The sequence below is a fragment of the Rattus rattus genome, chromosome 5 (genome assembly GCF_011064425.1).
Source record: "Rattus rattus isolate New Zealand chromosome 5, Rrattus_CSIRO_v1, whole genome shotgun sequence".
NCBI classification, from domain to species: domain Eukaryota; kingdom Metazoa; phylum Chordata; class Mammalia; order Rodentia; family Muridae; genus Rattus; species Rattus rattus.
Window position 1 is genome coordinate 38,035,824 of NC_046158.1, and position 277,500 is coordinate 38,313,323.

Genomic DNA, 277,500 nt, shown 5'->3' on the forward strand with positions numbered 1-277,500 from the left:
GAGCTGCCGTCAGTGTGGAAGAGTGGGTATCTCCTGGCCATGCTCCTTCCTTCTCTTTGGCTGTGTGCCTGGTACAGGAGCTGCGGGGTTGTCCTCTTTTTAATATTCTGAGGAAGCTTCTACTGTCTTCCACAATGGTGGAACTACTTTACACTTTTCCTGACTGTGTGTAAGTGTTCTCCTGTCTCCTGGTCCTCATTTTCTATTATTATTATTATTATTATTATTATTATTATTATTATTATTATTATAATCATCATCATCATTATCATTATTACTGTTGTTGTTGTTTTTAACCACTATAGTAGTAAAGAAGTGATATCTTATCGTGACATTGGTTTGTGTTTATTTTGAGCATTTATAACTCTATCCTATCTGTTGACTAGTTTTGTAGGTTTTTACAGCTGTCTATTTAGGCCTATACAGCTCTTATGTGGTCACATTTTGCTACTGAGTTATTAAGAGTTCCTTACAAATTCTGACTATTACCCTCGTGCCACATACATAATTTGCAAATATTTGCCCGAGACACACTTGGCTGCCCTTGAGACCTCGGTTCAGGTCTGACTGCATACTTCTCCTCCTCCTTCCACTGTGATGACAAACCTGATAACTTATGCCTAAATCGGACCACAGAAGAACTCTTCAGCTGCATCAGAAGGCTGCAATTGCCCTAACGTGCAAACACCCTAACCTGCAAACACCCTAAGGTGCAAACACCCTAACCTGGAACTGTCCTGGCCTTGGGGCACAGGTCAAGTAGCTCAAGGTGGAAAAATTCTCAGGGTGAAGGCAAATTAGGAGATGTTCCTGCACAGAGCATGTGGGGGCTTTTTTGGAGTTTTAGGGGGAACTCCAGTTGGTTTTAGGTCCTGAGAAAGCCAGTTACATGTGAGTCCAAACAGTTCAAATCTACCACCCTTCTATGGATTGACAGCAACAATAAAACTCAAAAGACATAGCTAAGGAGAAGGCAAGACAGGCAGAAAGAAAAAAGAAAAATCTTTAGGATTTCAAGGGACTCACAAAAGGGGTCACCTCTTTGTTTCTGGAAATAGATTCCCAGTGTTAATCAATCACCGATTGCTAAAAAAAATCAATGGCTTTCGGGGAAATGGTATTTTCATTATGTACGTAATATATCGCATATAAATAATTAAATGCACAATACATCATGTGTTATTTATCACATATGTATGTGTATATAAATATATGTATGTATGCATATAATATTTTAAATTTCCACCACCCTGGAGACAAAACAAGAGCAAACAAATCCACTCTGCCTATCCTTGCTATTCGTTCACTTTAGGGCCTCTTTTTAAAAATGACTTCCTCTATTTTTTGAGATTACAGTACTATGACATCGTTTCCCCCTTCCCTTCCCTCCCTCTACACTGCCCCATACACTTCTCCCTGCTCTTGTAAGCTCACAGCCTCTCTTTTCACTGATTGTCCTCACAGGCATTGATGTAAATGCTACATATACACATCTAAGTACAAAGTTGCACCCTGCTCAGTCTGTACAACGCTACGTGTACGGATGCCTTCAGGGGTGACCATTTGGTACTGGATAACCAATTGGTGTGCTCTTCCTCGGGGCGGGGGACTGCTCCTCCTGCTCTCAAGATTCTTCCGTTGCTTATAATTCTCTGTGTAGGGTTGAGGCTGCATGTGCTTCCCCCTGTCCACGTGAGCGTGCCTTTAACACTCTTCCAGGGGCGGAGGCTCGGCTCCACGGTTAAGGGCGCACGTCGCTCTTGCAGATGACCTGTATGCACTCACAACAGCCCGTAACTCTAGCCCCAAAGGATCTGATGCCCCTTTATGGTTTCCCAGCGTACCGGCACTCACACACATGAAAACACACACATCCACAGGCACGCGCATGTGTGCATACACACGATATTTTTAAAACAGTCAAAGAAAACCCTAAACCTCTCCTTGTCCCCTGCACCTTCCACTCCCGCATGAAGACTTTTCACTGAGACCAGCTAGCATGATTCACTACCCAATCTATCTTCCTCGAATTCTCCGTTTTGTGGTGTCTGGGGGTTTAGAGTTCGCCCTCTCCTCTTCATTGGGATACCAGTTGCACCTTGTGCTCTAACTTGGTTTCTAAGCAGCGGTTTTCCCCTCTAGCTTCAACACATGGAATACACTTACACTTAGTCCCCCATCCCCCCTTTTTTTCTTGTAGGCGTCAACGCAAGGTTTAGATTTTAAGAGAGGCCGGAAAGGATATCATCAAAAGAGTGTGCCCGGTCCTACAGTGTAGAAGAAGAAAGTGTCTTTACAACTCCAGCCATCTGCCCCACCACAGGCAAGTCAAACCTACCCGTAATATAGGCCAATTCTGCAGTGCTGTGGATGCTCAGTAAATCAGCTCCTTGGTTCTGACAAGAAACATAAGCTTCCTTCCAAGTCAGAACTTCCTGGTTATTAAACTGGTAGCAACTTCCCATCTGCTCATTCTTCTCCCAATTACCTTCGCAGCCATTTTCTGTTGATAAAGAGAGAAGTCAGTCATCACAAGGACATCGTGTTTTCTGTTACTTGGAGTGCTTACAAGATTGCAATTCAATCTGCATTCGCTTAGGACGTGCCAAGACGGAGGCAGTCACTGCATGGAGCATATTCTGGTCCTTTCTTTATTCACCGAAATGGAAGTCAGAGCCTGCCAAATGACTCAAGCGGGCTAACTCTTCCACTGTCCCTCTATGTCCTGTCAACTGCGACGCCATGCTTTCACCAGTGTTCCCTCATGCCCTTTGCCTGAAGGTGCTGGTCTCAGTATACGCAGGAGAACTGGGTCAATGGGAAATAAGCTCACTTGAACTTGGCAAAGATATGTTGTCTCCAGTCTTAGTATGCACGGAGATGCTGTCAAAATGGCTTAGATACAGAGCATAGTGACTTCTTTATTTTGGAGATTCAGCCCAAATTTCCCCTTAATATTTGAATAGATGATTGACTACATGAATAGAATTAACCATGTAGAACTCACATTACATAGGCACACATAGGCATGGGAACATGAGTGTACAACGCAGAAGGTCCACAGTGTATTCTCCGTGTGTGCGTGGTACGTACGCACGTTTGTGCTGGTGTGTGTATGTGCAAACGGAGACAGGCGGGTGTTTTGGTGTGTCCCTTTACACCTTCCCCTGAGACAGGATCTGTTGGTTAACTTGAAGCTAGTTTAGCAACCAGGAAACCCCAGAAATCCTCTTGTTTTCAACCTCCATAGCAGTGGGGTTAGTGGCAAGTGTCCTTAACTATGTCTAGCTTTCTTTCTATTTTTAAATTTGGGTGCCAGGGACTTAAATTCAAGTTCTCATGGTCTCAAAGCAAGCACTCTTACCCACTTAAACACCCCGCCCCCAGTTCCATAGCATACACATCAGATATAGAAATGTATGTTTCAAATAAAGAACCATCAAATCGTACCACGATTAAGTTAGTGGCATAGATCTTGAGACAATTGGTTCAAAATGTACTCCGCTTCCTATGTGACCCCAGAGAGAGGGAAAACCAATTCAGGCCAGATCACAGGACTCAACGCCCCATCCGGGGAGTTTCAAGGGGCTTCCCACACCAGTCACACACCAAATAGTACACTCATGGTTCTATACATTGGAGAGTCACTCAGAGATCCACTGCGGAATGCGCAGAGTGGGGCAAGGACCCACAGGTGTCTGTGGCAATGGTATAACCAGAACACCCATCGCTTCTGTGGCTTCTGAGTAGCACATCGGCACCTTCTGTGGTATATACTCCTTAGTGCCACTTGGTGGAGGGAGAATAGAATAAATTGCGGGCACATTCATATTCCCAGCGAAGGCCTCTTCTTGGTAAAGCTAGAAGCTTCCAGTGGGGTGGCAGTGTGTTTGTTATTCCACACTACCGCTGTGGCTTAGCAGACCTCAGATTTGAGAATTCAGCTTTCTTTCGTAGAAAGTAACTCTGGTAGGAACGCGAATGCATTCACACCCCGTGCCCAAGAAGGCACCTTGTCACATAGGTATGTTTCAGTAGAGGAGGCAAAACAGGTAAATACCCTGGAGAGTGAGCATCAGGAATACTGGCCTCTCCACCAGGCTTCACATAAATATGGTCTGACCCTGGCAGGTTCTTCCATCAACTGAGGCCACTTCCCCTCACCCGAGAAAATTCTCACTTGAAATGTCTGACCCAAGCTACAGTGAGCGTTAGATGACACAGTTATACGCTTAGCCACAATTTGCTTGTTATAAATTATAAGAAGAAGCAAACACTGTGTACTTTTTAAAAAAAAATAGTCTAACTAGATCCCAGGTATTTAGAATGCCTGGGCCTTGGTCTAGCAAAGCAATTCTCACAGAGAGGTCCTCAGACCAGCATCATCGGAAAAACCTGGGAGCCCCGTGAAACTACAGATTTTTAGGCTCCATCTCAAAGCCACGGAACCAGAACCTTTGGAGGTGGCCCTCTGTGCTAACAAACACTCCAACTGGTATCAGTACACCCTGATGTATGGAATCACTGGCCCTGTCTAACTTCTTCAAGTTGGTCAGAAGCTTAGATTCTCTTAAGGAGGGAGCAGCATACAGTGGCACCAAGCTACCCTTTCTCTGGGCAGGAGATTAGAGCCATCTGGGGCAAAGACTTCACAGCCAGGTTTCTTAGACCTTCAGGACCTTATGCAACTATGTGGTCCACCTGGGCCTCACTATGTTTTCCTGTAGTTGCTGTGGTGACTGAATGGCTACAGTAGATGTTGAAAGCTTACGACAGTGGGAAATGTTGGGACTGGGGTAGCGATAGATTTATCTGAAGGGAGAGACCTCAACTGAGAAAAGTGCTGTCAGATCTGTCATAAGATGGAACCATAAGGCCTTTTCTTACTTAGTGATTGATGGGGGGTAGGCCAGACTATGTGGGTGGTGCAGTGTTGGGCTTGTGGTCCTGGGTCTATAAGAAAGCACACTGAGCAGGCCATAGGGAGGAAGGCAGTAAGTAGACCACTCTATGACCTCTGCATCGGCTCCTGCCTCCAGGTTCCTGTTTGAGTTCCTGTCCTGATTTCCTTCAATGGTGAACAGTGACACAGACGTGTAAGCCAAATTGAACCCTTTGCCCCCTAACTCGCTCTTTGGTTTTGTCACAGCGATAGAAACTCAAACAAGAGAGACAAGAGACCATTTAATTATCCTCTGTTGTTATTTACATCTGAAGTTCTTTTCTCTTTTTTTTATAGGGTCTTTCGGGTTACTGTCATCAGCTTTCTTTGAGACGGTATCGTTGCACTTCCATAGTGCAGGCTAACCTGAAGGTCATCATTCTCCAGGATCAGTCCGATGAGTGCTGAGGTTACAAGGGTTAGCTCTCACCTCAATACTCCCTCAGCATGCACAGCGCCATTACTGTGACTTCTCTGTACCGCTCGCCCATTTGCTACAAAGCTGTCTCTGTTATATACCAGACAGTATCACCAGCACTCTTTGGTCTGTCCGTTTCTATAAAGAGGAACGAATGCTTTCGTGCCCTGGATAGCGTTGTTCTAATGAGAACTCTTGAAAACATACTTTGATCAACGCACGGGCATGGCAGACCAAACATTGTCACTAATTTGGAGGGGGCCTTGGCCGCAGGGCACACATCTACTTTAAGTTGTCACAGTCCTCAATATGGCTTTCCCGCCCATTTGTACCTGTCCTTGTTTGCTTCAGGTAACTCACAAAGACGATTTCCTTCTAGTCAAGCCCCAGTGCCTCATGCCCTGCCCCACCTTCTCCGGAAGCTGCAACGCCTCACCTGCTTGTACCCCTTCCACATTTCCCTGATGCAGCTGAGCTTCCCTAGTGCCCTCCCCCAATCCCGTCTTCCACAAACGGTCCTGCTTCTCTTCTTGACCAGCTTCTCAAGACAAACTCAAAGCAGCTCCCGACTTCTGGGAAGAAGGTCAAGGTCCTGCAAACGCATATTCTAGGAAGATATCGGCTGCAAGTCACCTTAACCCCCCACCCTTCCCCCTTTGCCGCCTATAAATGCTACTCTCTCCTTGCTTCGAGAGAGTTCGCCAGCCCGTACGTACCTGGTTGTAGGCAGATGCCCCACTTTTGATCATATTCATAGTTTAGGGTAGTGGCACACCATGGCCCTTTATGGTCTTCATCCCGAATGCAGTCATGATGCCATGTCTTACCAATTAAGAAAGGGAATTCACAAGGCCTCCCGTAGGAGTTCCCATCTCTGGTATATATCTCTGCGGAATGGGGAGGAAGAAGAGGACAGTTCAGAGCTGAACAACCATCTTGGGGTAGCTAGTTTCTAAAACGTTTAAAGAAAGGCTGTTGGTTCCACTTATGAGCCTACTGTACCTGAGAGGGCTATAGACTGTGGAAAGAGCACGGGGACAGACTGCTCTGGTCTGTACTTTGAATGCTGGAGTCTCCTGCAAGCATAGTTTCTGCATTTCGAACTGGGACTGTCGGTACTTACCTCAAGGGTTGTCTACTGTGTGTTTAGCAAAAATGCAAGGTTTCTTTTCTGTGATGTAAGGAAGCAACGAAAGACCCTGGCTTGATCAAGTAAGAGGAGACTGACACCATCATGGGGTGGGGGATGGAGGAAGACACAGGGACTTCCTCAAAATGGGTATCTTGACAGAGTTTCAATTCACCTTCATTTCTTTCTTTTTTATTCATTTTACATCCTGCTCACTGCCCCCCTCCTTATCACCCACACCCACAATCATTCCTCCCTTTCCTCTCCCCTTCTCTGAGCAGGTGGGGGTCCCTCTGGGTATCCCTCCACCCTGGTACATCAAGTCTCTGTGGGACTAGTGCATCGTCCTCCACCGAGGTCAGACAAGGCAGCCCAGCTACAATCACCTCCATTTCTTCAGTGAGCGTGAGGCTGACATCGCTGATGTATGCCTCAGCTTTGGAACCACGTGTGCAATTAGAAAGATGGCCAAAGGCTATTGTTGCCTAACGGAATTGAGACTATGGCTCTGAGGAAGTGAAGGGGGAGCTGCTGGACTCCTGGGTAGGTGCGTGGAGGCAGTCAGGACACGGTAATTCAGGTTATGAAAAAAGAACTGACCTTAACAGGGCAGTCATGGGGAAGGCTGGTGACCAATGGGGTGGCCTTTATTTTAGTCATTTTCTCTGGTTCCTAGAGAGGCACTGGGAAATTATCACAAACCGGATATGCCTGGGACCCCCAGAGGAAGTGCTCACTACTATGTCAATAACCGTCTTCCTGAAAACCCGTTTTAAAGACAGCTAACCATGTATCTATTTCTGTCACCTCTTTTCTACAGCTTCAATTTCTTCAAAACTGGTTATTATCCGACGAAAGAATGGCCACGAGGGAGAGCATAGTCATCAGATCTCATTAACCTTCATCAGGCTTTAAGAGTCCCTCAGAAAGACTCGAGGATCTGCTTGATTCATATACCCGAAGCGAGAGACTTAAGTTTGGAAGCTATTACACACACACCAGTACAAGAGAAGCAAGAATCGTCTGGATGCTTCTCTGTAGGAAAAAAAACCCCATCTTTGTGGGTCATTGTTTCCCTATGCCTTTCAAGGGAATAATGGCTTTCAAGGGACTAATTCTGCTCAAGAGTATGGTGGCCTTTTGTTTTATAAGGAGCCTGCTCATCACATATGTTTCAAGTTTGACCACATCAAAAAAAAAAGCCCCCAAGGCACATGACCAATTCCCCTTCCTTATTACCGTACCGATAGGACACTCCCGGAGCATGACGCAATGCTGCTTCTGCTGCTGGGGCCTTCAGGGTTTTCTAAAACCTTTTATTTCTGTGTGCAAAGTGCTTCTAGACACTCTGTACTTGTTCCTCACCACAAGCCGGTGAGATCAGAGCTGTATAGTGGAATTCCCACTTCTGAGAAGTAGTTAAGGACACATGGGGTGGCCCATCGTGAAGCACGGGGAATAACGACAGCCTCTTTGAGTAGTCACTGACACGCACTAAAACCACACCGGTAACTACTTCTGCAGGTTTCAAGGTACTCATGGCTCAAAGACAGTTGTCACAGTTCTGGGTGTCACACAGCTCACTGTAAACTGCTGGATACGGGCAGCCTGCTATGCTCTCTGCTAACATAAGCATTTGTTCTCAATTGTCCTTTGCTGTCACCGGCCTATCTGGATCCCGCGGATGTCCTGACTACGACAGGCTCTCCTGACAAGACTCCCCTCTCACTGTGTGGATTTACGCTGACAACATCTTCAAACCAACAACTGAAGATGTCATTGTCACAAACTTGTGAGATCAGGTGCTTACTCGGAAAATGAATTGCGTTAGTGACCAGGGTTTGGCAGGCTCCAGAAGAGTCACCAAGCACACGTAGATTCTGTCCACGTGTGTCAATACACATTTATGATATTATCAAGATGCCAGTTGAGCCACGCTATCTTAGGATATAACTGTATATGCAGGAGCTAGTTAAGAGCAATCCATTCATAAGTTTTTTTTACAGTTAGAGCACTTTTGTATAAAGACGATTTCTATGAGAGAACTCACAACATAATGGTAAATAAATGCAAATATTGTTAAAGTAAAACAGAAAAGGAAATTAGGTAGCAAATGCCAAGGGAGAAACAGGATACTGTTATTTGGGGGAAATGGATCTTCACTTTTATACCCAGCTTTTCTGCAACAGGCTGGATAACTTGGGACTTTACTTGGTTGGGGCTCGACTAGCCTACTTTTTTCATCATTATAGACAGCCGGGTTGGGCATGGACCAGTATCAGGAGTTACAGAGCAGGCCTGGAGAAGTTTCCTCACATTAGAATCGGAAGGGGTACATGCAAATTTGCAAGTTAGGATTGGCAGGATTAATATTTGGTTAAAGCTGAATGGTGGGGGGAGAAAGCGGGACAATTCGAGAGGGACTTCTAGATATCCGACTTGTAGAGAGTGAGTGGTGTCAGTTACCCGGAGAGGCTCAGAGAAAGGTGGCAGCTTTGGCCTTGGCCTCTGTGCAAATTAAAATTGGATGTAAATCTTTTTCTTTCTCTCTTTTTAAAAATCAATTATTTATTTTAGTTTTTACATTCCAGACGTAATTCTCAGCCCTCCCTCCCACAGGGCTTCATCCCATTTGCCCTTCCCTTTGCCTCTGAGAAGGTGACTCCTCCTCAACTCCCCAGGCATACCCCTTCCCTGGGGCATCCTCTCCAAGTGAGGCCAGACAAGGCAGCCCTCTGCTACCTGTGTGCCAGGGGCCTCGGCCCAGTCCTGTATGCTCTTTGGTTGGTGGTTTAGTCTCTGGGATCTCCCAGGGATCCAGGTTAGTTAAAGCTGTTTTGTTTTCCTATGGGGTTGCTATCCCCTTCAGCTCCTTCAGTCCTTCCCCCTAACTCTTCAAGAGGGGTCTCCGACCTTGGGTGCAAATCCTAATTAGGTAGAACCCTTGTGTCTAAAATGGTTTTAGCATTTTGAGTATCAAATCTGAAAATATGAAGGAACAGCTCTGTTGGCTGTGCCCTGGCTCTGTCGTTCTCCTGGGCACTGCTGTGCAAGGTTCCTGGTCTCCCTCCCCATTTTTGTGCTGCCGATCACTTATATAATAACATATTCATTACGTTATTAACGTATAAATAAAACCCATAAAATAAGAAAGAAGGCAACTTTTGCTGAAATGAAGATACTTCAAAAACAGAGGGAGTTAAAAGATTACAACTCTTCTCTCAGAAGAACCCAGGGCAGAAAAGTAAAGCTCCAGGAAAGGACTGATCCCAGAGCAAACATGCAAACACACACACACACACACACACACACACACACACACACACACACACACACACACACACACACACAAAATGCTATCTGAAGCCATTCTTTTGGGTTCAGTGTTTTCTTTCAGTTGCCACGTTAGATGGAATCATGTTGCACAGTATTTAAGCTTGTCCATAAGGGATATCCAGATGGCAATCACTTTAAGTTCAAGCGACAATTCTGTCTTTCCCTGAGCTCTCTGTCTGTCTCTGTCTCTGTCCCTGTCCCTCCCTCCCTCCCTGTCTGTCTGTCTCTGTCTCTCTGTCTCTCTGTCTCTCTGTCTCTGTCTCTCTCTCTCTTCTTTTACCATCCTCTTCTTTTTCTGCAGTGTATGTATGTTTGTATGTGTTTGTATGTGTATGTACATGTGTGTATGAGGCCAGAATATTGACACTGGTGTTCTTCCTTGATCGCTCTCCAATGCTCACTTGAATCCTTAGTTTGCTGATTGGACTAGTCTAGCTAGCCAGGGATCTTGTCTCTGTCTCCAGGGTGATGAGATTATAAACAGGCCGCCACACCCACCCAGGACTTTCATGCATGCTAAGGACTCAAACTTGAGTCCTCATGCACAGCAAACCCAGCATGTGCAGAAAGCATTTCCCCAATGAAGCCAGCTCCCTGGCCCTCAGGTAACAGTTCTGAGGTTCAAAGGAAGCTGGTAAATAGAAACACTTTAATGATTTTAATGGTCATGAACTGAAGGAAAGAAAACCCCCATCTTTCAGTTTCTAATATTTCTTCATTAAGAGCAGAACCAGACTTCATGAGAAACAGAATGAGATTCTCTAAGCAGAAAACCCTGAGCAGATAATGGTTAGGATGGGACTTAAGTTGCCATCCTGGGTCTACTGCAGATTTAGGAGGAAGCTCTTTATCTTTCCTTCAAACTCATGTACGTCGAATATGGCCATAGACTCAGGAAGAGGAAGAAAGCTCTGAAGGTAGGAAGGATAGTAGAACAACAGGTGGTACAGAGGAATGGGGAAGAAGTTTAAGTGGGGGGAGCAGTAGGAAGGGAAGACAGAGGAGGGGGTTAGGAGAAGACTAACACTTAGGAAGTTTTAAAAAAAAAAAACCATGAAAACCTACCTTTTAAATGTTTCCTATAAATGAATATCTACATATTTTTATATTCAAGAATTTATTTGGATTTACCCTACACAGTGGAAATGACCTCCCAGAAGTCATAGGTTGCCAAATGAAAGCCCCAGTGCCAAGTGTGGTATACTTCCCCTCACGTGATTGGTCAGCGGTGTCCCAAAGATCCCCCAGACTATCAGGGCATTAACACTGCTCTTGGTTGCCCTTCAGAACTTGATGGTGAGATCCTATTACTACACATACTGGTCACAGGACATGGAGAAACCAAGTGGTATTGATCAGAAAGCTTTCTCCTTGCTGGATAGCTTCCATAGTATTGGAAGATGCTATCCAGTCTTCCGGGGGTGAGAGGGAGTCATCAACAGTATTACCCAGATATGAATGCTGTGAGCTGCAGGGATGAGCGGTGTGGCAAGAAATGCCCGTGGGTGGGACAGTGGCATAAATATAATGGGGTGACCAACCGATCCCCAATTGTACTGAAGGTCCATTCCACATGCCTGGTATGTAAATATGGTCAAGATCCTATGTTTGGAGGTCTCACAGGACCTAGGAGTACACCTACGACCAGCTGCAAAATAGACACGCTATACAACCACCATCTAAATTTATATCTCTCTACCTATTGATTAATTCAGCTCTCAGACATCACCTCAGACAAAAACAAAACAAGAACAAAAACCCTCCTGTTGGTGAACACAAAATTTTGGTCAGTCACAGAGAACAAGTGGTGGGCTCAGCCACAAACAGAACACCCATAGCACACCCGCTTCCCAAGGCCCAGGAACCATGTCAGGAGAGGGAATGGAAAGACTGTAAAAAAGCCAGAGGATCTCCTAGCAGCTGTGGGAGCCTGCATAAGATGTGTGCGAGATCAAGCCAGCCAACATTCTAGCCTGGACTTGAGTCCCCGTCCCTAACTGAGGCTCTGACATCAATGGAAGGGAGAGTTGGTTTTCTTTAGGGCCTTGTCGGTGGGTGGACCACATTCCAGAGGATGGTCCCACAGCTAGGACTACACGAGCAAGACAAAGTAGAGTGGGCAAATTGTTTTAAATAAGGAGCAAAGAAAAAGACATAAAATTGGAAGCTGGGAAGGTGGGGGGTGGGCCTGGCAGGGATTAGGAGAAGGAGCTGGGAGTAAAAATGATCAAAATATATTGCACTAAATTCTCAATGAACAAAGTGTTTTTGTTCTTGTTTTTTTTTTTTTTTAAACTTGAAGACTTATTGCAATCTAGAGCAAAGGTCATGGCAATATTCATACACTTGTTCTTGGAAATGGACAAAGAAATCTCGACAGAATGTCAAGTCAGAAATACAGAGAGTGACAGGAGACACCTCTGCCAAGGATGAAAATATTACAAAAGCCCGTAAGACATTCAAAATATAATATAATATTCCTATTATATTAAGATTCCTAGGCATGAAAAAATAAATCACCTATTTTTAATTTTTTTTAAATATAGGGTTCGGTCAATATTATTAGAGTATGTACCTCTAGCCTATATGAAGTATTTCCCGTCACTATAACATTTCCTTCCTCCTGGCCTTCAGAATGGAATCACAGGAAGTAAATAAACAAGGCATAGGAATTCCAAGTCCTATGTTTACCACACCAAGAGGTTATGTGACCTCTGAAAACACCCCTAAGCTTTTCTATCCCAATCTACAAAGGGGAAGGGTGGGGTACCCTTAGGTGTGGTAAGACTGCAGTCTACAGTGACTGTTCATTGTGACTTTATTTAAACTGAGTTGTGCATGTTCAGTTGGGAGCGGAGGAAGTACCAAGTGTATGAACGTCTATTGTTGACAAGGGCGCAGCCATGTTTAGGGTCAGTGCCTCAGAACCACAGGAAGTTGGCAAAGTCTTTTCCATACGGATCAGGCTCAGAAAGATATGGTCCAAGGACAAGTGAAGACCAAGCACTGACCTGTGTGCACAAACTGCATCGTCCTTCTCCTGGATGTTTACAGCCTGACATTGCTAGCCCACAGAGACCTGCTACCAGGACTAGCTAACTGCTCCCCCTGCACCGTACCTCATAAAGGCACTGAGGTTCTGGGACACTTCAGTAGTTGTTGCCACGCCATCAGACTGCACACAGCTCCCTTCACCCCAGTCAGGTTTCCAGGACAAAGTTGTGCTGGGTATGACATTCAAATGAAGCAAACATTACAGCAAAAGGGTCAGTGTTCGTCTCTGGTAACTCACCGTGGTAAGGCTGGTCACAGAGGTTTTCCTTGGAGCCTCCCTTCTTCCAGACATCAGATGAATTTGTGCTGGCTGTGGCATATCCGTCTTTCAGAGCCAGCTTGTACTGAGCAGCAGTGTATAGAGAATGGTGCTCACACTTCCACCACAGCATGGCTTTGGAGTCACAGCGGAACATTCTCAGGTTGTCTGTGGCTTTGGTAATGTCTAGGCCAAGGCACTTTTGGGATTCCAGGTGAAAGAGACGGTGCTGGGACACCCACTTCCATAACATGTTTTTAGTTCCGCTACAGTCCTGGGCCACTATCCAGTCAGACAGCGGCTGGAGGCACTTGCCAGTGTTTTCATTGACGATGGTGAATGGATCGTTACCTGGGTCAAGACAGTAAGGGAAGACATTTTAGGACTCCGGGTCATGTGATGAGTGCACCTTGCTCCTGCTTGTTTGCTGAGGAGAGTCTGATTAACCCTGGACTGCCCTCACCCTTGGGCTTGGTAAACTCAAGGGTTCCACAAGGATCGAGGGCTGCAGCGAGCTCTAAAGCTCATCTGGCTGGGCTCGGAGTTTGCTTCTTTGGTGCCACCTATGAGATCAGAGCGAATTATTCAACTTTTGTGCTTCAGTTTCCTCTGGTGTAAGGCTGGATCTACTTCACACCATGGCTATCAGGGGGCTGACATGCACCGACCCACGTCAGTAGAGAGGAGAGTGTGTGTGTGTGATTTTGCTAGTCCATAAAAATCCCCTGCCTTGCGCATAAAGCAACGACTGAATTTTCCCTTTTCTTCCACAAATGGTCTGTGGCCAGTGAAAAGGTATCCCGAGTCACACCTCTGTTTTGCTCTTCCAGTTTCCACAGCACAGAGGTCCGACCATCAGAACTGCCCCTCCTCCCTCACGGATTGCTGAAGGAAGGCCTCTGTGTTCCTTGGCTTAGCACAGGTTACTGTGGCCATTCGAAAGGGGGATTTTCTTACAAACCACTTCTCCTGAACCTTCCGTGGAAACTGTACATAAGTGGAGAGGAAAACTTCCGAGAAGGCAGGGGTAGAGAGATTGGGGTAAATAATAGGAGAAAATAGAGGATCTGGGTTCTGAGGGCAGGGAAACTGTGGCCAGTCCCACTGCGGTGCCGCCACTGCCAAGAGAGACAGAGGCTGGGAATTCACCAAGTAAATTACCCAAAGGAGGCCAAATCCTGGGTTCCGAGAATAACCTGAGCTACCAGGTCTAAGGTCTTGCATGTGTGAGCAAGTGAGAAAGTGAGAATTAACCAGTGGCAGCTAAAGACCAGAGATGAGGCCTCCTCAAGGGATCTCGGAGCGTTCTAGAGGAGCTGTGGGAAGACCTGGACGGTGGGGGAGACAAAAGCACTGTCACCTTGACGGGATGGGAACTCAGAATCAAATTTAGTTGAGTTTCTGAAACCAAAACAATTCAGTGTCTCTTATACACCTGAGTTTGAGGACCAGGATTTACTTGTATTACAGTAAGCCACAGTGAAACACTTTGGTCAGCTCTCTTACAAAGGGGGCGGGCGTGGGGGAAGGCATAGTCAGTCACGCTGCTGAGCAGAAAGCTGGGCTATTTTAGACAAGCTTAAACAGTCACTGTCAATGAACCAGAGTTCAGCAGAACAGCACGGGAGAGTTTGGTTCTCAAAAGGGTGTTTTCATTTTGAGTTCAGCTTCACAGTCACTGGGTTTACAAACAGGGGAAAATTTCTCGAGTCATGGGTTAAAGAGTGCCAGGCAACTGCTGGCAATTTCACCACAAAAGTATAGCTACAAAATTCTATCTGATTCCGTGAACTTTGGATGGAATTTTTGTTTTGTTTTGTTTTTTGTTTCAAGTAGTAGTAGCAGCAGCAGCAGCAGCAGGTCAATCAATGGGGAACAACAAAGAAAACCTTAAAGTGGTAGTTATTTCTGCTTTCAAATTTGAATGTAAAGGGATTTCAGGGTGTTGGGTCATTGGTTGAAAGCACTTGGCATTGCAAGCATGAGGGGCTCATTTCGAATCTCTGGAACCCACTAGAAGCTGGATGTGGAGCATGAGTGTATATAATCATATGTGTACACACACACACACACACACACACACACACACACACACACACACACACACACTTATTCCCATGGGAAATGAAGGCAGAGGCAGGAGGCCCCAGAAGCTCGTGGGTCAGTTAGCCTGGCATACACAGTAGAAACAACAAACAACAAAACCACACACAAAGAAAACAACCAAGAAACCCTATCTCAAATGAGATGGAAAGTTGGAACCAACACCCAAAGTTGTTTGCTGACCTCCATAGTGATAGTGTGTGTTTGACATACACAAACACACAAATTTAAAAAATAAAGTAAAACATTGCACGGAGCTGTCGTTAGGTGGGTTGGTACAGCAGAAGCTGTCCTTTCTTCTTTGACACCCCCTGTCACTCTTTGATGGTCACAGGTTGGGAGGACCGTGAGGCAAATGGAACATTTCCCTAATGTGTTCCTCCAACATATTCAACTGTCCCTCAAACACTTGATTTACTCTTTCCCCTCACTACTGTCTTCTACATCTCCAAAGTAAATTTTGTGTTCAAAACTACAGCACATAAGGGAAGTCTTCTGCACGTGGTCCTCACCCTTCTTGAAAACTCCTCTCACTGACCCTGTCGTCTCAGTGGCCTTTCCTGGATGCTCTGCTTCATGACCCTTGAACAGGTTACCTGGGTAAGCAGAAGCTATGCTTTCTTTTGAAGCTCTACGTGTTTCAGGATTCTCAATAAAACTCGGTAGGTTAGGTCCAAGGCCTCATGTGGTGGGAAGAACGGTATTGAATCAAAGTATTGGGGTTCCTAGACTGACGTCCTACATGTATTACCAGTTCAATGGAAGACTCAGGGAAGCTGCTTCCTCTCCCAGGGTCCTCGAATCCCTAAATATCAGATGGAAGCTGTGGTGTACAGGAAAGCCATTCCAAAGCTGGCGTCCCATCCCATCCCCCCATCCCATCCCATCCCATCCCATCCCATCCCATCCCATCCCATCCCATCCCATCCCATCCCACGCTATCACCAGGTAACAGTGTCCTAGCTCCCAAGGTCCTACTAACTTTCGCTCAAGTCATTGCCAGCTTTTGAGACGCCCACAGTATTGGCTCATAACCACTGTACTGCCAGTAGCATCTGAGGTCATTCTAATTCCATTTGTAACGAACATGTGGAGTTAGTCAAGAGATCCTCTTTTATCAACACTCAGCAGGAGAAAGACAGTTTTGCTTTTCATTTCTACCCTTAAGGTACTTCCGGGACACTTGTGGACTCGTGACCTCTTGGTACGAACCAGACTGCAGTGACGTGTGGCGTGTGTAGCACGGAGTGGCAAAGGAGGAGACACTGAGTGTCTTCAGTAAGTTGTACCTTTGAATGCAGGTATGTGTGTCAGACTAAACCTGTGCTTGGACTGAGCATGTAATCCCCATCAGTGTTTGATACCTGCACCAATGAGATTTCTTAGGACAACCATTGATTATTAATGATTTAAGGGACTCCTCATTAGCTTTCAAATATAGTGCATGTGTGAGCATTAATAAATAATTTATTTGCTGCCGGAAAGTCTTATTCTTTCATAATAATTTTCTCTATCATTCTTACCCCTAAGCAATGGCTGTTCAGTCTACCTGTTTTGTGGCATTGTGGGACTTTAAATTGAAGAGTGGGAAGGAAAACTGATCAACTAAAAATAATTTCTTACTTAGAAAAATTATTCTATAAGGACCTATAAACCATCTGAGAAATGTATTGCATTTTGGAGAGGTAACTACAAGTTTTAGTATTTCTGGGGTGCTGTGCACCAAATCTAGCACCCTGAGCATGCCAGGCAAGTGTCCTTGCACTGAGATCTTTCCAAGACCCAAACTGGGTTCCATCCCTAGCTTTATATGATATCGTTCCTGCTTTCCATCTTTGCACTAATCTTCAATGGAGTTTTCACACTCACCTCCAAATTTGTGTTTGGGACAAATCTAACTCCTGTCTTGGAGTCCTTTTTACATGCCTCATTTTATAGAAAGACTTTAGAGAGGTTTAGAGGATTAGCCAAAGAGCATTGTCACAATTACAGTTTGTGTTTGTTTGTTTGTTGGGGCAGGGTTTCTCTGTGTAATCTTAGCTGTCCTGGAACTTGCTCTGTAGACCAGGCTGGCCTCAAACTCACAGAGCTCCATCTGCATCTGCTTCCCAAGTGCTGGGATTAAAGGCATGGGCCACCACTGCCCAGCTTGGAAATAACTTTTTTTTAAAGCATTCTTATTTCTAGCAAAGAGAGACACAGAAGTGTGCGTTTGCTACTCAAAACAAGTCTCAAGAGACAATCGAGTTCACGGTGGTAAACTAGGTATCAGAGAGCAAATCCAGCTTGGATGATGTGGGTAAGATGCCCAGAAACCTCTAAAGCTCTGGTTCTCAACCTTCCTAACGCTGTGACCCTATAATACAGCTCCTCATGGTGTAGTGACCCCAACTGTGAAGCTAATTTTGTTGCTACATCACAACTGTAATTTTGCTACTGTTATGAATCATAATGTAAATATCTGTGTTTCCCGATCGTCTTAGATGACCCCATGAAAGGATCATTTGACCCACACCCACACCCCAAGCCCCGAGTTGAAAAAAAATGCTGCCCTAAAGGATCACATTACTTCAAGCTGTTCGATCTTCAAGGAAGCAAAAAAAGTAAGGCTGGCCTCTTCCCAAGAACAGAGAGATACTTTTCCAGCATTTGAGTGGCCAGGACCATCTAGCCCAAGCTCCCTGCACACATGTGACACAGTGCATGCCATGGATCTAGCACCCTGAATCTGACCCACAGCTACACATGCCAACAGAATAGATAGAAGAACAAACTCCAGTTCTGGCTAGGGAGATGACTCAGTGGGTAAGAGTGCTTGTCAGTCAAGCATGGGGCCTTGAGTTTGAAACCCAAGCACCCATATTAAATTAAAAGAGAGGGAGAAAGAAAGGGTAGGGACATGGCCCTGAACTCCTGCAACCCCACAGTTGTGTGGCAGAGATAGGTACTCTATAGTAGTCAGCCTAGACAAAATGGTGAACTGGGGATTCAGGGAGAGAACCTGTCTCCCTGTCTCAAGAGTATAACGTGGAGAGTGATGAAAGAGGAGATGGCATCCCTTTTCTCTGGCTTATACACACACGCACACACACACACACACACACACACACACACACACGCACGCACACACACACAGAGAGACAGAGAGAGAGACAGAGACAGAGACACAGAGACAGAGACAAGAGACAGAGACAAGAGACAGAGAGATAGAAAGAGACAGAGAGCAGACAAACAGAGATAGAGACAGAGAGAGAGACAGACAGACAGAGAGAGACAGAGAGAGAGAGAGAAAGAGAGAATAAAACCCCCAACTTCTCCATGTGTTCACCCCAATATGAGGCTATAAGCCTAGCCTGAATATGAGAGAAAGCCACCCAGGGCAGCCATTAGAAGTACAGAAGAAGGGACTCAAATGCCTGTGGGGACATTTGTCTGGGAACACACTTAAGCCTAACTCTCTGCTTTGGGTCCCTGAGACAGAATGGGGGCTGTGGAGACTGTGGTGTTCTAGTCAGAGTTCCCACTGTTATGATAAACACCACGACAGAAAGCAGCTTGGGGAGGAGAGGGTTTGTTTCAGTTTGCACTTCCATAGCACAATCTGTCACAGAAAGAAGTTAGGGCAGGAACTTAAGGCAGGAACTGCATCAGAGGCCATGGAAGAGTGCTGCTGACTGGCTGGCTTCCCTGCTTGTCCAGCCTGCTTTCTTATCCATTCAGGACCACCTATCCTGGGGAGGCCTCACCCACAATCTGCTGGACCCTCTAAAGACTTGCCTAGGGGCCAATCTGATGGAAGGAATTTCTCACTCAATGTTCCACGTCCCAGGTAACAGTAGCTTGTGTCAGGCTGACAACAAACAAAAAACCCAACACAGACATTTGGAAATTAAGGAAATCCTAAAATTTGTGAAGGAAGTGAAACAGGACCCTCAGATGCAGGTACAAAACAAGAGATAGGTGGGTGGAAGTTAGCGTGCTGGAAGAAAGCAGTGAACTGCTGCAGGTGGATTTTTCTCCTTGGATTGCACAACAGAACCAAATTGAGCTCTCATATCAATAAAAGACTTTTACTATTAATATTTCCTTTGGTGCTTCCAGTGCAGAAGGTCAAAGGACCTTCTGAAAAGAGTCAGGACTCATTAAAGGGTAGGCTGATAACATCCACTCTTTCAGGACACTCTTCCCCTAAGTCTGGACACAGTCTACATCAGGGAGTAAGCTTAGCTCCAAAGAAAGCAAGAGGCCCGCTCAGAACTTCCTGAAACACATCTTGACCACCTTTTCCTTCTTCACACCGTGAGATAGCAGAAGTGAATGTTCACAGCCTATAGGTTGTCATTTATATAGTCCAATTAAGTAAACAGGTCCTTGGCACACCTTTTGTTGAAGCAAAAAGAGAAAGTAAAAGCAAAACTCTAATTGCTAAGCGGGATGGTGGTGCTGGCATTACCAAGTGAGCTTTATAGAAGGCATCCTTTCCCCACTGACAGGAAGTGACCCGCACTTCTGTTTGGGGCCAGCTGCCTGAGTTGGGGAGCATTTGGAAATAATAACCAGATTAAAGGCGCCTCTGCTCTAGGTGACAGGGAAGGGCATCCTAATTCTCCTTCCTGACTGACTTCTGGGGATAATAGTTGAATCTGATTTCCTTTTCCTTGCGTTCAGTGGGCACAGTGAAGTCGTGATGGCAGAGAGTCCTTGCAGTGTGGGTGAAGGCTCATGATTGTCCAGGGGATTCTGAGGTGACCAAGAGGCGACAGCGATGTAAGGGGAAGTGGGGAACCCCAGGGATGCATGATTTCAGGGAACTGTAGAGGAACAAGAGGCAGAACAGTCTCTGGGAAAGGGCTGGGGCTCTTCTAGGCAGAGGGTCCCTTCGCACCACATGGCCCTGCCCGCTGCCCTCCTAGGCCAGACCTCCCTGCTTGTCTGCTCCAGAGACACAGAGAGCAAGGCGATCGCGACCGTCCCTAGAGGAGGCAAAAGCCCAGAGCAGCAGCGTCGAGGCCGCCCGGTTACCTGAAGGCTCCACAAGCTCAAAGCACCGCAGCAACAGCACGAGTAGCCCCGTCGCCCGGCCCGGGGTGGCCCACCGCGTCCCCATCTCCAGTCCCAAGCCTCTGCTGCCCGCACCGGCTCCAGGGGTGAGCCCCGCGGGTCTCAAGACGCCTCTGGGGCAACCTCTGGGGTGCGCAGACCCCGCCCCCGCCGCGCTCGGCCAATCAGAGCTCCGCCTTGGGTCCCAGGCGAGCGGGGGCGTGCAGGAGTCTCCCCACCCACGTCAGACATTTGTGAGGGCTCCGGACCTCCCGAAAGCGGAGAAGTGCACAGGAAAACCACAGGGTATGGGGGTCCGCTCCCCCTCTTCTTAAGCAAATTTGGGGAAGTGTGGCTCTGTCAGTTTAACACTTGTCCTTTGTAGAGAGACAAGGCAGGGAGCTAGGGCTTCGGACCATGGCTGGTTGGAAGTGTGCACACAATCCTCATCACTACGGACTGGGGAAAGCTCACACATGGGACTGTGGTGCCCAAGGTCAAGTCAAAGACCTCAGCTGTACTTAACATCGTAGTCATTTTGGAAGTATGAACAAAGGTGATTGGGGGTTGACCTGAAGTTGTCAAACCGTATTAAAAGTGACAGTTATGCCAGCGATCGTACTGTTTTGCACTGTTTTGTTTTAAGAAGTTTTAATTATTGGACCTTTGCAGAGTCTTTTCTTTAATAATCTAGTAGCAATAATATTCCATTTGAAATGTGGAAGTCTGCACACAGAATCTGAAATTCAAGCCCATTTATTCTGTTCCTTGGACAACGCTACCACGAATAGTACAAGTTCCAAATGAACTAACTTGCCTAGAGGTGAAGATCTTATATTTTAAAATGCTTATTGAGTATAGGATATATACTTGAGATAGCTCACATCCCTGTCCCCCAAAGGTGGCTATTCCCCTCGGGATGTGTCTAGGTCAACTTTCCACGTTCCAACTGCTCAGATGGCTCCAGACCCATCCTGGTTCTATCTTCCTCTCATGCTCTGGCCTTGGCTTTTAGTGGCTACAAAGAGCGCTTATCGCAGAAATGAGGCACGCCTCGAGCCACGATACTGGAGCAGCATCTTTGCCTTCTGGCCTTTATGAAAGAGATGAAGCCTACGCAGTAACTTCGGGCCAAGTACACAGGAAGATCAGACAGAGCATCCAGAAGGGTAACCGGTCAACTGGGACTTGAAAGATGGATGGGGTTCTGGCCAAGAGAGGAAAATACGTGACAGAACAGAGGCAAAGAACGCAAAGTGAGCTTGGAAGTCCAGTGTAACTGTTGGGGGGGCGGGGCAGGGGGAAAAAGAGGAGGGGAGAGAGAAGGAGGAGGGGGAAGGGAGAGAGAAAGGAAGGGAGGTTAGAAGGGAGGGAGAGAGAGAAAGAGGGGGAGGAGAGAAAACAGCAAAAGATGCATTTTGTGAAGTACTAGTCAGACAGCGGAAAGCACCTGCTGCTTCTGCAGCTGCAGCCCGGCCTTTGAAGCCCACCTGACTTGAAGCTCCTTGAAGGCGGTGACTGTCTTTACAAAGATACTTTGTAACTTTAGGGGAGGGGTTGGAGGCTTTTCAGGAGAGTTTCAAAGAAGGCAATGGCCCCCAAAGAAAACTCCATGTGAGATAAAGAAAGTCCCTCTGTGATCCTTGCTCTTTAACGCCTGTCCTACCTTTCTCCTATTTCCATCAGCCTGTCTGAACTGGCCTTGTCTCCTCCAGCCTTTCCCAAACTCACACTCAGTCTTTTCCAACCGAGTGTCGCCCGGCTTATCACCTTCCAGGGCAGGCTCCATACCCAGGAGTAGTTGGCCAGCACAACACGAACTCAGTGGCACGTCTGTGGACTCTTTGTTTAATTTTGCTTTGTTTTGGCATTTTTTTTAAATTGAGCCTTTGCTAATTTAGATTTTTAGATTTTTTTTTTTGATTCCTGCTTTTTCGTTGTTGTTTCTTGGTTTTGTTTTTTGGTTTTTGTTTTTTTTTGTAAGAGGGAGAGAGAAGGAAAGAACATAAAGGGGGGAGTAGGGGAGGTGAGGAGGAGCTGAGAAGAACTGGGGGAGGGAAATATGATCAAAATACATTGTATGAAATTTTTTGTAGTAAAAGAAAAAGAAAGAGCTGCTTCTTTTCTTTTCAAAAGATACAAAAGCTTGCTACGTAGTTCAGCCTGGCCTTGAACTCTCAAACCTCCTACCTTAGACTCCCCAGTGCTGGAATAATGAGTGTGTGACTCCACATTAGGGCTAGGATACCCCACACTCCCTCCTTATTTCTATCCTTAACTCTCTGATCAAAATCCACACTTTATTTAAACTCCCCACTAAAGGCCCTCGGATCATGCTCTTCAAGTGTCTGCATGATAGTCTATGAACAACAGCTCCCATTTAACACTCGATGCCCCCTGGTGCTATTTATCACTCTGGGTACATGTGCACGGATATGCTGCTGGGGTTACAAAACTTCGACACATACTGTCGGCGGTGACAATAGAAAGAACTTTCAGGCCTCTCTGTCACTGTCATCTTCTCTAAGAAATCTATTTTTCTGGACTTACTGGCTAGATGACCTTCCGCTGCAACAGGTTTCCTAGACATTCCACACCCTTTCCTGGCAGACCCTGGCACATCTGGATTAGATAATCATGGTCTGTCTCCCCATTTCTCTCCCTCCCTCCCTCCCTCCTTCCGTTCTTCTTTACCTTCCATCCTCCCTTCCTCCCTCTCTTTTTTCTCCCTTCTTCCTTTCTCACTCTTTTTCTCCCCACCCCACTTCTCCCTCCTGCTCCTCTGCCATCCAGAACACAAACTCCATGGGGAAGTGATTGTGACTATTGCTGACTTCTAAGTTTGGAGTACCTAGCATGGGTTCCTGGATGAATGAATGAATGAATGAATGATAACAGATATCTCATAAAATGGTACAGGCAACAGGAGTTTACATGTTTGGAAGAAGGAGAAGTGAGTTTGGACAAGATAAAGGGTCTTCAGACACTGGACTGGATGTCCTCAGGTGGCTGTGTCAAGTCAGTAAAGCAATGGGGAGGAAGGACACATCAAGCCAAGGCAATGTCGAGAATGGCGTGGTATCTCCAGAGCCCTGGCCACCCGCCCACAGGGCTAAGCACTTCTCATATTCAGTCAATTTGGTAATTGCCCTATGAAGTAGGCATTCCTACTCCCCTCTTTTTGTAGACGTGGAAACTAAGGTAACATGAAGGATTGATAACTGGGCCAAGGTTAATAACCACAAGCCAAGATATCAGTGGCAATCTCAGGAAAATCCTTGCGTGAGTGTGAGAGATAACATTTAATTAACTACAATAAAATAAGTTTCCAGTAACAATTAGGGAGGAGGAGAAATGAACCCTTGGGCCTTCTAAGGTCTTGCTTTTCATGATAAAATATTCTGTACCCAAAAATCAAAAGTCTGTGTTCTGTAGGTTTTTCTGATCATGTTCACCTTTTCTTCTGCACAGAGGCAACCTCTCCTCTGAAATTTTATCCATCTTTGGTCAATCTCTTTCCAGTGCAGGGACTTGAACTCAAGGCTTTGTATATGCTCAGCATGTGTTCAATGTGACCTAGACCCCAGTTGATTATTCCTTTCCTGGTAGTTGCTTTTTCCTTCATAACTTTTATTTAAATCTTTAAGCACATGTGTGGTGTGTGTATGTCTCAGTGTTGTGTGTGTTGTATATGTTGTGTGTGTGTGTCCATGTGTGTGTGTGTGTATGTACCTGTGTCTGCATGTGGGTGCCCATGTGAGTATGTATATGCATGTGTGTGCATGTGTGTGTGAGTGTGCACCTGTGTGTGTATGTGTATGAGTGTGTGTATGCATGTGTGTGTCTGTGTGTTGTGTATATGCTGTGTGTGTTAGTGTGAGTATGTGTGTCCGTGTGTGTGTGAGTGTGTGTGCATATATGTGTGTTGTGTATTGTGTGTGTGTGTCCATTTGTGTGTATGAGTGTGTGTACATGTGTGTGAGTGTGTATGTATATGAGTGTATGTAAGTGTGTGTGCATGTGTGTGTCTGTGTGTTGTGTATATGTTGTATGTGTATGTGTGTCCCTGTGTGTGAGTGTGTGTGCATGTGTATGTTGTGTGTTTGTCCATGTGTGTGTGTGTGTATGTGTGCATGTGTATGTGTTGTGTGTGTGTCTATTTGTGTGTGAGTGTGTGTAAGTGTGTGTAAATGTGTGTGTGTGCATGTGTGTGCACATGTGTGTGCATGTGTATAAGTACAGCAGTCATGGAGTCAGTTCTCTTCTTCCACCCTGTGGCTTTCAGGAATTAAATTCAGATCATCAGGCTTGGCAGCAACTACCTTTATCCCCTGAGCCGTCTCATCTTCTCTGGTGGTTTGTTTTTTTGTTTTGTTTTTTTGTTTTTTTATATGTTTAGTCTTGCCATGGATTATGATAGTCTGGAAAGAGTACATACAATTTTGCAACCTATAAAAATTCTGTAAATATCATTTTGAGGTAGGTTCTTTTGGTGCTTTTCTTTCTCTGCTCAGAGTGAGGTCTGTGACCTTCCTGGTGTCTCTGTAGTTCATTCGTTTTGGTGCTCTAAGAGTAAATTCATGGCATCCGCTGTCCCGTTGGTGGACAGCTAAGTAGTCTCCAGCCGGGTTTTCTGTCCACAGTACTACTGTAGCTGTCTCAGTGCGTGTTGCTGCAGTTCCTGAGGGTGTATTTCTAGACTCCGAGCTCCCAGAGCAGAGGATGTGCCCGCACCACTGCTGTCCGACTTGCCCAGTGTGTTCTTCAACTCTCATGTGGGTGAGCATTCCCATTGCTAAGCACAGTCGCCAACGTTTAAACTTTTCCGTGTTAATATTGTATCTCCTTAATTACTGATGAGATTGAACATAATTTCCTATGCTTAGAGGTTTCTTGGATTTCCCCCTCTATTTTTGTGCAGATTGTTTGCCTGTTTTCCCCTGATCCATTCTCTGCCCTTCTGTGTTTGAATTCCAAGGGAGTACCCTGAATTTTTCAGACTCTCTTTTTGTTTTTGGAGCTGGGGACCAAAGCCAGAGCCTTGCGTTTGCTAGGCAAGCGCTCTACCACTGAGCTAAATCCCCAACCCCTTTCAGACTCTCTTACCCATTGCCTGCTGGTTCCCCAGACGAGGTGAAGGGCTGAGCAGAAGAAGCAAGGGTATTTTCCTTTTCCCTTCTTCTGTGGGAAGACATCTGTCTCACAGGGGCTGGGACTCCTTTGTGGCTCCAGCTCTTAACTGGGAGCTGCACTCCGTGATTCATCCATCGACTTATACCACACCTTTAGGCCCTTTTGTATGGTCCTATCTCTGAGACTCTCACAGGGTAGCCGGGAGTCCTAGCTCTCTTTCCCCACAGATCACAGTAGCTCCTTCTACTTGATGCTTCTTGGGGAGCTTCCTCAACCCATGTTAAAAAACTTCTATAACCAGTTGCTTCCTTATGTTGCATTTCTTCTGCTAAAGCACTTAGTATGGGTTTTTTTTTTTTTTTTTCTTTTTTTCGGAGCTGGGGACCAAACCCAGGGTCTTGCGTTTGCTAGGCAAGCGCTCTACCACTGAGCCAAATCCCCAACCCCTAGTATGGGGTTTTTAAAAGCTCTACTGGACCTTCATCATACTGATTCAACACAGGAAAGAGTAGTTCCTTCAGACAGCATCTGAAGTTGAGATGTGAGGAGGGGAGGAGGGGGAGGAGGAGGGAGGGGGAGGGGGGAGAGGGAAGAAGAGGAAGATTAGGAGAACTCCACAGGAAGCATTTCCAGCTGCACAAGTACTTGTGTAATAAAAAAGCCAGTGTGGACTGCATCTAAGCTGCCCACAGAGGGTCTCAGGTGCGGTAAGCAGGACCCAGGGGATTTGGATAAGGGCTTGGTTTAAAAATACATCTTAAACAATTCCCACGGCACCATCCTAATGAAGATCTGCCTTTATTCTGGGCCATAACTAAACCCTTGAGGATTATAATCAAGATGTAGGTAGACCAGAAAGGTCCAGTGTAAGGGTATAATTCAAGCACACAAGCGTGCAAAAGTAATAAATAAAACTTCCTTCTGTACGTCTCAAATGGTGGAATTCTCCAACAAAGAATCACAAACAACTCTAACAAAGCAAAAGACTCCAACAAAGATCTTGGGGTCTGTTGCCCTTTTGCCTTCTAGACAAAGAAACAGAGGCCTGGAGAATTCGGTAACCCATGAGAATACAAGAAGCATCAGAGGTTAGATATGCACTCCTGGAGTTAGGGAGGTCCCAAAAATGCTGACTAGAGAGCCTTCAAGCCAACCGCCTAACAGAACAAAAGAGCATGGAGGGATGGGTCCCGGATCAAGGGAACTCTGGTGCTTATGAGCGTGACTTTCAAGTATTAGTAATGCGTCCTAGATAGAACAGTATCTCGCAAGTGGTGAGTATTCTCTAAGAAGCACTTGGTTGCACATGCAAGCCTCGATGATAATGATAAAAGGAATTTCAGAGGCACAGATAATTTCCTGGACAGGAGAGAAGTGATGAAGTATTAACTTTTGATTTTGATAGACACATACACATTCTCCGTTTGGGCAGGGAGCTGGCCTCTAGGGAGCTTTGGCCAGGAAACAGGGTGATACGTTTGATCTCTACGTATATATATGGACGTACTTTCCTCCTAGGTAACTAAACTCATCACCAAAATCTGTCTCAAGAAAACAACAGTTAAGAGGATAAATAATCAAATCCCAGGAGTCTTGGTTCTTTAGGGAAAATGATCATGCTTAAAAAAATATTTTTCAACCTTATCACGAGAGAGAGAGAGAGAGAGAGAGGGAGGGAGGGAGAGAGAGAGAGATTTTTTTTTTTAAGCTTTGGAAGTCAGAGTTTGATGTGGGCTTCTACCAATGCTGACTCAAACCCAGAGACAAGGTTAAGACCATTTAACCTCTTAGGTCAGAAGAAGTGTTGAGTTCTTGATTTTTGTTTCTGAGACATTTTGATGTAGGAAATTTTAGCACCAAGAAATATACACTGCTCATCACTGTACTTACCGTGGTCACCATTGGGTCTCATCTACTTGTTACTACCCTCACAAGTATAACAGACACACACACATGCACACACACACACACACACACACTGACACACATACATGCACACACACACCATACATGCACAGACACACACTCACACACACTCACACACACACACCATACACATACACACACTCATACACACACACTCACACACACACACACACTCACACACACTCATACACTCACACACACACGCTATACACTCACACACACTCACTCACACACATGCTCACACACACACACTCATACACACACACACACACGCACACACACACACATGCACACACATACACATGCACACATGCACACACATGCACACACACACACACACACACACACACTCCTATTCACAGCAACAATGAATTGCCTTTAGCTTCCCAGGTGGTGATGGGACCTCATGAGCCCTTCCCATCCTGATGGATGGTTGAGAAGGCCAATCTTGTATAGAAGGCCGCTGCTGTGTGAGTTCCCGTGTAAAATGGCTATGTGACTTCCACAGACAGCATTTCATGGCACTCCCCAGCGTCCTCTGGCTCCTACTTTCTATCCACCCCTCCTTCTGAAATATTCCCTAAGCCTTGGGGTGGGAAGTCATACAGATGCCCCACCTGAGCCCAGCACTCAACAGTCGCTTCTTCTCAGCACTTTGACCCAGCGCGAGTTTCTGCCTTCACCGCCACCCGCTGCAGAAAGCTTTTCTGGCTAGGGCTAAGAGCAGCACAAATCTGTGAGCATCACCAAGTATTTACAAGTCAGTTTGACAGTATGCCACTTAGCAGAACATCATCGATTGTGCTCTAGGGCCTGTGACCTCTCTAGCCACAGTTCAAGCAGGTTTTAAAATTCTTCTTATTTTTAGCTTTTTACTGTATAATTTTAAGAACTACAGTTAAGCGAGAGAAAATGGTGTTATGAATTTGCTGCTCCCAGAACCTTCCTTCAATGGTCCAAACGCAGGCTGACTTTGTTTCATCTCTACTATCTGAGCAGTTCCTGACAGATCAGTTTGAAGCCAATCTCAGAGGCAAAATGTTTTATCTGTGAATCTATCGAATAAATTGATAAAAGGGGAAGAGTCCTGGGCCTGAGTACAGTTCAGAGGTAGAGTACTTACATGTCAAGTCAGATGCTCCATCTCCAGCATCACACACACACACACACACACACACACACACACTCACACTCACACTCACACACACACACTTACACACATACACACACTTGCACACATACTCATACACATATGCATACACGTAATCATACACTCACACAAACTCATGCTCGCTCACACAAATACACACACAAACTCTCTCACACACATTCAAACACATACTTTCTCACATTCACACATACACGCACTTACATGCATACTCACACACAAACATAATCTAATTCACATACATACAAACAAACACACCCCAAAACCATACTCCCCACCCACCATACACACACTCACATATACACATACTCATACATACACACATTCACACACATATACAGACTCTCAACATAATACATTCATATACATACACTCACACATACACACACTAATGCACACTCTCACACACACAAACACAATCTAGTATACACTCACACATACATACAGACACACCCCACATACATGTTCATATACACATGTACTCACATATGCACACAAACACAACCTAATACATACACATACAGACAGACACACCCACCCACATACCACACACATTCATACACACACACTTACTCACATACACACTCACACACTCATACACACACATACACACACAGACTCACTCTCTTACATACTCATAGCTCATAAATAAAATATGATTCTGTTAAACATCTGATCAATGTTTGTACATCTCCAGTGATCTTAGAAAGGCCTTGTTTAATTTTCGCAATAGGTTTGAATCAGAATTTAAATAAAGTCCCTATAAATTACAACTAGTTGCTGCATCTAAGTATCTTTTAATCTTTAAGGACCTTGCTTTTAATCATTTTAAAATTTCATTCCTGTCCTTCTCGCTGTGTGGAAAAGAAGCCAGCTCTTGAAAGGCTCTGCAGTTTGGATCTTTGTCTCCTGCTGTTGTAATACTTAGTGTGTTCCATTAACCTTCCTATTTCTTATAAATTAGTGTTGGGCTTATGAGGTTTAAATTCAATTTATTTTTAGTAGTGCTACTTCATATGTTTTGTGCCATCCTGTCAGGAGGTACACATCATTCCCCCTCATTTGATATTATCAGCCCTGATAAATGACCCAATTCTATTCATATGTTAAAAATGGCAAAGTACAGATATTCCATTACTTTTCATTCATTACCTGGATGTTTCTTTGAGGAGAAATTTTTTCTCTTTGGGAAACTTTTATCTACAAGGTTATAGATGAAATTACTCAGTTTTTCTCCTTTATTTACATATTTTGAAAGTAAGGAGGTAGTCCCACAGCACCCCGGAAAGATGAACAGCGGGGTTCTAATACTTTATTCAGTACTTAAACACACTCCATGTGTCTCGGATCCCTCGCTCCTGCTGTAGAGGTTGATGCTGCCCCTGTCCCATGCTTCCTCAGAGGAGACCTCGCCACGGGAGTTTCTGACAGCTTCTCTGTGACCTGGATGCAATGATTCAGCCACCATCTGTGCATTTCCTGTCCCAGACTTGAGATCAGTCATTCCTCTGTTTAGCAGAAATGTTAGAGACCACAAGCAGGCATTGGGAGTATCCATCCTTGCTGAGTTCTTATTTCCACCGTAGGTTTTGAAGTTCAGTGAGTATCTACAACTTGCTAGACACACTGGGAGGCAAGATACTTAATTCAGGCCATTTTTCATTTGTAAAAGAATAGATAATAACATGTAGCTCATACAATCATTGCAAGCTGCAAATCGCCTACCATAAAGTCAGCGATCTAGAGCAATGGCTGTGGCTATAACACGTCTCGATCACCACAGAGGCTCCTGTTATCAGATAAGAGGGATCTTAGTGATGGGAACCAGGGAGGAAAACTGGGAGTTGACCGACACTAGGTGATTGACCAGCGGCAGAATAAAAAATCCAAAGTCAGGTAAACGCTGCCCAGAAGCTTCCTGCTTAATTGAAATGTTTACATGCAAGGGCACATCCGAGGGTTCTGAACCCATTCCCTCCCACTCATACACCTCATTGCCTCCACTCCCGAAGGATGAGGAGGAGAGGAAGCCCAAATCATGTAAGACAGTGGAGGTCAGTTGTTATTTGAATAATCTATGAGGAAACTGGTGACCTGATGACTCTTTGGGAGCATGTATAAAAGTTTTTTTTTTTTTTTTTCTGGGATACACAAGTAGGTGAGACGTAACCAGATGCTTGGATATTTCCATGACAAATATGAAGGAGGGCTTCCAATCATCCCCAGGATCAATAACAAGTTAAGCTCCCAGTTTCCATCATCCTATGTGGAGGCCAACAAGTGGTTGGCCATCCCTGTTTACTGCCTATGTTCCCACCTTTGTGAGCTGATAATCGTTATTTTGCTCATCCCTTTACACATTTGGATTTTCATTTCCCTAGACTGCATGGACTACTGTATATTTGACTATATGGTGACAAATACAAATAACATTTCCAAACTCATTCTTTCCATATTGCCTTGTGGTGCCTCCCATGCTGCATGGTCTTACTTGTAAATTTATGGGACAATATGTGGACTCTCTCTATAGAGATTCATTAAAAAATTTCCCATCTTTGCACCAATAGTAACAACACTTTTTATGCATTATCTCTTTACTTTTCAAATTGCTTTACTCATTAGAAAGGGTCTCATGGGGCTCAGGACGCCTTTGAGCTCACTGTATGAGCATGACTTTCAACTTCTTTTAATTTAGTGTACGTGTGTGTGTGTGCGCGTACTTGTATGTGTGCTGCGTGCACGTGTGCACGCCTTCACTCACACTCGAGTACACGCATAGGCAGAGAAGGATGTTGGGTATCTTTCTTTATCACTGTCTGTCTTATTCTTCTGAGTCAGGGTCTTTGATTGAACTTCAAACCCACGAGGCAGCCAGAAAACTCCAGAAATCCTCCCGTCTCTGCTCCTCCCTAGTGCTGGAGTTAACGTTGTGAGCAGTCATGCCTGGCTTTATTGTGTGGGTGCTGTGGGTCCAAACAAACACCCTGATGCTTACAGAGTCATCTCCCCAGCTCCACATTCTATCATTAGAATAAATCATCTAGATTTCTGGTAATATTATACCTGATTTATTTCTCCCTTCCATAATTATCTTCAATATTCTTGTCCTCTTGCTCCTGTTTACAAACTTTGAGTTTGTGTGTCAAATTTAATAAAAAAACAGTTTGCCTGCATTGAAACTGTGTTTAATTTAAGGACTAATTTGGAGGGAAATTGCATTTGGGGCAGACTGATCTTCCCTTCATGAATTCGTGAACATGGTATTGCCTTCTTCTTCTTCTTCTTCTTTAAAAAAAAAAAAAAACTCTGGCCACCTTTTTCATGGGTCTGAATGCTTAACTGGGGGGTATGTTCCTGATTTGGTAATTGCTTGAGTCTCATTAGAGACTTTGAGTGGAGAGAGTAGCTTAATGAGAACCTTCCAGAGATAATATTAGTTTGAGAGTGGTAGCAATTTGATTGGAGGTTGATGGAGAGATCAATCAGGAATCTTATAAAGGTCTAGGGAAATAACGGAAATCTGAACATTAGCGGTCGAAGTGCTAATGAAGATATGATAGCTTAGAGAAGCATTCCAGAAATTAACGACTCCCTTTTGTAAGCAAAAGCTGCCATCAAGCTTTCTGCTTCTCCTGTAGGGCAGTTGGACGAAAGAGGAAAGCTGCTAAGGTTTGGAAGGTTTGCCTTACTTAACCTGTGCTCAGGAAAGAAATGGTTCTTGCTGGAGTAAGAACATCTTGCTCCTAGCCTTGTCTTTGGGACATCCGACTTAACCATGAAGTGCAAATGAAGCCAACCTTCATCCCACGAGCTAGAATTCTAGCTGCCTTATAGGGTTTCTTTTGTACGTAAATTCCTCTGGTGGATGTCACAAAGACTTACGTTTTTATTCCCTAGTGTCTAGCACAGTCACTGAGGTCTTCGTCACACTTACTTATTTAGTGTGTGGTAGGAAGGTGTGTGGAGGGCAGCAGGTATGTGGAGGTCAGAGGACATCTTGAGGGAGCCCCTTCTTTTCTTCCACCATGTGGGACCCAAGGATTGAACTCGGGTCTTGGGTCATCAGTGGTTCAAGTACCTTCACCAGCTGAGCCTTCGCAGCAGCTCATGATTACTCTTAGTGCAGGGAGGGAGCATTGCCTGTCAATGATGGATACTAATCTAAGAGTCAAAAGAAAAGCCATCACCTGTTCCATTGATGGATACTGGGCTTTCCTTGTCCTTCTCGGTATTAGCTTGGACCACTGTGGCCTACAACACCATCACGGGGACGTAGGCAGAATCTTTATGAGTATCTGTCCTGGGTTGGGGATTTAGCTCAGTGGTAGAGTGCTTGCCTAGCAAGCACAAGGCCCTGGGTTCGGTACCCAGCTCCGAAAAAAAAAAAATGAGTATCTGTCCTTGCTAGTTTTGTTGTTAACTCGACATACCTGGGCGGACAGGCCCTTCCTTGAAGAATTGTCTTCCATCAGCCTTTGGGAATGTCTGTAGGTTATTGCCTTGACTGATGATTGGCACAAGAAGGCCCCGCTCACTGTGAGCAGAGATAGTCATGGGATTCTATAAGAAGGGTAACTGAGCAGGAGCTTGGGAGTGAGCCAGAATAAGCAGAATTCTTCCAGGATTTCTAGTTCAGTTCCTGCCTCCAGGTTCCTGCCCTGACTTCCCTGGGCTAGGACTGTGTCCTGTGATTTCTAGTTCAGTTCCTGCCTCCAGGTTCCTGCCCTGACTTCCCTGGGCTAGGACTGTGTCCTGTGAGTCGAAATAAACCCTTTCCTCCCCAAGTTGATTTTGGTCGTGGCAACAGAGAGAAAGCCAGGACAGCATTTCTGACCTTGATTTCTTCCAAGATACCTGTAAGTTTTGTGGTTTTGTTTGTTGCTGTTTCACACTGCTGATGGTGTATTGCAGTGTCCCTCTGTGAATTATGTAGCTATTAAATTTGAAGTGCTTTGTTATTCTTATGAAAAAAAAGCAATTTAATCTACAAATCACTTACCAGGTGACTTTGTGCTGTTTGCAGAATGAAAGGTATGTACTTAACAATTCAAAAAATTAAAACAGAACACAACAATAAATAATAGTGTCTCTTTGCCGCCTTCTAAACAACTGTAATAGGGTCTTCCCCATGGGTGGCCAGACTTCCCCTGTGAGTTAATGGAAACTATAGGGGTATTGTTAAATCGAGGCTGGTTTTCCCATTGTTTTCAGCAAGATGGGTGAATTTCTGGAGCTTTTATATGTCTGAGGGCGGAGTATACACGCACACATGCTTATTGGTATGCGTGTCTATATTTTCTCTATTGAAGCTAAGCTCCTGGGTTGGTTTCCGATGTTTGTATCTCTTTGCTATTTAAAGTGCTGTTTCCAGATGGCAAATGGCACGTTGCTGTTTCCACATTGGGTACAGACAACACTTTGGGTTCCTCCACTTGCTGTAACCGTTGCCCCAGTTTGCCATGGCCTCCACCTAAAGGAATTGTCTCCATTCACATATGGCAAGCATTGGAAGAGGAGAGTGGTCAGTGATCTTATGGTAGTCATTGTAGTTTTGACCACTACTTGTCTATTGTTCCCCAAGAGGTGTCATAATGAAGAATTAAAAATATAGTTAAGATACAAGTGGGATGGGAGAAAGCAGCCGTGAAATGTTACTATGTGGGGATTGCACTGATAGATGCTAGTGAAGTGCTCATTAGAGTTTCAGCACTATTTGGAAAGCTGTCACTGCCATCTCATATTTAAACTATTAAGTGCATATTTAAACCGCACAGAGTACTTGCATTCATTTCATGGCTAATCAATCCAGTCTGGAATCGTTTGCCAAACAGTAATGGGATTTTCTCTAACAGTCAGATACTTAAGTCACTAGACACCAAATTATAAGATAAAAAAAAAATCAATTCAGCATCCCAGGTAATTATAGGCTTAAAACAATATTGTGTTGAGTTCTGGCACACTCTTCCGAACAGCAGATGTCTTTGTTTGGGGCCATTTTGATTATCTTGGTAACTCTAGCATGATAAACTAATGATGCAAATTATTTTTTCATTTAGATTTTACATAGTAGATTCAGCCATTGGCTTTTAACATTACATATTATCTGTTTCAGCCGGCACCCAAGTTAAAATGGTAACAGTGGAAGGGGGAGTAGGTGACAGTCTACAGCTGTAGGAGAAGTATCACAACACATGGAACTCAAAGCTAATCCCAGGCCTCTAAGTGAGAGACTGGCAAATGTGGTAGCCATTCGCTGTGACTTTCAGGAAGGGAGGAGAATGTAAAGGCAGATCAATTCTTTTTCAGAACAGATGAACTTAAGGTACCCATCATCTAGATGAAAAATATCACTTGGTTGCCTCCTGGAGGTTGCCCCTACTACTGAAGACACCATGTGTTTCAGCCCAGAGATCCCTGAGCTGGAACTAAGGTAAATTCTTTCCCCCGAGAGCTAGCTTTCATGCTATCAGAAAACACTAGGAAAGCTTTCAAGGGAGGAAAGCCATCAGAAGTCCTACCCAGGTACAACACCTATGAACCGTAACAACAACCAGACCGGCGCCATAGCTCTAAGCATGCAATGGTGTCACGTGTACCGTGGTGGTAACCAACAGCTCTCTAGCTGGACTTAGGACCCACTCAACAAGAGAGAAAACGTGCTTGATATTGGAAACCTAGCCAACTACCCAGGTGACGAAGTCATGGATCTTGAAAAGGAACCTATAGCCACCGCTTTACTGAACCAGCCCAATCCCTAACTACATCCTAAATATTTGCCCCTATTCCTGCAGATAAGTGGAATCCTTCACTAGGGAAACCTTTCTTTGCTATAGACAGAGGCCATTACAGGAAATCAGAACCAATCAAAATACAGAGCTGTAGAATCCAGTCTCAGATAATACACCTACGAAACGCCTCCCGACCCCAAGGCTAAGGTCCACTTCGGAAGAGGGGGCGGAAGGATTGTGAGAGTCAGAGGACAGTTTGTTGTGAGACTGTGTCTCCTAGTAATGTCAGAAGCCTCATTCATAAAGTCTCACTAACCTGACTACCCAAGGAGCTGCTGAACAAAGACAGGGATGGGGGAAAGCCCAGGCGGGGTATGTAACAGCAATTAGTGGACAAAAAGGCCATTCATTTGAAAGAACAAGGAGGGGAATATGGAAATATTTGGAGGGAGGACAAGGAAGGGGGAATGATGTAAATATATTATAATCTGAATTTTTTTTTAAAAAAAATCACCAAACCTTTCAGAACTAAGGAAGCATTATTCATGCAGAAGAAATAAAATTATTACATGAGTGTCTAAACCATGACGAAGTTGGGGAATACTAGCATGTCAGAGAAAGGGGAAATAAAGAGAAGGCATTGGAGGTAACCACAGAGAAAAATCCAGAGCATGGGAAGAAAACTGCAAGAGATCATCACATGCAGGGAGGGACATGGTTTAAATAGAGTCACCTCCTCTCTGTTTAATTTTGAACCAAATCAATGTATGTATGTTAAATTGTGAATTATATGCATATATTTTTAGTCACAATGGCCATAGTATCACTTTGTAAGGTCAAATAAATTTGTAAACTTAAAGGCAAAAGACGTTTTTCTCTCTTATTTCTTCCTTTTTGAGACAAGGACTCACATAGCCTTGGTTGATCTCAAACTTGCCACGTAGCTCAGGCAGGCTTTGAACTCCTGACCCTCTCTCTCTAATTATTAGAATGATAGGCATGTGTTCTGCTTTTCCTTCTTGATTTCTCTTAAAATTCTTATTAATTAATTAGTTAATTAATTAATGTGTGTGCTACAGCACACATGTGGAAGTCAGAGAACAACTTATAGGAATTCTTCTTCCACAGTGTGGGGCCCGGGGATCAAATTCACCCTTGTTGTCAACCTTGGCAGAAAGCCCCCATCTGTCATTCCCATCTTGGTTCTCCTTCTGAGTGAGACATAAAACTCCAGCTCTCAAGCAATAGGAGTGGTGACTTTTTCTTACAGTCAAGTAGATCATCTTGTGTCCCACTTTGGATACTGGACTTAAGGGTCAGAAATAAGCAGCTTGAAACACCTTAAGGAGATTAAATAAAGTGTTGTTTTAAAGATAAAAACAATCTTCATCACTTTATCGGCCCGGGAGTCAGTGGAAGTCTTGGTGGGGCAGGCTTATTAGTAGAGCGAAGGCAGCAGATATTAGAGGCTTAGGGTTTAGAGGATAGCAAGTTACACCAGTTCACACCTACTGCCTGCAGACATGGCGATGGGAGTTTTCATACACCCTTAGATGTCATGACTATTCCCCATCTAGAGAGGGAGCGTAAGTGCTCACACAGCTAGGTAAGGAATTCTAGTGTAACTTGAGTTCGGGCTGACTGTCTCACAGGATGAGCAGTATGCCACTGTGAAGCTGCTGGAGATGTAAAATGAGCATAGCTGATTCTTCTAGATATTAAGGTAGCTACTAAATGAGAACAGAGAGGGTGCGGACAGGGTTACCGAAGGATCCTCCTCACTCTCCTTATTGTCATTAAAAAATATGTCCGTAATGTGTAAGAATTGAATATTCAGAGAATGGAGAGGGCAGAAAGGGGAAATGCTTTAAAGTAATTAGGCAAGAGAGACGATAAGAGAGCTATAAACCACTCAGATTAGGAAATCCATGGAAGTTAAGCCATGAGCAGGAGGAGACCACCTCCTCCACTACAGAGAGAAACGCGTTAAGTCGAAAGGCAGCTGCCGGTGAGCGTGTGGATCTGCAGCTGGAGGAGGGAAGACAGGAAAACTCCACATTTCTGATACTTATTTTCTCTGTGGAGTAGGAGTCAGGCTATGGCCTAGATAGTGTGAGATGAGGAGGTGGGGGGATAGAATTGATGTGACTCAGATACTTTCATGCCGCCAATGGCAGAGCTGCCAACACTAGAACGGGCTTGGCTGAGCCCACTTATGGTTCCACCTGGATCCAAAGCGACAAGTTTCTAACAGTGGTTTCTGCAGCCCATACATCTTTCGTTTCTTAAATTCCATCAGAGGCTCCCCTAACCTTTGTTCCTCTGTAATTTCCAGAGACAGGGCCAATTGCGTATACCACCTATACCAAATCCCTTTTTACCTCGGCAGGTGTGTGTGTGTGTGTGTGTGTGTGTGTGTGTGTCTTACTGGCATAACCATGGCTAATGTTTGCCTAGTTCTTCCTCAAAGCTGGAATGTGGGCTTCCTGTGGCCATACTATTATGAGAGTCAGGATGTTTGTATGCAAAAAAAGAGTTAACTAACTTAAAATGCAAAGCAATTTACTTAAAGCATTTCAGAAGGCTCGCAGGATCACTCTGGGAAGGTAGATAATCAGGCTCTGAGAATGAGCCTCGGCAGGTCGTAGATCTGACACAGGTTAAAAATCACACCTCTGAACTGGTGTAGTGACAGCCACTGCTGAATCCAGGGAAGTGTGTTTAGCTGACAAACCTAACCCGTGTCCCTGTGTCTATACTTGAAGCGGCAGGGAAGATGAACGTGGAGCTCGGCTCTGAGACTCAGATCTCAGTTGTGTCGTACAGATGGAGAAAACTCGAAGAAAGGGGGTGAACAAAAACACCCATTCCATTCCATTTCTGATGTCCAGGATTAAACCTGGGTTCCTGTGAATATTACACAAACTGTTTACCACTGAACTACATCCCCAAGTCCTATTAATGTCTGTCCTAACACCCAGTGTGGTGTGTGTAGTGGGGGAGAAGAAAGGGAGAAGGGGGAGGGGGAGGGAAGGAGGGGAGAGGGGAGAGGGGAGAGGGGAGAAGGAGGAGTTCAGGTAAGTGTTCATTGCTTTTTTGGTCTCCTTGTCCTTCAGATTCACCCTTGTCCTTGAAGTCCTGAAGCTACAAGCATTTGCTTCCTGCCCCAAACTCCCATAACAATGTGCATCTTGTTTGGTCTTATTAAATTCTCACTCGTTTGTATTGATATTTGCAGCTTAAAATATTAAAGCGCTAATGCGTTTAAGGCCGAAGGAACATCAGCCTTCATTTAATCTAATGGGCCCTAGCTCATCAACTCACAGAAATCACAAGACCTTTCCTGGTCATGCCTGTGCACGCCACCGCTTCCAGCATAATATCTGCCTGTGATAACATCTCCCATCAGTAAACTGAATCAAGGAGCCCCTCCAGGATTTTCCTGTCCCCATGCCCTTCTCAGGGACAGCCATCCCTCCACTTATCCATCCTTTTTATTTAGATGCTCCCCACCCCCTGCATTGGCTAGGATCAGATTTCACCCTTTCCGCCTAGAACGTTCAGTAGCCTTCATAGATTCCTGCACACTATTCGGAATTACAGCCGAATGTCCATCTGTCGTAGGCAGTCTTACTTGTGGACCTACCGCCACGCTCTAAAGCCATGTATATTTCAGCTCAATTGAACCTAATAGTGGATTTCAATATGACATTTCAGGTACATAATGTGTTGTCATCCGCCCCCCCCAACCATTTCTTGTCTCTTCCCCGCCCCCATTCCTACTGCTCGTCTCCTTCCCAATCATTTCTTCTTGGTGATGGCAGTATTGTCAGCTTGTTAGCTAGAAGGCAGGCCTCTGCCATACGTAGGTTTGTAGACTTACCTCAGAGAATCAGGCTCTGAGAATGAATTCCAACAGGCAGCGGTTGTGGCACAGGCAAAATGTGTGGCTATCACTGAGGAAAATTTCTCTCCCTCCCACCAACATGAACATCATCTTCATCCTCAGGGAGGCCTAGCCTCATGGTCCACATTCCTTCCCTGAGTATCCATAGGCTCGTCATGCCAGGAAGATACCACTCTATAACGCTCCATTGCTTCATCCTGTAGCCTTCCCTGCCCCACGTCTATGATGTCCCCTGGGTTTCTTGGGCATTGATATAGATGTCCCATTAGATGTTTAATGGTCATCTTAATTCTTAGCACTTGACCACCTAAAACACTTAGCACTTAAAAAACAAGCCTATTTTACCACAGAAGACAATAGTACTAATCTACATGGGCACAAAACAATATTTAGAAGGCAAATTTGAGAAGCACATTATTCCCTGTTAGTAAACCAATAGCAGTGGATTCCATACTAGGGCATATGACTTTCCCAGTCATCGGCTTTGGACTAGGTTTACAGTAAGAGCTATGAATTCTCCTCTGGGCAGTGGACCTCAGATCCAACTGGAAAGCCGGGCCACGATTGCACCAGTGTGTCCCTGCTGCTTGGATAGTTGACGTTATGGTACACAGAGTCCACAGCTGAGCATGACTACTAATCAAAGGGTTTCCTGCTGCCTGTATAGCAGCAACAGTATGGCGGCTATCCAGTAGGGAGGAAGCCCCAGCTCAGTTACAGCTTGACTTGTCTTATTTCAGTGACCTAAATGTGAGCTGTCTTCAGCAGCAAGGTCTTACCGTCCAGTGCCAGTGGGCAAACAAGAACACTGACAGGAGCTTGTGTTATTTGGACGCCTTCAGGAGCTTTCCTGAACAACCAACCCCAGCTCTCCCCTCCACATTTAAAAAGGGGAGAACGTGAACCACCCTTTCGTGAACCACCCTTTGCTACACCCTCCTGGGCGTCCAAATTGTGTTGGATATAGTGATCATGTGACCATGTCTTTCTCCTCTCCTATGAGACTGCAGTACCAATTTCTTTGCTGCCTTTCTTCCTCCTTGCCTTAGTAGAAATTTGCCAATTTCCAGACCTGTGTCTGTTTGAGGAAGTAGTGGGAGGGCGGGCAGAATCCATGGGGTATGGATGGAGGCTGTGACTTCTCTTTTCTCCTCTCCCTTCTCTCCCTTCTCCTTCTTCTCCTTCTCCTTCTTCTCCTTCTCCTTCTCCTCTCCTCTCCTCTCCTCCCCTCCCTTCTCCCCTCCTTCCCTCTCCCTTCCCCTCTCCTCCCATTTTCTTCTACTCCCCTCCTCTTCTTGCTAAAGTATAGACTCCAACTGGTGTCCCACCCACCAGGGCTCTTGCATGGGACAATCAGAAACAATTTCTGGAAGAAGATGAAACAAGAACTCAGGCAGACAGTGGGATGTCAATCCTGACGTGCCCGCCCCTCACAGCCATCACAGACATGATGGTCTCAGCAAACCATTCCTGTGGCCTGCTTGAGCTTGTCCTTTCTCACAGCTGCCTTCGTCTTCATCTCCATCCTCATCCTCATCATCCCCCCTCCCCTTCCTCCCGCCCTCTCGTTTTCTAAGCTCTGTTCTCTAGCACTCACTCCTGTCCTCTCAAATCCCTTCTCTGCCTAGTGGTGTGAGAACTGGGGTTGGGGTGGGGCAGTGGTTTGCTCCTAAGTACGAGACCAGCACATTGTCTTTTCTTTCCCACTCCTAAGTGCAGGTTTCCTGGAGATCTTCTCTTGCCTGCCTGCCCCCACCCACACTCTCTTCTTTGGAAAATTCACTTATTTCCCAGGTGTGTGTCATCCCCTTGTGACCATATCTCTTGGCCTTTTCAATGTTTCTCCCTTCTCTCCTCAGGACTGCTTTAATCTCCCATCATCAAGTACACATCCCCAGGATGAGATCCTGATATCCAGATTAGCAAGACTAACCCAGATGCAGTAGTTTGCATCCTGACAACCATTCTTTCTCTCTTCCTGCCGGAACACTCTTCATGTAAAATTTCAGCCTCCTCCATCCCTTACATCCCTGACCAAACAAATAGTCCTGGGTTCTGTTTATTTTTCCTGCCCTGGAACTCGTAACACTTCCTTTCCCTCATACTGTTGGTACTTTGTTCTTGTCTGAACAACTGCCATGCCTCCTGTCCCTAGCTGTTTACTGAATGAACTTGCTCAGAGTACATAGCATCTCACCTGCCCTCTCCTGTGGCTCCAGTAGCCCTGGGTTAATGTGGAAACTCCCCCACGTGACACAGTCCAATCCTACCTCACTCCCCAGACTCTTGTCCTATGTGTGGGGTTCAAAACCACCCTGTGATGGCCTGTGGTGCCATACGCTTCCCCATCTCCATACCTCTGCTCTGGATATTTTCATCATCTGAGGTCTTTCTCTCCAGTTAAACCCAAGTGACAACTTGGTGCCATTTCCTCTGTAAGGTCCACTTTGTCCCCTTGGAAAGGGCTGCTCAGCCTCCAGGTTATACAAGGGTCACATGATCACCCTGAGGAAATGCAGGTTCTGGCTCAGCCATTCTCAGTGATGGTCTGAGTCTTCCTCACAAGGTCTCAAGTGACAAGGCAGGTTTCCTGGGACGCTCCTGGACCAGGAGCAGCGGTTTTCAACCTGAGGGTCTCCATCCCTATGGTGATTGGATGACCCTTTCACAGGGGTCACATATAAGATATTCTGCATATTAGATACTTACATTGTGATTCACAACAGTAACAAAATTAGTTATGAAGTAGCAATAAAAATAATTTTGTGATTAAGGGTTACCACATGAGGAACCATATTAAAGGGCCATAGCATTAGGAAGGTTGAGAACCACTGCCCAAAAGACTCTCTCTCTCTCTCTCTCTCTCTCTCTCTCTCTCTCACACACACACACACACACACACACACACATATACACACACACACACACACACACATTTGCAACAGCATCATCCATGTAGCCCCAGCTAGCTGGCCTAGAACTTGTTAAGTGTACAGGACCTCAAATTTGTCGCAATCTTCCTGCCTCTGTTTCCTGAGTGTTGTTAATGGAGGTGGGCACCACCATTGCCAGCCACCAGGCAGGGTCTTTATATTATTCACATATAATATGCTACCATTTGAAAAATACTCATTTTGTCTCTTTACCAACAGGGATTGACTTTGATGAATAAAAAGTCAATGATGAATAAAATTTATTTTAACTAAAGTGAATACACTTCCAATGTCACCGATTTAGGTCTGCTCCATAGTTACTCACACATCTCACTTCAACCATGTTTCCCATGGATGAATTTACAGGAGAAAGAATACAGGATCTGCTGGATGTGAGGATGACCAAACATGTCTGAGACAATGCTAACAGGATTGTATGTCCAGGGCTCTGACCTGCACAAAAAGGAGCCCTTTCTACTTCCAACAGAAAAGGAATTTGTAAACGTATAGCAGAGAACTAATTCGCCATGACTGCAATCCCAGCCTCTCAGTCTGTGAAAGCCTGTGTGCCCTCTTCTGCCCTTACAGACTGGATTCTGCGCAAGGCTGACTTCTTTGGCTTGGTGGTAATTACCAGTGTGAAACAAGTCGCCACAAGGCCGGTGGCTTAAAACATCAACAAGGAACCCTATTTCTTCAACTCCCTAGTGTGTAATTTTTCAAACAGGCCAAAGCAGGCCTTTCCTAAGCCTGCCCCCCCTATTACTATGTACTTCCTTATGTTAGTGATTTCCCCCAGCTTCTCTCACCTTGACATAGCAGGTGACATTTGTTTTCCTGATCATTTTGCTAGACAAAGACCCATCAGATGATCTTTAGACTGGCAGCTCTCATCGGTGACATAGCGGTGGCAGTAGGCATCTCCAAGGTTGGGCAGTGTCCTTACGTGGGGAAGTAAGACTGCATTTAGCTGTACTTGTGTGTATTTAATGATGAGAGAGAACCAGGTAAAAAGAAAAGGTGATCAAAGTCAGCCTTTATGCCATCTGCATAGACGGCATCTAAGTAGTCTGAGTTCTTGTGTGTAAATAATTTCCCAAGAGCATTGTTTTTATTGTTGACATTTTCCTGTTGATTTCTGAGAGACTGAAAAGTCAATCTGTTCCTTTGAGTGCTTCTGTGAATCTGGCAGCATAATAAAACGTTTCCTTTAGAAGGGCCAGAGAGCTTTAGAGTGCGGTGGGGAAAGAAACTAAGGTTGGGTGAGAAAAAAAATTTTTTCTTCCCCGTCTAAAATCGGATGTTTCTTATTTTTTGTTGTTGAGGGATTTCCTTCAGGAAAGGCCTACTGTGTGCGATGTGATTGACAATAATTCCAGCAGCTCCAAGCATTAGCTGAGAGGTCAGGGCAAACTCTTTTTGGCCTGTCTGGTGTTCCCCTTCTCATAGAAGATGAAGTAAATGCCAGATCGCCTTCCCCCTCCCCGGCAGTTTCACCCCACCATCTTAGACATGGCTGACGTTTTCGGAATAGTCCAGCTCAGTGCTTGTCTCTCCTTTGGTTCTCCAGCCACTCTGATTATCTCCGACACTCACAGAATCTTTTGTCCCCAAACTCTGATTCAAGTGACCTTTTTGTTGGGGGTGGGGGGGAGGAAGGAAGAGGGAGGCCTATAGGGGTTTTTTTGGAAGCCTCGCTCTGAATTCATTCTTCTGCTTCAGTGTAATGCTGGTATTTGAACAAACATAAAAAGCTTGACGCTTTAATGTCCTGCTGACACCAGTGTCAACAAAGCACCGGAGCGGAAGGTTTTTGGCAGCTGATTAGAGGGAGATTTTCTGTCACTAGGTTTAAGACGGAGGACGGCCTTTTAGTGGCTCGTTCTCAAGGATAAGCTACACTGTGCGGCATAAATCAAATTCAGGAGCTTTATTAAAGGACCCTTGATAATTTGGTAATATATTACCACTAGGTCTCGGAAAGGCGAGAAACGACCGCGTTTTATAGTGTAATCTAAAATAATAATACAGATTGCACTTGCGTTCAGTCATGAAAGTATAATTTAACAGTTTGAGTTGATGATAGCCTTCTCCTCCCTCGACGGTGTCCACTCTTATTTCAGCTCAAATATGGCTTACTGGGGGATGATTTGCCGTGCTTGCATTCAGAGAGTCCAGTAGGGCTGAACATGTGTTTAATTGGAATTTTACATCGTGCTGGACAAGCTTCATACAAAAAAAAAAAGGAAGAAAGAAACACCCTCCCGGAGATTGCAGTCCCCTAAATAGTAACCATTCCAACACTCAAGGTGGGGCCCCATGCTCGTCCTTAGGGCTCCCCGGGAGAACTTGCTCACTGGGGGTGGTGATCGGAAACAGCTTAGTAATGGTGTGAGGTTAAACCATCTCCAGGCATTGGGGAACCTTCCCCATCCCAGGCCTGGAGAAGCTGGGAATCCTGTGGGGCAGGCACGTGACAGGCAGAAGGCCTAGAACAAAATGTGGCCTCCACAGGGCTGCAAAAGGTGAGAAGGGAGTCAGGGAATCCACAGCCCCAACGTCACTTCCTGCTCATCATTGATTCGTATGTCCTAGCTGCCACTGGGCTGGATCTAAGCTCAAGGAAGCTACAGGACAAAGACATCTAGGGGATGTGGCTGTGGCTCTAGTGTCTTAGGCTTCTGAAGTATTGTTATTCTAGCTCATGGACGTATTCCTAAGAATCCTGTAAGTGCTCAAACTGTCCTGGGTATCTTGGTCTCTGGTCACTTAGATCAGCCATAAACTCCTAAGGTAAACTGATCTCTGGACCTGCCTCCTCGTTCCTATACAATGTGACCCTTGAGCTAAAGGTTAACTGCGTAACCATGTACCTTTTATCTCTCCGCCTCTGTAAACAATGCCTGCTTGTGGTGGATGTCCAGAGGTGCCTTTCTGTATGTGTCACAATTGCATTTTGACTTTAAAGACTCAAACCAACTGGAGGTCAAGGCTGCTTCCTGCTTATCTGCTCCGGACAGTCCCACGGCCTGTTAATGGAGACCCTGTTGGACTTATTCAGGTTGAATGGAGTCTATTTAGGTACCTCGAAACAAAAGCAAGGAGTGGAAGGGTTGCGTGTAGATTGGGAGGGGAAAAAGCTAGCTCACACAAGGCTGGGAAGGACAAATTTAACAACCTTGATGCTTAAAAAGTAATCCTCATTCATATTTGTTACAAATGTGACCGATTAAACTGGAACTTGATTTCTAGTTGCCATTTTTCTCTCCCTACAAGTAAAAAGCACTCCTTTAAAGTTCTCTGCTACCTGAGGTTTCGAAACTTTCGGAGCTGATTGTCTCTCATTGTAGTGGAGATGGAATGCAGCCTCACCTGCCTTTCTCGGAATGTATCCTTTTCTAGGAGCATAGAGAACAAAACAGAAACCGCTCTCACTACTGTGCTAGCTAAACTCAGGGAAAGTTTTACCACATACAAGAATCACTAGGAAAAAGTGACTGGGTAACTTTGCTTCTTTTTGTTTGTAGTTGTTCTGTGGGGCTCCTCTGCGTGCTTCTTTTTGTTTGTAGTTGTTCTGTGGGGCTCCTCTGCGTTTCTCATCCCACCTCCCTGCTCCTCCTTGTTGAACACTGATTTCAGAGCTTTCCTGGGGACCCCCTCCCTGTTCCAAATGCCAGCTGGGATTCCTAAGCAAAATTGCAACTGTCTTACCGGCCTGGGTGTGTGAGGTAAGTGAGGAGGAGATTGTTTGCCCTTCACTGATTTCCTGGTTAAATAGTTCTCTTTGACAGTGTCCGGCACTCAGTGACTCCCACTAACCTCACCCTTCTGTCCTGTACTCTGGACGTCAGTCATCCTGTGGGCAACCTGTGCTACTGAGGAGAGCTCGGGATTGGAATCATGAATTATATTGGATTCCAACCCTGCCTTGTGTCAGCTGCGTATTGCCCACGACGCAGAATGTTTCTGTCTTACTTTTGTCACCTATAAGACGATGCTCGCAACAGGCTTGTGACCTTTAAAATACTATCAAGAAGTGGTTAGGATAAGAACAGGCCATGCATTAGGAAGGGCCCATGGCTTTCCTGGAAAGAGAGACAGGGTAGGAGTGGGCTAGACCCTGAAGATTGCCATTGGTCTCAGGGATTGCTTCCTGATTGTCACAGAAAAAGACTGTTTTCTGGGACAAGGGAGTTTAATACCTTGGCTGACTCTAGTTAAGCAGCCGCAGCCGCTGAGGTCGATCTACGGAAATCAAGTTGTGGTTGTTTTGACAGTTAGTGAGCATGGTTGTTCTGACGTCGTAGCACCGGGACAGGTCTCTGGGGTCTAGATCTCCTCTCTAATGAGACTACAATGCCTAGACCTCTCTCTTCTATAGCACTGTGTCAGAGCTACCACAGCCCCAACAGAGCCAACTATCCTCAAGACTGAGGAAGGCGCCATGATGTCAGCTGTACTGACCGATTATCAGGAATCTATGATGAGGGCTGGGGAGACATGACGACCCGAGTTCAATTCCCAGAACCTCTGCAAAAATAAAAATGAAGATGAAACAGGAGGAACGTGTGGTGGTGTAACCTTATAATCCCAGAGCTGGGGAGACTCAAACAGGAAGATCTCTGATTCTCTCTGGCCCGTCAGCCTAGACCACTGAGCAACCCTGTCAGAAAAGGTAAGGCAGCGACTGAGGAGCTGTTAAGCGTGAGCCCTGGCTTTCACAAGCATGTGAGCAATGCACCCCCCTCCACACGCATACATGTATACATACACACGGAGAGACATTTGAGACTAGAATAGTTACAAAATCAATACCTCTGTGTACGCAGGTTGAAATTTAATTGCAACTATAAGCCTTCTTTGTTCTGGGCTTGCATTTTAGCAAAGCTAATGACTTCTCTGGAATGCTAAGAATTGAAGTCTGGGAGGTCACATGTTTTCTCAGAATTAGGCAAACCTGTCCTCAGGATGGGGCTCTAAATAGTGACTCTAGTGAGGACAAAAATAGAACGAATAAAGTCGTTATGCTCACGGCAGAAGAGGAGCCTAATGAATCATCCACCTCCCCAGAAGATGTCCTTATAGAATTGAAATCCGAAATGTCGCAGAGAACCTGGCCTTCAGAAGCCCTGGTCCATGCCGCAGGCGGCTGAGGATGCCCTGTCTGGGCCTGCTTCCTCTGAGATCGCGTCTGCTTCCTCAGCACATTCTCGCTTCCTAGAGAAGTCTCATCAAGTTATCATCTGGACAGGTAGCTTGGAGCTGTCTCCTGTCTTCTGGCTTGTTTACACTCAGAACCAACTGGTGAGGGTTTCAGAGTTAAGCTCCGAGGCCGTATCTAGAAGAAAACCTCGGGCACTATGGAACCCCAGAAGCTAAGGACTTAACTACCCCATTCACTCAGCCAAGGCTTCGGTGCAACAAGGTGTGGCCCGGCCGCTGTGCCGTTTTTACCACCACTTGCTTTGTTTGCTCACCAATCCTCTTACCAGATGTACCAGGTTCTGCAAATCACATATGATTTATTCCAAAGTGTAAAACGGGGCTCTGAGAGTTCTCTTATAAAAACTGAACAAATAGCTTTGTCAAGCATTAAAAATATGATTATCTAGACATTCTGTTATTGAGCAAGAGAATCTCAGATATGGGAGAAAACTGCAGAAATTTAAAGAGTGTACTCAGACAGGTCCACAGGCACCAACCAGTAAATTTTTACCTGCTAGTGACAGTGAAGCAGATGGCTATGGTCAAAACCTGATTAAGACCAACTACAAATAGTATGATTGGTGTTGTCCTTACACCGAAAGAGGAGGGAACACATCTGGGTGTGTTCTAATAGAAATTACATGTGTAAGCCAAGATTGTGTCTACCAATGCTCACAACCCCCCTCCTTACAACTGATTTAAGAGAAAGTTCTTTGAGGTCCCAACTTCGTAGGACATCACATGGAGTGTGAGTAATAACACATGTGAGAGTTCAGTGGCGGGCTGGAGAGATGGCTCGGCGGTTAAGAGCACTGACTGCTCTTCCAGAGGTCCTGAGTTCAAATCTCAGCAACCACGTGGTGGCTCACAACCATCTGTGATGAGATCTGACGCCCTCTTCTGGTGTGTCTGAAGACAGCTACAATGTATTTATATATGATAAATAAATCTTAAAAAAATAGAAAGTTCAGTGGCTGCCCTCTGTAAAACTCCACGCGAGAGCAGAAACAAGCTACAATTAGTCTGTAATGTTCATTTACCATTAATATGCTGTTGGAGGCTATCTTCTGGGACGTTTAGAATAAGATCCCCTATCAGTGCCAGGAAGCGTCTACTGTTGGTCCCATTTCCACAAAGCTCTCAGATCCCTTCCTACAATCGGAGGCAGTAGCTTCTCCATCCCATAAACTCCTGGTCAGTGTGTGGAGTTTTATTGTGCCTTTTGAGGTGCCACGCAGAATGCAGTGAGAGGCAGATCAGAGGCACCTTGCTTGAGCACTCCCTCTGGGTGTGGCTTGAGCAAACACTACCCATCCAGGATTGCTTGGTGGCCAACCACTTTCTCCCCACCCTCAGTAGAAGTGTGACCCTAGCATCCGGAGCTCACTTCCTGCTGACTCCGTTTCTGTGAACCTTCTCTAGTTTTTCCTTCTGTTCCACATATCCCCTGGCAGGTTCCAGGGTCTACTGGGAAAGAGGGCTAATCATTAATTAAGCACTAACTAATTGATTAATTAACTAAGAGAGCTAATCATATCTATGATTTAGATTTTCAGCTCCCAGGAAGCCCTACCCACTAAGAAGCTAAAGTTCAAACAGCCGCTTGTGACATGCCCTCCTGAGGTGGGAGAGGAGGGGAGGAGCTCCGGGCAAGGCACAAACTTCCATGTGCAAACAATAATGAAGTTGTAATTTCGGAGATGAGGAAGAAGCAAGAGAAAACAGAAATGATTCTTTAACTGGTTGTCATATTAAATTTAATATTTATCTATTTAAAAAATATCCAGGAACGCACACAACGAATCAAATGTTAATAAGAGACGTAATGGGAGCAGTGGAAAAGACATTGATTAATTTTGAAACTCAGCGTTCGTTAATAGGAAACATTAGAAGCAACATAGATTGGGATTCTTTTTTTTTTAAGCGATATTGGAACTCAATGCTTTACACCAATTCAGGAAACGGATGATAATATTTTAGATGCATTAAATTTGGTCCACCACGCTCACTTCATGGTGGGAAGAAAAACAGCACTTGAGTGATTTTCCCTTAATTTGTTCTAAATTACAGCAAAGTGCCCTGCAAGAAGGGAGTGCTTGTGTTAATTAACTCTGAGGAGAGGAGGTCACTGGCATACAATGGGGCTCGATTCCTGGCCTTAGTGAGATATTCTCTCCTGCAATTAGAATCCTGGTCGGGAATTAGAGGCATGTGTAGATGTTCACTTCTTTACCCTGCACTTCACGGTTGGCACTTTTGTCCGCTCTTCTTCAAAAGACACTGGAGACGTGATAACAATAAAGAGATGGCCCTACGAAATGAATCACACGGTCTACATATTTGTTTACAAGTATGCCTATAATACTGGCATTTTCTTTGAGCCTGAATCTTTTGGGCGGAATCTGTAAAGCCACATACAAGCGGCTTGACAGTGCTTCACAACATAAAGAATTCACAAGACTGAATCGCAGTAGTCTTGTGTTGAACTGTAAGACCAGACACGAAATTGTAAATGCTATGTAGTCTCGTAAGTCACCCTCCAGGGTCCTCAGAATTCCACCAGGGTTAAGAGGGCTATCAGTAGTTAAGTCCATAGTTCTAAAACATACCGATCTTTTAAAGGCTCCAATTTCCGGTTGCCTTTAGTTTCCTAGATTGCGTGCTGTTATATTATGCCTCAAATTATGAACGCCACAGTTCATGTTGGTTATGACAACGCACGGCGTGATCCAGGTGTAAAACTGAAACCATCTGTGTGAGTTCATATTTGAATGTTGGACATGACAAGCAATCCAGAACCACAGTGTAAAGGTAATTATATATGTCATTCCTTCGGTTGTGTTAACCATATATTAATTTGGCCATTTTAAAGAGGTAAAGAAACTTTAAGACTAAACATTCATCTAAAGAGACCATTCAGGTGTGGAGTTTTCAATAATCAGAGATTTACTCTGAATGAAAGCTGTTAGAATGAGAAGAATTCAGATGTCATTAACTGACAAAAATCCAAGGCTTTCCCATCCTTGGGAGTCTATAAAGATGCTCAGGTCAGTCACAGGGGAAAAACTTACATACATACATATTTTAATTTTTAGTGGCCTAAAGGACCAGTAAATTTTCGATCAACCCAGAGTTAAAGACCCTTCAGCAAAACAATATATTTTAAAGGGGTGAACCTACTACCTTTATGTATTTTTATGCTGTTGCTTTGAAATTAAGTTCTGGGGGCTTTCCTAGAGGACCTGGGTTCAAGTTCCAGCACCCACATGACAGCTCACAACTGCCTCTAACTCCAGTTCCAGGGAATCTGACACCTTTATATAGAGACATTAAGTTCTGATTTAAAGTAAATGTGCATTCCACTCCTAACCAAGAGGCTATTTGCAACTGATACCTCCTGGGAGAAGGGAAATCAATTTTCTCCAATGGAGTAATACTGGGGTATATCAACCAGTTGGCCAACACAAAATGAATGCCAAGGTTTTTTTTGTTTTTGTGTGTGTGTGTGTGTGTGTGTGTGTGTGCTTTGTTTTGCTTAGTTTTTTTTGTCTTGCTACTTTGTTAGTTTATTTTTTAAATATTTATTTACTTTATGTACATTGTCACTATCTTCAGACACATCAGAGAATATTGGATCCCATTACAGATGGTTGTGAGCCATCATGTGGGTGCTGGGAATTGAACTCAGGACCTCAGGAAGAGCAGTCAGTGTTCTTAACCACTGAGCCATCTCTCCAGCCCAGTTTACTTTAATTTTATTGTTGCAGAGGGGGAGGCGGAGGGGGAGGGAGGGGAGAGGGAGGGAGAGAACATGAAAATGGGTGGCGAAGGAGATGGGGAAGATCTGGGAGGAGAAAGAATATGATCAAGATATACTGTATAAAAATATTTTTAAATTAATGAAAGAGGGAAAATAGATCTGTGAAAAAGGATGTTAAAGGTTCATATGTGAAAAAAGCAAGTCCCTTAGTACTATTTATTTCTGAAATTCCAGCAATGGAAACGAGTACACAATCCGTTCATGGGGACAGACTCAATACTGGATCTCGAAACAGAGCCCTGAGAACTCATCACATCTCTTTCAGCAAAACCATGGCTGCAATGACACGACTTTGTCAAATTGTTATGTGCGACTCTATAGTCTTACTGGGAAGCTAATTGGTCACAGCTTCGTCAAATCCACTGAAATGAAAGGAATCTTAATTTCATTTGATAGATTTTTACATTGAGTTTAAAAATACCATCGGGTTAGTTCGAGCCAATCATTCTTTTGAGTCATAAATATACAACTGACACATCACATAATATTCTTTCAAAAGTTAAGTCCTATGACTTGGAAACAAGGAGAGTCGAGCGTCCCAGCATTGTCAGCCACTCACCAGTAGTAGCAAAGAGCCGTGACCGGGAGCTGTGGTCACTGGAATAGTCCACAAGGACTCTCGTCTTCAGGCTGTGTTGCTAAGGATCCCGGTCTGCTGTGCAGAACACGTTCATGTTTTTCCTCAGAGCTCCCCCTTGTGACTAGTGGCCAGCAGCACCAAGGCCGTTGATTGTACTGGCTGAAATGCACACCGAGGCAAGCAAGCCCCAAGAATCCCCGTGCTCCTCAGAGGACTACGCTTAATTTCCATAGCCACCTCCTGTCCTCTGTGTATAGATCCCTTTCCTGGCATAATGTGTCACGAGCATAGCAGCCACTCTGACTTGCTCGGCCCAGGACTGATGCTAGAACAGAAGTCTTAACAGAACACTCAGTAAATAGTTATATGAGAAGTAACCTCTCAAGGTTGATTATGGAGACACTTTTATTTATCATAAATTAACTAAGGAATATCAAACCTGTGATTTTTTTTAATATACAAAAAGTATACTTTAAAGTTTTAATTAGTATGTGTGAGGGTGCATGCACATGTATGTGTGTGTGTGGGCATTCGGAGGCCAGAGGCTGACATTAGGTGTCTCTTCCCACACTAGTTTTTGACAATGTCTGTCACTGAGCCTGAAATTCACCAACTTGGTTAGACTGGCCGGTGAAAGACATTCAGGGATTCACCTGATTTCGTCCCACATCCATCCCAGAGCTGGGGTTACAGATGTGCACCTATGTGCCTAGTTTTTATATGGGTCCTGGGGATTTGAACTCAGGTCCTCAAGATGGCGCAGCAGATACTTTACCAACTGAACTGTCTCCCGGCCCCAAATGTCATACTTTTAATCCTTATCAATCAACCAATGGCATCAACTAGTCCAACGTAAAAAAGAGATAGTCAGAATTGGTAGTTCATTTTAAAACCTCTATTCCAGGGTCATTTTATTTAATATTTTTCAACATCCTCTTTAGTTTGGTTCTGATGGGAGCATAATACAGATCTTCAATTGCTTTCTCTTTAAGTTTGAGGCACATCTATTCTGTAAGTCTTGGTTAGATAATATATCGCCTGGCAATGGTGGCACTCGGGAGGCAGAGGCAGAGGGTTTGAGGATAGCCTGGTATACAAAGTGAGTCCCAGGACAGTCAGGACTGCTTACACAGAGAAGCCAAGTCTTACAAACAAAACAAAACAAACAAAACAGAACAATAACAAAAGATTACTATATAGTATTTTATAACTTTAGATTTTAGTTTTCAACAAGGTCCATGAACTTTCAACAAATTATTGAAATCTCAATGCATTTCTTTGAGCTTACCTTTAAATCATGGTAATAACTTAACAAGCGAGGGTTTATGGCACTTTTTAAAATCATGTGGTTGTTCCTGAGATCACCTGTCTACTTAGACCTTCATATCTAAGAGAAGGTGGTATTTCTCCCATTTAGCTTGAGAACCAGATCTAATCTAGCTTGACAACTAATAAAACTTAATGTCATCCAAAGTATTAATTGAGAGCCCAGAACTGGAAGTTTAAAATTTAGGATTTTCCCCAAACCACGGTATTAAAAAACAGTTGAATTAGAATCAGATAAGCACTGGTTTTTCAGAAGCACCCTCCTGTCCTATGCAGCGAGAGTCTCCCCCTTTCTCTTTCAATGTATCGAGTGTACTTACATTCTGAACGCATACCAGTCTGGTCTGGGAACTCTATTTAATAGCTCTTGTCTTTTAAAATAATAACCAGCACCCCTTTTCAGAGTGGGCCACAGTTAAAGGAAATGAATACATTCAATCTCATCTGATTTGCTTAAAATTCAAAGCCAGTGCTTGAAGATTAATTAAGACGGAGGTGCAATTCACATTATAAGGGCATGTTGTTCAGGGGAAATGCAGACAGGATGCCCTTCGAGGGCTCCTTCACTCTCCGTAGCCGGAGCAGCTCTAACTTCGTCATTGGTTATTCTTCTCAAGATCAGAAATGAGGATGTTCTCTTCTAAGTGTGCCGTGCTGAAGCTGGACATCGGGTAGTAAGGGCCCCTCAACCCCGTGAGTCTCGGCAAGATGGCGCCGCCCTTCTGCTTGTACATCCAGAGGCAAAGGACGAGAATGCCCAGGACTATTGTCAACGCCAGTGCTGCTGCGACAGGCACGATGCTGTGGCTTAGTCCTGGAGAAAGACAAGGAAAGACGGAGAACAGACACTGTCACATGCCTGCCATCTATCCTGCTAATTCCAAGAAACGTCTAAATGTTCTTTCCCTTCTAAACCTACCTTTCTCTGGATGTGCTGTTACAGCTGGGATGCCTGAAATAAAACAACACACAAGTAAATGCGTCTTTAAATCCAGCAAAGTCCGTCAGTGTTCCAACAAAGCAGGAACCAAACTACTGCTCACGTATCACGTCTGGTGGCCTGTTTTTATAAATGACGTTTTATTGGAGCTCTGATGCTCAGTCATTCGTGTATTATCTGTCTGTCTGTCTGTCTGTCTGTCTGTCTGTCTCTCTGTGTGTGTGTGTGTGGCATAAGGAGCTCTTATGCCATGGTGCATGCCTCATGTTATGTGTGTGTAGATCAGATGACAACATGGGGATTCTCTCTTTCTACCATGTGGGTTCCAGGGTTTGGATCCTGTAGGATGTCATACAGTATAATTTTACAACAACAGGATCCAGGCTTGGCAGCAAGTGCTTTTACCAGCTGAGACATATTGCCAGTCCATAAGCCATTTACATTGATAAGTATTGGTGTTCATAACACATGTTTTTTCCTTCCTCCTTCCCTCCTTCCCTCCTCCTCCTCCTCCCCTCCTCCTCCCCTCCTTCCCTCCTCCTCCTCCTTCCCTTCCTTCCTTTTCATTTACTAAAGCCAAAAATTTCCATGTAGTCTCAGCACTATCACATATCACAACAGAAATATAGGTAAGACATGGTCCTCATTAAGAGGAAGTCATTGTTTTGTTGGGATTTGATGGAGAGTTGCCCTAGCAACAAAAAGCCCTGCCTGTCTGTTGTAACATTGTTACAAGCTAACACTTTTCCCATCTATGATTCCCAGAAGTCTGGAGATGAATGTATGGACTCTCCATCCCAAAGTGACGCAGTCTCTGTTTCAGGCCTTATTGACTGTAAGAGCTTTTCTCATTTAAGAAGACTACCCTAGGGGTTGGGGATTTAGCTCAGTGGTAGAGCGCTTGCCTAGGAAGCGCATGGCCCTGGGTTCGGTCCCCAGCTCCAAAAAAAGAACCAAAAAAAAAAAAAAAAAAAAAAGAAGACTACCCTAAGGGCTAACTTCTGCAATTTTTGGTCTAGGAAAGGATCCAGAGAGAGCGCCATAGAGCTGTAGAGGCACCTGTAAGGTTGGAGAAGAAGGGTTGCTGGGAGTCTGAGGTCAGTCTGGACTTTATAGTGAGTTCCCGCAACCGAGTAGATCTACCCCAGAAAGCTACACTGGAAAAAAAACCAAACAAACAAAAGAAAAAGAAATCTGGTCCTCAGCGCAACCTGTTTGGACAGACACTTTCTCACCTATAGGATGAGTGTGTTTTAACTGCTCCAGGGCCTTGAAAAGTTGGGGTACTTTAAAACTGGACACTGATGTGTGGAGTTTCCGATCTCCTCTTGATGCTTATGTGGTAGTGAAAGTGTGAGCATGCGGTTATCTTTCGTCTGCTACAATGTTGCCGCACTTTGGGGTTCAAGCATCCCAGCTTCCACTGGCAGCTTTTTCTCTTTCCCTGCCAAGGTCTACTCAGTCTTCCAACTTCTCCCCGTGTTTTCAGTCATGTCATTCAAATCACTAACGCTGTCCTTTGCATCTAGTGAGTGTATCTCTCTGTGGGTGTCTACCTGGAATCTCGGCTCCTTAGCTGTGCATTGGATCCAGCCTCATTGGTCAACTTAACTCCCACCACGCATATTGTACTCCAGTCTAGCGCATTTTCCATGGCTGCTTTTAGCAATGCTGAGCCTTTGGGCTAAAATATCTTTCCTACTCTGTCCCAGCGCTCTAAACTCCTCTCCTCCTTCAGAACCCAGAGTCTCATTTCTCTGACGCCTTATCCAGGAGCGCAGAAGCACCCCAACCTTCCTTCTTGCAAAACAAGAATCTAGGAACTGCCTGATTATCATAAACACCAATGGTTCTCACGGAGGCCTTGCTCAGAAGTCTCAGCTGTTGTTTGCAAATGGCTAGAATTTTCTGGTTTCGCTTTCTAAAACTCATTTTCATTGCCATAAACTGTACTGTTCAGGATGGAGTTAAATATGACCTTCTTGGCATAATCTACTCATGGGGCAGAATTACACTTACCTATCCATAACAGATGCACCAAACAAACAAGATATTCCCTAAGACCAAAGCTTTCTCACAGCACAGTACAGCACAGCTATTCTTGGTGTAAACTGTGTGTCTTATTTCATTTATGTGATGAATGATTTCCCCCCTTCATCTTAGAGGAGCTGAAATGTTCTGACTTGTGTGATGTAGAGCAAGATGATTGTGCCAGAATCTATCTGAAAAACTCTCTGACATGGTGGGCCAGCATTAGCCAGGAACTAGTCAGTGTGAAGAAATTCCTTCTCCCTTTACACACACACCTGCTTCCATTTTACATATGAATCCCTTTTTGTCTTCGCATGGGGTAAACTGCCATACTCCTTCAGGGATCCTCAGGACAACACACGGATGGGGCTTGAGGTGGTCCATGTCTGGCTTCCGTACGCCCCAGTTTGACTGCTCTGTGGCTGCTCCGTCAAACCACCTTAAGGTTTTGTCTGTGGAGAAAACGCTGCCTTACTATGAATCAAGTGCGTGATTACCAATCTAAGGCCGAGGCCAATCATTAAAGCAGCCTCCAAGTTTAAGGAGACACATTTAACTCCAAAGTATATTCGTGAACAAATCATTAAAAGAGTTATGTATCCAGCAGGGCAGGGGTGGCACACACCTTTAATCACAGCATTTGGGAAGCAGAGGCAGGTGGATCTCTGTGAGCTCGAGCGCAACCTGGTCTACAGAGTGATTTCTAGGGCAGCCAGGGCTACCTAAAGAAATCTTGTCTGGTGGGAGGGGGAGGCATGTATTTAAGTTGCCTTCCATGCAACCTCTAATTTAGACATAGCTATCTTATTTCTTAGTGTCCTGGCTTGTGTTTTAAAACAGCCTACACATTTTTAACCAATTTAAACAAATCGCATAGTAAACGAAATTAATGTATAGAAAAGTCCCTTGAAACCCTAACACCAACACCATAACAAGAAGGTTCATTTCCTAAAGCCGTGGTCCAGTGGGAAAGTTCAGCCCATATATGGTTAATAAGGTGTGTGTGTGTGTGTGTGTGTGTGTGTGTGTGTGTGTGTGTGTGTGTGTGTGTGTGTGTGTGTGTGTGTGTGTGTGTGTGTGTGTGTGTGTGTGTGTGTGTGTGTGTGTGGTGTGCTGTCTGAAAAGAGTTTACTAACAAGGAAGCGACCTACAAGTCAGCTTGCTCTTGCCATCAGACAGAAGTTCAAACAATGTCCAGGATTAAAATACTCCTTGCAAGGATGGACTCCACCCACCGTCCTATAACCACGGTTACACCCTCTCCCCAACTAGAATCACTTTCTTGACAAGTACTTCTCAATAACATCAGTTACACAAAGAAAGGAAAACCCCCGATTACCCACATTGGTACCTATGAGGATTCAGAAAGCAGGGTGGCTCACTGGAAGAGCTCCCCAGGCTGCTGTGCTTTGTGACTAACACTTGAGAGAGTGGGGTGTTTTCAGGTCAGTGTGGCTTGCCTTTGCACGACTGAGTCTGGGAACAGAGTGGGAGCTAGCTAGCATCTTCAGTGCCCGAGTGAGGACTAACTTGTCTGTTTTGTTTGGGAGGGGGGCTTTAGGGTCCGCACTGTATTTTCACAGCAAATGTGTTCAAGAGGAGTTCTGTGGCTCCCAGAGGCCTTCAGGACTGCGTATTTATCTGCGCCTCCTCCGCACCGGCAGCACTCACTGTCATTGTCAAGTTGAGCATTCAACCAAACCATCTGGACAGAAGAACCAAGGGCAAGAAGCTCTTCCAGGAGAAATAAATTTTCAGCCTCATCCTTGATTGCCAAAAGATTGGATCCTGTAAAGGAGACAAGCAGCAGATAAGCGAGGTAAATGGAAGGCAAACTTGTTTCTGAGCCCTGACTTGTGAACCCCCTGGCTTTGAAAAACAACCGTTCCGTTACTCAGTACACATTTTCCCTTCCTAGTGCTGGGGCTAGAAACCCAGGGCCTTGCCATGTTAGTCAAGAGCCCTACTGATGATCAGGACTCAACTCCTGATTTTTATGGTTGCAGAGTGATCGAGTGGACGAGGAGGAGATGGCTTGGGCACCAAAGGGCCTGATGCATAAATACAAGGGCCCAAGTCTGACACCTCAGGGCTCAGGTAAAGAGAAGGGGAGGAGAGGCAGAGACAGAAGGGCCCAGTAGGTCTTGTGGCCAGGTGCAGTGAGAGATCATACCTCAAATACACGGAATGGATAGTGGTTGAGAAAGACACCAGGTATACACACACACACACACACACACACACACACACAATTTAAGGCAACAAAACAGAAAAGCAATGTCCCTCTATGTATGGCTGGCTTGGAACTCACTAGGTAGACCTTGCCCTTAAACTCATAACGATCTTTCCCTGAGCACTAGGATTAAAGGCTCTACGTCACCACACCCACCTAGTGTGATTTATGGTTTACGATTAAAATAATGTACGAGCATCTCTGAGAGTATATTTGCCTAATAAATTCTTGCTTTTGTTTAAAAAAAGAAAAAAGAAAAGAGGTTTGGACTCATACCGAGAAACCCACAGAAAAGCATTAGAGGCTTCCCACTTAAAACTATTCCTGAGAAGTCTTAGGTTTCTCTACCTTGGCTTCCCATATTGACTTGGGACTATTCTGAGTTTGTTTTTCCAGCCTGGATCAGATACTGGACATGTGAGTGGATGGTGCATTACGTCTTCCTTAGGGTTAGGAGTAGGCTATCAGGAAACACAAGCTCAGTCCAACCTCGTTTGCATTTGGGATATTGGATCTACTATTCTAAGTAAATATACTTTTTGATCTGTGAAAAAAAATAATGTACAAGCTTTCACTTAAAAGTTAAAATACTGAGAGAACGTTAAAAGTTCCCAGTGCACGTGGCGTCAGAAGGAAGAATTTTGTGGAAAGCTGTACACTGAGCCACCCTCTCTGGTTTTCAGAGTCCGCACTGGAACTTGAACTGCCTATAATAGTTGTCCTCTTAATAAGCAAAGGGACAGTGTTTTTGTTCCCCAGGGGTTCTCATGGCCCCTAAGGCTACTGGATCATCAGCGTGTGAGAAGGCACTGCTTAGTGAGTTGTTGCGCGTACAGGAAAGGGTTCCAGCCCCACAGAAGAATTACCTTCTCTTTTGCAGAATTTGCGAGCATCCTCAAAACTTCTGCTGTCCAGGACTGTAGAAAAACTGTAGCAATTACCTTTAAATTTTACCCAGGGAACTGATGTTTCCGAGCACAGCACTGGGTGCTCAAACGACTTTGTTTCTGTGAAGAAAAACCGGGTATGGTTTCAGGCTGGTAACTGGGCTCACAGACTGAGATAACCCTTATTTTCCATTCCATGGAAGGCCAGAACCAATGTGTACATTAAGATTTTTCATCAGAATACCCCAAAGACTGGATTATAGACTAGGGTTCTTGAATTTGTTAGAAAACTCTTGACCTAACATGAAGAGTGGGCAAAGAGTACTTTGTCGCTTTGAGTGCTGCCTGGACGGTGGCTGTCGACTGTTATCCTAAAGCTGGGACATCAGGAAGATGCACTGCATAGAGGAAGCAGCAGCTGAATGATGCTGGGAAAAGGAAGTCTAAATGTATAAGATGTGTCCTATGCAGGGCTACGTGTCACTGATTTCTGAAACCCTTATTTGCACATACTTGCCTGTAGGCATCACTTATGTATGTGTGCTGTAGGTGGTAGCGTCCAGAACGTAAGTTAAGAATGCAACTTTATAAAATGGGAGATTTAAAAGGAGACCAGAGGGGGGGAAGCTCTCAGAGCATAGGAGAGCAACAAAGAAGAGAGCTGGGGAAATGAGGTAAACGCGTCCGAGGGGGAGAAGATAGAGCCTCTAGTCAGGGCACTGTTGATAGATGGAGTTTTGGGAATGCGTTGAGTGATCTCAATTAAGGTTCATCTCCAGTAAAGGCACTGGGCTGAACTTCATGTAAATAGGGTATTATGCAAAGTGATGGGTAGGGCATATAAATGTCTGAATGGTGTCAGCCACCACCATTGCACTCGTTGCTCTACCAGCCTTGTCTTAAACATCAACCCTCACAGTTCAGATTCTCCAGAAAGCTGCAGCTCGCCTTTCTTATGCACCTTCCCATCTTTCTCTTACCCTAACCTGCCATACGGCAAAGTCAACACCAGCTTTGCTGTGTGGATTCCCCACCCTGTCTGTCTTTATCTAAGCTTCTCCCCTCCCAGTGCTTCTCTATGCTGCTGTCCATCAATCCCATCCATTCAGCAAGTTCCGTCTGCATATACAGTCATGCCCTTCAAGAATCCTGACTTTCCCCCAAATAAATAGGATGCTTTTTAAAACGCAACAACAAGAAATGATTGACGACATCGCAGGCCGTGGTGGGGAGGGCAGTATCAGAAGAACGATGCATTCTTTTCTTGATAATCCCTCTCTCAACACATCTTCTAGACATGCCTGGCAGGAAAGGTATTTGTCTTTATATGATGGACCAGATAGACTATAGCTCTTCCTGAGAGCTGAGACTTTTTATTACACGTTCGTAATCTTTGCTAAGCACAGTCACACATTCAATAGTAGCACAGGACACAGTTCTGTAGTTGAATAGAATCGCACCTACCAGTGGGTACACGACAAACGGCGCCTTGCAGACGTGACTCGCAGGCTGTGCCATGCCAGTGACCATCGGTGTCGGCAAAAACGCAGTCACCAAGAAAGGCTGACTCCTCATCTTTCCAATAGGTGAAAGGGGATTTGGTGCCGTCTGACCAGTCAAAATTCAGACCGTTCTGCAGCGGGGATTTGAAGCAACACTTCATTGCTAAGCCTGCGGCTGGGATCACCCAGTACTACCTGAACACCCACTCCTTCCAAGTTCTACACTTCTTTCCAGAAGAAACAGAGGTTTTGGAAGGAACAGAGTTTATTTTTCAGCAATCCAAGTATGTAATACTCTTGTTTTAAAAAGCAAAAGTGAACAGAAAACAAAACAAAACAAAAAATCAAAATCACACAAACAGAACTCTTCATGTTCTATTTCAAGGGCAGCAAATTAATTAATAATAAAGTTTCTGAGCAGAAAGCAGCAATCATTTTTTAAATGTAGATTCTGGAAATCTAACAAATTACCCAAACATAGTACTTGAGTTTGAGATGTATTTCACTGCATAAATGAGTCAGTACTCAGGGAAGCTTGAGAATTTTCAAAGGACCCTTGGGTCCTTTGAAACCATGCAAGTGCATGTTTATCCTAAAAAGATGTATACTCTTGTTTTATAGCCTTGGGATTCTCAAACAACAACAGCAACAATAGCAACAACAACCACTACCACCAAAAAATCAAAACCGACTAACCCACCAACCAAAGCCCAGTAGTTTTTGTATAAACCAATTATTGAAATGTTACAATGTTGCTATTGTGTCTGGGAATTGCTTTTGCACGCTGATTTCAGTGATTGTCCCACTAACGAAATAGACAGAAAGTTTGCAAAGATGATTAGAGAGACTTAGAACACCTACATCTGGCGTGGATAGTCCAATCCAGTGGGCGTGTCCCAGCCTGCTGAGGAGAACTGTGAGGAAGGACTGGTGAAATACGTCTGGAATGCTGACCAGTTCTGCTCCCTGCATCCGGCAGGACTTTCCTGCTGCGTACCAAGTCATATTAGCACGGATTATTTTATAAGTCCTGTTTCCGTATTCTAATGTGCTGGGGACTGCATAGGTATCAGACACGTTTACATGGCTTTCAAGGGTATCTGGAACGAGAACACCAACAAAATCACTTGTAGCATCCGGACTAGAAAGGAGGATTTCAAACTTAACATGCATCTTTGTCACCAGGATCCACACTGACCCACATTTTTCTTCCAGAAGAGAGGAATTCAAAACACGGAAGTGTGTGGGATGCTAGGGAACTGGAACACTGTGGTGGTTTGAATGACAGTCACCTCTGTAGGCTTATGCGTTTGAATGCTTGGTCTTCAGTTGGAACTGTTTGAGGATTAGGAGGTGTGGCTTGTTGGAGGAGGTGTATTGCTGGGAGCTTTGAGGTTTAAGAAGTCATGCTATTTCCAGGTAGCGCTCCCTCCCTCCTCCCCCTCCCTTTCTCCTGTCTCCTCATGTATGTGCATGTGTCTAGACTACTTTCTCTTTAATATATATGCACTTGTCTTTTTTTTTGTCCTGTATTATGTTATAGCTATAGAACAGGCTGAGTTTAGAAAAACTAAACCAGGAAAAAAAAGTAAACTTTTCTGCCGTAACTGATTTAGAGTAAATTTTGTCCCTCTAGCATACTAGGCTGAAAACTAAAATCACTAAGTGGTTTGGGTTTATTAAGGGGCATGGGGAGATGAAAATGGCTGAAGGCCTGGACTTAACCCATTCCTGACCCTACCTGGCTAAGAGACCTGGAGAAAACTAATCCTTCTAAAGCTCAAATTTCAGGTCTATAAAACTGATGGGAAAAAAAAAAAAAAAAAAAAAAAAAAAGAACTGACGAGATCTTCCTTAGAGAGGTGTCTGTAGAATTCATTGTGATATCCACAAGGACACACTCTATTGCATCTGGGACATAGCGACCACTCAATAACTGTTGTTCCTCTTACCCATAGTCTGTTTTGGTCCCGTTCTCCATGATGAAATGGCAAGGTGGGGACTTGCCTTTCACCTTGTTACTGTTTTTTGCTCTGGAAAGCACACGTGTAAGATCTGGGCACACAGATAAAACGAGCCACCTGCTAACTAGTTTGTGATGGACTGTACTTTATCTGTAGTGTGCTCTTTCCCGAAAGTCTGCTGGCCTTTGTGCCCACTTTACGGTTAATTATACAAAATCCATGTAATACCAAAGTGCTATTTTGAAATGATATTTAGTACAATTAATACAACTGAAAGTTTTTGTTTCTTCCCACTGTTGATTTTACAGTAGGGATTTCTTGCCATGCACTTAATCCTTTCAAGTTTCAAAATAAAACACACCTGATTTTGAGCAATGTGGTCTTGTAACTCATTATGCTGGAGAAGAAATATCTATGGAAATTGAGTTGTTTCCAACTGTCCAGTCTTGACACCCCACCCGCTCAACCCCACCCCCTCAACCCTACCCCTGTGTATGTGCTCATGCATATGTGTGTGCATGTATGTACACACACGTGTGTGTGTGTGCATGTGTGTGTACATAGACTTGTGTGTGAATACAAGCCTGTGTGTATCGTGTCATGCATGTGGAGGTCAGAGGATGGTCATGAATGTAGGTTCTACTCTTCATTTGAGTTGAGGTCTGTTGTGTTGCTTTTCTGCTGCGTCTGCCTGGTTAGCTCATCTGTGAGTTCCAGGGGATCCTTCTGTCTCTGTCCTCATCCTGGGAGTACAGAGGCTTTCACCTTGTATCTGATTTACATGGGTCCTGGGGATTCGAACTCAGGTACACATGCTTGTTCTTTCACCACTGAGCAACCTCCCCTGGTATTTGTATCTTTTTCAACTGATAATGACTTTATTCTTTCAGGAGCACAGCAATTTTTGGCTTAAGCCCAATATAAGCATATATCTACATGGAAAATGAAGGGCATTCGTTGTAACAAGAATTAAAGTTTAATATTTCTCAGGAATAATTGTTTTTTAAAAAAAACTGTCATTTGCTAAACATATGCTGGGGAACTATGCTAAGTTTTATGTATATATGAGAATCTAAAATAGTTCTCATGTCACTTTATAGAAATTGAAATCAAGGCTCACAGAGGATAAGTCGTTTGATTGCTTACAGAGGTGGAGTGGGAGTTTGTGTGACCAGATATCAGGCCTGCTCCCCCTTCCCCCTGCAGTGTCACTAAAGGAGTGTCTATGGGGCTTGTCCCCAAATGACGAAGAAAGTCAGTAAATTTGAGAAGAGGTTATAACATCCCAGAAGTAGAATCACTACATTTAACAGAAACTCTGCTTTTAAGGTTGAAGTTCCTTATCTACACAATGGGGAGACTTTGACCCATTTCCTGGGATGGTTCTAAAGATTTTATGGCATAATGCACATGAACCTAAAGCACGGTGCCAGGCGCAGGGAGACACAGCAGGTATGGAAAGCAGGAGGTTTCTTTCCTACTATTCAAGGTCACTCAAGGATAATCACACTGCTCATTCAACCCTCTGGATTTCTGTGACAGTGTGACACTTTAGTTAGGATCTTAAAGGTCTTCCAAAGGCCTGGGTGTCTGAAGTGTGGTCCCCAGAGTGGTGCCACTGAGTCGATGGGACATTTAAGAGGTGAGGCCCAGTAGAAGGTCTTAGGTCACTACGGGCCCACACTGAAGGGAGCCGTGGGAGCTTACACTCTTCTCTTTCCATACTTCCTGCCTTCCAGTCATGAGCTGAGTGGCTTTGTTTCCCTCCATGATGTTCTGCTACAGCCCCAAAGCAATGGGTCTATTTAATCATGGGCCAGAGCCCTTAAAATTGCTATGCCAATATAAACCTTCTCTCTTTATAAGTTGACTATTTCAGATATTTTGTTACAGGGAGGTGAGGCTACCACATATGGCTTTGGCATTACACTCCAGAAATCACTAGGGAGGTTTATCTGCCAGATCTAGAAACACACTATAGATCCTATTTGACCACAAACACTATTGTTGGAGCTTAGAAAAAGTGAGTGCCAATTGTTTATTTCTATGAATTTTGCTGCTCTTGTTAGTCAGGGTTTTACTATATATAACCCAGGCTATCCTTGAACTGGACAAGATGTTTATTGCTGTTGTTGGAGAGTTTTTGTTTGTTTGTTTGTTTGTTTTTGTTTTTGTCTCAGTCTCCCAAATGCAGGGGTTACAGGTATAAGCTAAGTATAGCTCCTTATTCTTTTGCAGTATTCTGGGTGAGTTGTAAAAATAGCCACAGCAGTCTATGTTTAGATCTAGTGGCCGTGTTGTCTGCCAAGTGTTATATGGCAGAATTTGATTTAATCCTCACTGTGAAGTAGTAAGTGGGTAGACACATCAACTGGCTGTGAAGTTCAGACAGAGGGTCTTTGGAGGGTGACAAGTCCATAGGGTCCCGTGATGAATCTTGGTGGCTTTGACTGGAGAGAGGGAATAGAACGGCTCACACCAGTCTCTCTCTGCGCAATGTGCCACCTTGGAAGTCTGACAGGAAGATGGCCATACCACAGACATCATATCAGGTTGCCTTTGGAGCAGAACCATAAGGCAAACGAATGTGCTTTTCTTTGTGTTAATATTAATGTCATCGGAATGTGGGAAAATGGTACAGAGTCCTGGGACACAGGAAGAAAGCTGTTTTATGGTCCTGGGGTTAATGTATAAACATGGTCATCTGTCAGATGGTTTCTGCAGTCGTGAGAACACTGCTGAAGGGCATAGTCTTAAGAAGTGGGGGATATGCGGTTAAATAGACTTAAATATATTCATGTTATTAGCGGCAATGCCGGTAGACAGCAGGTATGGAAGAAAGGTCGGAAATGAAAGGAATAAAGCCCCAATGAGTTCTTACCTTGCATTTTTTCACACACAAATCCATAGCCTTTTTTCCCACAGTCATCGAAATACCATTTTCCAGTAAAATGGAAATTAGGATTACTTGACATCAGGGCACAGAGTGGAGCACGCTTTTGAACTTCAGTGGTGTTATAATTGGGGATCTTTGAAGAAATACATATGTTATAAAAATATGGTAACAAATAACATTATTGTCACATTGAAAATCTTTATTTAGGGCATAATTTTAAAAAGTAATGCACCATTATTCTCATATTTACATTTAATAAACCAACTCAGAGTCTCCCCATAGCCTCCAAGATAAATAATCACTATGATGAGTGTAATTGTGTTTATGATACTCATGAAATTGTTCTATTACATTATTAAAAATTAACATATAACCAGTGAACTAATATAAATGGATAGCTTCAAAATATGGGAAGAAAATTTTAGTAGATAAGTCTCAGATATGTTTTTATTAAATGATGTCAAAACCATAAATCTTAAGGGCTTTAGATCACAGTGCAATGGTTAAAGTATAGAAGACCCTGGGTTCAATCCTAGTAAACCCTGCCCCCAATAACATTTGAAACTTACATTTATTACATCAGATGGAGACCAGTTAGAATACACCACAGGCTTCCCATTTACCCAATTCTCGTGATTGTCACTTTGTAACCCTATCCATACATTCGTGGTCTGGCCGAAAAGATTCACAGTAATGAACGCTGGAGGAGAGAAATACATTATCTCATAACACCACACAGGTCATTGGGTTGTCATCAAATGCTACCCACAGAAATGATGATATTTAAATGACAGCAAACGTCCTTATGTCTCAGTTATAGGAATTTTGTACTTTGTTCCCTTAACAGGGTGAGTTTCATTTTGGTTTCACTTTAAATTGACAATATTAGTGGGATAACCTGAGAGTCCATCAGATCATTAGCAAAACAATTTCCAGTGTTTACTTACTGTGTTTTAAACAAAGGGGAATTGATGCACCATATTTAAACAGAAATCTATAACTGCCTAAGTTTCAAATTGAAACGTATAGGTGAACTCAAAATGATCTTTAAGAAGCTTGTCCTGCAACTACTGTAGATGTTCCTGAGAAACTACTTCGGCCATTTTAGAACACACACTCAGTCCGTAGTCTCACCAGTGCAGCCATCCAGTTAAAACCTCCAAGGGCAGCAGTTTCTAGGCAGCCTACTGACTCTCACAGATGTCACAGATGTCGTGGCAGAAACCCTGATGCTCAAACTGAAATTTCCTGTGTCTTAGCAGCACAGTGCTTTAATGGCTGATTTGTAAACGCAAGTTTGAGGTGCTGCTTTGACTAAGACTTGAATGGCCCCTCAGACTCTACCTTGTTCCAGTTCACTTTCGATGGAGACCAGCGTCCCACCCTTGGCAGCACAGAATTCCTGAGCACCTGTCCAGGTCTTCAGCTCCCGTGGGTCCTGGGGGATTGTCACCAGGAAGCACTACAAATAACAACACGAAGTGTTCATTCCTGCACGGTTCCACTAGAACTGAAACAATTTCCCAAAGACACCGAAGGTCAGCCTTGGAAATGATAATTTTCTTAGGCAGAGAACTCATTTGTCTTCCGCCAGGCTCTGCAGGCATTAATGAAGCAAGGAGAGGCACTGCTTTGGGGCGAGCGATTTGTCTCATTCGCACGAAGCAGAGCTGAAGCAGAAGCAGAAGCAGGGATGTGTTTGTCATGCGGAGTGTCACGGGGAGTGTCTCTGCTCAGTGGAGGAAGGCGCTCTTCCCAAGGAGGAGCCAGTCTGCCCGCAAGCTTTACAGGAGGGGACTCAGTCTGAGAGGAGACTTTATCTATAAGCAGACCTTCTCACTCTAGTGAGAGATGGAAGGACCTGGAGGATTTAAGTCCTAGAAGCTCAAAGCCAGCCATTTTATAGAAAGTGCACAGGAGGTTACAGAAACGCAGTGAGGGAGGCGAGAAAAAGACCTCTTTATTACGCCATACACACGAAGGTCAGGGGACCACTCTAAGGAGTCAGTTCTCTCCTTCTACTGTGGGGTCCAGGGATCAATCTCAGACGACCAGGTTTGTATGGAAAGTGCTTTTACCCACTGAGCCATGCTGTGAGCCTGCGACTGTATCGTCACAGGGACTTCCTTACTATGAGATGGGACAGAGAATCAGAATGATACAGTTGGCCCACCTTGCTCAATAAATGCAAACTTGCTAGGGACACTGGAATAAGGAAAAGGGAGAAAGAAGGCCAAGGCACTAACACCTCAGGCCAGGGTCCACAGAAGTCAGGGGAGACTCCTGTGCAGGGGACATTCCATCCAGAAAGTGCTGGCGGTTTCTCTTTGCCATTTCCCCCTCAAGGAACATAGCCAGCCCTGGTCATTGTCAGATCCGATCCTGGAATTGAGCTACGGAGAAAATTTCAAAGGAACCTCAGTTGACCTAGAAACTCAAATATGAAAGTGTGAGCTCTCTCTCTCCTGTCTTACCCTGGAATAGTATCCTCCTCCCTTACTCTCTCATTTCTAGTTTGTCACCTATCACCTCTGCCCAACCACCATGACTGCATAAAAGCAGAGATAGTTAGCCACCAAAAGACATCACACCAGAGACAATCCCCCCAAAACCATCCATGGGATAAAAGAACAGACTGTGAAATGATCATCAATTTTGATCGTCAAAATTGATTGTCAATTCCAAGAGAGGAATTTGAGTGGAACTATCCCATTAAAATGTCATTTAAGTTTTAAATTTTTAAAATTTTAAAAATTCCTTTTTAAATTTTTTTTCCACTGTAAACATTTTGGGGGGAAAAACACAGTTACAGGGCTGTTGAGATGGCTCAGTGGAAGAGCCACTTGTCACAAAAGCATTGGTGACTGAAATTTGGGTCCCCAGGACTCAAGTTAAAAGCCAGGTGACACCAGGGCTCTCTGCTTGTAATCCCAGCAAGCAGGAGGTGACGATGGGGATCGCTGGAGCAAGCTGGTTAGCAGGGGAGCTAGCCAGATCCCGCCTCAGTGCGTAAGGTGGAGAACACTTGTGTCAACCTTGGGCCTCCACACACTCGTGGACACAATTACAGGCAACTATATACTCTTGTGTACTTACACACATGCGTACACTTATACATACACTCCCATGACACATGCATTTAAAAAACAAAGAAAAAAAATCAGTCAAGATTAAGCTCACAGAGGTACTAGAACCCATTCTTTTGGGCACACAGTGTAATCCTGTCTCTCTCACTACAACACCGAACCGGTATTTGTGTCATCCATCTCTGTGACACTGAACAGAACGTGCTCAGAAATGTCCACATTCTCTACTTAACCTTGCAAACTACTCTATGACTCTGTGCTGAGCATACCCCGAAACGGGTCCGTTCTCTTTCCTTCTTCAACCAATACCTTAAACTGAGCACACACGTGAATGTGCCCACCTAATGGTGCATCTCCAGATGAGTAGGTAAGGACTCTCTACAGAGGTCAGCACACTTGCTTTCCTTGAGGAGAGCAGCATCCTGGGGACAACCCCAGTGTTCTCCTTAACTGATACAGGCCGCGGCTCTCCCCCAGGCTTATCTCCTGCTGATTTTCTGTTTCAGTTCTCTTCCTGTAGCCAACTCCCTGCAATCAATGACACAATGACATTCTCGGGCAATGTAGATTTACCACAGCAGCTCTCTTACGGCATGATTTATACCCTTGTGGGTATTTCAACAAAGTCTGGGGACATTTGCAGTCAGAGGATGCTGCCAGTTACTGCCGTGAACGACTGTTTTCCCACTGTTTTCTCACAACAAAGAACAATCCGACCCAAAGTGTCAAAACTCGGAACTCAGTCCTGATGATGATTTTTTTTTCTCTTTTTGGACTCCAGGGCTTCCACTCCCCATCCCCTTTTAGGATTAAAACCTAGAAACTGCTGTAGCCTGCATTACTGATCAAGAGAGGGGTGGGTTTCCAGCTCCACCTGCACACCCCTTTCTTGTTTGCTTCACAAAGAAAAGGAATTGGCTTTAAAGGCGTCTCCTTTTATAACAGCCACCCTTTTATCTGTTCCTTTTTATTCTGCTTCTTTCTTCTAATTACAAATCCCAAAGAGTGGCGCACACTAATTATTGGGAAGTCTTATCATTTAATGTGAGTTCACCTGTGTTTAGATAGTCACTAATGAACCATTCATAAATACCAGTGACTCTTGCCCGCTTGGTTTGCTCCACCCTTTGCAGGAAGACTCTCTCTCCTCACTGCCGTACATGTTCCCCCCCATCCCCCCACAGCCAAGATTTATTAGTTTGACAATGGAAGTATGGCCTCCTGTTACCTTAGGCTTGCTTTTCTAAAATAGAACACATTGACTAACACACTTTGAAACTGTCTCGTTAATAATTGAGGCTGAACAGCTGGAGGAAGGATGGAAACCGCGATTTTAACTTGTTTATCTTCCGACAAATTCGTGAAATGTGATCAAGTTTTATGCATCTCCGGTCATAACCGTGAATTAAGGAGGCCCTGTAATAGTCCAAATGAGGTAGGAATAATAAAGCTTCTTTGTTTCAAAATAAGTTCTAGTCAACATCTAACAATAGACTCTATAATATTTCCTTCATATTTGGTCTTTTCTCAGCTTCCCTTCTGTTATTGGATGGAATGATTGATTACCTATGGCTGAAACAACCGTACGCTCTCACCCATCTCTGCCTTCGATGCTGCTGGAGGACCCACAAGCACTGAACCAAGGTCTGGAATAATAATGTAAAGTACACATACACACACACACACACACACACACACACACACACACACAGAGGTAGGAGAGGAGAAGAAGAGAAAGAAAAAGATATAGAAGACCTCTCTCTTGCGCTCTCTTGGCTCTGTTGACTAACCCTTCCTAGAGTGACATGGTAGGTATCAGGCTTCTCCCACACCATTAAGCTACATCCTCAAACATGGAGGAGAAGACTTACGAGACATGGGAAAGGGACACCTAGCTTCCAGATACCTCGTTTTTCATAAAACTCTAAAAAGGCGATTGACTTATCAGCTGAGTTTTTTAAAGTAATAAAAATCAGTCCTTGAAAGAATTGACAAAGAATTGGGAAAGTTTAATGGCCTGTAATGTATTGAGGTTTGTTCAGGATGTATCCCCCATTTTCCTTTCTGTAGCTTTACGATGGATGGGGGAAATGGTCCAGCAGTGCCTGCTGCTTCTCTCAGCAACAATTCTTTCTTCCCCAGCTTCTAGAGTATCTGATTAACCCGTCAACACTGGTCCCTGCTTAGCCATAGTTTTCACTTTATCAGTTTCCATCACCCACAGGAAGTGAAGAGCAAAGACAACAACGATGTGATCTGTGCGTGGGAAAGAGAGTGGGACGGAGAAGGAGGAGCCCCCTTAATTTGGTTATTTGGTCATGTTATTTTATTATTGGTTATCGTGATTCTTCCTTTTCAAAGATTTATTTTTTTTTAAATATGTGTGGGATAGTTCAGGTGCCCAAGGAGTGGAAAAGAGGGTGTCAGACTCCTGGAGCTGGAGTTTAATGCAGCTGTGAACTGCCCCATGTTGGTGCTTCTGCCCCATGTTGGTGCTGGGAACTGCACTTGGGTCTACTGCAGGGCAGCATGAACTCTTTACAGCCGAGCCGTCGCTGCAGCCTCTATGGTTTCTTAACCCATCTCACTTACAAATGAACTTTATCAAAGTTACTCAGTCCTTAGAAAGACCCTCACCTAAAGGCTTCCTCTACTAGTGGGAGGTCCTGTGGACGTTTAAGAGGTAGAGTCTAAGGGGAAGCCTTAGAAAGCAAGGAGTGTCCTCATAAGGACCATGGCGACTCAGTCTGTTTCTCTGTCTACTCCCTCCAACTCTCCGGGTGAAGTTCAGGATACAAACACCTGCCTTTTGATTCTGTTTTAAAATAAAATTGTGAGACAAGATAGGCAGTTGTTTGTGTCTGTCCACAACACCCACTTCTAGGATGCCCTGGTTCTAACAGCTTTAAGAAACTAACAGTCATGTGAATGAGGTAAAAGTCAATCAGAATCCAAATCTGAGCCAAAATGATATAGAAGAAGATGTAGGGAAAAGTATTCATGACACGTGACTTGAGGCTCTGTCCTTAGGTGCCATACCAGAAGCACAGGCAATTGAGGAAAAAGTAGATACACTGGGCTTTATCGAAATTATAGAGTTGCACGCATCAGAGGACATTATAATTATAACAGAGAACATAACTATAATTATTAGAGGTGAAGATCATTTACCTGATAGGGATTCATTACACATAACACTAGAAAGACTTCTTACAATTCAACATTAAAAAAACCAAATGACTTAATTAAAACATGGACAAAGATTTAATTAAACATCTACCCCCCGCCAAAAAAGTATATGAATGAACCTCCTATTATATATGCAATTATAAATTGTTCATTTGCTGGGAAAACCCATTTGTCAGTTTTTCAAATAGCTGAACCAGAGCATCCTATGACTTAGCAATTGTGCTTCTAGGTTTATCTCCAAAGAGAATGAAAACTGGGACTTGGAAATGTACACACTGGTGTATACTGTAGCATTATTATTATTATTATTATTATTATTATTTATTTATTTATTTATTTATTTATTTATTTATTTCTGTGGAAAATACCAGCAGAACCTTGCTTTGGGTTGTGTTGATATTTTAATAATAACAATTCTTTGAAAAATAAATCTAATTCTACTTTTAAAACAGGGAAATGAGGCTGGTGTGTGTGTGTGTGTGTGTGTGTGTGTGTCCTGTGTGTTCTTGTAGGGGGCCATGCACCTGTCAGAGGACCACCTTGGGTTTCACTCCTTGCTTTCCTTCCTGTTCCACACAGGGTCTCTCTTGTTCACTGCCAGGTAAACAAACTAAATGGCCCATGAGCTTTCGGTGGTTTCCTTGCCCAGCCCCCGAGGTGGAAGCATATGCTGGTGTCAGACACATCTGTGCTACTGCATCTGCTGTTTTACATGGTTTCTAGAGGCCTGAACTCAGGCTGTCAGGCTTGCTTGGCCAGACAAGTGCTTTACACGCTGAGCCCTAGGCTGAATTTTGATCTGATTTTCAGAAAAGTCACACAGTTATACAAGCCTCCAACGTCTATGTAGAAATTGGAATAGTAACTTTATATATTTAAAAAATTTCGTCAAATGAGAAATGTTTACAGAACCACCCAGTAAAATCAGCCAAGCGAGAACAATACTAAGTACTGGATAGATGGGTGAGCAAAGGGTGGTCACATATTGTATAGGGCTGTCCTCTGAGTCGAATAGCTGCCATCTTCACTGGGTCTGCTGACTGTTTACTCTCACTGGGAGGAAAGGGGTCGGGAGACCCTCATCCAAGTAGGAGTTCATCCAGCTGCTTCATGCCACCTGTTGTATCCGACTCTGCCCTAACTGTATGTGGCCTGGGCGAGGGGCTAGGTAGATAGACTAGGGGAAGAAGGACCCATCCATGTGGCTAGGTCATCTTCTCTGCTAGGTAAAGACTTCCCCATAGGCAACCCTTCACCTATGCTCTGTAAGGAAACAAGTAAACTGAGTGGTTCTTCAGTGTGGCTTTTGTAGAACAGTACCTTTGTTTGTCTTTGGGAACCTTAGGAGTAAGGTAGATATAGCTCACATCATCCCCTGGGAAAGAATTTCGGCAACACCTGTGCTATAGAATATTACTCAGCCTTAAAAAAGGGAAAAAAAACCCCATGTTATCCATGGTCAAGACTTAACATCATGTGATCCATGTTATAACTTGGCCAAGACTTAATATCATGTGATCCATGTCATAACATGGTCAAGACTCATGTGATCCATGTCATAACATGTCAAGTCTTAACAACACCACACTGAATGAAGTGAGCCAGTCATCAAAAAATAAATATTCTTCCTGATTTCGTATACAGGAGGCATATACAGTATGTCTCAGAGAGGCGTGAAGTAAAACAGTGGAGCCATTTCTTCAGGAGCCAGGGTGTGATGGGGAAGAACAGCACGTTATTTTTATTTAACGAATTCGAACGAGGAGTTTTGGTTCTGCAGGAGGAGAAAGGACCCGGAGATGCTTTGTACATCCCGACGATGCTGACCTCTTGCAAACTGCACCCTGAAAGCGGTTAAGGTAGAAAATTCTATGGAGTGTGTACTTCACCATAATTAAGTTAGCCATATAGAGCAAGCCCTGTATGTACAGAATTCAGGTGACTTCACTGCCCAGGTTGACAGTGACATTAAGATGCTGAAGAGGATGCCAGTCAGTGTGACCGAACACTTCAATTCAAAACTGGCTGTCCTCAGTTAAAGGGCAATTTCATGTCAGCGTGGGAAGTTAAGACGCCATCTCACTTCTGAATTCTGTAAGAGTTAAACAATCACAGTTTGGGGTTCACTTTAATCACTTCCAACCAAGGCCTGTAAAGTCGTTTTATTACAAAAACATAAGGAGCGGAGGCAAAATCCTCTGCCTTAATTGAGCAGCATCAGAAATCATAAACCTAGATGACGGTGTCCCTGCTGGCGAGCCTCTTAAATCCAACTCTGCACCAAGCATCAGCTTCATGAGGCTCAAGATGACGCTGACCAAATTACATCATCAGCTCATCAGTTTACAGGGAAGTGGAGGTCTGTGCAGGGAAGGGGATGGAGCATGGGCCCTCTCAATATGTAGTTTATTTGTAAGCAGGGTGTGTAATAAATGAGCAGGTAGACACACACGTGTACACACACACACACACACACACACACACACACACACTGCAGATGCGCATATACATCACATCCTGTGGCGCAAAGGATGTCAAAGACGTCACTAGTAAAACTGCCTCTACAAATGAGGTGTGGATGGGTGGCTGCCTTACACAAATTCTTTTTGTGCCAAAGGGAAAGCTTCTAAAACCATTAGGATGTGATAGTGACCTCTCAGGTCCCTCCGATAACTGGTGCTTAAAAAATAGAACAAACAAACAAAGAAACAAACAAACCAAATCCACAACCTACCCTCACTTTTAATCACTGTTCAATTGAAGTCCAATAAAGAGAGACTGACAAGAAGAAATTTACCTTATAGTTAAAATAAAGCCACCCTTTGGGGCACGTGCCATGCTGTGTGGGCGGCTTCTCCTTCTCGATGACCCATATTTTCACTCGCTTACAGATGCTGGGCATAGGAACAGAACAATTCTCAGTGCCCCAGAGCCCTGCAGGAGGAGACAGGTCAGAAAGTCTCAGGAACGAAGACAGTTTCCCCCCAAGTTCTTCTGGATAGCTTGTCATGTCATGACCGCTAGGATTTTTCATATTTTATTTTTTGAAGTCTAGAAACTGAACAAAATTACTAACTACAGAGATCTCTAGTGACCCTTACCTGGGCAAGGTGAGACCCGTGTAAGACTATAAGAACTTTTTACGAAAGGAAACAAATGCTAAAATAGAAACAGGATTAATCTAAAATCCTAGGAATATTTGACTTGGGACGCAAAGTAAGACTTTACAGTTTTAAGTATCCAGCCTCAGTATACGGGGGAAACAATTCTAAGATCGTCATTTCTGAAGATTTTAAAACATTTAAAGCTTTATAAAAGGTCCTCAGGAAATGCAGGTTGGATATACCTAATTGAAATTCTAAAACAAACTCCGAGTGTTGATGTGGTGCTCCAGGAAGACTCCCCTTCGGAGGCATTTCCGATTTCAGATGTTTAGCTCGCAAAAACAGTTCAGTGGTAAAAGCCCACCTTAGCATCCCCAACCTGCAAACCCAAAACACTTCTCTTACTCAGATCCCCAACCTACATAAGAACGTAATACGGTAAAGCAGGAACTTCTCAAAAAGGAGGATTTCTCAGTCTTGACCCTTACACGAAACCTGTCTTCTGTAAGATAGATCCCCAACTTCCCAGCCTCCTTCGAACTGTCTTCTAATTTAAGAGGGCTGCAATGGCGGGGGTGGGGTGGGTGGGTGGGGTGGTGTCAGGACGCCGGTAAGTGAATGCCTGACTAGAAGCTGCCGCACAGCCCAAGGCAGGTTTAACTTCTTGTATCAGAACAAGAGTAAAATCTGGGGCTTCCGTCTAAGGTGGGGCTGGGCTGACTGTTAGCGGGAATACTCAGCTCTTCTTGCAAACAGCTCTTTCCATAGGCTGTCCTGACACCTGCTGGTAAAGCAAGCGGATTAACTACAGTTTTCTCCTAACTCTGCAGAGGCCCGCCCACAGCCCAGAGGATTTCTCTTTCTTTCTTTCCAGACCAAGTTAGTTAGGAATATTTTTATTTTTATTTTATTTATTTATTTTTTTTTATTTATTTCTTTAGTATGGCTTCACTCAGCCTAGGCAGCACTGTTCTTAGAACATACAGAAGATACAGACAGGATTTCTAGCCTCACTGTGCCACGGAATCCAATATGCAAATAGGTTCTCTTCTAGGATGAGCAGTCATTAGAGCCAGAGAAGGAGGGGGAGGGGCGGGGAGAGAAGGGGGAAGGGGGAGGGGGAGGAGGAGCTGAGCACAGGTGTTTTATTTAAAGATGCTTTGACTGCATGTATGTCTGTGTGAGGAGGGCACCGGAGCCCCTGGAACTGGAGTTACTGTTGTGACCTTCCATGTGGGTGCTGGGAATTGAACCTGGGTACCCTGGAAAGTCAGCCAGTGTCCTTAACTGCTGAGCCATCTCTCTAGCCCTGAATGTAGGGTATTCTTTTTTTTTCTCTCTCTCTCTCTCTCTCTCTTTTTAATGTGAGGGAAAATGGAAGTAAATTTCACAGAGATTAGAGTGTTGGTCAGTTTACAAATAGGAGAATAGAGCTGTATGAAGAAATAGCCCCACAATGAAGTCTCACAGAGAACAGCATTTACAAGGCATGTCCCCCCTGCCCCCCCCCCGTGTCTGCCCAAATTAGTTAACTCTTAATTGTTAGTGTGCCTGGTCCCAGAGGAGGTCTGAAGAGAACGGTCTGTCTAAGCTCCACCCCCACAGTTACCTGGCAACAGCCAGCTGTGCCTGACTCACTATAAAAGGAGCTCCTTGCCCTCCTCTCTCTCTTGTTCTTGCTCTCTTAGCCCTTAGTTCCTCCTCTCCCTATTCCCCTCCCCCTTCTCTCCACGTGCTCATGGCCGCCTCTACTCCTTTCCTTCTCTACTCTCTCTCTCTTTCTCTGCCCTACTAACCTCTTAACTCCTGTCCCCATGCCCTGAATAAACTCTATTCTATACTATACCATCTGTGGCTGGTCCCTCAGGAGGAAGGGATGCCTCAGCATGGGCCCACTGAGGCACTGCCTTTACCCAGACCCCCATAGAACATACCCCCACCCCCATCTTTTATAAACACAACAAAGTGGGTGTGGGGAAGCCAGGTTTCGTCTCTGGGGCAGAGGTGCGTGTCGGTCACAGTCTCCGTTGGCTCTCGAGGACTTATCTATCTGTAAGTTATTGACAGGCATGTGGCTGCATGAATTTCGTAAGCTGAGTGATGATCCAGCAGCCTGACAACTCGTGAGACTGCACACAATCAACAGAAAACAAAACAAAACAAAACAAACAACAACAACAACAAAAAAAAAAAACCTGCACAGGGGAGAATGGCAGCCTCTAGAGGTGGTTGTGGTATAAACCCAAACATGGACAAGGAACTTAACCTGTTATAGCAGACATGAAGACGCATCGCTTTCTCTGGCTATCCATTCTTCCTTTCCTTCCTTTGTCCCAGTTCTGAAATATCACGGGTGACCCATTACTCCAGCTGTAGGAAAATTTAAAGAGATTAGTGTTTTTCATATGTGTGTGGTATCATGTTTGTGTATATTTGTGCCGCACGTGTGTAGATGCCTGTGGAGACCAGAAAGGGGCGCCAGGTCTCCTTGAGCTGGGGTTGCCCAGTGTGGGTGCGGAGAACAATTCTGAAGGAGAGGCGAGTGCGCTTGCGCACTGAGCCGCCCCTCCAGCCTAGGGCGGAGGAGGAGGGGGCGATTAAGGTCTCATTTTGCATTTTCAGTATCTGCATCCATCCCTGAGTTCTGGGGTATGGACTTGAACTATAATGGTTTATTCAATTTGGTTACATGGTCACGGGCAGCATTTTACCCATAGTTAATACTGTGCCGTTCTCACAAAGTTTTCTCAACGTTAACTTTATGCTGTGTTTTTTATCTCTCGCACAAAAGATTAGGGCAGGCGGAAGCCTGCACGGGTAACGGGTATTTTTGTCGGATAGACTGGTGTTGGATCCACTGGTGCTGAACTGGAAAACACTCGTGCCTTTCATTCGAAGAATGAAGTTTGCTAAGTTAAGGATTAACAGGTGAAAGGCTAGTCAGCGAACTGGTCACCAGAATCCAGTCCAGTCACTGGGCACATACGACTTGTCCAGTAATGTTAACTACGGATTAATCACGGTTCGTACTGAATTTGATCTCCAGCTCTTCTATCTTCAAGTCCGATCCACCAATTCGCCCCGTACTTTGATAGCTAATAAAGGGAAGAGAGAAAATGTCAGCATTCGTCGTTCTTGTTTTCTTCACCATCTGGATCAGTGGAGGTACTATTAGCTTTTGAATCACTACGATTTTACCCAGTTATAGGAAGAATCACTAAGAGCTGGTATCTAGAGGGAACATGAAATTGAATTATTCTAAAGCACTTCTTGTTCATTATGAAAGAGAATTGTAGTGAACCACCGAAAATATCTTCTTTCCATTCAACTCGAAAGGCAAGGTTTCTAACTCTGTAAGAAGCCACGTGACACGAAAGAGAGATGGGTGCTTCTTCTGAGTATAATTAGCGGCTTCTTCTCTCGGTGATTTATGGAAGCTCACCGCAGATGTCACATGTATTTGACAAACAAGGTACGAAGACATCAACAGAATAAAGATTTAGAGTCTAGGCATATTAGTCTGTGAACCTATAGACAGTGTCCACATTCAGAGAGAGAGAAGGAGGTAGGGAAGGAGGGAGGAGGAGAGAGAGAGAGAGAGAGAGAGAGAGAGAGAGAGAGAGAGAGAGAGAGAGAGAGAGAGAGAGAAAGAGAGAGAGAGAGAGAGAGAGAGAGAGAGAGAGAGAGAGAGACACATAGGACAAAAGAATACTACAGAATTTCAATGGCTGACAACTAGAAAATTATCCATGTTTTTTAAAAAAAAATCTACAGCCAATTATTAATCACCCAGGCCCAGCACAGAGAAGTATCAAACTGAAAAACATGGACATGCAGGTGCACACACATATACACACGGTCCAGCAAATATAACGCTGGACTTATGATCCAGGAAATTGAAGCCTTCTCCTTAATCATAAAAGAGACAGATGAGATTTCACCGAGCCTTCTCGAGCGGTGTGCTTTATGGCGTGTCTGCCCCCTCTGTCTGTGTATCAAAATCCAAATTAACCTTTATATGCCAAAACCCTACTAATGTTAAGGCCCTATGCATTTAAATTTGTACTCTTATTTCCTTCTGGGAAGACTTGGGGATACGTCTTTAAGAGGCATTATTTATTTCCTTATGAATTTCAAGCCACTCTACAATAGGACCTGAGAGTGTGCTAATGTTCTGACTTGAAACGAGTGTACTTTTACTTCTTAAACAGCGTGGCTGTGCATCAGGTCGGCAATCTGAGAACACTGCGCGGGGGGAGCCGCTACAACTTGAGATCCCTGAGGAGCTGTCCCACAGGCATGTTCCCACATGCTGAATTCAGAGCCCCGTTTCCAGACTTGGGAATGGTTCCGTTGCGATCGGCTGTGGATACAGTGGGGAGACCACTTCACCGCATCTAAGGGAGGCACGTGGGCAACAGTGGTTCTGAATCATGACCCGACCGCTCACTGTCCCGGTTTAGAACCTTTAAGGGGAGTTATGGCACTCATATCTTAAGTGAGTGTGTGTACTGCCGCCTGAATTAAGGTATGGTCATCTGCCACACAGCCTATCCCAGCTGTGATGTATATGGTAAAGACCTTCATGGGAGAAGCTGAAAGGTGGCCCGACAGAAGAGCCCGGTATGGAAAGTGAATATTTTGAATGCTAGGAGTATAACTATAACAACCGAAACCTAATGATAGGTGTTTAAAGAAGAAATGTAATATGAGCATGCAATTCACAAATCAGTTATATTTTGCTATGCTCAAGTAGCCCTCCAGTTAACTGACATGGGAGGTCATTTTCCAAACACAAGCCAACACGTTCATCTACTGAGCGTTCTAAAGCAAAGGCGATCTGTCACCTCTTAGGTTTCTACCAAGGTGCTTAAGGGCGTTCATTTAAGGGTTTGAACTGCCAGGTTTTAAGAGGTAATAGATTTGATAGGTAGCTTTTGAAGTGTTTACAAACACAAAACTTAACATAGTGAATCGCAGTTTTAAAATGCAAACACTGTATAGCACGGATACAAGTGGTAGCCAATCACGTCCTCTGACTCTCAAGGGCTTGTAACCACTGATGTTTTCATCATCGGTCAGAAAAAGAGAAGACTGGAGAAAAGAGACATATTCAAAGCTCTCTAACACCCCTTGGTCTGTTATCAGAGAGGGAGAGAAAACATAAGCACTCTTCAAAAGAAGAATCATTTTTGTTAGAAAGTCTGTGCCCGGATTCCTGTCTCATGTTACATTCTTCTACGCTCCAAATAAATTTTATTTTGGCCTTCCACAGTCCTACTTACTATTCTTCATAGAAAAGTGATATGAAAGCCTGCTATTTCAAACTAATTACTCACTCTAACTTTTTGACGTTTTTAGGATGGATGTGTCTCAAAAGTGAGTGGTACCTTCCTCCCCAAGTTTGATACCTCATCCTAGAATCAATACGCTCCCCTGCGTCCAGCCACTCAGCAAGCATATCCTTGTGATGCCTTACTTGTGAAATGCTAATCTAATGTTCACCATAGATACGGTCACAGAGTACTGACAACCAAAAGTCCCAATCCTGGGTAGAGATAAATACTGCTTGGAAATCTACAGGTAGATCCTGCCACACTGAATGCAGATGGCTCCTCCCCTCCCCAGTCTTTTATATTGAAATCCTAACTCACAAGATGACATGTTTGGAAGCCTGGTAAGTGATTAGATCAGCAAGCCCTCATGAGCGGTGCTAGTGTCCTAGGGAGATGGAGCCCAGAGAGTGAAGAATGACTCTCGCCGAACGGAATCTGACTTAACACTGTTCCTATTACAGAACAAGCCGAAGTCCAAGGACAGAGAGGTGTAACAAAGCCTACGTCTCCATTAGTTCCTATCAATCTGTGTAGAAGGAAAACATCTGCAAAAGAAAAGAAAGCCATGACATTTAAGGAAACTTAAATGAATGTGTGGAGTCAAGTTTTAAAAATATTGCCTCCCCCAAGGACAGAAGAAGGTGTACACTATGGATTCTGCGTAGTGATTTGTGTTCCTGTACCGCTCTGATTTTGCTGTGGATGAATTCTTGCTCCTGAGCAGAATAAATCGTGAGGAAATCACTTCGCAGCCAGCCGCAGACAAACTCAAAGGTGGCCCACTCCGCAGGATGGGTGTGGAAGAGGTACTCGGCATTCTGATAGAAGAGCCAGGGTGCATCTGCAAGGAAATCACATGACCATGATGACGCTCTCGGGACTAGCGAGAGATGGAAGGGGGACTTGAAGGAGGAGTTCAGGCTGCGATTGACTCCCAAATTGTAATTTGGTCATTTGACATTTAAAAAAAAGGGGTGTAAGTATGTATGGATACACGCACAGACGTGCACGTGCGCACACTTACAATTCACTTATTTTCTTAGTCTACCACACTTGAGAACCCTTCACTAGTTTTCAAAAGCCAGGGATAGATCCATGTTTTAAAATAATAGGCTGTGGAAATAGAGGCGTGATCTTAATTTCACCCTTACTTAATGTGTATATCTATTACTTTGATTATGCCCTTCTTGATCTGCTGATATGATCTAATTATCAGAGAACGGGTGTGTGGAAAGAGAGGAAAATGCACTCATCGTAACCCCTCCATGGTGTGATTTAGAAGTTAGAGAATTACCAAGTTGGCCCTTACCGTACTGGTACCAGACTGGAAAATTGGGTTTCACATCTGCAGAGCAAAAGCGAAAAGAAACATGTTGCCTGAGACTTCTGGACAAGTGCAGTTTCCGAACTCCCCTCAGCTCTAATCTCGCTATTCTTACTTCACCTTCAAAACACTGAGTTTAGGAACAGATACTCTGTACTGTCTAGACTCTGTGCAGGGCAATCTCCAGAGTCCTTGAGAAAGGACATGGACACTTGCTGGCAGCGACTGCGTGTGAGACGCTGTACTAGGTGCTCCCACACACTCGGAGCGCAGCGTTCCTGTGTGCTTGTGATGTTGGGGATATTTCTTTCATCTGTACTTACACCATCAGCTGGTGGCCTTCATCCCTAACGCACATCTTGGCATAGGGTACCTTGCGGTTTTCCCTCCTTTGCCTGTGAGCCCTCCCTGCTTTAACTAAGCTAGTGTAGCCAGTTCATCGGGCAGGGTTCTAGTGCTGAGATTATGAATCTCTGGGACTCTTCGTTCGAAAAGTGCTGTATCTCATTAAAATGCAAACACATAGTAAAGATCTTGTACCTCTTGGAATTTTGCATATCCACTCATGTTTGGAAGCACAGTTCGAGGGCAACAATGTGTTGTTTGCCTTATACACAGCACAGTTTTTTGCATCTTCTTCAAAATAAGCATTGTCTAAAAATGAAGAGACAACCTGCGGCAGATGAAGTTCGTTATTCCTTAGTGACGATCCCCCAAGGGAGCTTCAGAAGATTCAAGGCAGCATGAGTGCAAGCGCTATTGACAGTGGTTCTCCACCTGTGTGCAGCAACCCCCTGCACACAGGGGGTCGCACAAGCCTTTCCAGGCCATCCGAAAACACAGGTATTTGCGTCACGATTCATAACAGTAGCAAATTTACAGTTATGAAGTAGCAATGAGAATAAATTTATGGCTGTGGGTCACAACAACATGAAGAACGATATTAAAGGGTCCGAGTGTTAGGAAGGTTGAGAACCATGGCTCGAGGGACTTCAGAGGGACCTTCAGAAATGTCTACTTGTCATTCCAGGGTAAGATTGGTCCACGTTTGTGAAGACTAAGCTAATGGGTACTCCCCCCCCCCTTTTTTTCCTGTTTCTCTCTTACAAAGAGGCACGAGTGGATGCGAAGATAGGGCAGCCAGTAAAGTGCTTGCTGGACCAATCATGAGGACCTGAGCTCAATCTGAAGCACCCACATCGAGGATTAAGAAAAAAAAAATCTACAGCAGTATGTGCCTGCTATCACCCTACTGTGGAAGTGAAGGTAAGGACCTTGGGCTTGGTGGCCAGCCAGTGCAGCCTAATTGGTAAGTTCCAGGTTTAGTTGGGGAGTCCTGTCACAAAGAAGTAGAGAGTGGTTGAGAAAGACCCCTGACATAGGCTGCTGGCTTCCCCACACATGCAGATGTGCTCAAGCACACACTCACACAGTCTTTCAGTTGTTTTCTCCAGAGGGAATCAGATATACGCTTCATTCTGAGATTGCAATGTTGTAGTGGTTTAAAGAGCGCCCCCCATAGGCACATAGAGAGTGGCACTATTTGAAATGGTTAGGACACACGGCCTTGGTGGAGTGGGTGTGGCCTTGGAGGAGTGGGTGTGGCCTTGGAGGAGTGGGTGTGGCCTTGGAGGAGTGGGTGTGGCCTTGGAGGAGGAAGTGTGTCACTGGGGATGGGCTTTGAGGTTTCAGTTACAGAGCCAAACTCTCTCCTTCCTGCTATCTGCCAATCTGTAGAATGCTTGGCCCTTTCTCCAGCACCATGTCTGCCTGTGTGCCGCCATGTTTCCTGCCACATGATAATGAGCTAAACCTTTGAACGGCAAGCCAGCTCCAATTAAATGTTTTTATAAAAATCGCTGTGGTCACAGTGTCTCTTCACGGCAATAGAACACTGATTAAGACAACTCTTTCCTGGGGTCTTGGTAAACTTCTAGTTTTAGGGATGTACCAGATTTTGGTATCATCTTTGATGACATTTATTTGCTAAGCATTTATATTAAATGCTAATCATTATGTTTTAAAGTCTAAGACAGTGCTAGTCTTTTTGTTTGTTTTAGTTTTAGTTTTTTGAGAATGGATCTCAGTACTTAGCCTTGGCTGGCCTGGAACTCAAGATATAGACCAGACCGGCCTCAAACTCATAGAAATCCACCTGCCTCTATCTCTCAAATGCTGGAATTAAAGGTATGTGACTCCATGCCTGGCTCTAGACATAGATTCCATAAATCAGAAAACTAGCATTGTTTTGAGTGACCACATATTGTATATAATTGCCACAACAGATGTTTTTAAATGAGGTATAAATCTTTTTAACTATTTAATGATTACCTGGCAGGAAAGTAGATGAACCACAGATGAAATTAGGGTATGTATATTTAATAAATAGGATATGGATATATATATATCCATATCTTTAGCCACTTTGAACTATTTAAATATGCACAGAGGTATTATGAACTCATCCAGTGTGTCTGTCCTCGTGTTGGAGAATTACATGAGTTATAATTCATTCTGTCCAGTGGGCTGTGCACAGCACCTTGGGTCACTAGTACAGTTAGTCATTGTCTGTCCTTCTGTAATGAGCTAGTCCGAGTGACTAAAACAGAGTATCCCAACCTCTATGTGTTACATTTCATTTCCCAAGAGCAAGATGGCTTTAGTTCCTCTCTTCTGTTTCTGGGTCTCAGCTTCTTTAGCGAAAGAAATGGGCAGATCTGAGGGCTCCAAACCCTCTCTAGGTCTCTTTCCGCTCTTTATTCTTGACACCCTTTTCAAAGAAGCAACACTGGAGTGGAAAATGTGGCTACTATCATGTTTAAACCAGCATTTCTCTGTTGTTATTGTTCCCTGCAGAAGAAGCACACAGGTTCTCTTGTTTGTTTGGTGATTTTGTTTTTTGTTTTTTCCTTTTCTTTTAAATCTCCTCTCAGCTACGAATTTGAACCCTGTCCTTTGAATAGGCTGTTTTTTTCCTCCCAAGTTGGTCTTTATCCACACTTGGCTGCTGGTATTGTACAAAGTGGGACAGCCCTGGACAACCTGTGTGCAGGTCCAGGCTGACCTGTGTAATCCGTTATGTGGATTAAATGCTCTATTGTCCACCGGCACAGGCTGTTAAGAAGGTTAGGAAACAGCAGCTGTCCCAAATGGTCCCTGCAGGCTGGCTCTCACCGCCCCCCTTTCAGAGTTGAAACGGTGTCATGTAATTTTCCTTGTCACCTTGAGAGAAATCTGAGAATTCCTCAATGCACCTGGAAAAACAATGCACCATTTGGGTCCTTTTCCCTTTCCCAGAGTTTGTGAGTATGGGGCGGGCTGAGAAGCAAACCTTTGCCCCTCTGGAACTGCCTGGTCTGAGTTACTTCTCAGGCTGATGTCATTTGTCCTTGTTCAGAGATAGAGTAAAGATACTGTGTGTGTGTGTGTGTGTGTGTGTGTGTGTGTGTGTGTGTGTGTTGTGGTATGTGTATGGTATGTGTGTGTCTAGTGTGTGTGTGGTTGGTGTGTGTATAGTATGGTGTGTGTGTGGTATGGTGTGTGTGTGTGGTGTGGTATGTGTGTGTGTGTTGTGGTGTGTGTGGGTGTGTGTGTGTGTGTGTGGTGTGTGTTGTGTGTGTGTGGTGTGTGTGGTGTGTGTGGTGTGTGTGTGTGGTGGTTTGGTGTGTGTGTGGTTGGTGGTGTGTGTGTGTGGTGGGGGGTGTGTTGGGGGGGGTGTTTGTGTGTGTTTGTGTGTGTTTGGTATGGTATTGTGTGTGTGTGTGTGTGTGTGTGTGGTATGGTGTGTGTGTGTGTATATATGTGTGTGTGTGTGGTGTGATGTGTTTTGGGGTGTGTGTGTGTGTGTGTGTGTGTGTGTGTGTGTGTGTGTGTTTGGGGAGTAGGGACAGGCAGAGGACAGAGAAGGGTGTCCTGTGTCTTTCTCTATGCTGACCTCTCTAGCTTATGGCTTTGACAGAGGATCTTCTCACTGAACCAGAAACTCCCCCTTCTGGGCAGGCTGGTTGGCCAGCAAGTTCTAGAGATCCACCAGTCTCTGTTCCTGAATACTGGAGTTAAATGTTTTATGCCTAGCTCTTACGTGGGTACTGGAGATTTGAACTCAGATCCTCATGGGCACAGAGCTCTCTCGTACGTTTCTAAGCAGTTTCTTTCTCGCTGTGACATGGAGAAAGGCCACATACTCACACAGGCATTCTGCAGGAAGGAGGGTGACTTAGAAGCCTGGTGCTACTGTAAAGACCAGCCGTTTCTCGGAATGGGAAGCAGTTTAGGGGAATATTTTTGGAGATTTGGATTTCCTCTCAGGATGAAACAGAGGGACCTCAGAACAGTATGGTCACCCGAAATTCCCCGGGACCTTGGTACAATCATTGTCATAGACAAGGCCTGGGGCAAATTTGCCAAAGGGCTGCAGCCACTTCAGGTTCTCTGGGTTGTTTTCCCAAGTGGGTCCAGGACCGCCTGGCTCCACTACATCTCTTGAATATAGTGTGAAACGACTTACAGGAGACCCGTCAGACCACTCCCAAGAACCGGCATTCAGTGGGTTCCTTTTATTCAATCCGATCCAGAACTGCCTTTCTTGTGTCCTAGGAAGAGAAGAAACAAAGGCGCTGTCTTTCTGATCGCATTCCCAGCCTCACACAGAAGGTTCTGTGAGACGGTGAACCATGAACAGGAAGAACCGAGGCTGATTGGCAGGCTCGGGCAAGTTGGCATACATGGATCAAGCATTGTTTCACACACAAAATCCTGCATTTATGAAATGAGGGCAGGTGTTTAGACTCACATGCTCCTGTGTGGTTTGCTCGGAGCTCATGCCCAATGGGGAGAAAAATCAACCTATACTGAGAACGGGAGCTCTTCATCAAGAATGGAGATGCCTGAGGGGCTCTGCCAGAGCCTGACAAATACAGAGGCAGATGCTCACAGCCAACCATTGGACTGGGCATGGGGACCCCAATGTAGGAGTTAGAGAAAGGACTAAAGGAGCTGAAGGGGTTTGCAACTCAATAGGAAGAACAGCAATATCAACCAACCAGACCCCCCAGAGCGCCCAGGGACTAAACCACCAACCAAAGAGTACACATGGAGCAACCCGTGACTCCAGCAGCATACGTAGCAGAGGATGGCCTACTATGGCATCAATGGGAGGAGAGGTCTTTGGTCCTGTGAAGGCTTGATGCCCCAGTGTAGGGGAATGCTAAGGTGGGGAGGCGGGAGTGGGTGGTTAGGTGGGGGAGCACCCTCATAGAAGCAGGGGGAGGGGGGATTGGATAGGGAGGTTTCCAGAGGGGAAACCTAGAAAGTGAAGAACATTTGAAATGTAAATAAATATAATATCCGATTTAAAAAAAATGGAAATACCTTTCGATCGAGGCCATGAGCACACAAGAGTAAGCTGCTAGGAAATCCTAGGGCCTGGTATCCCTGGATGACTTAACCGTGCTACTGCCTACTACTTGACTTTGTTTTTTGTGCTGTTTGTGTATTTTATGCAAGTTGATTCCTGTCATCCTCATCTACAAAAAGGGACACAGAAAGTTTGGGGCCTGTTTTTTTTTTTCCTTCTAGTTTCCAACATAAATAACTCTGAGGCCGATCAGCCTGGGCCATGGTAGATTAACTTGAGCAGTCACCACTGGTTTGGAGCTGGCAAGAAGCGTCACAGGGAATCATCCTCCCTCCTATTAGACGGAGAACAAATATGTCAGATTGCAGAGTACTCAATAAATCAAGCAATAAAGCCTAATTGTATGGCGGACCATCTCGCTGAGATAATTTTCTGAGAATAATTTTGAAGAATTAAAGATTTAAGAGACTCAGAAGTCATGACAGATGCTTCCTCATGCTTAACGTAGGGAAGCGTGCTCGCTCGGCGGGGTCACTCCTCACATGTATGAGACAGAGGTCAAGGTTAAAAGCAAAGCCTCTGAGGTCACTGGTGGTCGCTGGCTACTGGCAATGTCACACCTCCAAGAAGATGAAGGTGACCTGTATAAGTCAGGCCAGGACAGTGAGCCCCCAGGACACAGTCTAAGAACCAGCTTCACACTCCCCACGCTGGGAGCGCTTGGTCTACTCCTCGCTGATTTTCCCGTTCTTTGTTTCTACTGGCTCACAGAAGACAAATTGATATTTATTTCTCTCCACTAATTTCCTAAATTGTGTGATTTTTTAAATAACACACATTCGACACAGCTGAATTCCCTTCGTAGCCTGGGCAAAAATAAAGCATAAATCATTCGACTTTTATGTTCAGATGCTAAAGATCAATAATTTGAACGGTGCACAGAGTTCTATTAGGGACTTTAAGTGTGGACAGAAAGAATGTCATTACCTTTGGTCTTAAAGGGAAAGTGTTTACAGATCTGGTCTAGGGGCAGGATGTGCGAACACGGCTTGTAAGGGGTTAAAGTACCAAAGCACAGCAGAACACAGGACAGTGAAGCTGCCCTCAGAGCCGGCAAGCAATCCAGTCAATGAGGACGCTTCCTCAACACCAGCCTCATAAAGTCTGAGGTGCCATAGAGGGCTCTGTCTCAAGGTGCCCAGTAAAACAAGGGCTTAGGTCAGTCGTTCCCATAGGAACAAGTGGTTCCATAGGCTGTAAGGAAGCTTATTTCAGGGGGAAAACCAATTTGTAGAGAAAGTGCTTCCTGCTGGAAGTCTTCATAATACTGATTCAGAGCATATTTCTAATAGTGTACATTGGTTTTTAGTTTTATTTGATCCTTCTGATGCTATCTTTCCTACCCTTCTCAAAGAACAATAACAATAGTTCCTCCAGCAAATCCTTTCCGTACGTAACTGCTCTAAGAATACCTGCAAGGTCATTTTTGTAAACGCTAAAGGTGAATAATTGGATGGTTGCTCATATTCACTTATGGGAATACCGTGTGAAGCCTTTAGGTTGCTTCCAATTTAAACTTAGGTGACAAGGTTGGGAATTTAGTTCAGTGGTAGAATATACCCTGGGTTTGGCCACAAATGAATGAATAAACCAACCAGCCAGCCAGCAGCCAGCCAGCAGCCAACCAGTCAGACAGCCAACTAACCAACCAACCAACCAATCAAATAACCAGCCAACCAACCATCCATCCATCCATCCATCCAACCAATCAAATAACCATCCGTCCGTCCGTCCATCCATCCATCCATCCATCCATCCATCCAACCAACCAACGAAAACCAGACTACATTTATAACTTCATGAGTATAAAGATTTTTAACAACTGATGCTCACTAGTGGGTGAATATTGAGACAATTTTTGACTATAACCTCAAAATTAGTAAGTATTTACCAATTAAATTTTGAGTGTAGAAGCTTATTCACGAAGTTTTCTTCCTCTATGTGGGCAAAACTTGCGAGGTGAGCTCCGAACTCCTCACAGAAGGCTTCAGCTTCCCTCCATGATCTTTTCATCAGGACCTTTTCGCTATGAAAGACCTGTAGAGCGACACAGAACAGCAAAGCTGCTGGATTCTCCTTTATTCTTCTTCTCTCGGGTGAGAAGAGGGAGACTTCTTCTATAGCGAGCATGGACTCTTTCCATTGAGCCAGACTTCCGCCCCTTTCTTATTCCTCATTGAAAGTTTGATTTGAAGGAGTAACGCATATCAAACTAGAACATGACCAGTTCTTAGAAGACTTTTGGCTCCCTCTACCTTCCTTGGTTTCTTTTTCACTAAACCTCTTATGACAGACATAGAGTTTTCTCTTGATAAATGTTTGTCCATATGTAAGGAAAGTCAGGTCAAGAGATATTAAGAATACCAGGCCACACACAAACCAGGTTTAGGCCCACAACACCTTGCTTCCAGAATCCATCCATTTCTATTCTGGCAGTCTGCCTATGGCAAGTTAGAATCCAAGGAATGGAAATGATGTTGTTGGGTCCATACAGGCGAGGAAAATCAAGGCCGGAGGCCTGGAGCAGGTCTATTTCTAGGGTCAGCTGGCAGCTCCATGGTATCTAACTTCTCTCCTGTACGTCAGCTGTTGTGGTGACAGGAAGCAGTTGCATTTGGAGCATCTGCTTTTGTCTTAACAAAAAAAGCAGGAGGCTGAAGACCCAGAGCTCCCAATATGGGGCCTCTGCACCCTCTCTGTTAGTAACTATGGTTATTAGCTTGACCCTCTGATGCTGCCAGTGCAATCTCTGGCCAGTTTTCACTGCGTTCTGATTGGCCGAGACCAGAATGAATGCCTTTCCAAATCCCGTGGACCACAGCACAGCCTTTCCATCTTCTAAATTATATGTCAAAACTTGCACCCTTTGGGATCCTCTCCCCGAATCACTCTAAATTCATAAATCCACCACCACACGCATCGGGCACACCTTGCATTTGTTGACATGTCAGGGTGACAGATAGTAAAAAACCACTGCACTGGGAGTCCCAAGACCCAGGGATTTATTCCAACTCTGTCAATAAATAATTGTGATCTTGGACAAATCACTTCATCATACTGGCTTCTGGTCACTCATTTCTGAAGTTTAACTTATTGCTCCATGAGGTCGTGTCCGGGCCCTTTATTTATGAAATTTTATGTAGGGGTTTCTCGTGTGTACATTTAAATGAAGAGCATTCAGTTGTGTCTCCTGCTACGTCTGTACTGCGGTGTTTGTGGAATCCTGTCTGTGCCCAGCAGAGGAGGAAGAACTTTCTCCGTGGGTTCGGAGACGAAAATGAACCAAGAGAAGAGTACCAAACGCAAGACTAATTTTTAAAAAGTGGGTACCTCTAATAAGACAGTTGTGGGAATTGGTTTAAATCTCAGATCTAAAGCTGATTTGCAAATAGACATTTCTTCCAGGATTTTTCATTTATATCATGTGTATATCTCATATATAAATTGAACATTATTAATCTGGAAATTGAAATTATGAACTACTCTAACATCTGAAACTTCTGTGGTAGTGACATTCTTGCCTTCTGACTGTTGTAAGTGGGTAGACCATTTCATGTTCTAAACACTGCATAAAATGACCTTCAGACCATGTGTAACAAAGTGTATGTAAAACAAATGAGTATTGTATTTAGGCTTAAGTCCCAACCCCAAGATACCTCATTATGTAATGTAAATATTTCAACGCCTTAATCTCCAAACCTTCTTGCTTTAAGCATTTACATATATATTTAATATATATAAATATATACATATATACACACACATATATATGTAAATATATAAAATGTAGGGGCTGGAGAGCTGGCTCAGCAGTTAAGAGCACTGACTGCTCTTCCAAAGGTTCTGAGTTCAATTCTCCGCACCTACATGGTGGCTCACGACCACCTATACTGGGATCTGATGCTTTCTTCTGGCATACATAGAGACAGAGCACTCATATACATAAATAAATAAACACATAAGTAAATACATAAATAAATCTTTAGAAAACCCATATGTATATAAAATACATCTTTATATATGTAAATAGCATAAACATATAGGTATACCTGTATATATACACATATAAATCCACATACTTACCAACCATCTGTATTACCTTGCTTGACCTTCAGGTGTCTAGCAGGCTTTAAAGTCTTTCCTGAGTATAAGAATTATTCCATAACAAGTACTTGATGCCTGCGCTTACAAACAATACAGAGCAGCCCATTTTAATACCCATTGAGTGCAGGCTGCCCTTCTTTGCTACATGCTTGGCAATATGAACAGCATTGACTGGTGCCTTTGTACTTATTATCAGAGGACAGTTTCGTAAATGACCATGGCTGGCCTTCCTTTGCTCCTTTCTTGATTGCAATTCTGGTTCAGAATGGACTGAGAACATAACACCCTTAGGAAAGGAGGAACTGTCCTTGTCCATCCCAGAACAGGGAGTCCTGCAGTAAGTGGAGCCAAGAAAGTTTTCCTGACCCCCGGGCTGTGAGAGGAAGATAGGTACCCATTTGCTACCCTGGGTAGCAGTCCTGAACCTCAAGGCATAGGCTTGCTAGGATCCTAGGTTTCTACCGTTTCTTGCAGCCTATCTGTGAACCGTAAAGTAGATTTGCTGACTTGCAGGAGTGGGTCTGCCATACTGAACTTGAACTCTGGCAGGTAAAATTGTACAAAACTTCCCAGCAGTTCTAGGAACTGGTCAAGCATGTAGAGTCCTTTCCTAGGGTGCCTATCTAGTGCACTGGGCTCTTTTCCTTGGGATTAACACATGGTAGTTCTGCCCTTCAGTGACACTGGGGATGGATGCCATTTTTTTTTTAAATTAAGAATTATTTGGATTATAAACACAGGAGGGAGGCAGTGGATAGGGCTGAGCATATGCTGTGTACTAGGCACTGTGACAGAAAGCTTAGAATAAAATAAAGAAAGGGGAGATACATGAACCAAATGAATAAGCAGACAGCTTGGACATCACCTTGAAGCAACTGGCTAGACCAGTCTCTGATTCCCAGTCCATATAGCAGGGGTGAAAGGGCCACCTCCCTTCAAACTCTGTTTTCTCCCAGACTTTGATGGGTGTCTTGCAAAGAGACATTGCCTTAAAGTCACTACAGTTCTTCACTTCCCAGCGACCAAATGAATTTCCTCCTCGCATGACAACACAGCCACCATGGTAGCCTAAAAGCAGAAAAACAAGCCATCTTAATATAATACGCTTATAGCATTCTTGTGTTCCAAAGACAGTTCTCTGGAGTGTTGAATAATTGACACATCATAATGAAGCACCAGAAAGAACACTGGAGATGAAAAAAAGATGTTTTATTGGCACAATTATCTCATTTCTCTTCATCTCTGGAGAGAAGAACAGACAACAGAATCATGAGAGAAAAGAGGCCATGAAGCCTGTAATTTGGACATTGTCTGCTTTGAGCTCACATGGTAAGTGACGGGAAGTGAGGTGCTGTTCCGATCATGAAGCTGAAGAATGCCCCACCGCTCGGTGACGTGCTTTGAAACCTCATTGTGAGGATCACAATGAGAAGTGCACAGTGCTCATCCCGAGAGTAAGGTGCATCGGGGCAAACTAGTCACATGAATAATGGATTTGAGGCAGACAAGAAACACAACAAAGACCCAAACTCTAAGCCACAAGCCATGGAGAATGGAAAAAATGAGATAAACTCTTGAAATGGGATCTCAGGGGGTTGGAGGCAGAAACAGCAGCTATCAGGGAAATGAAGGGACGGTTTCTAAACGAGAGACAAAGCACAGCAGTTTCACAGTGAATATTTCACTGTGGGAAATATTAAGGTAAAATAACTATGGACCAACTTTCACTTGTTCTTTTGTGTGTGTTGAACATGAAATTTAATTTTAGATAGATACTTTTTCATAGAAACAAGTGTTCAGAATCCTAATGAAGATTTTGGAGACATGGTCTTATTAATTAGTCTAGGCTGGGCCTCATATTTGTGATCTTCCTTTCTCTGTCTCCTGAAACCAAAGTGTGGGTGACCGTGTCTGGCCTGTTGAAACAACATCTAGACTGAGTGACATTTCTTAAGTTTGTGCAGAATGTTTACAATTTATAGGACCACGGAAAATCTTCACTTCACATCCCAGTGGATATTAGTCGAAAGCAATCCTGTTCTAAAAATTGGGTGAGACCAGAGACTGGTCTGGCCAGTTGCTTCAAGACACAATGCCATTGTTCCTTTCCCCCCTTGATCTGATGATTCAATGAAACCAAACTAAACATTCAACAACCACAGGAAAGGATGCGTCTACAACATGCCAGGATACAGGGCAGGGTCTGCTGAAAGCCCTGGCGGGAGAGCTTAGAAAGGAGCAACCTTGTCTGCCCAAAGAGCTCTGTCAGCAAAGAGTTTATGGGAGGTGCCATTTGAGCTGAACTTTGGAGGATTAAAAAGGAAAAGAGTTTTCAAGGTGGCCTTGTAAAAATCAAGTGACACTGAAGGAGAGGGTACACCTGGAGACTCGTGACAGTTTTGGACATAAAAGCATTTTAAAGCTATGTAGTTGTTGGGTATGAGGTATTTATCTGGTTTGATTTCCCCTTAGAAGAAATGGCCACTTTTTATTTTAGATAGCAGGTAGCTAGAATTGTCCTTATACACACAGACAAGCTTATGCATCAAACAGACCCACAGAGGTGAAACAAGCGGGTGTAAAGTAGGAAATACACTAAGCATGGCTTACAGTGAACAAAGTCATACAAAGGCCAATGGACATCTACGGTGGTCCAGACAACTACTTAGAACTCATGATGGAGTTGGGATGAGGTAGGGGGAGGCAAGAAACAGAGTTCATATAATTACTTCTGCTATGACATTGTTTTCTGGTCCAGCGAGCATAACTTTGGGATGAGGCCCATAAATCAGCTGGATCATAGGCAACAGAGGAAAGGTATGTGTTTTCTGAAGTTAAGTTGAACTGTGTGGAACCCAGATGCAAGACCCATACATAAAACTACACCACTGGGCTGTTCTAGTCGGTGGGAAACATATAGCTTGTCTGATTCCCCCATCTTTCTTTTTCTTTGAGGCATCACCGTGGGACTTTACTACAGAGCATGGGTAGGAATCCTTCTAGAAAGAATTTCAAATTCAGACTCTTAAGTCTGGGATTCTAGTCTCTGCACAAATATTTAATAACTTGACATTTGAGTGGATTAATTAACCACAACAAGTCTTGTTGAAAATAGATAATCCCTTTTCTTCTCATGGGTCTTCATGAAGATCAAATGAAGTCATTATTAAAAAGGACTTCGAGAAGCAGAAAGCTAAAACCACCTCTATACTTCTTATGGGCATTTTCATTACAAAACTGGGATTTTTTTTTATGACACAAGTTCTGCTGTGTGTTCAAGAATGTTTAAAAGGCTTGACTCAGCAAGTATACAGTAATACTTTTTTTTGTTGGCTTTGCATTTTGTCTCACTTGCTCGCATTAGACAGTGATTAACTAGCTGTGGTTTTAGATGCTGTGGATGTTCAAGCCATCTTCATTAGTGAGGATGGAGATGTGTGTGGCCTGCCATGAAGCTGGAAAGTGCTGCAGGAGTGTTATTGGTATTCTAAAGTGGTTAACTTAATGTATCATTTGACCCAAATTTTAGCATCTTGGCCCCAGAGCAGCTGTAAACCGGTGCAATAAAGGGACCCTGGGCTAAGGGAGACACATGAGGAATTTGTAAGTCAGTTTGTGGGGAAGCTTGCCAAGCAAAACAATAAGGGAAGGAGAGAAAAAAAGGGGCAGAGGCAGGCTTCTTCCTAAAAACTGCTCTCCATTGGATAACCCACTTCCCACTGGAGAAGGGTTCCCATCTTCTCTTCATTAGTGAACCTCAAATCTCACATTTTAATGCATTCTGTGGACCCACCATTCTGCCCAGCTCCCCTTCACCATCTCCTAAACCATCAGCAGAAAGACTTCCTGCAATTATGAAATTCTAATTCATGATTCTAGACTTTCCCATGTGCGACAGCTAATCACAGAAAGTGAATTGATCTGTGAAAGCTATCGACTTTGACCTCTCTCGTCAAATCCTTAAATATAAGCCAAGTCAATTCAGTTGTGATCTCAGGGCAGGAAGGAATTGTGCTGGGCCATGGCGCCTCTAAAGAGTTATCTGACTTGGTCTGTTGAGTTGCTTCCAATTCCCTTCCACAGCTCTCTCACGTTCTCACTTCTCAAGTCTCTACCTGCCTCACCTTCCCTCTTCCCTCTTCTACAGTAAGACAAACAAAGCTCCCAGGACAGGGACTTTGCTGGATGTCCCAATCTGCTTACCACTTTGTTGGCCACTTTCTGTGGTCTTTCTGCTGCTTAATTTAAAAGAAAACTCTAAGAGGCAGAGACTGTAATAGCATTTTCTGATGGTAAAATGGAAGTGCAAAGATATAACTTGCCACAGACCTCAGACTTAGAGCGCTTGATCCTGGCCTGGAAACTAGACTTATGAATGTCTAATTGTGAGATGCTACAGAGGCCCAGAGATGTAGTCACAGCTCCCAAAAGAACAAGTTCCCTTGAGACTATGGTTCCCATGTTACTGTTTAGTTCTCATCAACTGGACATGAACTAACACCTATCTGGGAGGAGGGAGCCTTGGTTGAGGACTTTCCTCCATCAGATAGGCCTGTGGTCATGTCTGTGGGGCATTTTCTTGATTGCTAATTAATGCCGGGGGGGGGCCCATACCACAGTGGATGGTGCCATCCCTGGGCAGGTGGCCCTAGGTGGGAAAAGAAAGGTGATCAAGTCAGAGTGAACAAGCCATTAAGCAATGTTTCACCAAGGTCTCTGCTTCAGTTCCTGTCTCCAAATTCCTGTCTTGAGTTCTTTAATGATGGACTGTTATGATTGGAACATATAAATCCCATAAATACTTTCCTTCTGTCTTGGTTAGGGTTTCACTGCTGTGAAGAGACACCGTGACCAAAGCAACTCTTACACAGGCAAACATTTAATTGGGGATGGCTTACAGTTTCAGAGGTTCAGTTCATAATCATCAAGGCAGGAAGTATGGTGGCATGCAGACAGACATAATGCTGGAGAAGTTCTACATCTTAATCTGAAGTTAGCCAGGAAGAGACTGTTTTCCACAGGCAGTCAGAAGGCTGATTCCACACTGGGCAGAATTTGAGCATAGGAGACCTTAAAGCCTATTTACATAGTGACACACTTCCTCCAAAAGGCCACACCTACTCCAATAAGGCCACAGCTCCCAATAGTGTCCCTCTTTGTGGCCAAGCATTCAAACACCATCAGTCTATGGGGCCATACCTATTCAAACCACCGCACTTTCCTAAGTTGTTTTTGGTCAGTGTTTTAGAAAAGACTAGTGAGAACAAACCTCTTCTTGTACTAAGTTCATGTCCTGTGTACTATCTACCTCCGGCAATCCCCGCCCAGCATGGTTCTCTCCTTGTATGGTCACAAGAGTCTCTTAAATTCCTGTCACTGGTTACCTTACTTGGCTGTGAAGAAAGCTAGAAATGTGCTCAGAAACAAGGCTGAACACATGCTTAGTACGTGGCATGTCATTTCAAAACCCAGAAGAGCCTTAAGCTTGAGCTGATCATGGTTTACTGATGTGATGGGTTGCCTAGTCCTCACTCTGTGAAGGGCGCCTTTAAGCACACAAGTCTGTCTGGCTTTGCTGGTGTCCAGTTGCCCTTAACTGTCAGGTTTCAACTGATTTGGAAGAACTAGGGCCCAGGTACCCCAGATGGAAGAATGGCCCTGATGCAGAGCTGCGGCTACAGGGTGCTGTGAAAGAGTAATTCCAGGTGTTCTGAAGTCATACCTGCGGCACACCCTTACCCTAGAAAAGCTTTGTGCATCTTACCGGGAGACGGCCTCCTGTTTGCTCCTGCAGAGCTGTCTCTCTCTCCACTTACTGGATCTGTTTTCTCAGATCAAAGAGCATTTCTGTTTCTATGTCCCTCTCCTTAGTCACTGGCAATGCCTAGCATGGTTCAAAACCATGTTTCATGTTTTACGGAATGTTCTCTCAAAATACTAAGGCTGGGGAGTCCTTTGGCTGTCCTTAAACAAGGAAAATGTCTGAATTTCCTGGTGTCCAAAGACTTGAGAATTGGGGCATAAAAGAAAATACAGATAAAAGACAAAGTAAGCAATAACTCGGTAGTCCTGGACTGAAACTGAAAGTATGGGTTCAAACCCAAAAGAGCATCTCATCCTCATGCATGCTGAGTAAGCAGACGCACAGGCAACACATTTCCCAGACATGCCCATGGAAATAGCTGACCAATGAGAGCAAACTCACAGTGAGCCCCTTATGGCCAGATTTGTGTGGAGATTACATTACTTCTCATAAAAAAAAAATGGGGCCTCTTGATGACATGGCACAAGAATTCATATCCGGTCATAGCGACAGCAAGGACACTGTGGAAGACTGCAAGTGTCGAATCCTTGGAGACATTCCCATCAAACAGATGGGGCATGAGCATTAGGAACAGTTGCAGTGGATGGAGGTATACTAACGCTTAATGCACTTACTTCATGGTGACGCAGGAGGAGCCCCTAGCCTCTAATGGCTCACGGTTGGAGGACACTAGTGAGAGAACCCTCCTTCTGAAACTAGGGAGAGAAATGTGTGAAGCCACAATGTTGGCTTTCCTATAACATTTGTACCACAAAGCAAATAAACATTGATTGCAAAGACTTGCTTTCTTACGGAAATATCCCAGCTATAAATGACACTTAAGAGTAGGCCAGGAGATGTAATTTGGTAGGGGAGCCCTTCCTTATCAGGAAAAGACCCTGAGTTTAGTCCCCAAACCAAACCAAACCACACCACAATAATTTGTTGATTCAACAAATCTACACGTTGATCATCAAAAACTCCCTGTCATTGGACATTCTGATCCTCTACGCAGAACAAGTAGCTACCTAAAAGTTTTTCTAAAGTAAAATAAACCTCAATATTGATCATGTCTTTGATTAAACAATGAGGTGTGGACTTTAGAAAAGGTAGAGGATGAATAACCCTCTTACATCAGTAAATACACTATAAAAGGAAAAAGGGATGGATAAAAACCCTAGGCATTAAAACAAGCTTTAGGAGACTTTACTAATCCATGATAGTGTGTAAATGTTATTTAGATCCTGATCCAAACAAACCTTGAATATACCATATAGTAGTTTGAATATATGTGCCTGCTGGCCTATCTGTCTGTCTGTCATCTATCTATCTATCTATCTATCTATCTATCTATCTATCTATCTATCTATCTATCTATCATCTAGATCTATCTAGTTTAGGTATTTGAGCATTAACTGACAGATCTATGTCATTAAAGAATTATAGTTTCAAATGCGATCACTGCAGTATGGTTTTTGACAGTGAAGTCCTCATATTTTAGTGATAAATTGTGATATTTGTGGATGAAATATTCTGATGTCTGAGATCTGTTTCAAGAAAAGACAGGACTGGGGTTAGAACTGAAACAACACTGACCATGACTCAATTATTGCTTGGTGGTTCATTATAATATTTGATGAACATTAGACAAAGTTGAAAAAAATGGCCAAATTATGCTTTCATCGTGGGTTGCTCATCTTGTGTGCATACCTTAAGGACAGCCGTGGCTGAGCTTATAAAAAGCTTTTGGCTTCCTGTTCAGTGGTCAATTTAGGTAGTCAGTTTATGCTGGATTAAGAGTCTGCCATGGGGCCTGAGCTAATGGATTCTTTTGTGACAAGCAGGAGAGGAGATGTGATTTAAGGTGGTGTTTCTACAAGCTGCAATTTAAAAGGGAAAGGGAAACACAGGGCCTTTTATATTGCTATTTTCCCCAGAAACAATTTACATTTTCATCTTATTCAGAGACAATTTACTCGGTGTCAGTCAGCACGTGCAGCCACGCTGAGCATCACAGCGTTTATTTTTGCTTCAGGGAGAAGAGAGAGAAGAGTAACGCCACTCAAATAAATTACAGCAGAAACTTATGAATGACAGAGCGCTGCGCTTCATTTCCAGATTTCAGACATCTAAATATGCCCCGAGGAAGTTAACTCGGAAAACCAAAAAATTTCGTCTGCTCAAAATGTATTAATTTATTTTGACAGGTATAGACACTCCTAACAAAATTCCAGGACATAGATGTGATTCTCGAATGGCTCCTTCTTGGCAGCACAGTGATACAGAGTGACACAGTGGTGTTCAGAATGCAGAATAAGGGGACTGTTTCATAACGCTAGCCATGGCGCCTCCCGTATCTGAGTTGTGTGAAGTCAACAGAGTCCTTAAACCAACACACACACACACACACACACACACACACACGCACGCGCACACACACACACACACACACACACAAATGCACACACACAAATGCATACACACACACATAAACACACATACACACAAACACACATGCAGAACACATGCACAACACACACACACAACACACAAGAACAACACAATTTTCTGTAATGTCACTTTGTATATATCTTTAAAAAGCAGAATTTTTAAAGATGAGTAAATATTTAAAATAGTAATTTTAGGTCTGCAGAAAGTAAAATGGGATGGTAAATGTTCCCATACAACCCCTCCCTCCCACCTGTATAGTCTCCCTTACTACAGATATCACACCACCGCAACACATTTGTCACACTGATGGACCTACAGTGACACATTGCAGTTATCCAGAGTCCCTTCTCATTCCTGTTAGGCACTTCATTTATAAAAATGCAGGCCTGCATTTCTATATCATTTTCCTTGCAAGGCAAGGCCAGCTGGCAAAATGTCCTTCAATTCTTATCTTGTACAAATAGCTCTCCTTCGGTGTTAGAGGATAATTTCACAGAGCATAGAACTCACTCTTAGGTGCTCCCCTCCCACTGTTATCACCAGATTCTTTGCACACTCCCTTCTTGCCTGCCTGATTTCTGGGAAGTCAAGAATAATTCTTATCTTTTCTCCAGGGTATGGAAGGTGCTTTCTCACTATGGCTCCTTTGTCTTTTATTTATCTGACGTTTGAAAATGATATGTGTAAATTCTCAGTCATCTGGGAAATGAAATCAAAACTACTTTGAGATTTCATCTCATACCTGTCAGGACGGCTAAGATCAATAAAACAAATGACAGCTCATGCTGACGAGGATGTGGGGTAAGGGGAACACTCTTCCATTGTTGGTGGGAGTGCAAATATGCAACCATTATGGAAGTCAGTGTAGTGGTTCCTCAGAAAGACGGGAATCCATCTAACTCAACATCTACCTGCGTTATATAGACTCTTGGGCATATACCCAAAGGATGCTTCATCCTACCAGAGACACTTGCTCAACCATGTTCACTGCTGCTCTGTTCATAACAGCCAGAAGCTAGAAACAACTAGATGTCCTCAACAAAAGAATGGATAAAGAAAATGTATATTTACATAAGGGAGTATTACTCAGCTCTTAAAAATGAAATAATTAAATTTGAAGGTAAATGGATGAAATCTCTCTCTCTCATATTCATATGTGTATATATATATACATACATATATATATATATATATATATATATCTGTCTTAGTTAGGGTTTCATTGCTATGAAGAGACAATATGACCAATATGACCATGGCAACTCTATTTATAAAGGAAGACATTTAATTGGGACTAGCTTATAGTTCAGAGGTTTAGTCCATTGTCATCATGGTGGGAAGAATGGCTGCATGCAGGCAGACATGGTGCTGGAGAGGGAGCTGAGAGCTCTACTTCTTTCTGCTGGCCGCAGGAAGAGAGAGACACTGGGACCAAGAAACCTAACCTCAGTGACACACTTTCTCCAACAGCAGTAAGTGTCACTCTCTATAGGTCTGTGGGGGCCATTTTCATTCAAACCACCATGATAATCAAGGTACAACCCATAGAGCCACAAGGGTTAGGCATAGAGAGGGAATAGGAGACAGGGAACAAATAAACTTCCCTAGGAAAAAGAAGTAGAATAGTTAGCTATAGATAAAAGTGGAGAGCATGAGTAGGGGCAGGAATGAGAGGGTCAAGCAGGGAGTGGGAGAGGAGAAAGAGCTGAAGGGGGATAGAGGAAGAGACAACTAAAATTAAGGGCCATTGAGAAGTAGTATGCAAACCTAATACAGTTGAGGATTTGCAAAACACACGTTTATGAAGGTGTATTTTATTATAAAATCTCCAAATAATGGGGGAGACAGAGCCCCATTTGGACATTCTTGTCACCAAATGAACCATCCAGTATTGGGAATGGGTTGTATATAATTGAGGTGTTGACCAACGGGGTTCCATGGGAACCCCCAAATAACCCGCGCTGCTGCCAAGGCTATAGATTGTTCCTCACAAACTGAGAACCAGGCCCTATTCCTGAAGACAACCGCTACACAACTCATTGACCATAGAGAAGGTGAGCTGGTGCCTACCTAGAGTTTTCACCCCTGCGAGTTAAGTGTTCTTGGTACTAGAAGATACTCTGCACACTGTAAAAGTACCTTTTGTTCGTCTGAGTATAATGCCATCTTGGAGGCATGTTGCCTGGCTGCTAAGCTAGGCCTAGTCCTGGAAGCGTTTGACCTCCGTACAATAATCTAGCTGTAGGATGTTTCCAGCCTTTGAGACTTATTGCTGTATAAACTCACACTTCCTAGTTCTTTCTGAGCTCCGACTGGCAGGTTAACGCAGCTGTTCTGGCTCAAACTCCTCTCCAATATGGCTCATCTCCCTCTGCCGCTCCTGAACTGCCTTTCCTGCTCGGCCTCAAACTAACTCTAGCAATCCATTCTAATCGTCTGGCTCCCTCTTATTCTCTGGTTTATTCTGTCTTCACCTGTGTCAAGCTTGTTCTCACGTCAACCTGGTAACTCTCCAGGTAAAACTGACTCTTTTCCCCCCTCTGCACATCTCTTACTTATAAGTAGCTTCCGTTTCCTTTCATGAGAATTGGGCATAACGTGTTCTGTCAAGTCCTTCTTTGATCCGTCACTTTGTCTGTCAGTCAACAAGACCTCACTCTTAAACATGGGTGCTCCCTTCAACAAACTAACTTTACCTTAATTGTTCAGGATTAAAGGTGTGTTCTAAGGGTCGAGCCTCACCACAACTAGGTTCACAGTGTGATCAAATGTCCTGCAACAGCACAGTACCAAAGGAGAAACATAAACACCAACCCAGTTACAGTGGTGTCCCGCCTGCAAGATATGTTAGTGGCAACGGTGGCCCAACGCTTGTGGAAGTAACCAACCAATACCTGAGTTGACTTAAAGCCCACTCCATGAGATAGAACCCATACTTAACATGGCTTGCATGCCAACAACCTTAGACTAGATGGCCCAGGGAACCTAGGGTAAAACTAAATACTACTGTTCTACCAGAGGAACATAGCAATAAGATTACTCCTAAGGGCAGTCAGTGCCTTGCTCAGCTATCACAAAGCTCCCTCTTACAGCAGATGGGAACAAACAAACAAAACCGCAGACCTACAGCCAGACATTAGACACGAAGTGGAAAGCAGAGTCCTTGGAACACTCAGCCCTAAATGGGATGCCTTCATCAAATCTCTCCAGGATCAAGGAACCTGACAGAAGAGGAGGCAGAAAGAGTATAAGAGCCAGAGGGGACGGAAGACACCAGGGAAACTCAAGAGGAGTGAGCCACATATGAGCTTAGAGACTGAGGCAGCATGCATGGTGCCTACATGGACCTTTACTAGAAGGGGTCCTAGAGCTGAAAGGAGAAGTGGACACATGCCCCCATCCCCAACCTATCTCCAGTTGATATCCACATGTAAAGGAAGAATTAGTTTTCTCCCAGGGAGTCTCACTGGGGAAACAAACTACTCTTAAGGGTAGGCTGCATGTCCAGCAGTAGATGGCTAACAGAAAACTAACCCAATGGCCTCTTTGAAGGTTCCTTGTCTCATGATGTCACATTGGATCTTTTTGCTTCTAAAAATATTTTAATTTTTGTTTCTCTTTTAATAACCCTATAGGTCCTTTGTGTATCTAGATGGCTTCTGGTTTTGTGTTTCTTTTTATGGGATTACTGAGTATGCAAATGAGTGTCTTTGGTTCTCTGTACATTTCTTGTGCCTTTTCTTGAGCTCTTTTCCTTCTGTTTGTATTGTCCTATTCTGGTGTGTTTGGCTTTGTCTTATCTTGTTTTATTTTATTTTATCATTATCTCCTAGAGGACTGTGTGTCTTTTAATGAGGCAGAAAAGGAATGCATTTGAATGGGAGGTGAGGTGGCTGAGGAACAGGGAGGAGTAGAGGGAGGGGAAACTGTAATGTATGAAAAAGGGAATCTAATCAGGGCGTGGGATAACAACTGGACTGTAGAAAAAGATTAAATAACAACAACAACAATAACAACAACAATAATAATAATATAATTTCAACAAAAGAAACACAAAAAGAAAATGATAGGTAGCTCTTGCCTTCTTGCTCTTGCTCTCCTGCCCTTGCTCCCTTATCTCCCCCTCTCTACCCATTCCCCTCCCCTACTCTCTCCACGTGCCTCCTCTACTTTCTCTTTTTCTGTGTCTACTACTCTCTCAACTCCCCTCCCCATCCTCTGAATAAACTCTATTCTATACAGAAAGAAAGAAAGAAAGGAAGGAAGGAAGGAAGGAAGGAAGGAAGAAAGAAAGAAAGAAAGAAAGAAAGAAAGAAAGAAAGAAAGAAAGAAAGAAAGAAAATGATATGTCTAGTTGTAGTTTTTCAGGGGGAAGGACATTCTTCTTATTTGGTGTTCTTTGAGCTTCTAGAATCTTTGGTTTGGGGACACCCATGGTCTGAAGACCATTCCTGCTCCTCTCTCTCTTCCCATCCGTCTGCTGTTCCATCACATGTATTTAAAGATGTTTTCATTATCCCACAGTTCTTGTGTAGTTTGCTCTTTTTCTTTCATTTCCCCCCTCTGTTTCTCAGGGTTCCCTATGTCTCTCCGCCACAGCCTGTAGTGCAGGGTTCTCTTGCTTAGTGAGTGCAGGGTATTAATAAGCCACAGGCACCTTCTGACTCTGTTGGAGTACTTTGTGTCTCTCATGTTCTCTTTTGTCTTCTTCCTCAGAACACCCATCTCTCTGCTTTCCACTAGAGCCTTCAGAATGTTAATTATAACTTCAAGGTTGCTTGATAATTCCAACCTTCCTGTCACATGACTGGTTCTGATATGGTTCAGTTTCTTCCATCAGCACATTCTGCCTTTGAGTTTGTGACAGTCACTGTGCTGCGGCTGCATTGATTGGCTTGGTAAAAGGAACTTGGTAAACATCTGAGGTCACATGTCATGGAGGGATATTCTCTAAGCCCTCTGAGCTTGATTATCATGGTCTTGGTTTGTGGTATTCAACCGTGAGGGCTTTCTGTTCTTATAGGGACAAAATGGCTGGAGAAGGCTGGCACTGGGTACCAACCACCCTTCCTCCCAAAACAGTCTCTTCTGCTTTGTCAAGGACAGAATGTTCTCGACTCTCCCTCAGCTAGAAGCATGCGATTGTTTTCCCAAAGCTCACTGTGATAACCTGACATTGCTCCTGGAGGGGGAGCTTTCAGAAGAGGGGTAGAGAAGGCCCCCGTGATGGACCCCTCCCAAGAGGGTAGGCATTCAGGTGTCCTCACCCAGCCCCCAGAAGCCTAACAGGTGTGTGTTGAGTTATCCTGTCCCAGTCCTGGACCCCTGGGAGGATTCTGCTTTTAAGTTTTTGCTCTGGAAGGTTACGGCTCTGTAGTTATGTCTGTCTATTCAATTTCAGCAGTAGTTTTCAACCTCCCTAATGCAGTAACCCCCTTAATACCATTCCTCTTGTTGTGGTGACCTCCAGCCCTAAAATTATTTTCATTGCTATTTCATAATTATAATTTTGCTATCCTTACGAATTATCTATGTTTTCTGATGGTCTTAGGTAACCCCTGTGAAAGGGTTGTTTGACCTCCTCAAAAGGTTGTGGCCCATAGGTTGAGAACTGCTGGTTTAGAGCGTAGGGCTTTACCCTCTGACTGAGTTTTTCTGATGCATCTAAGGATTATTATAAGTGTCCAGGTTTTCTCCACTTCTAAGCGTCTTACACGCTGGGTTGGGAACTCGAAGTCTTTGGAAAATACAGCTACTTATGCCATGGAGCTACCAAAGAGAATACAAATGTCCTTCTTTGATCTTTCTGTGATACTTTTTAAATTCAGGCAGTCTAAAGAGCTAGCTAAATCCACAGCCAAGTGGTTCTGACCTTAATATTTACCTGAGCCAAACCGCTAATGGCTTCTGATACCTAGAGAATAAGGGCAAAATCTTGAGCTTACAATTTTAAGCTGTGTGGGCTGGAGAGATGGCTCAATGGTTAAGAGCACCGACTGCTCTTCCAGAGGTCCTGAGTTCAATTCCCAGCAACCACATGGTGGCTCACAACCATCTGTAATGGGATCTGATGCCATGTGTGTCTGAAGACAGTGACAGTAGACTCATGTAAATAAAATAAATAAGTAAATCTTAAAAAACATTTTTAAGCGGTGGTTTCACTGTCACTGGCCTTATGTTTCATAATTCATCTCCACATAACTTTCCCTCTAGTTACTTGGAATCACAGAAATCTCTCAGCGCTGCCTTAGGAGTCCTTGACTCCACATTTTTTCAAACTTAGAGAATTCTATTTCCATAGACATCAAATTCTACCATATTTTTTATTAGAGGTGAAACAGTACTTCCTCTATGGAGGTCTATGATAACTCATTACTGATTTTTCTGGCTTTAAGCATTAGAGTGCTGTATTTTATGTTACAACATTCATCCCACATTGCTGTGGTCTGAAGGGGACTGTCCTTTCAAAATTAACAGGCTAGAAACTAATATCTATTAAGATACTAAAAGTACCAATTTACAAATATTGATGTAGAAAGTTATTCAGGATAGATCATAAGTTAAAAAAAATAAAAGACTGGGATTAGAAAAATGACTCAGTGCTTAAGAGGATTGGCTGTTCTTCTATAGGACCTGTGTTCAATTCCCAGCACCCACGTGCTGGCCCACAACCATAGTTAATTCCAGTTACATGGGATCTGAAACCTTCTTCTGCCTTCTGTGGGTACCAGTCAACCAAGTGATAGATGGGCATGGGTAGGAAGAATTTGAGTCCTCACAGATAAGCACTAGGGGAACTAGGAACGTTAAGCACTCAGGGTTGTCTCTTAAAGGGAGAGATGTGCACCCTTTTTTCTGCCGAGAAGGCTGGGAGTGGATGAGGTTAGTCACCTGATGACCTTTGCATTATGTGTGTGGGCGTGGCACACTGAGACCTTCCCCAGCCCATTATCTTGAGCCTGTTCCCTCAGTTAATCTACAGAACTCGTCTTTACGAAAGAGGTCACTTGTATTTTACGAGTTTGGATGTAGTCGTGTCTTAAGCTTTGTTATGTGTCGGGGGTTGAGTTAATTATCACCAAGAAACCTTTTCCAAATTGTGCTGCACTTAAATATGCTTAAAATAAACTACTTTGAGTCAGATTCATGACGCAACATGAGCAACTGAGTCATGTTGAATTGAACTGACTTCTTCTCTATTGTGGATCGACACTCCAATAGCTATTGTGTTTGCAGAGACCCTCATAGACACATGTGGAGGCAAAACACCTGCACACAAAATATAAAATAAAAGACTGTAAACACATACACCCAAACCAGTGGGATGACACCAGTTAATAGTGGAAGGTATTGGCGTTCGGTGAGGAGAGGACCGTCACATTTTTCTTACTGTACTTGTATTTTCTTAAAAGACCTATGTAGCTCACATAGATTCATCTCAACAGAGAAGGCAGGAGTCAAAATGGGTGTGCTTAATTGATGCAAGATAATAGATACAGATAGGAACTGATTAGGGAAACTCATGACATATAGTCATAGTGAGAATTACTGACAACTTCATCGTTCAATTTTATAAACCGGTGACACTTTGCCTATCATTGCTTTGGAGTTGAAATTAGGAATTAATCTCTGGCTAGACTTTTAAGGTAATGAAAATAAAGGCAGCAGGGGTTGGGATGGGGGGTGGGGGTTGGCATATGTGCTAGCAAGACGACTCAATAGATAAAAGATACCTGCTATCAACCCTGACAAGTTGAGTTCAACCTGGGCCCTGCATGATCTTTCAAGTTATCCTCTGACTACCACACACGCTCTGTGGCACCCCCGCCCCACAGCCTTCCCCCCCACACACACTCACACACACCCCAAACCCCAACTATGTAGTTTTTTAAACAGGGTCTCTATATAGTCCAAGCTAGTCTCCAGCTTCCTATGTAGCCCATGCTAACCTCCAATCCACGGGCCTTCTGCTTCAGTCTCCTTCCAGTGCTGGGATCACAGAGATACTGTGTAAGCCTCTCCTTGAGGTATCTCATACCATTTCACAGTTCACTAATACTCATCCCTCTTCTGTTTTAGTAAAGACTCTCTTTAGCTTGCTTTCTGGATAGATAGATTTGTACAAAGATCCTACGACCTTCTGAGAGGATACAGCTCAAGCCCTCATACAGATTTCCTTCAGATACAGAGAAAATCTACTGCCTCCTTTCTGTTGATGAAACATCACAGACAAGAAAGGGACCAAGTCTTCCAAATGTGTTTATGCTGACATAAAGAATGAATGTATAGTCTAGGCTCTCAACCTAAGCTTCCCTAGACCTGAAGATTATTCCTACACTGGTCTACTGCAGTTTGTGGCTGAAGCCATGGGCATCTTTGAAATAGGTCAACCAGGCAAGGATTTGTGCACTGGGACTCAGATGAACTAATAGGACTGATGGCTTTGATATCAGAACTTCAGGAATCCATGAAGACCCAAAAGAACAGCATTCAAGTATTGGTCCTACATTCCCTAGGGATGCCATGTGGTAACAACTATGAACTGGTTAGATGGCTCATCTCTTGTACCTAGGTTATTCTAGACTGGTTATTCCCTTGTGATTCATGGACCATGAGGAGGGTCGGTAGGGAAAGACATAAGGAGGACAAAACTTTCCAATAATAGCAATAGCTGCATCCCCAGAAAACATCACAATACATATAGACTTTATAATGGCTACCCTGTGTCGCCTTACATAGACCTGTCATGATCGTTTTAGTGATATTAGATATTAAGAAAACATTTAGGGAGAATTGAAGGAAATGACCAAAGGGTAGAGGGAGTTCGGGGTCAAGGAAACAGGTTTGCAGGGGTGAGGGTAGGAGGGGGGTGGGTTGGTACTGCAGGGGACTACTCACTGGGTTGATGTGCGTTCCAGTGTGTGTACTGCACCGGCTCCCTCTGTCCCATGGTCTTCCAAGTGTATTCTCCTGTATTGTTTTGGTCTTGAAGAGCAATCCAAAAATAACTGTCCTTTTTTGCCACACTACTGATCAAACTGGTAATAAAAGCTTGTTCAAATCTTGATTTAAAAAAGAAGGAAATGGTTAAGTTTCTGGATGATTAAGAATGTCATTAAAGCATAGAGAAGTGCACAGAATGAAATCTAAGCAAGCATTTCCGGTTAATTCTCTAGAACACAGAACCAGGAAAAACGCAAAGACTTTGTATTGTTAAGAGACATTAAATATTAGTGCAACTCCAGAGACACAGGAGTGGAGAGAACATGGCTCCTAAAGATTTAACTCTTGGAACTGTCCCGAGGGCCAGAGTCCAGGTCTGATTCAGCAGTGAAATGGCAGCTTTCACACACACACACACACACACACACACACACACACACACACACACACACACAGACACACACACAGACACACACACACACACACACAGCAATGCATCTCTTGGAGAAAGACGTCTATCTTTTGTGTTGGCTGCACACCACACACTGTATGATGGGTTAGGGGAGATGGAAGGGAGGAGGGAGGGCATTCTGCTGTTCTGAATGTGCACTTCCTACCACGTAGCACACATGTGCCCTCTCCCCACACTTGCTTAGTAAGAAAGGGAGTAGAGGAACAATGCTATGCCTCCCAAAGCAGTCTGTTTGTGGGCATATGGAGTCTTTGGCTTAGTCAAATGTGTTCCAACGTGAATTTTCACTGAAGATAAATTTCAACAAATCCAAGGCATTCCACCCACTAACATTTCCCATAAGCAGCTGAATGGATTTGCTCCCAATGATTGTTGGCAATGTTCCCTTTCAAATACAAATATGTCCAAAGCAGATGCAGACAGCTTGTGTATACATGCTTACACACAGAGAGACACACACAGAGACACACATACACACACATACACACACACACACACGCATGTATGCATACAGACATACACACAAATGAAGCACGAATACCAAACTCGACTAGCATTGAATTCAAAGCTTAGTTTGAAACTACTTTCAAAGCACATAAAATTAGAAGGACTTTTAAATGGTGGTGACTTCTGGCCAGATCTGCTGAGTCAGAAGAAAATATGAGGCCTGGTACAACTACCCAAGAAAGCTCAGGAGAAAGTGCATTGGACTTTTAACATTTGATTTTGGGTTCTTTCTATTGCATGCATTATTCACTTGCTACAGGGAGCAAAAGCAAAAACCATGAGTAATCAGAGGAGACTGGGGAAGTGGCAGAAGGACAAAAGTGGATTGGTAAGTGCCTAAGGGCCACCCCAGGGGATTTCAGTGAAGCACTTGAGGTGCTCAGTTTGGAAGAGCATGTGGGTTTCACCATGCTGTGGTGAATATTTCCTACAAATGCTCTATCAACAGTCTAAACCTTATATGTTTAAAATCAGAAACACTACTTTTAGCTGTACCTCAGAGGCAGAACATTGCATACACATGTTTCTGAGGAAGGTACATAAAGCTAAATATCATCTAGATGAGGGTGATTTTCCTTATTCTTTAATGTCTTGTGCGGACACAATAGAAGATCTACTGCATGATGCCCTCTGCTACCTAGAATTGCTGTGCTACAAGCCAGAGACTAGTTACTGTGTTGTCGATAAGTCCAAGCGTGTGATTGGTTATTTCGTTAGTTTATTGAATCTTTTATTTGCCTGATCTAATTGTTATCTTGGAGGCTAACAGCCTCCAATGGCTAAGCTAGGCCTCGTCCTGGAAGCTTCTAGCCTCCTTACAATCTAATTTAGGCCTAGAATGTTTTCAGATTTACTGCTGACTAAGCTCACCCTTTCTAGCTCTTTCTGAGCTCTGGCTGGTTCAACTCAGCTGTTCTGGCTGAAACTCCTCTCCAAGCTGACTGATTCAATCTGACTTCTCTCAGTTTCTCACGGTATTGCTCTGCTTGGTCTCAAGCTAATTTTGGCAATCTGTTCTAATCTTCTGACTCCTTCTCAATCTTGGCTTCAGCTGTCTCTGCTGTCCCACACTGACTGTACAGAACTGACTCTGAGTGCTAGGATTGAAGGTGTGTACCACTCCTGGATCTAAGCTTTTCTGGGAAAAAAAAAAGTACCTGGAACTTGCTCTGTTCCAGGCTGGCCCTGAGCTCAGGGATCTGCTTGCCTCTGTCTCTTGGGATTAAAGGCATAGCTGTCTTCCAGCCAAAGTAGACAGGTTGCTGGATTAGAACTCCTCTACATCAAATAACAGCAAGAAATGACTGTCTATAAACTCGGCCTTGGGTCTCGTTATTCAAGACAATAGTGCCTTTGTACCCTACTGGTTACAGATTTACACACTCCACTCTGATTTCCTACCTTATCCTCATCATTGTTTGAGACAATAAAAGCCTGCTTTTTGGTTTCTCATGTCTATTCTTAATGGAGTGCATATAACACTCAAACATTCAAATCTTAAAAAAAAAAAAAAACTAACTGAAGTTTCCTCAGTCCAGTTTACAAGAGGGCACCATTAGTAAAATAACGCAGCAAGTGCATCTTTATTCTAAGCTAAACATGTTCTTTTGAAGCTGTCTGGGGAGAGCTTTGGATAACCACGCATGGTCCAGGGCAAGCTCTTGAGTGATCTGCCTCCAGTTAGCAAAGAAGCAACTTTATATTCTTTACCACTTTCTGTCTGGTTTCAAACACTGGATGAGAAACCCTGGTTACAATGTATAGATGGCATCTGAGAAGAGACACCATGATGAAAGGAATTAATTTGGGTTCATGGTCCACATGGTTAGCATCCATGACCATCTACGTGGGTAGAATCGTAGCAGGCAGGAAGGCATGGTGCTGGGGCTGAGAGCTTAGATTTGATCTACGAACAAGAGACATAGAGAAGGAGGTGGGGGGAGAGGAGAGAGGGAGGGAGGAAGAGAGAGAAAGGTGGAATGAAGGAGGGAGGGGAAGGGAGGAAGGGCGGGAGGGGATGGAAAGGGGAGGCAGGGGGGAAGGGAGGGAGAGGAGGAGAGAGAGAGAGAGAGAGAGAGAGAGAGAGAGCTAGTAGTAACTGGAAATGGAGGCCTTTGAAACCTCAAAGCCCACCCTCAGTGACACACCTCCTCCAACAGTTTTAAACTTTCCAAATAGTTTTTAAAACCAAGCATTCAATTATATGAGCCTACGGAGACCATTCTCATTTAAACGGCCACAGACAGTAACATTTAAAATTTTTCTACTCCTGTGTTTTATAAGTATTTACGGAAGAATGGTTCAAAGTTAGCTATATGTCATCTGGCCATTTTGTTTGCATTTACTGATGTGAGTTTAAATGTTGCTGTGGTTTAAGAAACCAAGGTCACATAGTTTTATGTTATCCTTTGAACCAAGAGAAGTTTGTCTTTCTATCTCAAACAATAAACAATTAAAAAATGAAGCTAAGGAAAGAATTCCATTTACCACAGCACTCTCTCCAAAACGAGATACTTAGGAACAAAGACAAATAAGAAATAGAATGTACTGAATAATAACAGTTGCAGCATGCTAATTAAAAAATATCAAATATACAAAATGAGTGGAAAGACATCCCCATGCTTACAGCTGAGAAAACTTACTACTTCACTTGTCCATTCTATCATAATGGACTACCTATTCAATGCAATTGCTGAAAATCCCAGTGATCTGTTTTTTGCAGAATACAAAAATTAATTCTGAAATCTATGTACAATTTCAAAGGGTCTTGAATCCCCAAAACAGCCATGAAAAAGAACAAAGTTGGGAGTCTGAGAATTTTTTTTATTTCAAAACGTATTTTAACTCCACAGTAATGAAGACGGTGTTGTGCTTATGTGAGGCTGACTTATGGGAGGTCCGTGGAATGAGAAGGAAGAAGTCACAAACATAAAGCTTTGCATGCATAGGCAAATAATTTCCAACAAAAGCACCAAGAACATTCCAGGTAGAGAAATAACAGGGGTGTTGGAAAACCCAGATAGGCATTTGCAAAACAGGACCCTTACCTTCTACTGTGTTAGAAAATGAACTCAAAGCAGATAAAAGACCTAAAGATAAAGCCAACATTGTAAAATCTTGGGATTAAAAAAAGACTTTATGGCATTGGATTTGGTAATGGTTTCTTGGATACGACACCAGAAGCACAGACAATAAAACAGCAAGAAAACTGGGCCTCATCACAGTGAAAAGCTTTTGGGCATTGAAGATCAAAAACTGAAAAGGCAATCACAATATGAAGAGACTATTTCCAATCATGTATTAGATAAGGGTTTAATATACAGACTACATAAAGAACTCTTATAATTCTGCAACAAATACCCTAATTTTGAAAAGGGCCAAGGTCTTAAAAGGGAATTTCTCTAAGGATGATGTACAAGTGGCCAATAAGCACATTAAAAGGTGTCCAACACTGATAATCATCAAGAGAAATAAAAATTACAGTAACCATGAGATACTTAGTAGGAAGACTATGATCAAAACAGAAGGAAGGAAAAAAACTTGAAGATAAGAAGTAAAGTCCAGAATGTGGAGAGGCTGTGTGCTGCTGGGGGTGCAAAATGGTATGACCATTATGGAAAGCAGTTTTGCAAGTTTTCAAAATATTAAAAATAAAATCACATGATTTAATAATCTCCTTTCTGACTATACCCTCAAGGAATTGTTTGTTTATTTATTTAAAGTATCATTATTTACAGTGGTCAGATGCTGCAAGCAATGTTTGGTGGTTTGAGTAGGTTTGGTGCCCCCAAAGACTTGGGGTTTGAATGGTTGGCCAACGGGGAGTGGCACTATGAGGAGGTGTGGCCATGTTGGAATGGGTGTGGCCTTGTTGGAGGAACTGTTTCACCATGGGGGTGGGCTCTGAGGTCTCCTCCTATGCTCAGGCTCCACCCAGTGTCATCGCTGTCTGCTGTGGGAGACAGTCTCCTGGCTGCCTTTGCATCAAGATGTAGAACTCTCGTCTCCTCCAGCACCATGTCTTTCTGAACAAGGCCATGCTTCCTGCCATGATAATGGACTGAATCTCTGAATTTGAAAGTCAGCCCCAATTAAATGTTGTCCTTTATAAGAGTTGCCTTGGTGTCTCTTTATAGCAAAGGAAACCCTAAGACACAAGCCGAATGTCTATTGATGAACAAGTTGCAAAATACAATGTGCATACAAACAATGGGCTATTAGTCAGCCTTATAAAGGAAGGGAATTCTGGCATATGTTGCAATGTGCATGAAACTTGAAGGAACTGTGATAAGGGAAATGAGCCAGGTACAGGGTCTTACTTAAGGTTTCATTGCTGTGAAGAGACACCATGACCGAGGCAACTGTTATAAAAGAAAACATTTCATTGGAGCTGTCTTACAGTTTCAGAGGTTTGTACATTATCATCATGGTGAGAAGCGTGGCTATGGGCAGGCAGACATGGTGATGGGGGAGCCAAAAGTTTTACATCTTGATCCAAAGGCAGCAGGAGGAGGCTAAATGTGTTTCAGACTGGATGTAGCTTGAGCATTTAAGACCTCAAAGTCTTAACAGTGACACACTTCCTCTAAGAAGGCCACGCCTCCCCCAATAAGGTCAGAGGTCCCCAATAGCACCACTCCCTATGGCCAGACATCCAAACTCATGACTCTATAAGAGCCATACCTATTCAAACCACATGTAGCAACACAGATATAAGATGTTCCTATTATATCTGATACCTTGAATAGTTCATCTTCTAAAGACTGAAAACAGAAAACTTTTCATTGGGAGCTGAGGGTGGGCGAGGGACGGAGGATCAGAAATATTACTGAATGAGTACAGAGTTTTGAGTGTCGGAAGAAGAGCCATGGTCCAGAGATAGATGGCTCTGGTGGGTGCACAACAATGTGAATGCATTTAAGACCACTGATGCTCTCTCAACGTCATGACAATGGTACATTTTACTTCAGGAATATTTTACCAAGTTAATTCTAATTGTGCTTAGGGGACTATGGCTTTCAAAACAGGAAGATGTGAACTATAGTAGCATATCATTTTTTGGGCAAACTCAAAAAAAATCAAGCGTCATTTGCATTATTTTGTACTGAACCTTTCTGGGCTGACTGATTCATGGTTCATCGACTTAGCTATCAAGCATGTAGACACTAACCTGTGGTATTCTTGTAATTCAGCTTTGCATCCTGTTCTGTCAGGAAGCAAAGTGGCCAGACCTGAAGAGCTGTGTGTTAGTTTTTTTATTTATTTTTATTTTATTTTATTTTATTTTTTTAGCAGTAGTCCAGTAAATCTAACTCTGTTACTCAGATAGAAGGGTCTATTTTTCTTCCCTTTTTTATTCCACAATGAGTTAAAAAAAAAAAGTCCTAAACCTGAAACAATTTGCCCCAGAACAAAAGAAATGAGTCATTTGCAGCAGGTGGCTCTAATTGTACCCATCAAACCTGTCACCCCACTGTGCAGACAGTGGAAAATCAATTAACAACTACAAGCCTAGGCCTCAGAGTGGCGGAGAGTCTGAAACTCACAGGACATCAGGAATGGAGGCAGGTGATTCCCAAACCTGTCGGTGGGAGCTCCTGGGTTTGAGAAGCCTTTCCTCAAACTGCCCACGCTTCTCAGACAAGTCCTGCTGCAGAACATTCCAGCACTGACGACCACTTGGCTTCTTCCCTGATGGGGTCTGAATGAAATGAGGGCCCACTTTCCTCAACTGGAGAGTCCTGTGGTGGAGTCTCCTTTGGATGTGTCCTTGTGTGTGGAGGCAAGTCCTGGTGCTGACTGAGTGGGAAAGATGCCACATCATTGGCCTCATACGAGTCCTGCAGGCTCTGTGGGAGACTGGGGGCATGCTAGCACAAGGTGAGCTGGATGGGCCTACGTGCCTTGTGCTGGCTAAGTTTTATGGCAACTTGACATACGCTAGAGTCATCTGAGATGAGAGAACCTCAATTGAGAAAATGCCTCCAGAAGACAGGCTGTAAGAAGAGTCTGTAGGATGTCTTCTTAACTCGTGATCAATGGGGGAGAGCCCAGCCCTTGTGGTTGGTGCTATCCCTGGGCCGGTTGAACAGGCCATGAAGAGTAAGACAAGTGCACAGCCCTCCTCATGGCCTCTGTGTCAGCCTCCAGGTTTCCACTCAGTCTGAGTTCCTACCTTGGCATACCTCAGTGATTCAAGATCTGTAAGCCAAATAAACCCTTTCCTCCCCGGATTGCTTTTGGTCCTAGTGTTTTGTCATAGCAATATTAGCCCAAACTAAGACGTGGCTGAAATTAACATTAGAAAAAAAATTAAATTGTGTGATACTCTGCTTTAGAGTCACACTCTACCTAAGTGTTGGCTGCTAAATATAGTTTGCAAAGCAAAAAAAAACAACAAGCAAAACACCCCACAAATGTTTATAGAATCCTCTGGTATCCAGTTTGGAGGAAACGAAACTCTCTAACAGTTGTATGAGGTAGACCATGAGGGATCTGAACTCTAACAGATTTCTGTGTTGGATTGGGCTCCACTGGCACTCCTAGCAATCTGCAAGGCTACTTCCTTGCCTGGTTGTTCTGCTACTTTGTCTCCTTGACTTGTGTCTGTAATGTTTGGTCTCTTTAGGTCTATGCTGCGGACGGACGGCTCAGTCACACCACCTGTATTTCTTCAAATAGCATGTAGTATTTAATATGGTATCCTTTACTAAAATGGTAGTCGATAAGTAATTTTCTAATAAACTCTTGAATATATATATGAGGACACACACACACACACACACACACACACACACACACACACACACACACACACACAGACATATTGGAATGGCCAGATAGATAACTTGTAAAAGGTAATTAGCATTGTATGAGAATGTGACTGTTTTGCACGACTGTCCTACCAGCTAAGCGACTGCCATGTTGGGGAATCCATCTGTGCCCCATGTGCCAAGGGTCATCCTAGCTGGGCTTCTTTATATTCACGGTGTAAAGAAGGGTGAGGAGGGTCACAAGACCCTCGTCTGAGTATTAGCTGTTCCATACTGCCTGATAATTTAGGTCTGGAAAGACTTAGTGGGGAGGAGGCTCTAGAAAGGGAGCCCTCTTCCCTGCTGGGCAAGGGATTTCCAGGTGTGGTCTGTTGGTGAAGGGATATTCCAGGTTCCAGGAAATAACCTATGCTGTGGAAGAAAGCTATATAAGCTCATTGGCTTCCCAAAGGGTCCGTCAGCAGATTGTACCTCAATTTGTGATTGGAACCTTAGGGGGAGGGGTGGTCCTTGTTTACATCTCCCCAGGGGAAGAAATTTGAGTTACAGTGACAGACACTCAGTGAATATTCAACAGAAAAGAAAACCGAGATATTACAATGAAACAATTAGACCTTTGGTTTTCAGTGAAATTATAATCAATGAAGGAAGCTAGTCTCATTGGGCAGGCTTCTATAATGTCCAATGCGAGACTTGTGACCCCAAGTGCTTTTGGAGCTTTGGGAAGATGAGGAGAGAGAGGCTCCTTCTGCCTGGAAACTGTGTCTGGGAGGGAGAAAGGGAGAAACTAGAAATAGCACCAAGATCTAGCTAGCTTTTGCTGTGCTCCAGTGAGGGCCCCTTAGCCCACCAAACACCGCCTGCTGGTCCACTCTTCTGGGTGTCAGTCTCTTTCCCAGGGAAAGGTCATGAAAATAGCTGTGAATGTGGACTTCCAAAGTAGGGAGGGTAAGCACATGCATGCGTGGCATGCATGTTTATTTTGAGTGCATGCGTGTTTATTTTGAGACAGAGTCTCAAATGTAGCTTTGGCTAGCTTGGAATTCACTGTGTAGACCAGGTTGGCCTTGAACTCAAAATGGCCCACTCTGCTGATATAGTTTCCCACGGGATCACTGAAGAATTCTACCCATGCTCTTAGGCCTGGAAGGGTTGGTCTCCCAGCCCTCAGAGTCCCGGGCATTGCTGTGGACCCATCTTTGTTATGACATTTTGTATTTATTCTTTACCCATTTGTAACATGCTTCGAATTTTAAATAGGAAAAAACAGGCATAGTCTCTCAGCATCAGGGAGACAGCCCAGTACAGAGCCATCTAAGTTTAAATAAAACCCCCTGAGAAGCATTTGCCTGCCCCTTCAATTTCCTTACATTTCCTCTTCTGTGAAACAAACCACGACTACTTCTAACCATTACACTTAAGTGTTGTTCAATGACATTCTCTTCTCATTACAAACGGAAGACAGCCCACATACACCTGTCTGTGTTAAACAAACTAGATAACCAGCGAACATTCTTGGAAAGGTAAAAGCCACCTTAAGCTTTAGTGTTCATCATTTAAAAAAAACAGTCAAGTTAGAAATAACGCCAGATCTCAACTCTTCTCCATGAACACTCAAAATCAGTTACTATTCTACTGCACACACGATGCCTGGGCGAGCCCTGCCCACAGATGCTCACCACTGCACAACCCCTGCCAAAGCGGGCACTTACCGGCTGGTGATGGTTAGGAGGGCGGGAGGACAGTAATAACCACCCGAAGCCTGCTCAAAGCTTCTCAGGACTGTGTCGATTTTGTAACAATACTTGCCGTGTCTCTCCCAGCCCTTGGGGGGAAAAACAAAATAGGGAAACTAAGGACGCAAGGCGTCTTAGTTAAACGCCGAGAGACCCTCCCTCCCTCCCACCTGCTCTGCTTTCTTTCCTGACTCAGATTTTTTTTTCCACAGCGTTCTGTTCTGTCCGGAATTGCCACTGGTCCCAGCCCCGTCTATATTTAATTAACTAGTTCACAAATTAATTTAATTACTAGTTTCAAAAAAAAATATAAGCACCTTAAAAACAAACACAACTGAAAATAAAGGGGAAACACTGCAAAAAACAAACAAATCGAGAAGGGGATTCTCACTCAAGAGCCACCATTCTTTCTTAGGCTCACAGAATTTCTTTCACACGGCTGTGGTGTTTGGGTTAAAATACAGTATTGACCATGGAGGGAGGCTGCTCACCGGTTTGAATTCTGGGTTCCCCATTATACCACTTTATAAATAATGCATGCATTTGAAGAGACATAATCTCTCCACATCTAGTTTTCTCATCTGTGAACTGAGGGTAAGGGTAATGTTTATGGCTGTCCCAAGGAGCAAAGGAGAAAATGCAGGAGAGATCTTGAGTAGAAGAAGAAACCGCGGAGGAGCAGTGAAGCCTGGAGGTAGTTCGGAGTGTGATGGAGTTTTCATTTTGGTTTCACAACAGCGGTTTTTGGGTTCCTCAGGACTTAAGGAGAATCACTTACCAACTGACTAGTTGGGCCTGTACTGAAGTTCTACCTGGTTCTTCTCTAATCTGGGGTTCTTTTTCGTTGCTGCTGTTGTTTTGAGTCACGGTAGCCACACTTGTCTAACCTGGCACCTGCTAAGTTGCCCAGGCTATCCTGGAACTTGTGAACCTTCTGCCTTAACCTCCTGGGAGTTAAAGTATAAGAGCCATTGAGCCCAGGTAAAGTAACTGGGATTTTTTTGTTTATTTTGTTTTTTGTTTTAGTTTCTGCTGTTGTTGTCTTTTATCCCCCCCATGCTGTGGGTGGAACCTAGGGGTCTTGGCACACTTGGCAAATGAGCTCCATCCCCAGCCCCCAGGATGGTCTTATTTGGATGATAATGCTTCCAAGCAGACAAGAGCTCCCTAATACAGAGACATAAACATATACGGCTAAGATTTTTTTCCCCCAAATTAAGTGGATGCCCTTTGGGGGAATAAGAATGTAAGTTTGGGGACTTAAAGATGACAATTTGTAGCTCTGTCGGCTAGGCTAGCGGTGGGAGTGAAGTAGGGTGGGTCTCTTCCTTAAAATCATATAGCAAAGTGGCTATTCATTCATTCATTCATCCTAGCACACTCGACTTCCCTTCTGCTTCCTACACTACCAAGTCACATGACTCTGTCTGTCCATGTTTGCTTCCTGGCCAGTTTAAAACGCTCACCATTTTGTGCCTCACCAGTGATCGCCAGCTTTTGATCAGACACAAGATGAGCTCTAGGATATTTCTTGGAAAAGATCTTAGTTCTGTGGTTAATTGCAGAACACTTTAGAAATTGGCTAGTTCAGTTAAAAACGAAAATACACCCCAGGAAACAAGGCAGCTACAGAGCTCTTCCATTCACCCATGGTCTACTCTGCTTTTCCCCCGTCGCTCTGTTCTGGGGCCTCAATGTAAAAGCTTCAGACTGATCTCCTCAGGTCCCACTGGGTTGTCCCTGGAGGGACAGGAGGAAGAGTGACTGATCGTTGACCTTTCTGACAAAGTGTTTCTTATTTAATAGTAGTTCTCGGCTAATAAGCTAGAAGCATTGCCCATAACGCCCAACACCCCAAAGTGACCCAGTGGGAAATAAACATCACTGTTTTGCCTTTGAGATAATCAATACTTTAAAAAAATGTTGTTTTGGTTTTTAGATGGGTTTTATTGTGTAGCCAGGCTGGCCTGGAACTTGTATAGAGTTCAGGCTGGTCTCAAATTCATGATCTTCCATAACTTCTTGAGTATTAGAATCATAGTACATTCCTGGCTTCAGGACTCATTTTATAAATTCATTATACATGTACCAATCACTTAGCAAGTTTTATTGAAACAAGGGGGCGGGGCAGATTCCTAAACTGATACAAAATAAAATGAATGGGAAATTTCCCGTAAAATACAAGAGTTATCTCTGGACATGGAATCTTTAAATACCGGGGCTGCTTGCTGAGAAGAGCGAGCAGAGTGGAGTTCAAAGGGCACAGCAGTTGTTTGAGCTGTTCTCTCACAATCCCGCCGGCTTGCCTTGGAAGGCACAGAAAGGTAGATTTTAGGTCTGTGTTCAGGAACTGTGTCCTTAGATGGGATGTCTGGTGCTGTGTTGCCTAAGGCATGGGTATTGTCTGGCTGGAGTGTGTGGGGTCACTCATGTGTATACATATTGATTAATGAGGAAAATGCAGCTTCTGTTGAAATGGATCACTCCTTAGTTGGACTACAAATATGTGGATTAGAAAATGAGAGAGAGAGAGAGAGAGAGAGAGAGAGAGAGAGAGAGAGAGTTCGTTCTAAAAGAGTAAAACTGACAGTTATAAAACTTTATGCAAAATCCATATGCATTAAAGAAAATTGAAACCTTCTGGCTTTTAGATTTAAAGCTAAAGCGATAGTTTTAATTTAAAGTATGTAAAAACACCGTGCCAGTTACACCAAACACAGCCTTACCATCCGTTTCCTGAGAACTATATACTTTATGAGCGCATTGCTGTATCATTGCCAACACTTAAGACTGAGAAGGGCAAAAGGGAGGCAAGATCCTGGCAGCAGAACCTCGAACTCTGCCTCTGAAGAAATTATCCACACTCCCAGGCGCCCCACTTAAGAACTGGGAGAACCGAGAATGCGAAGAGGCATCACGTGATGTGTGAGATTGGGGCATCACGTGATCGCCGTTGTTTTTATAGAGAATGATGGGTTCGTTTACAGCTTTATCTTTGTAAAAATAAAAAGTAGTTTTAGGTTACAGAGCACAGTAAAACATGTCCTTCTGAGGGTTGAGAAGCATTCTATACCTCCAGAGGAGATCTGAAGGGGAAAAGTCACACTGAGAAGCGGGGCTGCTTTACTCCATGGTGGGCACATTGTGCTAGTTCCGTAGTCCCCGCGCCTCGTGGCAGGGCTCAGCTTACTCACCGCTTGACATCCGGAGTCCTCATCCTCAAGGACTTGTCCTGCTTTCTTACAAATGTAAGGGAGTGTTTCTTTACAACCTTTCACTTTCCAGCGTCCGTCCTAAAGGGAAAAGTGTCACAGGATGAATGTGTAGACTCTGGACAGGACGCTGCTGAGTGGTAAAGTTAGTCAGTCATGAGCAGAGCTGTGAATAGCAAGTGCTCCCAGTGGATGGTGTTACAGAACCCTTCGTGTACACACAAAGGTATGGTAGCTGACCCCTGCCTGTGGCAGTTTGAGTGCTGTCCAGACCTGGGTGTACCCAAGAGAGGAAGGAATTTGGTCGGTGCTGAGAATACCCAAAACCCACCATGACCTGTCCTCAGGGTCAAAGTTCATGTTCAACTCCAATGCCCTTCCTCACTAAGTTTCTTCTTTAATTAATCAAATATTTTTAATTTTTGAGAGTAGGTCTTATTATGCAGTTCCAGGCTGGACAGCCTAGATTTGCTTCAGTCTAGCAATCTTCCTGCCTTGGCTTCCTAAGTGTAAGGGCTAGAATTACAGACACTCCCAGGCCCAACTTCCTTCTCTCTCTCCCTTCTTGTTCCCTCCTTCCCTCCTCCCTTCTTTCTTTTTTATTTTTTGGTGTATATAGGGTGAATGTACGCGTTCATGTGTATGCAGATATGTGTATGTTGGGGGGCTGGGTGCATATGCACGAGTGTAAACCAGAAACTGACATTGAGTGGCATTCTCTATTGCTTTTCTCCTTATTTTTTTGAGGCATGGTCTCTCATTGAACCTGAGCTGACCATTTGGCTAGGCTGACTTGCCAGTGAGCTCTCAGGAGCTGCCTGTCTCCTTACTGCTGGGGTTACACACATGGCACCATGCCTGTGTCTTTACATGTGTGCGAGGGATGGGAACTTAGGTGCTCATGTTTGCGGAGTAAGTTCTTTATACTTGTGGAGGCCTCTCCCCCATGAGCCCCAGCTTCCCCTTCACATACAGACACCTTTAGGTCTTCTTTAATTCCCATGTCATGGCCCCTTGGTGGGGGGGCTACATATCAGATGTCCTGCATAACATACATTTACATTATATTTTATAATAGAAGCCAAATGACAGATATGAAGTAGCAACAAAAATAATTTTATGTTTGGGGGTCACCTCAACGTGAGGAACTGTATTAAATGGTCACAGCATTGGGAAGGTTGAGAACCACTAGTCTAAAGCTTTGCTCAGATCCTTTACTGATAATAATAAAATAGGGAACAGACCAAAATACTGTTTTCCCAGACGACCTTGATGTTCAGGATTTTAGGGGGATACGGAGTCCTTTGATTGCCTTCAGGGGATACTACACCAGGGCCGGCATCTTCACTGGTAAGAGAAGAGTCCTGCCTCTCCATGGAACCTGCCAGAGGAATCACTGCCTGCTATAGGACAGTGTCAGGCAGGTGCTTCGCAGCTGCTGGGGGGATGTGTGATGAATAGCTCTTACCTTCAAAGTCAGGTGTCAGAGAGATTTATGTAAAGTTAGTGATAGTAATTACTTATTGATATAAGAATAAGTATATTCATACCGAGATCTACTTGATGGAGGTAAATGCTAATTTCTGTGTTCCATATGCTTACTGTTTAAGGAGTTTATAAGCCGCAAAAGAGAGGAGGTGCTGCAAAATCTCTCCGAGCATGACTGTTCTGACCCATGCATCAGTATTGTCTTAGTCAGGGTTACTGTTACTGTGATGAAACACCATGACCAAAAGCAATTTGAGGAGGAAAGGGTTTATTCAGCTCACACTTCCACATGACTGCTCATCACCAAAGGAAGCCAGGACAGGAATTCAACAGGGCAGGGGCTTCTAAGCAGGAGCTGATGCAGAGGCCATGGAGGGGTGCTACTCACTGGCTTGCTCCCCATGGCTTGCACAGCCTGCTTTCTTATAGAGCCCAGGACAACCTGCCCAGGGATGGCCCCGCCTACAATGGGCTGGGTCCTTCTCCATCAATCACTGATTAAGAAAATGCCCTACAACTACGGAGGCATTTTCTTAATTCAAGTTCCCTCGTCTCAGATGACTCCAGCTTGTGTCAAGTTGACAAACAAACAAACAAACAGGCAGCACAAATATCAATATCTGTCCTTCTTTTCTTAAAATTAATTTCTTAAAATTCAGGAATTAGAGAGGACAATTAAGATAACCCAGACATCAGGACAACTAACCCATGTGCCTCTCTTATGTAGAACCTAGGTTTTACACACTCACACTCACACTCACACACACACACATATACACTCACATGCATATATACATACACACTCACACACTCACACACTCACATACACTTATATACATACACACACTCACACACACTCACATATATACTCACACACACTAACACACACTCACATACACACTCACATACATACACACACTCACATACACACTCACATATACTAATATACACTCACATACACACACTCTCACACACTCACATACAAACTCACATATATACACACACTCACATATATACACATACTCACACATACTCACATACACACTCACATACATACACACATGCATTCACACATACACACCCACATACATACACTCACACACATTCACACACTCTCATACTCACACTCACATATACACTCATACTCACACTCTCACACACACTCATATACTCACACTCTCACATATACTCATACACTCACAATCTCACATACACTCATACACTCCACACACACTTTCGCACATATTCATTCACACACATTCATTCACACACACACACACACACACACACACACACACACACACCACTCTCACTCTCATGCACACTCACAAAATGGGGACTGTTGGGGAAAAGGGAGAAGACTAGTGTCAGGGGGAAGGAGAGGACAGGGTAATGTAGTCTGATACGGTCACGTGATATGCTTGAACAAAGAGTCATGATAAACCCACTACTGTGTAAGTGAATATACACTAATTAAAACAATACCTACACAAGTGCTAGCTTTCTCTCTATAAATATGGTGAGTGAAATAACCAATACGCAATAGGAAACAAAGGTCATCTTAACTATCTCAGAGCCTCTGACTCAAACGACAACCCCCGAAACCGTGCTAGGTTTCAGCAGGATGACATCCATGACAGACATCTAAAGGGGTTGCTGCTGCTTCCTCCCCAAATGCCACTCAGACGCACACTGGTAGCATGTGTAATTAGGAGTGCACATGTTTCTGCAAGTCTCAAAAGATACAAAAGCAAAACCTGTCACAAAAGTAAGTGCTTTGAATTTTTCGTGTTGGGTTGGTACAATGATTTTGCTACTGAAGTAGCATTTAATGAGCATTTCTTGGTGGGGCGGGGACGACTTGACACCACATCCTGTGGCTAGAAAGAATGAGGACACCCATCAAATCCCAGAGCCTCCTTAAACCCAGTCAGTTCTCGCACAGCTGTTTGAGCAGAGAGAGGCTATTTGTTTCAGATGTTTAATAAACTGTTCAGGTGGTTCGGACTAAAGCTACTTCTGCAAAATCTGGTGTCCCAGATAAAGGGGAGATGGGTACCCAGGAGTGTGCATTAATGCTAAGGTTGCCAGTGGTCACATGAGATTTGTCATATATCCACAGTCTTCAAAAGAGGATCAGTGTTTATAAGCTAAGGAAGCTTTAAAACTACCACTGTACAGTGTAACCCCCCAGTCTTCCTCTTCCCCATTTCTCCAGCAGGATGGTCTACTCCACCACTGTCTACCAAAGTGGTGTTCATTCAAGGAGAAAAAAAACCCAATCAACCAACCAACCAACCAAACAAACAAACAACCAAACAAACAAAAAACTAAAAAACCAACCCTGTCTCTGACCCTCCGCATCCAATTTAGTTAGCAATGAATCTTGATATTTGAGACGTAATGAATCCTTTCTCTTCTTGCCGTAGTTACTACCCTAGGTCAGCCATGGAATAGCCACCAAATACTCTCTCTGTTTCTGTTCTGTCCTCTCCAATACATTCTGTGCATTACTACCAGTTATTTTCAAGTCAGGTTTCCCTACCATGTCCTTGAAGCACTCTGATGGCTCATAGACCTTGGTATATAAGCCAGTATTTTTGTACTCCCCTTGTCCCATGTCCTGTCACCTCCTTACCAACAGCCATGTGTTTGGTTACTGAAGATGGCGATCTTCACCAACCTTCAGACCGAAGTGTGCCAGCCTGGTATTCGGGGAGGAAGCAGCAATGGTCTCTCTAGGGCTTTGCCTACCTTTGTGTTTTTCTTAGAATGACTTTCCTCTGTAGTGTAAGGGTTTTTGCTCCTTTGAAGTCCTGACTTAAGCACCATCTGTTCAGAGAGGTTTCCCACCCCTTTCCTGACTGAAGCTCCCACTCTAACCACAGCTTTGCCTTTCTTTCCTCAGAGCAATGATCGCAGCTGTTACCATGTGCATGGAACAGGCATGGAAGGCCCACGAAGAGCAGGAACTGCCTCTCTTGGTCTCAACCAAGACCACAAGTCCCTGGTATAGATGGATCTCAGCATCCGTGCCACAAAACTCACCACTGATCAAATGGATCAACTTACAGATTGATCTGCTGAGACACACAGCTGTCTTCTGTTTGGAAGGATTCGAGGCTCGAGAAGGTACCAGTTAGTGAAGATGACAGAGGAGCCGCTGGACCATGCGAAGGAAACTGGAATTTTATTGCTACTCAAACCAATCCATGTTTCCGATGCATTCTCTGTAGGAAATCAATGGAGATTAGAAGATACCGCTTGCTTCTCTGTGAGGCACGTGCAGGTTATTAGCTAGCTACACCCATTCACATGTGATTGTTTTTATTTCTTTATGTGACGAATCTCACTATGAAATACCTGTGCAGACCTCTCCCCTTCCCTAATATCCAGGTTTGCTTAATATAGGTCTTCTAAGGGAGATGGGATGTGAGCTAAACCAAAAGCAAGCACTGGCCAGAGCAAGTCAGAGTTCTGGGACTCCAGAATGTGGGCTTCTTCACTATGGGCAAAGTGACCTGAAAGATCTAGTTTTGCTTTTGCCTAGAGAAAAGGAAAATTAAGAGGTTAATTGGATTTTTGGAAGGGGAACATTAAAATCATCACTACCACTAAAACTCTTTGAGCTGTGGTGTAGCTTTTGTGTTTTTCTTTCCTCTCTCTCTCTCTCTCTCTCTCTCTCTCTCTCTCTCTCTCTCTCTCTCTCTCTCTCTCTCTCTCTCTTTCTCTCTCTCCTTCAGAATCTCCCCAAAGGCCTACACAGAACAGTGGGGTCACCAGAAATACAAGCTAAGCCCCACAGCCCCATGGATGCAGTGAGAAGCATTAGGTAGCAGCAAGGCATCAAGTGTCCCTGTTGATACAGGGGACACTGCAGGATTCTCTTAATCCCAAATGCAAAGGATTAGGGGGAATGACCTAGAAGTATTTGTGTTTGCAGACTAAAACCTAACATTGCAAAGGTCACCAGCTAAAGCCTAGGGATATTTTCGGTTTTGTTTTTTATTTTTAAAACACTGGAAAATGAAGCCACAATTTCAAGGATTTTTTTAGGACACTCGATGTTTAATGTATGACATGGGGCCGGGGCTGGCTTGCTCTGAAGAATGGAAGGGGAAAGGAGCCTGGAACCTTGAGAATGACACACAGCCAGAAAACTACCAAACCACATGAAGTTAAATTATTTACCTAAGAAACTACCTTTAGGAGAGCACAGCACACTGTGGCTATCCAGCAGTCATAAGCTGATTTATGGGTTTAGGGTTTGGATAGATGTTCTAAGGAATGGCTTTATGACTTCTATCCCTCAAGATTCTTCTTATTCTTTTTTTATTTTGAGAATTTAATACAAATAATGTGAGTGCTGTGTTTACATCATTTCTACCCCCTTCTCTCCATCCATTCTGTGTCCCACTGTACTCCCTCTCAAATCCATGATCTCTTAAGTATTTTGTTACATGTATATATATACATGTACATATACTGAGCCCATTTAGTGTTGCTTGTATGCACATGGGTCTAGGGCTGACCATCTGGGAATAACCTCTCATCTCTGAAGAAAACTGATCCTTCCTCTCTCTGTAGCCATTAATTGGTTATAGTTCTTGATGTAGGGGTAGGATCTTGTGAGGTTTGCCCTATCTACGTTGGCATGTCACCTGGCATTGTCATTACACAGATCTTGTTCAGTCAGCTACATTGTTAAGGTTTTGTGGGTGCCACTTTCCTATCATATCCGGAAGATGCCACATCTAAGCGGGCATCGTGGTTCTCTGAATCTTTCTGTTTCTTCTTCCTTAAAATCTCCTGAGGCTTAGGCGTATGGGTTGGGTTGTGTGAGCATCAATTGTGGTTGGGCCACAAAAAAAAAAATCTAATCCTATTGACAAATGTAAATATAGCACATAGCTTCTGGATATGTGACTCATAAAACCCCAGAGAACTGTGTTTCTGGATAATTTTTTAGAAACTTCGACTATATGCATTCCATATATATTAGTATATATACCATAAATTATCACTTTAAAATGGTTTACTTAACTTCTTTTCAACTCTAGTTAAAAAGTAGCTACTTATACTATTTCACAGGTCTTGAGGCAAAGGTCTTTGGTACTCACCATCCCCAAGGAGGTTTACAAGCAACTCCACCTCAGCTAGGGAAGTGACATCCATCAACACGCTGTCATCAGACTGGCAAGAGTGCAGAGCCTCCTGCCAAGTCCTTTTCTCTTTCTTAAGTTTGTAGCATTTACGATTGAAGGGAGTCCAGCCAGGGTCACAGTGAGTGGTATGGTATTTCCAGGAGTCCTTTTCTTTATAACCAACACAAAGGACAGCATTTGCACAATTACTTCCAATGTTACTCAATACCCTTTACATAGCCAGCATCGTGACGACTTTTCGTAAGTGAAACACAAAATCGAATCTGAGCACCCACACAGTGGCTTACAAACACCTGTAACTCCAGTTCCAGAGGATCTGGAACACTTTTTTGGGCTACATAGGTGTACTGGGCAAACACAGGATACATACATATGTAAATACATACATACAAAAATAAAGAGGGGGGAGGGAGGGGGGAGGAAGGGAGAGAAAGAGAATGAAACCTGTCTGCCTACTTTAAAATGTTTTTAGATTATAAAAGGGCTGTTATGAAACATAATTTAAATGGTATTCCAAGGATTCTACAGGTCACTGTGGAATCTGATGCCACGCTGGTTGGATGCGAGCTCTGGATCAGGTGTCCCAGGTATCTATGGTTTGATTAGGTATGATTTCATTACTTTTTGAGTTTCTTTCAAAACTACTTTTTGGACACTGTCATCAATTGAATCATCCCCAGAGGATGTGAGAACATGTAGATATTATTAATGGTTATCAAACTAAGCGAAACAAATGAACAACAACAAAAACATACTTCTCTCTTCTATACTTCTCTCTCAATGTAAGAAAAAAGTTAAATGAGGAGTTTCTGAGATGGGAGCAGTGTCACAGCCTGCCAGGTGGAACCCTGAGAGGCTGAGTGACGTGCTGTTTGGGGGCTGGTTGAGGGCTGGTCTAACATACAGGCTGTGGTTCAATTCCCACTCTCCAGCAATAAAGAAACAAAACTTTCCCCTTGATTTCCACCAGACCTTCTTCAGAAGAGCTAAGAATAGCAGACAGGATGCTCCAGAGGCCCTCATTAGAATAACCAAATGGAAAGGCGGTGAAAAAAGCAGGAAGGGGAGGGGTCTGGTCAAGTCTTTTATCCCTTCCCCACCTCCAAGTCCCACAGCACAGACTCCTGTTACTTAGGGGAGGAAGACCTGAAAGTGTGGTCTTAGATTTGAGACCCAGCACCAGGGCTCCCATGGTGAAACCCAGTGCCACGCAGAGCAATTCCTACCACAAAGCTATTAACTGTGGGCTGAGTCTTGCATTTGGCCAGGAAGCTGGCTGTAGCAATATTGGCCTTTAACTTCAGGAGGCCAAGGCAGAGATCAGGACGCCCTCTGCTAGAGCACACAGGGAAAGCAAGCACAGAGCTTCCTATTGGAGCACAGCCTGGTGGCATCGCTATGATTTAGGTGGATTCTTGATGGCTCTGTTCAGAACTGGGCAGAATCCTTCAGTGTCTGGCAATGAGTGATGCCTCTGGGTGTACCAGGCTCCAGGGAAAGGCTCGTGGGGACAGACGTCTCTCTCTAGATACTCTCTCAGTTCTTTTTGAACAACATACTAACTACCTTGGGTAAAAGCTGACTTGGATTGCCGCCTAATAAGAGTGACAGTGTACCAAAACCAAGTTCTTAGCAAATTGGACTTGAGCATTATCTGGTGACTGATGGCTCAGAGTGATCAGGCATCCAGATTAGCATTTCTAGAAAGACTGGCACAAACAAAACTAGATCAGGAGAAGTAAGATAACCAGTCCTTTGATAGCTGCATAACAGTAAGTAAGTATTGGAAAGTTTCAGGAAACCATGCCTGCATCTGGTAGTCAAAAGAAGGTTCTAGAAGTGGACTAGCTAGTAATCAGTCTGGGAAAGCGTCCACGGGAACTAAAACAGCTGCCTGATAGAAAAGCTCATTAGGCTCTAAAATATACACAAGGCAAACACTGGCAGACTTAAGGGAAGAGAGAGACTTCAGCACATTAGTAGTTGGGAGTCCGTACCTCATATTTACTGATATACAGACTGTCCACACTGCAAGCTAACCACGAAACCACAAAGTCAAATTGCACCCCTGGCCAAAGGGCCCTATGGACATCTACATTCCAACAGCTGCCTAATTTACAATTTAGTTATTCTCTGTGACAGATAATGTGCCTGGCCACAAGACAAGCCTCCACAAATTGACAATAAAAACTGAAATCACATCAACTATTTTTTTTCAACACAATGCAATAAAATCAGAATTCAAAAAATGAGAAAGAGGAAGCTATACTTACTCAGGGAAATTAAACGATTTGCTTTTGAACAGGCAATGAATCAAAGAAGAAATTTTAAAAATTCTTTTGAAACAGGTGCCAGTAGAGATACAACATGTGAAATGCATGGGCTCAGGCAAGCCCAGCAGTAATGGGGAAGTGTATAGTGATCCTCTACTAAACGGCTGAGAAACTCAGCATCACACCCATTCCCTTGCTGCACCTCAAGGGGTCAGTCAGCAAAACAGGAACAAACCAAACTCCAAATTAGCAGAGGGAAAGAGTAATAAAGACCAGAGTAGGAATGAATGACATGGAGATTACGAATTACAAAAGACCACTGAAATAAGGTACAATTCTCCGAACGCAATAGACAAACCCTTAGCCAGACTAAGGGGGTGGGGGAGTTCAGATAAAACCAGAGATGGAAAAGAAGACATTGGCACTTCTGGGTAAGATGGTAAGACTAAAGGCTACCTTTGTGAAAGCTGCAGTTTGACAGCTCTGAGTTCTGAAGCCACCATCTGTGAGTCATCAGGGTAGAGGCTGAGAATTCTGAAGTCCAGAAGGTCTGTGTGTGTGATACCCACCACACCGTCCCTTCAGCAGGCTCACTAACACTGTGGTGGTTTGAATGAGAATGACCCCTGTAGAATTTATGCTTGGTCCCCACTTGGTGGAACTGTTTGGGAAGAACTAGGAGGTGTGGCTTTGTTGGAGGAGGTATGTCATTGGGGGTAGGCTCTGAAGTTTCAAAAGCCTCCTATTATTCTTAGTATGCCCTTTCTGCTTCCTACTTGTGGATCTAGAACTCTCAGCTGCTCCTGCCACCATATCTTTGCATTGCCATCAGAGGCTCTAACCCAGTGACTGCAAACCTAATTCAATGCATTATTGTATAAGTTGCCTTGTTCATGGTATTTTGTCACAGGATAGAAAAGGAACTAAGCCATTACTTAAAACATCTTGAGTATGAAGATGGGTTTTCTGCCTGTACTCATCCTAATACTGTGGTAGTGTCCCACATTCTCCATTGCCTCTGGGGGACAACTATCAGATTAGCCACCCCAGGGGATATCACCAGGACTCTGAGGAGGGTGAGAACATTTACCCAAGTCATAGAATGCAAAGGTAAGTGCGGCCAGCAGAGGCCACTGGTATTACAGAGATGGAAAACCCTCATTATGAAGACAACTGGGCAGACATTAATACTTGCCCAATCCAGGTTCAGCAACAACAAAACTGACAGGACAGCAAGAGTCCTCGGGTTCAGCTGCCCAACCCTGCATGCTTGTAACTGGCAGTGGCCATTTTCTGGGGAGCCAGAAGGCAGTGGCCCTGAAGCTCCTCTTTTTCCCCGTGATTTCAGTATTGTCTCTTCCAAACGTCCCCATACTTTCAAGCTTTCTTCTTTTATTTCCTTTCCCATATTCATCAAATTTTGCTCTTGAAAGCTTTTCTATTTTGGGCAATGTTTTTATTCCCTTTCTCTGTTTCCTCCCTCTACTCTACATTATGAAATTAGTATTATGAAATGTTATGACTGGTGGTCTTGTTAAATATAGGGTCTCATGTAGTCTAGGCTAGCCTGGAGCTCCTGCCACGGATGACTTGAAGCTCTGATCTTCCTGCTTCTGCCTTTTGGTATATATGATGCTTAGGGTTGAACCCAGAAATCCTTTATTGCTTTTTTTTTTTTTAAATGCTTCATAGTGTAAACCGAACAGAGAAAAGCTGAAAGCTTTCTCCTTGAGTTCTGTTACAAGGGGCCCCACCTTCACTACTTTTGTCCAGCAGTTCCTGAAGTACTCACCAGAGCAATCAAGCAAAAGAAAAAATGAAAAGCATTCAAACAGAAAAGAGTGTTCAAAATTGTCATTATTTGTAGATGCCATCATCTTATATATATGCAGAGACACCACCAACCCCACAGAAATCTATTAGAAATATAACTGAATTCTATATAACACATCAAAAGTAAGGACTGTTTGGTCTGGCGTGGTGGCTCACACCTTTAATCCCAGCACTCAGGAGGCAGAGGTAGGAGGTTCTCTGTGGGTTCAAGGCCAGAATGGTCTACAGAGTGAGGACAAAGTGAGGTCCAGGATAGCCAGAGCTATTACACAGGCAAACCCTGTCATGAAAAACACAAAAACAATAACAAAAACAGTCAGGACTGCCACTATATTGCTGATGGTATATTATCTGGTAGAGAAATAAAACCTGTTTACAACAACTGAAAAGTAGAATAAGAAAAAATTCCAAGGAATAAATTTGACCAATGAGTTGAAAAAGATCTCTGTAATGAAGTTTATAAAACAGTGAAAAAAGTAAGGAGATTATAAAAATTGAAAGGCTATTTATTCACTATGCATGGATTGAAAAAAAAATCATTATTGTCAAAGTGTTCACAGTACCCAAAGTAATTTGCAATATCAGTGCAGTTCCTAACAAAATACTAATGATATTTTTCCACAGAACTAAAAAAGGCAAGGCTTAATTTTTGTCTGGAATCATAAATTGCTTTAAAAACTGCTGTGGTGGTTTGAAAATGGTTGGCCCATGGAAAGTGGCACTGTTAGGAGGTATGGCCTTGTTAGAATAGATGTGGCCTTGTTGGAGGAAGTGTGTCACTGTATAGGCAGGCTTTGGGGTCTTCTGATGCTCAAGCTCTGCCCAGTACAGAAGAGAGACCCTTCTGCTGGCTGCCTTTGGAAGACAGTCTCCTCCTGACTGACCTCAGATCAAGATGTAGAATTCTTTTCTCCTCCAGCACCATATCTGCTTGAATGATGCCATGTTTCCCACTGTGATGATAATGGACTGAACCTCTGAAACTGTAAGCCAGCTCCAATTCAATGGTTTTCTTTATGAGAGTTACATTGGTCGTGTTGTCCTTTTACAGCCATCAAACCCTAACTAAGACAGAAGTTGGTACCAAGGACTAGTATTGCTGTGATAGACATGGTCATGCTTTTGTTTGGAGGAATGTGGATTTGGGGACTTTGGAAAGCAGTGGAATACTTTAAGCAGGGTTTAACAGTCCATCCTAGTAGGAAAACGGAAGACAGTGATGCTGAGAGTGATTTGAACTTTGGGGGCTTGGCTCAAGAGTTTTCAGAGGAGAAGAATTTTAGTATGTTGCCTAGAGATCATTCCTGTGATATGTATGAAGAAGGAGTCTGCTGAAGCTAAAATGAAGAAATTTAGATTAATTGCATTGGCAAGGAAATCTCGAAAAAAGCCTATCATAGATTTTGTACTGGGGTTCACTCTTGTGAAGAACATTTTGGATTAAGTGTAACAAACTGATCAAGCATAACAAGCTTAAAAAGGAAAATACAAAGTGAATGATTTAAAGAGTAAAGGGGCACCAGGAAGAGGAATGGAGCTAAATTATGTATTCAAGGATATTGAATGGAATTAAGACAGTGGTGACCTTGGCACAAGATCCTACTAGCTAAGTTTATTGTTTGTAGTTGAAGAAGGGATGCTTATATTATGCTAAGTTAACTATTACCTGGTTATTGTTTTCATTTGGACATAAGGAGATATGATTATGTGTCAAATGGACAAGGAATGGATTTTGATGGGTATTCTCAGTTGTCAAGTTGAGTATATCTGAAAAGAACTACAATATAGAACTTGTAAAGATCTTGTGAAAAGTAAAGACAGGCTTAGGTCCAGGCATGGTGGCACATGCCTTTAATCCCAGCATTCAGGAGACAGAGACATGAAGATCTTTGAGTTCAAGGTCAGTCTACAGAGCAGGTTCCAGGACAGCCAAGCTTAGGCAGAGAAGGAAACTGCTGAAAATGAAAAGTTGATAAAGATATAATAGAACAAGGGGGCCATATTTCAGCCCCAGTGAACAGCAGAACTCGGCTACTTCGGCCATGTGGCACTGGCTTTAGAGTCAAGAGTAGAAGGGGTTACTGCGACAATTGATGCTGGTTAGACGGAGCTGGGAAATTAGTGGTAGTTAAGAAAAGACCAGCTGCGGGATATCTGCTAAGGAAATCTGCTAGTAGGGAGTGAAACTGGTCCAAGAGGAAAAAGTTTGTTGCCATCAACAAAGATAAAAAGAGTTGGAGATCTGAAGAGCATGCTGATATCATAGAGATAGTTTCAAGCATCACGGGTGAATTCCTCTGGTGTTTTCTGAGAGCACAAAGAAGATATGTTCCAGATATAGACATGATGTTGGCATGCGGACTTAGTAATGTGTAAGAATCACCCAGATGGAACTGGTTTTGAAGGCATGATGGGGTCATGGAGAGTAACTGAGGTTTGGCACTGTGAGAGACCAAGAAAGCTATTGGTGAAGGTTGTAGCCTCAGCTGTAGCTGACAGGTCAGTACTCAAAGGGTCATCCAAAGAAACTGAGGTTTGACACCATCAAGAAAGCCTATAAGAGGCCTTTGGATGAAGCCTAGTTGCAGTTGAAGACCTCAATGGATCGGAGATGACAGTACCATGGGCTAACCACCAAGAATAACAGCAGCAGTGGAGTAGAGTTAGTCAGAGTCTAGAGTGCTACAGAGGATAGAGAAGTGAGTTCTGAGCTGCAGGATACTTGCCAAGGAAATCTGATAACAGGGAGCAGAACCAGCCCAAGAGGAAGAAGTTTGTTGCTGTCAACAAAGTTGAAAAGAATTGGAGATCTGGAGAACACATTGATGTCAGACATGGAGATGCAGTTTTCAAGTTTGCCCAGCTGGTTTTTCTGTCTTGCTTTGGTCCAGTATTTCCTCACTGTGACATCTGGAATGGTAATGTATATCCTGTGATGTTGGAAGTATGTGGATTGGCTTTTGATTTTGATTTTATAGGGGATTGGAGTTAAGAGATTGCATGAATCGTGGAAGGGTCTTTGAACTTTGGACTTTAAAACATTGTTGAGACTGTGATAGACTATGGGGACTTTTGAAGTTGGACTAAATGTGTTTGAACAAGCCTATGGGGGCCAGGGAGTGAAATGTGATAGTCTGAATATGCTTGGCCCATGGGAAGCGACACTATTTTGGAGTAGGCGTGGCCTCATTGGAGGAAGTGAGTCACTGTGAAGGGAGGCTTTGAGGTCTCCTGGTTCTCAAGTTCCACCCAGTACGGAAGACAGACCTTCCTCCTGGTTGCCTTCAGACCAAGATGTAGAACTCTTTGCTCCTCCAACAACACATTTGCCATGGTTCCCACCATGATAATAATGGACTGAACCTCTGAAACTGTAAGCCAGCCCCAATTAAATGTTTTCCTTTATAAGAGTTACCTTGGTCATGTTGTCCCTTTGCAGCCGTGAAACCCCAACTAAGACAACCACCCTAGGTGAAGAGAACAAAATTTAACTCTGGAACATGCTACAAAACTCTAGTATTCGAAAGAGTATGAAATTGGCGTAAAGACAGGCTCATTGACCAGTGGATCAGGATAAAGAACTGAGAAGTGAGCTCAAGCATTGCAGCAAATGATCTTCAGTGAGAGTTAGAAGAACACAGATCGGACAAAGAGAAGTCTTTTCAATAAATAGTGCCGGAGAAACGGGGTACCCATAAATGAAAAAGTAAAAATAGACCATGTTCAGCATTTGCAAAAAAAATAAATAAAAATGAGTTCATAACTTACATAAAGACCTTAAATTATGGAACTGTTTGAAGAAAAGGGCAAGTACTTCAGGATATTGAAATGAGTGAGGCTCCTTTGAACAAGAAGTTTCCAAAGCACAGCAATTAAAAGTAATGTCAGGCAAATGGGTATTGTGAAACTAAAAAGCTTCTACATATGTTTATGTATGAAATGAAATTAGTACTTCAAAAGAACAGCTGTCCCTCTCTGCCCATCGTAGCGTTGTCGGAAGATGGTCTGAGAACGGTGAGGAGAATTTTGAATGCTTGTGAGAAAGTCCCAAGAAAATAAGACAAAAGTCTTGTGACCTCAATTTCTTCAAAACATGGAATTGCTCCTGGAAAGTATTCCGTACCCGTCCGGGGTGTAGCAGAGAGGAATGAGTTTACCTCACATTACTCATTATCACTTGCTGGCTGCTCATTATTCAGTCAACTATCCTTCCTATGCCTCCACTGAAAAACATGTTTTTGCCATGTGTGGCTTGTGTCTGTGATTAATTATATACAGCTTGACTAATGAGAAATTACTCGGTTGACCTTTCTTAACCCTCGGAGTATAAATTGTCTGATGCTTTGAATACATTGGCTTTTTTTTTTTTTTTTTTTTTGTTCTTTTTTTTGGGGCTGGGGACCGAACCCAGGGCCTTGCGCTTCCTAGGTAAGCGCTCTACCACTGAGCTAAGTCCCCAGCCCCCAATACATTGGCTTTTGCTTGAGACTTTAGTCCACTCGTTTATCAGGTCCATTCTCCCAGGTCCCATCTCCTCTAGAGCAGTGATCTAGCATTATTTACAACAGTCAAGAACAGGTAAACAACCGAAGTGTCACTCAGCAAACAGATGAATAAAAAGATGTGAGGTATTTACACCCACCACGCATAATATATTCGATGAAATATTATCCGGTCCTAGGAGTAAAACCCTGACGTTTGGACACCATGGGTGGACCTAGATCATTATGATAGGTAAATTAAGTCAGGCACAGAGAGACATAGACCGCATGTTCTCGTTCACATGTGGAATGTAATGACGTTTTTTGTGGATTTGTGACGTCATGATTTTAACTTGTCATCATTTTGTAGATGGAGGAGGAGAGTGACGGGAGTGAGAGCCTGAGTAGGGGTGAGGAGAGGCTACTATGAGGGGACAGTGATGAGTTGAGCATTCAGAAACTGGAGACAAGCACGCAGGTTTTCACTCAAGATTAACATTTGGGGTCACAGGTATACTTAACCTGATTGAAATTAACAATCGGTACTTTCACATATTCATCAATTCTGTACCCCATGAACACATTAACATTTTATTATTTTTTAATGTGTCATTTAGCAAAAAAGATTCCTGGCAGCTCAGAAACACAGTGTGACCCTACTGGAGTAAATTATCGGACCAACTCATTAGCTAGATCCACTGATGCGACCAGCAAGGCAAACAGAAAAAAATAAAGGTGACAGGGGAGAGGGAGAGGAGAGGGAGAGGGGAGGGAGGGGAGAGGGAGAGGGAGAGGGGAGGGGAGGGGGGGGGGAGGGGGGACAAAAAAAATAAATGAAGGATAAAAGAAGAAATGGAGAAATAAAGAAGGAAGAAACAGAACAGAATGTAAACCTCCATAGTAGCCAAAAGCGCCTCTAGCAAACACTTGAAATAATGGAGAAATCACGTGACTGGATTTTTTCCCCTCTCTCCCACTATGCCCAGTTCTCCAGCATTGGCGGCGTCAGCTGCCATTGGAGGGAAAAAACAGTAAGAACCCAAGTGGCAGAGGCAATGTTTACAAATTATGATTGGCTGTTTCTAATTTTCCTTGTAATAATTCTTTAAAAATTGGCCTTGCTGTTATTTTGATAGCAATTCCCATTAAATGAGGTAACAGACATTAGAAATGGATATAGTTAGGGCTGGGGAAATGGCTCAGTGGGTAAGAATAATTGCTGTGCAAGCCGGAGTATGCAAGTTCAAATCCCCAGAGCCCATGTAAAAAGTCAGGCATGTGCCTATAATCCTAGTGTGGGAAAGGACGGCAGAGAGAGGGTTGTTGAGGCTTTCTGCTCGCCAGTCTATCTCCAGGTTCAATAAGAGACCCAGGCTCAGGGGAGAGACGCAGAGAGCGGGAAAGCAGGATGCCTCCAGTCCCCTGCCTCAGTAGATTCACATGGGTATGAACACCCATACACATGTGCACATGCACCACATGCATACAACTTGTAACATACATACACTGGACACTGTCAACACATATGTCAGTACACACTCATATACACAGATGCGTAACAACCAGTGAAAATGATTAGATTATACTAGATTATAATGAGGTATTATTTGTTTTAATTATAACCCAAATTTTGTTTGTTATTTTAGCGGGGGAGAACACATTACTAAAATGAAATTTGAAATGTGGTAGAAACATGAAATACTGCAGGAGAGGTCTGGAGTTCTGTTGCATACCACGTGACCAGAGTCTAAACAGTGCATCGTTCGGTTGAAATAGCTTTAAGGGAGACGTTGGAACGGTCTCCCCGCAAAGAAATGATAATGTTTGAAGTGATGGATTCGCTGATCATTGCACAACACATATGGATCAAAGCACATTGTACTCCATAACTATGTACAATTATTGTGTTAAAAAGAAAAACAAAGAAAATCAACATAACAAAAAGTACAGCTAAGTTATTTCCTTTTACCTCCGAGTTTGAGGAAATCCCACAAATAAAACTCAAAACTATAAAAGAAAGCATACTTAGGTTTTATAATGTGGAGTGATGAAGGGTGACAGTCTCTAAACAGAAAGGACAGAAATGTTGATTTGGTTCATGCTATTGTGCTCTGGCTTCGAATGAATGCATTTGTGGTCGTCATGATACTTTAGGATGGCGAGGGTCATTTAAACATTTTTATTCATATAGCCATAAACTTGAGTTTTCCAAGTCCTAATTATGAATTATTTGCAAGAATAGAAGAATTTTAAGGGGTGGAGGGGACATGCCAACAACCAAAGGATGACTGAAGGAGCACTTACGCAAGATGTCCTCGGCAGTGTGGTTTAGATGCCGTTTGCATATATAAGGCAAGGTAGACTCGCAGTCCATGCTTCTCCAGGTAGCTGAGGCAACTTTCAGGGTTCCACAATGATACTCAACAAATGGCCCAGCAGTGACCTCTGGAAATCAGTACACACAGAAATGCAGTTTGAGCACAGACGGTAGCCCTTCTCTTTGCCTCAGTAGCGCCCCCTACAGGACATACACTATGATGACCTGTGATTTTGAAGTTTGAGTCTAGGCCTGACTAGAGAGCCACTTTTGTTGTATCAAATTAGAGGAAATATTTTACAATTTGTTGCTATTTTGAAAACAGCAGTCTATCTTTGATGCCTCCCCTCCCCATCATAGTAGCCCTGCAAAGTTAGCTAAATAGATCGTCTTTCTGGCTTCTGCCTTTTGCAAAGCTTGCCTTGTAGGAAGTCAGGAAGAAGAAAACAATATTTATAAACCACTAGGTGTGGTGGCATACAACTGCAATCCCAGCACTTGAGAGGTCAAGGCAGAAGGACTGAGAAGTCTAGGCTGGCTCGGGTAACCCAGGAGAACCTGACCCAAGGGGGTAAAAATTAACCACTCTCAGAATAAGGTATTTTTACGGGACTGCGATGTCTAAGTCTGCAGCAGACCCCAGTGTGTTGAAGGTAAGTAAGGTGCGGCCGGTACCTTGGCTCCAGTTCAGGTAGCTGAGTGGTGTCCCATCAGACCACTGCCAGCCAGCCATCTCATCCAGCTGATTCAAACCAGTCCACACTTCTTTAGCTACCCGGCTCAACTCCTCTGAAAAGAAAATCACAGCGTTTCAACCGAAGAGCAAATAGACAACACCAAAAGAAAGCCAAACTTAATATTCCGCTGCTTTCTTGAACTGGTATTTCTCGGTGTCATAAAGCCATAGGTAATGCCAGACTATGATAGAAATAGGTGTCACGACGCCCATGCCGGGGTTTCTGTGAGACACAGCGGAGTTCTGCCATCTGAAGTCACACAGCCAGTTCCCGAAGACCCACTGACACCATACGTAAAGCTCAGCTCTGGTCTATCGGAAGGTGCTGTTCAGAATAGGAGGCTCTCCCATTTCCTCCAGCTCACACACTTCCGGTTTTAGATGGAGGCAGAGACCATGGCCACACCCAAAGGGTGAACGGTAGCAAGTGCTCACACTGGGAGCAGAGCTGTCTAAAGAAAAGCATCGTAGTGCAAAAGCCCAGTGTTCTGAGGCCTCAGTGGGGGTGGGGGTGGGGGGTTCGGGGGGATCCAGCCTGGGGGCCCACACTTGTGAGAAGAGGATTTTGTGGTTCTATGGTCCCTGCTTGTAAACCTGGCACTGCAGCATCTCCCCAGTTAATCCAACCTTGTCTCTTCAACGGATACTGTAAATAAATGTGACTAATGTGTTGCACAGAACAATGGGCCCATAGAAACCATAGATTATGGTTTTTCTTTTAGTGTGCCTTAGTTGAAAAGGTTTTTTTTTTCCAGTGTGAACGTGTACTACTTGTACAATAAAACTGGGGTAGGAGGAAAAACCCATGTCAGTGACTTTTAGTGAAAATGGCTAATTTTGTGGCCCTCTCAGATACTGCTGTTTTGACATGTCTTCTGTATAGGAGAGCACCAGTTTCTTCTGATTCATGTGCTTCAAATAATCCACCCATTCCTTTCCTTTCCTTCTCTTCCCTTTCTCCTTACCTCTCTCTTTCTCTTTCTCTCTCTCACTGCGTTCTCTCTCTCTCTCTCTCTCTCTCTCTCTCTCTCTCTCTCTCTCTCTCTCTCTCTGTTCCCCCTCGCTCTGTGTGTGTGTGTGTGTGTGTCTGTGTCTGGCTGTCTGGCCTCTTTCTAAGTTCAGAGACCTAGCCTGAAGTTAAGGCAGGTTATATACAGAGAGTAAGTATCTGGGCTTCTTTCCTGTTGTTTCAAAACAGTAAATAATTAGTAATTAATAAAGTCCCTTCATTCTCTCAAGCTCCTCAGTTTGGACCCTAGGTTATGTGGTTATCAGGGCAAGGCCTCAGTGTAAGGCCGCATAAGGACGCATAAATCTGTTGCGTGTCCTCAACAACAGGACATTTCAATACAACAGACACAACAGTGAAAGTTCCAGGAGGCCGGACACTTCCCAAGAAAAAAAAAAAGACAGAAGGTGCTTTAACACTAAGTAGAACATATTGTATATGAACTCCAAATCCAAGTTTTTTTTGGCATTATATCCAATCTCTTCCTGATGGTGGGCTTAAGTCAGTTAACCTTCCCATAAGTTTGGGGTGGATTGGAAGACTCATTGACAGGACATGGAGAAGTGATATTGTAAACAGCCTAATTCAAATGTTAGTTATTCTTAGAATTACTCTATGTACTCAAAACCATGCAGTTGTGCTTGCTAAAACACATTTAAAAAAATCTCCTGATTTGTAATGAGTGTTTGAAAGTATGCACACAGAAACAAACAAACAAAATCAACCAACCAGACAACAAACAAACGATCAGCCAACCCCTCTCCCCTAGTTTATTTACCACTATAACTAAGTTTACCCTTAACACATGAACACAAACTCAGGACTAAATTCTTCTGTGTGTTTCTTGTCATTTATGACAGCCTAGATAATTCTTTACCTCACAATTTTGGTAACTAACAGGAGATGTTAGACTCGTCTCACCACTAAAAATACGTTGGTTAGGACGGTTTCTGTCTTTATGAATAGACTTCTATTTTCCCAAACAATCCTGAAAGCCTAATTATAGAATTGAAATGTTTAAATAAAAGCCATTAGCATATCTTACTTTTTAAAATTGCTATTCAAGCTTGATGAATAGGTACAAATTCTCCCGTGGGAAACCATGGCAGTTAAGACAGATAACGACTGCAATTCATAAATGGTGAGCAAGCTTTTGCACAAGACTCATTACACGTTAGTAATGATTTGGGAAATTGTCATTTTACTCCAATAAGATTCATTCAAATTAGTTTTGACAAGAATCCCCCACTTGGGCAGAACTGTGGAGGGAGGACCGAGCAGGGACTGTGCATCTGTTTATCTCAGTCCTTCTGGAAGATGCCTTTGGCTTTGTAAAGCTCTAAGTCTGCCCCTTTCACCACCCAGCGAGTCTCATTCCATGAATGCAGATAAAATAACCGGGACACGGCACATACCTATGTGTGGGAATGGTCGGCCACAGCGATAAACAAATATCGAAGTAATTTTATCTGCCTACTCCAAAGGCAGACTGATCTGTTACTACAAGTTACACTACTCGGTAAGAATTAAAACTAGAGATGTAGATGGGAAAGATGGCCCAGTAAGAGTGCCCATTCTGCAAACACGTGGGCCTGAAGTCACATTCCTGGCACCCACATCAAAAGCTGGACATGACTGGTAATGCCTGTGATCTCAACATTTTGGGGTAAATATAGGAAGACTCCAAGAGCTCACTGGCCAGCTAGCCTAGCTGAACCTGTGACATGCTGGTTCAGTGGAAGACTGTCTCAGGAGAATAAGGCAGAGAGGAATACAGAAAGACACCCGCCATCTTGCTCTGCCCTCCAACTGTGTATGCAGGGACATCTGCATCTGCACAATCATGTACATATGCCACACATATAACACGCACACACACATACACACATACACATACACTCATACACACATACACTCATATACACACTCACATACACGCACACACACACACACACACATCGTAAATTAAAGAAGCAGATTATAAAGTCTGCACACAGCAGTTAAGTGGTCAGTCCGTACCGTTTGTTATGCACACCAGACACTTTCCTAAGGCTTCCCCTGCATTGTAAGATACACTGTATACTGCACAGTAGCTACTTCATTATTCCCACTTCCTAGAGGGGAAAGCTGAAAGTCAAGAGGCTAAATTACTTCTTGAGTAACCCTGGTGGTGGCAGGATTCAGACACGGACAGGAGTTTCTCTCTTCCTTCTGTCCGTGTACTGGATAGTACCTTGTTCTGCACAGGCACCTTGGCTTTTTAGACTGTACCGATCTCTTTAGATACTACTGGCTAGGTTCAGTTTGTCTGTTGTGGTTATCAACCTGACCCACGCTAGGGTCATCTGGAAAGAGGAAGACCTCAACTGAGGAAATTCTTCCGTCAGACTGTCCAGTAGGCAAGTCTGTGGTGCATTTTCTTGATTCATCCTTGATGTGGAAGGGTCCAGTCCACACTGGGTGGTGGCACCCCTGAGCTGATGGTCTTCAGCAGTATCTGAGAGCAGGGTAAACAAAGCCAGGAAGCAGCACTCCTCTGGGGCCTGTGCTTCAGTTCTGTCCTTGAGTTTCTACCCTGACTTCCCTTAGTGATGACTAGCTATTCCCTGGAAGTGTACAAGGAAATAGATCCATAAACCTCTCCTCCCCAAGTTACTCTTGGCCATGGTGTTCATCTCAGGAGCAACAGCATTATGCCTGTGCACATATTTACTCGCTTTGGCAGAGCATGGCTTTCCCTAAGTCGTAGAACTATGACAGAATTTCCCCCTTTGCTTTTCTTTCTATATGATTGAATCTTAGATGCCAAAGTAACTACAGACGGCATAAAATTTGAGAAAAAGAAATTGCGTCTGAAACGCAATCAAATTAACGAGTTTGATAGTTCTTCATGTTTCCACTATTAAATCATTATTAAAGAATAATTAATAAGTGTGGGAGGTGCATGCACTCAGTGGTGAGTGTGTAGGGGCCAAGGCAACCTTTAGGACTTGCACTTTCCCCTGCCACATCATGGGATCCAAGGGTTGAACTGAGGTCATCAGGCCTGTGCACAAACACCTCTATCCCTTGAACTACCTTGCCAGGCCCCAAACAACTTTTTTAAAAGGTATGCAGATGAATTCGATCTAAAAGGGGAAAGAGGATGGTGGAGGAAACATGTTCCAGCTCATTTTCAAAATTCTGTTTGAGGCAGGGACAGGGACAGGAAAAATGATGGGCGCGTGGGAGGGACAGCATGGGGACAAAAGCCTTTCATCTCAGGCCTGGTTTATCCGTCCTACTGATGGGGACAGGAACCTCAGGCACTGTTGACCACTGACAGGACCAAAATCGTTTATGGAGACAACATAATTTTTTTCTCAAGCAACCTTGTCAAAGATAAGAAACAAGTTGTATAGAACTTCGAGTTCCCCGCATTGCTCTCCCCTCCAGCACCCTTCAGAAATCACCTTATAACCTTGTTCAGAAGAATATTATTTTTTTAAAAAAGACAAATATAGATTTCTTTTTTTAAAAAAGAATTATTTATTTTTTGTACACTAGCGTTTTGTCTGCATGTGTGTCTGTGTGAGAGTGTTGGATCCCCTGTTATAGGAGTTACAGACAGCTGTGAACTGCCATATGGATGCTGGGAATTGAATCCAGGACCTTTGGAAGAACAGCCAGTTTTCTTAAACACTGGGCCATCTCTCCAGCCCCAGAAGAAAACTCTTGAACTCTTAACATTTGTGTAAACTCTATCTCTGAGAAATGTTTTGGAATAGGGGAAGAAAAATCTCTGAGCAATCTTCAGAGATGTAACTTGAGTCCAGCAAAACTGTGCAGTATCTATTGCAAAGATAACTGGATAGACTCTCTCTTGAGAAGCTGGTACCAGTGTCTGGGTTTGCCTTACTTTTTATCCTGGATGCTTCTCTATTAACCCCTGTGTTTAAGATCATGCTAAAAATGTCATTTAATAAATCTCTAATTCTGTTTCATATTGGGCCACCCATATATTCTTTTCTTTTTTTAATTGAGCAACAAACTCTGGATTTGTCTGGATGGAGGTTCCTAACAGAAAGGAAACCCTTCAGGCTGATGTGGAGGATGGAGTGCAGCTGTGCTGTGCTTTGCACCATAGACTACACGGGGGGCTTGTCTGGGACCCGACTGAATCACCGGTGGATTTCATTGGCTGTTACTTGACTGATCTGCCTTGATGAATACAGCTTGTTTCATCCTGGTTTCTTTGTTTCTGTTTTCTGGCCAAAGACCTATTTGATGTTTATTAAAATAAGTGTTATTAGAAATGAAGATAAAAATCTCCTAGCATTGTCTCCAACCCATTCTTGGATCAGATAAAACAATGCATAGCTTATCTAGAGGGATATTTCCATGAGGTCTGATTTACTGATGTCGAGTCATGCTCTTGTTTAAAGGAGAGCAGTCTGAGACACTATAGGAAAGCTGTCTCCCCAAACAGCATATTCCAGAACATACTAGAAATGGTCACTTCTTTTTTTTTTTTTTTTTTTTTTTGGAGCTGGGGCTCGAACCCAGGGCCTTGCGCTTCCTAGGCAAGCGCCCTACCACTGAGCCAAATCCCTAACCCCGAAATGGTCACTTCTAAACTTTGTTTTACCCTACATCTCAAGATCTATGTGCCTTTTAATAAATCTCCAACACTATCATATTGTGTACCCATAAAATTATTTTCTTTGTCAACATGCAGTTTTGCCTGCATGGAGGTCCCTAAGGGAAAGGGACCATGTTATCCAGATGTGGGAACAAAGTAAAGTTGTTTCCCATCCCCCTTACTGCTGGCCCTTTGAAATGCTATTGTCTTCTATGTGCCAGTGTTTTTATTTTCCCACTAATATTAAAGTTATTAAATGTGTAGATTCTGCAGGTGGCAAGAATTGGTACTTAAGTTGAGGCGCTCCTCTGATCCACCTGAAGAGTTGTAGCTCCCCTGGGTCATGTGCTATAGCTTCAAATTCTCTTCTCAAAGGGGTAAACTGAGGCATACGTAGGCGTGAAAGAGAATGGTAGAGTGTTCATAGAAAACACATTTGGGATTAGAGAGGTAGCAAGATGGCTCAGTGGTTAAGAGCACTTGCCACAAAACATGACAACTTGAGTTTGATCCCCAGAACCCATATGCTTGAAGGAGAGAACTGACACCTAAAAAATTGTCCTCTGACATCTGCATGTACACACACACACACACACACACACACACACACACACACACTCAAAACTAAGGTTTTTGTGATGGTTTACATATGCTTGGCCCAGGGAATGGCACTATTAGGAGGTGTGACCTTGTTAGGGGAAGTGTGTCACTGTGGGGGTGGGCTTGGAGACCCTCCTCCTAGCTGCCTGAGGATGCTCACTCAGTCTGTTCCTGGCTTCCTTCAGATGAAGATGTAGAACTCAGCTCCTCCTGCACCATGCCTACCTCAATGCTGCCGTGCTTCCGCCTTGATGATACTGGAAGGAACCTCTAAATCTGTAAGCCAGCCCCAATTAAATGTTGTCCTTTATAAAAATTGCCTTGGTCATGGTGTCTGTTCACAGCAGTAAAACCCTAACTAAGACCTTTTTAGAATTCGGAATTGGAATTCGGGATATATTAAGAAAAGAAAAACATTTTTTAAAGGATCTAGTTTTTGCATCCAAGGACAAAGTTGTCCACAATAGCCATCTCTTTGTATTGTTAGCGATGTGCACCGTTTCTGTACTTACTCCTTATGAAAGCTTCTTCATTTTCATCCGTAATACTTAACAAAGCACCTCCTTGCATCTGGCATGAAGAATGTGCCTCGTTCCAAGACAGAGATGAGAGCAGGTTGAATTGGTAGCAAATGTGTGAATTGTCGTTCCTTTGCCACATAGCATCACAGAATATCTCTGTAGAGGCTGAAAACAAAGTTCGTTAAAAACACTCATGAAAGCATTCTCCCTGCAGTGATATCTAAGACAAATTCAAATAAAATGATTCCAGCCTGCAAGCTCTAAAACTTCAGCCTTGACTAGGTCTTTATGTGAAATCGGCATTGCTGTTCCATTAATATCTTATGGTTAAATGCATCCTAAATTTACCTAAGGAAGTTCAAGAAATGATCAGTAAAGAATCTCTGATACTTTCAAGGGAATAAGAGAAGTTAGTTTTAAGAGAAAGAAGTGGAAATGAAGTTTTTTTTTTTTGAAAATAATATTTTGATTCTTTAATAAGTAAGTATTTAGAATTCCATGTTAAACATGGGAATTAAATATTTTTTTGGGATAGACCTTAATGTTGTTTCCAAAACCTTTCTCATCTAACACCAAAATGCCAAGAAGGGGTGACCGTGATGTAATAGCTAATGTGTCAAACATGAACACGGTTTCACTCAGCATAGAGATAGTGACACTGACATTAAGTAGTTCTTTCAGACAAATAGAAACAAAGTCCACTTGTAAGACACTAGTCAAGACTTCATGATATGCTTTAAAGTAATTTGAATAGAGTATGAAGCATAGATCTGAAATCTGGGGTTTATTGAAATGATAGAAAACAAAGGCTTAGTCCTATGCTTTCGCTAAAGTTCTAAACCAACCCCCAAGCTGAGCTAATTCTTGAACTCAAACTCAGTCACACAATTACAAGTGTAAGAAGTGTGAACTATGTTTTAGCAAAGGTATAAGTGCTGGACAGGCAACATGCTACCGTTTAGACTGCTCTTTCCCCAGGTACAGTCCTTAAAGTGATGCCAGGACACGTCCCATGACAATTTGGTACATAATGCCTCTAGGGTGTCCTCTGTGAATACATCATGTATACTGCCAAATTGAAGACTCCTACATCCTTATGCTTAAGAAGCCTGTTAATACTGATTGATATATGTCAAACTGACTTGACAATGACATTTTTGTGTGCTCTCTCTCTCTTTTTTTAAGAATATTTAGATAACTCCCTTGAGAAATATAGAAGTTTGATTTCATGTCTGGTTACTGCATACATTTTCAAGAACCAAATTAGTTAATTGGAAGTTAGTAAATAATTTACAACTAAAGGCATCTCAACAGTATTTCCCGGCTGATTCATGTTTTTATAAATGAGTTCAATATGAAAGACAACAGGAAAAAAAATAAAGATTGTCACCAAACAACACTGGGGAGGGAAGAGGGGGTAGGGAATAAAGGGAAAATTTCAAAACCACTTTTCTGGGGTGGCTAAAATGATCTCATTGAGGTGGAATCCTTCATCACTGGCTTTAGGCAAAATGGTAGGCCTCCCTTGGAACGGACACAGGTTTAGACTTTAGGTTGGCCATGTCCCCCTGGTGTGACCGCCGAGACCCTGAAAGTTGACTAATAACTTTCAAATGCGATGTGGAGAGTAACACAGCCCATGGAGAGAAAGCAGCAGTTGTTGGAGATTAGCACCGGGGGCCGCCTGCAGGGAACTGTACATTCTAACATCTGAGTTAAACCAATGTGAATGGCAAACGAACTGATGTCTTAGGAGAATAGGAGCGTCTACTGCAAACGTTTGACCGAAGTTTCTCTATTATATAACCTCAGACATCATCACAGATAGTATAAAGCCAAGTCAAATCTAACATACCCCAGCTATGTATACAGAGCCCACCTATCACTCACAAACCCCTCACGGCAACTATTTAGTATGGAGAATTTGAGGAAGTCCCGAAGGAGGATCACATTGAAAGGGCAGGACTAGCCCTTGACAAAAAAAGAACCCAGGTGACAGCTTTTCTTAACATGCACATGGCTGTGCTCTGTGTTATAATTAAGGCTTACTGTCAGGTCTCTCTCTGTATCAGGAGTAAACAGCGGGTGCCCTGTCCCCAGGATTAACCTCTGCCTGTTACCACACTCAAGCAACCACAGGTCACTCAGATGTGCCTGCCTCAGGAAGGGCTTTGTAGTTTTCCTTAAAGACAGTGGTGGTTTCTAGTGTTTGAAACATCTGCTTTACAACTAGACACAGGTTTTAAGTGCATCCTTGAATCCCATACCAGACCTCATCCAGAACCTCGGAAACTGAGAGCAGGGAATCAGCTTTTTTCTTTCTTTTTAAAAAAATTCTGCTACAAAATCCACTACAGCGTCTCAGTGGCCATTCCAGATGAACATAGCCAATCTGAGGTCTACACTCAGAGTATTGGCGGTCTCAGGCCATTTTAACAAAAGGCAACAATGAAGGATTCCACCTTAATGCAAGAAGGAATCCATTTCAGTGATGAAGGATTCCATCTCAGTGAGGTATTCTAGGCACCCCAGCAAAGTGATTCCTAAAAAAAATATTTTCTTTTCTCTTCCTCCTCTTCTTTCCCCTCCCTTAAATATTGTTTGGTGACAACCTTGTTTTCTATTGTCTTTAATATTGAGCTCATTTATAAATACATATAACAGGGGCTGGGGATTTAGCTCAGTGGTAGAGCGCTTGCCTAGCAAGTGCAAGGCACTGGGTTCGGTCCCCAGCTCCGAAAAAAAGAAAAAAAAAAATACATGTATCAGCCAGGATACTGTAGATATCTTTAGACATACAAGGTCTCAGCCATGGGATCCATTTCTTCTCATTTTCTCCACCACAAACTCTATGATCTTCCTTGGGTCTTTCCTATTGAGAATCTCCTTTCTGTGCAAACAGGTTAATCCTCATACTGAGCATGTTTATGTCTAAAACAGTGACCATACGGTCAGAACCCCACTTTTGTTTTCTGAGAACCACATGGAAGCCACCGAGTGATTTCACTTTCCGGCATCTTTAATGCCCCGGTTACCCCATTTCTAAATGCATTCCAAGATGGCTGAGTATCTTTGTCTTTAAAATAAGAGACAGAAAAAAAAAAATCTCCCTAATCGCTCTCTCTCTCTCTCCCAGCTATCACCTTCTCCCTGTTTCCAATGCTTCTATACCTTTAAGCAATACTGCCTGTAATTCCTCATTGCCTAAAGCTCTCATTGCAACATAAGTCATACACCATGTGATCCATCCATTGAAACTCCTTAATTCAATCTTTAATGTAGTCAGAAGAGTGTGGAAGCATCATGATTGTTGTAGAACAGTTAAATCATGAAAAGAAGAAACACAGTACTCTTGAGGGCTGACTCCCCATTTCCCTTTCGGTCCTCCTTCCTATCCACCTCCAGCCCATTTTGCTTTATTGTATTATAATGGCAGCCATTAATGTAGTTTCCGTATCTATAGGTTTGCTTTTATACATTTTGTATAACTGAAATTATGTAATAGGTGCTATTTTCTGCCAGGTTTTGTTCTCTTGGAGTTAAGAGTTGATCATGTTGTGGCCTGTATTGGCATTTCATTTTTCTTTTACTCCTTAATAGTACGTGTTATATGATATGCTACTCAGCGGTTTGTCCGTTTGATGTAACTAGAGTCATGTTGGAGGAGGGGGCCTTAATTGAGGAATTGTTTCCATGAACTTGGCCTGTGAACATGTTTCTTCATTGATGGTTGATGTGGGAGGGGTGTGTTGGATTGAATAAGGATGGCTCCCGTATTTGAATGCTTGGTTTCCAGAGTATTTGAGGGGCCACAGTAAAGAAACTCCTGACATGACTTAACCATGTTATGGTTAAGGGGAAAGTTTTTATTGTAGATATAAGAGAGAGTAGAGAGAAAGAGAAGCAGACTGGCCAGAGCTCTGTGTAAGAGGAGGTAAAATAACCAGACATAGAGAATAGAGGTCAAATAGTGAGAATAGACAGGTTCTAAGGGGGATGAGTAGCTGGGGGAGGGAAGATCATTATCTGGAGGGACTGAGGGCAGAGGAGGTAAGAGGAGCTAGGAGGCTCATGTGGACTTTGAAATCTATAACACGCGCTTATGATCCTGAGGGTTTTGGAAGCTGGTATGGACTTTGATGTATAACCACAGATACTGTCAACAGAGCCATCCATCTCTTCTGCCCAGAGGTAAGGGAAATGTCAAGTCTCCTTTTGACACACGAGAACTGGTTTTACAAGTTCCTGAGGAATGCTGGCTAACCTCTAGAATCCTACAGTTCAGGCCGAGCTCATTTCTAGAAACGTGTAGAGCCTTTTGTAGTTTGGGGAACTAAACGTTCCTTTGGCTCCAATACCTGGGCGGTGAACTATTTAGGAAGAATTAGCAGGTGTGGCCTGTTTGGGGAAGATGTGTCACTGAGGATGGAATTTGAGGTTTCAAAAGTGCACTTGTGCTCATAAGATATAAGCTCTGATGGGCTGCTCTAGTGTCACTGCTGCCTGCCTGCACACATGCTCCCTGAGGTGATGCTCACAGAAATCATCATGGTGTCTCTTCACAGCAATAGAACAGTAACTAAGACAAGGGCTCACTGAAGTGGCGTCACCCTTGGGAAACTTTGGGTTGCGTAAAATCAGGGTTCTTTTTATATTCTAGCGACAGTATCCCTACAAGGCAAGTGACTTGTGAATATTTCCTCCCATTTGAAGGAGATCTTTGGGGGCAAGTGTTCTGGGAATAGACCTTGGGGTATTAATCACAAAAGGCAAGAACTCTACGACCTAACTGCTCTTCCCAATGCCTTGATAGGTTCTTTGAAGCTCACGTTTTCTTGGTTTTGCTTTGTATTTGTTTTAATTATTATTGATGAAGAGAGATGTAACACATGGTCGATCCATTCTAGGGACTCTGGGGAGGGTGGTGATTATTGTTGGTGCCAATCTACCTATCCTGTTGTATCATTCGAATTACTGAGTAAAGTCCAAGGGTGAATTGGATAATTCCAAGGATAGAATTCCAAAAATATCTCTAAATATAATTCTCGGTGTGTGTGTGTGTGTGAGAGAGAGAGAGAGAGAGAGAGAGAGAGAGAGAGAGAGAACCACGACAGAGATGTCATGGCCCAGACTTGCCTCTAAACAAGCCAGAGTTAAGCCCTGTTGATTTTGCTTCCTTCCTGACAGAGTTGAACTCCACTCTCAGAGCAAGTATTGCTTGTCCGAGTGTAAAGTTTAAATCTTGCTCCTTTGCAATCAACTTTTACGAAGGGCAGCCACCATTTTACATACAGAAATTTTAAAGATGTTCCTTGTAAAATTAGATGAGATGCAGGAGTGTGAGTCTTTGTTTCATTTCTCTCTGTGTATCCTTCCTACTCGTGGACTCATGGAAAGGGCTCTCAGCGAACTCCGATTGCGTTCCTTGACCTGTCATTTTGAGTTATGTTGGTCACCAGAAATCAAAAGCAATAAGGAAGGGAGAAAGATGTCTCTAATGTACACCATATCAACATGTTTTCTGCTGCCGTGGGGAGGTCAGGGAGGGGAAGCTGGTGGGCGGATGAAGCACCCCTCCCCTCAACTGAACAAACAGCCCCGGAGAATAAGAAAGCCCTAAGCTCAAGAAAACCAAGCTTCCAAGGGGGAAAACTGAAATTGGCTACAAATAACTGGGGTGGGAGGTGGGGGAGGGGGAGGGGATGGGGTGACAAAAATTCTTCTTAGGAACTTAAGAAAACTATTTGTGCCGGTCAGTTTGTCAACTTGACACAAGCGTTGGTCATCTGGGAAGAGGGAGCTGAAATTGAGAAAAATGCCTCCATTAGTACGGCCTGTAGACAAGTTTGTGGAGCATTTTCTTGATTAATGTGTGTGGGTGTCCTGGGAAGGAGCTCCTGGGTTGTATAAAAAAAGCAAACTGAGCAAGCCATGAGGAGGGAACCAGTAAGCAGTGTTCCTCCCTAGCCTCTGCTTCAGTTCTGCCTCCAGGTTCCTGCCTTGACTTCTTGTCACTGTAGATATGTTTGGGACTAGGAGCCAAATAAGCCCTTTTTGTCCCTAGTTGGTAGTTGGTATTTTCTTTTCTTTTCTTTTTTTTTTTTTTGATTTATGGATATGCCATAGGAAGTTAAGTTTCTTCATGCCATTCAGGTGCGTAGATAGAACAAGCCTGAAATTACTTGCATAGTGGGAATTCCCTGGTGCAGAATTACATGCACCAGGTTCACCTTAGCACTCATCAAATATGCAGATACCTGGATCCCACATCCTGGACTATTCAGTCTTCCGGGTCCCACATCCTGGACCACCAGGCCTCTTTTCCCAGGTGTATCACCTCTAATAGTGTCTGCACTTTCTGGCATAGAGCAAGACTGCCCATTCTGCCTTAAGTTCAGATGCCAGTTTCTTTGAGGGGAACATCCAAAGCTTTAAAACTCTTACCATTCACCAGTATCTGTGGCTTGTCTAGTGGTAGGACCAGCCATGATGATCATACACTCATAAGTAAAGAAATTCATGCTGCAAGGATGGGGAGGTAGCTCAGTGGCACAGTGCTTGCCTTACTTAGTCTGATAAAGCCTCCAGGTTCAGTACCCAGTACTATGGCAGCCTGTCCCCATGAGTGCTTACTGAGCTCCCGCTATACTCGGTATCTTCCATGTACGGTTGCATTGAATATAAACAATAACACTAATAGGCAATGCTATGGTCTTCATTTTGTAAGAGGCACTATCTAAAGATTCACTCCTGGGAGGAAGTTGGACTCATCTTGGTTTGTCTAAACTAAGAACTGCCACTCGAACTAAACCAGTCAAACAGCTCCCTGCACTCAAATCCCATGGGGGACAGAGCTGGACCCTCAGAAGTGCAGACATTCCTGAGAAATGAGAGGAGGAGATTACCCTCTGCTCACATTCCCAACCCAAGAGGGAATCACCTAGTACCATCTGTGCCCCCTGGGCACAGGGACCTAGGAGCAGTCAGGGGCAGGATTCTTCTGATTCCTGCCTGATCCAAGAGCTGAAAGACAGTCACCAGGAGCACCTACAAACCTGAGAGCAGAACACCTGTTCCAAGAAACGGCTGAAAGAAGACAGAAAAAGAGGTCTACAGGAGTGCTGACACATAGGCCTACAGGAGGGTCAAGCCACTAGAAACAACAAGATAAGCTAACACCAGAGACAACTTGATGGCATGAGGCAAGTGCAGGAACCTAAACAACAGAAACCTAGACTACTTGGCATCATCAGAACCCAGTCCTCCGACCAAAGCAAATAGTGAATATCCAAACACACCAGAAAAGCAAAATTTAGATTTTAAATCATATTTTATGAGGATGATGGAGGACTTTAAGAAGGACATAAATAACTCTCTTAAAGAAAGACAGGACAACACGAGTAAAAAAGTAGAAGCCCTTAAAGAGGAAACACAAAAATTCCTTTAAAGAATTACAGGAAAACACAACCAAACAGGTGAAGTAATTGAACAAAACCACCCAGGATTTAAAAATGGAAATAGAAACAATAAAGAAAGTACAAAGAAAGAAAGAAAGAAAGAAAGAAAGAAAGAAAGAAAGAAAGAAAGGGAGGAAGAAAGAAAGAAAGCCTAGAGAAGAGATCAGGAGTCATAGATGCAAGCATCACAAACAGAATACAAGAAATAGAAGAGAGAATCTCAAGGGCAGAAGATACCATAGAAAACATCGACACAACTGTCAAAGATAATGTAAAATGCAAAAACTCCTATCCCAAAACATCCAGGAAATCCAGGACACAATGAGAAGATCAAACCTAAGGAAAATAGATATAGAAGACAGTGAAGACTCCCAACTTAAAGGGCCAGTAAATATCTTCAACAAAATTATAGAAGAAAACTTCCTAACCTAAAGAAAGAGATGCCCATAAACATACAAGAAGCCTACAGAACTCCAAATAGATTGTACTAGAAAAGAAATTCCTCCCATCACATAATAGTCAAAACACCAAATGCACAAAACAAAGAATATTAAAAGCAGTAAGGGAAAAAGGTCAAGTGACACATAAAGGCAGAGCTATGAGAATTACACCAGACTTCTCACTAGAGACTATGAAAGCCAGAAGATCCTGGGCAGATGTCATACAGATCCTAAGAGAACACAAATGCCAGCTCAGGCTACTATATCCAGCAAAACTCTCAATTAACATAGATGGAGAAACCAAGATAGTCCGTGACAAAACCAAATTTACACAATATCTTTCTAGAAATCCAGCCCTACAAAGGATAATAGATGGAAAATTTGAACACAAGGAGCAAGAAGCAAGAAGCAAGAAAGTAATCTCCTTGCAACGAAACCAAATGAAAAGAGACACACACAAACATAATTCCACCTCTAACAATGAAAATAACAGGAAGTGACACTCAATATTCCTTAATATCTCTCAACATCAATGGACTGAATTCCCCAATGAAAAGACATAGACTAAAAGACTGGATACATAGAGAGGACCCAGCATTTTGTTGCCTGCAGGAAACACACCTCAGAGACAAAGACAGACACTACTTCAGAGTATAAGGCTGGAAAACAACTTTCCAAGCAAATGAAACAAGCTGGAGTAGCCATTCTAATATCAAATAAAATCAACTTTCAATCAAAAGTCATCAAAAAAGATAAGGAAGGACACTTTATATTCATCAATGGTAAAAATTCACCAAGATGAACTCTCAATCCTGAATATCTATGCTCCAAATGCAAGGCACTTACATTCATAAAAGAAACCTTACTAAAGCTCAAATCACACATTGCACCTCACACAATAATAGTAGGAGATTTCAACCCCACTCTCATCAATGGACAAATCATGGAAACAGAAATTAAACAGAGACATAGAGAAACGAACAGAAGTTATGAACAAAATGGACTTAACAGATATTTACAGAACATTCCATCCTAAAAAAAAAGGATAAACCTTCTTCTCAGCATCTCATGGTACCTTCTCCAAAATCGACCATATAATTGGTCACAAAACAGACCTCAACAGATACAAGAAGATAGAAATAATCCCATGCATCACCACGGACTAAGGCTGGTCTTCAGTAACAACAATAACGACAGAACACCCACATATACATGGAAGTTGAACAATGCTCTACTCAATGAAAACTTTGTCAATGAAGAAATGAAGAAAGAAATTAAAGACTTTTTAGAATTTAATGAAAATGAAGATACAACATACCCAAACTTATGGGACACAATGAAAACAGTGCTAAGAGGAAAACTCATAGCTTTGAGTGCCTGCAGAAAAAAAAAAAAAAAACAGGAGAGAGCATACATCAGTAGCTTGACAGCACACCTAAAAGCTCTAGAACAAAAAGAAACAAATACACCCAAAGAGAGAAGAAGGCAGGAAATAATCAAACTTAGGGCTGAAATCAACCAAGTAGAAACAAAAAGGACTATACAAAAAAATCAACAAAACCAGGAAATGGTTATTTGAGAAAATCAACAAGGTAGATAAACCCTTAGCCAGACTAACCAAAGGGCACAGAGCGTGTATCCAAATTAATAAAATCAGAAATGAAAAGGGAGACATAACAACAGAAACTGAGGAAATTCAAAAAGTCATCAAATCTTACTACAAAAGCCTATATTCAACAAAACTGGAAAATCTGGAGGAAATGGACAATTTTCTAGACAAATACCAGGGACCAAAGTTAAACCAGGAACAGATAAACCATCTAAACAACACCATAACTCCTAAAGAAATAGAAGCAGTCATTAAAAGTCTCCCAACCAAAAAGAGCCCAGGACCAGATGGGCTTAGTGCAGAATTCTATCAGACCTTCATAGAAGACCTCATAGCAATACTGTCCAAATTATTCCACAAAATTGAAACAGATGGAACACTACCAAACTCCTTCTATGAAGCCACAATTATTCTTATAATTAAACCACACAAAGACCCAACAAAGAAAGAGAACTTCAGACCAATTTCCCTTAGGAATATTGACACAAAAATACCCAATAAAATCTTGCAAACTGAATCCAAGAACACATCAAAACAATCAACCATCATGATCAAGTAGGCTTCATCCCAGGGATGCAGGGATGGTTCAATATATGGAAACCCATCAATGTAATCCACTCTATAAACAAACTCAAAGATAAAAACAACATGATCATTTCATTAGATGCTGAGAAAGCATTTGACAAAGTTTAACACCCCTTCATGATAAAAGTTCTGGAAAGATCAGGAATTCAAGGCCCATACCTAAGCATAGTAAAAGCAATATATAGCAAACCAGTCGCTAACATCAAACTAAACGGAGAGAAACTTGAAGCAATCCCACTAAAATCAGGAACTAGATAGACAAGGCTGCCCACTCTCTCCCTACTTATTCAATATAATACTCGAATTCCTAGCCAGAGCAATCAGACAACAAAAGGAAGTCAAAGGGATACAAATTGAAAAGGAAGAAGTCAAAATATCACTATTTGCAGATAATATGTTAGTATACTTAAGTGACCCCAAAAGTTCCACCAGAGAACTACTAAGTCTGATAAACAACTTCGGCCAAGTGTCTGGGTACAAAATTAACTCAAACAAATCAGTAGCCTTCCTCTACCCAAAATGATAAAAAGGCTGAAGAAGAAATTAGGGAAATGACACCCTTCAAAATAGGCCTGAATAATGAAAAATACCTCAGTATGACTTTAACCAATCAAGTGAAAGATCTGTATGACAAGAACTTCAGGTCTTTGAAGAAAGAAATTGAAAAAGATATCAGAAGATGGAAATATCTCCCATACTCATGGATTGGCAGGATTAATATAGTAAAAATGGCCATTTTGCCAAAAGCAATTTACAGATTCAATACAACCCCCATCAAAATTCCAACTCAATTCTTCATAGAGATAGAAAGAGCAATTTGCAAATTCCTTCGGAATAACAAAAAACTCAGGATAGCTAAAACTATATTCAACTATAAAAGAACTTCTGGGGTAAATCACCATCCCTGACCTCAAGCATATTACAGAGCAATAGTGACTAAAAATTGTATGGTATTGGTACAGAGACAGGCAGATAGATCAGTGGAATAGAATTGAAGACCCAAAAATGAACCCACACACCTATGGTCACCTGATCTTTGACAAAGGAGCCAAAATCATCCAATGGAAAAAAGATAGCATTTTCAACTAATGTTGCTGGTTCAACTGGAGGTCAGCATGTAGAAGAATGAAAATCAATCCATTCTTATCACCTGATACAAAGCTTAAGTCCAAGTGGATCAAGGACCTCCACATCAAACCAGATACACTCAAAATAATAGAAGAAAAAGTGGGGAAGAGTCTCTAACACATGGGCACTGGGGAAAATTTCCTGAAAAAACACCAATGGCTTATGCTCTAAGATCAAGAATTGACTAATGGGACCTCATAAAACTGCAAAGCTTCTGCAAGGCAAAGGACACTGTTGTTAGGAGAAAATGGCAACCAATAGACTGGGAAAAGATCTTTACCAATCCTACATCCGATGGAGGGCTAATCTCCGAAACATACAAAGAACTCAAGAAGTTAGACTCCAGAGAGCCAAATAACCCTATTAAAAATGGGATACAGAGCTAAAGAAAGAATTCTCAGCTGAGGAATATCAAATAGCTGCAAAGTACCTAAAGAAATGTTCAACATCCTTAGTCATCAGGGGAATGCAAACCTAAACAACCCTGAGATTCCACCTCACACCTGTCAGAATGACTAAGATTTAAAAAAAAACAAAAACAAACAAACAAAAAACCTCAGGTGACAGCAGACGCTGGGGAGAATGTGGAGAAAGAGGATCACTCCTCCATTGTTGATGGGATTGCAAAACTGGTACAACCACTCTGGAAATCAGTCTGGAGGTTCCTCAGAAAATTGGACATTGAACTACCTGAGGACCCAGATATACCTCTCCTGGGCACATACCCAAAAGATGCTCCAACATACAACAAAGACACATACTCCACTATGTTCATAGCAGCCTTATTTATAATAGCCAGAAGCTGGAAAGAACCCAGATGCCCTTCAACAGAGGAATGGATATAGGAAATGTGGTACATCTACACAATGGAGTATCAAAACAATGACTTCATGAAATTCATAGGCAAATAGATTGAACTAGAAAATATCATCCTGAGTGAGGTCACTCAATCACAGAAAAACTCACATGGTATGCACTCACTGATAAATAGATATTATCCCAAAAGTTCGATTTACCCAAGATGCAATCCACAGATTCACATGAAGCTCAAGAAGGATGACCAAAATGGGGATCCTTCACTCCTTAAAAGGGGTAACAAAAATATCCATAGGAGGGCATATGGAGGCAAGTTTAGAGCAGAGACTGAAGGAACGGCCATTCAGAGCCTGCTCCACATGTGGCCCATATATATACAGCCACCAAAACTAGATAAGATTGATGAAGCTAAGAAGTGCATGTTGACAGGAACCGGATATAGGTCTCTCTTGAGAGGCAGAACCAGAGCATGTCAAATACAGAGGTGAACGCTAGCAGCAAAGCATTGAACTGAGAACGGGAACCCCGTTGGAGGAATTAGAGAAAGGATTGAAAAGAACTGAAGGGCTTGCAACCCCATAAGAACAACAATGCCAACCAACCAGAGCTTCCAGGACTAAACCACTACCCAAAGACTATACATGGACTGACCCTGGGCTCCAACTGCATATGTAGCAGAGGATGGCCTTGTTGGGCACCGTGGGAAGGGGAAGGCTCTTAGTCCTGCCAAGGTTGGACCCCCAGTATAGGGGAATCTTGAGGGGGTGGTAAGGGAGGGTGGATGGGGGAACAACCTTATGGGGGAGGGGGAGGTGATGGGGGCTTATGGACAGGAAATCAGGAAAGGGAATAGCATTTGAAATGTAAATAAAGAAATATATCCAATTTAAAAAAAAAAAAAAAAAAAAAGAACTGTCACTCTTTCCTATTTACTGAACCCTGTGGCTCTTACACCGGGAAATAACTCTGCAGATAGCTTATACATCACGTTATTGGGACTTAGGTCTTTAATTTACTTAAAAAAAAAAAAACAATTGTTGCATTTTATTGTATGCATGGGAGGGGGGCAGGCATGGAGGAGGAGGAGGAGGTGACATATTCTCTGATTCTCAGGAGCCAATGTAAGAGAAATGGAATACAGAAAGCAGAAGCTTTAAGTACCCCCCAAAAATTGAGGAACAATAGGAAATCTTTTAGTTAAATGGAAAATAATAACCAAGCAGTGCTTGGAAAAAGAAAAACAGAAGTAGTTGTTATTATAGCTGTCACTGGACCTTGAAAATTAAGATTAAGGATTCAAGAAAACATTTTAAGACTACACGGAAGGGTTGGAAAAATCCAAATTCAAGAGGAGCCCTCATGGTTGAGGAGTAAAGAGGGTAACTGTGATGCTCCAGAAAGATCATCCAGGGGCAGCTGGCATCTGGCCCTGACAGAGGGCAAGACAAGCGTCTGGAGGAGACGTGAGGCCAGCTCAGGGGAGGATGGAAGGGATAGCTGGCTATTGTCTGGGCTCCTGTTGTTTGGAAGTGTCCTGCTGGGAAGCTGGTACTGGCAAGTTCACAGAGCGTCATAATTTGATTCCAGTTAAATCATCTTTATTCACCGAGCGTAAGGAAGAGAAGCTGGTTAGCATCATTTGAACGTAGAGGGGGGAGAGGACTATGAATTAGAATTGCCTCTTCGAGTCAAAAACAAACCTCAAATCAAAATCTCAGACATCAACCCGTCAGCCCCGGGTGTTTTTCCTTCACTACAGATAAGTTTCCAGTCATCCTTGATTCATTCATGACATATGGAGACGTATTTGCACTTACTAGGATCTGGGCAGAATCCCCATTTCTCATCCTCTTCGTAGCGGCTCGTGGTGGCACACCACAGCAGGTGCTCTTTATGCCCTTCTCGGATGCACTCGTGGTGCCACCGACCTTTGAACTGGAAAGGAAACACACAAGGCATCCCGTGGGCATTCCCTTTTAAGGTATATATATCTAGGAGAGAAAAAGAATGACAGTCAAATACGGCATCAGTTTCTTCTTGGGAAAGTGTCATCTGCTGGAGCATTGTTACTGGATATAAACCTCCCCCTGGCAGGCACTTGTGAGGCAAACGGTTGGTCCCTATGTTTACCTAGCTCTTTGTTGACTGTGGGCTATTGCTCACCACAGCAAACAAACTTGTGAATGAGTGGAATTTTTCTCTTAAAGCATTCGCCTGCCTCCTATCAGCCCTCACTGTCTGGACGCCTAGTTTTGCAGCCATCTATCAGTCCATTTGGTTGATATTGAAGATCACAGTCCTGAAAGCAAAATGGCTGTCTTCTTCACCACATCAGAAGCGTCCTCTTTCAGCCTGCAGACTGTTGGCATTTCCTGACCTTCCTGGGGAAGGTTAGAGGACTCTCACCTGAGCATCTAGCTGTGTATCCCACCTACTCTACACACACACACACACACACACACACACACACACACACACACACGTACCGTTCGCGTACAAATTTGTATAACTGGTCTGAGACTCACAGAGGGAGTGTATAGGCTGGGGAAGGCCAAAGGAGGAAGGATTGATTTATGCAGCCTTGCAGGACTATCATTCACATTAGGCACAGACCTTCCAATATGGCTGCTTTGGGCCTACCTGGTCTCCAGGCCATACCCCTCACCTGACCATGCTGTGTCAGTAAACCTAGCAAAGCATTGTTTCCTCTGGGTTAACTTTGGCTCGTTCTTGGGATCTTATGTAGGGGGTAGATGTTTATGTCTCCTCAGGGAAGGGATTTTCACAACAGCCAATAGATATTTAGGGGACCTGGCAAAAGTGGCCTAATGTCTTACAGAGCACCTGGGCTTGATTCCCAGCACTCATATGGTAACTCACAACCATTATAACTCAAGTTTTAGGGGATACAATGCCCTCTTCTGACCTCTGTGGGCATCAGGGATGCATGTGGTAAATGCATACAGGCAGGCAAGGCATTCGTACTTAAAATAAAAATAAATAAATCCTTTAAAATTAAAAAAATGAGTACTTATTGGTCACTTAACATATCCTGCACTGGGAATACAGTAGTGAACTGTACAAACTTCTTTTTGCTAACAAACTGGCTTGGTGGAGAAATAATAAGTGATAGCAAATACACATAGTTTCGAGTAATAATAAATGTCATGAAGGGATAAAATAGGACAAGAAGATTGTGGGTATAGTGGAGTGCCCCCGGCTTCCGATGATTCTTGTAAAACCTCTGTGAGTAAGCTGGGTAAGTAAGTGAGAATGCTCGTCTGGGGAAAGAAATTGTCCCAGCAGAAGGAACAGCAAATCTAAAGAGTTGGGGAAAGGAGTGCTTGTGGAATAATGGCGACTCCAGGAAGCAGTCTCTCAGATTGCTGTTATATACTTCAGTCTTTATCCTGAGGGTGGCCGGAAGTCATTGGCAGGTTTCAAATTAGAAAGTGACAAAACCAGACTTCCGTTCTTAAGAAGGAAAAAAAAAAATCACTGGGTACACTGTGACAGTCTGAATGGAGAGAGCAAAGTGCGTTAACCAGTGAGTCAGCTTCTATCCATAGCAATAGTGTGGTTTCCTTGGTAACAGGAGGGCCCGCAAAGCTGCTTTCACCTAGTGCTCCCAGACAGTGCTTGTCTCCCGAATTCAAAAAATGAAACTCATTGATCACAGAGGGAGAGCTTTAGAAATCTATTTTAGATTTACAGGTTAGAGCTCAAGATGTAGTGGTGGTAGGTGGGGCTTAGAGGAGTTGTGCTGGGCGGGGCTTAGAAGTGGTGGGCGGGGCTGTAAGGCAGGAAGGCTCCGGGGAAACCAGGTACCATTCAGCTGCCAGCCTGGGCCTTTGAAAGGCCTGTGGAAGAAATTGGGTATGAGGTATAAGGAGGAAGGTGAACTGGTCAGTCCAGTTGCCCAACCACAAGGTGGTCAGGTACCTCCTCTCAGACTCTGTCAGGCAGTTACCATAGCCTCATCTTGTTCTTTTAGGAGATGAAAGAGAAACAGAAATCAATATTCCTGGCATTCCAGGTCTCCAGCAAAGGCATTCTCAGAGCCCCAACCCACTTGACCAGTTTCTAGTTCCTGTTTCTCAACAAGATGGCCATGCAGAGCAGATCTGCTGATTGCTTGCTTAGAGTACTGTAAAAATCCATCATCCTTGGCCACAGTGGCAATCAAAACCACTCAGGATTCAGCTGGAGATTTCTAGGATGGTGGGGGTGGGGAGTGGGTGGGTATCTAAGCTATAGTCAGCGAAGTCATCCGGTCTTGAGGGTCAGCTATGGAGATTTCTACACTGTCTGGCAACTGGCAAGGGCCTGACTGAGTTCATAGCACATTGTCAAGTTTTATAGGATATTTCAATATAGACATTGTCAAGTTTTTAGAGATATTTCAGGACCTGGCCTTTTATCTCTCTCAGTCCCCTGTTTTTCACTCAATAGCATGGGTGTTATCAGTAGGGGAAGAGGGCTAAAATGCTAACATAAAGCAAGCATCAGATTGTGAGAATTGTGTGTCTGTCAGCATGCCGATAAAGCTCCTGCTTTATTACAGTATACAAGCCCAGAAAAATGTCTTCGTCTTGGCCCTAACTTCACTCACATCAGCGACAGAAGGTCCTGCCTTAGGACTTAGGACTTTCTTGCTGCACTTCTAACCCCGAGGAGAAGGACCACGTCTGTCTGGGCCTCCGTACAAGTGCCTATCACTGCGCCTGAGCCGTACGTAGTCAGTGCTCAAGAAAAAAAAAATGGGTGCCAGATGGATGGATGAGTGTACAAATGACTAGGTCGGTGGAGGGGCAGAACATGGGTGCCAGCGTTTTACCGTGTAGTTTTATTTCTGTATCTTCCATTCTTTTTCCATTTAAAAAAAATGCCAAAAAGTAACAGAACTGTAGAAAATGAAAGTCCCCCTATAAATCATGCCTCCCCACAATCCATGCTTGGTGCGCAACAAATAACCCTTGACAATAGCGTCTCATTTATCTTCCAGCACCTTGTAGCATGACTGTCATATGGATGACGGCCAGGCTTACAAGGATCTGAAGGCCCCAGAGATGCACCCCCAGGGTGGGGCTGGACTTCGACAGTCAGAGAAGTGGTGTCACGTATGGGTGCTTCATACCTGTCAGTGCAAAAACCTCCCCTTTCAATGTATTCGATTCTGCCCCCCCCCCCATCTTTGTATCGAGTCCCAAAGTTAGTTAAGTATTTTTCCTTTGGTATCTTTAAATTCTGAGGTCGTCATCTCTTATAGCACATCCATTCCAAGATTCCAATAATCCTTTTACTATAAGCAAGGAAGCTTCTAAAATTTTCCAGAAGTGTCAACACAGCAGGCCGGTGTGTTCCTTTTACATGATAAGATCCTACTTCTTATACATGTGTATGTGAATATATGTGCACACATATTTACCTATAGATAAATATATAATTATACTGTAAAAGATATATATGTAAAATTACATGTAGAACAGATATGTACATATAAATATATATGTATTCTTATCTGTGAAATGCTATCTACATATTCTGTACATCGACGACTACATTTACCTCTGTGAAGATGCTCACAAATGTCCCCACCACCGGGCATGTAGGTGCTCCACTTATGGGGTGTTTTCTTTGCCACCACCGTGTTGTGGTTCACCTGGACCTTGTACTGGAGTGGGCCCACGATCGTCTTCCTGTCACAGTGCCATCTCAAGGAAACGAGAGTGGAATCGCATTCATAGAGACTTAACGGTCGTTTCAGATCAGATATGTTCAGGCCTAGGCAGCCGCTGGCTCCCACATTAAAGAGGTGGTTGTCGGAAACCCATTTCCACAGCATGTACTCGTTTGGCTGTGTGCAGTTCTCCAGGGTCAGTACGGATTTACCTGCCCGAATGCAAGTCTTTAGGCTCTCGCTCTGGATAATGAAAATTCCTTTATCTGTAACAGAAGAAATGAAAGACGTGGTATGCAATTTTCATATATAATTAGCGAGGGCCGTGATGATCCCAGTGTGCACATCTAAGCCGGGATAAGTCACAGCTGCCAGTCATCCTGCAGTCGAAGGGTAGAGTCCGCCAGAAAGTCTTCCTTTGCATAAAATAGTTTCCTAGCAAGCAGAAGAAGAGTCCTTATTGGCAATACTGGGAGACCACTGACCTAAGGAGGCTCCTGGGCATGGCAGACCAGGGTTTCCTGAGAGTCAAATTTCTTATAACACTCAGAGAGCAGTGACAGGCAAGAGGGACACTGGGTGTCCAGGGTGTGGCCATCATTTATTACTTTGTTTCTTTCAGACAAATTCCTTAGTGTTTGGGACAGGACAGTTTACTCAAGAGTCGTGGAGGTAAAAAAAATCTCAAGCCTCGTCTTCCCGCAGAGAACCACAAGGTAATGACATAAACGGAAGCATCTCTGCAGCCCTTAGAGAGGATACGGGGCTGGTGAGAGGTTAACACTTGCTTCTGCAGGCTGCTTTCACTACAAAGCCATCGGGAGGGGCGTGTGATGGTGAACCAGCCGATATTCTTATCAGGAGCACCTAGCGAGCATGCAGCCAGTGGCCTCGATAGAACGCCTGATACCTAAACACAAAAGGGGCATGGAGCACAGACACAGCAGTGGAAAGTGACACAAGACAGAACGTTCCCTTGAGCCTCCCTACTTTGGATCAGTCTCCTGGGAAGAAGCTGGTAGAATCCAGCCAGAGAACGCTTGCCGGCTGGCTTGACTTCAGAACTATGTGCACATTTCCTCACAGTATTCTTAGGACAATAACGCTATCTTAGCTCTTATCGAAATTCAGTAAGTACTGATTGGACATGTCATCAGCTTAAAGCTAATGGCGACTGGGCGTAAAATGGCCTTATCTCAGAGTGCCTGTGCATATCCACGGGTTCACTTGTCCTCCCCTTAGGCAGGTCCCCAGATTATATTGTACTTCCCATTTATTCTTTAAAACTCTGAGGGGACCTTATCAATTTCTTCTAAACGACTGGGTTTAGGGCAGCAAGAGTCCTAGCAAAGGCACAGAGACAAGTAGAGCCACAGAGAGGTTTGGAGCAGTGCGGATGAGCCCCCTAACACAGGGGACAGAGGGGTTAGTGCCTCCTTTTGGGGGAAATTCTTTTGGTTTCCTCCAAAAGGGATCACACAGAGAGCGGATTCATTTATAGCAATCCCAAATCATTTAAGACTCTGTTAAAAATCATTGTCAATGTATCAGTGAAAGTCGTGCCTCGTTTAAAAACTGATAACTTTTCTTATAACCTTGTGCTTGAGGAGTTGTTAGGGGTCAGAAAATGCTTCGATTACTGTGCCCTGGAGAGAAGAGAAGGGAGTGTCGATGGCGTGGGTGGAGAATGAATGCATCTAGGGGAGATTTCATTTAGATCAGGAAATTTGTTTTGCTAATGGGAGCCATCTGAGGGTGGCTATTAGTAACAGTCATTCAAAATCAACTCCATCTCTTGTCTGTGTGATGTGGACTTCAATCATTAACCTTCCCTCTAACCTTTCTTTTCACCATTTCATGCCTGGGCTGAATGCTAGTCTTAATTTCTGCTGTAATCTGCTAATTGCTTTCTAGCTAGCTCAGAGTCCCATTAATTTTTCAATAACGGATAATTATTCTACTGTGATCGTCCTGTAGCTCAGCCCCTATCTGATGCACCTATTCAAATGTATCCAGCTCTGGTTTCCACTGACTGGGCCTCAATTTACGTATCTCTGATGAAAACACTGAGTCACTGGGTAAGAACTCTGGACACAGGTTGTGTATGTCTGGATCAATGACTTGGCCTCTGATAGCCTTAGTTTCCTGATTTGAACTAGGATTGTGTACACCATGAATCTCAGAAGGATGTGAAAGACAGACTCTTAAATAAACCCTGCAAAACTCCCACAGCCAGTGAGAAGGCCCCAGGAAGCATGACTTAGTAGTACTTCTCAGACTTCTCGACTCTGAGCGGTAGAGCCCACTGTAGACCCGTAGATCTGTGTGTGACGTTCTACTCTGAACGCCTGCAGAAGACTTCTTTTCTCTCTCTCTCTCTCTCTCTTTTTTTAACATTGTCAATGGTAAAAGGTTCACTTTCACTTTTGTTTTCATCACACGAGGTGGGGGCAAAATGATCCTGGGATATTATGGAAGACACATGATCTTCAAAGCACCAGATTTTAGAAAACCCTTGTCTCATATTTTCAAGTACGTATGCAATTGTTACTAAGACTCCTTATGTTTTCGTCTTCCACACCTCCTGCCTGTAAAGTACACACTGAAGCTTAAAAACAAAAATAAGACAAATGCTGGATGTGAATAACAGTATATTGGTGGCAGGATGAATAAGGGGACAGGGAAATTGTACATCACCTAGACTTGAGGTGAAAAAAATAATGTTTTACATTTCTAAATTGTGATGGTTTATATATGCTTGGCCCAGGGAATGGCACTGTCTGGAGGTGTGGCCTTGTTGGAGTACCTGTGTCACTGTGGGCATGGGCTTTAATACCCTTGCCCTAGCGGCCTGGAAGGCAGTCTTCTAGCTCCTTCAGATGAAGATGTAGAACTCTCAGTTCCTCCTGCACCATGCCTGCCTAGATGCTGCCATGCTCCCACCTTGATGATAATGGACTGAACCTCTGATCCTGTAAGTCCCTCCCCACCCCCCCAGTTAAATGTTGTCCTTATAAGAGTTGTCTTGGTCATGGTGTCTGTTCACAGCAGTAAAACCCTAGCCAAGATGCAAATCAATACACATTTAAGGGGAAAGAGTTGCAGAATTAGGGATGGTAGAGTCACACCAGTGATCACCAAAATCCTTTCCAAAGCATAAAAATGCTACCAGATTAGCATGTTCCACACTGCCGAGTTCTGGGAGCCATGATGGCTCCATGGCATGTAGTTTCAGGGAAGTGCATGGATGTGTATTTTAAAGTAGGTCTGGCTGACCTACTTGAACAGACGTGCTACCTCTCAATAAGCCGAGCTAACAAAGGACCCAAGCCACTTCCCCATCAAGCCACATTCAGAAGTAGATCCTAATATCTCATATCTCTATGACTGTCCAACCAGCCCTCTACTTATTAGAGGCAGAGTCTTGCTGTTCCGCAGGCTGGTCCTGCACTCCCTCCTGCCCTAGTCTCCAAAGCACTGGGATCACGGCAGGGAGCTACCACACCTGGCTTCCAGCACCATCAATCTCCACAGATTCACTAACAACAAAACAGCTTTCCAGTGGACCACGAAGAGACCCACTGTAAGCATCGCTGTCCTGGTTGCTACTGTGTGCCCATAACAGTTGTCCCTAACAACCACGTAATGTGGAATGAGGGCACTAACTAATCCTTAGTGCGTGCAGTTGTTGGGTTTAAAAAAGGATGGAAATCGAGTGTGGGAGGAATCAAGATTGATTATCTATGTCAAGGATATCAGTTCTGCTTGAACAGTGATTAAGTGATTAATGAAGTACTGCCAGAATTACTAAATCTCTTTGCAGGCGAGTGTTAGGGTCTTCCCTTCCTAATTATAAATTTGGGTGCTGAAGAGGTTATGGATTACTAGAAGAAATTTATAAGCTAATTTGCATCTTTTTAAAACACAGGCCGACTAGTCCTCTCTTTCTGCCTCTGAGTTTCTAAGGAGTGAGAAGGGAGCTCTGCTCTCGGCTGGTCTGCTTAAGCTAAGGTATTGTCCTCATGACTGACTACCTGGAACAATCACGTACTCCTTCATTCAGTGAGCACTCATTGGTGGGAGGGACAGGCCGGAGGCCAAGGGATTGTTAGTCTGTCTATCCCTGGAAACTCTCCATCCATGTGTTCTGGGGGCTTGAGAGCTGGCTTAGCTAATGTCATAAAGGAAGTCCGGTCAGTGCTGAAGAAACACTACCACCATGGTTACACTCAAAATGAGTCTGGAAAAATAAGTAATTAGAAGAAAACCAGGATCAAGAAAATAGATCACGTAAAAAGACACTTAACTGACCCTTCAACCGCTGTCAGTAGGAAGTAGATGGGACTCTTACATAACAAGCATGTGTGGACGTGTGCTTGCCCGTCTCTGAACTGCACTGAGTAGAACCTGAGTTCAGCGGGGAGACAAGCTTTGCCCAGACAGGTCTGGAGAAGCTATCTAATTGAACCATTCATTCATTGCCTTTTTTTTCCCCTTCCCATACCCATTTTCTGCTAGGATATGAGTTCGAAGTTTACTGAGGACTGTACTCTGCTGGGAATTTATTTTCATATATCCCGTCCAAACATTGAGAAAGAAGAACTGGATGGCTAATAGATGGCACAAGCAGACACCTTGAAATTTCCAACAACAGACGTTGTGAGTGACGTGCCAGGAACCTGCAGATGGAAGGCTATTAAGTCAGGACTAAGTGACTTATAGCTCAAGGCCAAGTTTATATTTTAGCTCACAGACATCCAATGTGGTAGAAGCCAGGGCCAACGGGCATCATTCTGATCTGGAATATCAGAGAATCGCAGTCCTCATATTTTTCACTTGAGAAATACTGACCAGGCACCTAATACTTGTAACCACAGGTATGCACAGGTCCCTGAGGGGAGAGCTGCCTCTGCTCATCAGATAGTGTCAGAGTAGCAGGGGCGTGACTCAGTAGGCACACTGGTGGCCAACAGAGGAAGCTTGCAAAGAAGATACCCAGGACAGGGAGAGTGACACTAAAGCTCAGAGATGATGAGGTCAACCAGCCTTTGAGTGACGACAGCACAGCTGTAGAGAAAATTTTGGCAGCAGGAGAATGTGAAGTTAGAATGACTTTGTTGTGCTTTGGGGTCATTCTATGATGATCTTGATTTTATTAAAAGAACCTTTATATTAAGTGTATTATATGGAAGGAAGCTTTTGGAACAAGACACAGATGAGGCTGTGGCTTAAAAGATGACCTGGGGTCAAACAGACTTCAACAAAAACATTTGTTGTGTGCCCAGCATCATTTTACGTGACCAGACAATGAAAGACCAATAACCATGTGCCTGCCTCAGAGGCTCTGATTCTGGTGGAGCGAGGCGGTACGGGAATGGGTTTGAGGAACAGTCTTGAAGTTATAATTGTGATGGAGAAATGGAGATTAAAGATATACATGCAAGTAGTACGGGAGCCCCGCCAAGTGGGGGAAGAAATGGCAGGATTGGGTTATCGACGGAAAGTAAGTGCTATGGCATGGATAGGGATGACTGTTTTCCAATGGCTCATGTGACTTCCTGTCTTGCCAGTGTCCCCCCCACCCCCCTTCTGCCATTGCAAAGCCATCTGCAATGACCTATCTGCAATGACCTAGTGACCTCCTTTCTAGAACCCAGCAGGTGCAGGTGCCATGCTTGTTGTTAGCCTTTTGTCTAAGCTCCGCCCCCCAGTTACCTGGTAACAGCCAGGTGTACCTCACTCACTGGAAAAGGGGCTGCTGGCTCCCTCTGCTCCCTCTTGCCTTCTTGCTCAGGCTCTGTCTTCTCCCTTTGCTCGCCCTCTCTCCCCATTCTTCCCCACTCTCTTTCCAGGTGCTCATGGCCAGCCTTTACTCTACACTTCCCTCTCTCTCCTCTCTCTGCCTTTCTCTGTCTCTACTACCCTTTCAACTCCCCACCCCATGCCCTGAATAAACTCTACCCTATATGTACTGTCCTGTGGCTGGACCTGCTGAGGCACTCCCTTCCCCCACACCTGGCTACACACCCACCGAACATTCCTTCTCTCTTCCTTTTTAGAAAACAACACTGGTGAACCTCTAGAGCTGTGAACCTAATGAGATAAATTGCTTTCTAACCGGATGGCCTTGGCTATTTCATTACAGCAACGAAAGGCTGAATGTTACATGAGGATTCTGGGAATGTATATTTAACAGGAATTCCTGAGAAGGATCTGTGTCTAGCTGTGAATAGAACAGCTCCTGGGGTAAGTCTCTGTGTCTACATAGACCAATGGATAGAATCCAGTCTCAGTTTTGCGCACAGATTTAGAATTTTCTAATTACTTTATTTTGGACTAGTTATAGCCTTCTAGAACAGCCACTCCTTGCTCCACTCTGTATCTGAATTAACACCTCAGAATATTAAGTAAAAACCTGTTAAAAGCCAGTAATTCAGCAGAACACTAGCTTCCACCAATCCAAGAGCTAAGGTTATGTCCTGGGCCTGTAGAATAGCTCCTCTAATCTCTTTGGTGTATCCACCAATGTATTTTAAAGTTTCCCTGACTTGTGGCTTTCTTTGTCCTGTAAAACTATTTTTTTAAAAAAAAGAGAGAGAAAGAAAGAAAGAAACCAAAACAACCAAACAAAAACACGAAACTGCTTCCACTTTGGAAGGTGGAATTTGTAGTAACCTAATTCTGTGTTCCTAGGGCCATGGTCACTCAAAATAGCTCCAGAATAAACCATCTCTTGCACCTTTTAAGATGAGAATTTTTACATCCACAGGTACTTACGCTGGCTAAGTTTTTGGCTTGATGTACTCAATAGCTATCAGATTCCTCCGAACTCCCTTGATTTCAGCATGAGAGGCTAGGAACTGGATTCCCCAAGAGGCAGACAGACAGGGAGAGGGTCAGTACATAGCTAGCTAGCTTCTTCACCCTCTTGACCAAAGACAAAAGCATGGCACAGTAAAACAAAAGCCTTTGCTCACCCCAGCCAGGAGGGCCTCTGCCATGGACTGGCCCATCAAGTTCAAATCGAATGAAGACCTGTTTACTAACAGTGTCTTTTTCAAACTGACCAACCCTAAATTAGGGGAGGAAGATCCTTCAAGGACTTAGATAAGGAGAGGTGGGGGTGGGGAGTGGCTCTCACCCCTGATAAAAGTCTTTCTCTTTACCAACAGACAGCTGTTTCAGAATTTCTCAGCTGTTATCTATCACACAAGAGATTATTCCTGCCTTTTCATTCTTTAACCACCAGAGAAAATGAACCCAATCCAGACCACTATGCAGTAACAAGAGAGTATAGCAGCCGTCCTCCTACTGCCAACCTGTAGGAAGTGTCCCTTGAGACCCTGCCATTGGGACCCTTCTGGTTTTCTCTACCTGTCTTGAGTGTCTCCTGCTTTAGACAGCTCTTCTCTTAGAAGCCACCTCATGAAGATTATAGAGTGGCCAGGGATGCGTTTGAACTGTTAATTCTCTGCCTCTAAACTATTTCTTAGCACTTTTAACAAACACGACTTGCAACAAAAAAACCAAACAGAATTCTTAAGCAATCCTGTGCCCTGGCAGCACCGTAGACATGTACAGCTCTCTTGTATTCAACAGGCCACACGGTGAGGAAGTTGGCCTCTGTGGTGCTCAGTGATAAGAGCCCCGCAAAGAAAGTTCCAGGACACAGTTCACATCTAGTGCAATGCTTAAGACAACCTATTAAGAAGTCACAGCTTGTGAATTAATGTCAGTCTCCTTTCCCATTTTTAGTCTATCCACCCAAATATTACCCACTGGCTTCAAAGGGGGCCTGAAGCTTCTCTTTGAGTGTGTGTGTGTGTGTGTGTGTGTGTGTGTGTGTGTGTGTGTGTGTGTGACAGAGAGACAGAGATAGACAGAGACAGAGAGAGATAGAAAGAGAGAAATATAGAGAGAGATGTGTGGTGTATATATGCACACTTGTGTATGCAGGTACCCATGGAAGCCAAAGGAATTGGGCGGTCTTGCTCTGTCATTCTCAAATGTATTCCTTTGAGACAGGGTCTCTCACTGACCTGGAGCTAGGCTGGAAGCCAAGAAACCCCAGTGATCCTTTTGTTTCTGTCCACCCCACTCCCTTTGTGCTGGAGTTACAAGAGCACATGCAATCATATTCTTTTCATGTGGGGATTTGAACTCAGGCCCTCATGCTTGCACACCGAGTGTTCTTGCCAGTTAACATGTCCCTCCAGCCCCTCTGACACAATTCCGGTCTGAGCACAGATGAACGCGGGGGTTAGTGGGGATGGCATCTCCCTGTAACTAGTCTGAAGGTGGGAAGCTTCTCTCTGGAGAGGTACACACTCAATCAGCTTCCTGGATTTGGATTTGTCAGCAGCCCATTTAGTAAAACCAGGACCTCAGATGCAGCTGCATGGTTCTGACTCTGTAGCAGGAAGGGGTTGAAGCAACTCCCCTCAGTGATAGAGAAATCTGGTTCTCTTCCTTAGGACTCTATAAGCCAGAAGTGAGAAACTTCCCATGCTCACAGCAAGGGCCTCCACCTGGTCCCCCAAAGAACAGATACACAAAAGAAGAGGGAGGGAGACCTTCCTTTCCATGGCTCTCTGTTGAAAGTGTACATTTTATCTCAAAACTTTTGGGTTTCTTTAACAGTCCTTGGGTTCCTGTTAATTGCCTTTTATTAATCAATTAAGTTACTTAAGTACAAAAGCACATACATACATACATACATACATGCATGCATGTATGCATACATACACACATACACAATACATACATACACACATATACACACATTACATACATACACATACATTATATACATACATATACACATACACAATACATACATACACACATATACATATACACACATTACATACATACACATACATTATATACATACATACATACATTTAAAAAAAACAAACACAAAACACAAAACTCCAGTCTTAGCACTTCCTTCTCCCCAAGCACTGTCCTTGATTCTGAGGTGTCTTTCGTCTCCTGCTGCTTGTGAACCTGAATAACGCCCCTGTCCCCAGGCCCACAGGTCCCCTCTTGCTAAATCTCTACTTGTTCCTCTCCCCTTTCTCTCTAATCTCCCCAAGCTACAGCTTCAGGTTCTAGGAGGCACACAATACACTTTGTCACAAGTGGGGAAAAATGAAACCTGGCTTAATCAGCCCCACTGGGCACACTTCTGTGAGGCTTCGAATTGCTGCCTACCAACCCCTGCAGGTGCATTAACCATTTAGACTGCTTTGGAGGATCTCAGCCATGCAGACTCATTCTCACACCCCACCCCCGCCCCCGGTCAGGCTCTTCACGGTGATTTTGTGTCTTACTAAGAAGATTTAAAACCGAGCGAGGAACATTCTTTGTCCTTTTCGTTCTCAGTCCATCCCTGCATCATTTTGCTTCCATTTAACTGGAAGGTACCCAGCAGACATCACTGGGGTGAAAACTCACCATTCACTGTGGTTCTGTTATTTTCTTACGGGCCCGCCCGTGTGGAAGCTATACCGTCTTAGTCACGAGGGAGCATGCTTACAAAGAGCAAGTTAAGGCAGGACACGGTAGGGCTGACATGTTAAACTCCCTGCCTGAATGCCTGCATGTTAAGCCCTGGGGGAAGGGACCCAGACTGAACCTAGTACACAGAAAGCAACCCCACCATCAATCAGAAAGGCAAGGTGGCCTCTCTAAAGGCAAACATATTTACTCTGAGCTCTCTATCCTGAACTGCATCAGGAGTGTGGCTGTTTAAAACCAACGAAAGCTCCCAGGGACTAAACCACTAACTACCCAAAGACTACACATGGAGGGACCCATGGCTACAGCTGCATATGTAGCAAAGGATGGCCTTGTTGAGCACCAATGGAAGGAGAAGCCCTTGGTCTTGCCAAGACTGGACCCCCCAGTGTAGGGGAATGCCAGGGGGAGGGAGGTTGGAAGGAGAGTGGTTGGGGATGGGGAACACCCTTATAGAAGAAGGGGAGGGGGAACACCTCATAGAAGAAGGGGAGGGGGAAGGAATAGGGGGCTTATGACTGGGGAACTGGGAAAGGGAATAATATTTGACATGCAAATAAAAAATATCCAATAAAAAAAAGTCCATGTAAACTCGAGGTAGGTGTTTTAGAAAGCAAATACAATGTGATGTTTATGGTGGGCTATTGTTTATATCTTTTTTTTTTCCTCTTCAACAAATGTGGGTTCCAGGAACAGAACTCATGTCATGAGCCTTGGTGGCAAGCACCTTTATTTGTGTGTTTCTGTGTAAGTGTATTCAAGTGTATGTGAGTGCACACGTCCCTGTGAGAAGACACTGACCCCCGATGCCTGGAGTTACAGGGGGTTGCTGGATGCCTTGCTTGTTACATGGGTGCTATGGCCACAAACAGAGTGGCCTAACCAACAGAAATTTATTTATTGTTTTCCTGATTCTGAAGGCCAAGCTGGGCAGGGGTTGGGCCCTTCTGAGGCCAGGAGGGAAGGAGCCTCCTTCATTTGCTTTAGGTCACCTTTCTGATTCTCCTCATCTATTTTTTATGCATATTTTACCCCAAATTCACCTGACTATGAGTTCACCACTATATGAGGTTACAGCCATGATAGCCAACTCTCTTTAACTTGTTTCCCTTTGGGGGAAAAAATCTAACCCCCACCCCTTTTTCCCTCCCTGAATAAGTTCTCATTCTTAGGTGCTAGGTATCAGGGTTCTACCATATGATTGGGGGTTGAGAACACATTTCAAAATGTAACAGTCCCCACCTGTGAAGGTTTGAATAAACCCTCCCCCCTGCCAGACTCAGGTATTAGAATACTTGGTGACACTATGTGGGGAGAGGGGTACAGTGGCTTGCTGGAGGAGACATGTTTCTGGGGACCAGCTTTGAGGGGTTGGAGCTCTGTCCCACTTCCAGTTTCCTCTCTCTCCTTTGTTTAAAGTTAAGGACGTAATCTCGTGGCTTCCTGCTCTGGTCTCTGGCTGTCACGTCTCCCTCACCATTGAAACCATAAGCCCAAATAAACCCATTTTTTTCTTAAGTTGCCTTTGGCCATGGTATTATATCATGGCAATAGAAAAGTAACTCGTACACTGTCCTTTATATTACACTATTTGCAGACTCCAGTGCAAAATGAAGACATGTTGTAGAACTAGAGTTTTAAAAAGGTTACTCATTGTCAGAGTCCGGATGTGCAGGGCTGGACGTGCCTGAGGGAGAGCCAGAGATAGGACTTGCCAAACCAGCTATCAGCCCCAAGGACATTGACCATCTGTAGTCACCCCCTCCCCTTCCTTCACCCCCCTGAGTGAGATGAGCCACCCTACCTGCCTACCGAGCTGCTAGAGAGCACGTACTCCTTGCTGATGTAATTTCGCGCCGAAAGTAACTGTGCACCATTTGAATTGACCAATCATGTGTAACCGTGTGAATGCCCCTAACCTCCCCTATATAAACCCCCAAGTTTGGAGGCTCGGGGTCGATTCCTCTGTCTCCTGTGTGGGATACGTATCGACCCAGGATCCTGCTAATAGGGATCTCGTTAATAAAAGCTACCTCTTGCTGTTACATCAAGACTGGCTACTCGTGATTCCTGGGGGTACCCCACCCCGCGATTGGAGCGAGAGACGCAGCTCCCCGTTTAGGGGTATGCTCTTTCAGTGTGTCTCCAGCTAGCCACAGAGAAATAGCTGTCCTTCCCACAGGACCCCAAAGATCACACTCCCAATCCCATAATACTCTTGACACACACTTAGTATCTGGATTGGACATAGGTGATCAGCTCTCAGTCTTCTTAGTGTATGAGGTGAGTTTGCTGGCCAGTGGGCAGTCCACTCTCAGGACCCAGGCAGAGCGCTTTCTACTCCACGTAGCTAGCAGCAGTGGTCCAGGGGACATACCAGGGAGGGGAGTGTCACGAGCCTGTCCCAGAGAGAAAAAGCTATGTGAATTGGGTCCTGAGCCCCTGGCTTATTCTCCCATGTCCATCAGACCTACATAAGATACATAAAGTCAAGATAAAATTACTAAGACCCTGGACCATAAAGCATTAAACTATGTGTTGGGGGCCCTTCTGAACATGGAACTCCAAGAAACTACACTGGGTTCATGCCCATGAACCCTTCCCTGATCTTCTTTGATCTAAGTTAGTGCTGTGGAGAAAAAAATACTATCAGGCTATACAACACATGCTTGAGTCTCAGAGAGAATCTGCCTTGGATTCCCCAACTGTATAATGGGGTTAATTCTAGTGCTAGCATCACAGGCACCTGATAGGGGATACCCTTAGTCATGTGGTCCACTTCGACGACATTAATAAAACTGAAACAAATCTTAACTTTTGGATGTAAGGGCTGTGAGAAAAGACAGTGCTCACTTTGAATTTCCTGTTTATTTTGGGCCTTGCAATTTCTCAATGACAGTAATAACATACTCCTTTGGAACAACAGTAGTCTGGAGTGTATCATAAATTATCAAGTCACGTCACCACTCACAGATGTAGAAAGCTCTTGCTTTATTTAGTGGCCTATCACAGAGCTCACTTTTCTTGAGTGGCTTTACTTCATAGAAATACTGTAGTTAAACTAATATTTATAAGGTGCTCTTTGGTTTGTTTCATTTTTTAAAGTACAATATTCCTTTTCATTTCCATCAATTCAAGCTGTGATTTATGTTCTCGGCTATGTGCCAGAACATCTCCTAAAAAGCTCTCAAGGACAGTTTCTGAAAGCATTTGGAAGGAACAGTACAGAGATGTCTCAAATCTGCCACTCCGATAGATCAAATGAGGATTCTCTAGGCAGGTGTGAATTCAGAAGAGATCTCAAAAACACTGTTGTTTCGGGACACTCAAGATAAAGAAATGAAATGTCAGGCCAAAGAACAGGAACTGAGGAGAAAATGGGGCTACCTAAGTGATTTAATCTCTCTGGTCATAGGTTTGGAACCTGTTTTGGGTGACACTTGTTACTATGACAATGACCAATGGGAAATGAGATTAGAAGCTTAATGGAGAAGAGTTGAAAGGGTCAGTCAAACCAGAAATATATGCTAATATGCAAACTGAGTTCGATAAAGAGCCAATCAGAGGAGGTGAGTGCAGTAAAGAGCCAATCAGAGGAGGTGAGTGCAGTAAAGAGCCAATCAGAGGAGGTGAGTGCAGTAAAGAGCCAATCAGAGGAGGCAAACAACAAAAGCACGAAGGGAGAGATGGGCAGAGATGAGAGAGATGGGGTCCAGGGGGTTGGAGTGATTTGAGGCCAGGGAAACAGCTAAACCAGACTGGTTATGCTTTTGCTTAAATTCCCAATCTCCAGATTAGGAGAATGGCATATTGCCTAAGGACATAGGAGTTGCCTAAAATGGTGTGTAAACAAATAGATTTAGACATTTTTGCTTTAAGAAAATATTCACTTGTACATATGGGATATGAGCGCAAGGTGCTGAAGACAGTAAGAAAACCTACTGATTGTCCTAGGGCTAAATGGAACCTCATGTTCCATGTATGACGTAGGAGAAAGGTGCGTCTTGCCAATTAGTACCTCGGTGTGATGATATTCAGTGTGGGTGCATGTAAACCAGCACAGCGTCCTCCCCAGTGTTGGGAACTACTAAGATCTGGAAAGAGGGCATTTCAACCTCTGTATCAGAAACGGTGCAGTGGGAGAACCTCGGAGCTCTGACTTGGCCTCCAGTTTGTGACTTTCGGTCTCCCCAAAAGCTCTCCCGGGTGGCAATCTCTCCTCTCTTCCTCCTCTTTTCCTAACACAATGATTCTGGCAGCAGCAGGCCCTCTTTGTTCTCTTCATCTGAAAAATCTTTAATTTCTAAACTAATACACCAGTACTCTAGCCCAGTGCTTTGTCTACTGACGGCTGTACCTATTAATGTAGCTCATGGAATGAATTTAGCATCATCACCACTATGACAGAATAGACAAAAGAGTGTAGAGTAGGAAAAAAATACCCCACTATGATAAATTGGGCAAGGGCATCTTTTAAATGAAACATTTAGACATAATACTGTGCATTGTGGTATGAAATATTTCGGTGAACATTAGATTCTTGGCTCTGGCTCTAGCATTGCTCTAAATAGTTGGTTTCTTGACTTCGTCTGCTTCGACTATCTCTTTTTACTTCCTGTCCAATCTCACGGCTGCTCCTGCAACTACATCTTCCCAGGAAGGCATGAGGGCTGCCACTATCCAGAATGGATAAATCTCCCAAACTTCAAATCCCCATTGTCTGTTACCCACCCTTTCCCAAACTTCTCTCGTCGTCTCCTTTCACTTCACTCATTTTAAAAGGAAAATAAATAACCATATTTTAAAATTCACACTCGATGCTTCCTGCTAGGACTGACTTAGCTCAACCTTAACTTCCTAGATGATGTCTTTACTGGGCGGGTGATGGGGGGGAGGTGTCCCTTCATTCCAGTGGCCAGCATTTTGGCGTCAGCACAAGATGCTTGTGTGCCCCACACTCGCCACAGTGACCTTAACAGACAGGCCCTTTTCTTTGCACATAAAAGTGACTCATTGGGAACTCTCAGCCCACTGAACTTCGACGGTGGCTGATGCATGGTTCTATGGCTTTCACATAAAATATGACTTGGTCCCCTATCTCCCTTTCCCCATACGCTAATTCACTCTTTATCCGTTAGGACAGTGAGAGCCCTTTGGTGGGTCCCAGCTCTTCAGGCCAGTCTGTCCTCTGCAGGCCTTTAGCCCTCCACTCACTGCTTGCTGTCTTAACACCTACTCTTCTGTTTTGCAGTTGTTTGCCTTTCTGTGTCTGCCTCTGGCTTCCTGACTTCTTGGAGCCAGTGTCATTCAGTACTCTTGTTTTTATATTTGCAGTCTGGGGGTGTGCCGCTGATGCTGCTGAGCTCTGAGCTCACATCCTCGATCAGTGCTTCTACTCACCTGACAGATTCTGTTTCTACACAGGTTTCAGGCAGGTCAGAAGCACCCAAGAATGAATGTCTCAGGAATGACAATAAAGAAGGGGAGGAAGGGTGCTGGAAAATAGCACAGCTTTCTGTCCGTCCATGGCCCCACTGAGAATTCACAGGTCCCTGTGAAGTTGAACCTCAGTTGCCCGCAGAGGCCTTCTTCCCCTCTCTGCTCATTTCCTTCCTCCCTTACCACGCTTCCTAGAACCACCCCACACAATGCACACTGCCATAGACATCTCAGGGATTGCCTTCTGATGAGCCCCAAACAACACAGGGAAAGAGCACATACCATTTATCAGAGAGACACCAGCGAGGCCTTCGCCATCGCTCACCGCTCTTCCCCTCCACCCACCTTGCTTCACTGTCTTTCTTTAGGCAGGAGCCATAGTCAACTGATGCCCCATTTTCCTTTGTGCTAATTGTCCAGAAGAGCCCCTTCAGTCTGATGGAGCTCACTACACTTGTGTATCTGGGGAACCAACACCACAGGAGGAAGCTCTCACTCTGCTCTGATCAGAGCCACTTTACAGTTTGGCCTTCGATGTGGTTTTCACATGTGTTCATTCTCAGGTAACTTCCTTTAGCAAAGACTTTGCCTTTCTCTCCCCAGGATGCTCTGCTCCCTCTTCATCTTCCCCTTGCCCTCCCAGTATCTGGAGTGTGTCCGTGAGTGGTCAACCTCACAACTGGACACAGCCTAGAATCACTTGAAAAGGGAGTCTCCCTTGAGTAACTGTGTTCATGGCGTTGGTCTTCGGGTATGTCCATGCGGCATTTTCTTGATTGATAATTAGATAATTATGGGCCTAGTCCACCATGGGAGATACCTTTTCCTGGACAGGTGGTCCTGGAGCATATCAGGAAGTAGGCTGAGCCTAAGCCAGCCAGCGAGCAGTGTTTCTCCATGGTTCATGTATTGAGGTCCTGCCTTGACTTCCCTCAGTGATAGGTTGTGACGTGTGTAAAAGCCAAATAAACCATTTCCTTCCCAAGTCACTTTTGGTCAGAGTCATGTATCACAGCAACAGAGAACTAACCAGGGCAGTGAGGTTAGCACGTTTTAGCATTAGCACGTGCTAGAAGACTCAGTGAGGGGAAGACAAGCACAAAAAGCTCCTTGGTTTAGTCAACATGGAAGTGGAGGAAGGGATCTGTCAAGAGTTGGTGCTGAGGATGAAAAACGACGGACACAGGGTTGTCAAAATAGTCCTGGCGAGAGGAAGAAGCTGTGAAGACCGTACAGCTAAAGGACGACACATGCCATTATAAGGCTCGACGTTTTACAAACGAGGCACCGAGTAAGTGACTCATTCGAGGTCTTGTAAATATCATATCCAGGCTGTCCCTGAAGCTCAGTGATGTCTGCTGCGGTATGATACAACACTTACTGATTTCCCCATAGAGATTACTGACATACAATTGAAAGAACACATCATGTTTACCTCCCAGGGCTGGTGTACCTGCGTGCACAGAACGATGTTGCGTGTGGAACCTGTTAAGCATTGCTATAAATCTACTCTTAGTGGGTATGCACTGATTTGTCTTATCGTCTCAACTGTCGGGTGGGGTGCCAACGATGGCTAAAGGTAAATCAGCGTTGTGCTGAAGCAGTGAGAAATGGAGGTGTCACAAAACACGGCCAGGCACATTGTAGCTGTTCCCTGGTTCCTGCAATTGAATATATGAACTTTACTTGTGTTGACCAGTTTTTTGTCAACTTGATCCAAACTAGAGTCATCTGTGAAGAGGTTACCTTGGTTGAGAAAATGCACGTATAGATCAGCCTGTGGGCAAGCCTGTGGTACATTTTCTTAACTGATGATGATGTGGGAGAGCCCAGCTTCTTACTGATGGTGCCTCCTTTGTCTGCGCTGTCCAGCCTCTAGTGCTTAAGAAAGGAGGCCAAGCAAACAATGGGGAGCAATTCAGAAAGCACCCTTCTTCCAAAGCCTCTGCATCAGCTCCTGTCTCCAGGTTCCTGTCTTGCGTGAGTTCCTGCCCTAACTTTCTCTCCACGATGGACTATAATCTGTGAGGTGAATGAAATAAGCCCTTTCTTCCCAGAGTTGCTTTTGCTCATTAGTGTTTACCACAACCATAAAAGCCCCAAGACAGAGAAGTAGACGCCATCTGGGTGTGGGTCAAATCTTGGGCGCTGCCCTGGTGAACCCCCAGCAGCAGCAGGTGTGACCAGAGCAGCTGCAGCATCGCTAACCACTGCACATCAGGCACGCTAGGTGACACCCACGGGGACCACAACCGTGTCCTCTGCTCTAGACTGGGGTGCAGGAGACAAGAGAAGCCTCCGCTCTTTTCCCCAATACTAATATTTTGTTTTCCATCCTTGCTAATGAAAACTCGATTTCATGCCTGTCTACAATTCACTTGTAATTCCGCTGGCGCGGGTGATGGGGTCAGGAACAGAGTCTGTGTGGTAGTTAGTACAGAATGCCCATACTTCTAGCACATCAACCGCAGTGCCTGCATCTGAAGAGTCTCTGGGCCCACAGTGTTGAACTCAGGATTTGCAGGCTGTACCTGGAGAGTTTGACAGGGAGCCAGTGATTCTAATTTTCAAAGTGCCCTTGATTGTGGGAAAGAAGGCCTCATTAGCCACTATCTCAGGCCAGGATTTGGGTCTGCCAAAGATAGAAAGGATTAGCTCACAGTGGGCGCTGACCCTGACTGGGAGGATCTCGGATCATGCTTCTGGGGGCTGAGTCCCAGCTAGTCTCACAAAGCTGCTACCCTTTCCTAACACTTGAGCCCAGGCAAGACCTTGATGCTAAGATACACAGTGGCAAACTGCAGGCTGTGTATGCTTGCCCATGCGTGCTTAGAGTGAGTTCTACTTAACTGAACAATACCTAAGAGCACCTTGGTGAGCATAAAGCCCTTGAAGGGTGCTCCAAAGTACAACCAAGAAAACAAAATCTCAAAAATGTGTGCATATGTTGAAGGGAAAATAAAAGAACAAAGAACTGGATTACATCTTGTTTTCCAAACGTATTCCTAGGACAGAGCTCATGCGAGCTGCTAGGAGGCTCCTCTTGGTTTAAGGCCACCCTCTTGCCTTTTATCATTGCTCTGTCACGCATTCTGGGACACACCTTTTATGTCTCAGAGACTCGTTTTTGAGTTGCTCCTTCTGGATTCTGGTTTTTTCCTTGGGTTTCTTTTTTTTTTTTTTTTTTTTTTTTTTTCAGAGCTGGGGACTGAACCCAGGGCCTTGAGCTTGCTAGGCAAGCGCTCTACCACTGAGCTGAGCTAAATCCCCAACCCTTTCCTTGGGTTTCTTTATGTGCTCACTTTGGGTCTCACTGTATGTGGGTTGCTGCTCAAACCTATGCTGAATTGATCAGTTTGTACCCGTGTCTGGGGCTGTGTAACTTAATTTTCAGTGGTTCCATGAATATTATAGATCCATTGCTCAGCCTAGAGAAACCGAGGAACAGAAGGTAGCTAGTGTCTGTACAAATTCCACCATCCCTGTCCACTCCACTGAGAGACTGGCCTCAGTGCCCACTTCCCCGAGGGGCGCATCAGACAGGCCTGTTTTGGGGTTATCTGTAGTCAAGTTCTCCCTTTGGAAGGGAATCAAATGAGACATCTTTTGGTCAGCTTTATCTGAAAAGTTTTAATCAGCCCTTGTAAAGTTTGCATTGCATTTTGAAGCTATTCCTAAGTCCCATAATCTCGCAAGTTTAGAAAGCAAGATCCTGCCCTTACTGTGCCATAATTTGAAGGCCAAGAGGATGTGCGGAAGGGACTGTCCGTCCCATCTGCCCCCGGATTGTACACAGGCAACCACAATACAAACTCCCTTGTTGTTTGTCTTGCTCAACCCCTACCCGTTTCCCGCCCCGAATCCCGGGTGTCAATCTGCTCCCACCCCGGCCCTGGGGACACTCACCACGCCACTTGAGGGCCGGTTCCTGGGTGTGGGTCAAATCTTGGGCGCTGCCCTGGTGAACCCCCAGCAGCAGCTGCTGGAGCCAGAGCAGCTGGAGCATCGCTAACCACTGTGCCATCAGGCACGCTAGGTGACACCCGCGGGGACCACAACCGTATCCCGTGCTCTGGACTGGGGCGCAGGAGGCAAGAAAAGCCTCCACTCTTCTCGAGGACCACGCTACCCCGGAGCCCTAGAGATGAACTCGCCTCCCTTGTCGCCACAGTGTGTACACTTGTGGCTCTAGGCGTGGAGACGCAAATAGCGGAGTTTTCCCCGCCCCGCCCACACGGTCTTGGGGAGGGAGCAGGAAGAGGGGCCGGGCCCTGTGCCTCTCAAACACTCCTGCCTTTTTGGGATGAGGAGAAAGCAGGGCTAAGGCCGCAGCGTGGCTTCCGCTCCACGAGCGCTCAAAGTTCTCTCTCTGGCTTGCTGCAGTCCCCGGTGACGCTGGTGCGCCCCTCAGCTGCCTGGGTGAGCGAGCTGATCCCCTCCAGGAGAAGAAACCTGACCACTGGGTTTGCAAGGGTTAGGCTGCCCGCAGATGAGTCGAAAGGGCTGCCGGGTGAACTCACGCCCGGGATGCCTCTGGAATGCAGAGCACAAGAGACACCTAGGGGCCCAACCTGGTCTCCAACATTGCTCCAGAGTAACTAGAAGTCATCTCCAGTACCCAGCGTTATTCTCATTTAAAATAACCCCAGGTTCCGGTTTTTTTTTTTAGATCAACTTCATCTAATCAAATATCCCACACTGTAGAGTTGAAGAACCCAGTCAGAAAGGCCCGTGACTGGATTTCGGTCACTCCTTAACTCAACAAAACGTACTCCCTAAATTAGTAGACAACAATAAATGAGTACAAAACATTAAGCTGCCTAAACCCTGACCAGTCGCAGTGTTTCTAACTGCTCACCTTCCCCACAGAATAACAAGCATTAACTGTATTGGAAACATTCGATACATAAGAGGGCCGTCTGATACAAGGCCCTTGCCTATGCAAGCCCCCGGCATAGCCTATAGAACAGGGAAGGCAGCAAAAGGGAACCTGAGGGATAGGAGGACAGGTGATGGGCTCTTGGAGGACCCTTCTTTCTTAGGTATTTCGCCGATCACAAAATCGACAATTAAAGGTGCTACCGTGCCAGACTCAGGAAATGTGCCTCTGCCTAAAAGACATAGCCAGGAATGAAGGTTGGAGGGAGTTGGGGCTTAGTCTTGCAGGAACCTGGGCAGTTCGCCGGCGGAGGGTAAAAAAAGCCTTGAACTCTGTGAGCTAGCAAGATATGTATACTTCAGCCACAGCGAGAGTCTTAAGAAGTCCTGGGATTGGAGGCATCAGGTTCATGGCTTAAGGAAAGATGTCTGGTTGTCCTCCAAGAAGAAAATTGAAGGATCAAGGCTGGAGAGGAAGATGAGTTTCAGTGTGTACCTCAGAGAGTATACGCCATATTGGTATATGCAGAAGTCAGCCTCTTTCCTGACAATATGACAATATGCAGAAAAGGCATGTTGTGAGAGTCATGGTCTACAGTCACCAACATCGACTTTCTCTCTGTTGGCCCCAGAAGCACATTACTGTGGGAATGTTGCCCGTAGTGGGAAGACTCAGCCCTGATTAAGCTGACTGGTATCAGTTGTGGCAGGCAGGTGCAATCCGTGTGGCCTACTTAGGTAATCAACTTGGCTGCTGATATTAATCTCTGGAGGGAAGCAGGGCAGTGAGACCAAAGGGGAACGAGACAGGAGGAACTGGAGTGGGCTCTGACGGTCACGCCACAGGAGAGGCTGGCTGAGATGGGAAGTGGTAAGAAACAAAGGTTAGGATGAAGTGCTTATCAGGAGCAGATGTGTGGCAAGCTGGAACAATGCGGTCATTGGGAACCCTAGGACGGCAGACAACATGGTTAAGTCTTACTTTCCAGGGCCTCAATTTTAGCTTCCATATAACGAGGCAGGGGAGCCTTTCTTGATCCCTGCAAATAATATTCTGAAGTGGCAGAGCCCTGACTAGGAGGAGGATAAGAGAGGGAAATAAGTCATATTTCACCCTCAGAGCAATTAGTATAACAAAGAGGGGCGAGGACAGCTTCCTGGCCTATGACACTGCATATCGTACTCAACATTAAAGACTCCAAAAGCACTACCATGTTCATGCCTTCCTGGAATATTACCGCTTCGAGGCAGAGACCCATGGTGGCGCTTTTTAGCCTCTGAGAAAAAGACTCACTTTACTTATCCTGGACTTCCATTTCAGGTTTCTGAGGCAGTGAGGGGGGCGACGGCAACTTACAGCACTGTGACTAACTTTCCCCAAACGTTTGTCTGTAGAATGGGCAGAAAGCATTAGCTCATCGTGGGATGATGTTCAGAATGTTGTGTTAAATGAGGTAGTGGATATGAAGCACTTAGCACAGTCTACCCTGGTGTACATATCCACCTCTGGGAGCTGTGAGTGTGTGGGGTGGGAGGAAGCAGGCCAGCAGAGCAGGCTCCAAGCAGGACTCAGAGTGAGGCTGCAGTGCGCTGTGTCCCTGGGAATGTCTCCTTCCCCCACCAAGAACACCCTGGGCAGGATTCTACACCCATGAGCTGCATACCTCTTCCTTATCCTTTTGTCTTTGGGCTATCCATTTACTTGTATGTCTCATTTGACTGTGAGTACCTTAAAGAACTGACTGTATTTCACTCCTCTGAGTCCCCAGGACATCATACTTCAAGAGCTTCAAGCACACGTAGAGAGTAGCTTAGCATCCTGGCACCCCACTTTATTTGGGTAACACATACACCCCTTTATAATAAAAAGCACTTGGCAGCTTGAGGTTTTACTTGCACACAATATGCATACACATACAATGAAATAGGTTTCTCCCCTTAACAACAAACTTAGACCAGTTCTGTTGCCCAGTCCTTTGTCCAGTCAGGAGACCAGAAAGCCTAGTTGGATTTAACTTCATAAGGCAAAACTGTCTTCAGGTTGAACGTTTTGGGGAGACCCTCCCATTTACCCTCTCATGACTGTGAAAATGAGTGTGTATATACTTAAAACAAGATGAGAAGGGACATGCACATTGAAAAAATGTCTATGTCATCTAAGTTTTCAATGAAAATAGAGTCACCCAAACTATAACCCTTAGTAAACTGCGGGTCTGGGATCATTCAGAATCACCAGTCTGACTCGAGCTTTAATTTTAGTAAAATGAAAACAAAACTGGCCAGGATCAAACCAGAGAGTTCTCTAGGTAAGACCTTGACTATTGTTAGTCTAAGTCAGTTATAAGGGAAACCCACAGAGTTATAGTTTTGGGGACCAGGTTAACTGTACCCTGTTTGGGTGCAGACAAAGCTTGATTTTGTTGCAGATGTCCAGCAGAAGCCTCAGTCATTCAGGCAAACAAGTGGTTGATATGTCAGAGTAAAACTTAGCAGGCAGAGCCCATTAATCTTGTGACCCATTATCTTGTAAGAATAGCTGAGGCAGTGAAAGACTTTACAGCAGTCAGCAGTTTTTAAGAATAACACAGCTGTACCGGGAAGCCATCCATCTTGGGCAAGGTAGCTAACAGGATACACTGTGAGTAACTTCCTCGTGGCTTACAAGCTAAAATCATTTTTGTTCTTACAAGTTTTTATCCTCTTATCTTACAAGTAAATTATCCTCTAAACATAACGCTCACCATCACAGTAACCAGTAACCTCCCTTTTTTAGACTCTATGAAAAGAGGCAGTAACTGGGGCCCTTGAGTGTCTTCAAGGCTTGCTGTCAGACGCTGTACTGTATTCCTTTCGAATCTGTATCGTTGTTTTGCTTTGAGTAAAGCTTCCTTACCACTTTTCAATCTGCATGGGCTTCTATTTCATTCTTGAGTAAGGCTCAGGACCTGGAAACACCATGTTTAAATCCTGACCACCATTAATACTGTCAGAGAACCATAAACAACCATAAACAGGAAGGAGGAGATAAAGAAAAAGGAGAGAGTATTGGCTGGGGGAAAGAAGGAAAACAATAAGGGAAGAAGTTTTGGGCTTAAAAGGCATTTATTACTTGAAGTCATTTGAAAATTGAAAACACACACACACACACACACACACACACTTGGAACTTGAATTGTGTAAATAAAAATTGTTAAGAAAATGTTGGCATTCGAAGCTCACTTAGTGCATGAGCTGTGGTTAGGGGCAAAAGAATTAATAGTTTTAAGCACTGAAGGAATTAAGATCTCTCAGAAAGGGTGAGAGAAGTCAGGACGAAAATTTACCAAAGTGCCTGCCACATTTCCGGCTGGACCTTGTGTTGTTTCTACAGCTAGGCCTCAGAAAACAAGGGTTGAAAAGTATGATATGAGTCTACTGAGAGCTGAGTCCTTGGGCTAGGGACATCTGAAGGATAGCAAATCAATTAAAAGCAACTAACCCAGCCAGGGAAGAAACTGATCAGATAAAGAACTTCTATTGTCTGCCAACTCTGATGGCTTTCCACTGGCCAAACCCTACAGGAATTCAGCAATCAAGCAGGTCTGCAGAAGCCAGCTCCCTGTATCACTGAGCAGAGTGCAGTGCTGTACACAGCAAATCTGGGGAGGCAGATGAACAAGTCGTTGTACCATGGAGAGCAGAGCAGGAGTCCTTGACCATGTTCCTAGGGGTGAGAGGCAGGGAGGAGCCATAGCTCGTGATAGCAGAGGCTAGCCTATGGCATGTGGAAAGCATTTGAAGTACAATGAAGTACAAAGGCTTGAACCTCGGGGGTTTCAGGTAGCTGCTGACAGACACTATCATCACTTGCTTATAGTTGTATCATGACTATCTCTGCCTCTGTTGCCACATAGCCTTCTCTCCTGGGACTCTCTTCATTTGGTCTCTCTATAACAGTACCAGTCATTGGGGTTAGTATGCATCCTGATATAATGTAGACCCATCCTAAGTTATTTTTATCTTCAAAGACTCTTGCTGCCAAAACCCCCATGCTTTGAATCTCTGTGAGTCACCATGTGCTTGCTGGGAACTGAACTCAGGATCTCTGGAAGAGCAACCAGTGCTCTTAACCTCTGAGCCACATCTCCAGCCCCACACTTTGAATCTCTAGTGGACAGATTTAGGGACATAATTCAATCAGTTCAGCTACTGTGTGAACAAGTTGCTGTGCTCTTGGATATTTGCTCAAAAAAAAAAGAAAAGAAAAGAAAGGAAGGAAGAAAGGAAGCAAGCAAGCATGCATCTATGCAAGATTTGTGCATTAGTCTTCATAGTAGTTTTATTAGAAATAATCAAAGAATAAAAACAAATGTGTCAAGAAATGAATGAAGAAATAGACACCGGTAATGCCATACTTTGCTGAACAATGCCATATGCTCTGAGAAATGTGTCATTAGTCAGTTTTATCATTGTGTGAACATGATAGAGTATATTCAAACTAAATGTCCGTGATATCACTAGGAGACATTTTATGGGGCTTGTTTTAGTTTCTGTTCCATTTTCTGTGACAAAATACCCTGACAAAAGCAACTTAATATAGAAAGGGCTTATTTTAGCTTGTAATTCCCACTATCATCCATCATTGTGGGGAAGTCCAGACAGCAGGAACTTGAAGCAGCTCATCACATTCACAGTCAAAAGTCGGTGAGAGAAAGCCTGCATTCATGTTTGCTCTCAGCTCAGTTTTATATAGTTCAGGATCCAAATACAAGGAACAGCACCACCCATGTCAGTTAATATAATCAACAAAACCATCCATGAATATGTCTGTTGTGGTAAATCTCCAACCCCAATAAGCCTGTGCAAAGAACACACAACTCAGTTATAATATTTCTAAGCTTCACACCTAGCTTGGGCAGATCGACTACTACTACACTACTCTATTCCCCAACTATGAGACCCCTTGATACTTGTGGCTTCTCTAGGACCCATGGTTCTATTCCATCTTCCTTCCACCTCCTCTTTCTCCGTCGTCCTCTGCCTCATCTGTCTTGTTGTCTCCTCTCTCCTTCCTCTCTTTCCCCTCTCTAAAACCTCCAGCCCCACCTTTTCCTTCTACTGCCCAATCACAGACTCTAGCCTTTATTTGACCAGTTAAAATGGGGGGAAGGTTCACATGAAATAATCTGACTATGTGATCCACCCCTCCTTGGTGCAGTCCCTCTTGAGAAAGTGGAATTAACATCAAAATACAAATAGCACCAGGAAAATCCACAACACATGTCCATAGATCATCATGATCTAGACATCTCATTGAAACATCCCTTCTCAGATGACGCTATATCTTGTCAAGTTGGCAATAAAAATTAGCCATCACAGGGCTACTGACATATATGTGGTCTGTCCCTGATTTGTGTGGCCCCTGAGTATATATCCACACACGGCAATATTTCTCTGCAATAAAAAGATTGGACTCTGGGAGCTGGCAAATTGGGTCAAGAGAGTAAGGGCACTTGCTGCCAAGCCTGATGGCCTTAGTTCTATCCCTGGAATCCATGGGCAGAAGGAGAGAACCAAATCCTGCAAGTTGTCCACTGAGACACACACACACACACACACACACACACACACACACACACACAATCAAAATAATGAACTCTCAATACATGTAGTGATATGGTTAAACCTCAAAAAAAAAATAGGCTGAATGAATGACCTATGACACTAGACAAAAGAAGACAGTATACTTTATAACCTTGTTATATTAGTCACAGAGGATGTAAGTTAACGTATAATGATGGAAATCAGATGTCAGAGGACCAATTGCCTGGGTTTGGGAATGGGATCCTAGCAGGGAAGATGAAACTGACCTGGGAGGGACTGGATAAAGTCCCATTCACAGTTCTGTTTGGGTTTGATTAGAATTGAGTCAGGCTTGTAATGGCCATGGGGACAATTGACATCTCCAATGGTTGCTAGGTCCTCTGTGATAACCACAAAACCCGATAGAGGGAACAGAGGGGAGAATGTACACTATGCATTTGAGGACTGATTCAATGTGGTCAGATTGTGTATTGCATGGAGGTTAAATACAAGAGCTGGTGCCAACGCCACCAGGAAGCCACTCTATGGCTTCACCGTGACCAGAATTATTTTAAATTTTACTCAATAGATAGATAAATAGACATCTTCTAGAAGCAGACTAGGGAGGAGTTAGAGTCACAGGAGAGTAGATAAAGAGTACTCTGCACTCTGGAGAGAGGTACTTCAAAGTGAATTTTATAACTTCTGTAAAGGCCAGTGAATCCATGCATTGAATTTAGGGACAGGGTAATGTATAATTTTGGGAAGATTTGATCATTTTCTGGTGCTAGGGATACAACAGAGAGCCTCACATATCCCAAGCAAATTCTCTACCACTGAATCACGCCCCTAGCCCATAATATATTCTATTTATTTTTTTAATTGTGTGTTTGTTTGGGTGCTTGGGAGTGAAGCCAGGGTCTTGTGCATGCAAAGCAAGTACTGTACCACTGAGCTGTCTCCTCCATGTTATATTGTTTCTAGACAAGCATCTTGACCATGTCTAAATGATGGAAAGGATCCAGAGAGGAAGAAATCAACAAAAATTCAGAATAAGGTTCTTGAGAAGACAGACATTTTCATAACAAAGAAAGAAAAGGGTTTGCCTCCTAGGGGGAAAATAATGACATATCCCATATAGGAAGGAATGGAGAAAGAGTTGATTAAGAGGCCAAGTGTGTACGCTGGAGGCATAGTTGAGACTTATCAATCAGCCAGCGTCTAGCTTCTGTTTGGCATACATTGTGAAGTAGCTGAGACTTTCACCTCCTCCTCCTTCTGAGATGGGGACACAGCTAGGGAAATCAGCTGGGGAAAAGGAGAGATGTGGTGTAGGGCATTTACAGAGGCTCAGGTGTTTCCTCACCCCTGTTCTGTGCCCAGGAAAAGACAGGGGAGAAAGTAGATATCAGCCTTCTCCAGACTGACATCACTAAGTCGGGAAAAGCATGTAGCTGAGATAAAGGAGTTGGCAAGAAAAAGGTTGCATTGGGAATTTAAAATACTTGGCTCTAGGACCACAAATAGACCAGTGGTGACAGGTAGAGGGGACTCTGCAGGAAAGATGGGGTCAGTTTGGGGTTCTGGCTTTATCATTTACTAGTCCAGTGACCTGGGAATGTTGTTAAGCACTATGTTAATTGCCTGTACAGTCAGAATAACAAGAGCAGTGCCCATATCCTTGGCTTGCATTGGAGACTAATACCCTGGCAGTGACCACAGTAACAGGCACACCATGGTTCTAGAGGTAGTTTTCATTCTGAGTTGCTGTTACTTAAAGTTAACAGAAGCATCTTTGGGAAATTAAAGAATGAATATGACTGGATATCTTATTGGGTAGAGAGAAAAGCTGTAAGACAAAATCCTTCTCTCTTCTCAGCAGCAGCCATTCACAGAGGGCTCATAGGAACCAGACTTTATGTGCACTATGTCTACAGTGCAGTGGTCTAGGCAGCTAAGTGGGAATCTGCTCCGTGAGCCCAGCCTCTTTAAAATAGTAGTCACAGAGTATCTAATGTATAGACAGTCATTCACACCCTGGCAAGTGCTGAGCGCTGGCGAAAGGGAACTGTGATTATTAAGGAAACGCAAATGTTACATTCATTATGTTCTGATAAGGACACTGGAAGAGGTCACATGGCATATGGTTGAAGCCCTACCCTGAATAACCCACTAACTTCATATAACAAGCTCCCCTGAAGAGAGAATGCTACATGGATGAAAGAAAATATCCTTTTATATAAGACACAAGTTTTCTAACCTATCTAATTTGTGTACTTAGCAGCTCTTTCCCAGTATTTATTAAACCCTTAAGAGTGTGTTCAAAATGTTATTTTTTGTTATGATTTAGCAACACTGTGGTATTTTCATAATGCCCAGAGTTGCTGAAGTACTTAGAGGTGAAAATTCTCTGGGCAGAGGGCCAGTTTTAGCAGCAAATTAATAAATGAGCTTTTTTACCATAGTCCAAACAGCAATTTATATCAATTTAACTCAATTAACAGCATTCCCAGCACGTGATGCTCTGCCAGGAAAAAAGTTCCACTCGGTCGGAAGTTTCAAGCAAGCCTCTGTCTTGGTTGGTTGTACACAGGGTAACTCGGGTGCTTATCATGCCCCCGCTCTCATTCCTACCTTCGACTTCCTGTACACAGCTTGTCCGCGTGAGTGACAGTGCCCTCCTGCTTCATGTGTTTCTGAAGCTCATACAGGTACAGTCGAGTTTAGTTCTGCCAGTAACCAGAAATGGTGCAGAGCTTCTAGGGCCACCAGCAGTCGCTCAGTCCCTCAGTCCCAGGGATTCCAATTCAGGAAGTAATCTAATAGCATCAGGCGTGTCGGCATCTTCCGTTTCTTCTTCTAGGCTCCGAAGGTGATAGGTGGTGATGGGCACACTAAGGTGGATCGTGTTGGGCTCTTGATAGCGAAGGGTAGGAGCTCATGTTTAGGGCATGGAAAAGAAAAGGAACCAGCAAGGAACCTCCAGAGTTTGGGGTGTTATAGTTAGAGAGGCCTAGGAAGCCATAGCAGATGTGTGGTCACTGAGAGAGGAGGCTGCTGCCTGGCTCCAGGAACCCCACGTTAGGCAACAATGCTTTAAGGACATCTCAGGGGCATTGTGAGTCTTGGTTTTACCCTGTAGACTCCATACAGGGGAGGTCAAGGAATGAATTTATGTTTAATATAGTAATGAATTTATAGTAATTTTGACATTTTCTTTCATTTAGTATTGACTCATATAAGGTCGCCCCTGTAATCATCAACATGCCTTTAAAATAAAAGTAATAAAATATAAAAATTGGTGTCTTTTGATTCTATGAAGTGAGTTCCAAATAGAAGTGGAAAATGTTGTTGTGTTTGTACCTGGAAGGAACTAGGAAGCGAAGAAAGAGGAAGTAGGCGGGGAATGGGATGCCAATCTAATCTTCTTAAAATTATATCTTACCTGTACTTCTTGGGTCAAATCACATGACCATATGTAAAAGTTTCCCTCTTTTACACATGGAGTAATGAAGATCTACCTTGCGGTTTCACTGTAAGATGGGGAAAATTCTGAGCCAAATGCCAGGCAGAAGGTGGTCCCTTTGAAGTATATTCACAGCCTTCCACTGGACGGGGACTTCCCTTGGGTATCAGAGCTAAAGAGGCTGTGATGTGTCTACACTTTGTCCCATCTTGCTTCAGAAGGTTGGTGACTTGGTGAAGTTTTGTTCTAAGCAATTCAAGACACTAAGGTTCAGAGTAGAGGAGATAGAGCGGATTAAGCATCAGATCATTTTGGGACTATAACAAGAGACCTGGACATGAAAGGTCTTCATGTGTCCTGGTTAAATATTAAAGTTGAGTGCAGCCTTCAAAGATCTTCAGCGCTAAGTGAACAGAACACTAAGGACTCTGCAAACCTGTTTTATGGAGCTAGACTGTGAGGGATCCTCTGGGAGTATGTGAAAAAAAATATATATGTATATTTAAGCTCATTCCTCACACAGTAATCACAGTGTTGTCAAATGTGCAGATTTCATAAGAAAAGGTGAGAATGGCTGAGGGACCAGGAACCATGAATATGACGTAATTTTTCCCTTCGTGACCAGACAGTACAATACAGCCGTGCTACATCAGGGCATTATTTATATTTGACCAGAGACAAACAACTTGCTAATAGAGAGGCAGTAATCTCCATTTCTAAAAGAATGGCTGACCTATTAAGTTGAGAAGGAACAGATCTTCAATGGTATTTAAAAGTGCCCGAGCGCTCCGTTGTAGCATTATTAATGACAAAACAATAAACGAGTTTAAAGCACAGGTTCTCATTTAAACTATAGGTTCTTGCTTTGCAAATGTGTGACGTGCATTTATATCCATGAAATCATTACGACCATCAAGATAATAACATGCCCAGCATCCCTGCAAGTTCCCTGTGTTCTTGGGTAAGCCTTTTTCACACCCCTCCTCACCCTAGTGGCCTCCAGACGATTATCAAGCTATTTCGCCAGCATAGACTAGCTTGCCATGTGAATATGTTCACGTAGTAATAACTCTTTTTACCTGGCATGCTTCTGTCAGAGTATTTTGAGACACAACAGTGCTGTTACGCATATCAATGATTTGTTCTCGGGTGGGTGGGATAGACCTATGACCTCACCTACTTGGGACATTAAGAACAATAGAGTTGTGGCTCAAGGTTTGGCTAGGCTTCAGAGAGTTCAGAGTCGGCACGGAAAGCCTAGTGAAGCTTGTGTCAAAAGAGGGAAAATTTTAAAAGGTTTGAGGACGTAGGTCAGTGAGGACAGATGCCAGCACTTGCAAGATTCTAGGTTCAATCCACAATAGCAGAAGTTCTTGTGCGCTGTGACCCCTTCGGGGCTCAAACGACCCTTTTACCGGGATCACTTAAGACCATCGGGAGACAACGATATTTACATGTCGATTCGTAACAGTAGCAAAATTGCAGTTATGAAGTAGCGAGGAAAATCATTTGATGGTTGGGGGGGGTCACCACAACGTGAGAGACTGTATTAAAGGGTCACAGAATTAGGAAGCTGGAGAACCGCGGCCTAAGAGTATAAGCACAGAGGGTAGACACGAAAGGTTCATTAGTTAATAATTTTTCTTGCTGCGTTGTTTGAGTTCTGTACAATTGTCTTCTACATCCCTCTGCTGATGGCCATTTGCAGTGCTGCCCGGCTTTGGGTGATTACAAACACAGCTGCTAGGACCTTGTGCAAATCCTCGTGTGGAAAACTATTTTGGCAGCAAATGCCTATCAGTGCCAGGATGGGATCAAATAGTTCAACATTTAACTTTTTGAGAAACCGCTGAATCATTTCCCAGAGTAGTACCATTTTACATTCCTGCCGTTAATGTATGAGCATTCCCACCCCGCCTCCCTTTACGTCTGTGGGTGAACGGTGCTCCTCCAAAAGATGTTGAAGTCCTAGCATTGAGATCCCATTAGTGCGAGTTTATAAATATGATTTATTCTCAGGTTACAGTCAAGTCACTCAAAGATCCATAACCCAGTATGACTGATAATCCTATAAAAAGGGCAAATTGGGAGGCAGCTGAGGTAGCACAGTTGGCAAAATGCTTGCTGTGCACACATGGGGATCTGAGCTCGATCCAAACATTCGCATAAGGCCAGACTCCATTCAATGCATCTGTTACCCAGGATCCCTAGGGCTCTAAGATCAGTGAAAGACCTAAGGATTAAAAGTGCTTGAGGTAGACACCTAGCCCTTAGCATACCACACGCATGCACACACACATACGAGAGAGAGATTGGACATAGGACAGACATGCACAAAGGGGACCATCGCGTTTATGTGAAGGCAGAGATTGAAAATGATGCACCTGTAAGTCTAAGGAAACCAACAGCTGCCCACAACTCACCAGAAAGGAGCTAGGAGATGCTCAGAACAGGCTTCCCCATAGCTCTCAGGAGACCCTCAACACGACAGCTCCCTGTCCTTGCATTTCTGTCTTCCAGACAATTCAACGCGATTGTTTGGGCCACTCCTTTGACATGTGTGGTGAGAGGGGACCTAGGAAATTAATATTCACGCCAGCACTGGGTGTGGTTTGTGCCCTCAACTTTAACCAGCTGCTAGGAGCGCGACATTTCCCTGTGGTCTGCATGTGCCCTTCTCTAGTGATTGATGATTTTGAAGATCATTTCGTGTGGTCATTTGTTACGTAGTTCTCTTCTTTGGTGGAGTATCTGTTCAAAATCCTCCTTTTCCCCATTGGGTTGTTTCGCTGAGTTCTGAGAGGATTTACTTTTTATTCTTTATCCTGGATGTAAGTCCCCTACTTGGTATATAATTTGAAAGTATTTTTCATGGTCTGTAGCTTTGTATTTTTTCTCTATATTATCTTTTGGGAAGTGCAAGTTTGTTTTTGGTGAAGTGTGGCTTACGTACTCCTTCTATCATTCACACTTTTGAATCTGAGGAATCTTCAGCCCAAGGATGGAAAGATTTCCCCCTGTAGCTCAAACTGCTTTACTGTTAGGTTTGTGGTTTATTTGGAGTTGAGATTTGTATATGCTGTGGTGTTTCATTTTTCACATAATTCTCCAAATATCATGACACACGCGTGCTAAACGGACCACCCTGCCTCTACTTATGGCCTTTGAACTCTGGTTAAAAGGGAACAGTCTTGAGCCCTGGTGCCCAGCTGAGGAGTTATTGATAATTGGTGGTTCCCAGGGGACGGAGAGTCAGTTTTCTTTAAGGGCCATGTCTGATAGGTTAACCACAAACCGTGGGCTGCTGCATGCTCAAGTATGTGTAGAAAATACTAGTTGGACTCTGTGGGCTTCAAAAACGCCAACATGGAGTTGTGTGCGAGGGTTTAGAAAGAGAAGCGAGGCATGAATAGCTACATTATGTGCATGTACAGAGCTCTCGGAATTAATAAAATATCATATTAAAAATGAGCTGTCTAAAGCTGAGCAGTGGTGGCACACGCCTTAATCCCAGCACTGGGCAGGCAGAGGCAGATAGATCTCTGTGAGTTCCAGGACAGCCAGGCCTACCCAGAGAAACCCTGTCTCAAAGACAGAGAGACACAGAGACACAGAGACACACAGAGAGACACAGAGACAGAGAAACACACAGAGAAACAGAGAGACACAGAGAGAAACAGAGAGACAGACAGAGACAGAGAGACACATAGAGAGACACAGAGACAGAGAGACACAGAGACAGAGAGACACACAGAGACAGAGAGAGACACAGAGACACAGAGACAGAGAGAGACACAGAGAGACACAGAGACAGAGAGACACACAGAGAGACACAGAGACAGAGAGACACACAGAGAAACAGAGAGACACAGAGAGACAGAGAGAAACAGAGAGACAGACAGAGACAGAGAGAGCTTCTATGAATGTCCATTTCTGGATGGTTCCCTCCACATTCATGTCTTAGTTTAGTGAAGTCAGTTCATGTTAATCCTTCAACTTTGCTCCTCTTTGAAGTATTTGGCCATTCTAGTTTGTGTTCTTGTTTGAATTTTAGAATCAGTTTGGGATTATTAATTGAGATTTCACTGGGTTATAGATCAATTTGAGATGAAAGGGTGTCTTAACACTATTAAATCTTCTGCTCCAGTGAGTAAGGAATATCTATCCATTTATTTAGATGTATTTAATTCTTCTCTGCAGCGTTTCACTGGTTGTTTGCTATGCTTTTGTTTGTTGTTTGTTGTTTTTATTTGAGCAGGCTCTCATCACGTACCCAAGGCTGGCCCCAGCTTCTCCATCTGCGCTCTTCAGCCTCCCGAGTGCCGGGATGTCGAGGCATCTCTTGGCATTTTTATGTCTAGCCATTTTACATCTTTTGTCAGAACTATTTCTAGATTTTTCCTCCCATCCACACTGTTGTAAATAGCTTTGTTTTCAATTTTTTTAAATTATTGTCTCCAGTATATAAACACACAATTGATTTTTGTATATTAATCTTATATGCAATCTTGATAAGTTTACTCATTTTTTTCCCGCTTATGGCATTTTTGTAGACTTCATTGAGTTCTCTGTTTGATCCCATTGGCTAGAGCCTTTAGTGCAGAAACACTGAGCAGGAGTAGTTAAACACGGATATTCTTCGTCCTGTGGCCTGACAAGACAGGCACCTGGCTTCTCACCACTAACCTAACGCCCCTCCCCTGCACCCCTCTACCCCATTTCTAGTTTGCTGAGAGATTTTATCCTGAATGGATGATGCATTTTATCAAGTAGTGCTTCTGCATCTGTAAGATGCTCACGCGGGTTTTGCCAACATGGCAACATTTTCTTAATTAATTTTTGTATAACCTGTATAATTCTTGATTCTGTACTATTTCAGTCCCAAGTCTTGTTTTTGGCTTCTTTCCATTTCCTACGCCCCCACGAAGACCACTGAATCCCTACTGCTGCCCTCTCCTCAGCCTAGTCAGCCAATGGCCACCAACTGGTCTTTGAATGCTATGGCTCAGTCCTCTCCTAGCTGCCGCCCTTCTGTTTGGGAGGTTCCAGATCTTCAGCCATTTGCTCAAAGATGGCCTCTTGCCTCATGTCAACCTGCGCTTCAGTTGGCTTTTCATGTTCTAATAAATTTTATTTCCACATCTAAGGTTGCTGTGTCTCCATTCTTTGGTCCAGACTAAGGTCAGCTGTGGTTAAATTAAGTCACAAGAAGAGTTGTATCATTTCAGCCATCCCACTCTGGATGTGATGAAAACATCCCATCTGCTGGGACTTTCCCTCGTCCTTGTCCTGTATCTGAATGAATTCCCTGTGGGGATTGTGTGACTTTTGGCTAAATCTATGCTTTGACTTGTGAGTTCTGTTCAGGTGAGTCCCTGTTCGTTAGTAAAAGCGATTATTCTCTAGAAGGGCTAAACAGGACTCTGAACTAGGCCTGACTCCTGTGCTTGAATATCTTTAGAAAAACAAATTTGAACTCCGTCCCTTGTGTTCTTTATTTCCATAGATAGCCATGGCTATCTGGCTTCCATCAGTATTATCAGTTTTGCCTGTGGGTCCTCATGACCTACATTCCTTTACTCCGTCCCCCACAATTTTCTCAGCACCGTCCCATTTCGTAGAAGTGTCTGTGATTTGTTTTATGGGCTATCCCTCAGGGAAGACTAACCAGTGAAAGAACTGAGTAAGATACATTGTTGTGCAATTACTCTTAGAACTGAGCAATGGCCTCTAAGGGTCTAGAAGTGCTAATTTGAGAAACATCACGTCGTTGTTCCTTTGTCATATCCAATAGGGCTGCTCTCGAAGTCCCAAACCTTTCTGAGCATTAGTAGCCATTGGGAATAAATAAGGTATTCTAAACATTCACCCTGAATTGTGTAGACAACATCCACTATATGATACCTAGAGGGCTTGAAGCCTCTTGAAGTATTCCAGAGTTTTCTTGCTAGTGCTTTTCACCTGCTTCATGTTTGATTGTTTTCCTGATTCTTGTTTTTGCTTTACCTCTCCTCCTCCTCTTTTGCCCAGTCCCCCAACCTTGGGTGTTCTGCCCCTTTTCTAACAGGGTGACCATAGGGTGCATTCAGATAATAATGAATACAGATAACACTGAGTCTATTATGCCAAAGGTTTTAATACCTCTTACAATTCACAGTGACTCCAAGGAGTGGCTAGAGACAGAACACAGAGCCAGGTATCCACTGAGTTGCTATTTTTCTCTTATGTCCCTCTCACTATGTGCCACGAAGACACAATCAGTATTCACAACCAGATGCCAGTTCCTTTTAGGTCTAGGATATTAAAGGATCCTCTGTATGATGAGAAAGTTGACTTACAACTACAGCATAAAAATTATATATGTGCTTTTCTCTGTCACTCTGCAACTGAGACCATTTCGGAGTTTGAATGAATCACAGATTTTTATTAAAGTATGGGTTGGTTATCTCTTAAATGAATATTAGATTTGATTATTATCAAGCAGAGACTGGACACAATGTGACTAAAACCAAAGATGCTTCAGAGGAAAACATTGTATATTTTCTTTTTTGTCTAGATAACAAGTTCACATCTTTTATTATGCCCAGTGTTTCCAATTTTCTGCTGTTTATATCTGTTTTCTCAAATTTTATCTTCTTCATAAAAAGGGTTGTAAAATATGACACATTTCTTGAATTGATGAGATGGTTATTTAATATACTGAAAGTAAGCAAAAAATACATTTAACCACCTACTTAATTTAAACTTTCATTATCCCACTATAATGTGTATAAAGCCTTCACCTGTGGGAAGATAGTAGAACCTAGTCATTTGTTGCAGAAGGAAATGAATAAACAAGAGACATGAAAAAGTTTTAATAAAATATTGGTTAATCATAGAGATGATAAAATAACTATTAAGTTTATTGGTAGTATTAAAATGTTCCAAAAAAAATCTCATAAGGAATTTCATAAAGGTGGTTACACCTGCATTCAGGCATTGTACACAATACAGACTAAAAAGATCTTTTAGTTTTATTTCATTCTATGTATACATATTGTGTGTGTGTGTGTGTGTGTGTGTGTGTGTGTGTGTGTGTGTGTGTGTGTCTGTGTGTCTGTGTACATGTTCCGGCACATATACATGATGTGGAGGCCTGAAGCTGACATCAGATTTGGTTGCTTTCTACCTTAAACACTGAAGCAGAATCTCTCACTGAGCCCAGCTTGGCATTTCTGTTTAGTCAGCTTCCAGTGGAGGAGCCCTGGCTCTGCCTCTAGAACGCTGGGGTTACAGATGGCCTCCACCCTCACCTAGCCTTCAGGTGGAATTGGAACTCTCATTGCTATGCTTGTACAGCAAGAGCTTTACCCACTGAGCCATTTCTCAGTGGGTAAAACCCCCACCTCCCCCTCCCCCCCCACACATCAAAGTCTTGTTTTTTTATTTTAATGACTAATGCACATGATCTGTCATTGAGGCCACCGTGTACAGGCATGAGAAGAGAGCTTTCATTTTTTTCTTCTCTTCCTTCGTGGGCAGAGTCTTGATGATCTCCTCTCTCTTAGCCAGGAAGCATTCTTCATGGATTTGCATGCTTTCTTAGTCTTAGAATAAGGCTTTTCTGTTTAGTCAGCTTCAGTGGTCAACCAAGAGCTTCTTACAATGCCTGTCTGCCTTCCGTTGTGGATGTGTCTATGAGAATCTGCTTGTTTTGAACGCAGTCTGCTTCCCCTTCAGATACAGGTTGTGTATGATACATGTGGTGGTCAATCTCTTAGATTCACCACGTCTCCTCATACACAAGATCTATCTGTATCCTGCTCATCTGGGTCACGTTAGCAGGTGTTGGAGCATTGGCCGTGCCTTATGCCCTTCTTATGACCATATGCTCTCCCTTCCATGGACCCAAGGTATTTTCTGGCATTGGGCCATGGAATGGACCGTCTCAGGCCTATGGATGGTCAACTGGTCTTCGCTCAGTTCCTAGATCTGCTAAGGAGAGTTGCCTTGATGATTTCACTGATGTCACTGGGGTCCAGCCAGACCTTCTTCTCGCTGTAGCAGAGGACAGCAGAGGCTAATCCTCTCCCAAAGCCTGAGCATACTCATGGCTGTGTCCACGCAGCGAAAGCAAAGCAAAGCAAAGCAAAAGGATCTTTTAAAAGAAATTAGCACACAGTAATTAAAATCTCAAAAAGACCCATTTCCATTTCTGTCTCCAGTAACCTTGGGAAGACAGAACAAGAGACAGTAAAGACAGGGGCTTCAGAACGACTTTTATTGAAGAACTTAGTATGTAATTCCTATCATTTTTCTGGTTATATTTACTATCAACCCCCTGCCCCCATGTTTGCCTCTTCCAGTCCATCAGCCAGCAAAGAGGAACATCTTGGCTTGGGTACATGGATTACTCTTCCCTTCAGCTTCTCGTGGGAAGCAGGACAGGTCCTCTATGCTGGGGCATGTTTCCATTGGCGCCAGGCCCTGAAGCAGAGCTAGGAAGACCTTAGGGTAACAGCGTAGGAACTCAGGGATGATAGTGTAGGCCGGGACTGTCTCCTAAGACAACCAATTCCAGCCATTTGAATTCCACCATGTGGATGTCCCGTCTGTCACATGCAGCTCGGAGTAGATTTCTGCCATGTGTGCTGCTTGAATGAGCAATGTCCTCCTTAGTCTCTGGTATTTGAACACTCAGTCCCCAGTTGATGGTGCTGTTTGGGCAGGTATAGGAGACCTGGCTTTTCTACAGGAAGAATGTTACTGGAGGTGACATTTGAGATGAAAAGCCTCCCGGAGCATCAAGTTTGTTCTCTTGGCTTCCCGCTTGTGTTAGAAGAGGTAAGCTCTCAGCCTCCTATTTCTGCTGACATGACTGCCTACCATGATGGCCTCTTACCCTCCAGAGGTAAACTCCTTTCTAGAGGTTGCTGTGGTCACAGTATTTTACCACCACAACAGGAAAGTAACTCACATACCATACAGAATCCCTGCCTCCAGCACAACCTAAGCCTCTCTCTATCCTGAAAGAAAACTCGAGAGGGAAGTGTAAATGCAGAGCAGAGGTCCCGTCCTTGTCTGATTTAGAGGGTGGAAAGCAGTGTTATAGAATGAGAACTGGGCGGGACATGCTCATAACCCATTTCCTTAACATGCTGGCCAGAGACCAATCCCCCGAAAAGGCCTTTAGGTCTTAGTTGGATTTCATTATCCCTCTATGGTTGGGTCTACATTGACCAATGGGCATCCATTATTGCACCCAGAAGAGCTACTTAGGACAAATCCCACAGAGCAGCTCAAGAATAACACCTTCCTCATGCACCAAGGGGCATAGAGAGGGAGAGGGAGAGGGAGAGGGAGAGGGAGAGGGAGAGGGGGAGGGGGTGGGGGGAGGGGAAGGGAGAGGGGGAGAGAGAGAGAGAGAGAGGATGTCCCCCACCATCAAGGATATCAGAATAACATGGCACTTAAGACAAAAGAGTCTGCAACCAGGCATCCTCAGGTCCTGGTCCCACTTTTGCTATTTACAGTCTCAGTAACTGGGGACGTCTCTCTAACTTTCTAAACTTCTGCTTCCATGCATGTCTATTTCTGTATACGCACTTCCATCATGAAGCCGACTGGATACAAGAAATAGACATGACTTTTCAACTAGTCAGTTATTGACAAACAACAGGGTTTCATTATAGTATTTGCAGCTATTGACCTGGAATACAATCAACTGGCATGCAAGCCACAAGTGTCAACACATTTTAAGATTAACCCAACAAATATTACCTGAGCGATACGTTTCTTCACGGAACTCATTTGTGCAAAACGCAAAGGTTACATCACATGTTCAAATATAACAAGATCCTCTCTATGGGATTCATTACATCTTGTCCTTATCAAAGACACCGTATCAAGAATGTGAGGTGTCTAAACCTGTGTCCTTGTTTTCTCCGCACTCCAAGGACAGCTTATGGGATGGAAGACTTATGGATTACAGCTTCTTACTTGCTGGTTATGAAACCCAGTGGGAAGGAATAAAAGATCAGATTGCCTAGCCTTTTCTCAATGCAGAGTGATTTTGCATGGGAGGTTAGCTGCACAGAGGCAGCCCTGTGTAGTCCGTAACACAAAAGAATAAAACCTATTAGTCCAAGGTCCACTCAACCACTAACACCTTTCTAGTAGGAACCACAACCAGAGTTGCTTCATTCAGTGTCAGAACTTCTCAGGCCAACCTACTTTTGTCAATGGAGCCATGGTGAAACCACAAACTTCTGCGTCGTGTTGTCCTGCATCTGCTGTAGCAGAGTAATGAATTCTAATGAAAGCATTTCTACTTACTGCATTTCGTTTAGTCCTGGCTTCTCCTCTCTCACTGTATTTTCTTATCTAGATTTATAAGAATGGTATGGAATATTTATGAATCATCAACGATTTGGGATATTGCAGAGTGAGCCCAGGGCCTCGCCCACAGTAAGCAAATATTTTATTACTGAGCTGTAACCCCAGTCAGTGTTAATATTTAAGTGAAGGCTTTGAAGGCCATCCTTCTTTAGCCGCTAAATATTGCTGTTAGTGGGAGAGCTTCTGTCGGGCCATGAGTCTGCAAGAAGTTCTAGACGAATTGGGCAATGGAGGGATGAAAAAAATATCAGAGGGCTTTCATTTAATTGGGAAGATTATTCTGGGTCAGATATGTTATTTGGGTGTGGGAGGTTCAGAAGAATATTTCAGAAAACACTTGTTTCTTGTGTTGAAGAGGAGTTGAGAGTCATCACATGGACTGAGATCCCCAGAGAGCTGGTCTTTCTGCTCTTATCACAGAGCTAGGCCTGTAGGCTGGGCTGGCAAAGAAACTGGCAGAGCTACTCTGAACATGGTATAGGAACTGCCACATCTGGGCTTTACTACCAAGAGGATGGTGGTCCTATGGTTAAGGTGGTAACTGTCTCAAAAGAATGAGCATATGAGAAATGAGTGCCAGCCACATTTAATTCTCATGCTTCATTCTCAGCACAGATTCGTTTCTTCTTTCCTTTTCCTAAATTTACCACCACTTCTCTATGTCGAACAAGCTCTTTCTTTCTTCTCTTGTCATTGACTCAGTGATATACAATTCATATTGGCCTAGGGCTGCATGCTTCATTTGATACTTTGATTTCCTTATTAGCTAGATTCTTTATAATACAAGAATAAAAAGCCTCTGAAAGTTACCATGGCCATAATTCTCAAGCGCTAAAAGAACCACAAACCCCAAATAAACTACAATCATTACTTCTCCAGAAAGTGAAAGTGAGATGTCTGAATAGTTGGCCTTTTTTTTTGAGGCTATTATGTACGTCCAATAGTGAGTAGTGGACCAGGCCACCCTGTGTGCTAAGTATTTTGCTTAAATAACAAGAGTGGGCTGTCTGTTTTCAATCCAGCACTTGAACTGTGTTCGTGTGACTGCAATCACTGAGCAATAGTACGGGGGAATTGCAAAGCTTAACAAAGTATCATGTCCAAAAAATAGTGGTTTGCATTCAATGGTTCACTCAAATCATCTGGTTCCATTTTTTTAGCACATAGTTGCTCTTCTTTCTCCCCCAGTTCACCTGGTTCTCTCTTAAGTATGATGGTGTTGACCCCTCGGGCCTTTGTACTTGATCATTCTCTTCTTACACAGGTCCTTGCTCAAAAATTTGAACTGTGGCTGAGGGTGCCTCCTCCTACGTCATGGGATGGCTTTATGTCCTGCCTTTTGTTCTGAATTGCTCTCAGTACTATCTTACTTCAGGTTCTCCATAAAACAAGAGCCTGCAGCAAAGTTTGGTTTTATTTGGAGGTTCTATGCCAGGGAAAAAGGCAAGTGTGGGAAGGGGTAAGAGATGGCAATCACATGATGCTGTTGTAGGATGCTGGTGACCTCGTTCCCAGAAACGGCTGCTGGTGGCTCAGCTCCAGTGTGTCTTCTGATTCTTTCCCGTCTCTACTTCTTGGGTGTCTTCCTACTTTCTTTGGATGCTAGCTCTCCTACATGGTCCTGTTGTGTTATGTGATCCATTAGCATAGCAATTGGCAAAGCTACTTTGAATATAAGAACTGCCGCACCTGGTGGGCAGAGGATGGTGGGAGACAAAATTCCACAGCGAGCTCCCGGTTCCTCTGGGTCTTATGACTAGTCCAGGCACAGACCTGGGAGGCCAGTGAGGCCTAGTAGATGCAAGGTAAGCCAAAATTTGTCTACTGTCCCAACATTACATTCTTACTTGTATATTATTATTCCCCCCATTGGTATAGAGATTGTTTTGTTCAGTACTCACAATATATCCACAGCCACAGGGAGAATGTTAGACATATACCAGGCATATAAAATAAGTATTTATTGAATTAATTTACTGTGTGTCAGGGTTAGTTAACAGGAACTAGGAGAGGCATAGAAGATAAACTCCTACTGATGAAGACACCATGTACTTTGGACACAGGATTCATAGGCCCTTGAGTTCGTACTGACTGGAAAGCCTCCTCTCTGAAGACTACCTTTTATGGTACCAGAAAGCACTATGCCAGTTTCAAAAGGAGGGAAGAAGCCAACAGCACTACCTAGAAATGATTCCTATGAGCTACAGCAATGACTAACATAGCCTGCTAACCCTGAGAGTGCTCAAACCCATGGACCTTTGAGGAGAGCTTACAGCTGCCTCTTTACTAAAACAGCAGGATCCCTAATCTTAGTTTAAATATTTATCATTGTACACAAAGATGAGTTTAGTCTTCACCCCTCATCAAAAAAAAATTCTCTTTGCAACAGATAGAGACCACTATAGAAAAATCACAACCAATCAAAATACAAAATTGTGGACTCCTGTCCCAACTGATATACCTCGCAGGTATCATTGCAGGGATATTGTAGAATCAGGGATCATCGTAGAAGAGGAGGCCAAACGATTGTAAGAGCCAAAGGAACCGGGAGCTCGCTGTGGAATTCTGTCTCCCAGAAATGTCAGAAGCTACATCCATAAAGCCTCAACATGGCTGCCTTAACAAGACCTGAACAAGGATGACGTCAACAGGCATGTGAGGAGGCAAAGCTCTCGAGGCCTTAAACCTGTAGTTCTAGACAAAGACTACAGGTAACTAAGGAATTCAGGAGAAGGAGAAACAGTCCTCCTCAGGGAAGAGCACATCAATTTAATATACCATACCAAATGGTCAACTCTGAAAACATGTGCATACAAGTGACATTCTATAGACTGAGCAGGTTGTATTTGGGTATATATATTTATACATATATACACACACACATTATGCATATAGCAACAATTAAAGAAAAAGGGGGCCATGAATTTGAAGGAGAACAAAGAGGAACATATGGGAAGCTTTGGAGAGAGAAAAGGAAAGAAGAGATGATGTAATTATATTACAATCTCAAAAAAATTAAAAAAAGAAATAGCATGTCTCAGAAAAACTACTCCTGATTTGACTTTGTCTGCATTTTTCTAAGGAATGGAGAGAGAGAGAGAGAGAAAGAGAGGAAGAGAGAGAAAGAGAGAGAGAGAGATTAATCTGACTTTGTGAGCATTTTGTCTTCTTGATTCTCTGTACCCATGTATTCATAAATCTGGTATGTCTACTTACCAATAATGAACAGTCTGAGAAGGGAATCGGAGAAACAATTGCACTTATAATGGCTTTAAAAATCTAGTAATGAATTTAACAAGGAAACTGAAAGACTTCTAACAGTGAAAATTTTTTAAAATGGAGGGAGGAAACTGAAAAGAACCTAGAAGATGATCTTTCCATGCTCATGGGTTGGAAGAATTAATGCAGGGGAAAAGGATGTCTTCCCAAGTGCAATCCCAACACAGTGCTAATGACCATGTAAATAAACAGTAAAAAATAATCTCAGAATTCTCAAGAAAGCATGAAAGACCCTCGATAAACAAAGCAAAAAGGAAATTACTGGAGCTATGACCACACTTGATTTCAAGTTACACTACAGAGTCACAGTAACAAAACCGCGTGGCACTGTCACAAAGCAGACACGAAGATGAGGAAAGCAGACTAGAGGATACAGAACTAACCCCTACAGGGACAGCCACAGGACTTTTTACAAAGGTGCTAAAAAAAAAAAACCAAAAAACAAAAACCAAAAAAACAACAACAACAACAAAAACACATACACACATGGTGGGAAAAAGAAGCCTCTTCCACACATGGTCATGGGAAAACCTGACATCCACATGTGTAAGAATGAAGCCTCAATCTTATCTGTACAAAAATCAACTCAAAATGTATCAAAGATCTTAATCTGAGAGCAGAAACTCTGAAAGTAATAGAGGAAAATGCAGCCAAACTCTTGAAAGTTTAGTCATTTTGAAAGGGACTCCAAGAACTCAAGAAACAGCACCAAGAATTAACAAATGAGACTGTATGGAATTTTAAAAATACTTCTTCATAGCAAAGGAAAATCATTTGTCAAGTAATGAGACATCGTACAGAATGGAAGACCGTCTTGGCTAACTCTACATCTGACACAAAATTAATATCCAGAATATTTTTAATAAATTAAGAACCCAAACAAGGGGCTGAGAGGAAGGCTCGGTTAGTACAGTACTTGCTGTGTGATGGGGCAACACTGTGGCAGAAGGAACTCAGGGAGAGCTGGCTAGTCAGTGCAGCCAAACTGCTGTGCTCCAGGTTCAGTGAGCAATTCTGTCTCAACAAACAAGGTGAAGACCGGAGAGGATACCCAGTGTAGACCTCTGGCTTTATATGCATATACATACACACATACATCATACGCACACACAGGCACGTACATACATCACATGAACACACACACACACACACACAGAGAGAGAGAGAGAGAGAGAGAGAGAGAGAGAGAGAGAGAGAGCACCCTATCAAATAAACCAATAAATGGGAGAATAAGGTGAACAGACAGTTCTAAAAAATACTTAAATGACCAATAAATATATGAAAAGCTGTTCAATATCTTTAGCCACTGTGGAAATTACAAACTAAGTGAAGGGGCGATTCTCATGTTAAAGTCCTGTTCCTCAATTGTTCTTGATTTATCAGCAAAGGAGATGGGGCAGGGTAGGCTATTGCTGGGTGGAAGGTACAGGCAGGACTTGCAGGCGGGAAAGAAGAGAGGGTCTTTCTGCTATGCTTTGCAGGAAGAAGAATGCAGCAAATATGCGAGGGAGTGGTGGTGGTGGTGGTGGGAAGCTGGGGCCTGTGGCCAAGGATGTTTGGCAGGGGCTAGGTAGGATAGCCACTGAAGTTTAGGGCAAGCGGAGAGATAGAGTTAATAAATTTACCAAGGCCTTTCCAGGAGGGTTGAGAGGGGAGATAGTAACACCCAGCAATTGTGCCTAGAAGGCAAGTTGTAAAGTAGCAAACTATGTGTGTACGTCTTTTATCCACGGACTCAAGGGTCTCAGGAGGGGGCCAATAGCACTGTCACCTCCCAGACCAAAGATGGGTAGTACAAAAGGGAAGTCGGGCGGGGGCTCCAGAGTGCTGCCATCCTGGAGCAAAAGGTGGTAGCTTAAAACTACACATAACAACTAAGACCATACCAGTAGTCTATCCTACTACGGTCATGTTGGCTATCATAAAGAAAAAATAACGAACTCTGGTATGAATGTGGGAGAAAGGCTACAGCAAGATAGAGATCAACATGGGCATTCCTCAAAACCCTTGAAGATGGATCTGCCATTTCACCAATAGGTGACATTTATAGGTACATACACAATGACTGTAAGGAAGCAGTAGGGGGCTCCGTCCTTGGATTGAGGATGGCAGTCTTTTCCCTATGCCATGGAATGCCTTCTGTGTGCATCTTTGTCCCCTCCCCTCTTCTTATAAAGGACATCAGTCACCTGGATTGGGGCCTCACACTGTCACCCCATTTAAATTTATGTGCCCTCTTTAAAGATCCTATCTGTAATTTTACAGTCTTGGGGTTAAGACACGTTTCTTTAAGGGCTGTATTCAGGGGAAAGATTTAAGCCCATAACACCAATCCTAAAGAACTTGGTTTTACCAAATGTGGGATAATATTCTGTTCTTCTTCTTGGCCCTTGACTGAAATCGCCAAGGCAAGTCAGAGTGACTTACAGAAAGATCCAGAAATGCAAGAAAGGGGTTTGTACCAAGTAAACGAAAGGCATTGTTGTCCAACCAAGGTTCATTGTTTAAATTACGTTTATTTATGTCAACGCAACAATAAAACCACTTTAAAAAAACAACCATTTTATCTTCATGTAACATAATTCTTCAGTGAACAGAAGCACTACTGTTAATGTTTTGACCCTTTCAAGGTCCTGCCTTGGGTCAAAACGGTAATTAGAGAAAGAACAAATTCTTCCTGATACACACATGAGAGAAACTTCTATTTTCTAAAATCTCATTCCAGCAATAACACAAAAGCAGAAGAGACAGTTCAGAGGCAGCAGTACCACCGTATCACTAGGAGTGCATCTGCTGGTTGCCCCAGACTCCAAGGTCTTGGACCATTCAGGGACCCAAAGGAGATTCATTAAGATTTTTCTTTTAAATTTAGCCATGTCCTCCCTAACTGACTAATTTACCTGAGTTATTAAAAACCAAAAAAGAAAGAATCTAGATGATGTGAAAATGTACGCAGACCTATCTGGCAGGAGTAAAGGAGGTTTGACCAAGCTGACAATTCAACAGACAGCGGTTAAAGCCTCCACTAACATGGGGCCATTCACCTAGGGAGTGGCTTCACCTTAAAACCCAGTTAAGGCAATACACACTGCACAGAAAATACAGCAACCGGCCCACATTCCAGGGACCCGCGTGCTATTCGTTTTGTGTCAGTACACTTTCAAACTAAGATAGTTATACCATAACTAATACAATCCTTCTATCATTTTACTGACAAAAGAGTGTCGTGCATGAGAGAGAACAAAGGGCTTGGAGTTATAACCTAGAGAGTCTGCAGGAGCTCTTCTGCCCACTCTCTCAGCTTCTCTGTGGAGATCCAGTGAGATCAAAGTGCTTTGTAATGCAGCAGTAACCATAAGGAGTGAAACCCTCCAGATACTATTCCTCCAACCTGCTACAGGTTGGTTTGTTGCCTGCATGGATTTTGTAAGTGGTCTTACTTTTTAAAGTAAGTAGGTGGCACGCCCACTCCCTGAGGCTGGGATGTACGTGCTGGGTGGTGCACATGGGAAAGGAATATCCTTTAGGAAGGGCAGACTCCATGAGGGACTTCCGAAGTCTTGACATGGTTGATGAAAAACCATGTGGCCTTTTACTCTGTTAGCCTAGGTTTCTTTTCTATTCCTGAAATTCTAGTTGATCTGTGTATAACTTAAAGTGATTTTTTTAAAGGTGGACACCTTTGTATGATAGTTGTGGAGTTTTGAAGACTGTAGCTGTGTGCAATAATATGTAATAATAGGAGGGAAACTTGGGGACCAGAGGGCAATTAAGCAAGCAGTGTTACTTCAGTGTTACAAGCAATGTAATTTATAAATTACCCTTTCCTCATCTTTGAAACAAAATACTTGTGTCCATGACTTTTAAGTGTACAAACCCATGACCATGATTAACATTTAATTTTCAATCTCTCCCTTAGGAGATCACTAGGAGAACTGGATTCTTTCAGCTGATGGGAAACCAGACTCTCATTTCTCATACATGAAAGTTAAGGTCACTGAGCATGACATGTCACATCTTTAATCCCGGCACTCAAGAGGCAGAAACAAGCAGATCATTTCCCAGTTCAAGGCCAGGCAGCCTGGTCAATTCCAGAGCAGCCACAGAGACACCCTTTCTCAAAAACAAAAACAAAAACAAACAAAAACCCGACCAACAAACCAACCAAAGAAACAAATTCCTTCAGGAAATAGGAAATAGACCTTCTGCAAGTTCAGAATAAGCGGTTCCTGTGGGTATACAATTTTTTTTTTTTTTTGAGACAAAGACTTTAGGTAGCTGGCTGGATTCAGGAAGCAAATGAGATTCTAATTCTGAACATTTTTCAAATGCAAATCAAATCCCCATGAATCATTTTGATGATTTTTTTGAGGCATTAATGCGTCAGAGTTCATATTCTTCAAGTGATCTTGAATTCACCTCTTTGCTTGGGATATTCTTTTCTTGATTATTTCCAACTTGCAAACAATGTCTCACCTTCACTCCCTGAATGACTGATCTCTGAATGACCTGTTAGTATCTTAAGTCAACCTCCTTTTGACGAAACAAAGGAAGACAAATCATACAGTGCATTAACCTTTAACGTAAGCAGAGCTGACTTTCTCTGGCCGAAGGAGGTCCGTCTACCCATCTGAAGAAAGGCCCGCTTTGTGCTTCTCCCTGTGTTTGTAGGTCACGTTCTTAAAAGTGCTGGTGGAGCCTCGGTACAGCGGATTGGTTCCCTATAGAACAGGGGAAAATGGTTCAAAGGAAAGGAGATGCATTTTGTTAGTACACCATTTTCATGTCTTCAAACATTTGTGTTACAGTTCAAACTGGAGAGTCAAGCTCCATCTTGGAAGCTCTTTGAATTTATTTTGGTACATTTTAAATTTTAGTCACCTTTATCTCATTTATTTCTTTATCGTGTGGTATATACGTACGTGTGTGCATCTCTAAAAGTGTGATTTTTAATTGTATTATGCTGCGTGCCTGAGGAGGGCACTCTGGAAGTCAGTCTTGATCTTCCACTGTGAGGTCCTAAGAATCAAGCTGGGTTCAGCAGGTTCTCAACGTCTGTTACCCTCAGAGCCACACTCTCTGGCCCTCCACCTTAGGCCCTGAAAGAGTCTCTCAGTTAACCGGGTTGGGGCAGGGGGTGGGGGCACAGGAGGAAGGGTGGAGCACACCAATTTGGCTAGACTGGCTGGGTAGATCTCCAGGACTATTTGAAGGTTCGTGGGAGGAGCACCTACACCCCTGCCCCCTACTGGAGTGGAGGACCCTTACCAATTTGGCTAGACTGGTTGGCTAGCAGTCTCCAAGGCTGTTTATTGAAGGAGTACCCACACACTCATGGTCAACCCTCACCCCTTCACACACACACACACACACACACACACACACACACACACACACACACACACACACACACACACGCTCCTCCTGTACTCTGTGAAGAAGCCCAATAAACTTAGTGGTTCTCCAGAATGAACTTTGGTGGAATTGTGCCTGGTTTACCATGGGACTTTAGGATGAAGGGTAGATATAGTTTATAACTCCCCAGGAGAAGGAATTTTATCTACAACTTAACGAAATTGTATTTGCCATCAGAAGAACTGAGGAAAACAAAAACATTTCCTGACCTCACTGACCCTTGCCCTTGGATTTGTGGTAATGCTTCCTCCCAGTGAGAATCGCCCCTCTAACTACATCTGTATTGCTTTGAGTGATCCATCCTCTGACCAAGAGCCCTTGGTCATGTGACTTCAGACTGATGCCGTCTCTGCACTGAGGGCAAGAAGAAGTAGTTCGTTGGCTAGAGCTCCCTGGTGGGTGAAGGCCAGGTTGCTGTATTGTCTGTACTCCTAAGGTAAGTCTGGAGAGTTAATCCAGCCACCATGAGCATCAAGAACATTTAAAGGTGAACATAAACGTCTATGGTCTCGGGTGGGTGTAGCGTCTCATTTGCCATAAAACCCAGAAGAAGTTTTATGAAGTCTAAGGAGTAGAAATTATTGATAAAGTCATTGGTTAAAGAGGCAAGATGGAAAAACATGGGGTGCAGGTGGGGATGATGGCTGAAGCCTGGGCTGAAGGGAGAGGAGGGGTTGTGGAAGAACAAATGGGTGGTGATCAAGGCCAGCTTAGGTCTTCATAGGACTAGTACTTGTTCATAGCCCCTACCCCATACCTGTTTATCATATTAAAATGCACCTACTTCCCCTCTACAATAGAATTGTGTGTGTGTGTGTGTGTGTGTGTGTGTGTGTGTGTGTGTGTGATGGATGTGCAGCTATGCCTGCCTGTACATGCACATGTATAGGAGGCAAGAAGTCAATGCTGTTTATTTTCTATTGCCTCCCCCACCCTCACTCCCTTTGAAACACAGTCTCTCTGTGCTATGGAGCTCACCATTTCGTCTACACTGTCTGTAGTGAGCCCCAGGAGTTGCCAGTTTCCAACACCGGAGTTCAGATTTGAGCTGGCTTTTACATGGTTGGTATGAAGCAACCATGGTTGGAATATGAACTTGAGTTTTCTTGCTTGCATGCTTTCCCCACTGAGCCATCTCAGTAATCCCTCCCAAAATAGATTTTATAGGCACTCTAGAGGGAATGGCTCAAGTTTCAAGAGACAGGACAATAAAACACTATTTTGTAGACAGCTGATCATCTACTTTTGTGCAGGTCTCACTTATTTCTAAACTTCTTTGTTTACTCCAGTCTGGACTAGTTCAGGGATCCCTAGCAGAGGGTCAATGGACTAAGAGTCCATCCTAGAAGGAAGAGATGTTAACTTGAGAAGAAACAAGTCCACACTCCTACAGAGGTGAAGGAAGGAGGTGGGGCCTGACCTCAGCTGATGGTCAGAGTTCAGGAGAGCATGCTAGCATTGGGCTTTGTGAGCAGGAGCAGGAGGGGAAGTGGCCAGCACTGTCCATATTCATTATTGATGTCCCTTTGTGAGATGTCCAGTTGAGACTCAGGCTTAGGGCCCATGGGTGAGTGTCCACATTTAGACAAGGCCAGTTTCTGAGTACATAAGGTGACCAGGTAGATTTCCCCAAATATCAAGGCCATGGTAGTAAGGCTGGATTCTGCAAAGCCACGGGACATTTTTCAGGCTTGAACAAAAGCATATGAAAGCTCCATTATGACCCACAGCTTTTTTAATGATTGCCTAACTGCCAACTGCAGACATCATTTGTTTAGCATAGAAGAAAATCAATCCATGACTCCTAGAAATGTCAGGCTAAACCTATTTTTTTTTTCCGCCTCAAGTTAATGACTTGTCATCCAAGAGAAAAAAAATGTCCAATCAAAGATGAATTAAATATCTTCCATTCGTGTTTTCAGAAGAAAAAGGCTGACAGGTTTTTTTTTTTTTTTAACTTAATGTAAGGTAACCTTTCTTTATAGTCCTGATAAAATATTTCTGGAGGTCAGGGCAAAGATCTGTCCTCAGCTCTGTCCCCTTAAGCATCCCAGGGGCCCAATGGTTCAGGTGAGCTCGCTGAGTTTTAAAGATCAGTTGAGTTCATCCCTTGAGAAGATATAGGTTTTAGATTTTTAAATGAGTTAATCTGAAGACCTTTAAATGTACACACAAAGCATACATTTGTCCCAGGAGGAGGATATGTCTGTGAGATTTGAACTGAAGTTTTGAATTGAACCTCTTTTGCATGCAAATGAATAATTATTACCTAGTTGTCATCTACTCGGGAACATCAAACATTTGTTATTCAAAGAAACCCAATTGAGTGAGGGAATAATATTTTCCATTTATGCTGTTATCTGTTTAATGCGTGGTTTTGTCTCACTTTAGTTGAAGAAACGGCTAAAATTTGGCATTTGAATTTCAGTCATGGGTAGCTTCCTGAGGGAGAACAATTCATGTTTTGGAGGAAATTAACTGTTAATTAAAACGTTATTCTAAAGATATTAATCATTTGCTGGCACTCAGGCCTGCGTCTGAGAACATTAAAATATGCTGGTTGTGGACACGCATCACAGAATAGCCACATGTTTGCTTGCAGAATCAGAATACCTGCTTATTATTTCCAGAAACTTCAACCAAAGGCTGTTCTTAGAACAAATTAACAGTCAGGGCTCAACCCTACCTGTACCAAAGCACTGGGGAGCTCCCGAACTTTTGGCTGAATCAGTTCAAACCCCAAATCTGCCTTCACTTACCTTTACTCCTACATTATTGATTGGCTCACTAAAGAGTACAGATATGTACTCTACAAATGATCACGCCTATGTCACACCTAATCGAATTAAATATATGTCCTCGCTATCATTCTAGTATCTGCTGTGTATCAACCTCTTCCCAGTTGTCTTAAAAAATATAGTCTTACAGTTGAAGTCTTCAAGTCAGGACTCAAGAAAGGTCCACAGACCGCGTTTGCTTATTAAAGCCGATGCATTTTTTTTTACTCAAAAGATAAGGCTGATTAAAACCTTTATTGGCCTTTGTCTGTGATGTACATTATGATTAGTTTGAAATCATTCCCCCAAATATGAACATTCATTATCAAAAATGGAAAATTCCATTTGCTCTCGGACCTGAGGATATTGCAATAGGCTTAGGGGAAATAGTGTGAACGTCAATTTATTTAGGCAGATGAACCCAAAGGCTCATGTGTTTGCCTGCGCTTTCTCCAGTGAGCTCACTGTTTTTGGAATCAGTGGGGTAAGATAATTGCTATTAGATAGCTCGACACACCATTAGAGATTGAGAGATGAAATTAAAACCATGAAATTGTTTCCAGGGGTCTCTAGAAATGTAATTATCTCTCCTATGGAAAAGAGACACTGAAAATTGTAGTCCTGCTTTCCGTTTGCCGACTGAGACGACATTTAAATTATATCTATTGAATACATATATTTAGAGGTTTATTTCTTGTAGCTACTTAAATTTTTATGTTATTCAGAAAATACTGCCTGGTATTTGAAAAGGCCTGTCAACTTTGCATCCGCACATCAGTAACAAGTATTTCCATGGAAATCGGAAATGAACTGTCATGCTATCCCTGAGCATTATCCCATTAGATAGAACACGATCAATTTACAGACATGTTTAGATACAGCACCTATGCTTCACTTCCTAAGGTTGCCTCCGCAGCAGCCCCAGGTCACCCTGGCAGGAGTTTCATGAGCCTCTTCAGCTGCTACAAACCCACCCACTAAGACATCCTACATCACGAGAACAACCCAGGTCCAGACAATGGCTTCTTCTGCTCTCTAAGAAAGGTAGAAACCAAGGCTGTTGGGACCACACTGAGAGTGGTCATAGAAGTGTCACCTGAACTCTGCAGAGAATGCCTGAGTCCCTGATCGTTATCATCAGGTCTCCAGAGATCACGTACCGTTTGCCACTTGGCCTTTGATCGTTCTGCTTCAAATTTAGCAACTTCTTTCCGGTCGTGAAAGGATACCAGCAGCTTCCAAATGCACAGTAGCACGACACCGATGAGCAGGATAGCCAGTGACACCCCCAACATGATCATGGGAATGTTCGGAGGTTTGGGGCAGTCTGTGGGAACAGACAAAACAATCTTTAGAAGCTGCCACAATGAATATTTCACTGTCAGAAGGTTTTCCCACCCCTCACCGCGTTGCAGGGGTTGAACCCAGAGCACAGAACACTGACATTTCTTCTCCCGCTGTGCCGTATGCCCATCTCTTGGGATGGAAAGACCTTTCTCATTGGATTTTCTATTCACGTATTTTCTACAGAAGGGAAATATTGATACCTTCTTGTCTTGCAGAATGTTTTATTTTTTCTAAAACTGAGTTACTTGTTTAAAGGTAGGTTTGTATTCTCAGTAAAAACAAATTATTCAAACCAATTCAAAAATGAATTTATAACCAGCCTTGTATATCCTTGGTTTTCTATGCAGAGATTCAACAAACTATGGTTGAGAATATAAATATGACTTTATTAAATATGCCCAGCCTTTCTCCTTGTCTAAATGGTAAGTATTATAAATATCGAGACAGCAGTTATATTGTATTTGGTTTCTATCTGCTCTCCCCCTCCCTCTCCCTCTCCTCCTCCTCTCCCTCTCCTCTTCTTCCTTCCTTCCTTCCTTCTTCCTTCCTTCCTTTCTTCCTTCCTCTCTCTCTTTCCTTTCTTTCTTTCTTTCTTTCTTTCTTTCTTTCTTTCTTTCTTTCTTTCTTTCTTTCTTTCTTTCTTTTCTTCCTCGTGTCTTCCTTTCTTAAAATAACGTCTCTTACATCACAGGCTAGCCTCAAACTCTACAGCCAAGGATAACCTTGAACACCTGAACCTCCTGCCTTCCCCTCCCCAGCACTGAATTACAGGTGTTTTCCACTCTACCTGGTTTAACACAGTGCTTGGGATTGAACCAAGGCCTCCATGTGTGCTAGGCAAGCACTTGACCAACTGAGCTACATTTCAATCCTCACTTCACATTTTGTAACTAACCTAGAAATGTTTTCAGATATACGGGAAGATGTGTATAAATTCTAGGCACATATAAAGGCCTTCAGTACTGACAGGGTTTGCTATCCTTGGCACAGGACGATCTGGACCCAAATCTCCTGCAGATATAAAGAGCTGGCTATAGATTAGATTTATTTAAAACTTTAATAAAACAAAGTGGCAATTGATGAACATGAAATATTTAAAGGACTGTAAAAATACTGCATTTTAATTTCCAAGATAATCTCTTCTGAGGATATCACAACTACTTTGGAACATAAAACTATTTTGTCAAGAATCTCCTCGATCCTTGTGAACGGTCTCAGGATTATATTCAAAATTATTACTATAGCCTGGCTGGTCATACCTGCCGTCCCAGCATTCGGCAGGCAGATGCAGGAGTTTGATGCTAGCCTAGGTTACAAAGCAAGTTGAAGGCCAACTTGAGCTCCACAGTGAGACCCTGACAAGCAAGGAGTGGGAGTGTAGACCCCTTGCTGAGTATGCATGAAGGCCCAGGTTCCATCCCCAGGACTGAAAAGACTGCTCTTCATTGCAGGCTCCTTGCCCCCTCTCCTTTTAAAAACAGAAAACAATTATAGCTTCGTGTTTTATGCAATGCTCTATTTCCCCAAATGCTGCATTTGGTTCAGTTCTCATCTGATGTATGGTTGGGTGGATTCCACTGAGCCCCTTGACCTCGTCTGTGAGATAAAACAGAGTGCTCCCTCACTTTCCCTGACAACAGAAACATGCTGAAGTGGTCTCGCTGATCAAAACCGCAGCCTCCTAGACCTCCCCCTGACCCAGGATATTCTGTTTCAGTAAGTCTTGGGTAATATCACAGGTTATAAATTATTAACAGTATCTGAGTCTTTCTTATAATCAGGGAAGTATAGGGAATTAGATATGCTCAACTTGAAGATCCCATGATGGGCTGTTTTGGCTCTGTTGATGGTATTATATAATTTTGCAGTTAGACAGCACCTTCCTCTGTTGACAGCAAAACAACTGATCACCCTTGCAGTGGCTGCAAGATGATGCCTCTCTTAATGGGGCGTTATAATTAAGTCCTTCTATTGCTTCCCTGGGAAGAAATTCCACATCAAATGATCATTAAATATCTGTGTCCTCCACCAGAGGTGAGGCAAAAACCTGGCAGTACCTGGGGAAGAAAAGAATCAGGCTTAGCCTATCCTCGATAATGTTACTCTTAGATATTTAATAAAAGAGAGTTGAACATTGAGGCCGGATTGTTTGGTTTTTCAGACCTGAATCTAAAGGGACTAATGACCCCTAACAGCGTGATGCCTCATCTCGCACTTTTCCTGGGTAGAAAACCATAGAAGGACATTATGAAGAAATAAGAAATGCTAATGGCCTGCTCACTATAGTGTCCAGAGCCAAAGGCTGGGCTGTCGCAAGCAATGAAGCATGGCTGTGTCCCTGAGAAAAGACACCGGTCCAGCTCTATTTTTGGCCAAGAAATGTCTGGGCAGGGACAGAGCATTTTCCTAGTCACAGCGGAATGTAGCTTGCTAGGACCTACACCTGGAAGGTGAATCAGGTGAGTGTTCAAGTAGGGAATCAACAAAGAAAAGGTGTGGCTTAGGAGAGAGAACCATTTTAAAACTTAGGCTCATTGAATTCTGTGAATTCCTCAAGAAAAGATTTAGGCCAAGTTGTAGGTAGGTATCAGAACAACAGACCATTACATTTCAGGTTCTCTGGATTCCTTTGGTGCTTAGACTGAAGATGGCGGCCTAGGTGGGAGGAGAGGGTTAGCTCTACTCCTATGTGTAATGTCGTCTGTCAGGTTGGGTCACTGCTGTACCTAATGCTGAGGGTTTGAATATCTAATTCTTAGCTCTGTCTAAGCTGGTAGCCAGATGTGGCTATGGGCACTGGTAGTGTGACTTCTAAATCAGGATGTACTATAAATATTGAAGAACTATCTCACAGTCTAAGCATGAAAAAATGTAGAACACCTTGATTTTGGTGTGGATTTCACGTTGAAATGAGAATATTTTGGAAACTGTGGTGAAGAAACTGAACTTCACCTTGACCTTTTAATTTGCTTTCTAAGAAACATTACATTTTATATAGGGTCCCTAACAGTCCCTATTGGACAATGCTGATGTCTTTCAGATTAAGATATATATTACAGTTGTGTAGCCAGTGGGAGGCAGTGTAGTACAATGGTTAAGAGCCAGGGCTCCAAGCCAGGCTGTTAGAATGCCTGAAGCAAGCGGATCTATGTTCAATCACTGCGAGACCTAGCAACCTGTTTGCTTCCATGCCTTGATTTCCTCACCTGTAGAACAAAAGTCAAACTGGTACCCACTCTATGGAATTGTTGAGGATACTGTGTGACATTAGCACATAGGAAACATGATGATCGACGTGTGGACAAGACATGAGGGCTAGTAAGGACCCCGTACTCAAAGGGACCGTGACAATAAATGCATTCCTCCCCCTTTTCTGACTCCTAGAAGGCAAGGGCACAGATTGTACAAGCTCAACTTGTACCAAGTTAAGTGATTGGCTTCTTTCTGCAAAGAAGGCTTGGCTCTGTGTGTGTGTGTGTGTGTGTGTGTGTGTGTGTGTGTGTGTGTGTGTGGTGTATCTGACATGGCTTGTAGGCTGGTAGGCTCTGACAGGCTCTGACAGACTCTGACATTCTATCCAGACAGAAGAAGGAAGATGAGTGACGCCCTGCCGTGCCTGCATCCCCAGCAACAGTCAGCACACTGGACCAGCTAGCTCCTTTTCAATTTGCTTAGAGGACACTGGCGATCATTAACCTCTCCCTCCTTTTCCTGGGTTTTCATTAGACCTTCTTGCTTCTCCCAGTGTCTACCTTCGGAGCCACAGGTCTCATTGCTGCAGGAGGAAGGAACTACAGTCTCCTGGGGATAGGCTACGGCCTTAGAGCTTCTGGAAGCACCTGGCCTATCCGGGAATGGGGATTTGAGGAATCCTTGGGCCTGTCAGAAGATCAGAAAGTGAGATCTCAGGGAGATACCTTTCCCCTTCCTTCCCCTGACTACAAAAGGATAGGGATAAATAAGAGGTGATACTATATACACAGATGTCAGGCATCTGTGTAGGGTCCGAAGCATGACCCATGGTGTGTCACTCACACTGTGTCCAAGAATAAAAGAACAGACAACAGTTCAGTAACAATACAGAATTTCTTAGCTGAGGGCAGTTTCCATGGGTATGGAGGGTAGGGGTGGGAGACGACTAGAAAGAAAAAAAAAAAAATCAAACCCAGTCAAGCACAAAAGCCTGCACACTGAAAGCAAGGCCTTCTTTGGAAAGTGGCTTTGCTGCCTGGGAGGGGTTTTTCCAATAGAGTCAATATTTTAAGGGATGGCTTTGATTTCAGGACATCATGCTGAAGTCACTATGGCAATGACAAATGCAAGCATTGGGGGTACAGCTGGAGAAGCTGACTGTACAAATCTGATAATAAGAAGGCAGGTTTTTTGTTTTTTGGGTTTTTTTTTGGGTTGTTTTTGTTTTTCTTTTTGTTTTTTCATTTTGTCTTATGAAGTAATCTGGTCTCACAGAGCATGGCTCACCCTGTTTTCTTAACTGATGGCTGCAAGATGCCTTTTGTGTCCGCACAGCTCAGAAACGAATACACAGAGTTTCTAAGTGCCTGCCCACAGGAACTCCCTGCCCCCTCAAAGCAGCAAACCTGTGTTTACAGTCACCCCCACATTTCAGGGGTTATGCCTGCCCTCCAGCTGTCTTGCCCTCAGAGCAGTAATGTGATGTTTCTCTCCTCGCCTTCTTGATTGGAACATGAGGTTGACACCCACTTTGCAGATAGTTCGGTATTATGTGGGTTTTCAACCTCTGGGGTGATACCAAGTTGATAGCTTTGGTTTCAACATCAGGATCTAACATTTTACCAACACTGAAAAACACGTACCAACACCAAAACTCATCCTTTTTATGCCCCGTGTGTTCTGCTGTTGTCTGGGCCAGACCTTAGGCTCCGAACCCAAGTCTGATGAAGCCTGAAGATGCAGCTGTCATTTTTTCTCGGGGAAATTTTAGGGAGGGTGAGTGTCTTAAGAACTCAGTCGGGGTTGTTAGCACTCTCTAAGGAGAGCTGGGAGCCTCTGTGCTAAGCTGGATTGTCAGAATATTGTCAGTGTTGGAAGGCCTGCTGTCCCAGGATACAAGCATCTTAGATAAGCTGCAGGAGTCAGATACCCACATGATTTGAAAGCTCTGCTCTCTACTGCTTCTCTTACTATGTAGTATAAACCTGTCCTTTCCCTTGGCTGGAGATGGAATAGAATTGGAATGTTCCTACATTAGAAATGGATTCCATGTGTTTACAGGGCTGAAAATCCACAGTAGCACAGAAGCAGTGGGTCCCTGCCTGGCCTGTCTGTACCACTGAGCTGAGGTTGCCATGAACTCAAGGCAATCCTCCTGCTTCACTCTCCTGAGTACTGGGGTTATAGGTGTATGCTGGGTGGCCTGGCACTTTGCCACCTTCTGTGGTCACTCCCTTATTTGTTGTCTTGTGTCTTTCCTGATCCAACGTCATCACTGACAGCCGTTGTTGTGAGGACATTTTTTGGCACACGTGTTACATTCCATGTTATTCCACTTACTCTTTGAGTCACCTCTTAAAAGATTGTGCCATTATTGTTCCCATTTTACAGATTAGAAAATAAGATGTTCAGGGAGACAAGTATATCCCATAATCTCAGGGAGTGGTTGCACAACAAAATAGTATTTGAACCACCACTTACTTAAACTTGGCTTTAAAATCCATTGAAGTCCTTGTCTTAGTTAGGGCTTTACTGCTGTGAACAGACACCATGACGAGGTAAGTCTTATAGGGACATCTAATTGGGGCTGGCTTATAGATTCAGAGGTTCAGTCCATTATCATCAAGGAGGGAGCATGGCAGCATCCAGGCAGGCATGGTGAAGCAGGAGCTGAGAGTTCTACATCTTCATCTGAAGGCTGCTAGCAGAATACTGGCTTCCAGGCAGCTAGGGTGAGGGTCTTAAAGCCCACACCCACAGTGACTCACCTACTTCAAGAGGGTCACACCTTCTAATAGTGCCACTCCCTGGGTCAAGCATATACAAATCATCACAGTCCTTGCTGGTTTTTTCTGAAAAGACACACCTGTTGAGTGTATCCTTTTCTTGGTTAACAATGCCAGTAGGTAGCTTCCAGGGAGGTGATACCTGGGCCAAATTAAAAGTCATTGTGTTGCCTTGTAACCTGGTAAATAAGAGACATGGGAACACAGCAACGGCTTTAATGGGATCTTTCAGCCTTTGGAGAAGCACTTCACCCCAAACTCTGTAATGTCTTTCTTGGCAAGCTACCTCAGGTGACTTTCCAGATGCCTTCGACCAGGTAGTATCACTTGACATTGGCAATGGAGCACAAGCTACCCACCTTTTTCACTGATGTTGTGAATGATGGTTTTCCCTTCATTATCCGTAGTTATTAGGAATGTAATAAGACATTCATTTTCTCCTTGCAGCGAGCAGGGGACAGAAGTATCCTTTGAAAACTCTGCACATGAAAGAGTCATTCATTAGGTCAGATGAGATTTCAAAAGAGATAATTTTTTAAAGCGAAGTGGTATTGAGTTTAATATGCAAATGAGAGTTTGCAATGCTGTCGAATGGGAATTCAAAGGCGTACGGTTTTCCCCACCAAGCGAGAGCTTTTGTGTTTTTCCTTAGGTTCCAGAAGACAGGCTCCAGATGCGGTCAATCAGGACTGACCAACAAAATTACCTATCAATCTGAGGAGGCAGATTTCAATAGAGTTAAAGTAGCTCAAGGCAGGTGCCCACAGCTGCCGGGGAATAGAATGGCCTTGATTGTGGTAATGAGGGGGCTGCTATTCCTCTCAGCACAGCATCTGGGAGAACGGCTAGATTACACTGCTGCTCCGTGTAGACGGATACTGAGGCTAGTATATACTGAGGGCTTCTCACAGCAGTGCAGCTAGGACTTCAGGCTCTGCATTGTTGCATGGGGGGGGGGATTAATATCAGGAAACCGAGGCAGAGGTGTCGTGTAGCTCAGAGACCCGAAGGAAAAAGGGAAACTTCAGATTAAAAGGAACCTCAGATAAGTGCTGTCGGACATTCAGCCCACCCTCTTTCTTACCAAGAAGGCGAACTTTCCCTCAAATTGAACATTTTTCCTTAGGAAGCTTATTCAAGAGTCAGAAAATGACGTTCATGATAATAATTGGCAACAAAAATTTTAAACTCCTAGGTCACACATCAAAAATTCTGATGTCACAGCTACCCTTGCCAAAATTATCGAGCATTTTCAGAGTCAAAGCAAACCGAGTTAATTTCATTATTCTCATTCTAAGTTGGAATTTTTGATGACATTATGACTGTCTTTCAGAAACCTGTGATTAAGATAACATTTAATCTAAACTCCTATGTTATATGAGCCAATATTAGTGTGTAAAGATAGATTGTGGAAACCAAATTGCCCAGGTAATATAGAACTACTCATGCTAGACTGTGATTTTCCCCATTAGTTTAAGATGTTAAAGATCTAAAGATGCTAATAAAATAGAATTTATTCATGTGTGTGTGTGTGTGTGTGTGTGTGCGCGCGAGCGCGCGCGCGCGTGCGTGTGTGTGGGATGTGTATGTTCCTTCAAAAAAATAAACAGCTCATCTAGGGCTATTTAGGGCACAGAAATTCTTGTCGTCAAATATGGAAATATTAAGTTCCACTGTTGTCTTTGCATTTAATTTTTAAAAGAAAAACCTGATAGGACCCGTGACTAACAGGCCTTCTATCGTTCATGACAATAGGAAGCAGTAAATAATAAATTCAGCATTCTAAATGAGATTTTGTACAATGGATTTACGTGAACTAACTAGTTTTGAACTCATTAGAAGCATCTATTTACATATGCATGAATACTGGGGGACTCTAATGCAAATTACCCTCGTCCGGTCATTTCCTTATGCATTCGGCCATCTGACTCACCTGGGAGAGTTCTGGGAACCTATCTGAGGTGTTTTAATGGGAGAGTCTGTGATACGCACAGGACTTGGGCATTAAGCGATGATTTAATAAGCATTCTAATTGGGTGCCTTGGATGAAAAGATCTGGGAAGCTCTTGGCAACCGGAGGAGCACGGCTGGCCGAGGTGGCTGGCCGAGGTTACTCCACGTGTTTGGTGGTAAATGGCAGGCACCCTTATTGAAGCTGTAGTTTGGCTCTTTGGTTAGGACCTCATTCACCACTGCCGGCTTGCACTCCAGTAACTAAGATTCATGGGATCTTGGGGCGTGAGCTTTTGCATTTTGCATCTCTTTCCTCAGCGTGGGCCGCAGCAGTGAGAGCTTTACAGCGATCTCTTGAACTCACTTAATGGGACATCAGGCTCTCAGATTGAAAGTATGTGGATGGCTTATCATCCTCACTTCAGTAATAGTAATCCGGCCTCTTTCTTTTCTTCTAAATAGCCACACTGAAGCATAGGGCGGCTTACTTTCCTTGGCCAGGATTATTTAAGTTTTAATGGAACTACGGATCTGACCTTTGACCCCCCTTGTGCTTTAATTACTCCACCGTTTCTTTTCCTGACCGTTGCAGGCTAGATGTGCCCGGTTTCTTAGCAGCGTTTGGGTGTTGAAATAGTATTATCGGATGTGCAACGAAAGATTTGCATAATTAGCTGCTAAGGTTTTCTTTTGTTGTTCAGAGAAAATGGCCCTTTCTTTCCTGCTTTTCCTCCCTCCAGTGTGAGACTTGAATTACTGCCACTGAATAATACAGGGAAAATGAGATCTCGGGCAGCCAGGGAAATCATGCTTAGCGAAGGAAGCACCGCGGCTGGCGTGTGGGATAGAGGGGTGGGGGTGGGGACGCAGGTCTGGGAAGGTCCAGGGAAGCTGTTGAAAACGTGAATGTCTGTACTACTGACTCGCCACCCTGAGTTTTAAGTCCTCAGCTCTGTGATCAGCTTAAAGTCCTGGAAGTAAACAGTTTCCCTAAGGAGATGGTGGTGATGGTGGGGTTGGGCGCTATGGTGAGCCACATTTGGGAATCTCTTTTCACACTCGTGCTTCATTTAATGTACATAGCAATTATGAAGACTCGCAAAGCCCTGGAATTTAGTTTCCCATTTCCAGAGCATATAAAGCTGTGGATGCTTTAATTCATTGAACTTTTCAGAGGTAGCATTTGGTGAAAAAAAGCATTGAGTAACTATGATCTGAGTGTCTGCCATAGTGGGGTAAATTAAGAAGCAGGACTCTCTGAGCAGAACGGAATAAAAAAAGTCAAATGGGCCCACCCCATACCCCCACCCCACCCCATACCCATGCAAGGAGGGTGAGCTTGTGAGTTATACGGTATGTCTGTTTTACTCCATGCCCTTAGCAGAGGGAAGCAGATGCTTAAAGACCTTTAGCGGAGCAAATGTGATGTCATCTTTTCAGAGTGGTGTGACAGTGACATTGGAGGATGTTAGAAAGGTGCCTTTTATGGATTCAGAAAATGTGGTACATCTACACAATGGAGTAGTACTCAGCTATCAAAAACAATGACTTTATGAAATTCATAGGCAAATGGATGGAACTAGAAAATATCATCCTGATTGAGGTAACCCAGTCACAGAAAAACACAGATGGTATGCACTCATTGATAAGTGGATATTAGCCCAAATGCTTGAATTACCCTAGATGCAATCCACAGACCACATGAAGCTCAAGAAGAAGGATGACCAAAGTGCAGATGCTCTCATTCTTTCTTAAAAGGGGGAACAAAATATCCATAGGAGGGGATATGGAGGCCATATCTAAAGCAGTGACTGAAGGAACAGCCATTCAGAGTCTGCCTCACATTGGATATCTATCTATCTATCTATCTATCTATCTATCTATCTATCTATCTATCTATCTATCTATCTATCTATACACACACACACACACACACACACACACACACACACACACAGCCACCAAAACTAGATAAGATTGATGAAGGTAAGAAGTGCATGCTGACGGATATAGATCTCTCCTGAGAGACACAACCAGAGCATGTCAAATACAGAGGTGAATGCTAGCAGCAAACCACTGAACTGAGAACGGGACCCCTGTTGGTGGAATTAGAGAAAGGATTAAAAGAGCTGAAGGGGCTTGCGACCCCATAAGAACAACAATGCCAACCAACCAGAGCTTCCAGGGACTAAACTATTACCCAACGAGCACACATGGACAGACCCATGGCTCCAGCAGCAGAGGATGGCCTTGTTGGGCACCAGTGGAAGGGGAAGCCCTTGGTCCTGCCAAGGTTGGACCCCCAGTGCAGGGGACTGGTGGTAAGGGGGATGGATGGGGGAAACACCCTTATTGGGAAGGAGGAGGGGATAGGGGGCTTATGGACAGGAAACCAGGAAAGGGAATAATGTTTGAAATGTAAATAAAGAAATACATCCAATAAAATAAAAAAAAAAAAAAGAAAGAAAGAAAGGTGTCTTTTAAACTCAGTCGGACAAATCACCTCTCAGTCAAGTTTGTCCATATTAGTGTTTAGAGAGCGTTAGCGGCCCACTGGTTACTTCCATTTTCCAAGTTAGAAACAGTAATCCGTGTCCTTCTCTCTTAAAGATACTTTGGTCAAACACAAAAGAACATAGATCTTCTAAATGCCACGGAAGCTAGTCTTCCTCTCAAGCTCAAGCCTTTTTGACCATCTGCTCTGAAAACTGTGAACCTGGACCCAGCGACTGCCCGGTTTACACCTCCGTGACTGACATGCTTTCTCCAGACCCTCCTTGGCACACCGCCTTCCCCGTGTTGCTGGCGAACTGAGTTCAATCATTTGCAGGCCTTTTCTGCGATTTCTGCTCATTTCCCAGAGACAGCTGGTAACTAGCCCCACTGCTGTGAAAGGCGCCTGGAGGATCCACTGAGATGCCCACTAGTTACTGAGGTGGACACGCCACCGATGCTGCTCTTTCTCAGTCCTTGAACGTGGCTCGCCTTGGGTGTCAGACAAAGCTCCTGGCATCTCATTCCACCTGCTGCTATGCGCCCTATTTATCTGCAGTCACCAGAAAAGCACAGAGGGGGGGTGGTTTATGAGAGCTCATCATGTTCTGACACACCCAGGAATTCAATTGTAGCATCACAACAATTTGAAACAAAGTATTTTGTATGTATATATATAATATATATTTAATATATATATTCTATTTTGGAAATACATTCGTTTCCATATTCTAACCCCATTACATGTGTTCTACAGGCCATGTATATATGTATGTGTGTGTGTGTGTGTGAGTGTGTGTGTGTGTGTGTATTCTTTTCCTGCTCAGCTAAAAGGCAGTTGTGTTAAATATTTGTGATGAGTCTTTGCCACTAGATTCTCATTTTAAATAATTAGACATAACAGATGAAAATGGAAGCTCAATGTGATTATCAGTCAGAAGAGGGGTTTCTTGGATCTGGAGAACAAGTTCAGAGGGAAGGAGGGATGGTGATGTAATGCCCATGGCTGGGAGGGGGGATGGAGGCATGGGAGGGGGGATGGAGGCATGGTGATGTAATGCCCCTGGCTGGGAGGGGGGATGGAGGCATGGTGATGTAATGCCCCTGGCTGGGAGGCTGGGAGTGAAAGCTACTGAGCAGAACACTTGCAGAATCTATACAGTGAAGTCAGGCCAACTGTTACTGCAGACCGTATCTCATCTTGAAATAAGGCAATCCCATGATAAATGAAAATTTCAGACTGCCTATGGGAGCTAACAGCTGTCTGTTTCTTCAATTTCCTTCTTACTAGTTTGGAAAATAGAGCCTTGTAGAGTTCTCTGAGGTCACCCCTGTCAAACAGGGGCGAACTCGCTAACAAAGCAGAGACCAATAGACTAGCTGTGACTTTAAGTTGCTTGTTCCTCAGCTCATCCTTTCTTGAACTTTAGAAAATGCATTTATTCCCCAAATGAGGGGAACGGAACTTTGGCAGCTAGCTCCTGGTATGAGTGAGGTCAGGTTACTGGGAGTCCCCTGACTCACGCCGTTTCTGCCTCTCAAGAACTATGTGATTTAAGACAAGGAGCACCTTCCTCACTGATGGTGGCACCGGTGGCTTTGCACTTGTCCTCGCACTCTTCTTGGGCCTGGCCATCTGCAGACAGGTAGCACTCGATGCAGCTCCTGTGGACGGGACAACAGAGTTCATCAGCTCGAGTTGGTAGAGAACAGACAAGCAGCCGGCCGGCCTCCTAATCGGTCTCACTGGGGATAGTGACCTCTTGGTGCTTTCAGAAAGAGGGTTGAGTGGCATCTAGGAGGATGCTAAATTGCTCTGATCTCTACTCCATAATCAGTGTCCCCCAAGTCAGCCTTGAAAACAGTAGTCTCTATCACCTCTATCTGTAGTGATTGCTTCTGATTGGTTAAAAAAAACCTTAAGTATTTGATTTAGCTGTATTTTCATTTCACGGTTTCAACCTAAGGGAGTGTTTATATCCATAAATATGATTAGAGTCTAGACAAAGTTGTGAATTTCTTAACACAAATGATTCACGTCTCAGCAGGAATTCCACAAATGGTGAGTGCTCTTAATAGATGTCAAATGCGATTATTCTAAAATTCGATTTTCTGCTACTCTTTTGAATAAGTATAAGCCTGGATGGTGGGTTCTTAAAGCTTAGGATTATAGCCCAGATCTTCATTAATTCAGGCATCTAAATAAAAGATCGCTGCTTATAGAAAAGCATATTTCCAAGGATACAAGGAAATTATACTACTTTAAAGATGTCTGTAGACCAAAGTAAAATGCAGGCCGTGAATTAATCTTATGCTACAAGTGACTTTACAAATAGATTCAGTCTGGAGTAGGACAAGTCTGCAAACGTACGAAGAAGCTGCACTTTGCTGTGGTGACCTTCAACCAGAGGATTGTCTGTTGGTGCTCCACAACTGTAATGTTGCTACTGTTATGAATCTTAATGTAAATATATGATATGCAGGATAGCTGATATGGGACCCTGTTGGGATCTTGACCCACAGGCTGAGAACCGCTTTTCTGTAGGCAGGGCTTGGATCAGCAGTCCTATGGGAATGGGAGCACAAGTCTTGTCTGATACTGCTTGTGTGTTTTAAATATATTTGGGCAGGCTGGGTGTGGCCTGGAGCACACTATAGTGACTCTTCAAACTGCTTTTGTGTATCTGGCTGTGACTGCCCCAGCAATGCTGGTCTCCCCTGCCCGGCGGTTCCATAGCTCCCTCTACATCCGCACTGTGACTGGAAGCCCACTAATCTCTGTTAATTACTTTTTAAAAAAAAATGTGATTTGGGGATGGCCATGCAAGTGTGAGGACCAGAGTTCAGATCCCCAAAGCCCACATAAAAACCAGGCAAGTATGGCAACCACCCATAATTCCGTCACTCAGGAGGTAAAACGGGATCCATGGTAACCCGGCTCGCCAGTTTATCAGGAATTAGACACCCCACTTCAATAAATAAAGGGAAAGTGATCAAGGAAGACACCTGATGTTGAACTATTCCTGGCTTGTGGCACCCATACACATGCACCAGCCGTACATGTGCCCTACACACATGCAAATGTGCATATACACACCATATACCTATAACTATGGAAAGAAAAAAAAATCCTATCTTTCCCTTAAACCCTTAGCACTTATGAAGGTAAATACCATAACTGTTTTACTGTGTGCATATAATCCGACACCATTCATGGCATACAGCAAGTGTTTAATAATTGTCAGGTAGGTGAACATGTGTCTGAGTTAAAGGAAGAACAGACATGTAAAAACTAGCATTGACAGCAGGCTGCTGATGCTGGCTCCCAAGCTGGAACAGCTTTAATTGTTAATTTCACATCTTACAGACCAGAAAAGCACTGACTCATGGTTACATAGGAGACGGAATAGAAAAGCAATGAAAGACCCACCTTGAAGAGGCTTTACTTTTTTTGTTGGTGGCTATGCCGGGGATTGAACCCAGAGACTCATGGATGCTAGGCAATCACTCTGTCAGTGGGAAGTTTACATTTGATTCTATTTAAGTCATTTGAATCAGCCTCCGTGCTCTGGCTTGTGCCTCAGTTTGCCAGGGACAGTGACAGAAAAGTCTCGACACCCAGTTGGAGGATAACCATTAGGGGAAATGGATTTTCTCCCTCAGTTACCATGGAAATGCAAAAGTCACCAATCTAGGATTCAGAGTTAAAGAGGAAGATGGGCTGCTCCGTCATATTGGTTGCTTACCAGAGACAATCAACCCCACAACAGTCATGTGGAGACCTACTTCAGTCCTACGAAATTTGTTTCAACTCTGTAAAGTGAAGCTGCTAACCAGAAATCAGTCTTAATAGAAACATATGAGTGTATTTAGTTGTTGTTATTGTCTTAGTAGCATAAACAAACAAACAACCACAGTGTATATATGATGACGATGATGATAACCACACAGAAGTGTGAGAGCACACGGTGATAAGGGGGGAGAGAAGTGAAAGCTAAGACTGTCTCCCTGCTTCTGCCTCCTTCCATCTCCCAGGATGGGGACAATCCTGCAAGGTCAGCCTAGATGGGGTCCACAGAAGAAGGTCGTCTGTTTCCCCAGAAAAGATACTGACTGCCTGGGGGTGTCAGCAGGATATCTCCAGTGCATTCAACTGAGAGGGCAGCTGATACTCTCAGTGTGGGACATCAGCTGCCACTAGAGAGATGTGACATTGTAGTTTTGGACAATCGAGACCCAGAAAGAGACAAGTAAGAGGCTGACGTTCCAGGCTGAGGCTGACTGGAGCCCTTGGGCCATGAGTTTTGATGTCTGCCTGAGAGCAAACCGAGATGGCACAATTAGAGGTTGGAGTTTGCCAGATGTCATTCAAACTTTGATCACCCAGAAAGCTAAGCACAGACGAGAATGACGAAGTAGAGACACTACCGTCTCGAGTTACAGGGGTCTCCACAGGTAGGGCAGCGCTCACAGGTGGGTCCCGAAGCTCCAGGATTTCTGCAGACACACTTGCCGCAGACGCAGTCCCCACGCCCGCTGCACAGCACGCCATCTTCCGATGCACACGCATCCCTGCTGGTTGTACAGTTGCAGTACTCGCCCGTCCAGCCATCCCGGCACACGCACTCACCACAGTCACAGTCACCATTATCTGTAAAAGGCAGAACACACACAATGCTGCTTAAGGCCCAGACCTCTTCCAGGATGGGGAATAGCTTCTCTTCTCCCAGTGCCTTTAAACACTGTCAGAGGTTGGGGGTGGGGCAGACAGAGGCAAAGAAAGAGACAGAGACGGAGGGGCAGGAGGCAAAGAGAGAAGCGGAGAAGCAGACAGACACACAGACAGAGAGAGACGGGTGGGGTGGGGGTGAGGGGTTGCTGGCCCTGTGTAGTCACCAAATTGTCTCCTAGCTGAAAATCACTTGCAGCAAAAGGAATAAAGAATCAGTCAAAACGAGACCATGCAGACAAGCCCATCGGAGCTCTGCGGTGAATTCTGTTCATTGGGTTTTAGGACAGTGAGGAAGGACACACCTGGATTAATACCCACACCTTTATATCACCCAAGCTAAAGTGACATGGAAACTTCTAGTTCTTTGGAAAGTTAGTTATGCCAAATGATGTTTTGCTGGGGATGTCTTGCTAAAACACGTGAATGGTTGCTTTCCTGGAGCAGACTCAGGTGAAAGGGTGCTTGGATACAGCAGACATGTGAAAGGACTGAGGGGGAGGAAGTATGAATATGACCCCACAGACAGTGGGAGAGGAGCACTGAGCTTTGGTTTGGTTTGCTGCACCTTGATATTCGCTAAAGACACACGGGTATTGTTTCGCCCTACAGAGCATTGTCGCGCTCAACTTGTGACAACTCTGACATTGAGAGAAACTCACCCGAGGACTACTCGAGAGGTTCCTGTGGCAGTTTGCTGCTTCCGTGGTTTTGCCTCAGGCCGGTTGGCAAGCCAGGCAGTTTCTTCAGGATTGAACTACAGCTGCCTGGTGTCTGCTTGCCTAGAGGACTGGGCTGCAGTTGCTGAATTGTATTTGGTGTTTGCTATGGGACTGAACTGCTGCCCAAGAAGGTAGAGCTCGCCCCCAAAGAACTATTGCTGAAGAGGCCCACTTCCCCCATAGCCTAATTACTTTTCTCTTCCAATGCCTCTGCTGGGTGGTGGACTAGGAGAGAGGTTGACCCCTTATTGAAAGTAGGTTGCAAAAAAATGTATGCCTACTCTGAAGATGTGAAAAATCCTCCCTTAAAAAATAAAGGGATAAAAATCTACTTCCGGTGGTTGTGGCCTTGTGAAAAACTCTACTTTTACATCACTTGGTTAGCCATCCTGTTAGAATACACCAAGCACTTGACAAATTCACTACTCAGTAGATTCTCACAGAGCACACACTCTGTGCCAGAGAGTTTACTGGATATGAAGATGCGACAGACAGGAAAACAGACCTCCCATGCAGAGAATAAGGACAGCCCAGGTAACAGCAAAAACAGAGCCGACACCCTCTGGAAAGGACTTAGAGATAAGGTGACTCGTCACTAAATTTACCCGCCCCTGGTCTTTGATCCAGGAAAGGTGGAAAGCAATTAGGAGGCTTCTCCACCTCTTCTTTGACCAGTGGGTCAGATCGTAATGATCCTAATTTCATTCACCAAGTTTTGATCTGATTTTTAGCCTTAGAATAGAAACTGAGAGCCAATTACGGGTCCAGCCCTGAGTGCATTTTGGCAACAGAGATGCAGAATTTGACAGCATAAGATTGCTGAATTTATCCTCTAGTGTAGGAGGCAGGCAAATTATTACTACCAGCGCCAACCGTAATACAGTATGCGGAGTCTACGAGGCGGGGTGGAAGGCTTTCTAAAGTAAAGAGGGTTTGGGTTTCAAGAAGTGCTGTTTGAGCTGATTTTGGAAGACAAGGACTGTTAGGAGGAGGGAATTGCTACATTTCAGAGAGAGAGAACAACAGGAGGTGACGGAAATGTGTACAACAACCATAGTAGACTCGTAGGGCAGAGGTGGTGGTGCGGATGTCTGTGGCAAAGGGGACACGGGAAAGTCCACAGTGTGTCTGAAGTGAGACGATGAGAAGCCGCAAGGCTGAAGAAGGTATTTTCCCAGAAGTTTATGAAATTTTACATAAGGGAGTGACCTGAACAGACAGGTATGTGTGTAGACATCCTGGCATCACAGAAAGGTCAAATGAGAGGCAGGAAAGGCAGTTGCGAAATCTTGCAGGAGCAGGGGCCTGACCTGTGGCTGTGGTCTTGAGAACAGAGATGAACAGATAAGCAACGTAAGCTGAAAGGATCGGGACGGGGCACGACTGGTAACAGCGCAGCCTGAAGAAAGAGACAGAATTCTCAACAGGCCAACAGGCTGGATAGCCCGCTGGTAGCATGGCTTTCTTTTGACTTGATGTGGAAGCTGGCTCATGGTCACTGCTGCACTCTAATATGTGTCATAAAGTGAAGATCATTTGGTGAATGAATGATGAGTGAATGAGTGAATGGCTCTGAAGCAGAAAAGGAAAACCAGCTTTGGATGGGCTGGACAGTGAATCTCTATGGTTCTGTTGAGTTTGGAGGAGAAATTGGCCATCTTAGTAAGCAGTTGAAAAGTACAGAGGCTTGGGATCCATTAGGGAAAAGCTTCAGGTAAGGCGGCTGTGAATCAGATCGTCTAGGGCAAGCAGTCGGAGCACAAGACCATCCCCAAGCTCTGGAGACCATCAGCCTGTAAAACAGGAACAGAAGAAAGGCTCCTCGCAGGAGAGGCTGAGGGGAGGAGGGACATGGGAGTAGCTCTGTGCCCAGAGCAGACTCAGTGTGCAGGAGGAGGTGCTTGGATGCTCCGATGGATAGAGATAGAAGAAGGGAGCTGCATACATGTCAGAGAGAGAAGCGGGGAGGTGATGCCACAGTTGTTCCACAGGGCAGAGCCAATGGTGCAGATGGCTGTGCACTGCTCCCTTCCGGATCAGGCCACAAAATGGCTCTAAAGTGGTAAATAGTGTGTTTCAGATAAGTCTCCTTTCCATAGATTTTGGAGTGCTTGCCGTGGATATTAAAGCAAGCATTTGGCACTCCAAACAAATAGTATTTATTTATAAACTCATAGCAGATACTTTCCTTCAGGAAGAGAAAAAGATGGCACCCATGCTGACGTCTTGCACCAGAAGTTTTGCTCATCCAGCAAAATCTGCAGTTACCTGAGGTGCCATGTGCCTGTGTTTACCACGGTGCTCCACGCCGTAACTGAGCTCCACAGGGTCTAGTAGAATCATCTCTAAAAGCTATCCAGGGGAAGAGTTTGCAAGCAGAAGCAGTCACCAGGGATAAAAGTTCTATACTTTTATTAAAAACAAAGTAAAAATAAACGATGCGCGCTTCGGCTCGTAGAAGATGCCGGCGAGTTCCCCGCGGATGGGAGACTGCCTCTCTCCTGCAGACTTGGTTCGAGTAGTTCGTTGGCTTATGTTTCTGGCTTTGTGACTGGGCCTCGAGAATGAGAACAGAAGAGACCTTTTATACAAGGCTCTGTCAGGCTCCAAACCACAGTGGTTTCGCAGTTGGGTTCTGAGTGTTCCTGGGATGTGTGTGTGTGTGTGTTCTGTGTGTATGGGGTTTCTCTCTATACTACTCTGTGTGGAATAATATTTTGATGGCAAAATATTTCAGATGAAAGATGGATTTATATTTATTTGGACCCATGGCAGTAAGATAGTTCAGCTGTATTTCATAGCCTATGTAATTCATAATTGGGTCTAGGAATTAAAAAGGATAGTAAATTATTTGGGTGAAAACCAAGAATTAATTTCTAGGTGTAAGAGATGTTGAGAACTCCCAGTATCTTTTTTTTTTTCCTTCCTCAGGAAAGGGGAAACATCTACAAAAGGGCAAACAGCTCTAGGTTGTTATTTATTCTGAAAATTTAACACGATGCATACATGTGCATTTCCAGGCGCCCAGTATATCTCTGCACAAAAAGGACTCTCAGAGAAAAACTCTAAGACACACCTTTCAGACCTCAGAAACCCTGCACTCTGCTGGCCTTCACGGGCCATCGGCTAAGTCCCTGAGGGGCCAGTGCTTGTCCTTGGGCAGCAAACTATCTTCAGTACCTGTTCATGCCACCAAACCAGCACCTTCCTATTACACTCATGCAGAAGCAAGATGGTAACCCAAGACCTAGAAACATTTACCTTTTTCAGAGGGATAGATCTTTCTGGAATGCCACTGGAAAATAGCTCCTAAGTACATGATCACAGGAAGCTCTCTCCTCTAATACCATTTGCCTGATATGGCTCCCAGTCTCTTAGAATCAAAATAGACTAATGGAATTCAGGCAAGGATAAACAAAATCAATGGAGCCTTCCATCTCTGAGTGCTTACGAATGGATGAAAGACGCTTTCAGACAAAAGAACATCGTGATAAAAGCTTTTCAGAAGAACAGCATGCTGTCCGGGACGTTATTGGCAATGTAAGTGAGATCCGTTGAAAGTTGTGAGTGGCACATCCGGTAAGTTTGGCAAATCACAGCTTCTCTTCACAGTGTGGTGTAGCTTCTATTCCTGCACTGAGCACAGTCCCAGACATAGGGAGGCTACTCCACCAATCCTGACTGGATTTGAATGCTTGCATTGACTTTTACTGTATATTTCAGAAGAGAAGCTCCTGGCTGTAGAGTATATTACTACTACTACTACTACTACTACTACTACTACTACTACTACTACTACTACTACTATCATTATTATTTTACATTTGCTGAAGCATGAAAGAACTTGCCCCTGTTGGAGGTTTCTAAGTAGAATTTTTTGTGATTCCTGCACCTGATTTGAAGCGGCATTACTATCTGACCTTCCTATCTATACAGTATACAGGTTGAGCGTATTCCCGATATCCTGCACATATTTTTAAAACGGAGGAAAGAAATGGGGGAACTGCACTTCCTGCTGTTTTAGGTATTTTTACCCAGAATTTAGGGGCTGGAGTATTGGGACGATGCCTATGCCATTAGATTGGGTTAGATAACACTTGGGACCTTCAGAAAGCATGTTTTTTGAACATGTGTTTTTACTACAAAGGCAGTGTGGACTTCTGCAGGTACATCCTTCCTATGATCTGAGGGTGGCTTTGTCATGGATTGCTTCTTGTCAGCCTACAGGACGTGTCCTGTCTAAATCCAATAAAAACATTGATGTGAGTTTACACACACACACACACACACACACACACACACACACACACACGCATTCACACTGGAATCAGAAAGTGACCCTTTGAATGAAAAGGGAAAGGAAATAATTTTCTTTGGGATAAATGCGTTCATGTATTTTTCAAAACATTCTTTTAGACTTTCTTCCTTCCCTCCTTCCTTTTCCTGAAAATAAGTTCCTTCCTTCCTTCCTTCCTTCCTTCCTTCCTTCCTTTCTTTCTTTCTTTCTTTCTATCTTTCTTTTTTCTTCATTTTTGAAAAAAAGTTTTGTCAGGTGACCTTCTGCTTCTGATCCCACTTCAGCCTCTGAGCACTGGGGACCAGTTTCCTTCCTTTCCTTGTGGACCATGTTTGTACCATTTAAATTTGTGCTAATGTTTGTCTTTCCTGTTGGAATAAGTTATAATTAAATTCGTGCATCAGAATGATTTTGACTCATGTTTAACATGGCCTATTCTTTCCACTCTTTTTACAAGATTCATTCTTAACTATTTCACTATTTGTGTCTCTGGGCACAAGTACAGCTACCAACTCTGATCCCCTAGAGCTGGAGTTAGAGGCAGTTGAGGGGCCCCTCACATGGTGCTAGGAACTGAACTAAGGTCCTTTGGAAGAGTAGAATGTGCTCTTAGCCAGTAAGTCATCTCTTTAGCTCCTAAAACTTTTTTTTTTATCTTTATGTGTATGTGTCCATATCAGTGAATGCCCATATGTTCAGGAGCCCATGTAGGTCAGAAGAGGGCATCAGACCCATGGAGTAGGAGTTATAGATGCTAAAAAGCCATCTGTCAAGAGTGTTGGAACCAAATTCAGCTCCCCTAAGGAACAGTATGTACTCTTAACCACAAAATCATCTTTCTAGCATCTGTAACATATTCTCTTAGAGAGCAATGGGGGTCTTACTATGTAGAACTAAAACTCAACAGGTTGGACTCAAACTCACAGAGATCTGGCTACCTCTGCCTCCCAGTGCTCAGACTAAAGAAATGCACTGCCACACCTGGCTTCTGTAGTATATTCTTATTGGTTTTATATGCACAAAAGCAGCCATAAAAATATTAATATGGGCATTTAAAAATTTCTTGAAATTTTTGAGAAATTCCAAGCTATTTCCTACTTTCATTCTTTCCATAGGCTTTTCCTCACATGAATTCTTGCCTGGCTTTACTTGACCTGGAACCTAACATACTAGAATTAGTAGGCATTTAGTACGTGGCTAAGCGTGATGCAGTCATGTAAACACTTGGGAGACTGAGGCAGGAAGACTGTGAGTCTAAGGAGGGAGGGTGGGGGGGAGGGAGACAGAAAGAGAGAGTTGAGGGGAGACTGGGGAGAGAGAGACTGGGAGAGGAGAGAGAGAGAGAGAGAGAGAGAGAGAGAGAGAGAGGGAGAGAGAGAGAGATATGAAGACTCTCAAATCTACTCAGTATCTCTGAGCCTTCTTGGTCCTGTTCCTTGGCAGTCTCTATTAGCTTATTTTTTCCAACATAAAAGGTCCACCAGGTCAGACCCAGCAACTTAATCTAAAAAAGATCTGACAGACAATGAAACTCAGATCATAGGCGGTTTTGTGGAATCCGGGTAGCAACCAGAGAGGCAACATTCCTACTTTCATCTGCTGAACTTGAAGGCACAGTGATATTTAAATGTAACGTGGGCATACGTTCCACTGACAGAGCTCTGACCCCACAGGAATGTTAGAAACGACAGCAAATGCAACAGACAGTCCAGTTATCCCAATCCTGATGATTCACTCCCTGAAGCCACCAGCAAATATTTACAGAACAACTGCTAAGCCCGGGAATGTGAAGGAGAAATTAAAGACAAAAATACCCCAAACAGCTGCTGCGTGAGCGATAGGGAAGCCCGTAGAAGCCATGGCCTACCTCCGCAGAGCAGGCCTTTGTGTCTCAGACAGGAGAAGTTGTCACACTGGCAGTAAGGTCCGTAGATGCTTCCGTAGGGAGACAAGTGGCAGACACACTGCCCACAATAGCAGTCACCCCTTCCGCTGCACGAGGGGTGACCTGGGGACTCCTTGCAGGAATCCGTGCTCACCATGTCCTCGCCGCACTCGCAGCGAGGACCCATGTGGCCAGGGTTGCAGGCACACACCCCACACTGGAAGGAGCCATTCCCGTGGTGGCACTTAGAACTGTTGGCTTCTACTTCTCTCTGGCAGTCGCAGTCACATTCTGCGCTGACGAGAATTTCCAGGGTGTCCCCAAGTCCCACAGGCTTGATGATAAGGTTCCTGCTTCTTTTCTCACAGTTGGTTATGCTCACAGACACGTTGAAGGATGCCTGGAAAAGAAAAACGCAGATTATCTGTTTCCTCCATCCGGCAACGTGCAGGGCTGGAAACGAGGCTGGTGGAGAACGGCTTTGCCAAGAAGTCCAGCTTCCTCGAGCTGAGCCAGCTGGCCTCCGGGCCATCTGATTGTTGTTTCTAAAGTTTTATTGGGGATCTACTTACTGTATCTCCGACTTTCATGTGGGAACACTTCTTTTGGTGTGGGAAGAGGATGCCATTGCTACAGAGAGCTGTGAAAGACAGGTTGAGTCCTTCTGTGTCTCCTAATACCTCCAGTTCCACCTCAGACCGCAGTTCCTTCAGCGTAGACAAGAAAGGGTTAAGTGAAGCAATAAATAAAAAGAAAAGTCAGCCAGAAGAAGAAGCTGGTTGATGCTCATTAAACCACAAAAGAAAGACCAGGGAGACGACTTAGTGTGTAAAGCTCTGTGTAAGTGGGAGAGCCTGAGTTCTAATTCTCGGGACCCACGTAAAGAGGGACTCAGGAGTGTAAGTCTGTCATCTCGAATCCGTGGTGTGCTGGCAGGCAGAGACAAGAGAAGCCAGGGTTGCTTACTGGCATTTGTAGCAGAAAGTTAACGAGAAACAAGAGACCCTATCTTAAACAAGGTGAAAGGTAAAAACCAACAACCATATGCATGCTGTGGTGTATGTGAGTGTGCTCATGCACATACATACATGTGATATATGCATACAAGGACAAAACAAACTACAAATTAATAAAACCAAATTGAATATAAAAATATACCATTTCATTAATCAAGCAAGAATGGGATAGATACTATATGATATATATATATGCATATATATGTATATGTATATACACATACTATATTTATGATAAATATTTAAATATATGTATGCATATATATGTATGTATACATATATATACTTGCATGTGTATATATATACATATATATGGTTTTTTTAGACATTGTCAATATTGAGATATATTATCTTATGGCAAGTAAGCTATGACAATATTTCTGAAGGTGGTTTTGCACAGCACATGACAGACAGGAGTCAATTATCACCTGCAAGTTGTTTCATGCATTCCGAAGGACTCAGCAAGTTCTCCTGACTTAGCTTGGCATCAGAAAGACAATTCTTACGCTTATGTGCTAGTGGTGCATATTTAACAATGTACAGATACGATAATGGTCCCCTTCACTTGTATGCATCGCTGCTTCTTGGCTCTCAGAGAGCAGCCCGTGCTGCTCTGGGAGGAGAGCTGAATCTCATCCATGCCCTCGAAGTGCACATTTGCCTCACTGTATCACATTTACAGCCTGCTGCTTTGCGGGGTGCATTTCTGCATAGATAACAACTTTTCATTCCAATGTTGAGTCACATTCAAAAATGCTAAGCATATCTTACGACAGCCACTACACTTAACACTCAAGTAGCAAAGATGCATGCAATGACTTGAAATGGCAATAATCGAAGTTGCGTGATGAAGACGACACCGTGATGACCGCCTGGCACATGATGACTGTAAAGGCCTCACTAATTACAAATGGATCAATATTTGTTTCCTTACCGTGATGGGTGGGAATCGAACATAGGACCTATGTAAGGCTACCTCAGCACTCACCAGTGAGTTATACCTCCAGCTCCCCAAATCTTAGAGGTGTTACAAAGTATGGTGTGTGGGGGGAGCTGCACCTTAAAGTTATTTGGGGGGAATTATTAAGCCTTGAGTGTCAAGTCAGCTCTTGGAGAAGACTGAATTTCTGTTCTGAAAGGTTCTAATCTTGCTTTTTCTATTCCTTGATTACTTATACATAAAGAGACAAAACAAAAATAACAAACAATAAAACCTAATAAAAGTATTTAATTATTATAAATTGAGTTATATTTCAATTTATCTAAAAGGTTCTGATACCTATTTTGTTATTGATATGTATCATCTATGTATGTATGTATGTGTGTGTATGTATGTATGTATGTATGTATGTATCTATCTATCTATCTATCTATCTATCTATCTATCTATCTATGAGTGTATATATGCTCACGAGCACATGCTCACCCAGGCACACGAGGACACATTTGCGCAAGTGTGTGGGGAAGCCACAGGACAACTCAGGTGTTGGCCCCAGAGACCACCTACCTTGTCTGTTGAGTCAGGGTCTCTCATTAGCCTTCTACTCACCAAGTTGGCTAGGCTGGCGGGTCACCAAGCTCCAGGGATCTGTCTGTCTCTGCCTTCACAATGGGACTGCAAGTGTGCCAGCTTTTCTGTGTGCATTCTCGGGACCCAACTTAAGTGCTCATGCATGCAAGGTGCCTTACTGAACAAGCTACTGTCACAGCCCTCCAAAGTGTGTCATGCTAAAATCACCAAGAATTAAGGGGGGAGTAGTGCTGGAGAGAGTGACAGGGTGGGTCAGAAGCGGAATAAGAAAAAAGGGATGTGTGTGCTAGTGACAATAAGAACTAGTGGGTGGCATTGTCTAACCTAAATGACAGGAATCTCAGCATTGAAATAATTGAGTACTAGTGTGTAAATTTTACTGGGAATATTATTAATGTGTATTTCCCGAATAAAGGATATAAATGCTAATTTATTTTCCTCATCATTCCATTCATTCATTTTTATTTTATTTTATTTTTTAGCATCTCCTACAAGGCTGGGCAAAGAACACAAATGAATTCCTTCCTAGAGGTAAAATCCCTGTACAGGAGCCAATCCCTCGGGCCATTAGTGTGTGAGTAAGGGAAGGAAGGAAATTAACGAGTGGGCACACAACCAGTTTCAAGACAGCACTTAAAACACTCAATGTTTGTAGCTACAAGTTGCTTCTACCTTGCGAGAAGTTAATCACAAGCCCATTGCTTTCTCTCAATATCTCTCTGTCTCCTCTGTCTCACCTAAAGAAGAAATTCTATACATAGGTTTCTCTATTTGAAAGACTTTTCCAAATGAACTTAAGAATAACAGTAAAAAATAATATTACTAAACAAGTGTCACAATCTTTTGCACACGTCACCTCACGGGTCACATTGCCCCAATGAGAACTCCAGATAATGTAACTTAGCAGACCTTTGGTAGGTGCTTCTTGCTATTTTCTTTTATGTAAATGAGTGTTTTGTCCGTATGGATGACTGTGTATGCGTGCACACTATGTATGCCTGTGTTTGTGTGCACACTATGTCTGTGTGCCTGTGTATGGGTGCACACTATGTCTGTATGCCTGTGTATGCATGCACACTATGTCTGTATGCCTGTGTATATGTGCACACTATGTCTGTGTGCCTGTGTATGGGTGCACACTATGTCTGTATGCCTGTGTATATATGCACACTATGTCTGTATGCCTGTGTATGTGTGCACACTATGTCTGTATGCCTGTGTATATGTGCACACTATGTCTGTATGCCTGTGTATGCGTGCACACTATGTCTATATGCCTGTGTATGCGTGCACACTATGTCTGTATGCCTGTGTATGCGTGCACACTATGTCCGTGTGCCTGTGTGTGTGCACACTATGTCCATGTGCCTGTATATGTGTGCACACTATGTCTGTATGCCTGTGTATGTGTGCACACTATGTCCGTGTGCCTGTGTATGTGTGCACACTATGTCCGTGTGCCTGTGTATGTGTGCTCACTATGTGTGCCTGATGCCAGTGGAGGCCAGAGAAGGGTCATCGTGTTTGCTCTAGAACAGGACTTACAGCTGGTTGGGAGCTGCCATGTGGATGCTGAGAATCAAACCCATACTTCTGCAAGAGTACCCAGCGTTCCTGACCCCTAAGCCATCTTTCCGGGCCCAGTCTTGGTATTTTTGAGGCAGTAAATTAAGACCCAGAATTCCATTTGAATGTGTAATGACTTGATCTTAACTCCCTTGTAAACTGTGTGAGCAATTTGGAAATTCTAGGTGAGACAATTCCCTGGAACGGAGCAAGTAGGGGCGTGGATGGGGTTGGCTGATGGCTGAGTAACAGGAGGCAACTACTGTTTCCTCGTTTGCCTCACTCCTTTGAAGTGGTTAGTAGCCAACACTTTTGAGAGTATAAAACTAAGGAAAATGGAATGCATTATAATTCAGGAATTCTATTTGATTCTACACATTAGAACTTTAATTTAGTGCATGAGGAAGTGAAGGCATGGTGTGTGTGTGTGTGTGTGTGTGTGTGTGTGTGTGTGTGTGTGTGTGTGTGTGTGTGGTCTTCCGACTGGAAGAATTTTAAGGATGAGCTGACATGGTGATTCATTTTTGATGAGTGCTAAGAAAACTGCAATATCCCATCATTTCTAGGGTGGGAAATTCCCCCACCTTGTACGGTTTTGGTGGATATGACTGTGCTTCATTCCCTGAAGAAAATGGAGTCTTTGAGAAGGGGTAGCTTGTTTTCTACCTTATTGAACAAGTTTCAAAATTGGTGGTGCGGTGTTAAAATCACAAGGGGGCATTTATCTTCTTAAACTCTGCCTCTGTCCTTCCTCTGAATGTCTCTAAGATGTCCGTGGAAGGAACCAGAGAGGACTAACTTTCTTAAAAGCTTCTCAGGTGATTCTGACCTGGAATTTAATTAAGGGACACAGGCGTCATACATTGAAGTCATTGGAGATCATTACATATGGGTCATTAATGGGCAATTTTCAAACATCAAAATGTATTATTATCAGTTCTTATTAGGTAAATGATCTTTGAAAAAAATCCTAGAGCTTTACTGACTTCTAAAAGATTTTTTTTTTAATGCCTGTCCAAATTAGAGGTTTGTTCATTTGTTTGTTTGCTTATTTATTTATTTGTCAGGAAAGACAGAAAAGGAAAATGATATTTAGGACCAAAATAAAAGCAGAAGTGGCAACTGGCCATTCAGTGTTGATCAACTGAGTTAGACAAAGGGGACAAAGAAACCTGTGTCTTTTGTTGAGGAGAATTCTGTCCTCAGTATCGCTTAACAAGTCAAGGCAAAAAACAAAGCCAAAACAGAAAACCAACCTAAGGGATGAACAGTTAGCTCAGAGTTCCAGGGTACAGTGGGCAGAGTCAAGGCTTGGGAGCTTGAAGGGGCTAGCCATGGTGGCAGTTAGAGGAGAGCCTGCCTTACTCTGTTCCCCTCTCCCCCCAGCTCCTGCCCCGTGACTTTCCCCCTAGGATGAGCTCTGAGCTGGAACTGTGAGCTGAAGCCAGGCCTGTCTCCCCTAAGCTGCTCTCCTCAGATTGTTTTATCAGAGCAACTGGGAAAGGAACTTAGATGGTGGCCTCTGCTCCCGTGGAAATACAAAATAGGGGACCAGAGACACCCAGTGCTTTTGGTATTTTGGTATGTGGTCAGCTCTTGTAGTGTGTGTGTGTGTGTGTGTGTGTGTGTGTGTGATCTTCTCCCTTTGAACCTGTGGAGTCAGAGCCCTATTTAACTCACTGGCAATGTATGCTGTTTTTTTTTGTTTGTTTGTTTAGCCGAGAGGAGTTCAAGCATGACTTAAGAGTCTTTTCAGTTGTATCAAAGTTTTCCTGGAAGCCACACTTCTGTGGGTTATCATCCTAAAACAGACTCAGTTTGGAGGCCTTTGGCTTTTCTACCTGCCACTCCCTTTGGAAAGGTGGGTGAAATAAGAAAATAGAAACCTATATTTTAGCTGCATGAATCCAGAGGGACTTTCTTTGGATGAGCAGTCCTTCCACAGACAAACGGAAGTGCATTCCCTACCTACATCTTAGTGTCTGGAGGGCAGTGAGGTGCTGTACAAGGAGCCAATTGCTTGCAAGGGGAAATAGCATACTTCGTAAGCAGAGATGATCAGCTGAAGAATGTTCCCAGAATCCTTCTGAAGCAGTCCCACGGTCGCTCCAGGGATGAGTTTCGCATAATTCTGTAAACAACAACAGAACGGGGAATAAGGCAACGTTTGGTTGTTCACAATAACTGAGAAATGGTAAGGGCACAGTTCAATCTGTAGCACCCTCTGTTTAACTGGCCCCAGGAAAGCAGGCTACAGTGACGCTAAGTTGCCACTGGGGAAATCTAGGTTTGCCATATTCCGTAGCTGGGATTTATGTCATGTCAGAGTCAAGTCTCAAGTTCTAATGAGATTTATGCAACAATCTTTGCCCAGAAGTTTTAGGCAGGCCTCCATGAATATCTCTTTCTTTTCCCATTGTTGCAGAAAACACATTTTGGTGCACACAGAGGAAAGCCAGGAATGAGGTTGCTTCTCTGTCGGGCAATCATCTAGTGGAGAAAGGGAGGGAATGCTTGCAGGCTAGCTATCAACTCCAACTCTCCATTAACTCTCTGCTTCTACCTGTGATGGGCAGCCCCACAGCGAGTCAGGATAGACCTAGAACTAGTTGGAATTGCTCCTACCTGCATCAGGATTCATTAGAACCAGTCCTAACCAGTCTGCAGCCTCTGCTTACACCGCTTCTCCTGGGACGTCCTTTCTACCCCGGGAGGACGTCCACTCTTAGGTTAGCATCCTAGGCCTGGAGAGTGGCCAGAAGATTAAAATTTCCAAGGAAGAGGTTCTCTAGCTGGGTGACTGTTATCCTCTTTTAAGTTTTATGGTGTGCATGAGGGGAACGCGCGTGCATGCGCGTGTGCGTGTGCGTGTGTGTGTGTGTGTGTGTGTATGTGTGTGTTACAGGTCAATGTTGAGTGTCTTCCTCTATTATTCTCCATTTTATTTATTTTGTGTGTGTGTGTGTGGAGTGTGTGTGTGTGTGTGTGTGTGTGTGTGTGTGTGTGTGAGTGTGTGTGGTGTGTGTGAGGTGTGTGTGTGGTGTGTGTGAGTATGTGTGTGAGTGTGTGTGTGTGTGTGTGTGATTGTGCGTGTGTGGTGTGTGTGAGTGTGTGTGTGTGTGTGTGTGTGTGTGTGTGTGTGTGTGTGTGTGTGTGAGTGTGTGTGTGTGTGTGTGTGTGTGTTACAGGTCAATGTTGAGTGTCTTCCTCTATTATTCTCCATTTTATTTATTTTGTGTGTGTGTGTGTGAGTGTGTGTGTGTGAGTGTGTGTGTGTGAGTGTGTGTGTGTGTGTGTGTGTGTGTGAGAGAGAGAGAGAGAGAGAGAGAGAGAGAGAGAGAGAGAGAGAAGGCATGGAGTTGATGTTAGGCATCTTCCTCAGTCATCCACATTATATACACAGACAGGGTCTCTCATGGAACCCAGAGATAGCCAGTTCGGTATTCTGGAGAGCCAGCCTCTTTAAATAGTTCTCTCTCTGCTCAGATGAAAAGCAAGCTGCTATGTTCATCCAGCTTTTATGTGGATTCTAGGGCTCTTCAGGAGCCATCTCCACAGCCCGTTTCGCCTAATTTTTTGGGTAGGGTGTGTCACTGGGACTGGACCTCACTGATTGGACTACTGGCTGCTAGCAAGCTCCAGGGATCCTGCTGGTCCCCCCACCCCACCCCAGTGTTGTGAGGAGAGGTGCCTGCTGCTGCTTATAGCCCTTATTTGTTTGTTTATTATTCTGGGTTCTGGGACTCTGAGTCCATGTTCTCAGACTTGCTTTACTGACTGAGCCATCTCCAAAAACCCAGGTAGAGAGTTCTCCGAAGCACACGGTGTCCATCCCTGCTTTCTTAACCAGAGACTCCCAAGAATATACAGGTGTTATTTATTTTTTAAGGAAATGAAGTCATATTTTTCAATAGTAACTGTAATTCTACACTCATCAAAGTCTTCCAAAATCTACAAAGAAGTCAGGCGTGGTGGAAAGCATCCGGCATTGCATGACCCTGGGAAGAACCAAGGCAGGAGTTTTGTGAATTTGAGGCCATGTTGGGCTACACAGCAAGGTTCAGGCCAGCTTGGGACTTATAGAGAAGGAAAATATCAACCACAATGAACCACAAGTTAAAATAAATTTAAAGGGAGGAAATGAAGGTAGGAAATGAAGGGAAAGGAAGACAGTCACTCTCAAACTGAGGGACGGTAATTGTGTTGCTCTCATTCCTTGTGTTTGCCTTAAAATATTTTCATGGTCCTCAGCTGCACCCTGACACTCATTTGCTGGCTTATTCATTTAAATCTGGACTCAGTATCTCTTAGGTGGCCTTGCTATGCTAGACTGAAACAGGAGATAACACTGTGGGCTGTGGTTTTCTACATTCCAGTGTCATGAAAACAGTTGAAGTTAAGATTTGGCATAGAACACCACCAAGTTATAATACATTCAGGGCACCTGCATAGGTCCAAGGAAATTTCGACACCCTATCTGTGCTGGTTACTTTTATATCAACTTGACACAAACTATAGTCATCAGAGAAGAGGGGGCCTCTCAGCTGAGAAGAAAAGGCTGTGGGCAAGCCTGTAGGGCATTTTCTTAATTAGTGATTAATTCAGGAGGCCTCAGCTCCTTGTGTGTGCTGCCAATTCTGTGCTGGTTGTCCTGGGTTCTATAAGAAAGAAGGATCACTTCTCGGCCTTTTGGCTAAGATACAGTGGAGAAGGCTGAGCACACCATGAGGAATCAGCCAGTAAGTGGCATTCCTCCTGTCCTGACTTCCTTCAGTGATGGACTTTATAAGCCAAATGAACCCTTTCTTCCCAAGTTGCTTTTGGTCAGGGAAGTTTCATGGTAGTGTAATATCCCCAAGCCTCTCTCTTATTCCAAAGGTGATTGAAGCGGTTTAGGAAATGCACAGAGCTATTAGAATAGGCATCGCTAGTTAGGAGAGTGACTATAAGAAGTCAGCCCAATGTCAGAACGCAAAGGCACCCAGTGGCCCCAGGGACCTGTCAGAGGTATGCACCTGGGGAAACCCTAGCGCTCTCCACTTCTAGTCTGGAAACAATGGGCTTCAGTTTTGAGTGGGGGTTTTGAAACATTCCATTTAGTCCCATGTTCATGTTCAAAGTTGCTGAAATCTGAACTCTCAGATGTGTCAGTTGCTGCCACTTTGATGCTGTATCTTAGTATCGAGGGGGCCAAGGGCAGCGGTGGCAGGTGACACTTCTCATCTTACTCCTTCCAATCACGGCATGTTGGAGAAGGCCCCTTGCATTTCCCAGAGCAAGGGAGAGCTCGTGAAAACTGAGGAAGGCCCTGCCTCGCCAACTTACCTCTTCAAATAAACACATGTCACAAAGGGCCATGAAGCAGGAGACGGTGGTTAACAGCAAATACCTACATAGAAACTTGGATTCCACTGAAGTAGAGCCGGGATGGGTATAGATTTGCCTGGTCTTGGGAGAGAAGGTTGTGGAAACCTTTGTTCTTGACAAAGAAAGGTTTTGGGTCCTGTTGAAAAGGAGTCTCGAGGTTCTTAGCTGGGCACAGAATTGCGGCTCTTGAAGGACATTTTCGTATCCCGGAGGACGAGATGTTGTATTTTTGCAAGCACGGGTTCAAGTGGCTTTGCATTTGGGGTTAATTCTTGGCTAATGATGCTGATCCCATCTGCTTCCTAATGTGTAATTACGATCCTGCATGTGGTATGACATTTGGCATTTGGCTATTAGGACAAGTGGTTAATGTTAATCACACTTGCTGATTGCCACTAGAGCCAGCGTACAAAGGAGCTGGCAGCCAGTAGCAGTAGCCAGTGATGACACTGGCAATTATATGGAGGAAAACTATTAATTAATTTTTGGATGCTGGTTTCTCCCCCAAACTATTTCAAATAATTAACTAGAAACACGACAATTTGGCTTAACGGTCTAACACTGTGAAAACCGGTACTTTAAAATCTTTATAGTATTATGATGATTGGAAGTATGTACCAAACGCCTTTCCTGCCTTAAAACCTTAAAGCGATGTTGTAAATTGTGATTAAACTTGTTTAAAGTTAGAGAGGAGCTAGTTTTTATGTGCGCTGATGAATGACAGCCCTATGACTAAGGCAGTGGTGTCAGCAACAGTGAAGGTCATAGAGCTGATTAGAAATGCAAAGTCTCATGTGTGGGCACAAACTCCTCTATTATCCTTCCGTGGATTAGCCTAATTACAGAGTCTCCTGGATCCCCCTGCTGCACCTCCCAGGAGTTCCTGTCTGCGTGCTCGTTCAGATCACCTGGGTTTTCTTATTTATTTGTTCACTCTGCTTCCATCTAAAAAAAACAAACTGATGGCTTGTTTGTTTAGCAGTGTGTGTCTGCAGGTGGCAAGGGAGCATTCAGCAGGCAGCCATCAAAGGACACAGTGCCCGGGTTTAGACCCAAACACTCTGACCAACTCTTCAGAGAGCATCTCCATCCCCAGCGGTACCCAGTGTCCAGCCCTCAGACCAGTTTGAGATATGCACATTTGCTTGGCTAAGAGCAGAGGAATGTGTGATTGTCGGTGTCACTTGTGTGCTGACAGGGAGTGGCTGTCCCCTCTGACAGAATGGCTGAGGACCTTGGTGAGCATTCTTTGCTTTGGGAGGGCTCCTGACACTCTGCCTTTCGAGGGACAGACAGCTCCTGACAGGATATCCATTCCTGCTCTGGTGCGCTTCCTTCTGAGGAACTCTCTCTCAAGAGGTCCACTGACTTCTGGGTGGGAGTTTAGTATTAACCGTCGTCTTTCTGATTTGCCATCCTGGGTTGCTTTAGGCCCTGGATGATGGTGACTCAAGCCTAGATCTTTACACATCCCCCTCTTGTAACATCGCTGTTGTCTCAAAGACTCCTCACCACCTCCATGCTCATTGACCACGGTTTTCTAGTGCCTGGATGCGACATGCTCCTTGTTCATTGGAGAAATAGATGTCAACTTTCCACATACCCGCTGGAGGCATAAACAACAAAACTCAAGGCTTAGAACAGCTGTGCTGGCTTCCCTGTGGGTCCTGTGTTTGCTTGCTCCTCTCTATGCAGCCTCAGTAATATACCATGGGTACCACAAGTTTCTCTTACGCTCAGCACTGTTTCTATCTCGGCAACACTTATTCAGCACTGTATTGGTAGCCTATCTCAGTGTTTCTGACCTTAAAATATACTTGTTAAATATTGTTCACTGAAATGACAACGTTCACAGAATGCTGACTTGTATCTAAACTGCTCACAAACATTTCATCTAATCTGACAAAGATTTTTCTCACTTCTTTATCTTTACTTCTTCCTAATCGTATTCTCCCCAACCTATATCTTTCTCTCTTTAACACACATGTAGTAGCCTATACACACTGGGAATAGAAAGAAGCCCAAAGCTCTCAAAACTCACTGCCCTTAGACGGCATACTTCCTCTAGCAAGGCTACACCGCCTTAGTCCCTTAATTGATGCTACCAATTGGGGACCAAGTATTCAACTACGTGAACCTATGGAGACATCCTTACTTAAACCAGCACATTCTTCATGGGCTTTGTCTAAAAAGAAAATGTCTTAAGTAGAACACAAAAAGTCACTACCCATAGAAAGAGTGATGAAGAAGACTTCAAAGGAAGAATCGCATCTATAGATCTAATGTTATCCCCATCAAAGTACAAACAAGTTATCTTGTAGATCTCAATAAACGGATGTGAAAGTCTCTAAGAAGCAGCGAAGGCCCAGAATAGCCAACTGAAACAGAGGAAGCTAACGTCAAGACTTACTATAATGCTACAGGACTCAAAAAGCATGGTATCGACAAATAGATCAATACAAAGAACAGAAAGCCCAGAAACTGGCTAGCATAAATAAAATCAATGGACCTTTCCCAAAGACTAAGAACATTACAGAGAAGCAAAAAGAGTCACCTCAGCAAACGGTGCTGGAACAACTGTCCATGCACACACACACAAAGGAATCTACACATGTATGTGCATCCCATCTTTCATAAAGTTTAACTCCAAATGGACTGCTAGCTGTCATGATTTGAATAGGCCTGGCCCAGGGAGTGGCACTATTCGGAGATGTGGCCTTGTTGGAGTAGGAGTGTCACTGTGGGCGCGGGCTTTAAGACCCTCATCATGGCTGCCTGGAAGGTAGTCCTCCACTTAGCTGCTTTCAGATGCAGATGTAGAACTCTCAGCTCTGCTGCACCATGCCTGTCTAGATGCTGCCATGCTCCTGTCTTGATGATAATGGACTGTACCTCTGAACATGTAAGCCAGCCCCGGTTAAATGTTGTCATTATAAGAGTTGCTTTGGTCATGGTGTTTGTTCACAACGGTAAAACCCTAACGAAGACACTAGCCTGCTTGAAAACCATATCTCATGAAAGACAGGAGAAATTTTAGATGGTCTTGACTTTGGGTGATGATATTTTGCTACCACACCAAGAAATTTGATCCACAAGGCAGAAGATAGATGAGCTAGGTATAAAGAAAAACAATTCCAATGTGTGAAAGACAATTTGAGAGAATGAGAAGACAAGCCACAGACTGAAAGAGAACGCCTACAGGAGACACATCACATAGAGCTCTGTTACTTCTAAGGACCTCTTAAAACAAGAAAACAATCTTATTTGAAAAGGAGTTGAAGACCCTCCCAGATCTTTGGTGAAGACCTTCCTCACTAAAGAAGTCAGACAGACAGCAAAGAAGCGCCTGAAAATACACTCCATGCCACGTCACCATAAACACCCGTCCCCTAACTGCATTGTCCCATGGTGTCTTTGCCTCAAGTATCTGACACACTATGCCTCCATATAAGGACACTGCTCCTGTTAGGTTCAGAGTCCACATGTGCTACATGGTAACTGTGTCCCCAGTGAGCCTACTTCCAAACAAGATCACATCTCTGGTAACGGGAGTTGGATCTCTAACATACCTTTCTGGGGGACATGATCTGGGGGACATGATGCATTGTTCGCTTTGGCCTCACACCTTTAGTTGAATCAGGGCAGGCGGTGCCTTGCCCAGGCACTGAGGTCTACATGGTGGAATCAGACTGTGGCTCTAGGCCAAGGCTCCCTGGCTTCTATTAGGCTGCCGTGGGAGGAATGGGTACACATGCCAACAGCGAATGAACATGGGCGTCTCATTAGAAAGTTAAGATCTCAATGCCCTCTGTGTATGCTTAGCGACTCCGGTTTTAAAACACTTTCCTACCCAGGGCGAGAATGTCAAACTCAAACACCGCAGCTCACAAGAAATGTAGGCAGAAATGAAGGCTGGGGTGAGGTTGGGTGGGGTGGTTCCCAGGAAACCAGTACTCTTATTATTTATCTGGTCTTTGGTGGTAAAGCCTTGCTTCTGTGGAAAAGTGTGTGATTTTTTTTTTCCAGAGCTGGGGGCCTGGACCTGCTGACATAAATGATTCTGAATTCAACTCCGAAGACTTTCTGCTTCAGGGGGTCTTCCATTCTTGTGGGTGTTTTATTTCCCTGGTTCTCCTGTTCATTATCAGTAAATGCGGGGCTCTCAGTATTATGCAAAAGTTTACCCCTAGGCTTCCCTCTGTTACTAGGACACCCAAGATTCCAAGAGGAACATGTAATTGTTTCTGGCAAAAGGATGGCATGACTGACTGTCTCCGGGTTGCATGATATCTGTGTTGCCTTCAGGCTTCCATTGTCAGCATTCCTCGGCAGGCAGGCAGGCAGGATGGGAGTGTGCTAATTAGATCAGGTGCTTCATCTTGAAGTCTGTACCGGCAATGACTAGGTAGTCGGCCTCGGAACTTTTGAGCACTCCCTGTCTTTCTCCCAGTCTGCCCGGAATGTAATTATCTTGTCAGCCAGAAGCAGTAGCACGCAGCTGAGCGAGGACTCTGGAGCAATCACTGTGATAAGGAAAGAAACGAATGGACCATGGTGCAGACGGTTACGAGGCAAACAGATGCTCACGGGCATCGGAACGGAGATTCTGAGAACAAAGGCGCTGCATGGAGTATGTGTTGCCGAGGACACTTCATGGCTCCTCTTAATGAGATTAGCCTGCTTTCAGAGATGGAGGGCACACCTTGGCTACAGAATGAACATCCGGGACCTCTAGGCTTTAGAAAGCCCTTTTAAAATGGAAAGGGAGAGATGGGTTTTAGTAGCAGCCTGTGTGCTCTGCAGAGCAATGGGCAGGTAATAAAGCTTGGAAGAATGACTGGAAGGAAGGTTACGCGGAGGACAGGAAGATAGTAGGCAGAGCGTGTGCAAGGACGGCTGCAGAGCCGTGAGCCTCCACACTCCAAGGGCTGCGGACGGATCCCGGCATCAGCATCTTCTGAGAACTTATCACGCATGCCGAGGCACAGACACACCGCAGAGACATACGGAGTCAGAGCCTGCACGCTGTAAGGTGCAGAACGCAATAGAGAGGAAACGGAACGATGCCGGCCCCAGTGTCTGAGTCCCAAAGTGTCAATTTAATGAGGTCAGGATGGGGCCTGAGCATTAATTTGGTTTTTAAAAGCTGCCTAGGACAATCTAATGAGATCCACATGTAAACAATAGTCTGTGACTTGGGAAATAAGGACATTATATCTTTAGGACTTAGATCTGTAAGTCCTATGAAGTGTTCAGCATCCAGCCGGTCCCATGCTTGTGTAGGCATCTCTGCTTTGCTACAAAGGTGGTATTGTTTTTGAGTGCCTGCTCTCCATGGACCTCCTGCTCACCCTCTCTGTCTCCTTTTACCTTAGGTCACTCCAAGCTGACTGACTTTTGAACACTCTTATTCTGTTTCTCATACATTCTGAGTATTTATTCTGAGTGTTTACCGCCCCAGGGCCTTTGCATGTGCCTCCTCTCCATGCCTCTTAACTTTCTGGCTGCTATCACAACCCCTCTTGGAAGGAGTCTTCCCTGAAGATCCTTTCCACGGAAAACTCTCAGTCTTTCCATTTCATCGTTCTCCATTGCCGAACACTACTCCTTTCCATTCCTTTGGCAGAACATTTAAAAGGCACTCTGCGTTATTTTTTCATTACTTATTTTTTTTTCTGTCTGCTTCCCTTCAGTAGAATAAGCTCACGAGGACAGAACCTGCACCTTATTCTCTATTCTCCAGTGCTTGCTAAGTACAAAGCACATAAAATATTAAGTGAATGAAGGAACGAGCAAACTATGACCTGTCGCCCATTTTTATAATAACAGGAGCCCAGGAATCTTCATACAGTGTGTTAGTTGTATGCTCCTAACTCAGAAGGCTTAGACGACCCTCTGATCTTACTAACAGGCCCCCTAAGAAGATAGAGCACGTTATGCTGTGAATCCTAGGTGACTCCTATAGGCTCGTGCTTTGAACTCCTGTTCTACAGTTGTTGGTACTGGTTTTGGCAGGTGAACCTGTCTAGATGTGGAATCCAGATGTGGAACCTCTGGGAAGTGGCTGGGAAGGGATGGCCGAAGTCAGGCACTAGGGAGGGGCTTCTGAAGGTTGCAGCCAGCCTCTGGCTTCTGCCTCCTCTTGCTTCCTGCTCTTCTGTGATGTGAACGCCCTTCCTACACGTTTCTACCATGTGGATTTCTTCTGTACTTTCTCACCCTGATGAGCTAAAACCTTTGACACTGTCAGCCAGGACAACTCTGTCTTTTTGTAACCCGTTTCCTCAGGAACTGTCCTCACAGTGGTAGAAAGGTTACACACGTTACAGTTGAGTTTCACTAGAACTATGAACATTTTCTAATTTAAGATATCATCGGTATTGCACAGGACATTTTTTTTTTACTAAAAGTATTTTGTTTATTTGAAATTCAATTTTAACGACCTATTCTGTATTTTATGAACAAAAGTCTTTCCAAACCTATGACATAAGGGTTCTAGCCCCTGAAATAAAGAATGAAGTGCGCCCAAATTATTCGAATTCAACAGTAGGGGTTTTTTTTTTTTCTTCTTTAATTTTTCTGTTTACTTTCTGAAGATTGAATATTGCAGGGGCAACAAAATATTCAGCTGTTAAAATTAGTATGAGGCCCTTTTAGTACATCTTAGGTTCTCTCTGAAAACTGGGTGTGAAATTAAAATATTACAATTCTCCCAAGCCTCATGTCCAGTGGGTCATAAACGTGCCCTTTTTAGATCGATGCTGTAGTGAGCATTGAGAAAGCAGTGTCTGGCCGGTTGTGGTGGCGCACGCCGGTAGATTTGCTGAAGGAGGCAGAGGCAGGAGGATCACGAGAAAGCAGTGTCTGCCGAGTGGCAAATAATTCATCACAGTTAGACTAGTTAGACCGCTCCATACGGTTGGCAAGCTCCTTGTATGTACTGTTGGAATGGCCAAATTGTGGCACACACAATAGCCACTATAACCATGAGAATGACGAGAGAAAGCAGAGAGGGGGGCAACATAGCACTCCGAGGTGCAGACTTGTGTCCACAGATCGTGGAGCCCCAAGCAAAGGGACACGGTCAGGGATGTGAAAAGAGATACTGAAAACACTTAGTTGGCTTTATGAACGTTAAAATATGGCCATGCAAAAGCAAAGACAAAACACGCAGCATGTGAGCATGTGGAAAAGTAAGTCTGGAGGGGAGTGACTCTTCCTGCACAGCTTAGGGGCTAATGGTGAGAGGGAGCAAACATTATCTTATTTTTACTTTTGCTAATTCCAAGCACTGAACTCAGGGGCTTTGTTGACATTGGCAGGTGTTCTACACTGGGCTACGTCTAAGCCCTCTTTATTTTTTTTATTTTGAGGCAAGCTCTTAAAAGTTGCTGAGGCTGACCTTGAACTTGCGACCCTCCCGCCTCAGCCTCTAACTCAACTGGGAATGCAGACCTGTGCCACCAGATGTGGCTCAGTTTGCTTTTATTTTACAGCCGAAATCCTATTAAATATAAAACACATCCGCTCAGAATCCTGTAGGATAACCTTGATTTCGAGCTAATGTTATTCTTGTTAATAAAAGTGATTGATGTATAACTACATACAATTTAATTCTTATGCCTTTCTAAGACTATAAACATATAAACTCATTTAAAATGGGAACATACTTAATATGTACAGTATGGTAGCAATTATGTTAAAATATGCAAATGCATGCAAAGGAAAAGGAAAGAAGGCTTATTCTAAAATGTCAGTCGTGGTTAGTTCTGTCTGAGGGGCTGGTTTATGAGTGATTTTTGTTTTTTCCTCCTGCTTTTCTGCGTTTCCCTCCCTCCCTCCCTCCCTTTTGTGCAAACGTTGCATTAATTTTGTAAGTAGAGAAAGAGGAGCTTTGTTTTGGTTCCGTTTGGTTATTCTTAGCGTCCATCCTACATGGCTGGTAAGATAGTGTCGAATACAACAGTATAACTTGTCCAAACTACAAAGGTAACTTTGAAGCTACCATTTCCATGGTACCCAGAGGCCTCACTTAAAGATGTGTGGATCCATGTGGACAGAGAAGGGCACAGGGACAGCATCCACGGTACTGCACAGTTTCATGTGACTGAGTACCCTCCGCCACAGGAAGATGTGGCTGGAGTCACCTGACACGAAATATATCTCCCTGGACCCAACACAGACCGCAGAGCACGGCAAGGCCAGTATGCTTAAGGCCACAAAGCTATGCACTGAAAAATGAATTAAAATAAAAGTGTAGATCACACATGCTTTTTACCGCAATATGAAAATGTAAGGAAAATACCTCTCCACCCCCTCAAGCTATGAGAATTCCTCCTTTCCCAGGATCAATCATTGGCTGTTAAATCTTGTAGGTCATTGAGTTCAGTTCTTCAATCAAGCGAAAGGAAGACGGGAGAAATTAAATGTGAGCAGTGAAACCTACTGGCGTGTCGTTAACACAGATTCTATTTTAATAGCGTAAAAACAAGTGTAAGAATGATGGACACTATGTTCAGGATCCTGGTTGCCTCACAGAAAGGAAGGCAGAGAACACGGCCGGGAGGTGAGTCAGTGGGTGATTGCCCATGAGATACTTTCCTTCTTCAGAGGGAGCCAATATGGTGAGATTATTAGAGATTATTAGAGTGGGGGAAAACTTAGCAGCGGGCATGCCGCTGTTCAATGCACACCCTGCTTTTCTGTATGCTTAAATTATGCAAACTTAATAAATCCATAGCTTTGGTGGACCCCTATCCTCATTTTATCTCTTTCGTTGGAACCAGAAGATAGTGAGACTCCTAGATGGGAAAATGGGTTTAGATGGCTGCCCAATGACATTATGCTTCTGGGCTATGTGGCCTCTTTCTATCATAGGGAAGAGTCACAGAGCTCATTTCAAGTCTATGCAGCCTTAACTTGATTCATTCACCTAAATTAACAGCAACGATAAAGGACCTTAGGTCAAAGATTGTGCTGGCCTTGAAGGACTGTCGTTTAAAGAGTTCCTCTGTGGGTTCCTGGGCCAGATAGCTCTGCTCCACCCCCCTGCCCTGTGACTTTACAAGCTAGCAGTGAAAGACTCTTGACTGCCAATCTAGTGAGCAGGAGTTGCTATGCTTTGTGGTTACCACAGCCTGGCTCTACGGTCAACTGTGACTTCTCCCAGTGGTTTCGGCTACATACTCTGGTTACGGGTCTAAATTCTGTCAGGTACAACTTGCTTTGCTAATCTGTGGAAATATATAGAGATGGAATGATAAAGTGAGTGTAAAACTCTCAGTCTCCAGGTGGCCACTCATGGTTCTCTACGTCACCATGGTCATTGCTGTATGCAATCACCAGACCTCAGCCAGGGAAAACGCCAGGTGTGCTACTGTTGGCATCAGAACCAGTTTTATGATTGTCAACTAACCTGCTACAAACACCGAGTGACTTAAAAAAAAAAAAACAACAACAAACTCATTAGCAAAATTCTGTCAAAGAACACCGCCCCTCGCTTCCTGGGTCTCTACAATGTTTCCATCTTGTTTTTGTGGGTTAATAACTGATTCACAAGTCTGTTAGTCATGCTCGAGACTTCTTGAGACAGACATGGTACCTTTCTCTTGTGGTCACGCTCTGGCTGGTGTCCTAGAAGGTGCTCAAGAGACAGTTGACTGAGGGAGTGGGTGACAGACTACATACTCGGTAGCATCATTGCCTGGCGATACCCTAGACGTTCTAGGTGTTACTCTAGTGTTCAAACATTCAGATCTCCTAATTGTCTATGAGAGGACCTAAAAGGGGGATCTCATGAAGGCTCTATTTAAAACTCATGTCTTTCTTTTCTCTTGTGTTAATGGTTTGGAGTAGAAGCCTTTGGATCCTTTAGGAGAAAAGTCCTATGTGTTAGCTCACAGTGACCACTGATGGTAGGGCAGAGTTGGGATTTCCTAGTTAGCCTGATTCGGTAGATGCCTACTGATCTGAGGACAGGAGTTTTATTTCCAAGTCCTCCCTTTCTGAGGGATGTTCCAGTTAATGAGGAAAGTGTAGGCAGCTGGCCCTCCTCAGGCTCTGTTCCTAGACACCATCAATTAAGGAGAAATCAAAAATCTTCCCTATTACACTTGAACCGAGAGCAATATTAACTCCATGGCAATGTCGCATAATCGTAAAATTGCCTTTTATGCCAGATGATTTTATTTGCATTAAAAAATCCCAAGTTTGAAACATCCAATTATAGCATGAGACTGAGAGGACTGGGAATAACTTCTTAATGTGGGTCCTAAGATCAGCCACACTTGCTCTCTCTGTGGAGATCATCAGATTCATGGCCAGCTCCAGGGCTGGTCACTGACTGCTTAGAACAGAGGGTGTCTGGCCTAGGCTTTGTATTTTATAAATACTGAGGCCGGAGAGATCAAGGGATCGCTATTGAGCTGAAATTGTTTTGATCTTTTGCAACGAGAACATTAGAAAACAAAACCATAATTGAACCAGTTAACAGATGGCGAGGAGGTTCAGTGTTTATTGTATCTCCCTCTAGTTCTCCGTACCTCCAATCCTCTCTTGCTACGGTGGCTAGCTCAAAGGATAGTCAAAGGAAGAAAGGGAGAGAGGAAACCGGGGTTATTTATTCCTGAAACGTGGACACTCAGGGACAGGATGTGGTTATCCTGAGCCGTGCAAGAACACACATGTCACGGCAGCTCCTCAGACTTGCTATTTCATCAAATCTGTGCCAGTGGATAATTGCTCAGGGGGTCTCTGTGCGACGGCCCAGTGAGAAGGGAGGCTGGGGAGCCTCTCCAGCAGGTCTGTCCTGAGCAGATGGGATGGCTCTGCTTTCCTTGCTGGTGCCATCTGGGTCCAGGATGGAAAGTAAGGGGACACCTTAGGCTGCAGAGTATCCTAGCAATGGTCAGGGCCCACACCTGCTCTATGTGCCCAGGCTTCCTCAACCTTGACTAGTATTTGTCACATCAAGACCCAAGTCCCCACTTGGAACATTTGATCCAATTTTCGAAAAAAAAAAGGGGGGGTGCTTTTATTGTATTTTTATATTTATTTAACATCTTCATCGAGACTTGGCCTAAACAGAAAGACATATAAGACACCATTCTCTTCAAAGACCTAGTAACTGAGAGCTTTTCTGTCTCTAAGGGAAGGGGTCTCTGAAGATGTAAGGACCTGTCTCTACCTCAGTGCTCATGCTTTAGACGTGTCATTCTGTCTAGTAGTCACGGGATATCAGCGAGGGAGGCTGTAGACTGGTTGAACTGATGCCTATTGGAGACGGACTCACTGCCTGAGTCTCCTACCATAAACACTAGCTCCCAGAACTGCCGTTGCTGCTAGTCCTTCATGCCTCTATCCTCCCAGCTAGCTGTAGACATGCTGAAAACATATAGATGTCGTAAAGTCTTGCAAATACCATGAAGCCATTAATAACACGACTTGACGGTATGGTAAAAACACTGATCTACAGTAATCGTTTCTCACTAAGAAGGAAAGGCCTCTCGACTTCGACAGTTAGACTTTAAGCCTGATGCTATCTTAATGTAAACTAAGAGTGAGCATTCAAAACCAACAGACTGGAGTATAAACTTTTTTTCTTTTTAAAGCTTGGGTAATCGTATCTCGATTTTAAATAGCGTTTAGTCCTTGGATATAATATAGTACCTAGTGCTCAGCCAATTATCTATCATTATCTCTTGGACCCTGCAATTGGACGAACAAGAAACTATTTATAATAATAAGTTTGTCCCTAATTGTCTGTTTGCTGGAGTCTGGGGTGTACATGCAGTCATACTGAACTGAAAGAAAAGTGCTTACTGAATCCCTTCCTTTGTTTGCTCAGCTCCTTCCAAGAGTGCGCAGTACCCAACCCCCACCCCCAAATACCTACGAGGTCCAGAGCATCCTACCCAGCATGCTGAAACAACAGCCATTTTTCCTGAATTCCGTGAACGGGCAACATAAATCTTACTTGGGGTGAAACAGAGCGGCCATTGAACTTCACCCATCCCCTGCAGGCTGTGCAGGCACAGAACTAGCCTTACCGCATAACTCAAGCAAATTATTTGCCTTCTGGAATCTCCATTAGATCTCACCCCTTGGCTCCTTAATTCATCCCATTGCTGGCTTTACTTTTCAGAGACTTTTCGGTCCTTTTGGTCTTTATTTCACAATTGCCCCACCTACTGTGTAGCCCCAGCATCCAGCACGCATAATGCACGTTCTAAGAGTTTTAAATTGGAAGGCAACACAGGCCATTATTGGTCTATTTTCTGTTTTCACTCTCAACAAAACAATAGTTCAGCATTTGCATGCTATGTGGGACCTTCAGGTCGGGACATGTGGCTGTCATTATCTTCCGACCAAACTGCCTCCTGGCCCTCTAAATGCAGATGGCACGATGAACCATCAGGAGGAAACCTGAACAATGAGACACAGTCGCAGGGCGGGCTGCTGACCTGGGCTGCTGAGGTGTGGCTCCCCGAAAGTGTCCCTTGGAATTTAGTGGCGCCCGGATGGCAGAGCTACCACAGATCATGACAGAACATAAATTCTTCTCCTAATGAGATTAGTAGGCAGACAAAACAAATGTCCTGCTGCGATATTAGAGGCAGCTGTAATCTGGTGTTTTCCTTGGAAACGATCATTTCTTCTGCAGCCAGGGACCATGCGCAACTAACTTGAATGCAACAGATTCCATTTAGCCACACGGCTATTTTTCATCCTCCCCTGTCTTCTTAATGGCGGACTGGGGGAGGCGTCTAAACGTTGTGAGTCTTGAAGACTCTGGCCAACGTGAATAATGAGAGTCTACGTTCATGATCATCAATCGTGGTCCCCAGACTCCCTTTTTCAGGCAAGTTCTATGCAGCTCCCCCTCCAGCTTCTAAGCCACAGCCCTGCGGGGAAGGAGGTATTGTGACCCACTAGGTCCTCTCACATTAGCTTTCGGGATCAAAGGCAGGATAGACTCACTATTGTACTGAGGGTATTTCAAAATCTATCTTTACACAGCTCTACTACTTAAAACCAGTGGAAACCAGTATCACATACTAAGGAGACTTAAGAAGAAAAAGCCCAGATCAGGTGAATGGAGAAACAAAAGGGTTGAGGATGGAGCTTGATTGCAAGAGTTCCTGAGTGTACAGAGAAGGCACCCTCACCTGGGCCCACAATACCTTCCTCTCATTAAAAACCCAAGATAACATCTCCTCCTGGACCCTTTCCATAGAACCTGATGCAAGTTCCCGGGCTGCACCAGTTGGACTAGTGAGTACATTTCATCAAAGTCTTCTGGGAAATAATTGGAGTTTGCCCTGCATAGTCACCAAGAGGTCCTTTCAAAAGGAATGGGAAATCAGAGTCTGAATTTAGGTGGATCTGACACTTTTGCATAGAAAGCACCATCTCATGTCTGCGTTTCTGAAGTCCGGGCCTTCCTCCGAAGCTGCATATGAGGTGTCTCTGTTACCCTCACTCACAGTTATCCCAGCGCACAGCACTTGACATCTTGTTTCTCTTAGGTTGTAAAGTGACCGCAGAAATCTTAGATTTGCATAGGCGCTTTACAGTTTATCTGCTGGTCAGCTAGCATCATTTAACCTAATGAAAGACTTTCCCCACACTGGTGCCTCCTTCCAAATACCCGAACTACAAACACAATCACATTGGAAGGGGGTGTGTGTGATCATTTTTTTTTGGCCCAAATTAATAACTTTTTCTTTTAACTTTCCACTTCTCAGAAGCTTGAGTTGCACCTCTGGCTTGAGTCTTTCTGTGTTTGCAAATACTTCGTCACCACCCTCAAACTCTTAACAGTGTCCCTGTTCCGTTAACCCCTTGCCAGACAAAATGCTTGTTTTAATGCCGATGGGTGACCCCCCTCCATTCATCTGTATTCTCTCTCTCATTTACCCTTTCATTTCCAACTCTTATTGCTGCTATGGGTGTCTCCACTTTCCACTGGTCTCCGTGCTTGGGGTCTAAAATTTAAGCAGTGAACGAATGCACTTTGAGTCACAGAGTTACCTGAAGAGTTTCATGGCTCACGATCTCCTTGAAGGGATCTCTCAGATCGTACTTGCTTACCTCATAGAGATGGACTTGTTCTTGGGTGACCGCAAAGATCAGTAGCACGTTGTTTTGTACCAGCTTATCAATGAGTTGGCCGATCGTTGGATATTCCTAAAACCAATACTTAGATTTAAAAGATCATAACAAGAGATGGTAAAATTTAAAAGTTGTTCCTTTCACAGTTGAGAAAATCAATATTCGCAGGCATCTTATCTGTTATTCTCAGGAAACACACACATTACTGGTGCTATTCATTTAGGAATGGTCCCAAGTCTTGTAAGTTCAGGTAAGTCCTACGAGCGGACTGGCAGTATGCCACACCGTGCCGTCTTACTCCTAAGCAGGCCCCTTGGAATTTATTTCAAGACTTCTACTGTGCCATATTATCTTCCCCAAGTGCCACTCAACAGTGGGTAGGAGTGTAAGACCAGAGGGGCGGGGTGGGTAGACTATGATGAATGTGACTGAGGTGACTCTTGTAACTCTTACTGGAATTGGACTTGGCGACATGAAGGTTGAGGACAGGACTGAGTGCTGATAAATAGCACACTATAATTCCTACGGCTGTCTGATTTGAGACAGCCCTGCACCAGTCCTCGGGGTTAGTTTTATTGCCTTTGCAATGTCATAAATTGGTGGTATGGAACCCTACAATCTTATCTTTTTTTAAAAAAAAAAAACAACACAGGATTACTGAAAACAATTTGTCCTTCTGACATGGGCACATTCATTCCCAAGTGACGTGAATAATTTTATAAAAGAAAAGACATTATCCATTATCAAATTTACTGAGGAGTTCATTTGCCAAGTCTAGAAAACAGGAAACACGCTTGCCTGGCCTGGGATTCCAAAAGTGGATAATGCACAGTGCAGAAGCGCAGAGGAAGGAGAAGCCTGTGGCCCGCTGAACTAGGTATATGGGGATGACTGTCACCTGTCAAGTGGAGGGAAAGCGATGATAGAGAAGCCTTCTGTTCGCTGAGGCCGGGCGCTGTTACCTTCTCAGGGCTGCTAGAGTATTTTTGTCTGGGACTGTCATTAGGTACAAGGTTCAGGTTGAGCAACAGGTGTTCCTCTCTCTAAATTACCCAGGGGAACTTCCCAACTGTGATTCAGGCTATTAGGCTATTGGTCCCCCACCTTTTTTTTTTTTTAAATCACATTTAGATTTTTATTTTTCTAATGATTTATTTATTTTTATATATGTCTGTATGAGAGTGTTGAATCTCCTGGAGTTACAGTCAGTTGAGAGCTGCTGGGAACTGAACCCGCAGCCTCTGGAAGAGCAGCCAGTATTCTTAACCTCTGAGCCATCTCTCCGGCCTCCACATGACCAGATAATGGAATTTTTCCTCAGTCTGATACATTTAGTGCTATTTGCTTTCCCATTGCCCAAATTTTAAGCATCCTTCGCTCTAAAGTCCCAGGCTCTCTGGTGCTAACCTTACCTCCATGAGTGCACACCTGTACATGGCTTCATGCAGAACCAGGGTCACACCACACAGCCCACATAACGATACTGTTTTATGTTTGGGTGAGATCTGTTACTTTAGTGCTCCCAATTCTATTGAGAACTCGAGGCCAGAAGCAGCTCATGTTTGGTGGTCCCAGGAATCTGGCTTTGCTTTCAGCAAATGAAAAAATTCAAAGGACTCAGGGGGCATTGAAATGGTCCGTGGCTTCTGTGCTTATGCAGAAATCGACTCTGAATACTGAGCCAATTTTATTTATTAAATGAGAACGACATATGAGGTAATGGATGTTGTTTGGTTCTATGATCTTTTTGTTCCAAGATCTCTCCTATGGGGCATTTGATAAATTAACGGCAAAGGACCCTTTTTTGGAAACTTATTGACTAAAAGATAAACTATGGCAATAATATTTGTGATTCTCACATGAAAGTGTGGCAGTTAGAGACCATGAATGTGTGGGAACTAAAACTCCTTGAAGATAGGGGAGAGATCTATGTTCAAGTCCAGAATTAGGCAAAGAATGACCTAAGTTTGTGAACTAGTAGAGTCTTTATAGAACAGCCTTTTTTCCCCAGTTGACATTGGGATTCTAGGGTTTTCCTCTTCTTCCTGTACATACCTTTATAAATCATCACTTGGACGGCCCTTTAACTTTCTGAGCCGTGCTTCCTCTTGTGTTAAATGTACAGAACATGGCTTTCCCAGGCTGATGTATTTAATGTATATAAGTACAGATTTATTTAATGTATATAAGTACACTGTCGCTGTCTTCAGACACACCAGAAGAGGGAATCGGATCCCATTACATATGGTTGTGAACCACCACGTGGTTGCTGGGAATTGAACTCAGGACCTCAGGGAGAGCAATCAGTGCTCTTAACCACTGAGCCATCTCTCCAGTCTGGGCTGATACTTCTACCCCACATAGCTCAGCACCCACTGAGCTGTCAGGAAACAAAGGTAAGAACCCAGCGCAGGCTCTGAGGAAAGCACCATGGGATGGTCAGTAGTGAGCACATTGTCATTCCAGAAATGGGCATGAAGACGCCCGTGAACAAAGGCGAAATGAGAAGTGACTGCTTTGGGATCTAGTTGAGGTCAAAGTGGGCTGTCTGTGTTTTAAAGGGCAATTTAGTTTCTTGAGTATAGGGGATGACATTTACGAGCACAGTAGTCTCGTGGTCTATTAATAGAAACAGAGACCCATTGAAGATCAGATGAAAGCTCTTGGGGCAAAGACCTCTTAAATTTTTACTTTGACAACGGTCAAGTTTTTTTTTTAAATGTTACCAGCATTTTTTCAACCACAGAAAATAAAGCTACACGTTAATAAGCGCCAATCAAGGAGTACCTGATTAGCTGTCCCAAATGGAACACTGTGGTTGTGGCATGACTGAGGATGACGATGCTCAAAAAGCCCTCAGTGGTACTGTGCTGACCTGGACCGTGGTGGAGATTAGAGAGCTACCTGCACTGCTTTTCGTTGGCCTTGGGATCTCTGAGACACTAGGGAGGATCTGGGCTCGTCTGTGCCATAGCTGGTTTAGACTCTCAACATATGCCTACTGCCTACCTTGTGCAGGTTACCTGGCTTCTGTGGGGAACGGTACTGCAGGTGAAAGAAAGCAATTTCTAGCTCCTAAAGCAGAAACTAATAGGCCACTTTCATCAAGTATGAGTCATTTCATACGGCTTCATAACAGTTGTCACCGTGTGGGCCTCCTCGGGAAGCTGAGGACACTGAAGGTTACATACCAAGACAGTTGACATGGAGTATTCATTCCTGTTGTCCAAGTGACAGAGCCCATCGTTGGGAATGACAATGCCTGCCAGCTTGCTGTCCATTCCAAAATGAGAATCAGCATCGCTCACAAAAACCAGGAGGTGGAGCGAGTCGTTGCGCCAGCCAATCTTTTCCTAGGGTGAGAGGGATGTCATGGGTTACATGGAGATGGGCGGGCCCGTTGCGCCAGCCAATCTTTTCCTAGGATGAGAGGGATGTCATGGGTTACATGGAGATGGGCGGGCCCGTTGCGCCAGCCAATCTTTTCCTAGGGTGAGAGGGATGTCATGGGTTACATGGAGATGGGCGGGCCCGTTGCGCCAGCCAATCTTTTCCTAGGGTGAGAGGGATGTCATGGGTTACATGGAGATGGGCGGGCCCGTTGCGCCAGCCAATCTTTTCCTAGGGTGAGAGGGATGTCATGGGTTACATGGAGATGGGCGGGCCCGTTGCGCCAGCCAATCTTTTCCTAGGATGAGAGGGATGTCATGGGTTACGTGGAGATGGGCGGGCCCGTTGCGCCAGCCAATCTTTTCCTAGGGTGAGAGGGATGTCATGGGTTACATGGAGATGGGCGGGCCCGTGGCGTCAGCCAATCTTTTCCTAGGGTGAGAGGGATGTCATGGGTTACATGAGATGGGCGGGCCCGTGGCGTCAGCCAATCTTTTCCTAGGGTGAGAGGGATGTCATGAGTTACGTAGAGATGGGCGGGCCCGTGGCGCCAGCCAATCTTTTTCTAGGATGAATGGGAAGCCACTGGTTATATGGAAAGGGGCGGGCCCGAACTGAGGCTTGTGAAGCTTCTCCCTTTTGGATTCTGAGCAATGCCTGGAGAACCCATTCTAGCCTTTCTACCTGTAGAGAACGTATAGTTTATTAGAGACATGAAATCCCGTAGCATTCCTTTTTCCTGGACAACTTTCAGATTTTCTTTTTTGTCACAAAAAGGAGTTCCTGCCCAAGTAGTGTTGGGTTTGCCTCGGCTTCTAGCTATCGATCGTAATTGTTCCGCTCTCACTTCGTGAAAAAAATATAAAAATAAAAATAAGACGAGGTAGCGAGGAAGGTCACAGCCATGGCAAATTCAAGCTAAATGCAATGCAAATTGGTTATAACGTAAGTCTGTTTCATTAAAATGTCACCCAACATTTAGGCATTTATTTCTAATGATGTCACCTAAAAATTATAAACCTATCCCAAGTACAAGAACTGTTGATTGAAATGGCCTCAGGGTCCTGCCCGCTGAGATCTCCGCAATCTGTGTTTTTAGCAGCCATCTCTCAGAACTAATATAAGTCTAGGAAGCATTTGAGCAAAACGCCATCCTGGCTGTCCTGACCTACCCATTCCTTTCCTTCCTCTTTTAGCTCCTTGACCCTTCTGCCTTCTTGGAGCTTCAGCTCTATCTCCCGGTATTTCCCATGAAGGACTAACGTCTAGATGGACAATTATTCCCTTTGGTACCTCAAACTGTGAAAGGAGAGCTAGAGAGATGGTGCGACCTATGATCCCGAAACAATAGATCCTTATCTTGAACCGTATAATCAAACTCTGCCTGTAAAAGCCAAGGCAGCTCATTGGTAGAGCTCTTATACTGCTTGCCTAGCACATACAAGGCCCCACACCATTAAAAAAAAAAAGAGGTGAAAAAACTATGTGTTGTGTACTAATTTTAAATTTGTTTATTAATGTTCTGCCTTTAATTTTTCCTACTACAGTTAATTTAAAAACAATCAATCTGATATTTGAGCCGAAATTTTCTTATACTAGGACACTTTTATTTAATTATTCAAATATCAGACAAATGAAACAATCCTCCAGTTCAACATGATAAAATTAATTATTTAATAGGCATTTTATCTTTTAAGAAAAGGAGCAAATGTAGAAATATGGCAATCAAAGGAAAGGCAATTAGCTAAGCTTTCCAGAGCAGATTTATTAATAAATCAGAAATTTATGTTAATAGGATGGACCACTGACCCCTCCCCCACCGTACCTTACACACTGCAGCTTGCATGATGGCATCGAATCCGCCTTCAGGCGTGTCAATATTAGCGGAAATCTTCTGTTTCCTCACAATTTCATTGAATCTCTCGGCATCATCCGTCAATGGCAAAATGTGCTTGAATCCGAACGTAGGTAAGCAGAAATAGGGGATACTACTACAAAAGGAATATAGAAAAAAAATCTTAAATGTATCTAGTACAGTTAGTGGATCTGATAGTTTAGGAACGTTTCCTTAAGGACCTCACTCTGTGACTTGGCTGCGAATCTCTCGGCTAAGGTTGCCATCTTCTCCGTGTTGACTTTTAACAGACATCTATCTATTTGAAGCTGCTGTGTATTGTCATGCACAGGCTCAGACCAGGGCAGCACCAGACCCTCATTCCAGGGCGTGTAATCAGTTCCTACTATTGCCTATCAACCCATCCAAAATCTACCTGATAAGTTACCTTTACCTGATAACAACTGCTTTGTGTGGGTATCTCGACTTGTTATCAAGCATGAGTCATCCTGTAGCAGTGGAGAGAGGAACATGTGTCCCTCCTCCTCTGCTCCCAACCCGGTCTACCATGGGCCACAGCAAAGCTCTTGGTTCTTGTCTTAGGATTCCTATTGATGTGGTAAAATATAATGACCAAAAGCTACTTGAGAAGGAGGGCTTTCGTTCATCTTACAGCTTGCAGACCGTCACCCAGAGAAGTCAAGGCAGGAGCCTGAGGCAGAAAATGATCAGAGGCTTGATCCTCAGGACTTATTCAGCCTGCTTTCTTACAGTACCCAGGACTACCAGCCCAGGGGCGGCACCCCACACAGTGAACTGGGCGCTCCCGCACAACTATCAAGAAAAAAAGTGCACCACAGGGCTTGCCTGCAGGCCAATCCAGTGGAGGCTTTTTCTCAGTTGAGAGTTTCTCTTCTAAAAGGACTCTAGCTGTACCAAGTTGACATAACCCTAGGCAACAATGTTTCCAACCCCACAGTGATAGACTATCACGGCAGCCCAGCCCAGAACTAAACTGTCTTGGTAGGGTGAAACCTGCATCAAAGAAACACAGCAAATGAGGAGAGCTAATAAAAGGTTCAGACACATTCACGTTTGGAAGCCAATTACTCACTGTGCACAGAACTCTGGAAAAGTTATTCAACCCTTTTTAGCTTTGGGCTTCACTTTGAAAAAAAAAAATGGAGTTGATGATATAGACGCCGGTTGTCTTTGGACTATGAGGGGTACAGGATCACTGGCAGAAATAAAAGATCTAGTATGTGACTAGCAATCTGGGGTGTGTGTGTGTGTGTGTGTGTGTGTGTGTGTGTTTTACTTCGGTAAAGACAGGGTCTTACTAACTGAGGCTGGGTTTGAACTTTCTGAGTAGCCCAGACATGTGTTGAACATGTCATCCTCCTGCCTCAACCTCCTAGGTAGCTGAATAACTTGCCTATACCCAGTTTCTTACTCACGATGTGAACAGAGAGGGGAAACAAGGGCTTCCCCTATGCAAATTCCTAGCTGAGTTTAAGCAAAGCAGGGCTCTAATTCTCCTTCAGCTGAGGCACACACAGCGTTGACAAACAAGGGGCCCACTGATGGTCTAGTTGGTGACATCTGGTTTATTTTTTATTTTTCCCTGCTTTTTATTGATGTTTTTCACTGTTTGAAGTGGTTCACAGGTCTAATACTGTGTTCCTCATAAAGCTAGACTACTAAAGTGGTCTAGTGTTCCTAAGTGCAGCAAGGCTGTTGTGTACTTTGTGCAGAAATAAACTTCGTTCAGCCTTTACAGTTCAATGGTAATGCATCAACGATATTGATTAAATCACATGTCCTTAGACTGAGATACATGTAAAATAACGGTGCTTATCAGTATATTAACTGAAATAAAAACCCTCACAGGAACCGGATTCCTGGTGCAGCCATGTTCAGTATATTGCAGGTCAATCAGTACCATGAGTCATGAGACCTGAGAGGACCACAGAACTGAGTAACTGGGGATCTTATGAAGACAAGAATGGCGATGTCCGTGAAGACCGGTCATCTTTTGGTTAGTACACGTGCATAGAAAGAACTTCAGACTCTGGTCCCAAGCATAAGAACAGGATCACTGTAGAGGGCTAGCGCCGACTGGCACAGCTCCAATATCTCGAGACAGCCATGCTCCGAACAGAGGCTCTGGTCACAGAAGGTCTCCCCTTCCTGATCTTTGTTCCACTTCTTCAGCCAAAGGGAGTTTTTAGAACCCCTGCCAGCCATGGGATCAGAAACAAGGCAAGAGTGTTGAATAGATGTGATCGGCACTTGCCTGGGTGCCACTCCGCTCTGGGCTCCCAAGACATTCAAAGTTTGACTAGTATTTCAGCTGTGTGCAGCATGATGAGCTGAGCAGAATAGGTGTGAGTCCCCGCAGAAATCACTTCCCACAGACTAGCATGCACCCAAGGACGGAGAACGGTTTTGATTAACGATATCGCTAGAACCATGCCTTCTATGTAATACAAACATGGGTGTTCATTGAAGAAATTGTATGTTTTATACAAACACGGAAGAGAATAAGAATGAATTCTAATGACAGACCTGTCTCATAGTCCTTTTGATCATCATTTCTTGATGAAAATTCATTCTAGAAATCTGGTGGCATCTTATATATTTCTTAATTGCGTCGCCAGGTTAGACTAAGTGGTAATACCTGGTATTAGCAAGAGCAGTCTATGGTATGTGCACTAGGACCTGGCATCCAATCTCTCAGACTGTCTTTCTGCCATTCAAGTGTCGCTCTCTGCTTTCTCTAACTTGGTGCCATTACTCTGTGACTCCATTGTTTAAATAAATGGCTGGTTTCTTCATATTTTGAAGTAAAATATATAATTTAAAAAAACAATAAAGCTTGGGGGCACCATGAAATGCTGCCTACTAGATATGACATGACCGATATGACATGACCGTGGCCATCATAACACAGAGCAGACAAGGCTGCTTGCACAAGACCTGCACATGCATGCACACACATGCGCGCACAGACACATACACACACACACACACACACACGGATCTTCTTCAGGATCTTTATAAATCACAATAAAAAGAGGTTCTACTTACATTAAATTTTAAAAATAAATATTGATAAAATAAGACTATATTTAAATATTCCCAAAGTTATCTTTTTCTGGCAGGAATGATTTTTTTTTTTTTGCATGCAGTTTTCTTATCTTTGCAGAGAGAAGCTAGTTGCTGTGTGCTTCTGGTACAGAAAATCCCTTTAAGCATTTTATAGTTGCTTTACTGAGTGATGCTTCACTGCCAATAGGAGGGCAATAGCGAGGCTGAGGCCTCCGACATGTCGAGGCTGTTACATCAAGCTCCACACAGTGTCCTGATATGTGTTTTTAGGAAGCACTAGGCATAGTAAAAGAGGACATGGTAGTCTCGCTTGATTGTCCTTGAGGAAATATTGCAAATCATTAATTGTATTAGCCATGCAGCTCCGAATACATGTTTTTTCGTCAACACATGGAGCGTTTGCATAAAACACTTCTGCTGCCCATGAAATACAGAGAGGCAGCATTTGCATGATTGAGCTGAATTGGCCCTTTTTCCTGGAACATCATTTTCACCTTAAGGAATGATTGACAGCTAAACTTAAATTAATCCAACTTGAATATTTGGCAGACATTAAATGAACAAAAGAAGACTGTCATTTCCAGGAACACAAATGCTGGCATTTGCTGCCGACAGCGAAATTCAAGGTAACTAGAATATTTGAATTGAGGAATTGCTCATACGGTACTCCCAACATTTTCCAGGCCTTCAACACACGTGTGAGAAGGTTGGCGCGTGATACTAAGAAGCACGAGTTTTGACAGCATGGATTCTGGAGGATCTGCGTAACTCATCATAGTTTACCAATGACCGAAGTATCTATCACATTGCAAAAATCATGATTGGTAAGGGTCACTCACTTGCAGGCAGATCAATGGATTGCAATGTAATACAATAGGAAGTGTTCATTGATATCGTTTCAGATTCTACACTGTAAGAGTAGCCTGTCACCTGGTCTGTTAGAGTAGAGAGGTGGACACAGGTGGAAATAACTATCAGGTGAGATTCTCCTTTGACGAATACATTTCTGTGTGAGACTTGACTTGCTTCATGGAATTCTACCAAAAGTATTGCAATAGGTTAAATGCCTAAGTGGATATAGTAATCTAGTTGCCTTCCATTCAACCAGTGCTTTAGAAATTTTCAAATATGCAGATTATCTATTTGAGAACGAACTTGCTGATTTTTTGAGACATTAGTTATTGTTGATTAAAACATGTTATATAATAACATGTAGTATCTCTTATTATAATTGTTAAATCAACAAGTTGATGCTTATTTGTTCTATTAGATTCTAATAAGGTAACTGTTAATAGGTATAACCCATATAAATTGAAGCTTTCTTAGAGGTATATCATCATCATCCTCACTATCATCACCACCATCATCACCATCATCATCATCATCACCATCATCATCATCAATGTCATCACCATCACCTCATCACATCATTCTAAGCAAAGTCTCTCTTTATAAGTCAGATTAGCCTTATGCTTGGGGTCATCTTGGTTCAGCCAACTGAGGGTTGGGGCTAACAACATGCACTACCACACATGGGTGAGGTATTAATTACTTTTCATTGTTGCTGTGTATGTGTATGTGTAAGTCTAGTCTCTCCTACCATGGGATCCAGGGATTCAGCTAGGTTTTGGCTGTTGATGGCCCAAGAGGTGTTAATTTTTAAGGGTATAAAGGAGTCCTGAGATTTGAAAGTTTGGAGACCACTATGGAAAAAAAACCTAGAGATGGGGTAATGAATTGATGAGAGGAAGGGATTTGATGATTCTTTGGAATGTTTATTGCCCTGAGTTCATTCAATCTCTTGGTTGCTCTAGCGCCAATATCATCCCAACATACAGGTAAAGAGACTATGCAGAGGCCATTACATGTTACGAAAACTCTTCCAGGTTTTCCTCTTATCTTTCATTGTTTTCTTACTTACTAACATTTTATTCTATATTTACAAGTTTTCATCTTGTTATCTATTTGTGAGGGATGCTAGTTAGATAGAGGAATTTAGAAACCTAGAGATACAATTGAACACAGTGTTACAGTGTTTTCCTTTCCTTTTTTTTTTTTTATCTTTTTTTAAAAAAAGTATTTTCCATTTACAGCTTAAATGAAAAAGTTTCCCAGGAAGAAATAAAGAAGCAGTGTTAACCAAGAAGACCAGGAGGCTAAATGCCTAATCATCCCTCAGGCCTCTACTAGCTACCTGAGTACAGTGCTCAGGTCTCCTCTGACTGTGCTCAGTGGTTACTAGTGGTACCCGGTCTTTATTGAGAACTTAGCAATGTCAAGCCAAATGCTTCTGTTCATGATCTGACCCAGTCCTTACAAGCACTCTGAGATCAGATATATGACTCTCAATTTACTAAAAAAAGAAACTGATGATTTGAGAGGAGAAATGACGCAGCAAAGGCCATGTTAGGAATGTCTTGGTGAGCCAAGGCTTCATCCAGAGTTGATTCTGGGGCCTGTGCTGTCATCTGATGTGCCTGGCCACTAAAGAATTTCAGTTCCTTGTGGAATGGGTCCAGATGCCCCACTCCCGGATAGTTCAGCACCTTGCATACTCCTTGAGACTCTGTAAAATTTTTTAAGCTAATAAATGACTGACAAACTACTTGAATGAACACCTAGCACATTTGTTCACACCAATCATCCCAGCACTTGGGTTGAGGCAAGTTGGTTGCTGTAATTTTAAGGCCAGTCATGGGCCATGGCAAGCTCAAAGCCAGTCTTGGGTATAGCATGAGACTCTGTCTCACAAAGCAAAACAAAATTAATGCTAAAATGAAATATTTACATAGAGCTAATTAAAGAGTCAATTTACTTTTATTTTTCTAGATGCTAGATTTCATTGCTAGTTTAAGATGTTGCCCTCCCCACCCCACCTTCCGATTTAGCACAGTCATCCTACTGCTGGTAGTTTTAATTGGTTTTTTTTTTTTTTTTTTTTTTTTTTGGTAACATTCTAGACTCCTTGTTTCTCTATTCTATGTCAGATTGCTACATCTTATCTGACCTGAGACAGGAAGAATGGTACCCAAGAACTGCCCTCCATTAGCATTTACTGAAGCTTGTTGCAAGAGGATATATAATATGGCAAATAATCATATACAAACTTCAGGCAGATATAGAGTTCTTCAATTTACCAAAGAAAAGGCCAGAAACAGAAGGGCTACTTTTATATTAGATGAGGTAGTTTTTATAACAAGTTAATCTTTATAGATGGATCTCATAATGGAAAACAGCAGCCATATCTTATTAGTTATTGTTTGGCAATTTTAAAGAATCTGAGTCATTTTTACTCTAGACATATACATGTCTCATGTTATAGGAATTGCTGCCTAGTGTCTTTCTATACAACAACAGAATCCTGATTTCCAGCCATGAATATCTTTTTTAGCTACCTGTGGTTATGGAAGCAAGTATAAGATTTCGGGTAAAATTTCTTGCCAGACTTCTCAAATTAGGAAAATAAAATTCAGTATTCACTTATAATTAGGAGAAATGTATCAAAGCAGGTTTGAAGAGGCCTTCGTTGCCTTATACATGAAACTGAGAAAGCTCACTAGCTTACAATATACCCCGTGTGAGACTGAAGCTTTCCTTAAAACCCATTGCCAGGGTCTGTCCTCTCACACCACATCAATTGCAAATCGTGCTGGTGATCCTAGCCAACGGAATAAAGCAAGAAAAATAAAAAGGAGACTGGCTGCTGGAGAGGAAGACGTTGCTATCCCCAGATGATGTGACTCCGAACACAGGTTAGAGTTAATGAGAGGAAACATTTCAAGGTTCCAGGGCAAAAATGAACACTCAAAGTAAGTTGCGTTTTGATAAATTACTACCGAAAACTGAGATTTAAAAAAAAACCTCAAGGAATAGATGATGTAAAGAGAGACGGAAGAAAGTAGAGTGGTTTGTGTTTTGTTTGTCATTTTACACTGAAAACAGTGAAGTGGTTCTCAGAGACATTTTTTTTTTTTTTTTGGTTCTTTTTTTTGGAGCTGGGGACTGAACCCAGGGCCTTGCGCTTCCTAGGCAAGCGCCCTACCACTGAGCTAAATCCCCCAACCCCTCTCAGAGACATTTAACAAGACTCAAAGAACTCAGAGATACATGTCATGTGACCTGACCCGAAGGTTCCAGGATTTAAGAGGTCCACTTTCCCTACTCTGATCTATTGTTTCATTATGATCCCTTTCAGAAGCTCAACATGTTTTTTGGAGAAATTGATAAATTGATTCTAAAATCTCTGTGGAAATGCAAAGGGCCTAGGATAATTAAGTGAAGGACAAAGTTGGAGGACTTGTTTACTGTCCTGGTTTCTTCTTCTGTAACGCTACCGTAAGCAAGGCTGAGACACATACTGTTACATGAGCCGGAGTCAAGGAAGAGTGAAAGAGAAGCAGGTGTCTGCTTCACATGCACATGAGGCCAACTGATTTTTCACAAAGACATCAAGTTAATTCAACATGGAAAGTCTTGCTTATCAAAGAGTTCTGGAATCACCACTTCTTTGTGGAAACAAAAGGTACATCTCAATGTTTTTCATTCTCAATATAAAAACTCGTTTGGTGATGATCAGGGGCCTAAAGGGAAGACCTTTAACCTTAAAGTTTCTATAAGAATATTTAGAAGAAATTATTATCACCTTAGAATAGGCCAAAGTTTCTCAGAACAGCGGCAAAGTTGAACTACAAATAAAAATTGATATCCCGACCTTCAGCAAAATTTTGAAAAGAGCCGTTAGTATTATAAAATGCAAACTACAAACTGGTAAAAGTATCTGAGAAATATATTGGACAAAGATCTTGTATCCAAAATACATAGAAAGGGGCAAGAGAGATGGTTCAGCTATGAAGAGTGCTCACTGCTCTTGCACAGAACCCAGGTTCAGGTTCCAGGACCCACACAGCGGCTCAGAACTACCTGCAACTCCAGATCCAGGATTTCTGACACGACCTTCTAGACTCTGAGGTCACTTAATAAATGTGGTGCATGGACAGACAAAACACATAAAATAAAATGAAAGAACCTATGTAAAACAATATAAAAATAAGGCACACAACTTCTGACTAGTTAAAATGTTTGAAAAGGAATTCCCCCAAATAAGACGTTAGCACTGAATTACCAAAACTCATCAGACCACACTGTTGGCTGTGCGGTTTTTTAAGAGCATATGAAACATTAGAACACATGAGAAGATGCTCGACATCCTTCATCAATAAGCACAAAGTCAAGCAGCATCAAGAGAGCATTGCAAATCGCTAACGATGCCTGAAGTGAAAAGGACTGACAATCTAGTAAGTTGAATGCTACTTATAGCGGCACCCATTAGTGATGGCGTGGATGTGAGCATGGAATGCTTGCAAACCGTTCTTAGGAATAAAAGGCAGAACCTCTACTTTGCAAAAGAGTTTGGTTGTTTCTCGGGGGGAAAAACAACTTTAAAAATGATCAGATAATTCAGCAAATCCATTGATGCATCTTAGAGAAATAAAAGAAATAAATCTTTGTGAAGATTTATATGCAAGTGGTTATACCAACATTGTTCACCGTATCTAAATCATGGAAACAACACAACTGCCTATCAATGTAAGTATGACTAATAGTAGTGGATCCATGAAGAACTGTGTGCTAAAACAAAGTGGGAAAGGCTGCTCATTTCCACAACAGAAGCATAAAGAAACCCGAAAGTATTTTGTTGAACAAAAGAAGCCAGACACAAAGAGTACACACCACATACACTCACATGGATATGAGATCCAAGAATAGGCAAAAACAAGGTAAGCAATAGAAACTAGGAAGTAGTTGCTTCAGAGGAAGCAGAATTGACTGTTCTGGGTCATGAAGAATCCTTCTGAGGGAATCACAAGTCTGGTATGTGGATTTTCTTGACTCACTCAATTACCAAAACTCATCAAGCAGCATTGTCCGCTGTGATAATGCAACACCAAGATAGCATTGCAAATCTGTAACAATGCCTGAAGTGAGAAGGACTGATTGTTTGGTGACAATCTGGTTACTTGAATGCTACTTGTAACAGCACCCGTTAATGATGGCGTGGATGTGAGCATACAGAATGCTTGCAAACCATTCTGAGAAATAAAAGGTGGACTATATATACGATATATGATCTTTATTGACCTGTTTACTTTCCTTTCTTTCTTACTTCCTGGAATAAAGACAGAATTAGTGCCACGGCAGCCTTCTTAGACCATGAAGATAAAACCCAGTCACCGATAATGGCTGAACAGACAGCAGGGAAGCCTTGGATTCCTGTGTGTGGATCTGCTAAGTTAACCCTGAACTGAGAGAAATAATTCTCCTCCTCAGCCAGTGTCTCACTTACTTGCAAGCAAACACAATTCCTAAGAATTATAATCAGTAAGAATTTCCTTTCAGGTTAAAATTGCTTTGGATTTGCTTTGGATTATGTTAAATTACATTGAGCACTAAACTAAATTTTTCCCATATACTATCTATTTACTTAGTTTGTTGTTAGTTAGTTTAGTTAGTTAGTTAGTTAGTTAGTTAGTTAGTTAGTTACTTAGTAGTTTGAGACACGGTTTCTCCGTGTAACCCTGGCTGTTCTGGAGCTTGCTTTGTAGGCCAGGTTGACCTCGAACTCAGAGATCTGTCAGCCTCTGCCTCTTGAGTGTTAGGACTAAAGATGTGCACCACCGCCGCCCAGCTTATGAGAACTATATTAAACCTTTAAATTGATATAACACCATTTGTTTCTTATATATATGGTTCCTTTTGATACATTAAATATTAAATGCTAACACACATTTGGGAAATTGAGTGTGTTTGTGTGTGTGTGTGTGTGTGTGTGTGTGTGTGTGACAGAGAGAGAGAGAGAGAGAGAGAGAGAGAGAGAGAGAGAGAGATTGTAGTAAAAGGATAAGATTTTGGATCAAACCAGATCTTTCCAGAAATCTTTACTTAGTCATGTAGCCTTGGATAAATCGCTGACCTCTCAGAGCCCCCGTCACTTCCTCTGAGTACAGGACACACAGGAGACCAGCTTCAGCCCACCATCATTATAAGGATGGAATGAGGTCACGAATATGACGATTTGGCTTAGAGGTTGGCACAGAGCATATGGTAGCTCTTTTTTAGCAGAAGAATATTAAATACTTTGATTTTGAATATGTCATTGACGGTAGAGATAAGCCATCACAAGGCAATTTACCCTTGACTATTACCTGCATAATACATGTTTTTGGTGGCTGATTATAGCATATTATAATAGAGGCACTGCCTCATTTCCTGTTGAATTTAATTGCAGTGAAGGCTGCTGCTCTCAGCGACAAGCAAAAGCCACATTTCCCAAAGTGCGTCAGAAGAAGGTGCAAAAATGGTTATTTTGATAGAAAGACTCAGAAAAAAAATGTAAGTTAATGTCAAATGACCCTGGAAAGTGATGGTCACTAGGAACCGAAGATCCCTGAGGGACTGGTATATGTGCCCTGTGTAGCCAACAGTGAAAGACAAACTCCTTGTCCACAAACAGGAAACATAGTTGGCTCCATCCTGACCCACAAAGCTGGCAGGTGATGCAGGGTCTGCAGGCTAGATCATGGAGTTACGATGACCTCACCTTGGCTGGAAGCTACCTAGGCCACAGAGAATTGCTGAGATCCAAACTCAGAGGCAGAATGCCAGGGTGTTAACAAGCCCAGCAGCTCAGCTGTGTGGATTCCATCTATAGAAGGCAGTGCTCAGGGAGGCCAGGGAGTTCACTCACTTACCTGCAAGGGTTGGTGATTTCCTCTGGTGTTG

The 277,500-nt window shown here is 43.7% G+C and overlaps 3 protein-coding genes across 3 annotated transcripts in view; all 3 read right to left on the bottom strand.

Moving 5' to 3' along the window:
- The window catches only part of LOC116901440 (CD302 antigen), a 127,773-nt gene extending 107,346 nt beyond the window's left edge, over positions 1 to 20,427 (bottom strand). The window contains exons 1-4 of the mRNA XM_032903368.1: positions 20,264 to 20,427; positions 13,118 to 13,489; positions 6,077 to 6,247; positions 2,339 to 2,503 (exon numbers count right to left, since the gene is read on the bottom strand). Coding sequence (XP_032759259.1) covers positions 2,339 to 2,503; positions 6,077 to 6,247; positions 13,118 to 13,489; positions 20,264 to 20,348 — 793 coding nt within the window. The 5' untranslated portion in view covers positions 20,349 to 20,427. The remainder of the gene's footprint in view (positions 1 to 2,338; positions 2,504 to 6,076; positions 6,248 to 13,117; positions 13,490 to 20,263) is intronic.
- A 32,119-nt stretch (positions 20,428 to 52,546) lies between these two features.
- Pla2r1 (phospholipase A2 receptor 1) lies at positions 52,547 to 182,791 on the bottom strand. Its single transcript, XM_032901940.1, has 30 exons — positions 182,543 to 182,791; positions 163,564 to 163,941; positions 159,813 to 159,986; positions 145,952 to 146,125; positions 139,149 to 139,262; positions 138,461 to 138,601; positions 127,525 to 127,719; positions 125,477 to 125,634; positions 120,899 to 120,997; positions 117,681 to 117,793; positions 108,172 to 108,335; positions 91,885 to 92,087; positions 88,807 to 88,952; positions 86,007 to 86,091; positions 82,040 to 82,172; positions 81,485 to 81,520; positions 80,859 to 81,016; positions 77,870 to 77,934; positions 77,106 to 77,209; positions 74,533 to 74,669; positions 66,805 to 66,922; positions 66,030 to 66,160; positions 65,446 to 65,593; positions 61,462 to 61,700; positions 60,563 to 60,731; positions 59,078 to 59,218; positions 57,650 to 57,766; positions 56,254 to 56,430; positions 53,927 to 53,959; positions 52,547 to 53,821 (listed from the first exon to the last, which is right to left on the bottom strand). Exons 1-30 carry the CDS (start codon positions 182,658 to 182,660, stop codon positions 53,604 to 53,606), a joined length of 4,386 nt encoding a protein of 1,461 aa, XP_032757831.1. The 5' UTR covers positions 182,661 to 182,791; the 3' UTR covers positions 52,547 to 53,603.
- A 25,903-nt stretch (positions 182,792 to 208,694) lies between these two features.
- The window catches only part of Itgb6 (integrin subunit beta 6), a 75,333-nt gene continuing 6,527 nt past the window's right edge, over positions 208,695 to 277,500 (bottom strand). The window contains exons 5-16 of the mRNA XM_032903369.1: positions 277,470 to 277,500; positions 266,602 to 266,767; positions 264,578 to 264,739; positions 261,366 to 261,461; positions 243,949 to 244,038; positions 238,367 to 238,501; positions 237,777 to 238,194; positions 230,590 to 230,812; positions 227,732 to 227,826; positions 222,075 to 222,194; positions 215,551 to 215,717; positions 208,695 to 210,919 (exon numbers count right to left, since the gene is read on the bottom strand). The exon at positions 277,470 to 277,500 is cut by the window's right edge and continues 216 nt beyond it. Of these exons, the coding sequence (XP_032759260.1) occupies positions 210,821 to 210,919; positions 215,551 to 215,717; positions 222,075 to 222,194; positions 227,732 to 227,826; positions 230,590 to 230,812; positions 237,777 to 238,194; positions 238,367 to 238,501; positions 243,949 to 244,038; positions 261,366 to 261,461; positions 264,578 to 264,739; positions 266,602 to 266,767; positions 277,470 to 277,500 (1,802 nt within the window). The 3' untranslated portion in view covers positions 208,695 to 210,820. The remainder of the gene's footprint in view (positions 210,920 to 215,550; positions 215,718 to 222,074; positions 222,195 to 227,731; positions 227,827 to 230,589; positions 230,813 to 237,776; positions 238,195 to 238,366; positions 238,502 to 243,948; positions 244,039 to 261,365; positions 261,462 to 264,577; positions 264,740 to 266,601; positions 266,768 to 277,469) is intronic.

Coding starts and splice junctions, on each gene's coding strand:
- Pla2r1 (XM_032901940.1), bottom strand. CDS start 182,660: ATGGCACAGTGGTTAGCGATGCTCCAGCTGCTCTGGCTCCAGCAGCTG. Junction 92,088..108,171: donor CTGGAACGCACATCAACCCA/GTGAGTAGTCCC, acceptor TTCTGCTTTTAG/GCTACCATGGTGGCTGTGTT. Junction 77,935..80,858: donor TCCACAGCAAAATCAGAGCG/GTACAGGAACAC, acceptor TCCCTTTATTAG/CTATCAAAGTACGGGGCGAA.